At 40.5% G+C, this 238,750-nt stretch overlaps 2 protein-coding genes and 1 long non-coding RNA gene across 13 annotated transcripts; 1 reads left to right on the forward strand and 2 right to left on the reverse strand.

The window, feature by feature from the left end:
• Positions 1-220: 220 nt before the first annotated feature.
• Positions 221-2,036, reverse strand: LOC120959052 (opsin-3). Its single transcript, XM_040382195.2, has 3 exons — positions 1,576-2,036; positions 823-1,503; positions 221-741 (listed from the first exon to the last, which is right to left on the reverse strand). Exons 1-3 carry the CDS (start codon positions 1,818-1,820, stop codon positions 507-509), a joined length of 1,161 nt encoding a protein of 386 aa, XP_040238129.2. The 5' UTR covers positions 1,821-2,036; the 3' UTR covers positions 221-506.
• Positions 2,037-9,709: 7,673 nt separating this feature from the next.
• Positions 9,710-235,747, reverse strand: LOC120959085 (tyrosine-protein phosphatase Lar). 11 transcript variants are annotated; one of them, XM_049610033.1, is made up of 23 exons: positions 235,654-235,747; positions 234,742-234,894; positions 192,576-192,619; positions 179,312-179,357; positions 133,166-133,470; positions 83,664-83,702; positions 83,090-83,221; positions 82,680-82,838; positions 68,477-68,659; positions 61,606-61,992; positions 61,316-61,449; positions 60,856-61,006; positions 56,755-56,778; positions 54,605-54,705; positions 53,081-53,270; positions 50,593-50,743; positions 47,910-48,046; positions 42,627-42,923; positions 19,411-19,550; positions 16,105-19,310; positions 15,888-16,020; positions 15,304-15,720; positions 9,710-15,170 (listed from the first exon to the last, which is right to left on the reverse strand). In XM_049610033.1, exons 5-23 carry the CDS (start codon positions 133,263-133,265, stop codon positions 15,102-15,104), a joined length of 6,150 nt encoding a protein of 2,049 aa, XP_049465990.1. In that variant the 5' UTR covers positions 133,266-133,470; positions 179,312-179,357; positions 192,576-192,619; positions 234,742-234,894; positions 235,654-235,747; the 3' UTR covers positions 9,710-15,101. The 11 variants fall into 11 exon arrangements, with proteins under 11 accessions (XP_049465990.1, XP_049465989.1, XP_049465988.1 ...); XM_049610032.1 differs by having other exon boundaries at positions 234,742-235,018; XM_049610031.1 differs by having other exon boundaries at positions 234,742-235,022.
• On the forward strand, positions 147,400-187,986 carry LOC120959086 (uncharacterized). The gene is made up of 3 exons (XR_005752127.2): positions 147,400-149,732; positions 168,900-168,955; positions 182,976-187,986. It is a non-coding gene; the product is annotated as an uncharacterized LOC120959086 (long non-coding RNA).
• Positions 235,748-238,750: the final 3,003 nt, after the last annotated feature.

Genomic DNA, 238,750 nt, shown 5'->3' on the forward strand with positions numbered 1-238,750 from the left:
GGCGTAACGTCCTACGCTGTCCTACATGCCGGCCTATACAGGCTTTCGAGACTTTATTCATTACCACGCAGCCGTATAGTCAATCCTTGCTAGGGGGGGACGGTCCATTCTACGCTTGAACCCATGACGGGCATGTTGTTCAGTCGTTCGAGTTGACGACTGTACCACGGGACCGCCCACCAATAAACATACAACAGTCTTTATGGAAAACAAACAACTGTTTAGTTTAGAAGGATATCGCTTCATTTTCGATAGAATGCTGTTTATTTTTTTCGTCATCTATGAACCATAACCTCGTTTGACAAGATCCGATGCAAGCTGACATTTTTTCTCATTTGCTTTGCTTAATACGTGCTCTGGAAATGGTTTTGGGTGTGAGGGGGGCGGGGGGGGGGGGGGTACTTACATATAAATTCTATACCGTTTTGCATAAGTCCCGTTCAACATCAAGCAGGTTGATCATCATCCACAGATTTCGTAGTTGTATTTCCGCCTCGCAATGCAATCTAGTTGGCAGCGTTGTCTCCACCGTTACCCGCTGCTTGGTCAACGACGACGGTGGCTTTGCTCTCGGTCGTACTGACACTGTCGTCCGCCTCCTTGATGCCCATCCACGGCAGGCGGCGTTCAAGCTCCTGGCGGTACTTGGGATGGCTTATGGCGTAGACCCACGGATCCAGACAGGACACGATCTTACAGCAAACCGCCGGCACCATGGTAACGAACGGAGTCAGCATCGTCCTGTGGGTTGGTGGGTTGGCGTGACGCCGTGACATTACCATTGACGGTTTGTGTGAAGTGGCTGTGAAGGGTTTTGCTTACCTGTCGCCGAATGCACCAATCATCGTGACGATGGCGTACGGTGTCCAGGCACACACGAACAGGAAGAAGATCGTGAAGGCGGCCTTGGCGATTCGCATCTCGACGGCCTGTGCCTTCTCGCTGCGGTTCGCCGTGAGCGATTCGACGTTCATCTTGCGTGCCTGATTCTTCAGCATCATCTCATGCTGACGGACGTGACCGAAGAGCCGGGCGTAGAAGTAGCAGATGAAGATCATCGGAATCACGTACGCCCAGGTGAAGATGCAGCCGACAAACACGCGCGTGTCCGGATCGTCGGTAAGATAGTCGAACGAGCAAGTCGTCAGATATCCTTCCGGAATGTAGCGTCCCCAGATCTCGAACAGGGGCAGCAGTGTGAACGGCATCGTCCAGAGCCAGGTAAGGCAGATCAACAAGCCCGCCTGCACACGACTCAGTCGTCCATCGAGCGGGTTCGAGATCGTACGATACCGGTCGAACGCGATCACGGCATTCGAGATGGCACCACCGATGCCGGACATACTGCCGAGGGCCGCATACACCGAGCATCCCACCCCGTAGCCGACCAGTCGCTCCGAGAACGAGTTGACCAGGAACATGGGCATCTCGCACATCATCAGCAGATCGAAGATGGCCAAGTTGATGATGAACATGTTCGAGCCATTGCGGAGCGATTTGGAGCTAGTAGAACAAACATGGAAACACTAGTGAGGAGATCAGATTCGCTATTCTATCGACTAAGGTGTTACTTACGTGCCAAAGATCCACAGCACAATACCATTACCGATGAGGGAAGTGTTCATCAGCACGAAGTAGATCATCGCAAGCATCAGGTGCATGTAGTACGGCGGTGAAGGAAATCCCTTCCAGTGATCGTGCACTAGATACTGCTCCTCGGGTGGGAGATTCCAGCCCAGCAGCTTCGGCATGTCGCCAGCAGTGCGCGCCATCGGCATCAGCATGGCGCCCTCCGAGATGGATTCGTTCCCGAGAAACATAATGAGCGGGTAAGCGGCGTAGATCGATCTCACACTCACAAGTTACTCCAAAGTTGCTGATCGTATGTGTAGAGAGTTAGTTCCCGCACAGTTGCTGCACACTGGTGTACACTGGTGTTTCTTTCAAGCACAAACAGAATGTCACTTTCCAGGCGGGGAACAATTTGGACCGGTTCCTGGCAGAAACGCTTCACAAATGTTCGCCTTCTTCCGGGGCGCGGATTGGTTTTATACCCATCCATCTAGCACTGGGCCACATCGTGTGGACAGATTCGTACAATTGGATTACGAACGCATGTGTAATTCCTAGGGAGCCACTGAAATCAAAGGATTGCATTATATGGGAGAGCATTGAATTGCATGTGGATGGGTTTTAATTTGATTATCCACTGCGGAAAGAATAATCCAGCAGTGTAACGCCATACGCCATAAGTGCAAGGTCAATGGGTTTGTTCTGATTAGATTTCGATCATTGAGTTTGCATCAGGCTTAAAAAGTCAATAGCTTTTCTCATACCAGTGTAAATGTAATTAAAATGAAGAAAGTGGGTTATTCGTTATGTTTGCATTTCAGGAATTCCTAAACATTTTGATGTAGTATATTTTTTTTTTAAATTCTGCTAACGATTTATTTAGGCTTACGAAGCATTTTTTGGAATCCTTTCCACGAATTATGAACTGCTTCAAAGAATGATTACACAATGCCAAAAAATCATGAACGGAACCTACGGAAAAATTCAACAAATCGTGGATAAACGCTTTGCTGTAGCTGTTGAACTGTTTGCATCTGAATTTTCCGCTAGACGGTTTAAATGGTGAAATCCAAATAGATTTTGTTGAAATAGACAATTGCTAAGATGGATCAGTATAGCCGAAAGTCGAACAATTTTAAGCATTTTTCTTTTTCAAAGACGCAAAAACTTAGAATTTCTATTAATTATCTTACTATTATATGTATTCTATTATGAAACCATCTATGATTCTGAGGTCTTTATTTAAAGTCAGTTCGGCTTAGTAGTATAGTTGCTAAATTCAGTTTGACCCTAAATTCAGTCGATTTTGCTACGGGGGGACGATCAATATGAGGCTTAAATCCATGACGGGCATGTTATTAAGTGGCACGCGGTGACGACTGTACCACGGGACCACTCCAATTTATTTAAATGTTATTCAATATCTGAAAAAAACTGCATTTTTTTATATTAGCAAGTGTATGTGTATGTAAGCTGTATGTATGTATGTGTGCTTGAATATTTAGCATATTTGAGGATAGCTCACTCTTACACAACTGTTATCCAAGTATGAAATGAAACGAATTTCTTAGGATCCAATTTTCTAAAACTCAATAGAAACTAACTTGCGGCACATGTTTTTTTTGCGGCTACTATTTTATGTAGTATTTGTCCCTCGTATTCAAATGAGTTTGATATCGCTGTCCTAGACCATCCACACGCTTGGATGGTGTTGCGGCCGAGGGGCTCCGCCGGGCGAAGGTTCCGGCTCCTACGGCTACAACGGGGAATTCTCCAAGCCTTTCAGCTAGTGCTCCTCGCTACCTCGGGAGTCTATGCAACAGAAAGGGGGATCGTTCCTTGAGATTCGGATTATTTCGGATGTTCTGAAATGAAGCTCTTAACTCTTTGGCTTATCGTTCGAATCTGATTTGGCTCCAGCTTGAGCCGCCTTTATATACCAAAATTTTCACAATTTTTCTGCACGATACTAACCCAAAATTCTACGCCTTTCCTCCCACTCCCATTCCCGTTTGTCCCCAACTCCCATCGCGCTCCCGGTTTCCATTGTCACTCCCGGCGACATCTGTTTGCACTGGCGATTCCAGAAATTCCGCATCGATCAATCCATCGAGCAATCCTTTGTGTAGACGGTACCGGTGCTGCGCGTGCTGGTAGCGACGTTCATCGTGGGGGGTACGGCTGGCGTTTCGTGGAAATTCACCGATCTTGTGTCTTTTCACTTTTTATTTTTTATTCTGCATGCACTTCGCACGCAACAGATGGTCCTCGGAAATCCTAAGATTGCAAAGTCCTTCAGGATAAGATGGCTGGAACTTCATCAACAAAGTGATAAACATTGAAATCGAAATCAAATTTTTTGAGGTCAATAGCAAACGTTTTGTATTCTATTAGAAAACCCTGTATATAGACTTTGGGTTGGAGACAACCCAACTATTGAGGTGCCAACTAGTGAACTTCTTCTTCTTTGTCACAACAACCATAGACATAGACATAGACGGCCCAGGCCTGCCTGTACCACTAGTGGAGGCTCGGCTTTCAATGACTTATTTATTACCATAGCAGGATAGTCCTACGTATGGGGGCACGTTTCATTCGGGGCTGGAACCCATGACGGGTATGTTGTTAAGTTTTACGAGTTGACGATCGTACCACCAAAACGACCGACCATACTTTTGAACAGCCTAAGTAAAAAAGACTGTGGAGGTCATGCTGTAGTTGCTTCTCGTGTGTAACCACTTCCAGAGTTATTTTTGTTAAAATCACGATGAAACTGTTTTGGATCCCACTTGCCAAAGCATCACCATAAAAGAACATAATTTTTAACATCATAGGAACCAACTCACGTGACACCTCCCAACTCACTCCTCGGGTGCTCTAACCAAGGTCCATGAAAGGGAACAAGTCGATGCGTTTAGAACAAATTGACAGAAATCCGTGGGAAATTTTGACAGTCAATTTAAACATTGTTTATGGTCGTTGCTATGGAGCGAATAGGAGTCTGTTTTGCTATTTCGGACTCATTTTTGCTCCTAATTGCAAATTGTTTTTGTTCTATGGCTGATTTAATTCAAAGATCTCTTATATTATTCGTCACCGGGTTGTAGCAAACGGTATGCATATTGTATCAGTGTGTGCCGATTGGATGTTTTATATTACTCTCAGTGGTTAATTTAAAGTAAGATTTTTTCACCTAGTTAGAATAAGTACTGTGCTGTTTTATGCCTGTTAAACTTTTCTTACTTCCAGCAGGACCGTTGCAAACGGTAGTGATTTGTGGTCACGGAATGGCAAACAATGAGGTTATTTGAATACAGAGTAGACTGTAATTACTTCTTCTTTATTCTCCAGTAGTGATGAGTAGTAGTAGTAGTTCTCATGATTTTTTGGTGCGTTACCACGAATTTTTTTTATCGTATCCCATATATTTTTGGTTCATTCCCATAAATTATTGGTATCGTCCAGTTAGATATCAATACAAATAAACCAAAAAAATATAGGAAACGACCAAAAAATCATGGGAACCAACCAAAAATTGATGGGAACCAACCAATAAGTCGTGGGAAACCCTGTAATAGATCTTGGAAAATGGGTTGACAATATGGATGCATGTAAGCCGTGGAAAATGTTAACATCGAAATCAAAGGCGTTGAGATCAATGGCAAAAGTTATTTATTCTATTGGAAAACCCTGTAATCAAATAGATGCGCCTACGTTACTCAGCTCTATTCCTCTATTATTCCTCTATTAATAGCTCTCTATTATGTATGTGTTCAACCGATCGCTCCGTATTCGTCCTTCCGGATTGATACCGAAACACCGTTCTGCATGTGGTCGAAACGATCCATACTTGTGTGCACTGTCTTCGTTTAACTCCTCATGTAACCTTTTTGATTTCCACAAATCCCTCCCACCACTTTCAGTGTTTCCTAGCTCAGTAATAGGATGGACTAATTAATTTAGGATAGTAAAGGATAGCATAGTTATTAAGCAAAGTATGTGTAACCTGCAAGCAGACATATTAATAGATAATTGAATTGAATTGAATTGAAGTCCTCGTGATAACTACAGTCGCACTCGACTACAGTCGCACTAACTTTTCGATTCTAAATGATCTACTGCAATCTTCTGACTGGTCATTCCTTGATGGAAACCCGGACGTAAACCATGCACTCGATATGTTCAATCGGAAATTTGCGGAACATTTATCTGCCTGTTGCCCTATAAAACGTCCACGACAGGGTCCACCGTGGGGTAATGCTCAATTACGCCGCTTAAAACGAAACAAATCTTCCTGCTATCGGTTTTATCAAAACAGTGGAACACAACAATCGAGATTGCGGTTCATCGCTGCACACAATGTATATCGAAGCTATAATAGACAACTTCACTCTCGTTTTTTGATCCGTATACAGTTCAGCTTAAGAAGAAAACCGAAAAAATTTTGGAGGTATGTCGACACAAAACGGAAAAACAGCTCCCTGCCAGCTATAGTTTCCTTTAATGGAACAACTTCGTGTTCCAAAGAGGAAACCTGCAATTTATTTGCTGATCGTTTCATGAGTTCGTTTGCCACTGAAGCTCCTGGCTTCTCATTGGATGCTGCTCTCAACAACGTGCCCTCCGACGCTGTCGATGTTAATGTGCGTGACATAAACATCTCCAGAGATTCTGTGCTAAAGGCGCTCAAGCAGGTCAAACCATCCTACAACCCTGGACCTGATGGTATTCCAACCGCAGTTCTGGCCAAATGCAGCGAAGTTTTGGCCGGACCTCTGGCTCGTATCTTCACACTCTCGCTCAATCAGCGTATGTTTCCAGCAGCATGGAAATCGTCCTACATGTTTCCTGTGCATAAAAAGGGGGATAAGAGCTTAGTGGAAAACTACCGTGGCATTACTACTTTGCCTGCAGGTGCTAAGGTTTTTGAAGTCGTCGTCCAGAACTCGCTCTTGAACTGTTGCCGCTCGCTGATATCAACACGCCAACACGGGTTCTTCCCTCGCCGCAGTGTGACCACCAATTTGGTGGAGTTTGTATCTCACTGCCATGCTGCATTCGCTTCGGGAGCCCAGATGGATGTCATCTATACCGACCTTAAGGCTGCCTTTGATCGGGTGAATCATCGCTTGTTGTTGGCGAAGCTTGCTCGTCTTGGATTCTCTGCCTCTTTAGTGGAGTGGTTCGAATCTTACCTCACCAATCGTCGATATCGCGTCAAAGTTGATTGTATGACATCTAGGGAATTCGTGAGTTGTTCAGGCGTGCCACAGGGTAGTAACCTTGGACCCTTGCTGTTTTCTCTATTTTTCAATGACGTTACTACTGTAGTAAGGGAATCTGAATGTTTATTGTATGCGGACGATCTTAGACTTTTTTTTCCTGTGAGGTGTTTTGGTGATTGTTATGTCCTGCAAGCATCGATCGACTCTTTTTCCGACTGGTGTCTGAACAACGACCTACAAATTTCTGTTGATAAATGTTTGTCCATGTCGTTTCACCGTTCTAATTGTCCAATAGTGTTTAACTACTGCATCTCCGGTACACAATTACAACGACACAGTGCAGTAAAAGACTTAGGAGTTACTCTTGACCGTAAACTTGACTTTCATGTGCATCATAACGAAATTATTGATAGAGCGAACAGAATGCTAGGATTTATACGCAGGCAGTCGAGAGAATTCTCCGACCCACATTGTCTTGTCGCACTCTACAAATCACTAGTCAGATCCATCTTAGAATACTCCTCAGTAGTTTGGTGCCCATCGTCGTCGTTATGGTCGAATAAGATTGAGTCAGTGCAGAAAAAATTCACCCGTTTGGTCTTACGGTTCACACCCTGGCGTAACGTAGCAGCGAGACCTAGTTATCATGCCCGGTGTTTAATTTTTGGACTCGAATCTCTCGCTACTCGTCGCGAAACGGCGCAAATATTGTTCATGAAAAAAATCATCCTAGGAGAGATAGATTCACCGGACCTTTTAGCTAGAGTTAATTTCCACGTACCTGCTCGTATTTTAAGAAACTTTAGGCTACTAAGAGTTGACCAAACTAGACGTGCATATAGCGATAATGAACCTTTGACTGCGATGGCTATCAGATTTAATGCACATTATGACTCTTTTGACTGGAATTCCCTAATTTAACCTGTTTTTCTTGCTGTGATACTCTGTGTTATTTATTTTGTGCTGATGTTACATTGTACCGTGATGCTTTATGTTATTATAAGTTTAGTTTATAAGATCAGTGATAAGGCCAATTATGGCCAATCACTTAACATTTACAAATAAACAAATAATAAATAAATAACGGTGCATCGTTGATTCGCCCTAGCCCACACTTTCATAATTAACAAGCATTACCAGTGGCTCCAGCTGGTCAAGCGAGAAGCGGTGTACATCATCTGCTATGTAGGAAAAAGGTGAATTTGCTACGAGGAATACAACTTTAAGACCGTATTACAGATCGAGTGACTTTTTGTTTTTTTTGTTGTTCCTATATTTCATTAAATAATTATCAGAATAAGGCTTATAGTACACCAAAAAAAAATTCGCCGAAAGGCTGCTAGACTTCTCCTCAGCAAAAAGTGTATTTGACAGTAATTTTATGAGCAGAATGTAAGCTGTGAAAACGTGGCTAATACAAAATAAAATAATTGTGTTGTAAGGCTATTGCCAACGTCACACGAAGCGTAAATTTAAGAAGTTTACGCTTGATCTGTATGGGAGAGCGTAAACTTCTCGTCAAAATATTATAGGATTGTAGGCTCTTCTTCTTCTTCTTTGGCACAACAACCGCAGTCGGTCAAGGCCTGCCTGTACCCACTAGTGAAGTGAGCTTGGCTTTCAGTGACTTATTGTTACCATAGCAGGATAGTCAGTCCTACGTATGGGGCACGGTCTATTCGGGACTTGTCCAGAGTCGTCCAGAGTCGTCCAGAGTCGTCCAGAGTCGCCCGGAGTCGCCCGGAGTCGTTCGGAGCCTTCCGGGGTCGTTTGGAGTCGTGCGGAGTCGGAGTTGTCCGGAGTCGTTCGGAGTCGTCCGGTGTCGTTCGGAGTCGTTTGGAGTCGCTCGTAGTCGTCTGGGGTCGTCCGGAGACGTCGGAGTAGTCCGGAGTCGTCCGGAGTCATTCGAAGTCGACCGGAATCGGAGTTGGTTGGAGTCAACAGGAGCCTTTGTGCTTGTGATCAGACTTTTCCTTTCGTTGTGTTTTTTGTCTTTCACTTTGCGCGTGCACTTCTTATACAGGCCTTTGTTTCGAAGACCGACCTCGGCCGACTCCAGACGACTCCGGATGACTCTGTCTGTAGCCGATTCCAGATGAATCCAGACGACTCCGACTCCGAACGATTCCGGACGACTCCGAACGATTCCGAACGACTCTGGATGACTCTGACTTTGAACGACTACGGACGACTCCGAACGACTCCGAACGATTCCGGGCGATTCTGGACGATTGCGAACGACTCCGGATGATGCAGGGTGGACCTACCTTCCGGAGTCGATTCTGAATTAATCGGAGTCGGATCAGAGTCGACTCCGGATTTTGGCAAACTTTACCCATCACTAAGCAGGATTCATTGAAGATGGTAAATACACTTCTGATCAAGTTGCGGCTAGCACTGCAGTGCACTGCGGTGCAAAAGGTGTTCAGGCCTGGATCTATGAACATGTTGCGGCAACATTTGTTAAATGGCAGCATTTCTGTATTTTTCTATTTATTTCAAAAACTGAGCACATATTCACTCACAAAAACATTTTAAAATTAAGTTGCAATTTTTTTTTTATTTGTTTTGGTGTGCAAACATGTTTGAAAATGTTCCTGCAACAAATAAACATGAAACAAATCGATTTGTTACTCTTGCAACAAAAATGTCCCCGCAACATGAGTTTCACAGTTCGTCCATACGATTTGGCAACAAATGTTCCCGAGCCTTAGCAAACTCTTTTTCAGGATGAAATTGACCAGTACCAGTCAGATAATAACGAGTGCAGAAGAGTTTGGCGGTATGTTACCATGGAGCGTGCAACTTAGAAAACGTTTGGAAAATCTGGAAAAGCTAAACACATACCTTTGAAAGATTTCACTTTACTTGTCATCATGTAAGTCCCCAAACAGCCAACAGCTTTCATCATGTCGTGTTTTTTCATAATTTTATTACATAACCTATATAATTTCGGACATTATCTATCTTTTCAGTGTATTTCATATAGCTTTTTGTTTCTCTTCTCTTTCCCATTTTCCGCTCTAACCTTTCCTTCCTTACTGTTGCCCGTTTTGTCCACAGTGTTGCTCTAACATTTTATATTTGCGATTTGCACGGTACATTGCAGTGTTTGAGTGTTTTGTTTCTTTCTTTCTATTTCCTTTTCTCTTTCTCTTTCTCTCTTCCGTCTTATACAGGTTGTGTGTGTGTGTGTGTTTTGCTTGTTGTATAACATATTGTACGCTTTGCCTAGAACATTTTTCTCTTCCTCTTCCATTGCATTCATTTGCAAAACCATTCCCTGCGAGATAATGGCAACGGTAAATCTATACTTTCATCCTATTCATGTTTACGTTTTAGTTTTGCTTTGCTATGCTCCGTTCCCGTTTTTCGCTATGTTTGCAGTATGACTGATGACTGCGAAGGAGAAACAGTTTCAACATGTCGGGGGGGGGGGGGGGGGGGGAGGTGAGCTAAATAAACCCGCCGCCTGCCGCCAGATATAGTAGTGTGTATATATCTCTTATTTGTTTATCTTATACAACACACACACACTCGTTCCCGCACGTGTTTGCCTCACATTGAAATTCGTTTCTACACTTTCATTTCTTCGCTTTGTAATGCTTGATTGGTGGTTTGCACAAACACACACACTCGTAAATCTAACCCGAAATGGATATTACACATTTAACATTTGAGATGATTTTGCAAGAGACAACAAAAACATGCCAATGATTGATGATACTCTTTTGGTTCTATTGCAGCAAGTTCTAATCGGTCAATGATGGTGGTTTGTAGTTACGAAAATTACCATCTTTCGCATGCGGTGGTTGTTTGTGAGAACGTAACGTAGGAAGAATGTTTTATTGGTTCTGTTCGAATACACACAGGAATGGTTATGAACAACTGTACATTATTACATCTGCACTAAAACAAAAATGCGCAACTGTTCCGTGCGCATGTTAACGAGGTTGCAGCTCAATCAACATACCACAAACACAAACGCAATTATTAGCCAAGAGTTTAGCACATTCCGTCTATTTGGCTGTGTGTTGTTGTTTGTGCAAAGCGTTGTTCCAACGTCAGCCAGTTATATCCATTTGTACAAAATTCTACATTGTCTATTGAGTTATGGTTGTGTTGGGTTTGTGTGTGTTTTGCGTGTATTTTGCTATTGTTAGTTTGCAGTCTAGTTCACTTGGTTGTGGGTTTTAGGTTTGCTTTCACCACACTGGTAAGAAACAAAAACTGGTTACTGGTACCGGGTGGGTGCAAGCCACTCCCTCTCTCTCTCTGTGTTTTGCTCTGTTCAAAGTTCAAGGCATTGCATATGGATATGGATACTAGAAACTAAAACCTCTTAGTGTAATAGTTTGCGCACTTTCTTGGAAGTTTTGTTGCGCAGCGCGTTATATGCCTTACTCGATGCGGCATCATATTGGAATGCGGTTCAGCTGGAACTAAAATCATATATACTGAATGTTTGTGTGTGTGTGTGTTTGGAGGTGGAACTGTAAGATTTGCTTAAACAATACTATCCATTTCGTTCACTATTTAGTTAGTTCTGTTGTGTTTTCGCTCATACATGGTAACACACACCCACACACACGCACACATGGAATCGGTGTTGATTGGTTCCTCCGGTTGTAGCTGATGGTACGAAGTAGTTATGGTACTTTTTTACGATGAAGTTACAGAACAGAAGCTACAGACACGCAAATCAATCAAACTTGAAAGCGTTTCAGATTTATCACGCCTTACGTCCAAAGTATGAGAGTAACCATTTACTTGAGTAGGTAATTAAAAACAAACTAACAAACATATCGCAACATATCGGGCAGTGTGTAATTATGAGACTTGAGAAAGATGTTATTAATACTAAAAAAAGTGGGGGAGCTACACAAAACATGGATGCTACGTTTCGAGTGTAAAACAACTGGGTTTGGGTTTGCTTTTGTAAAGTGTTGCTTTTTGTTGCATTAGCATCGTTGTAATCGATTTGTTGGCAAGAGATAGTAGCGTAAAAGATACGGGGGTTGGCGGTAAGGTGTATCGTACTAGAGGTATATTAGAATGTTTCGAGTATTACAGACGATCAGTCAGTGGATCATCTGCTACCGCTTGGAAGGAAAACGAAATGTTGCCGTTTCACAGACCAACAGGTTCTCTAAATTAATATTACTTGGTTGGTAAATGCTTGCAGTTTTTTTTTTGCTTGCTTGCTTGATGCTTGTTTTTAGTACTACTTGTGTAAATGATGAGGACGCAAAAGATGCAAAATTCAGTCGCGTGATCATTACGTGATATGATATGGTAGATGAGTACAAACGAATCATTCGTATAATAGCCGCTAAATATATTTGTATATGTAAAAGAGAACGCCCATTACTTATAAGGTGCAAATAGTAATTCTAATGCACCATGCAGTGCATGACGCTTGCGCATCCTTTTGCTTGCCCTTGGGGGGGGGGTGATGGTGTGTGTGTTTAATGTACGATTACTAATTCTACGCCCAAAAAGGTGCGCCACTATACGCAACAACAACACTTTGCTAAAGTACGCACATATCACATCAAAATACTACTTTCAAATGAACGCAACGGTTGCGGTGCGCTTAATGGAAATGAATGTGAAAATATGCAAAAAAAGGACAGAAATTCAAGTACATTTCGAGTATATAAAGTGTAATGTGATGTGTGTACGAAAATGAAATAAATGCAATCATACCACCACTATTCGACAGTTGATGTAAGTAAGCGATGGGTGCAATTGTACAATGCGGGCTGACCGTTATACACGATCGGCAAATCCATTATGCGTAGTTAGAAAGCTGCTGCAGTATGCCATAAGTAACTACCGTGGCTAGTTTGTTTACTTTCTTTTTTTTAAGTCAAACTCTATGTTTCCTCTATGTGGTTCGAGCGTCAAATCTGTGACCGCAAGGACATTACTCAACACCAGCCGGGTATCTGTTCTGTCTCACACACGACAGAGAGATGTTTGTTTTATAGTAATGATATTGCGCAATGCATCTTCTTCATCTACACTACGCGAGTGGTCGCGATGTCTAACTGCAACTGTAAGCCACGCCGCTTTACCCATTCATTCTGTATTAATTCCGCACTCCGTACGATCATCTATAAACACACATACACGCACTACACACACACACACACACTCTCTCTCTCTCTCACTCACACACACTGATGATGATGTGCATTCCATAAAATCATCACATTCACATGCCTTATAACGTATAAAGGACGTGCAGCATATCATTACATACAAGCGCGTGCAGCGTGTTTCGTGTACCAAAGTCTGTGTTGCAGGTTTCCCACGCATGCAACCGATGTGTGTTGTTGCGCCTGTTTTGCTGCCTCTTTGTTGCTATTATTTTCTACTTTTTTTTCTTATCGCCCCTGTGAAACACCTAATTTGGTAGTTTTCCTCCCCCCAGCTACTTGTGTATACCTAATTGAGTATGCGTGTTATGTTTAAAAGTCAAATCATTAGCCAAGTCTCTTTGAATCAACGTGTTCCATCTTACATAGTAGCAACAACGCTCCGTACTGGCGATCCACCCACGTGTACCAGTACTACCGCCGGGGTGGGAGCGCTTTGATGCCGGTATATGAATACAGTCAATGTTTCCGCGCTATTCGATTATGTTTGCGATTCTCATCCTTATGTCCGCTCTCGAGTCCGCGAGCAACGGTGCAACGGTGATCCCAAGGACAAGAACCCAGTGCCGTTTCCGTTTCACCCTTTTTAGTTGTATTTGTTTTGTTTTTAGAATGTAATGCTATATAGATTAGTTGCTACTCGAATAGTAGTAGTTTGCATTCTTACCGTTTTCTTTACCAGTGTGTTCTCCCGCTGTTTGCTTCCTTCACTCTCCCCTACCCAAACGTCTGATACGTGCATGCCTTTCAAGTGATACGCTAATAATATCAGTCTGACCGTTTGATGTTTCATTTTGACTTCGCTAGCAAGTAGTAGCAAGCTTACACTAATAGCATCATTTTTTTCTTTCTGTTGTTTTAGCCGTTATGCCGAGCGTTGTTCACAACAAGAACAAGAGTATGGCCTCTACACCAATGCTGAATCAAACCGGTGCTCTCGCGTCTGTCCACTTTGCCGAACAATTTCTACTTGGAAAGTACCTTTTAGAGAATAAGCCCTAAATTATGAACAAGCATTTGTTAGTGATTACGGGGCAAACAAAATCGTGGGCAATAATCAATGATCATACATTGCAGCCTTCATTGGGTCCGACCGCAGGATCTTTTTGGTTTTTGAAAAAAAAAAAAAACGTGGAAAAAAGGAACATAATGCAACCGGTAAATTGTACGGACGTATTATTCGACCGATTGATGAAGTTTCGTTTCGCTTTCCTGGTTGGTGCCCCACCTTAAAATACACCTCCCTCTGATCCCCGCACGCAGTAACACACACTAAATGGCAGTAATGATTGTGATGTTTGGGTGAGTGTTTAGTACGTACTACGGCCGACCACGGATTTGTCGACTCGCTAGGTTAAACTTTAATTTTCATATTAGTTTTAGTTTTAGTGTGAAATTTGTTTTTTTTTGTCTTCAAATATGTTCTATTTTAATCTGTTCTGTTCACTTCTGTTGTGCGAATGCATTTCTTGTCTGTCGTGTCCGATGGTTTCGATCGTCTCCCGTTCCGACGACGCCATCATTATTGATGTGAGACAGTAGCGTCGAACAGTTGCTTAATTATAAAGTTTTGGTAGGAAATTAAGCTAGGTAGCTGTTTTGTTTTTGTTTTAATTGCTTACTAGAGAGAGGATTATTACGATCCGATCCATAGCTTGTCTGTGGTTGGCTATTGATTTTCCTAGAATAGTTGAGTATAATCGAATTTTGAAAATTCTTCTAAATCTTATCAGAGAGAGAAAGAGTTACACAGTTTCGTCGAAAGGGGGCTATAAAATTACATACATACGCCCACACTCAACAAACACATTCCATGCGTTTGGGCGTGGATCATTTCCGATAGAAAAATGGCAATTGGAGGCTTCATGGGAAGGGATGGGGGGAGGTTTGGTTTAAATAAAATCATTAAACGGCGTTGGAGGAAAAAGGGGATGATGCTTGTACTGTCGCCCTACTTGTTGGTAAAACCGTTGTTGGTTGATTGCTAGTTACGCGTCAATAAGTGATAAAATATGGCGATGCAACAATAAAACACCAACCTCGCTCGTTAACGATTTGCAGCGCGTGTGTGTGTGGATTGTGGATCTTCGATGCCATCGCTCCAATTTGCCACGCTTGCCAGAGGGGTCGTTTAGGTCTCTTAGGTGGCGTAGTGATCAAACGAACCGAGATACTCCAGCGCAGCACGATAGCAAAACTGATATTGATCCTGTTGGGAGGAGAGATAAAACGTTCAATGAAAGTAACATGTTATCATTAGTCCGTTTAATTGTCCTCGTGGAGCAGCGCGAGTGGGGAGCAAAGGATTGTTTTGAATGACGCTTTTCCCCACCCAAACTTACCTCGGTCTGTACCATTGCCGGTCGCTGGGAGCGCAGTATTCGCACCGTTTGGAATACGTCCAGCACACCCTCGTACTGCATCCGCTCGAGCACGATGCTGAGTGTGATAAAGACGCCAGTGCGACCGACGCCCGCACTGCAATGCACCGTAATCGGACCATCCTGGCCGAACTGTTCCTTTGTTTTGTGCACCTGGCCAATGAAGTCGATAAAACCTTCGCCCGACTTTGGTACGCCCTGTTCTGGCCAGTCAATGAACTGGAACTGGCGCACCGTGCGAGACGAGCCGTCGCGCGCATCCGTCACCTTGAACTCTCTCAGTTTGTACTGCGGCATGTTGTACTCGGCGATCGGATCCACCACGTAGCACTGATAGCGCACCGAACGCTCGTGAGGCCAGTATTGGAAGCATTTTTCCTGCGAACGAAGGAAAGGAACGTCAAAGTCAAACATTAATTGCTTGCTCATATTACCTACTGGCTGGGCACACAATGTATGGTTGAAAACGACATGGGCGGCGCTGAAGAGAAGTGCTACGTGAGCACCACCACATGAATGAAGGAGAAGTTTACAAAACGACTTACCCGTCCCATTTCTTTTAATTTGGTTAGCATAACCACGATGGTTGAGTTGTGTTCCCAGAGCATTCGCCAGAAGTCTTCGGCCGTTTCTTGTAGAGGTCCTTGGGCGGCAATGTAAGCGTTTCGATACCGATAGCTTGTGTAGGAAGAAATGAGAGAAGCAATTATTTTAAACCACTCACTCACACACAAAAGGTGTTTCACAAAAATCTCTACATACCCATCAACCAAACTAGCATTGATGTAGTCGCTTCCCTCGACTCCCCTGATCGGTGTCAGGCAGACACGGGACGATTCGTACGGCAAAATGTGGACCAGGCGGTTTTTGTGCTTATTGCAGGGCAGGTTGGCCGTGACGAACCGCGTCGAATCGGCCTTCACGTTCGACAGCTTCTTGAACTCCATCTCCATCCCGGTAATGTTCTCGTGCGGCTCCGTTTGCATCAGCTTCTGGATGTGATTGTGCAGGCTGCGGGCGGGCACCTCCGTACTGCCGCAGATGACCGCCTCCAGCAGCGCATCGTGGATGAAGATGTACTGATCCTCCGTCTGTACCATGTAGTTGCGCTGCGCTCGCAAACACGTCACGTGCCCGTAGATGTCGATCGTTTTCTCGTACTTCATGCGCTCGAGCATGGAATCGATCACGATGTAGCAACCGGTGCGGCCCACTCCGGCCGAACAGTGCACGATGATCGGGCCCGATTCCGACGGCGTGAGCGACTTGGTGCGGCGCAGGAACTGCAGGAACGGTGCCGGATGGTCCGGTACGCCGTGATCCGGCCAGGCCGTAAACTGTAGCTGCTTGATCTCGCGCCGTTCGTTGCTACCGTTGCGGTAGATCTGGAACGTGCGGATCGAGTACGTCGCCAGCTCCTGCGTTTCCGTGATTGTCACCGTCATGGCCCCGTACACCTCGGTGCCCCGGGCCGGCCAGTACATGTCGCACTTGATGCGCGATCGCTCCTCCAGCCTCGTCATCATGACGATCGTGGACGACTTCAGCTCCCAGCACATGCGCCAAAAGTCACCGAACGTTTCCTGCAGCGGCCCTTGCGTGGCCACGTACGCATTGTGCTTCCGATACCCGTCGCAGTAGTTCGCATTGATGTAATCCGATCCTGGCACTCCCTCGATCGGAGGTAAGATTACCCGTGAATGATCGTAGGAGGTGACGTTCGCGTAGCGGTTCTTTGGCTTGTTCACCTCCATGTTGGAGTGATCCCAGGTGAACTGTTGGCCCGGCTCGATGCTTTCGTACTCTTGCGAGAACTTCAGATTATCGTTCGCTTTCAGCCGCTCGACATGGTTGGCTAGCTCGGCGATCGAGATCGGTGGGTGGCTTATCATGCCCGGCGTTTGGAAGTTGATTCGCCGCATGTCCACCGGATCGGTCGGGGCGGGCCCAGCACCCAAATCGGCTGCCATGAGTGGTCGCGTAACGGCGGCCTGGTCCGGTGCCTTGCACGGCTGTCGGCGACGGCGCACAAAGTACACCACGAGGAAGCAGACCGACAACACCAGGGCGGCAATGATCGGTCCAACGACCCAAAGCATGCCCGGCTCTTCATTTTTGCCACGAATGATAATTTCCGTATCCTGCGGAACGTTGGGATTGGGACGATGCGGTGGTTCGCCGGTCGGAGCCTCCTTCATGTCCAGCGCTAGAAACTCGGAGAACGGGCTCGACGTGTACAGATGCTTCTGGGGCGTATCGACAACGGCACGCACAAAAATGCGGTACCGCTTTCCTCGTTCGAGCTTTTTGTTGGTAAAATTGTGATTCGTTTCACCCGAGCCAAGATGGAACGTGTACGGAATGTTGCGCTGCAGGAACATGGCCGCAATGTACGGTGCGTTCAGACGGTCCAGCTTGGGGCGCGATGGCAGCAGCTCCTCGGTAAGGAATTGGTCCGGTATTTTGTGCAGGTTCGCCTTGTCCTCGGGCACGACAATCAGGTAGTAGTGTGAGATGGGACCATACTCTTCCGATGCTTGCGGCAGTATGACCTGAATTTCCTCCCCGTTCACGACGCCGTAAAAGTCGGGCTGCACCATCGGCTGCGGGGCTGCCATCTGTGTCGTGACCGTGATCTTTGCCGGCGGCTTGTACGAGTAGTCGGTCGGGACCGCACTCACGTTCACGAAGTAGGTCGTGAACGGCGACAGCTCGCTGATGGTGTGCGACTTGACGTGACTCTTCAGTATGATTTCCTTCCTCGGCAGGATCTGCTTCTGCGAGATGCCCTGCGAATCGACAAACTCTTTCACCGCATCGAACGATATCTTGTAGTTGATGGGGTTCATCCGTATCGGAGGCGCCCAGCTGAGCGTCATCGAGTGTGTGCTAACATCGTGCGCACGCAGATTCAGCGGGACATCCTCCGGCTTCACCTTGACCGTCGCTTTCTCGCTCAGCTTGCCGAGTCCCGTTTTGTACATCGCGGCAATGGCGACCGCGTACTGGGCAAACTTTTCCAGATTGATCAGATCGGCCGACTCGGTCACGCCGACCACCTTCGTCTGCCACTCGTCTAAATCTTCGACCGCGGTCATGGTGTAGAAAATTTTGTACCCCACCAATTTGCCCCTGGACGGTACCGGTTCCCACCAAACTTCCACCGTCTGCTCGGACGTCGCGACGGCTTGCACCGAAAACGGAGCCCGCCCCATATCGCGCTCCGTCGCAATGACGACCTTCTCGCTGAACGGCCCAGCGCCCTGCTTAGTGTACGCCCGTACCCGCACGATGTACTCGGTGCTTTCGTCCAGATTCGTAAACACGGCCTTGCGCACCGTAGTGTTTCGCTCCGTGCCCAGCCCGTGGTCAATCTTCTTGTGGAACTGCACATCGTACCGGGTAATTTGGCCGTTCCGATGCTCGCGCGTCGGTGGTTCCCAGGTAATGCACACCACGTCGGGCGTTTGGAACCGGACGGCTATACCGGTCGGCGGACCGGTCGGAGAGCCTTCGGGTGTTTGCAGATGTTTGACCGCTTCCTGCCCGATGCCGATATGGTTCATGCCGGCCACTCGGAACTCGTACTCCACCCCCCGCTCGAGATCGTTGATGCGTTTCACGTTCAGTTGCGTTCCCTGCAGTATCTCCTCGTTCAGGGCCTGCTCGCGGACGCCCCACCGTACGCGATATCCTCGCAGCTCACCGTACGTCTGTCGGGGCCGTTCCCATTCGAGCTCGATCGATACGGTCGGATCGCGCTCCAGAATCTTGAGCGTGACCGTCGGCCTGATCGGCACGCCGCCGGGTGTTTTTACCGATATGGGAGCACTGCGATCACCGTCCCCTTTGCGCGTTAGAGCGGCCACCTGGACCGAATATTTCGTATCCGGCTGCAGCCCTGTCACATTGTACTCCAATCCATCTACGACATCGAACTTCATCGGTTCGTTCAACAGTCCCTTACCCTAGAGGTACGCGAGAAAATGAAATATTGCGTATTGTTTTATGTGTGAATCTGAATAGAGTCAAACAAATCCATAGTTCCGAAATTTAACACTCGCTTACCTCTTCCTTCATTTCCTGCACGTGTATGTGATAGCCCCGGATGATGCCGTTACGGTTTTTCTCCTTCGGCGGTTTCCACGTCACGTAGATGGTGGTCGAATTGACGGGGCTTGCCTTAACGTCTTGCGGATCGCCAGGCACTGCAGAGTTGTAGTCGATCGAGACCGTCCATCCATTATCCATCATCATCATCACGAATCGTGACGAGGAAGGGAGAGGGAAGGGCAGAACGAAATATGTTAGCAACACAACGAATATGGAAACTTGTTTCTCTTTCTTAAGCAAGTACAACGGAAGAATTAAATTTCAAAAAAAGAAACATCTACGATACATTATTGAGCAGAGTACATAGGGCAGAACGAAAGTATGTTAGAGGGGATGATGGGTTAAACCGGGTAAATTAAATTAGTTGTTTTGAATTAAAAACGAACAAAGATTGAACCGTCTGCCCCCTTTGCAAACGGGACTCCCAATAGAAATAGAACACAACATTTGAAGAAGGTTGTAAAGGTTGTTGTAATTTGCTGTAGAGCACGGTTGTTTGTTAGGCGCCAGGCGTTCGAAATAATAAAGCGATCATATGAACGAGAGCCATTACGCCATCCTCCTCCAGTGCGCGATGACTATAGACAACGGACTGCGGTTTTGATTTCGTTAAAATACAACTAAAGTTAAGAACATCTTGTCCCTTTACTTTTCGACTATAGCCATTGCTTCTATTGCTTCCGATGAAACGATCCCTTCAATTAAAGTCCCTTGTTGCGAAAGGTAACCATTCGAAAGCGGAGGGTGGTGGTTTGTGGGGGGTGTGTAATCTCAACCGCAAAAGCGGGTGGGTGAACGAACGTGCGAGAGTTGGTTATTACTAAGAAAAGACCCTTTTTCTTGGGACGGTAAAACATTGCTTCTAAATAATTCTGCCTTTCATTAGTCGAAAAGATTCAACGACGAAGAAATATTCGAGCAATTTCATCGTTCGATACACAGAGTGAGTGATAGGGGAGAGAAGGGGCAGTAGCAGCAAAGGGAGTTTAAACAGCTTCTGCCTAAGTTCTTGTGGAACCCGGGGCGAAAAACATTTAAAATTCCTTACACACGTGGCTGTGAGGTTTATTATGGGAAACCAGCACCTACATAACTTGCCAATAATGCTGCACATTTGGGGGCAGCATAGAGCGTAGATAATAGTTTTTGCATGCAACACAATACATGGTGGAACCATCTTCCTGGGTGTTTACACCACATGCACCAAAACACGCGGCTATAGTAGTGCTCTTGCACTATGGCAGCATGTTTTTACACAACGCATTCATGATGGTTTTGGTTCTGGGCAGTTTTCTGGGTTCGATTCGCAACTTTTTTGTCCCTCCTAGCAAAACGACGTACCTCCATCGAAAAGAAGTGCGCAAAAAGTTTGTATCTCTTTGGCAAACAAAAAAAGGTGGTGGAGGTGGTGGTGGTCCGGGTGGTAAATCTTAATTCAATCCCCGCAGAGACAACTTAGACTGGACGGAAGTCTACTCTGCAAGGATGCAGAATCGAATCAGAGAGAGAGTGAGAGAGAGAGAGAGAGAAAGGAAGAAAGGTAAAGGTGGATAGTGAAAAGGGGCATGATGAGGTTGGCATGCTTTCACCTTGGGGTAAGTGAGCGAATGATGAAAGTTTGGAATGGAAACAGCAACGACAAACTGTTGGCAATCGACCATTGGCGGAGAGGTTAGTTTTCAACTAGTTACTGTGCAAAAGCGAAAAGAATGTACTCTGTGTGTTGCGCGATCGTGCAAAGACGCCCTGGGAATGGTGAGCTTTGTAGCAGCAGCAGCAGCAACAGCAGCACCAGAAGCTTGTTGATCGAGCTGGCAACACAATGAGCACAGGAAATTGCGGTGGTCAGTGTGCCCACCCTAAACTGGCACTACTGTTGCTAGATTTCTGCCCCGGAAAGCACACCCTACTCTCATGCTCGCTCACTCCCCCCGAGCCAAACCATGCAGACACAGGCGATGTACTTGGCGTGAAGGAGGGAAAAGAGAAAATTGACTCGACTCGAAGCGTCGTAACGAGTTTAGAATGAACTGAATAATGATGTTGCTTTGAGGAGGGGGGGGGGGGGGGGGGGGGAGATTGCGCACCACCAACCCATCTGTCCCATCAAAAGACCGACCGGGTAGGACATACGCTTCACAATCGTTCGGTCGGGTCGGGGTTTGCTGCTGGGCTGTATGACAGTTTTCCTCCCTCCGTAACCGGGGAGAGCTTTGAAAGGAAAGAATGTACAAACTCGGTGTGTGTGTGTGTGTGTGTGTGTTTCGATGAAAGGCAAAAGGACAGTTTGTGCCTGACAATGTCAAAGAAAAAGCAGTGTTGTATCCTGTCGTTAGTGAATGGAAGATGACACAGCATTCAGGCGGAGGGAGGGACACAGCGTGAGACACGCAACTGCAACTGGTGGGCACAAAAATGTGCAAAAGTGTGCAAGGCAAAGTTGAGCAAGCGAGTTTTGATGTGAGTTTAAATGTGGATTTAACTGTACTAACTTTTTCCCGACACGCGTTCACGATCTTTAATGTGTTCGGGGTTAGCGCTTAGAGTATGGGGAACGGTTGAAGCTTCCCTTATTTTGCTTCCCTGCGCTTACTATTATGATTGATAAGCGGGATGAATGCACGTTAACATTGCACGCCTTGTTTCTTAATTAGCCTGGATGCCTGCAGAAGCACAATGGCAAGTGTCCAGTTAACATACATTTCATCCGACTTTATTTTCATTGTAGCCTCTAAAAGTTAATGCCACCCAACTCTCGGTTATCATTCTGAATCCAATCGCTTTCTACAGCAACCGATGGGCTGATCGTGACAAAAAAAGGACTACACCAACTCAAACACCTACTTGGTGAGGGGCTAAAACTGACACAGACATTGCTGCTACCGTCGTCACTGAATATAAATAGTCACCTTTATCGCGCACGTCGGATACAAATTAGGTATTATTGGACTATCGAAAGGGCCGGGATACGATTCATTCGCCATTCGCCACACCTTCAATAAAAACCTGTGGCCATTAAAATCTCGATCGTTTCTCTCCTACCTTCTGCTTAAGAACCTATCGTACCCTCTCTCTCTCCTTCTCGTTTTGGTCAGTCTAAAGATGTCAAGACGTGAAAAGCTGAGCAGTTAGCAGAAATAGGGGAGAAAAAAACCATCGTCCACCAGGGCTGTCCTTCCCGCGATAAGGCGATAATGGTAGCTCATGAGCTTGAAGTCATTGCTGCTCCTTCTCCTCCTGCTAGATGCGATGTTTTGTAACTGCAAATGGTTCCTACAACACTGCATTGGGCCGTGTAGTAGTATTAGCTAGCACTATCACATCCGGCGCGGCTTAAGCTACGACCGGCACAAAACTACGAAATCGAAAGAAGATTCCGATAAGATCCCATTCGCAAAGGTTATGTAAGAGGGTGGGGGGGGGGGGGAGGCGAATATAGTGCTATTCTTTCTGCTCGTTCGAGCAAACATCGATCGAACGGCACATTTAACTTGAAACTAAGCTCTGTTCCACCACACATTCCAAACGAAGTTTCCACCACGCGTGTGGGAGAGCGGCTAAAGAAGTAGAAGGAAGAAGGAAGAGGAAAGAATGGGTTTCTTCTGTCGTTGACGTTGCAGATTTTTTGTAGTCACTCCCTTTTTGCGCTTCAAGCCCGATCTTTTAGCTCTGAGACTATACTCACAACAACAGAAAAAAAACCCATTTAGCGAATAGCTATAGCACAGAATTCCCACGGCAAATATGGAATTACTGCGGTTTTCGGTTATTGCAAAACGGACGAAATCCATTCGACTAGAGCGGAGGAGGTTCGACTTGCAGCAGAGCGCTTCAGCCGAGAATAGAGAGCACACGGGAAAGGAGAAGCATATTAAAACGAATGGTTTGCTAGCCAAAACCTGGTTGGTAATAGTAGTAGCAAAAGCAAAAGAAGAAAAAGGAAAAAAAATCCCAAATGCATTCGTGCTGTCGTGACTAAATGTGACTCACGTTGCATTTAATGCGCTTCGTTTCTCACGATGGCTTAGCGGCGTGTTTCGATTTCCAAATCCGCAGCAAAAGGACTGTGAGCCCTTTCTGTGAGTTTGTTTTCATGTATTTTGTTTGTACCACTGCTGCTGCTGATCCATCGGCAATAGTAGCAGCAAAGGGAGATGAAATTGTTTTCCACATGAGCGCAGACAAACAACGGTGAAAATCAATCGAACGTAGAGCGAGCACTCAGGATGAGTCCAAAGAAGCGCTGCTGTGCGCCCGAAGAGGTTGACAACAAATGCAGATTTATCACTTGGTGTGGAATGAGGACTTTTTTGGCTGTGTATTCTGGATGTACTCTCTTTGAAAGATCCACTTTTAGAGTAGTTTTTTTGTTCAGAAGTAACACAAGAACACATCGCGCGACACATTGATCGATTGTGATTATCTCGCTCGGCGTGTTTAACAGATCATTACGAGCTTAAAACACATGTTCCATTTTCACCTTTAACACGACCATATCATTAAGCAAAAGTTGTAAAGGACCTGCTGTTGCTGCTGTGTCTGCCGTTTCTGCCGACGACGACGACGACGACGGCATGAGATTTTCGCGTTGGCACTTTAGCTTCACCCATCCCATCGCGCACCGACCAGGTCTTGGGTCGTGGCGGCCACACTTGCAGCTACAGCCAAACAGTTTCCCCCGTCTCACGCCACGACGCGCCATTGCGCTGGTCCAATCGTCACTGCCGTCGTGTGATGGGAGAAGAGACGAAAGATAGCAATCTAGTAGAATGGTTTTGCTGCTGCAACATCTTCCGGTAGCTGCAGCTACCATAGGATCATAGTGATGTAGTGTGGGCAAGCAAAAAGAGGGCAAAGGGGAAAAGGAAAGAAAAAAAAATGTGCAAGCTCTCTTCCTTCTTTCTCCCCCCAGGGGGGGAAGTGAAAGACTCTCGGTTGGCAGACACAGGCCAGTGCTGTGTGTATCACTCGTTCGCTGTTGCTTGGTGGTGAATATGTTGTTAACGTGCACGATAATATGTGAAACGATCGGATAGTTCAAAGGTTGCACCACCACCAGCCACTATAGGCTAAGCGCGGACGGACTTGATAAAATTCGCCATGAGAACGGCGACATGGTAGAGGGAAAGGAGGCGCCCAGTGCACGATCGTAACCGGGGGGGCACACAAAGTTTACGCTGCCGTAGCAAAATTTTGGGTGATTTCTGTCTCCTGGGCAGAATTTAAAGTTTAATTCTGTTTTTCGTTCGTTCGAAGAAGATTCGGTTTCTTTTTTTTGGGTGTTGTCTCCTATTTCTCTACTCAAAGGACGGCACTGCCACAGAGCTTCTACAGAGCTTTGGTAGACAATTTTCTTTACCCAGCAGTGAGAGAATCTGGAATATTGCCCGTCTCGGGGGAGAAATCGTAGAACGTGTTTCTTACATTGCACATCAACGTTAAAGGGAACGCAAGATAGTTTCAGTAGCAGTTGTAACATTGTGTAAAATCGTGTTGCAGAAAATCAGAATAAAAGTTAAGTTACACTAGCACATTATTTTCTTTGCATGGAACTAAGATAACGTCTTTTTTAACAAAAATACATTCCCATTCCCCGCACGTTTTTAGTCACTGGAACAATCATCTACGCCTTGTGGGGGGGGGGGGGGGTAGTAATCCTTTGTGGAAGCAAAAATTGACAGGAAAAAAAGCTTTAAAATTGATCTTATTACATTATCCCTGCAAAGAGAGCACAAAAAGAGAACGAGAGAAAGACAAAAATCCCACGGCAGCTTGTTTGAGACAAAAATGGGGGAAAAAACTGGAATTTTGACAAAAAAGAACACTACAATTCCAAAATGCTAGCAAAAAATCTCCATTGCGGTTCGCGTTTTGATTAAAGAGGAAGAGAGGGTTATTTAAAAAAAATGGAAAAATCACGCCAAAAATAATCGTTCAAAGCACTTTGCTTTCATCTCTAATAGACACAAACACAACACAAAATATTCTATTCTACTACAGGGGGAAAAAAGGGAAGCACAAAATGCAAAAGTGGGTAAAATCGACTACAACTATCTATGTTCACACGATGTAATACAAAACGATTCTCTGGCCTTCTCGAATCAAGAAAAAACAAAACAAAAACATGAAACGCGTCGATGAAAAGGAAAAAAGTGTGATCGTTTTATCTATTGCTTCTTAAACGGTTGTGACAATGTCAACCAAACGGTTGCGATTGATGTTGTTTGCAGCGTAAGTGTCAATTACTTGTGTGAGCGCGGAGCGTAATAAAAATATTGTGAAAACAAAAAACAAAAAAAAATGAAAATATAATCCAACATCAAACGAAGGTAAATTCGTTTCGTTTGGGAGAAGCAACTGCTTGTTAGCAGGAACGGAAAAATTGCTGTTATTCAATGAAATCGGATACTGTTGTGGTGAACAGTCCGCTTAACCGATACAGTAGGGCGTGTTCAATAGGAAGGTAAAACAAAATGAAGTGAAAGCAAGCAAGTGGACAATTGTTTTATGACAAGACACCAGTTTGTGGGTGTAATGATAACGAGGGTAAAATAAACCATATCAACAAAATGTCCACCTGATCAGTTGTTACAGTGATTGGGTTGCAGAATCCCAGACATTAAACTTTTTAACAAAGTCTGTGTGTGCTATCGCTAATGAAACACTGTTTTTTTCGACCCAACATTCCCATATACTGAGCTACTTATGGGAAAATCCTACCTTCTCTCTGAGTAAGGAGAAGCAAACAACTAAAAGCAGACATTTTTCTTTGGATGTTGTTGAACACCCACTGGGTAGTCAACGGACAGTGGGCAATAAACCTACCCAACAAACACGGGTTTTGCAGTGCTTGTGATCAAAGTTTTAATCTGTAATCGAAAGGTTAACACACGTACGGAGTCAGTCGCCGTAGACAATTCGAACGAAAAGAGTAAACACACTCGCAGCACCAGCCGATATGCCAGAGAGGGACGAAGAGCGAATGGCATTTGCAGGAGGGATACAATCAATACCATTCGATGCTAGCCTACGCCATGCGGGCTCGGTGGTTACTGCACCTAATGAAGCAACGGCCGTGCTAAAATGCAAAAGGATGTAAGATGAGGCTAAACTTTACTCAACACATCTTGCCGATCGAATTTAGCTGCCAAGTGTGTAACGGAATAATCAACACTTCCCAAAGCATCCGGTCTGTCGACTGTGTGTGTGTGTGTGTTTCGGTGAGCTGGATTACAGGTTTAGAGTACCATTGGTATTACGGAGGGAGGAGTGGAGATTTCGTTTCACCAGTGCACCCGGGTGCATGTTCTTGCAAGTCCCCAAGCCACGGCAAGGGTTGTGTGTTAAAAGATTAAAATAGCTAGAATGTGAACAATTCAAATTAAATGAAACCATGTGCCTCCGAAGCACACATCGCAGAGACTGTGTTTGGCACAACGATGGTTTGGACAGGGGATCATGGATCACGGGGCGTACGGGGGAGTGTGGCCATATTGAAACAGCGTACAAATGACGTTCGACAATTTCGTGTCCCATTTCCCCTGTGGGAGTGTGGGTGTAAGGAGTGTGCGAGAGAAACACGAGTGGACAGCTGCATATTGCCGAGCGAGCAGTCCCGGGCAGTTATCGGCTCGAAGTCGAAGTAACTGATAGTGCACTACTGTCAGGCAAACGGCCAGGCATCGTTCAGGTTGGTCGAGAGTCGAGTGTCGTTCGGAAATTATGTATTTCTTGCCGTAGAAATCGCTTTGCCGGGTTCGTTCCCTGTGCCCTGTGTGTGGTTGGAGTTCGATCTGATACGCTTCTTTTACGCAAAGCCCGCCAGACAGCCAGTGGTGGGGTGGTGCGTGGTAAGGCAGCGGACTGGTACCCTTCGTAGGCACACAGGTCCGTCGTCCGTATTATAATGTCTAACCGCAATAAAATCTAACCCAAGATCACGTTCCGGTTGGTTTTTGCGGACCATTTGGGATCCATAATCGGTAGCAAGTCTGGTGGTGGTGGTTGTTGCTGCTGCTGCTGCTGCTGCTGCGGGAATTGATCGACGCAGCAGCCAAGACGCAGCGGAAGATATTATTGCAAGCACGTCACGCACGGAATGCACGGTACACGTACTCGCAACGCATCATACGCATGACGCATGGTTAGTTGTAAGTAATTATGTGATTTTATTATCAGTTTAACACATTTCACTGGCCCCGCCCCAGCGATGTGGTATTATGAAATTATGCTGAATGTTATGGGCAGCACAAAAACAAATGCAAATGATACTACAGAGCAGCCCTCATCGCAGCTTCAGTTGCAGTTAATATGGGGAAAACCTCGGCCATTCACCGGCAAACTCTGGCCTAATGAAGCCATTTAGATGCCCAGTCCGTTTTTCATCTGGCTCTGTGTGATGGGGGAGAGAAATTCCTAGCATTGGAGCAAACTATCGTCTTGCTTCTTCGGCAAGTTATTCGGTATTTTGAAATAGTTTAGCAAAACCAACCGACTTGTCTTGACCACGACGCATGTACCGAACATTTTCCCATAGGACTTCAGTGGTACATAGCGATGCATTCTTGGTAACGTTACAACACAGTGCGCAGTTCGGTGTTGGTGAAGGGGTAATGGTGATGATAGCAGGCAGATAGTAATTAAAAAAAAGTGCAAACTTATGCTTGATTTATTGTTCGTAGTGCCATTTGCATATTTGAAGTGTTTAAGTAATTGATTAGGGATGTAGATTGCAAGCAGGCCCACCACACGCGAACACACAGTCACACATATAAACAATAATAATGCATTCAATCGATTGGATGGCCATTTCACGGCTGGCGGCTGGGGTTAATTAAATTTACAGTTTGAAGAGCGGCACGCAAAACAATCCCAAACGCGATGGGCCAGCGCAGCGGCGGCGGTGGGGAGCTTTAATGAGTTTGAACCATTAGCTTTAAGAGCAATTACATTACAGAACTTTGCATTGATTGCAGCGCGAGCGCAAAACGGATGCGTATGCATGACGCTGTTGGGAACAGTTCTTTTCCCAACCGTGCTGCTCATTTCTCTGAAAGCGCACAGAAAACTTTGCCTGCGGAACAATAGTCGATCAGATTACATGTTACACGTTTATGTAGGCAAACTATGTTGCCGACCTGCGGGGATAGGAGGGATACACTCATGGAACGGCGAAACCTTTTCATACGGTTACGGGCCACAGAGCAAGGACGGCAGCAATGGCAGCAAGTGCACGAAGTGGACGAAACAAGGCTGGGACTGGGCGAAGTTGTTTGTAAGATGAGACAGGCGCAATCTTTGTGTGTTGTATAAGGCGTGACCTGATTTTCTGAGAGAAAACAATCATCTGGGGCCCGAGATGAGGGCCCGTACAGCGAACAATGCAGCAGGTGGAAGCAGCAGCAGCAGCATTCCTCTCTGTATTCCCCTAATGGCAAAGCGGAAAACTGCACACAACGTCACCACGAACCGCCCCCCCCCCCCATCTCCAATGGAATGAGCGTGACGACGCTAGCGCTACGCAGGCAGTGAAGATGAAAAGAGGTTGATTATGCGGAGCGGGGCAACGGAAGCGGATTAAGTTTAACGCTTTTCTCCGCAATCGCGCTTCATTGCGGATAATCATTTGTGTGTGAGTGTATGTGTGTGTGTGTGACTGCGTTGGGTCGACTTTCTTCTTGTGCCAAAGGTACTGGCAGTGGTTCTAACACTTCTAAGACCGAGAGGCCTCACTATTGAAATCTTTTTGCAGCGACCAGTTTTCAGCAGGAATGCAAAGTTAGTGAATGAGATGCTCGCAAGAGGCAGAGCGAGCGCATGCATGCAGGGGTAAGCTACTTTTGTATGCGGTCTTTGCCCCAAAAACCGGTACCGGTTGCTTTTGATTTTGGCGGTGCGTGGATGAAGGGAACGACCGTGTGCCTACCAAAGGTTTGTGGTGTTGCAGTACTATTCTGTTACAACAATGCTTTCGGTGCGGCGGTTCCAGCAGAGAAGCACCATATTCCCCCTGCCGGTGGCGAAAATATAAGATAGACGCGGCGGTAGTCTTTTGTTGTTCGCGAATCCTACTGTATGGGCGTAGGCTGTAGCATTTGAATGTAAGCGAAGCAATAAAGGGCAACAGGGCTTCCCCGAACTGATTGTACAGCTGTTTCTAGGCAAATATCGTTTAATATTTAAATATTGTAAGTAGTTGTTCAATGTTCAGTGAAATCCACGCCGAACAAAAGAATATGGGTACAAAAACACAAGCGTTTCATTAGCGATACTGAAAAGGCGTTTAATGTGATAAGCCTTTAAATGCTTAAAATAATTATTGTTATTATAAAAAAAATATAAACAAATAATCAGTTTACCTGCAGCATTTTGCAGGAGTTTAACAAAAAAAGTATCGTAAATATGCTGGGCGTGTGTATGTATGTTACGTGTTGAGAAAAGGGCAACAGAAAGGTGAGCTATGTGCAGTTGCCACTTTTTCTCCCGTTTGATTGTTTATTTTTCCTTTTCAACGAACATCGCGTACGGACCAAACGCGCAGAACAGACCAAAAGTGAAAATCACATAAATTTAGGCGTCACCGACCAGATGGTACTCACTCTTAACTACTGCTTTTGATACGATTTTGGCCCGCCGTTTAAATTGATATCGTGATTTATGGCCGGTACACGTAAATATACCCGCACCATCCGCAGAGTGCATCGTAAATGGGTGCGCAGTTGCACCGCCGTCGCGTCGCGTTGCATTGCCGTCCAGTGTAGTACGCGGTGGAGTTGGTGGTGCACACGGTGCAGCAATGCGCCCAGCAGGGAGAGTAGTTCACCCAGGACCAAAAGGGTCGGAGGACGGACGTACGTCGCAGGTCAGTTTTTGGGGAATAATTTATTTTTTACAGTTGTTGCAGCAGTTGATGCAGTTTTTTTCCGTCGGAAAAACAATACAAAAAATGCATGCGCAGCCCCCATGTGCCCAGCCCAAGTGCGTTTAAGCATGGACATAATTTTGTTTTTCATTTTTTTGTATTAATTTCGTTGGTTTTGTTTTCAATATTTCATTTCGAGCGAGTTTCGGGCATCGTTCATGAATGTGGTCGCGTATTATGCGAGGTTGTAACGCACAGCAAACCGAGGAGCCGCGATCGTAATTTAATCGATGACAAAAGCCAACCACAACACCCCGTTTGGTGGTGCGAACGCGCAAGTGGGCCGTTGAAAGTGGCACGAACAACAAGGGCCGCAGTGTGTTACAGTGCAGCGGATTTAAATTGAGTTACGTGATTTTTATTCCAAAATACATCCAACCCACCGTGTCCGTGGTTGACCCCCCCCCCCCAAGGGCATATTGATGGCGGGCGCGTTTATCAGTAGATTTACCAAATTTTGCATAATCGGTACGTTGATGGCAGTGTGATTTCCATTTACACAGCAGAGCACACGCCGGCGGGATGAAGAACCCGATTGACCCCAAAGGCAAGATATTCGATTAAGATGCAAACATTAAAGTGCAAAAATGGAATGTTGCATACACATCCGTAGTATTATTTGTGCAGCGATGACAAAATTTTTGTGTTATTTTGTTTGACCACACGTGAAACGGTATAAACATGCGGGACAAATATTGCAGTGCAGTGACCAAGCAGGGGGATGCCATGATCGCGATCGATCGAAAGGATCGGTTGTTACGGGGTTTTCCATTCACACACACACACACACACACACACACACACACACACACACACACACACACACACAGCGGGCAATGCAACACGGGCGACGATGCGATGCGTTTTACCGGAAGGTTTACCCGTGGAGAGCCGGGGATGAAAAATGTAATTATCGGCCAAGTATTTGTTTTGTTATCGGTGCAGAGAGAGCAGTGAGCGGCGGGTGTTTGTTAGTTTTCAATCAGGTGTATCAACGTTGTAAGCGAATGTTCGTTTGTTCATACGTTCGTTCGTTGGTCACAGAGCAGTTCCAGTTAATCCGCGTTCGAATGAAATGGAAATGAAAAGTAAAGAAAGCACAGAGAAGGAGGAACACCTGCTGGTTAATGCTGTTTTAAGCTCGTTTGTGTAACCGGGCACGTCCTGCAGAAAATATATGCTGCATATTCTGTGTTCTATCATATAGATATGGAAGTGTGTAAGTGAGTGCATGTGTCCATTAGAAACCAAAAAGATTGTAAATACAATTCCTAAAAAAATAATATGACCGTTCGTTTTACTGGTGCGAAGGGGGTTTGTGCAACATTGCAACTGTGCTAACCGTATCGATACGGAACAGTATCAATGTTATTATGTATGTAAACATTTATTGTAATTTATTCGGAACTGTTTTTCGAGGCTACCAAACCCAACCGAATGGGGTGTGTCGTGCCACATTGCATGGAATGCTCAATACATTCAGATGAATGGAAGTTACTACGAACTATATTCGTATCGTTACATTTTGCAACCAGTCTGTATTCAGGTGTGATACGCCCACAATACGTTGGGTTTCGTAGCCTCTTGGGCGCAAGGATATGAAGTGTCGTAAAACAATAATGTAAGCGAAAAGCATAACATTGGGAAAATTGTCAAAAATATTCAAATAGTTAACCAAAATCATAGCAAATTAAAAAAATTGATTTGCACACCCGATTTGATTGTAGAACAGTACTGAATGCACTCGAATAATCATTTGCACAAGAAGTGCATATAATGCAAACAGGGAACTGATTTGTTTGCAGAAACAAACGGAGCTTAAATCAACAGGAGCGCATGGTGTTGAACTAGAATAGCATTCAAACTCACTGTGATTAATGTTTCACACACAAAATTTTATCGTCTTCAGAATAGATCACACAATTAACTAAGTGTGGCAGTGTGTATGTGCGGCGTGTAGATGCGTATAATTTAATAGAGATGAAAAATGGCTGGCTTTATTCCATACAACGAAAAATAAGAGTTTTAGGAACGTAGCTTAAATATTACACCAAAAACGCTACATATGAATTCGCTTGTCATTCGGTGAAGCAATTTGAAGCAACTTGGAAAGTTAAATTGCGATCGAATAACTAATTTCTATTCACAAACACAACGCAGATGTTGTGATGGCATAATGCAGTAAAAACTTTTATTAACACTGTGGTGTACCGATTCTCATCAGAAGACGGTGAAGATGAGATGGCAAAAACTGGGCACATTTAACGATTGGTAAATAACCGATCATTATAAATTGCGCAGAAAAGGGATTGTCATTGTTTTCGTTTCGTGGAGAATAATGAAGGCGGAACGATCGGGGAGGGTATGAAATTGTTGGAAAACCAAAGGCTGAAGTAGATGGAGCCTTGTGTTTTTTTTTGTTTTGCTGGTATAGCATGTATTCTTTTTTTCACAGCGGAAGTTTTCCATTAGCTCTTGCCAATACAATAGGCTATCCGGTAGGTGATGGAAAAACAAGGATACCCGTTAGAATAGAAGTAACGTTTTAATATTGTCATCGATTGACTAGGATTTTAATTACACTTTGTGTGTGTGTGTGCCTTCTATCAATTATTTTTTATCGCCGAACGTTTTGGTTGCATTTTTATACGAGCAATAAAGGAGATCTGAGCGAAAGAGATCTGTTTTTGCTCCTTGGTTGCTTTGAATGTTTTTTGTACGTATTAAATGATTTAATGGTTTACATGATATTGTAGCAATCGTGACTTACCTTAACAGTAGAATTTGATGAACACTATAAGTTTAAATAGACTTGAATAATACGATGATTTGATATATAAATATTTACCTCAAAACGGTTATTTTTCTTAAGCGAGTTTGAAATTAATAATAAAGGGTGTTCCGTATAAAATATTGTAGAATATGAATGCATATAAATCGGAATTTCTCGAATGTTATAGAGTATATGTTCCATTTTGAACATATGTATCCTATTGTCGCTAGTACAACGACCACCTTTTAGGTCGAAAATGACGAAAATCATATCAAGCGAGTGTTACACACGGATAACAACTTTACAATTACACCTGAGACATTACATTCAATTCCAAACAAAGATAATCTAGCTTATAGGGTAGGTGTACCAATTGTTGTGCTATCGACAAAAAAAATCAAAATTAATAATAGACTCTGGCTATTTGCGGTTTCATATCAATGTATTCGTAAATTCCGTATTCGTAAATTGTAAATCCTTATTTTCTTACAAATTTCTAAATTTTTCGAAGTCAATTTATCAAATAATCACAATAATTATGATCACTGTCCAAAAGTTAAAAATTTCAATTTACACGTATGCTATAGCACAGTCACCTATGCCAAATGATGGTAAGAAATTCGATTATGATTCATTAACACTGAAACAGCATAGTTTTTTATTGTTGTATAATGTTAAATGATTATTTTATTGAGTTGAAAAATAGCACAACAATTGGTACAAGAAAATCTATCATGAACCAATTGTTGTGTTATTCCCATGCATACAAGTACCATTTTGATAGCAAGAACCAGTACAAAATTGACCATTCTAAACCTTATCTTTAAAATATGAAATTTCATTGTTTCTCAACATCTAGTTATCAAATTTTGAAATTGTACATTCCTTAAAAACATTCCTTTTGATGTTAAAAATCAATATTATTAGATCAAACAATTCTAGCACATTTTTTGGACTAGTACAACAATTGGTACACAACTTGCACAACATTTGGAACACATAGCACAATAAATGGTACATGGAAGAGCTATTGGAAAACGGCTATATCTTTTGTAAAAAGCATTCAATTTACAAAATGTTAAAGCAATAATGTATCTAAGATGTGTATCGATCTACTTCACCTTTGTTTATGAATTTTTATTCAGTAGTATCGTCTAGTGGTGTTAAAACGGGTCTTTTTGAAATCAGCTCAGTTCCGGTTAATTCATAATGGTGATCAAGATAATTTGATCGGATCAATCATTCAATCGTTCGTTCTCTGCTAAACCTGGTAGTAAATGCCAAATCTGCAGTCAAAGAGAAAGAGAACATCTCAGGGCTCTGCCAAAGTTTTTGGTGGTTGTTTCCCAATTTTTTTTGGATGGTTCCTATACTTTTTTAGCTGGTTCCCACGATTTATTGAGCGTTACCCATATTTTTTAAAAATCGGATTGTATTGATGTCCAATAGAACGATACCAAAATTATGATGAAATTATTCAAAAATATATGTAAAAAGGTGAATAAATCGTGAAAGAGACCCAAAAAATTACAGGAATCAGGAGTAATCATGTTTCATGTAGGGGTTCCATGTAATCATGTAATCATGTTAATCATGCGAAGAGTTGTAAATAAAATGCATGGGTGGTCGAATTCAAAACGTGAGTCGGATCGGAGCGGTGTGACCAGGCTTTCTCGTTTTGATATAAAGAAGATATGTCTGATCTACTATCTGAAGAGAGAAAAATGGTGATCCGAAAATGTTATCTACTCATTTGCTTTTATTTAGCGCATTCGAGCAATCGTCTTTGTTTCTCTTAGGGAAGCGATGATCCGGATCTTTCAAAAACTGATGCATGTTTCACTCGCTCAATTTACTGATCCAGATCATTTGAACATTTTAACGAATCTGGATCTGATCTTACATCACAATTCTCTTTTTAGTCCAAACGTGGTACAAACTCGTCCATAATTGGTAGGTACACCAATTACTTAAAAAAGCAAGGAATGTTGCCAAGGAAAAACATAAGGAAATAGAAAGAGCTTTGGAAACTGAAGAAACCATTTATTTCACTGGTCCAAATTTCAAATTCACAAAAGGAACCCCTTAAGCATGAGGTTAAAAATAATAAGAATTAAGAATTCTTATTGATATCTAAAGAGCTTTAATTGAAAAAATGCCAATTCGAAGGAACGAACGAACGAACGAAGGACGATTCGAAAAACGTATTAACTATATTTCAACATATGTCATTTTCAATGCTCTAAACAGATTTACATTATTGTTTTTTTTTATATAATTTTTTTGGGAGCAATGGCTGTAAAGTGTAACCGTTTCTTGTAATTGAAAGAGAAAATGTGAATTTGTAACTATGACTTTTATTTAATTTTTAAAATCAATATATTGCTAGATCGACGTCATGTAATTGTTATCGGAAAATCACCATTTTGAAAGTAGTAATTATCGTTTGTCGTTGAACTTACAAAACACGAGTTTTCTAATGCAATTTTTATGTTTCTATTCAAAATGAGAAATTTCTAAGTTAAAGATCTGATGTGCAGCTTTTCACAAACGGGCCAACAATATATAATTAGATAAGGGGATAATTTTATAGTATAACAAACACACACCCAAATTTGCAAATGCTTGAATACTAGTACGGAACACCCTTTATCAATCGTACTATGGTTCTAGTATTTCAAGAAAACTACACTTCACTAACCGCTTTAAACATACAGAAAACATTCAAAAATAATCAACCATTTGTATGTCAACATTAAAACCCCTACAAGAAATGCAACCTCAGTGTTTTGGTTAAGTTTTGTTATTCTATAAAAATATGAAATCGCTATTTATGAAACCCAATCGGCCAACCTGCAAAAGCTAGATGTTTTGTGTAGTAAACATGCTGATTGAAGTTTGGCAATTTACAAATCGAACCATCTTTACTTCAATAATCAATCAGTGTAAAAAAGTGACATCCTTTTCCAGCAACCGAAAAGCTTTTGATATAGCTGGCTAAGAAATGTTACCATCAATGTGGCAAACTCCATTCCAATTTGATGAGGCATCGGCTGAAGTAACGATACATTCATTTCAATCCGTAAAAGGATAACAGTAATCGCACACATGGGAACTGGACTGGCCTGGCCAGGATTGTTGGTCGATAGCTTTCAAGTGTATAAAGTGCTCAACTACTGCAGCCCAATTTATTATCGTCCTTATAGGATCCCCTCACCCCCCCCCCCCCCCCCCCCCTTTTCGCCGCGCATGTAGGATCGATCGTGGCGGCGGCAAGGGTCACAAACTCTCAACTTCATTAACTAAATGGGTATGATTCCATCTTCCGTAATCCACTTAATTTATACGGACAGCGAATCCTGGATCAGGTACCGACACCTTAGCAGTGCTTCTTCCGGTAATTTTGAGCGACCGAAGCCACCAAGTGCTGCTGCTGACCGACATGTACGAAATCGTACTCCAATATCAGCATCACTGCCGCCTCGATAGCCATGCCATGGGTTTGTGCGGCTGGTTGTAGATTTTGGGGATTTTAGAATAAACGGTTACAGCCAGGTGTGTAGGACGATAAATATCTCCGTCTTTGGCCTACGCACTCGCCAGTGGCTTTCTGTTTGGGATATACCGGCAATAAAGTGTCCGGTGCTGGCGATGTGAGATTACGGGTGCAGGAGCACCCCGTAACCGTGACCGATGTGTGTATGTGTGCTGTGTAGAGATAATATCTTTCACCGAAGAGCTTCACCGGATTGGCAGCAAAATGAACGACGTGAGTGCGTTGAGTGTGTATTAATCACTTTTGATTAATTACGTTTTATGGCTTTTGGGTTTCGTGTTTTTCGTGTCTTTGACTGCCGGTAGATGTGAACGAAGATAGTTTCCAGGGCATCTGTTTTGTTGTGGACAATTGTAAGCTGGGGTTAGATACCATAGTGCCACTATGGTTACGTCTTTGTATCACACATGGGGGTTTTTACAGCTAACAGCTTAATAAGACATCTTCAACAAGCTTACGATTACGCAGCAGAGATTTTATCACATAAATTAAATAATATAATCCCAAAAGGCATACGCTTAGAATATGATTAATTATCAGAAAGCAAATCATTCCGCTATGTTTTTTTCAGTTGACGTCACTCAAGTATAGAAAGGACACTTTTGTTTCAACAATTTAGTAATTTTAAATAAACTCCAAAGGAAGAAATTTCGGATAAATGGTTTGAAAGGATTATACAGCGCCAAATGGTTTTAATAAACCAAAGGGCATTGTTAGATGAATTGAAATAAAAAAAAAACACAAAACACGTACGACACACAGCTTTCGTGTGTGATCGGTTGATGAGCTAGATTTTTAAAAAAATCCCAAAATTCTAGCATAATTTCATCGCTTATGATTCGCTTTATCTGATATGGGTAGGAAAACAAATTCTCGGCAATATTGAGATAAGTAGCGCAAAAGTTTGAATTATACGCATTGTGAGAAAAGAAAACAAATAATATGATGAAATATTTCTATTGAACAAAAAAAAAACACAATAATCATGATACTTTGTGCATGAAAAAATGCAAATGCACGGCAAAATTCAAACAGCTAGACTGGAATAATACGAAAAAACTAGAAAGAAACCAAACTAAAATGGTGTACATTCACAAGTAGACAGCACATTATGATGATAAGTCTATCAGTAAATGAAGATGTAGTACAAGAGAATACTAGAAAATTCATAGCACACGTAAAAAATGTGAAAAATATTCAAAAACAGACAACCATTATGAGTGTTGTGTTCGAATTTGACAGCTGATGTTTGGCTCAGCAAAATTTTGATCAAAACGGAATTTTAATTTTAGGCGTATTAAAGTCGATAAAAAAATGAGCAAAGAAACACCAAATGATATTTGAGCCCTTCCCACCTTGTTGTTACAAAAGTCACATATCGAAGATCACCCGTAACGAACCCAAATCAGTATGATCAGTTTTTTTCTTTTTCAAAACGGAAAGCATCTTTGTGGAGATACTTTGTTCATGGTGATGTGGTGTGATTTATGATACATCTCTTATAATGTAGTTTGACTTATCAATTAAAATTGCATTATATAATAGTTTTAGTAACTAGAATGGTAGGAAAAATAAACGAAAAAAGGTGGAAGAAGAAAGAAGAGTGTGTGTAATTGAAACGTAACATAATCTTATCATTAATAAGTTGAAACATATAAACAAGTTGTGCTTGTATGAGTTGAGGGTGGATGGTGAGCGATTATTGTGCATGTGTAAGATTTTGCTATTTATTTCGTGACACAAAAACACTGGAATTGTGCAGAAAATACAACGACAAAAATTGAGTAAAAGGTGCGTTCATACAAAAATCGGTGCGCTTTCATCGGTGCGTGTGTGTGTGCAATAGAGAATAATGGCAGATGCTTCGAGTGCAGTTTTTCGAGTGCAGTAAGTGCAATTTTACTTTATATAGGTGGCAGATAAATGAAAGTTTTTTTTCAGTACTCAGTTGAAATTAACAACAAAATTCAAAAATCTATGACATATTCACATTTTTGTTGCTAATTGCAATGAAAGTATAGCTCGAACTGAGAGAGTAAAACAGAAACAATAATAACCAAACGGGCTGTACAAAAAATTGCACGACAAAAATCAATCATTTTGAAAGTCAAACACAATAAAAAAAATTGCTGTGCGGTCAAAAATTCAGTGCAAAACGCAACCCAAAACAATCCGTCAAAAACTTGGCATGCAGTTTGGTGGTGTGGTGGTAGTTATGAAAAACGGTGGGAGGTGGGAGAGTAAGAAAGTAATTGCATTAGTTTCGGTTTGCTGAATAGAATACAATTAGTAGTTTGTTTTGTTAGCGGTGCTTTTGGTCGAACAAACAGCATCTAATTGGCGATTGACAGCGGTGAATACGGAGATGAAGAAGAATATACGTAACGATACATATAAATTGTTATTCCATCGCTATTGATCGTGGTTGACATGGCATCGAAAAACGTGAACAAAAATTTAACGAGTGCGCTGAAGAAATGTACGGTGCGTGTGGTAGTGACATTGATCTAATGCATAATAACAAGAGCGCATAATTTCTTACGTGAGCAGGTAATACTAAAGTACGGTGCGAACAAGAGTGCTTTGCCAGAGGTATGAACAACTTGACTGGTGCAGAATTGAACGGGACAAGGTGCACGAGATTATTGAAAGAGATTTAAGAAAAAAATGTTTCAAAACAATACAAACAGTTACAATAACACATATGTACACACACACATAGACATATAATTTAATACAAAGGTGCTGGCTGTTGAAAAATAACGAGAGATAAATAAAACATTGCTTCTGCAGCACGTGCTACAATGGAAATGAACCAGTAGCAAATATTACGGGTATAGAAAAATTACCGTTTCCTTGTAGCTTGAGCAAAGCAAAAAGTTCGACGTTTGACATGAGCGTTCAATAAATAGTGGGGGGATTTTCAATGATCGAAAGGTACAGAGAATAGAAAATATTGTAAATTAGTTAGTTTGTAAAGTTGTTCTTGTTCGCTTGCTGGTACTTTTGAATTTAGAAACAAAAATTGAAATTGAAAAGTATTTATATCTGTTTTTACGACAACCATATCAAACGACGTATTCAATATCGAACGCCATATTCCTCTTGTGAGTGGGTTGGATTGTTAATCATCTTAGCCTAAGTAACAGCTGAGTATAGTTTTTGAATGATAACGTTTAGAAGATTTGTAATTATTTTACTTAAGTGAGCATACTCATGATAAGATTCGTTGATGAAATCTATTTTTGTTTTTCGGTGTAGCTTTTGTTGACAGCCCATTATATGTGTGCGTTTTTTTTAATTCTTTACTGGAGTATTAGACGGTGTAAAAAATGTGCCCTATGTGACACTTTTCAAAAAAGTGACAGTGGCAAAAAATAAAAAAAACAGTGATCGATCGATACCGAATGCTATAACAAATAGCACTCAACAAAGGCAAAACCTTGAAGGCCAATGATTTAACCGAAACCGTACGCTTGGGATTGGATTTTACGACAAGTTTAGGAGGCACTTTGCTCCCACAAACAAAAAAAAAAGAGGAATGACTTTACCGCTCACATTCCGGAATGCGAAAGGTAAATGTTTATTAATGTGATTAATTTTTATTAATTTCACTGTTTGAACTTTCGCACAGCGGTGCGGGTGTAGCGTTTCGTGTGTTTTTTTCTTGCTCTTTATTTTTGGAAGATATTTTCCTCCCTCTTTACCCATCCATTGCAGGAAATGTAACGACAGCGAAGGTGGCTGCATGCAAAAGGATCGCCCCGGTAACGCGAAACCCAGCGTCACACGCCGGTGCGAAAACGGGCAAACGCCGAAAATGAAACGGTTGAACGGAGACGGGTTTTTAATGTATTCATTGAAACGGTTACAGAAACAAATTAATTTTCTCGCCAGGGACCTATTTGAAGTCAAAACGACGTTCAACAGGCATCAGCAGCTTTTTTCGGCAAAAGATTGCCCCGCACCAAGGATCTGTGGTGTTTGTTGGGTTGGCGGGAGCGGGGAGCAAACGTGCTGGGAGAGCAAAACTGTGCGAGACAGATGATACGCGCCGCGCCGTAACTTATTCGATTCGCAGGGAAGAAGTAAAAGGTGCACGAGCGCAAAAACGCACAGACACAGATTGACTTTGTCGTTGCGCTGCGTTTATTTGCACATGATTATTTCCTCTCGCTTCCGTAGTAGGCGTATGTTTACCTTGCGAGTTTTGCAACTTTTTTGAACGGCCACAATTTGCCATGTGGATGGACGTGAGAGCAGGTGCCACGAACAAGTTTCCATGAAGGACGCGGAGGCCGAGGAACAAGTGACGGAAGAAGATGGGAAAAAAAGAAACAACACAGAAGGAATATTTCACTTTACCTGGGCAGTGAATCAAAAAGTCAGTTCTCGTCAAACGAAGCGTGCAGGTTAGAGTGTCGTGGAATTACTCCGGCGTGTTTTAACGGCTCCCTCAGGAGTCATTAAACTTTAAAACAAATTTTGAAACAGAAACTCGTCTGCTAATTCAGCAGCCGTTTTAGAACATCACTTCTCTCCAGCAGCAGTAACGCCCCCCACCGCATCGTCCATCGCGTGGCGAAGGAATGTGTAAGGGAGGGGAAATTGAAAAGTTAAGCCATACGAAAATTAGGTTTCTTAAATTAACCTACCATGGCCAGGAGTTTTACTAGGAGCGTTAGGTATGTGGCAGTCGGAACAGAGTGGGAGGTCCAATATGAAAGAGAGAGAGAGAGAGATTTGGCGGCGATGGTCGCCCCGAAAGCGACCGGTAACCTTTTCTGGACAATTAAAAGGGATTTCTGTTGCATACAACCCAACATCAAACCTTACCGAGGGGTTTAGGTTGAAGCTGTAATGATTTTCATCACGACTGCCACAAAAAGATGCCTAAGCTAGGGTGGAATTTAAGGTTACTTGGCTTTACTTTTAATAAGAAGGAAGTGGTAAAACAAAACTGAAAATCTCGTAAATCCAAGCGTTGGTCTGCCCGGGGGCTATTATAACTGTGATTCACGTGCTAGATTTTGTTCCATGAGTATGCTCTCGCTTATTTCGATTTCAAAAACTATACTCTGCCGTTTTGACGGAGAATTAAAAATGTAATAATCGCGAGCATTAGCGTTCCTGGGGGCTGGCTATATTTTTAATTCTCCGTCCAATGGTTAAACCTATGGAAAGCAAATACATATGAACAGTTGATAAGGTCCGAAAGGGTTTTTTTTTAAATAATTATCAAAAGATATAAATTGAAAATTGTTTGTCATACATAAGCTTGTTCCCGACTCACACTTTTGTTCATATGTGTTAGCTTTGGTGAGATGCATGCCTTACTCTAAAAAATATATTTATGCACCATCAAAAACAGCGCCATGTTCCGAGCTGCTGCTGCAAAAATTAGTTTCTAATAGGATTCGTTTTTTTGTGTTTTTGGTAATGCTAAAAAAACGTTTGAAATTACAATTGTATTCCAGACGGGAGCAGCTAGTAAAAAAATATGCTTTTATCGTTACGCAAAATGCAAAAAGTGTTATGAAAAATCCTCGCTGCATTAAAAAACGTTTCTTTAAATTACAAAACAAGTAGTGTTAAATTTTGGATACAAAAACAATTCACATTATACCTTCAAAATACAAAATATTAGTTAGTATTTTGCTTCATGATAGTTTCAGCATGTTTAGGAGTAGTGATTCGGGTAGTTTGTGTTTTGGCTGTGATTATTATAGCTTTTGTAGTATGTGTTTCGCTGTATTTGAGTGTTGGGAGCGATTTATGCGAGTTATGTCGGGGTGTCTTGGTGGGTGTGTAAATTGCGTTTAGTAGTAGGAGGATGATGGTGTGTCTTGTTGTAGTATGAACATAAATGAGGTGTCTGAGTTTTACGAACGAAATAAACTAGCATATGGTGCAATACATACCGTCTTCATGAGTGCGTACTGTGTACGGGTACGATCGGGGTCCGTCACCAACGGAGGTACCGGCTAGAACCCAAATCTTGTACTCGGTCCAACGCTTTAGCTCGTCCAGGACGATGCTAGTAGAGTTGAGGGTGGTTACCGTGGCCTCGCTATCTGATCGTCCAACCTCGACGAAGAACACCTTATAATAAACTATGGCGCCGTTCGATCGTTCGACCGGTGGTGGCAGCCATGACACGTTGATAGTGGTTGGACTTGTGGCTTCGACAGTTACATTACGGGGCGGTGCACCGGGTACTACGAGTTGGTCAATGGTCAGGCATTATTGGTGGTGCAGTATAACGTAAAATCATAGCGATAATTGGGAAACCGATAAAATAAAACAAGAAACGAGAAAAAATATTGTAAATAAAAAGAATAAATCATATCAATCAGCAACAATACTTAATGTAAACAATAGCAGTAAACGAAACTAGAAGAAACGTGAACGTTCAGCACAGAGTAATGGAAATAGATTTAAAATTCACGAGCAAGATATATAAAAAAACAGATTTATATTATTGAACATTTCACGATTTCTTCGCGTGAAAACAAAAACTAACACACAACTCATGTCGTAAATAACAAAAGTCATACAATTTAACAATAGTTATGTAAAGGAACCAAATCAAACGATTGGAATACAAATATAAAAATGAAAACAAACACAGTCATCGAAACAGTGCATCGTTTGGAAGGATTTCATTTTCGTTCAATCATATATGGTTGTCCCTTTTGTTGCGAGGTACAGAGTGCTTTAAAGCCGCTAATGCACTAATGCGTGTCTTATCTGGACAGTTAGTGGTAGTAGTAGTAGTAGTAGTAGAAAATGTGCATTTTATAGGTAAAGAGGAAATGTTGTATCATACACATTTAATGGTGCTCTTGAAACAGAAATCGAACAGAAACAAAGTGCTCATTTGGTGCAGAACAATTATATAGAATAAACGACAGGAAAGATTTTGAAACAAAATCGATTATGCAGAACGAAACTAATCATGATGAAACACATTCAGTGAAAACTCATACAAAATGTATTGGTGTCGCATGTAATGTTTCTTCGTGGTGCAAAGCAAGTTGATGCAGCTACGTTTGGTACGAGGTAAGCATATGGGCATAGGGTAAGGATATAAGGCACATTTTGAAAACACATCTCATTCCAATTCTAAAGCATTCTTACTTTGTAAATGAGCAAAACTGTCCATGCATTGACTTCGGCTAATGGGCAAACTAAGGAAATAAAAACTGACAGAAGAAGCGAATCGATTTAAGTTCAAATTAGACCTACACTACATGATTTAAAGTACTGGCCAGTGAGCTGTTTTGGATGTAAAATGATCGAAACAGACGGGTGATTTAAAGTGATAGCTAATTTTACACATAGAGTGGAAAGATATGAGGGCGATTTTCATTGCAAAGGAGATGGTGTACAAAAATCAGATGGAATGTAAGATAATGGAATTGCAACAGAAAGAGGCAATGAAATGCAGAAAAAACTCATTAAAATCAACCATTCATTGGTAAAATATTAATTGTACGATTGTTGGTTTGCAAAATAAAAAGGACGAAATTGTCCGTTGCGAATAAAAAGTAAAACACGAACTTGGGATGCGCCAAAGCGAAAGCAATGGAAATTCAGACAAACAAAGAAGAGTAAACAAATGATAAATACAAACGGCAGTTGAATGAATAAACAAAAACAAACAAAAAACCAATAGACGCCGATCATCACCAAGACCAATGTCCCAGCAAAACTACAATGAAAACATAAACGTTGTGATGCTGAGCAGAATCATACCGACACAATTTTAAGTGCACCATGCAGCAGACCGTACTATGTAGACAAGCATACGCAAAACACCGTTTGTTATATTTCATAGCGTATTGTTCTCTGTTCCCCCGTAGGAGTAGCAGAGTGAAAAATACAACAACAACAAAAAGAAAGTTAAATCTGCATTTGTAGTAGTTTTTGCATTGATTGGTGCGCTTGCGTTAGAAATAACGATTCTGCTAGCATAATATATCAAACACACTTTTGAATTTGTTCTTTTCAACTCCACTCATGTGTGGACTTTGATGTGCGATAATAGTAAAAAAAGAAACCATACTGGAGATATACAAAAAAGGAATTATTCAATTTGTAACTAGGTTGGATAATTGTATAAAATCAAACACGAGAAAACAATAAAATGTTGATGATATTTTGTCGTTGTATATAGTTAAAATATGAAAGCAAGAAACGCATGAATACCTTATGTAGTAAGCAAAGTACAAGTGTAACTTTAAATATGTTTTTAAATGTTATCTAAAGAAGGCCACTACAAAAGTAGCAGTATCAGAAAACATGTTCAACGCTTGCACTTTAAGAAATGACAAATAAAATTAAATAAACATCAGTGTTAAGTAGATGGCAAAAATGACAGCACCGGCTCGTGCGAGGAAGGGGCGACGAGGGCATCATCGTTTTAAATAAAACATGAATCAATTTCAATGGAAAAATAACAAACAGAGTCGGTAAAAAAAAATATGGTGAAATGATTCATAAAATTTGATTGCCTGTATTTAATTAAATCCACCGCCGCAGGGATGGGATGCTGAATCAAATTAAGATTATGAGAAAAAAAAACCTCGCATTGAAAAACACGAAGGTATCAAAGCATGGGTGGACATTATTTAAACTCGTTCTTTAATGGCAAAGCGAAATGTGCAAAGAGTGCATAAGAGAATGGCGCACAAACAAAACAAAAACAAAAAAAGGTTAACAAACCTTAACTACTACTCGTAGCTTGGGGCAAAGTGATATGCAAAAAAAATGGGAAAACTGAAGCTCAGAGATACTACTGTCAATGTATATGTATATAAATATATGTATATATATAGATATAGATATGTACTTTTAAAACAACACGAACACTATCGATGTGCAGTTACGCAGAGCGCTCAACGAAGAGTTATTGTGTGGGTGATAAATATGTGATAATGAAACCCAGAATTCAAGAAGATGAAATGAATGAAATGGAAAAGTAAAAGGATGGTAAACGCAATTCAACGCAAAAACAGAAACGGTGAAGATAAAACATAAACTGCATGGAAGAAATGCGAGAAAATGGTCACGACCGCAAAGGCAACGCGGACGCAACTGAGCAAGAAAAGTGAAACAGAGCGAGCATTTCGTTGGAATAAAAAGGAACGAAAAAAGAATAAAAAATTGTTAATCCTTTTTTTTGCAGTTGCACGGCGGTTAATTAACGATTGCCTTTCGACCCTTTTGCTTCCGGTTGACCGTTTTCACTTAATGCCAACACATAACTAACGACTGGTCTTCGCCAACTGTCGTACCGCGTTAGCTGTACAGCGGACAGGGTTTGCTTTGCTTCCGCCCATACTTCCGCTTCGACACAGGACGGACGCACCTACCTGTAGGGCGATCGTTACCTGAATGATCTTTGCTTTCAGGGTGGGTATCGCTGCTGCAGGCAGTACTTAATTTCTTTCGGCATTGTTATGGACCTCAGTGCTGTGAGTGTTTGGATGTTTTTCTTATTTCCTGCTCCCCCTTGCTTCTCTCTCTCTCTCTCTCTCTCTCTCTCTCTCTCTCTCTTTCTTTCTTTATTTCGCTTGCTCTATCGACTACTGTGTAACCAAAAAAGGAAAATGCAAACCAAAGTGCCCCTGGTTTTTGTTTCTTCCATAAACGATCAGCCAGAAGAAGAAGAAAAATAAACCAAAGTATATTCAACGGGTATGATTACGGTGACGCAGAGCGGTATGGTAATGCAAAATTTGTGGACATAGCCTGGCACTGAATCGAAAGCTTATTTATGACGAACATCATCTTCCAAGCTTCTTTCGCTGTTGCTGTCCCTGCTGAACCGAGAAAGTGGGCACACCAAAAAAAGGGTTCGGTAGTTTATGAAAATATCTTTCCCTTTTTAATTAAATTTCCAAAAAGTACGATAGCTGAGCAGAGAATTACGCGAATAAATAAAGCAGAAAAGAAGAAGCAGGGGGTTAAGGTTATGTCAGCTCGTCTTTGTTTCGGAAGGTTTGTGCACACCAGCAGCAGCAGCAGCAGCAGCAACAACAACAAAAAAACTATAACACAACAAAATCAATACAAAGTTTCTAAGCACAGCAGCACCACCACCAGCTTCGTGTGCACAGACGTCGCAAAAATCAAAAGCAAGAAAAGCCCGGTACGAATTATTTGTCCGGCATCTTTGTGCGAAAAATTGAGCAAAACAGAAAGAGAGTAGAAGGAAAATAAAAACACATCCAAACACGCACAGGGCACGCAAAGTCTCTATAGCGGCGAGAGTTCACAAAAACCGATTTCTGCATTATTTGGGCAGGATATTAAAATAAAATAAAATCAAGCATCCGAAAGAAACGTTCGTACATTGCATCAACAGACAATCGTGGGCTGTTTTCGACCGGGTGGTAATATTGTGCTACAAAAAAATAAAACACACGATCCGGCAGGCAACCAGCAGTTTTTTTCCTTTTTCATTGGATACTGGTGGCCTCATGGTTAAGCCCGTAGGCGGAAGCAAGTCTTGCAAAGGCAGTGGCAAAGACAGCACACTCAGTGCGGGGAGCTGCTGGTTTTACCCGCCTTCGGCAGCCACATTGTTCATGCTCCCTTTAGGTATCCTTTTAACGGACCCTTGATCCCGTCGTCGTCTCGCTTCACAATGGATTTGTGCTGGACCCTTCCTGGTAATTGTGAGCGAGCGGAATGAGCGAATGCGTGAAAATCTACCACCCCGCTGGCAAAGAATATCGATTCTTCCCTTCAAGTTCTATTGCCAGCCACATTAAAACAGTAGATCAAGAAAGCTCATCCTAGAGCCCGCAACCCACACCCTTCTGCCGAATCACCTTCTGACATTCGCTTTAATCTTGCACACGCGCTTTCCACGTCGATCCAACCACGACTGCCGTTTATCACAACATGAAAACAGAATATTTTTTTGGGGATTGGAGTGGAGTGGAGGGTGGTTTCTTCGGATCGGATCGAGCTGAGGGTGGGGTGCATAGCGAAAAGAAGGCTGGAAGTTAAACGCAGTAAAGTCTACTTTCATTTGCAACCCCAATTAGCCGCTGAGATCAAATTAGATCCACCCCGTCGGCGTACGTACTAGATCTAGAGCGTTCGATCGAGAGGGGCACATCGATCAAGGGTGTGACAGAGAAAGATAAAGGTAGGGGAAGGTACAGGGTAAGAAAAAAGGGTTTACTTACCGTACTGTTTGGTTCGCACCGGGATCGGCGGAGTGGTGGCACCTTCGCCACGCTGGGACCGGGCCGACAGCCAGAAGTAGTACAGTGTGTCCGGGTACAAGCTGCTCAGCGTGTAGGTCTCGGTGTTCGGAATTCGTCTGTGCGCACCAGTGCCCGGTGGTTAATGGCGTACACGGATGGTCGTGAAGGGAGAAGAATTTTAATTTGTGATTAATATTAATAAATTTTGTTTCACCTGCCAGGTCTGTGTATTGAAGGTATTATTTGGCGGATAGCGAAACCGGGGAACGAACGAACCGGGGCACAAAGGGTTTCGCAGGGATGGAAGGCCCCAGTTCCGCGTGGTCTGGTGCTGATGGAAAATGAATGGCGAGCCCGTGAGTAGGATGAAAATCATTTTCATAAAACACTGCCCTTTTTTCACGACCGGAGCTGGTCGGTTGGTAGGTAGTCCCGGTGTGGGCGAATGGGTTACGCACTCAAGAATGTCGTCGGCGCTCAGTCCGTAGCACCAGTAATCCATAAAAAAGTAGAAATACAAAAGGGGAAAATGACCAGGCGGCTGGCTAACTCTATCATGCAGCTCATGCTTTTAGGTCGCTCGATTCCGTGAATTTATTTGCGGACGACGAACGGCTGACGCAGGACAGAGCATGCCAACGACGAGGGGGCGGGCCACAGGTTGGGCGATGTGGGAGAATTTATCAAAGGTTTTCGCCGGTTACACGAACCAGGTATTCTTGCACGGCATAGCTTAAGGTCGTCGGTTGAGAAGGAGAAACTTTTCGGCCGCGATTGGTTTTATGAACTCTTCAAATTTGGTGGTAACTGTTCCGTGCCACAACATTGCCTTTACACGCAGCCTCCTCGCGCTACCAACCAATCAGGCAGTTGCGACGCTTGAGAAAGCTAAATTGGTGGGTGACGCGATGGAATTTTGATGAAAACCACAAACACGGTAGTAAATTTCGCATGTTATGACATTTTCAACGGAAACTTTTTCTGCGCTGAATGTTTCGGTTGTGCCATTTGTGCAAAACGATTGTGTACGGTTGTATGGTTTTGAACAACACGGCTAGTTACATTATCATAAACATCATAATTTGGCGATAATGGATGGGCTCGGTAATTGTTTCGGCGCGCCGGAAACGGAACGTGTTCATTACAATTAATAAATAATATATCCTGGCAGGCGTGACAATATTTTCTCAGACCACCGTTTCTTAATGGGGTAGTTATTCCGCGTACACCTCGAAGGGGTTTATACTTGTTTCGATGTGAAACGCACGGTTGTTCAATAGTCAAACATATTTAAGCTATTTTTTTCGGGGCGCTGTATGGTAATTTGTAACAAACAACAAATACGGTAAAATAGCTTAAACTTCGTTATATTGTCGACCGTTTTGTTATTTGAATATTCAACATTGATTTAAAATTGTAATTTAAAGAGCGTTAACCATAGTGAAAAGCAAGAACCACACGGGCTTAAAACTGAAACAAAACATGAACGGCCAATATAAACGGCATGGAAAACAATCAACAAAAAAGCTATAAATTTTCTCTGCTGTCGGTTCGAAAAACAATACCAGCTTTAAAAACAAAAATCAATACCATGCAGACAAACGACGCTGCGCTGCGTCCGACATAAGCGGGAAGGTGAGACGATGGGGGTTTTATGAAAGTGGCCGAAAGGTTCACTAATTTTCACTGCTTCAAAGTACCCCGGGTTCGAGTGCGCGGTGTCAATATTATTCAATAATTTAAATTTCAAATTATCCCACGACTAATGTCCCTCCGGCAACGCTGAACGTACGCTGAAACGGAGCGAAAGCATCGAAAGCTGATTGTGAAATGTCCCACCAAAGCTGGGAAAGTGTGCGAACGAATGGTTTAAGTGGGCACGGCTTTCCACCCCGCAATCGCATGAAGGAGGCCAAGAGAAGAGCGTGGAAAGAAGAGGGGGGACATGTCGTGTTGACATTAGTTTGGCATCCCACGGAGAGCTGACAGATGACGGACTATTCTAGCTGGCTGGCTGTGGGGTGCGCTACATATGAGGCCGTTCACATAAAAGTCTAGCGTCGAGTTGAGACTGCCGATGGGAACGTAGGTATGGCCCCCATATTTCGATTCAGGAAATATAAGGTACTACATTGGATTGGATTTGCTGGCATGGAGTGCTTGGGGGCGGGCAATGTTATTGTTACTGTTTTTTGACCACTATTGCTTGCTGGTTGGCACCGCATGAGCGGGGAATGCTGCTGAGGATTGACCCACACTGTGTGTGAGTGTGTGTGTGTGTGAAGTGACTGGCACAAACAATAACAACAAACAAAACAAGTGCCTCCACTAAACAGTTATCAAGTGCGCTATTGTTATGAATGCCATTCGTTCCGTTTGGCGACCAGCAGCGGCGCATACAAAGCGGGCAGCACGGCTCCGACCACCAAAACTTCATGATGCGGTGAGATAATGAAGGAAATAGAGTTTGCGCTGGGACATCCCATCCCATGAACTAAAGCATGGACATCCCAGCACAGTAAATCGCGAAACAGTAGTCACAGGGATAGGATTTCGCACTTGCAACTTGGCGGGCCTCTGCAGCGGAACAGAGAGATGGGGTAGGAGGGGAAGTGTGCGAGGGGGGGGGGGGTGGGTGATGGTTGCGGAAACATATACATACTGATGATGCTGCTCGTTTGCATAAGTGTCATTCCAGTACAGCTCGTAGTGTACGATGTTCTCGCCCGAGTGAGTTGGCCGGGACCATTGCAGGGTGACAGCTGTTTCACCGACATCGGTAGCCCGAAAGTTGCTTGGTTGTGAGGGAACGCCTGAAAATAGTACAGTAAAAGAGCGAAAGAGAATGTTGTTAAACGCTGGTAGCTGAAAAAAAAACACACAGACAAACACAATTCTTTGCAATTTCATAGTGCCCCCGTGTGCGCGCGCGTGTGTCGAAAAACTCGCAATTGCAAACACACCAAACCAACAACCAAACTGAAGCAAGTACTGTGGGTGTCATCCTAGTGTCATTCAGCGTGGAGGGTCTACTACTGCCCTCCTGTCCAGTACGCTTCACCGAACGAAAAGTACCAGAAAACAAAACGATCGTCCAATGATGGTGGTGTATCGCGCGAATGGAAAACTCCCGCAAACTAGCTGGGAGGGTCGCGCACAAATGAGTGTAGGGTGTGAACGAGGAGTGAAAACATTTGGTTGTAATTTGCATATGCATAAACACGTTGTATGAATGTTTGATAGGAAACAATTTAATTACATCGAGATTATCACCGGTGTCGATGGCAATCGAAAATCCTGTTACACTTAAGCCGGTAGCTTAATTTAGATAGCTTCGTTTTAAAATGCTCATATTTAGACGAACGCTACAGCGCACATTTTTGTCCATTAAAACTCTTGAGGCTGTTGTTTGTCATGCTCTTGAAGATGCGATGTTTGTCGTGTTCTTGAATCATAGTTAGATTGAAAGTTTAGGACTTCACAATGGCTCTAATTGATATTTAATTTGTTGTTTAATGTAGCCAGCTGAACAATGATGTACGTACAACGTTTTTATGAAGATTTTTTGAAATGTTTTTGAACAATGAAGTTGATTTATTAGATAACACAAAAAAAGATTTCAAATACAGAACATGGACTTATCTCGGGATTAGACCTTGCACCTTTCTCTTGGCCACGATTGGGACATTTCGGGAAGACAATATACATTTACGGTATCGCCATCTGTCTGGAATCACAGGAAACAACATTGTGCCACCAAATTGATCGTTGATAATTATTAAAGGCTTATGTTTAATTTTTAAAGGTTTATGTTTAAGTAGTGTACTGTTATAGAAACTATCGAGCATTTAAATTAAGCCTATTCAACTCAATTATATCCAGCCTCACAAAATCCTTAAAAAAAACGCTGATTCAGTCAGGAAAGCACAGTGCTCAGATAGTGAGATTTATATTCATACTTCATCATTCTTGAAGATGTACAGTGGCCCATCTGTTGAGACCATTATTCTTGCCCTTTGTCTCATTAGTTGACAATGTGCAAAGAAACGGCGCAGCATGAAATGGACAGTTGCGATGTCACTGTCACAGTGCCGCCGCTGAATCTGCATTTCAACTGGACCTGAAGCCTTAAGTTTATTAGTCAATCTCCGACAGTGCTCTTTATGCCGCGATGATAGCGTTTCTGTTGCACTTCTTGCAGGGCAGCGACAGTGCAACAGCACACTATCTACCGGCCGGCGCACGAAGCGGAAAGGGATAGTGTTGGATTGATTTGAGGGAAAAGTTAAATTGAAATAACTTTTGTGTGCCGCTCGGAGGAGAAAACAATGGCAAACGCTCATTCCAACGGTACTGGACCGATGCATTGCGGGATTGTCATTATGCTTTCCGGGTAGGTGGTGGGAGGACACTTGCAAGGAAAACTCGCTCATCATGCCAAGCGAGAATATCTCGACGTGGCGCAAAAACTTGCCTCCTTGTGTCAAAGGGAGGTATGAAATGAGGATTCTTGAATTTTGTTGCAGCGTTATGTCTAATTTGACCGAATCTGTAAAACAAGTTGATGACTTGCTCTTGCGATATCGTAGCGACAGTTATGCTTGAAACGGCGTATTGTTTCATGAAAATAGACGATGAATGTTGAGAAGATGAATGATTTTATGTTACTAGCGACAGCTGGTGGAATTTAGCCACGGAGGGGGTGGTATAATTTCAAGAAAATAGTTAAACTTTACTGGACGGAAATCCAATTAGCTTCTAAGGACGGGTTGGGCTTGTTGAACGACGGATGACTGATTCACTGTTACCACTGTTGTAGCTGTAGCGAAAGAGTGCGCCTTTGGAGTAATCTGTTAAATTGAGCGCAAAGTTGATTCTATTTTACCGTTTTGTCACTAACTATGTCAAAGTTCTCTAGTTGCTTGTCAGTCTGTATGTCTTTGATTATGGCTGGCATTCCGGGGCGACAGCAAACTGTGAGTTTAGTACACTATTTTCTCTGCTAAATCAGGCAACTTAACCCAACGATGATTTAAACATATATTTTTTGCCTTAGCACGCTCATTCAAAGGACTATATTTTCTCGGTGTGTGATATAGGGATAGCATGTTGCTCTATGGATACGAGAATTCATTTACAAAACAACTTACCTTGTTGAGCTTTAACTTGAACCGGGTTGGACAAGGGACCAGCACCCATAGAGGTAAATGCTTGTACCCGTATAGTGTAGATAGCATGAGGAGTCAGCTCAGAAATAGTCGTCATATCGTTGGTTTCCATCTGAGAGTCCCACGATGCTTCGGGCTGGTTTGGGTTGGTGGTGTAGTACACTTTGTATCCCTAATAAAAAGAGCAGACGTAAAACCGGACAACATTAAATATGTGTGCATACTAACATAAACATTACAAACTGTATCAACAATGGATGGAAACCGCAGGGCAATATATTTTACAAATTTGGCTCTTGCAACCAGTTATCAAAGTTAGAAGATCATGAAAGAGTAAAGTAATAGGCAACAGTCGTGCTTACCACATATGCCCCACGTATGGTGGCGGTAAGCGACAGTCCCAACCTTAATGATCATATTAATCAACAAATCCATAAAACGTTCATTACAACCAAGTCAACCAGGCATTACAGGCCCGCAGCGGTGGCAGCCATTATCGGAAACACGCATCACAAAACGCATCCGAGCCAGGGCCGGACTCTGATGGTTGACCTGCGATGTTCTCCGATGGTCATGTAAAATTATACCAAATTGCATTAATAATTCACTGTTAATTACGCTGAAACATCTCATAAATTATTTGCTGCGTAAACGTGAGCTCCTGGCCTGACCCTTTCGACCGATACAATTATTGATAGTTCGTTATCTATTGTTGGGGTACACGACAGTCGTCGGGGATGGATCTCGCATGGTGTAAGAAAATGCTTACACATCATCTGTTTGAAATGCCAGTGCCAGATACTGACAATCAATGGAAAATATGCTTGCTCAAATGAGTGTAAATTGAATATAAATGGGAACGAAGGAGAAAAAACAAAATATAAACAAGGTAAAATATTAACGACGGCCGATAATTTTTTCTCGATTAAACTGTTGAAGTAGAGTGAATTAATTGGGTGGAATGTAAAAAAAAACAGGAAGAGGAAATAGATTGTAAGCTAATCCCTTTATTAGCAATTGAAAGCAAAACAAAAACCGACCCATTAATTGAATGGAGTATGGCTGATGTATCAATTAGCACACTGTTCATTATAAATGCTTACGCGTTTAGAATGATGGTTAATGGAGTGTACAAATGATAACCCTTTATTGATCGACTGGTAGCGTCAATATGTACGCAGCGTATCGATTGAAGGCTTTTGAAGTATGCTATTATTAGATAGTCGAAGTTGTCGCCACGTGAAAATGTGGCAAAATAAACGGTATAGGCGAAACAGTACTATTTTATCCCGCTAATGGGGAAAACGCTATAAATACACATCTAGAATCCATTTTATGCCCGCGCGATGAGCAGCTTCCAGCTAGTCTAGGTGCAAAAAAAAAAGTTGTTATTAAATTTGTCCTGCACGATTGGAAGTAATGGTTTTGTTTGTGTCGGTCGTGCCCCGCCGATGCTTGACAACTTTCCGTGCTGTTACTTCTACCCCGAACGCTACTGGTACTCACGGTAACTTGTCCATTAGGAGTCTCAGGTGGTTCCCACGTAATAAGCATTGTCGAAGAGCTTAACGGCTTCACTTCGATGTTCCTTGGAGCACTTTCCATTTCTGTAAGTAGTTACCGGCAGACGAAGACAGGAAGATAAGACGATGATACTCAGCGCACGGTGCATTTGTTACTTGTACTCAAATTGAAAAGCTTAATAAACTAAGGCATTTGAACTATAAAATGTATAATAAGGATATTAAGGTAAAACATAGACAAATTTGCACAAATGGATTAAAGTATGCTTTAGTAGGGTGAAATATAAGAACATTGTTAATCCCAAATGAAGCAAATGATACAGTAATTCTAAAAGGTGATTGATATATACAGTTCTAAAATAGTAATGGACCACTCAAACTAGTGATACTTCAACATACTAAACGAAGCTACAGATGGCGGTAATAGTAAACACATACGCATAAAACACTTGAAAAGTAGATTAAAACATGCATGATAAAGAGGTGTAAGAATTAGTTGAATCGTGAGTATGTATATATTGAACAAAGCAGTTTGATTTTGCATTAAACAGTGCGATTTGTATATTTATGGAACTCGTAAAAATAAATAACCAGCTCGTATCGAAATGCACCACGTATAAAGATTTGTGCCGCACGAAGCGCAAAATAAAAGATTCATAGATGACAAGAAATTGAAGACTGCGGAAACCGAGAGCTCCTGAGGCTGAAAGCAATGTCGGCAGTCCGGGAAACTTTAGCAGAACTAAAATAAAAGTTGCTATCCATTGTTAAATTGAATATTTTCTGCAGAAATTCTGCCCTGAGGCATCTATCAGACCGTTTGTGGACCGAGCTCGGACAGGTGGGCAATGCAAAGTTGAGCAGAGCAGATATACGGAGAGGGGGTGCTGCCAAACAATAAGAAGTAAAGGCAAAAGGAACTGTCCATTTTTCTGTACTTGCCCAATCCCCCCACCCTCCCTCCTTGCAGCGATATGTGATCGTTAGGGTTGTTGTGTGTCGGTGAAATAAGAACAGCTCGCAAAAGTACATTTTCCCACTGCTGCATTATGAAAATGCTGTAGAACGTAAAACGAAACGGGGACCAGAGTGCACAAACGGTGAAGGCGTTTGTGAGAAAATGGAACATATTCTACAAACAGTCGACAATACGACACATAGCAGCAGCGGCAGCAGCACACTAAAGTATTGACGATGAAATCAATAGAACAGCAGCATTGGGCACAAAGCACCAAAACCAGTAGACCAACCAAACGCGAGCAGTGGAGTGAGATGGGCGCGTTGCGAAGATAAACACAGGCAACATGAGCACGAAGGTTCGGTCGTGATGTGTGTGAGGGCGGTACGTATCACTTGGAAAAGTTTAGTGCATTGCTCGAAGCTTATCTTTTGGACAGTTGCAAAGTGAAAACTTTCCCATCTAGGAAAGATCCCGAAAGGACGAAGTGAGGACGGAAGGGAGGCCGAGAGAGAGAGAGAGAGAGAGAGAGACAGAGACGATGGTGCGGACCGTGGCAAGCAATCGCTAGTAGGTACAGTGAAGTACGTTGCGACTTTACCGAAATTACCCTGAATGACATACTTGTGTGTCTCCGTAGTTCGTGTACCAAACAACGCAGCAGCAAGCAGCAGCATCTCATGTAAATTTGTGAAGCAAAAAGGTGAAGTTAGCGCTTACGGCCAAAAGAAAATAGAAACAAAAAAGGAAAGCAAAAATGCGCTGATGGAAACTGGAGAAAATTTAAAACTGATTGAAACACGCCATACAAAAACGAGTGAAAAAGTGTAAACATCTTATTGCTCAAAAACTGATCGCCATTCTACGAGAAATAAAACTTTTCTATATGGGAATACAGCAGAAAACCAAAACAAAAAAAAAGTGGAAGAAATGGAAACAAAAACTCAATCGTGATACACACAGTTCGACAAGTAGAGGTGCGGGAATTGAAACATGATGAAGTTTATGTGAATGTGGCATGAAAGTTGGCAAAATCTACCGTGTAAAGGGCCGGTCACAAAAGACAAAGTAAAACAAAACTTCCACAGAAATGGTGAATCAAATGTGTATAAAAAGAAGGAAAAAACAAATCCATACAACTACAGGCAACTGCCGTTATAAAGTGAGTTACTTACTGGAACCTCCATAAGCGGAATCGCCTGTCAATATGTTGGTTAGAGACAAAACGAAATGATGAGAGCACCGCGCGTTATCGAGAGCAAAAAGTTGAGGAGAATAAAAATAGTCAATGAGTTAAAATGTATATATTTGCATCGAATAAAGTGCATTATTAAAAGGAGAAAAAAAAACCGCTAAAAACAGGTGCAATTGTAAACCAAAAATTGGAACAAAAAGAATGTACAAAATATTTACGAAATGGTGTGTTTTTTTCTCTTTTCTACAGTTCTATTGCTTTAATATGGGGTGCTCGTTTTGTAAACAAAAGGCAAACACTAACTGCCGTTCCAAATAAACAAGCACAATTTAAACCTGTTAGACTAATGGTACCAAAAAAAAAACACAAAGGAATGTGCTTTTGTTGCATCATATTGCCGGTTCTGGATATATCGGGTGGAAAAAATCAAAAACAAAAACAAAAGGTGTAGTAACGCAAAACACGTGCATGTTTGCTCTATGGAAGGAACGTTTTGGATATTTGGGCGTGCTTATGCTTTGGAGGTTATCACATCACATTCATCGCTCAACGCATGGAACAACAGCTGGAGGAAAGCGCACATAATCTACCGTTCGCCGCAAAATCCTCAGATGATCGCCCAAGTGTACACTGTACACTTTTGCAAATGTGTTTCGGTTTTCTGGTTTAAAACTGCAGACAGCAGCAGCAACAGCAGCAACAATACACACTAATTTTCCATTCACATAAAACAAAAACACAAACATTTAAACGTTATGATTCCCACCCTCCAGCGTTCCATGCTTAGGTACAACCTATTGAAGTTGAGCAGGTGAGCGTGGTGGTGCTCGTGATAAAGGGATCAGGAGAGGATAGAGGAGGAGCAGGACACAGGTTTTACGAGAAAGGAAGGAAGAAAGTGTTGCAAATCCGATACAAAAACCAAAATTGTACTTTGGACGAGCAAAATTGTTTCACTTACATTCCGGCACCGGTCGCGCATACATGAGTGTTTGTGTTTGTGTGTGTATATTGGTAGGAGAGCACGGTGAAGCAAGAGGTTTCGGTTGTGCGAAGATGACCGAGAATCGAGATTGATTTTATTTCGTTTCAAAATCCAAACCAAAATTATTTTCGTGCATTCGTTACGCACATAAATTCGGAGGGTGGTTGTTGAAGATTTTTGTTGTTGTTGTTGTTGTTGTTGTTATCCGAAGTTTGTTTCGGGTATGTTTATTTTGTGTTTTTGTTTGTTTGTTTTGTAGAACCAACAAGTTTTTGACGGGGTACATGATGATGTTTTGGAAGATAGCATGAAAAATAGTTGATAAAAACGGAGTCTAAGTAAACTGAACGATGATTTACCATTTGTCTTTGTGTGAATTTGTATTTTGTTTGTGTGTACGTGTGCGTGTGTGTGTGGAAAAGTGTTGTATTTGTGTTTTGTCCCATTTTGAGCACACTAAATTAGATGGCAAAATTTACAGCATTTGCAATTCACATTAATTCGTAATTTATATGCCAACCACAACCTGAGAGACATTCCAACGGGAAAAATGAATCTCGCATTGTTGCACTACCCCCTGCGGGGGAATTCTCTTACCATCTTCATTGTTTGATGGAAATCTCTGGGCAATAAAACAAATTACGTTCCATCAATTTTACTATTGCTGACCCTTAAACGTCAACCAAGGCAAAAGAGTGAATTCATTTATTTTGTCCGCACCGACATGTGCGGCTGCTAGAGCAAAGTCCACCATGCTGCTTAGCGTCCTGTAGCGTTTGACCAAGGCTTACGCTTCGCAAAATAAACATTCCCGAGAGGCAGCCGTGTATAAGTTGTTCCGTACCATCCACGCACACCGCCATGATTTATGGAGTTGGAAATGCGAAGACGTAGGCGAAGCGCAGCGGGACTTGAACCAAAACCAATCTTACGGTTAAGAACGATTCGGATCCCGCACCGTGTGACTTCAGTGATCGTTTAGTCGAATGGCAAGAACGCGAGCCTAAGAAAGAAAAAAAAACACACAAAGAGCACAGCAGCTCTTTTTCAAAGCTAAAGGAAGCGGTAGCACAAGAGAGAGTTGAACGCGAAAAGAAAGAAAAGAAAACACACATACACATAGGGCAAAGGATCGTGAAATTGTGATACGAACGAAAAACTCATCGAACCTGCAGCAGTCTTGCTCTCTGCGTGTTATTTCGATCCAAAATGAAAGATAAACTTCATGAATTATATGGTCCTCGGTGAGGCTTTTTCCACACCATGGATTTGTAGCTAACCGTTTCCTGCTTACACACGCACACGAGCGAAAACACGCAAACACGTGGTAAATATTATGATATTCTTCGAATAATAGTAATAACATTATGCTTCAACGGATCCAAGCTGAAAGGGACACAAGCCCTCAGAAGCGGGAGCAACAAAAAAACATCAAAAACCAACCGAACTCGCTGTTTATTCACGGTTAAACCTACGTCCTTTTCGGTTCTTCCTGTTCGTACACTGTCGGTGGGGCTACGAGGGCAGTGAGATCTTGCCGAATGGTCGTGGCCGAAACGCGCTTGTGGTGCGTGTACCTTAGCTCAATTTGTGACTCTACTACACAGCGTGCGATTCGTAAGGATACATTCACACAAATCAAAACATTCTCTATTTGGATCAATCAGTCATCACATGGGCTGCGGTAATAGCAGGGACAAAGGTTCAGCAAAGTCTTCCCCTTATCTCGAACATTTGTTTGTACGATTGATTGCGGGTTTCCGGAGAAAACATGCTTTTCATAATAATCGCGAAAGTTAAGACGACCTTTCGAGGTTCGGGTCCCAATAGAGTGACCCGAATGTCGTGTTCAATGAACCACCAAAGAAGTGTCACATGTTATTTTATGAGTTTGCAACAACAGTTTGATCTCGTTAGCAGTTTGGCTGATTGTTCAGGTACGTTAAAACTCTAAAACATGAAATTCCCTAAAAAATAAATAACTTTCTGCATGTCAATTCATACATTTCCTAATGAATTTGCTTCAAAGTTTCCGGTTCGCCCTTCTGCACAATCCTATGAATGTGAGCAATAAACTCCGACTCTAAAAAAAAGTATCGCGGTCAAGCCAATAGCAATCAATAAACTGTAATCGAGTAGGAAATGTGCACACATTTCGTTAACTGCAAACAGAACACCGATCCGAAAGTAACAGCCGGAACGACCACACTGACTAGCTAGTGCTGATTGAAAATGATTCACGGTCTGCCGACACGTTACTATAACATTAACTTTTAATGAAGATAAATTGCACAAATAATGAATAATTGGCTGCAAAGTGATTGATATTTAATGAAAACGGAGTCCCCGAAATAAGGCTGTTGGGCTCACGCTTCTGATTTTCGACGTGGAAGCGACGACAGCTCCTTTCGTCCGGCAGTGGCCGCAGTCGAAGAAGGTAATAAACCGCCTCCAACCATAGGTATAGTAAGTTGGGTTCACCAGACAAAGTGGTCAAAGTACAGGTGAAGCTATATAGCATTGACTGGTAGAAGCTATCAAGTTTGATGAAGCATATCCTCGCTACGTAATACACTTGCATTGGCGATAGTAGGAGCTGTAGGGAACAACAAAACGGATCCATGCTCTTGGCTATGTTTCAAAAATCTTTTGGGAGGAACTAATAGAAATACATGGCGTTTTTTACGCATGATATAAGACCGAGTGATTGAACGTTTTCGTTTTGAGCCTTAATATTTAATGAAAGGCATTTGACGGGGACGATGTGTTGTAGAGCAGTGTTATTGGATGCTGGGTGTATTTGATTTCATGTTATAATGGTTGTTGTTATTAAACAACCAGCGCAACAAAGTTAGTATTAAATAACAGTTATAAAGTAAAACCATCAAACCTGAAACGGTTGTAGTGACTATTTTCACTGTTATGGGCTTTTTTGTGGAGGATAGTAGCTTTTATATGTTATGTGATTAGTTTGGTTATATACTGTTGGTAAGTATGCATGTGTGAGATGATCATGTTTGTAAAAAAGTAATAGAATGCCGTCAACCATGATGAACATGATTGGCATATTTTGAGGAATTCCTAGCACTTGTATACCTGTCTCCCCGGTGGTCGTAGTGGCTGGCAACGACGGTGGACCACGGCCAATGTTATTCACTGCAATAACATAGAACTCATACTCGGTGTACGGACTGAGCGTTCGTACGACGTAGAACATCGTAATAATGCCACTGATCTCACTGAACGCCTGCACATTGTCGCGCGATACAACAATCATCGTAGATATGGTGACCACCCACCGCCATCAGCCGACGCGTTCCCGGCACAACAACAAGGCACCCAAGAAAACATCCGTCCAATGTCGTGAAAGAGAAGAAGCAACATTCAAAATCATTAATAAACATGTCAATTATTCTGCGGCGCACTTGTCATTTCATGATCCAGCATCCGGTGAGTGATTGGAAAAATGATACACTCTTGCTTCAATCATGGTCCACTGGGGGTTAGGGACCAGATTGTTTGTTTTTTTCGTTCCTTGTTCTTACACGATACTTGCCTGATTTGCGTTCTTTGGCTTGTACTGTATAACGTAATACTGCAGATCTTCTGGCCCTTTGTAAGACCACTCGAGCCGAACCTGCGTAGCAGTTACTTCCGAAATTGTGACGTCCGTGGGCGCAGCTGGTAATGCTGGTATAAAATAAAGAAAAAAAAGGCAAAAAGTTGAAAAAAGACGAAAGTGATTATTTACATCGCCAATCCATCAAGATCACAATTTGGTACGTATACGGCTGTGAACAGAAAGGTCTGTTTTGCTTGCCGACAAGGGCTGGACTTGTCACTTACATTGAACTTTGACCAGCGAGGTAGCTTCAATGACACCGAGGGACGATTGAGCGATGCAGGTGTAATTAGTGCTGACTCGTATGTCAGTCAGCTCCAGCACGTTCCGCCCAACGGGGACATCATTTTCCGGCGTTAAATCCTGATCAACGCCCTTGCGCCACTTGACAGACGGCATCGGCGACCCGACAGCTACGCAGGTGAGGGTCAGATTTGCTCCGAGCATAACCTCGTACACGGGCTCGGGTGGGCGCGAGAATGTCGGCGGTACGCGTCGTACCTTCACGTACAGTGGAGTCGGTTTTGTGTGCTCCGTTCCGATCGAGTTTTCCGCCACACACTCGTACTTGCCCATGTCACTTTCCTCGCTGTTGTCAATCTGTAGGCTTCCTGCAAATAGAACGACAAAGAGAAAGAGAGTGTGAAAGAGAGAAGCGAATGAAAAGTAGGGAATCGTACAAATCAGCAATCACTTGATCGACTAAACGAGTGTTTGGTTGTGGTGAATCCAAAACTACGGATCGTATTTAGGAAACACGTTAATAAATTATGCCGGCTAACGTGGGACACATGAAAGTATCGCATAATTTATGTTCCGTCTGGCGGAGAACACGCATGGAAATGGTTAGCAGGTTTGAAAGTAAGACGTACCCAAAACAGGTTGGAATCGATTTGCGAGCGAAATTTATTTTGATCATCACAGAAATGTCAATACAAGTTCAACAATGTTTCGTTTCTATCGTGAGCCCTTTGCGTAAAACAGCATTGGTATTGTCACAGAGGTACCAAAGCTTAAAGCATGGAAATAGATTTATGACTGTGATGGAATGCGAAGTTCCATTCACCATAATTGCCCTTAGCGTTGAAATGTACTGTGATTTCACTAAATATAGTAACGTTAAAATAACAAAATCGACTGCAACCACTGATAGAAATGTGTAGCGTAGTTTTAGCGATTAAACTATTCGGACTGTTTCTTATTTCACCATTCATCCTAAAAGACTGTTATTATTATATGATTCATTTCACTACAAATGATACACTTTGCGAGCATAAAAAGTAGCAACCATAAACAGTTTAGGGTTTCATGCGTTTCTAAATTGATATGTGTTATACGCTTCGGTCGTAATTCTCTAGATAAATGGCCTTATTTCGGTGTAACGAAAGGGCGGTATTTAAAAGTCAGTGTGCCAGTTTGGTTTTCCAAATCCTCCAGCTTCACCAGGGGTGGGTCAGGGATCTAGTTGGTTGATTCTATACTAAACGTTTAGTGAATATATTTGATGAAGATAAAAGAAGACCATAGAAAGCAATCAAGACCTCTAATGGAGTGGCACATTAATGGGCAATATATGTTTTTGTTTTTTATATTACTCCGCCTTCGCTCACTGCAACCCAAACAACATGCGTTTGTTGATGTAGTAAAAACATTCAAATCACACACACACACACACAAACACAAACACATGAAATGCTCTTCCGCTGTAATGGGAAGCCAATTCGTTGCCCAAGGGAAATAGGTTCCAGTCTTACCTCGATCTCCACCAGGGCAGCAGAACAATCATTAATTTAGAGTGTCATCCTACCCTACCCACTCACCCTCTCAGAGATATCCCTTGGAAAATGGAGAACACAGCACATATTGTGCTCACCCACGTCACACCATCACGGATCGGCTACGCGAATGCGTTACGTGAACCGAAAGACACATTTAGTACTTTTACTTTTTGCGACCTTTCGTTCTGCCGCATGGCGCACGGTATTCTGATCCTCCCCCACCAGCGGGCACAGCGGCCAGTTACAAATAAGCTGCACATCCGAGTAGCGTCTGCGTGGCGAGTGGGATTTTTATCATAAAAATTCATAATTTATGTGTGCTGAAAATTTATCCGTTATTTATGCATGGGATTTTCTCGATGTGCTAAATGGACGCCCGAGATGTACGCGAAACGATGCGAAGTAACAGAAAAGTTTCACTAACCACAACCGTTCGTCGCCGCTGCTATCTTTTGCATGCGCACACATTGCACTCTGAAGGTGACACATACTCGCGCACAGTAACTGTTTGTTACTTGCATTCTACGACCGACAACATGGTCGCGTGTTACGTTATGGCGTATAGGAACTTTTTTTCTTTTGCATTTTACTTCCCTTTCCATAGCAAGTAGACGGGAAAACAGTGGACTATCATGTAAAGGGAACATTGCAAATCATTTCGAAAAGCAATAAAAATATTAAAATTGGCAATATGTACGTAATTGGCCGTGTTCAAGGAACAGGAACACAACAACTCCTCATGTTAATTATCATTATAGTAGATAAGCGAAATGATTATTTCTAGCTTTCGTTAGCTGCCATAGATTTGTGTAACCAAGAAAGAACGAACAGCCTATTTGCCTTGAGTAAGGATTACTGAAACGTTATAAAATTTACTAAACCAATGCCACCGATGGTATATAGCTAATTTGTCCGTGAATATAATGCCAATAGTACTAGTCAGTCAGTAGCGGCTGTTCGGCGATTTTCCATGCCAAGAATGAAGATGTAGCATAGCCGGAGATGCATAGCCCGACCCGAAATTCCCCCTGTACACCTCTCACCATTTGTCCTTTTGCTTGATTTACGGTCTGCGAGCTTCCGCATTGGCCCGTTTTGCAAATATTTTTTTTTCGCACCATCTCCGAAAATGGAAAGCTTTGTCAAACCGTAAGGCAGAATATCCGGGCGCTTTGGTCGTACTCACACAGAGACGAACGAAAATTCGGTAGGCTGACCGTCCCGTAGTCGGTTATTTTACTAAGGGAATTGCCAACGATACCATTGACCACACACACCACTGCTATGTGATTGAATGTGGTTGACCACGAGCGGTAAGGTGTGATGGGAGGGTGGTGGTGGGTGGAACAGAGAAATGCTAGTGGTAGATAAAAACATAAAACCACCAAGTATCAGTCTCCTCGAACGACGGGCCATGCCGTGTGGATGGGGGTAAAACGATTTAAGAAAAGCGAATAGGCAGTTCGTTTAATTGGGCACTAATGTCGGAAGAGTGGGGATGGGAAGCAGTACGTAGGTACTCGGGCGTTGCTCAACGGGCGATAAACTTGATCAGCACAAGCAGGGGGAAAAAATCGTACATATTCCCATACCTCATGCACACCCTTACTTGGGGCCCGCGCTTGCCAGCGTTTGGGGCAGGGCGTGTGAGAGGTCTCTTTTTGAGCTCAGCAGCTACATCTAAAGCGGGAAAAGGTGGAAATCAAATTTATATGAAATTGCTTCCCATCCATCTATTCTGCCAACCTGGACTGTGCCCTACCGATGAGAAGGAGGAGTAGAAATACACACACACACACATACACACCACGCCGTACACCGCGCTTTCCGGCCTTTGGAAAAATAACGAACCAATCTGTGGTCCAAGATGAAGTCCACCCGGAATCCAGTCGAGTGGACCTTTTTGTGGGTGGGGGAGGGGGGGGGGGGGTCGGAGGAAATGAATTGATGGTTTGCGGAAAGGGCGTTGGAGGGAGGGGATTGGTTTGAGGAGAGGGGCACCAAGTGCTACTACCGCTGCTGTCGGGAGAATTTTAGAACGAAAGTTACCAAAGGGAAAAGCAATTTAACGATGATGATATGTGAACTTTTATGGAAATTGGTTCGTTCCGGTTGCCGGCAGGGTTTTAGAGTGCTTTTCCCGAGCCGCCGGGATTGAGAGGGGAGGAAGTTAAAATTGGAGATGTGGAAGGCGGCGCAAAAAAAAAAACAGAAGGAAAACATAAAAACCCACACCTAGCACGGGATGAAATGTACAGTGTATGGCGGCTGCCGAGATTCTCCGTCACTGCCACCATGCAGACAGCTTCTTTGCCCGCTGCGGCCGACTGTGCTGACTGCACTGCATCGGGATGTGGTGGTGCTGTTGGAGGAGATTCAAAGGCCATGCCTACTACTGTGTAGTAGTAGGGGTTGTATTTTGGGAAACATTCCAAGGGGGTTTGGGCGGCAGGGGGAGGGGGGGGGAGAGGTAGCCTTGGAGTGTGGCGCTTGTTATCTTGCCGTGAAATTGCTGTCTATGATTTGTTGCTGTCAGATACTGCTGCGATGCCCTTCCGGGGGTGTTGTATGTTTCGGAATCAGAAACACTAGCACACTGTCTATTTTTTCAAACAGGTCCAGGCAAGAGCGGCTGAAGCATGAGCAGTTTTCTCGTGAAGCTTTTAGCACTCCGCAGTTGGAGCGTTATAGTGGAAGCGAAGGTGTATTTCACGATTACAGCCGGAGCCTGGCAGGCTCATGTTAATGGAAATGTAATTTGGATTTAAATGTTTAGGGATGGGTGTTCATTGTAATGAAATGTTATTTTACATAATCAAATGATTGTTCTGCTTTGACTAGCGGGCAGTGGGTCCCGGTTGATAAGTACAGTGCTTCTTTGTGGGGGTATACAATGTATACATACATACCGAAATACTTGAAAGATATTTTATTGATGCAGTGTTTAATAATTGTGTAAGTCGAGTATTACAAATTAACAAAATCATTTTCCAAATTATTGGTTATACTATATTGCATTTTTAGAGAGAAACCTCCAATTGATTATTGAAAAGGGTACACAAAAAAATCGAATTGGTGCGATTACGTCAAATGGCAGTTTAATCGAGTCGCAACAACTTTGTACATTATAAAGCAAAAACGATCAATTTTGTTGTGCCGTCTGGCGACCGCCGATGTTGTAGACCGTTGAGTTGTCCTGTTTTTCCAAACCGTGGGGAGCGATTTATTGACATAAATTTGGCAACATTTATAAACAATACAGCAATGCCTGCAAATAAACAACGAAACTAGGCGCGCACCGAACGCAACATGCGCAACAACCTCCACCACCTACCTTACCGCATTTGTTTTATTCCAGGTTTCCTCAACCCTCCCCCCCACCCCTCTCTATCTTTCTTCACGCTTGTTCACTCGGTCCCTACAATTGCCAGCTAAATCTGGACCAAGTGCCAAGTGAATCATAAATAATTTCAATACAAAAAAGTGGCAAAAAATATGACTCCCCCCGGAATACACCATCATCGTTCGCGTCAAACGAACCATACCGATTGGTCTACCCTGGTTAAAAGGGTGAAACGATGGGAAAATTTCATACAACAACAAAAAATAAAATAAACAAAAACCGATCCAACCGAAGGGTTGGTTTGTGGTGCCTACAAAACCCGTCCAATCAGTGCACCCCGCGAGCTAGGGCCGTTTGGGGACGGTGGTGCGTGGTACGGGGGTGGCGATAGAGCGGACGACCGGTTCGTATTACTCATTAATTAGCATGGGAAAATTTCGCCCATGATTAATGCATCACGATACCGAAAAATTCGGACCGAGCGTATCGGGTAGTGGAAAATTCATAAAGGTTGCCGAAACGGGCCAAACACGGAACTGTGAATCGCATAAGACGCTGTACGTATTTACATTACATATGGCTATAGTGTACTCCTCAATACAAAACGGCTATTACATCACCAGGCTGTTGAATCAAACCTCAACGTACAACACTGATTACGGTCGAAGTACCAGTAACCAGCTTCATATATATTTCCTATAAAAAATCATTCAACTAAAAGTTTAAAGAAGAAAAAAACTAACCCATCATAAAACTAATTAAAGATGGAATGTATCCTATGTACCGGTTAAGAGATGGAGTTCGAATGATGTTGCTATATCTGAAAGGCCTACATTAATTATTCCATCAACATGTCACTCTCGAACGAAATGTTACGCTTGAACATGTTTAAATGGTAGTACCGTAAAGAAGATCGGTCTCATTTACATTACATCGAAAAATGGTAGCCTGTTTTTGGTTGAGGTAACATTGCACCAACCATATGGATAAACATACAGTCTCGTGTAGTATCCACCGTGTGTGTGTGTGTTTCATTTCGGAAAGCACCGTGTTTCATTGGTTTTTAGGGCAACCAAGAACGATGGTCAAAAAGATAGCATTTTCTGACCAACTTTCTTGGCAGTGGCAGTTGCATTAGGAGACAGAGCACCGAAACCATTTTGGTGTGTAAATTTGTGCTCCAACTGCTAACCACACACCATGGACGGTGTATTTTGCACGTGTTTGCACTGTGGTAAGTGCAAAGAAGCTCCCTGTGTGTACACGGCATTTGCACAGTTGTGCGTGCGGGCAAAGTCGAGCAAGAATAAAGATGTATACGGTTTGCGAGTTGGCAGGAACAGCTTTGTAAGTAACATTAATTATTTACTAGTTCGCCCTGCAGCCATGTTCAGGTCCGATTCGATATTAAGTGATGCATCGACTTTGGTGTCCGCACAGTTCTCGGTTTGTTTTGGTTTCCTGCAGCTACATCGAGGCGAGCGAAGCGACTGTGTAAACGCTGCAAACAAAACGATACCAAGGATTGTTGTAGTCGATGCGCGAGGACAATCTTTGGTCCAATCGCTTGGGAAACCGCTTGGGGAAACCGCGCCGAATCCATAATAAATGTAATGAACAAGCATCTCATTTACGTTTGCCATTGGACAGTGTATCTAATCGTGTACTGGATGGACGTAAACGTAATGGAAGCAGCAGCTGTAGTGGAAGTTTGTTCGTACAATTTTCTCTCGACGACGCATCCCGAACTGTTGCACGGTACAGCATGTGTGGTATAGAAACGGAGGCATTGGGCAAACGTATAATTGGTTTCTCCGAACCCAAATGAACCATTAGATTAGACGGTATTACTTACGTCAGAGTATTTGCCGTCTTTCTACAACCCTATTGATGCTTTTGGCGAAAAAGCATAAGCACTGCATAGCGGAAGAAATGAAGAAAAAGAAGAAGAAGAAGTATGGAATAGTTGCTTACCTTCACTGTTGATGCTGTAGCGTGGATTAGTCATATCAACGCGCTTCATGTCTTTCAGCCAGTAGATCTTTGGTGGAGGTGAACCAGTCGCCTTGCACTGCATCACAGCCGTATGGCCCGTTTCAATTACACGAATCGTGGGAAATTGTTTTATGACGGGGAATCCGGCCGGTGTTTTGTCTCCTGCAAAGGACGCAAAAAGGAACGAAACTTATTTACTACATCTATTTATGAGTGCACATGTGTGCGTGTGTGTTGGTGAACGTATAGAATTGCAGACGTAAACGTACAACAGAATTGGTAAACGTACAGCACTGCCTTGACATTTACAGGCAGGAAGAATACACGAGAAGCGAATCTTATCGACAATTACAATGTATTATTAATGAGTTACCAATTACTAGCTTGGATAAAACTTGTTTTTTTTTTTTGTTGCTTTTTTAACAGAAGTGATCTTCGTATACATGATATTGATTATGGTTTTATTACAAGAACGTAGTTTTATGTGTGTATATGTGTGTTTTGTTAGGTGAATGTTAATGAAAGACGGTTCAATTATTACGATTCAAATTGTTAATTGTCTGAGTGAAACTAAGCATCAAATGCCCCTTAATCACTGTAAATACCGTCACCACAGGATACAAGGTAAAATATGGCAAAACAACTGACGTGGGAGCGCGTTATGTAGTTAAAGGTTATTACTGAATTTAATGAGAAAATGCGAATTCAGTACCACTGAAAGCTTCCAGTCCATCTCCGTCGCGAGGACGAAGCGAGAACCAGCCTTAGGTATCACCATGTCACATTTCATTCGGCCAGCTCCAGCGACATGGGCGACAGAGTGTAGAAATAACTGGACAGATACCACGACAGGAAAAGGTGGCAGATAATAGGATACGCAGCGTCTGTTGCTGTGTTTGACCCGACAAACGGGCAGGCTTACGTCAAACACTCGGCGTGACATATTTCGCCGGCTCTAGGCCGGCACGGCTGATGTAGAAAGAGACACCGACACACCAGATACGTGTCCAATGTACGAATGTTGCTGTATTTCAAGAAACGTCTCATAGGGTCCGATGTTTTTAACGCTTCATTGGAGAAAACCGTCCCTTAGCTTGAAAATAAATCATGCGATGCCATGTCAAAAAGAATCTCCAGCCACGACTCTCCTGGCTGGCATACGGCGGGCCCGTTCTGCCGCTATCACCCGCAAAAAAGCAAACCGAGTAGTGGACATTTCATTTTATCTGTCCGTCCGAGAAAATGAAGAACGATGCGTAAATCATTGGCAAAGAAGGAAATGTACAGCAAGATGATGATTATTACATTTCCACGCGTTACGCCGTTTCGGTTTCAGTGTAAAGGCGGAAATAATTTATGGAGCAGATATGGAGAGAGAAAAAAAAACCCGACACGCAATCAAATGAGATAGATTGTAACTAGCAACAGAAAATAAAAGACTACGGTGCTTTCTAGTGAAAGGAAAATCTAGCTGCCAACAATATCTTGTCACCTAAGACTAAAATTGAATGAACAGCTTTGTATTTTTGAGTCACGAATTTACGTAAATGCGATAAATCCACATGCGATAAACCACCACAGGGCTATGATATAGTAGCATCAGTGCTTAGTATGGGAAGTTACACTGTAATTTAGGTTAGAACCCATGATGGAAATCATGTTAGATCCTATGACAACAAGTTTCATAATTATGTGTGAGTTTTATAAGTAAGATTTACATAATTTGCACATATATGACCAAATATTTTTCTTTTGGCTCAACAACCGTTGTCGGTCAAGGCCTGCCTGTACCACTTGTGGACTTGGCTTTCAGTGACTAATTGATCTCCCCCCATAGCAGGATAGTCATTCCTACATATGGCGGCACGGTCCATTTGGGGCTTGAACCCATGACGGGCATGACAGCAGCAAATAATAAATTCACTTCTTTCAACGGTTGTATCTGTAGTATATGTATACGGTTATATCTGTATATCTGTAGTTCTACCGTTTTTGGAATAGTGTACCGATTCACAGACTTCACAGATATTGCTGTTTGCAAAAGAACGAAAGAACCGAAATCACTTTCACGCTCACAGCAATGAACGAATCGGTTCACTCACGTTCACTTAATGGAACCGAAATGCCCACCTCTACTAGACAGACACGATTGCGTGGGTCGTTGAACCAAAAAAGAAAAACAAAAATCGTGTAATTGTACGAATTTAAATAATCTAATGTTAAATAGATGTTAAGGGTAATAAGAATGTATGTCGCAATGAATATATCTGTTTATTTCAAGAACATTTATGTTATTCTTTTTTTTTTGCACAACAACCGGTGTTGGTCAAGACCTGCCTGTGCCACTATTTGGCTTGGCTTTCAGTGATTTGCTGATAACATATAGTAAGATAGTCAGTCCACAGGCACGGTTTATTCGGGGCTTGAACCCATGAGATGTTTCTAAGTCGTACAAGTTGACGACTGTACCACCAGACCGGCAAGAACATTTATAGGTGCACAAATATTGATGTATTTTTTATGTATTTACACAAATATCTGCTTGATGTTATACGATAACAGCACACTACATTAGCTTTTGATTTTCTTATAAAGTTACGATGAAACACAATTTAAAAAAAAATGCTAGTTATTGTGCTTCGGTGCATTCAGTATAATTTTGTGAGCATACGGCCTGAAAATCCCTGTTTTGGACAATAGATTTCACGCGTTACATTCATCTTAAAAGATACCACATAAAACCATAGAGTAAATTAAATACACTGGAATGGTCAAACACTCCACTATTGTGTGCTTGACAGTAATGCACTTTCTTTACTTGACTATTTTGACTGCTGTTTTTAGTACGGGCCCATTGTTCATGGATGCAGTATAATGTTTACTTTGCAATGAGCATGAAAGCGACATGAAGAAAAGAGCGAATTAAATTACGGTGTTTTGCAGGAAAATGCTACGATCCGTAAAGATTGCACTGCAACATGCAGCCTGCTCCCGGGTTCGTTCTGGTCGGAATATATCTGGCGCTCACCTAACGTCCTGCACCAAACAAAGTAGCAAAACCGTTTCTGATGGCACTTAACGTTGCCCAGACGTCAGACTCAACGGCATCGTTTGTGAACTAGGCAAAAAGTGAAAAATGTGAGCACATTGCTTCTGCGTCACCACACCACTGCCCATTGGGGTAGTAATATTTTCGTACTACACTACACAGCACAGTTTTGCCAAGTTTTTCCCTACCTTGAGCCATAAGCAACCACCATGGTGGTGGTTGACCCACAGTGTGTGAGAGATTTGCCAGAAATTTGTGCAATCTCCTCTGCGGTTGACAGCTGTTGACGATATTTTTGGACATTTTAAACTTTTACCAGAATTTTTTCGTGTGGACTGTGTGAAATGTTTTAAAGCATTACGCTTCAAAGAATGTAAATAGAAGGATGTAGTTAGGATATGATAATGAAGCTACAATTTGGTGGCACTTCTATTATGAACCAGGCAGCATAAACGATAGCAGAAAAAATCAAAAATATTTGCTATAGATACTTGGAATTCTAAAAAGCTTGAAGTAAAATTAAAGTATGTAAAAAAGGAGTTGCACATACATACACATTTTAACTTCCAGTTAAAAAAATTGAAAAATGTAATTATCTGAATTTACGTTCAGTGGCAGGTAATGTTGAACACGTATCTGCTTCCTCAACAAATAGTGAAATTAAACAAACTGAAGCACACAAATCATACATTGTATAATTTGTTTGTGATAATTTCTTTGAAAGTTTCAACAACTTAAACACAAACGAAAACTGTACCACCATCGGCGTCGTACGTAAATTTTCGGAGTGTCTGATGAAACTTTTTCCACAGCGAAAGTGCTGCGTTACGGCATGATAATCTTTGGACCCAAAAGCGCCCAGCTCTGGCCGTAATGTCCTAGGGCAACAAATAACCGAAATCCTAACAAAAATCATAACAAAGAACCGCTGGAGAGAGCCTCCAGCTTACGCTACGCTCTGCTGCTCCTGCTGCTGCTGCTGCTGTTGATGCTGTGTGGAGATGTGAACGAGTATGGTTTAAGTTGGGAAAAACACGGCAACAGCAAAAACAAAAAAAAAAATCCAAACCAGGGGTTAGGGAAACAATACATTTTTGTTTGAGTTTCCGCTTAGCAGTCCCTCAGCGGGCTGTTTATGAAGTTAATTTCTGAATAATGTTTTTATAATAGACCTGCCTATTCTCGCAATGTTGAAACATTTTGCTTGAGCAAAAGATGACGCTGTCGTGTGAATCCACTTTTTTCGGGTAAACAGTTAGTCTGCTAGTAAATCGCGGTAGCATTTCTAGAACCAACCAGTTTACAGCAATTATATTGCAGAAGTGTGGGATGGACCGTTTTTTGTTGTCATTTAAGCACATTCCATGAACGGAGATCTCAGATAAAAGGACAATGTTGCCTATTTTTCGCTTTTCGTCAACGGCATCCTCGGATCACCAAGACGTTTATCATAATCACACCCTCAGAAGAACGTTTCAAATAAAAGACCACTGAGACTGGCTTTTGACGCGTAAATGAACTTGGGAAAACTTTTCACCATTTCCATTTTCAACTACCTTGTGTTCCGAGAGGTACGGTATAATCGTTAGAAAATAGATCCGAGGCAAATTTTAACGCATTTAAACGATATGAAATAAGATTGAGTTTCACCATCGTATTCACCAATAGACAAGCAACTGGTAATATATATAAAGCATGGAAAATTTAACACGTTTGTCGAAATAAACTAAATATAAAACTATATATTATCTTTAACTAACCTGAGATAGTCTAGATCAATAAAAACACTTCATAAAGGAGTTCTTCAAGAATGACACATTACAATACATACATTAAATTATTACATTTTACAATATTGCCCATTAAACAGAAGAATGAATCAAGGAAACCAAAGTAGTAAAATGTTGTATCACTAGTTAATCATCTTGAGATTCATCAATCCAGGATCTGGTTTAATTAATAGCGATGCTGTAAAAGATAAACCATGACGAATCTCATTCATACCTACCACGGTTTGTTTATCATGTGATTTATGGCAGAAATAATCTAGTGCAAAATAGCTGAGCAAACTGGAATGGATAAGATTAGAGCAAGCGGTTGAAGCCGTTGATTTATCTACCAGCTTTTCTAGATTTTATTGATTACTTCGCACTATGCCTTGAGATTTATCTAATTATTCACGTTAGTCTACATTGATGTAACGGCCTAAAATGTTCAATGTTGTTGCTTCAAATCAGTCACATTCGCTTCACAACGTAAAACGAATGATATGAATTGAAGCGTAACAAACACTACATACTAACGTTGTTAAGCAGTGCTAACCTAGCCTAACAATTATAGTGATGATGTATTTTAAAATTCCATCAAAAGCAGTTTTTATTACGGATCCTCTGTGAAAGTGAATATTTTGTTTCCAGTATAAAACTGATGGAACAACATGGGTTATGGATGGTTCCTCCTTGGATGGCTCGACGAGGACAAGGTTTTTCGTTTCATCTTTGGGTACACAGGGTGGCAAATGATGCTGTAAACATATTTGGGCATGCAAAGTGTACAATCTTGTTTTGCTGCCCTTTTTAATGAGGCCGTTTGAGTGAAACTTCCATTAATCCAATTGTCAGATCTCGTATGTTTCGAGATAATGCGCTTGACAGTTGTGAGAGAGGTATATAGCTCTCTCTTGCTGACAATTTGCTCATACGCTGGGTTGCAAAAGACAAAACCAAATCAGCAGGAATTACCTGCCTATGTCAACCACACTGTTATAATTGGATGTTATAAAGGATGAAGAGAAAATAATAAGTTTCTTTACTTTTATTAACACAATAACTTAAATGTATAAGTGAATGGGTGTAGAACTGATAAATAGGGTAAATGTACCTATAGTGGTGGTAGTACCAATAGTGGTGGTATTGCACTAAAAAGCGGTTCATACGGCAAATTACAAGTAATTACGTTATTTACGTTAGTGTGAAATGTTCTTTAGCCTTTTACAAAGGTTTTAGTGACCGAAAAATCCATTATTTTGTGAAATGTGTCAACATTTTTCCAAAATCCTTAGGATTTCATAACGAAACTCATTTTTCTGTTAACGTTCTAAATGACCACATAACCACGCAATTACTAGTTTTTCAACCTAACTGTTATGAAATGTTATTGTTTTACTAAAATTATTTGCCTTTTGACCATATTTATGCATTTTTAAGTGTTTTTCACCATAGTGCCATTATAGGTACAAAAAACAGGCATGTTCCTATAGTGGTTATAGTTATAAAATCAATAAAAACAGGTCGTTTTAGATTTTGTCGAGGAAATTTTTGACATGTCGTACTGTTTTCACTGAAATAAGCAACAAAAATGAGTTTTATGTAGATAATTTACCAAAAACAGGCCAAAATTCGCTTGCATGGCTGAATGAAAAATTGACTTCAAATCAAGCACACTCTTCCGGGTGTAGGTTGACGACAGGTGTGATGCAGTACTTTAGTCAATAGTTTCATTGATCAAATTTATACATTTTTTTACGATCAAATTACGCAAGAAACCTATATTATGGCAGTAATCCTTGCTATTCATACGAAAACAGCTTCGAAACTAAGTTTCATTGATATTATACACCGTTTTTGATGCATCTTTGTTTACCACCACTATAGGAACACAATACGACGACTATAGGAACCATACCACCATTATAGGTACAACGAAGCAGTCACAAAAATATGTATTTTTTCGTAAATTTGATGTGTTTCATGGTAAAAATGGTTGTGATTGCGTAGATAAAACATATTCCAATTGCTATGTGTTAAAATATTCAGAAATTGACCTTCCTGACACTTTAAATCCATTAAAACACATCGGTATCACTACAAATTGCACCACTATTGGTACATTTACCCTAGTGGTAATGTTTTTTTTGCTGCTGGTTTTAATTAGCATACTTCAACACATAGCAAGTTTTTGAGGCAAACGTAAAATAATTTTTCAAGTATTCCTAAAAAAAACTAGAGCTAAAAATGTGAAAAGGTAACGTAAAATTTATTGAAGTTTCAAGAACAGTAATTTATTGCGTGAGATTTGGTTTTCTTCCAGGATAGAGGAAAGTGTGTTTAACCCGGTAAACTTTTCCAAGAAGTCTACATATAATTGAAACAAAATAATACATGAACAACGTTAATGTCGAGCATAATTGAAATTAATTGTAATGGCAGCATTCGTTTGCAGGAATATTTTCTCTTTTCCCACCATGGCTTCACCCTTCATGCGAACCCACATCTTGTAGCGCAATAAACAAAGCTACCGATATTTCGCACCCATTCTCTAGCTAGCCAGCAAAAGGTCTTGTTTGGATTTTCCACGTTCGCACGTCTGTCGGTCGGTCGTGTAGTATGCTGTATTTACTTTACAAGTTTTTCTTCGTCTTTATCGTTGGCTAGCTAAGTTTACGTGGGCTGCAACTTCGCATTGCAGCCACAAGATAGCACCACCCACAGTTGTACCAAAGATTCAACAGTCTTACAATTGAACGTATGAGAAAACGAATTAAAAGAAATAACAAAACCTCGCGGTTTCATGAGTCAATAACATATCTCTTCATCTACGATGACCATTCTCATACTATCGTTCTTCGGTGATTGTAGCTTCTTTCCAGCCCTTCCTAGGACGGGCGGTAATGTAAACCGATCGTTTGCAACAGTTTCGTTGCCAAATGAGAAAGGACGCGGCACTGGGTGGAGGACCAACGAGCTAGTTTTCGCCCCGGGGTTCCCGACACTATCACAACAAACGATCTCATTTTCGAACATACCTTCCTCTTTTAGCGTAACGACAAGCATAATAGTCCAACTTATCACGATGGTGGTGTGTTTTGTAGGGCAATAATTTTGCTTTACGGAAGTTCCAGTGTAGGAACATTCCCGTAAGTTCCCAAAACTATAGTTAAATATTGAAAATGGCATTCGGGAACTGTTCAAAAGTAAAATTGTGAAGCGCATCGTGCATCGTGTGCCAACGATCATACATCATACATTAAATTGGCCTCCAGTTAACATGCCTTCTAGTGGTTGAAGCAATGTGACCTAGGTTAACCTATTAAAAAATATTGTTTAATGTTGCAAAAAACAAAAACCAGTAAAAATGAATTTATTGCACAAATGGTATAACAAGAATTGTATTTCTTTGTTTTTGTTTATAGAAAACACTGCATACAAATTAAATAAATAATTCCATTAAACATTAGGCCGATCTCGTGTTCGTAAAATTGTTAGACTTAACAGCATGCTCGTCATGGGTTCAAGCCCCGCATGAACCGTGCTCCCATACTTAGGACTGACTATCCTGCTAACCATTAACCATCAAGCCCACTTGTGGTATAGCCAGACATAAACCAACAATGATTGTTGTGCCAAAGAAGAAAAAGAAGAAAATCATTAAATATGTAGTTAGAAAACATAACTAAATCACCTTAATGTAAGTAGAACAACATTCTATTGGACAATTACTGATAAGTTTGTAAAATATCTTATAGTACCTGAACTCTTATTTCTTATTTCTTACATCTTATTTGAAAAAATAATTAAAATGTATCTAGGCATGTCTTAGTTACTACTGGGGTTAAGTATTTTTGTCTGATTGGTGTACACATAGCAGGATAGTCAGTCCTGCATATAGGAGGCTCGGTCTATACGGGAATTGAACCCATGTGGAGCATGTTGTCAAGGACAAAAGCAAAATTGTTTTAAATCTAAATGGTTCATGCACACAATGCTTACTGAAATGTATTTTTAAAGTACTGAAACAAAAGTGTTCTTGTGTATGTCGTTCCGTAAACCTTTTTTTGTCAACCACAACGATTATTCTCTATAGTTGGTTTCTTGAACAATAGAGCAAAGAAAGCACTTGACACTTTTGTGTTTACCGGACTATTTTAATGACACCTCAGTGGCATATACAGTTAAAGAAAAACTTTGATGTATGAATTTCTGAGAACGACCCGCAAAGGCTTTGTAGTTGATTTTATCATTTACTTACAAAAACTACAAAAAATACCAATCCTTTCATGGTAGAAAAATGCCTCCACACAGACACAACATGCTGTACTCTGTTGTTGAATATGGAGTCCCCACTACAAAATTACACTGTTGGTGGGACTCAAGCACTGCTACACCTAAATCCCGGGTGAGAGCGAAATAAATGTGCGCTGTCTTTTGGTCTTCTATATGCTGTCCAAAATAATCGCCGGGAAGAAAAATTGCTCGTATAAAATGTTATTCTTTTGTACAGCTCACTCCTCTCGCTAGCACACATCCCCAACAGCACACTTTCTTTAAGAAGTGGCGTCCAGCGTCAAGTGGGTGGAACTGTGCAACTTCCGCTCTACGACAACCAAACTTTTCTTTCATGCAAGAACAATGCAAATTTCTTCATTTAAGCAACAGTGAATATTGTAACTGAAGGTCCATTTATAGCAAGCCTTCCCACGTTTCACAACGCCTCTGACTAAACGCGTGAATCAACGGCGGGTGCCGTCTGTACCAAATACCAGGCGTCCGCTTTCACGGCACTTACTTCAGTGGTGTCGTATGGTCAGACGTTGAATTCCGAGCGTTGTTCATTTGGTGCCCGACCGAATGCCTTGGGGTGGAAAGCAGGGACTCATTTCCAAGGCACCAAGCAAAGAGTGAAAAAGGAACAGTTGTTCGGCCACCGTTTGATGCATATTCAAATGTTCTCTCTCCCGGTTGGCTCTGTCGTTCTAAGGCGTCAACTGCAGGATTGTAATTTTCAGTTGAGAAAACTTTTACAGTGAGCGATTTTGCCTCTTGAACATTACTATGTTTGTGCTGTTTTTCATCGACTTTTTCAACTTATGAACCAAAACCTAAATGGGACAATGGTTCTCACCAAAAGCAGTTCTGTGAGTAGTGCTTAAGGAGTCATCTTCAAGCGATATTCTTTGCACCGACGTTGCTCCAAAATCTTGCGTCTTTTGCCAGCAGGGCCTCGCGGAGTAGAAGTATTTTCCTGGACCAATGTTCCAAAACGTTACGAACCAGAATTATAGTGAAACACTTGCGCGGTACTGCACATAAATATAAATGCAAATTTATACAACATTAGCATAAAAAGAAGTTTCACTGGGAAGTGAATATTTCGAATCCGGAATCAGAAAGACTTGAATCCGACTTGGATTAGTGTCTCGCTTTGGTGTGCTGCATCTTTCATTCACACGGCTGACCAGTTTCGCTATTCTGTGCGAATTGTTTCGTTTCGTGCATTGACAATAACATTGCGTTCGGATGGTGGATGGACTGAATGCGGGAAAAAAGGAAATCATGCCAACAGTTGATTTATTCGCCGATCGAACGGCTTGCAAACGTTCAAACGTTCGCTTGCAGAAACACATCTGTGATTATACTAGCAGTCAACTTGGAGAATCAAGTCTGCATTAAAAGCACGTTAGATAAAACATAGCTGCTATATGCATTGCTTTCATATGCGACGCAAGCGATTGTGAACAATAATGGAACTGCATCTTATACACGAATGAGTTCCCTCACTTTGAATTTACAATGTTTTGTACGTCCAGCAACCTAAATAATTGCGCTAATATAACCAATAAAACAACAACAGAACTCTACAAAATTAGACTAAACCACAACGAGCATGATTTCAAGTCCCATTTTCGAGAAATAAATCATTGAATATACTTTCCAATAGCAATACAAATTAGAACACTCTTTCGTGGAGGGCTATTTTTATCCCCAAACTTTGCGTACCGTGCTTGATTGCCACAATATCTAGCAGAATTGGGTTGAAATGAAAAGAAACCAATTCAACCATCCGAATGTTTCTGCTTTGCACCCGAAAGCACACAATAATCGAGGAGAGCGCACAATGCGATGGGAAATTAAAAATTAAAATAGAAATGGATGCAGTGCAAAACAATTTACAAATAGCGAACTCAGTTGGACGAATGCCGTCCTGAGTGGTATCGTTGTCTTTTTTGAGAATTCGTTTTGTGGACCGGTTGGCATTAAACTGTGCTGGTCGTAAAGCTCGGAGCTAGTGACATTTTTGTGTTTTTTTGTTGAGTTTTTTGTGTGTGCGAATAACCCGACTGAGCAACTAAAAGCACATTTATTTACAAAATCGTCTTTGAATGATTGAAAGCCCAATGCATTAGCGAGTTGCTTTTAGATACTGTTTCGAGTCACTGATGCAAGAGGATCTATTAGTGCGTTATGAATAAATCATTGAGAGAGAAACCAAGGCTGGACGATTCACTAATCGGTAGGAAAACGATTGTGGCATGGCTGTCGGACGATGGGATTTTGAGAGAAAGCCTCGATGCTGTGATAGTTAACAAACGAGATGATAATTGGCTTAGTTGCATACTTAAAAAGAGGTAAAATCAATAATTTTTGTTTAAATATACAGAATAATTAACTAGAGTATATTTAATAGTTTAATATTTGATATATTCTTGTAAAATTTAAATTACTTGCTCCTGCATGATCATTACTGACACAACACGCTTTGAAATGTAGTGTCGGGGAGGTGTAATCTCAGTCAACCACGATGTCTTATAATCTGTGCTACCACGTAACTAACATAACAGTCGATCACTCCGTTTACCATTAAGCCCGTTACTGATTTCGTCATGTTATTACATGAATATGTAATATTTTATGAATATGGACCGGATTAGCTCGTCAATTAAGTTTTTTTGTATGAAGCTAGAAATCTGAAATTGTATGACTTTTTGTAGTCAAGTTCAATTTTTATCATCATGCTTCTCAAAAGTTTATTTTTATTTATTGTTTTTAAAGGAGCTGTAGCACTTTTTTGGCTTTCAGTGACTTATTGATACCATAGCAGGATAGTAAGTCTTACGTATGGGGGAACGGTCTATTCGGGGCTTAAACCCATGACGGACATGTTGTTAAGTCGTACGAGTTGACGACTGTACCACCAGACCAGCCTTAGTACTTTTTTACATTGTGACAATTGATGTTGAGCAGTTTTCTGAAGACGAAACAGGATGCACCCAACGGTTCTGTCAGGAGTGTAATCAAAGTTGTTGTTTTTATTTTATATTTGAAGAGTATACCAAAAATCTTAAATTTGTTTATGTTAGGACGCATTTGTGCATAATGAATGAGATCATCATTATTAAGCAGATGATGATAATACATCGGAATAAGATAATTTTCTCCAAAATCTATTAAAAAAGTTGAAACAAACGCAAACTCTTAGAGGCAACGCATAAAAAACAGTATCAAGTCCCATTCATATACATGAGTGGTTTGTTCAATTTTGCATTTTATTAAACACAATAATGCTGGCAAAAAAGGGGATCGAGTAAAAAGTGTAGAGTTATTGCTTCTCTTCTCTTTACTTTATCCTCCTTCCAATGTTTCATAACTTTTTAAAAGAAAACGAGAAATGCTCACAGAGAGCATATTTTAGATAGTCCTCGACAGAGTGCAGCAGGGCCAGTAATTCTGCGGGAAACAACCACCCCACGCAAACAAACACAAAAAATATCCCGGAGAGAGGGAGAGAAAAAAACCAAACGATTGAAAGGAAATGTGAACTGGCGGGAAAAAAGTTTGTTGGATTTTTTGTGATATTCCCCCACAGATGGTTTATTGTTTTTGTTCACAGAACTCGCTCTACCCTCCTCTCGTTCACCGATTTTCTCTACACATTGTTGCTATTTCACACACCCAACGGAAAGCACAGCATGAGCTTGTCATCTTGGATAAATGGATAATGTCGGTTGAACGTTACCGGTGGTGTATATCGCTAAAATTACTGCCACGTGAAGAAACTTGCGCCCCGTGAACAAACATTGGACGCGCACTTTCATGGAGGCAAGAAGTTTGCCAACCTCAGGGCATAATTTATGCGTCATATTGCTGAAATTCCAGCAAGGTCGAAGAACTAGTTTCAAATATTCTCTATCGTTTGTTGAAAGCTTCAGCTAAGAGACGCATTTAGTTCATAGCACTGAACGCAGCGTTCTAATAAGTAGAAAAAGGTTTTATGTGGCAACCCATTTTTTATAATGTTGCAAAAATATGGCTTTAAAATATGCCTATGAGCCACCCTTGACATGTTAAACACGGTATCTCTGCCATCTTGGGGCTATAGTTATTGTGCGAGGTAAAACAAGGTAAAGGAATTAATTGCTTGTATGGAATACAATTTACATATGTATTCAAGATAATATAAATGGGTAGCGCTTTTCCACAACTCGTATCATTCCAGTTGATCTTTGTTGTGTGTGCCCTTCCCCGAAGCTAATTGGCTACGCATACCTTGATGAGCTATTGTGCTAAACTTAAAACGAACATTAGGAAGAGAACTGTAAATGACGTTTGGGATACTTGTGTTTCTGAGCACATTACTGACGCATGAAAGACATTACGAGATGGCTACAACAGTTATTCAGACTGTGGGGTTTATACCGTGTTAATAATTGCGTTTGTATGGTTCACTGTAAAGTTTAACTTTAAATGAAACAATCTTTCATAACACTATAAAATAATACGTTTGATCTATTCTTAAACATCGAATAATCGAATAAATATTCTATGAAGAAATTAAACCTACTTTAAATTATATTCTAAGGTTGAATTTGCATTGATTTATCATAGTGCATCGTACAAATGCATCTATTATCGGTGGCCATCCGTCCAAGTTATAAAACGCTTTGCCAAAAGACGAAAATACATCATTCGGGTTGATTAGCATAATATGAGGAAATACTTTTAATTAATCATGCAAATCACTTCTCACGTCGACGGCATCGTCATCGTTGGCAAATTTTCTGCATAATTTAAACAGCGCGAATTCGCGCTGAAATCGTTTATCTTGAAAATGGTATCCACAGTGAAACTGAAGCCCTGTAGAAGGACGAACGTGAAAAGTTTAGCCACAAGTTGCCACGATTCGATGCAGGCTCATCGGTGCAGCGAACGTTTCGATGTGGCGTTTTTCTCTCTGTCTCTGTTTTTCTCACGACTATGAGAGTCGGCAAATTTGTAAGATTCAGAAGCTGTTGGTGTGCGCCTTCTCGCTGCTTGGGAGAACATAATTTCTGCACTTTATACGTAACTTGTCACTTACCTTCATAAACGGTCAGCGTCGCCTCGGCCGAAACTGCATCGCCAACGCCATTCTCTGCCACACATTCGTACGGTGCATCGTCACGTCCAGCACGCACCGGTTCGATACGTAACATTGAAACTCCATTAGCGTCGTACACCGTGTATCGTGACTGGGTCACTGTAAGTATAGGTTGCAGGCGAGAGAAAGGTGGATAAAATATGGCTCCTCATGCAATTCGCATGACAGATTTTACGGAAACAATCTCAGCAAATGTGACGTTCTGCATTATGCTTGACGTATAATGATTAATGACTCATGTAAGAGAAATGCATGTGTGACTGGTGCGTTAACAATGTTTAAAGTTGTATCAGCTACAGCCACATGAAGCTTGTTGAATACATATGACAAGAAAAGATGCATATACTTACTCATTATCTTTTTGCTGTTTTTGCGCCATATCACCGTTGGTTGAGGGTCGCCTCGAGCCGCACAGAAAAAGGTTGCCACACCGCCCACACGCACGCCCTGGTTGACTGGCTTCTTAATAATCTCGGGGGGATCTGTGAAGTAGGCAATAACGGTAAAGCACCCAATGAAATTTGATGATATATTACAAATAAAAAGGCTCTGTAGATGAATTGTAAATCATAATCTGTTCAAGGGTACAAATAATGAATTATAAAACAATTGAAAAATTAAATAGATTCAGTCGAGTGTCACAAATATAACATATACATTTGATAAAGTATAATTGGTTCGAAACATAAGGTCATAACTAATATGTTGAACTTTAAAGAAGTAAAAATCAAATGAATAAATAAAATATAAACAAACCCAACGTTTTATTACAATTTTTTAAGAAAGAATAAAACGAATTCAATTATGTAAAACATATTCCTGTAAAATGGGTATAAAGTACCATCAGATAAACATTTACAATATTTTCAAGATCACTGAGTGTGACCGATGCACCACTCTTGGACGCATACGGCAATAACTTACGTGTCAGATAAATGAATGGAAAATCCGAAAAATTTCCATCTGCAATAGTCGGACGAACGGTAAGAAGAGAATGCACATTACGGTTGAACGGTGAAGCGATATATCACACACATACAAAAGAGTCGACGATAAATTCACAATCGTGGTTACGCAATGTTCCTTCCACACAACGGTAATACCGTTAGCTTCATTGTCCGCCTTATTGAACGAATTGAATCTTTGCCTATCATTAGCGCATTAGGAGCAAGTTTGTTCGCAAAATAAAAGCTAACATCCGGGGGCAGATGTAATGGATTGTCTTACCGCGTACAAAGATTTACGACGCGATATTTATTATATACATTTCTTTTAATGTATGTGTGTTTTTTGTGTATGTAAGCATACAAGCTATGAGTGGTAGGATGGGAATAGAATGTTGCTGGGTTATGGTGGGTTAAAGCATTGAAATCGGAATGGAAATTGATGACACATGTCGTGTCAGTAACCTGTCTTTAGCCATGCTGGAAAAAATGCCCAGCTTAATGGGCATTGGGATGTGTTGGAAATCGTTAATCTAACACATTCATATTTATTTATCCTTTCGAACGAATCGATTGAAACCTTACATGCTTGGAAATGTGGGGTTCTAAATTGCTGCACGACACCCTTCACCCCTTCTCAGTGCACAAAGCACAATACTTTTTACTCCACTCGGATGGTTTACAGTGGAATTCTAATGCTACCGGCAACTTTATACTGATACTTGTGCGAACTGTTCCCCCTGCGAACCGACGCAAGATTGATGACTTTTATACGAGATTTGTGTACTAATCGATTCCAGCTTTCTTTCACGTAAACAACAGAAAATCTGGCGTTCGACGCCTCAGGCCGGCACATTCTTCATGCCGCTCAAGCGAAGCGAAAGTGATTTTAATCGTTTTCGGTTTATGTTTGTTTCTCAACACTTCTCCGTGAAAGCTGCACACTTGAGTGGAACGTGTTTTGTTCGCTATGGTCGAGACAATAAATTTCCCGAGCACATAAATTTGCATACGTAGGCAGGATTAAACGCAGATTAACACCAATTTCATCTTTTGAGACAATGGATTTATTTTTAATATCAAACTTTGTCTGTGCCTGAGGTGAACCGCTGCTAGACTTTGCGCACGATACAAACGTATCGCGTGAATATTGAATCGGTTTAACGGTTTTCCGGTGTTGGGCTTTTTTGAGGGAAAGCCATAAAAAGTAAAACAAAAACATAAGCACACTTTCAAACATCATTGGAGCATATCGTTATTTTACTGCATAGTGAAAAATGTCGAGCGTATAAATTAAATCGGCTTGAATAATAACTCATTATGTTCAGAATCTACCATGAAATATGAACAACCTTAAAGTAAAAGTGTTACTTCATGTTCAATTGTTTATGGTGTAAAATTATACATGCGTTATTATTTTATGAAAAAATATCTCGAACCACCTATTATTATTTTCATTAGTATGCTTTTTGATTGCTCTCATATTCGTCGTTATAATAAAAATATTAATTATATGAATATTAAAATATTAATGAGATTTCATAAAGAAAATAATAAACATTATCTATCTGGTATTATTTATTAAAACTTAATTATTTGTATAAATGTTGAACTAACGTATTTTTATTGTAACTATCTCCAACCCTTTATATGACTAGCTATGTTCCTAAATATGGTCAGATTGTATTTTTTTTTAATGAGCTCTAACCTTCTGTACGGCCTGACATAATAATTGCAGCTAACGAAGAACGAGGAATCAACAAAATCTATCAACGCATACAAGAGAATGCAAATAATGAGTCGAACCCACATCCTAATCACAAAGCTGTAAAGGATCGTTTTTGAAAACTCGAACCCACCAGACATCTACCGGTATATCGACATTGTGGCGGGAAAGTAGACGTGGATGGAGATTGGCCATACAATTGAAGCAAATGCGACAGAGAAAACCAGATTTTGTAAGAAAAAAGTGAAAAAAAACCCAAGAAGTGAGGTCGCATGTACAACCGGGACAGGGTGACCGAGGAACGGATGGTATTCACGGCTGTTTGGTAAAATGAAAAGATAATGTCGACCTAATTACGTTTTCATCTTGTTGTTTCATTTGGTACAAAGAAAAACTCCAAAGAAAACGCACCCGGATGAATATAATTCGAATTTCGGGGCGTGTCTGATCTGAAGGTGGGATATAGGAGCAAAAATGAAACAAAAGCAAGAAGAAAAAACAAGGGATCTTCCCCATCTCCCTTGAAGATGAGGGCAAGAGCAATGATTGAGACAAAGAAAGTAAACCGGATTTATATGTTCCACTGGTATAGAGATTTGTGCCCATTGCTCTTTCAACAGCTTTTCGGGACCGCTGATAAGAAGATCATCTCGCTTTGCTTTGCAATCAAATGAATGTTCAGTATAATTGCCACCACCATCTTTCCATTTGCATTCCACCACGATGATGCCGGGTTTTCGTTGAATTCTCTTTTGCTTTTTTTTTCTCGTCTCCACTTCCTAAACCGAGGAGGAAGCTACCAGGCAGCTTTTGCTGTATAAAAATATGCGGGTTTGGCAGGACCGTAGGCGATGACAATGACGCCGTTGTAGAGCGTTCCGTTCCATGAGCCATTTTTATTCAAATTAGATTTTCAAAGACTCTTCCTCGTTCAGCTATGTTGCGAGAAGAAAGAACATAAGAGACTGGTTGTGGAAGTGTGCTGGTCACACACAGCACCGAAGCCCAACCATCAGTACACCAAGAGATGTACTGATAGCAATAACTAGCCCGAAGGTTAAAGGTAAACAGCGCGCACCCAGCGGAACGAGTTTCTCGCTTGCTGCTAATGTCGAGACAAGGTAGGATCAAACAGAATTGCTGATCAACCGCAATTAGTTCGGGCAAGTTTTGATTAGGACCCTCTGTTTTCATCTTCCACCTTCTCAACCGGCGATGCACTACGTGTAAGCAATCCACGTGCTGCCCCGAAGGGACTGTTGATGTTGTTGTGGGTGCTACCTATGAACAATCGAAAATTCAGAAAGACTGACACTGGCTACAACTAGCGAAATTGTCGACCATTAAATGAGGATTATTTCCAAACAAACCGCAATTACCCGTGCAAAAACACACTGGCAACAGCGCACAAATCCATGTCGTCAAAGGCGCCTAGCGAATCGGCTTCCAGGGGGAGGTTTGTGTTGATGAGCGTTTTATACGGATACACAGGAATAACACACATGTATACACACATACACACTCCCAGTGGCGTGATAAACTGCGTGTAGGACACAGCCAATGGGAGCCGGAATTAATTTGAAACAAATTGCTGTGAAAAGGATACGTGACAGGTAGTGTAAGCAATCATGGCGAGGGATCAGAACCTATAACGGTTTTTGATAAGTTCCTGTAGATGTGTTAAGAAAAGGTTAAAAGGGTGACCGTAGAGAATGGTGCCTGAGTCGAATGAAACGTAGGGGTTATCCATTATTCCAGGAATGAGTGCGATTAATTGGAGTACACCGACTGCTCGTTTTTCAATCATGCTAAGCAAACATGATCGGATTGGGCTGTGAGCACTCCAATGTAACACAGTCCCGAATTGCGATCGAGAACAAATACAAAACAAGTCATTAATGCACACATCCCTTCGAAACATAATGTATACAACACTGAATTTTGGCGCATGTTTACAGTAAATAAAATTATTACCTAGTATTATGTACCCCTTTACCAACGAACTGCTTCGTTTCACGATGCGAAAGTTATTTTATACTTAAAATCTAAGTATAAATCATGATATGCTCATTTCGTCAACATTCACATCCACATTATCATAACCGTCTCGGTACTTTGAATTTAAATACGTCGTTATTTTTGCTGATCTTCTTATCAGCAACGAAAGGGAGTGTAGCACAAAACCCCACTGCAAGGGATATTTCAAACGACGGCCAGTTAAGTTAGTAAATCATACAACGCTTCAACACCTCTGCACAGGGCAAACGATCTATTTGGGAAGGGTTTCGAACGGGCAGCAATCCTTTCCCATGCTATAAAAGTGTTTAGGTACCCCCCTGAATATTGGCAGCTCAAGAACAGCTTTAATGGGCGTTGACTGAAAGGGCTTTTTAGCACAAAATTTTGACGAAATGAACAGGGAGGGAAACCACAATTTATAGCCACATCTAATTTCTAGCTTTATCAAGTAGTAGCGCTGAGGTCGTTTATAATTAGAATTGTTTAGCTTTAGAAAAACTAGCAAGCACGGCCGAACGAAAAGGTATACCAAAACAAAATCTGATACAGTCAGAGCTCCCCTGTCAATTCGTCACCTTTGGCCAGCCACCAAGTCACCCTGGGTGTTCCCTCTTGGCAAGTCCGAAACATCTGATTGTTTGAAACAAAAAGAATAAAAAAACATAGATTTTCAAGCGTCTAAAATCTGCTGTCGCAGTTGGTAAAGTTAAAGCGCAAAGCACGGTTGGCAATATGACGTAATCAAACCGTCACGCGATCAAAGCATAAAATTAAGTAGCCACGCAATGAGACCCGTACAACATTGGGAATGGAATTCCCGTCCAACATCGGTAATTGCGGAGAGCCTCGTGTAAGCTAGTTTCTTAGAGTTGACGGTCAGGCTTTGGTGGTGAGTGCTCGTTAAGAAACTTGTACGCGATGTTTAGGAAAGAAGGTTGAAAAAATATGCCGCTATCTCATTCCTCTGGACCTGGGGTCTTGAAATGTCTATCGTATCGTAGACTATGATACTGGCTTTACTGAAGTAATAAGGTGCAAATTATGGACTATCTCATGTGGTACCAATTTGTTTGCATTTTTTTACATTTAAGATAAGCATAGTTAATTTAAAATAGGTATAGGAATCTGAAATTGCAATAAGCCGGAATAAAATTTTGTTAAAGTTATGCCAATCACTAAAACTGAAACTTGAATTCATTCTACCTATCGTTTGTACCTATTGGTATGCTATGGTGTAACGTAACTTAAGTATGGTTATGGAAAAAAATCAATGTTCAAAACTCAAAGAGATATTTCTTTACAAATATGCATCATAAAGATTACAAACTTATCTCCAATGCATCAATATCATGCAGCCAGCGGAAAAACGAAAGCCCATGCTATCGCTTAAGGTGTTGCCATATTTGTCAATAACAGGCACAATCTGTCGTCTTTATTGAAATATGGTTAATACTGATATGCGAAATATAACAACGTCCAAAACAAGCTATTGCGCTTTCTCACACATCACCCACACCAAAATCCACACAACACGTTCGACGCTGTATGTGGGCATACGGCAAAAGTGACAGGTGGAACACCGCTCGCCGAAGAAATAAGGAAAGCATTTTTTTTCTTCCATCTCAATAATGATGTGTAGCAGCGTTCACCAACGGTGGATGATTTGCCCCAACTGACGAAGTTCCAACTGGAGTGCAAAAGGCCATACGACATTCTATACAGTAGCCTTGGCTAGGCGACTAGCTCCGTACCAGACACAGGCGCATCATAACAATCAACACACTAAGCATTATCACAGCGCCAAGATGAGAAATGACACGACGTTCCCTGGAGGTGTGATCCAAGATGTTAACGCCAACAAAGGCGGAATAGTGTCGTTCGGTGTGACAAATGGTAGCAGCAAGTGGCGGTTGGAAGGCTTTTCGTGACATAGCGGCATAAAAAATGTACACGCGAAGAACGGCTTGCTTGCTTGCTTGTGGTGCTCGCTTTTTGAGCATCTTTGAAATTGCTTGCTTCGGTGGACAGAGGAAATGAATTTCTTTCTCAATTCCGATTCCGTCTCTGACAAGTGGCGGTGTCACTAGTCACTTAGCTACCGTTGGCAACAAAAAAGCATTTGATTGTTTTAGAGCCGATCTTTATTTTTACCATATTTTATTTTTAATTCAATTAGCCATGTGGTCCAGAACGTGATTCATTGCATCAGAATACTAATCTATATTTATATCAAATTATCAAAATATCGTGATGATCTAGTTTAATATACCGGTAGTTATTTGATATTCCGGATATTTCATTCTTAAACATTATTTATAGTGTATCATCAAAACACTTAAGATATAGACATTTTACACATGATCGAATTTAAAATTTGGTATAGTTTATTTAAAGCGCCTTATTTTTGAAAAAGTGAACAAAACTAAGCACCAATTTTACCTCAACATAAAATGAAATATCAGCACGAGGTATGCGATCAAAATATTGATAAATCCGTTCATCCACGGATACACTACCAATTTCAAGGCATCTGGCAAGAATATGCTAAACGGTGAAACAATTTTCAACAATACTTCAAATTTGCTACGTATGCAAATATTTTATGAAACCAGTGCACAGCGGTATCGTGCTAGCACGTGTCTGGCACGAGATCTTTCACTAGATGTTGATACACACTGAGAGTGCTTTTCGATAAACGGGGACGACATGGAAACCCTGCCGGATGAACAAATCTTACCTGCAAGAACATCTCGCTTGGCAGAATCTGAAAGAATTTGCCTTCCTACTCGCTGTGCGGGACTAACAGTCTAACAGGGATTTAGTACTCCATTGCCACCGTGTCGTTTCCGTCGTGGCGCGTTCATCACGAGGATGTATGGTTGCACGTTTGGGAAAAGTAAATATCGAATAGCAGCAACAAACAACACGACACCACTTGATGCAGCAGCTAGCGCATGAATTTATCCGCAGCTTTCAGACCGGCAACGAACGAACGCCGCGCGCTTCCCACTGACGCAGTTGGCACTTGAAGCTCGCGTTGTAGTCTTAAGAGGAAGGCAACCCGTTCCTCTTCTGTGCGGTCGATAAAAAGGGTGACTTCTCAACACCATATCCAGCAGCAGCTGGCGTATTTGATGCGATGAAGAAGGAATAAATTTAAAAGCTAAACAATTTTCATAATGAAACCCATTTCATGACCCGCTCGCTGCGCACTGATGCATTGACGCAAAATGGAACACAATCACTGACGATGATGACGATGATGAGGATGTTGATGAGGACGACGACGACCGTGTAGCATGAAAAAAGAGGAGATTGATACTACATGACACCGCGCGCATCGTTCATTCGGTAATTGTTTGCTGAAGCGTGTCATCAAACATAGGTGTAATATCGTTGCATCATTCTACTGTGATCGAGCGTTCTATGCGATTTGGTTTCTCAAACAAATGGATCTAGCACAAAATCCTTAAGATGAACACTCAGAAACACATCCACGTTAGCAACACGCCAATTCGAATGCAGATAGAACGGTTGATATTTTTGCAAGAAAAAAAGAAAGGTAAACGAAATATGAAAAGTTATTTGATATGTTGCATGTACTCCAGAGATGTACAAGCACGGCTAGTAATACTACTTCATTTTGATGACAAGTGAAAAGCAAACCAGAAAGAACAAAGCTTTCAAACCAGAAAGGACAATGCTTTCAAACCAGAAAGAGTTCCAACTAGAAGAGTTTAAACCTGCTATGTGATATGCTACAATAGAATATAATAATTTCATCATAACTAATAACAAAAAATAAGCTACTTAAGCAAGGTACCATGTACCATATCTAGAATATGTTCTTCATTTCAACTTGCGATCGATTTTACCATTGGAAATAAAACAGCTACAGAGCTTTTGATCCTATCTAGATTTACCACTAAGCAGTCTTTTGTATCACTCGTCCGAGAGCTTGAGCTATTGAAGACGAGATGATACTTCGTTGGCACATGAGCTGCGTGTACTTGATGTATTTGCAAGTTTACCAAGCAATTTTTTGTTGTTGTTGCTGAGAACAGTGGTGTGTTTGTGTGTTTGCAGATCAGCCGTAGCAAAATGACACAACACACCACTGCAATGCGACGAACGAGCATCCCTTAGCTACGGGAGGAAGCGAACTCATTGCAGCGTTTCCCGTAGCAACAGCAGGCAAAGCATCTCTTCCTTCGACTTAGAGAAATTCGTAAGAAGATGCAAAAAAAAAAGGAAAAATGCTTTTGACAGACGCGAACGAAGCTGCTATGCTTCATTACACAACACAAAGTTCCGGTCGAGGAATGGGAAAGAATTATTACAAGGCCCCGTGCAGATTCATTCGACCCTATGTACCCGTCTGAATTGTAGCTATACAAAGGATATGGAAATTATGTTGAAGAGCCATAGTCGTCCGCTGGCCAGCGCAAGACTTGAGCGAAGGAAAAACGTGTTGATCTAACCCTGCTTGGCTCCGTCAGTTAATTCAGCATTCGCTTCCGTACTCGGCGACTAATTAGTGAATCATAAGCAATGACTTGCGAGGAAATAGTCCGAATCCTTTCGTTGTTTTAAACCATGTGTACTGTAAGGTGTTTCAACGATAGCTTGACTCAGACGTGAGCATTGCTATGCAATATTTTCTTATCACAAACGGATATTTTCTACATTCACTTCACGAGATCAATCCACGAGAGATATTCATTTGTTTTTTCTTTCATACTTCTTTATTCTTTGTGAGATCAAACGGAGTGAATTATCTTGACAAAGAGTGACAACGGTTCAGCGGCCTGTGCTAGTTGTTTCATGACAACCATCAACAACATCGCACGTGTCCTCCCTCCTAGTGCTTCGAAAAGTCACCTCACACTTTTCACATTTACATTCCTGTAGTTCACGCTGACTTATTCTCGGTGTGCTCTTGCATTTAGGGGCCATACATTTGGGTCACGATATGTGGGCCTGTATCAGATTTTAGTGGCTGTGCATTGTCTGAGAAGTGTTTCATAATGAGGAATGTATGATGATGCGTAAAAAGGTAGAATATAGCTGTTTGTTGTTTATTTTGCTAAAAGAGACTTTTAACGTTTCAGCTACATTCGTATCTTGAAAAGGTAGAATAATGTGCAAATATGTGCTTGCTGACGATAACGAAACAAAATTTTGGAGAATGTATAATCTATTTGCAATAGAGATCAGAATTCGCATGAGGTTAAAGCAGCAACGACTAAAGGAATTGGACGCCCTGGCTACAAAGATTATTAGATAAAGGTCTGGGTAAGAGGAATTGAATTTCTCAGATATACTCCTCTTCGTATTTTACGTCGGAAGACAGCCGGTAAATATAAAGCTTGAGCAAAGTTCTACTAAACATAGAAAAAATACATTATCCGAAATCCTAAGATTGTACAAATTGTTTACTAATAACAATTTATTTTTTAGCAATACGGCCTTTTAGGACCGTTCCTCATGATTAAAAAAAAAAACAATATATTTCAAATAGATGACCATTAGGGCCAATATGAAAACGCTTAATTATTTTTTCTTGTAACATGAAAAAGGTGTTAACCGAAATGAGTAAAATTTTAATGAAACAATTTCAATCATTGCTCGATGAAAAGTTTATTATTATCGTTCGGTCAATGACGGCGATAATTAAACGAAGGGAGTAAAGAAGAAGCTAACATAATCCTAATGGTAATAAAACGTACTCTTCGTCCTGTACGAATGACAGCAGCGGATCTGGCAAAAAACGTTATAGTCGTGCCTGGAGCCGTGAGGTTGACATGTTCAACCGCGCTTGCCAACTAAATAGCCAAATGGCAGATGACAGAAACTAAACGATGAGTACCAAGGTCTTGGCCTTTCGCAAAATGTCCGGAAATTAGAACCATTCCGAAAAGGTTGGTCGTGGCATTTTCGACACGATCGCTCAGCTTTGAAAACGGTCTCGACAGGCACAGGGCCAAGGAGAGAACACAATCATAATAATGTTTCATACTGTGTTCTCCGCACATCGAATGTTCTTTCTGGCAATTTTCAAACCCATCGGCGGCCACTAGCCAAATGCCATTGGTCTTTGCCTTTCGAAAGCAGGCGGCACGAGAAGGAGCTGTTGATAAAATGTTTATGTGCTTCTGATAGGTCATTAAAAGTGATTGCATTCCACTGGCAATTTCCCAATAAAACAATGGACCTCCTGCAGGTTTCAGTTGTGGATATTGCGAGAAGAAGACAAAGCTAGGACAATCAGAAAAGAATACTCTTGATAAGGTAATACATGAATTTGCAATACACTTGTTATATTATTGGTTAATAGAACATTTCCATCCGTTGGTAAATAGGTTTTCACAATCAATATAATGAATAATATATACTTCAAAATATCGTTTTTTTTATTAGCAGTAATATTAAGTACTAAGTAAGGTGGCATTTTATTTTGATCATTCTCTCTTGAGTCTGTATATAGGTGTAATAACTAATTAATTTGGCCAGAAATACAGCTTTGGCAAGTTTAAGCTACAATTATAAAAGAGATCAGTAAAAATTAATAAACTAAACTAAAGTTACAAAAATATATCTGGTAAATGAATTGAAAAGCAAACTGTTCAACATCATTAAAATCTAAAGACACCATTATTTGAAATAAAGTTCACTGTTTATTCGACGAACAAACGGATAAAAAACACGGATTTGCCAGACATACTAATGATAACTTTTTGAGTACCAGTTGTATGACTTGCAATACACTATGCGTGTTCCATCATAACCAGCTTGTTAGTATCTTATCGACTAATCTAGCTTGCACTGTATGTATAGCAAAGCTACCAATACTGACGATGGACTAAGATCAATAAATAAATGGCCTTACGGGCATCTGAGTGTAGCGAGACTGCACCAGTGTCTAACGAGACTTCCCTTTCCTTCCAGTGCTAGTTCCAGAGTGTTTCTCGGCAGATGCTTCATACCGTTTCCCTCGTTCCCATGGTTGACTCATGAATTTGTGATCTGGGGAAGCAGTCGAGCGATCCCAGAATCCTGATTCCAGCTTCGTCCAGGGACTCTATATAATGCATCCGCTCGTCGTAAATTGCATGTGACGGTCAAGCGTGCAAGAGGATAAACGTTCTCGAACTTTGCACTCCAAGTGCAGAAATGCGATATACAGCACAAGACCTTGATGCGTTCGACGGGGTTTTGTACTACGGGGTTGGTTTGGCCCGTACAAACATTTTTTAACAGCTTCTCGGCCACTCGAGCGCACATCTAAAAGCAGATAGCAACCAGGTGTACTGAATGTTGGGTGAGATTACGAACGGCAGTACTCTAACGGTGACGGTTCCCGCTAGCCACAAACTGGCGCTTCCTTGACTAGTCTTCGGGATCACTCCCGGTGCGCCAGTTTGTGTCTATTGGCCGGAAATAGCAAACTTATCCGCCAACATACGTTCTTTCTGCCGGGCTCTTGGTCCCACCAGTGAAGCCCCAAGCTGCTGATCCTCTCGGTACAGTCCGGGAGTTACGACCGAACATGCCGAAGCTACCCGTTGGGATTCGTTCCGCCCAAGGACCGGATGCTTTTAATGTGTTCACTTTTTCCGTGTCATCCGATAGCTGGACGGTAGATGGATTCAGCTGTAGTATTAGATTTCGTGCACAAGACACAAAGCTAGTTACGCTACGAGAAACTTTTGCTGCAAGGAAACTCTCAGAAAATGCTCATCCTTCTCCTGCAACAGCTGATGCTGGTGCAGAATAAAACACACCGGACATAGGAAGAGAGCGTCAGATAGTCAAGCGCTCTGATTTCTCAAGTGCAGCAGCAAATGGCGCCAGCTTCTGGCGAGGCTGGTCAGTGATGGATTTTGCCAGAGTTTCTACTGATGATGCTTTCTGCAACGATGTGAATAGTGTGGGAAACCTCCTGGCAGACGCATGCCGTTTTGTGGCCCGTAGTAGGGGGTCCGTCCACCAGCGATGCTTCGGAGATTTTCTTCACATGCTAAAATGCACCCTTCTACCACATAGCTTTGGTTGTATGGATTGTGTCTCAACTCTCGATGAACAGACCTTCATGCGCGCTTTTCGTTCCTTTTCAATTTTCAATGTTCTATTCCATTCTCGCACGTCGTAATGTGTGGAGTGTTAAAGATGCTGGAAATTGACAGCGATGGGAAGAAGTGGCAGGGTTGTGAAAAGCAAGTCTCCAGCCGTTGCATTCTATTCTCTGGGTGATAGCTATGGGCCACCAAGCTGTGGAGTATTACTTCAATTCTTTTTTTCCCCTCATCACATACCGGCAAACATTTTTTGCCATACAGGAAGCGAAAGCGCTCGTCGAATAGTTGCTGATGAACCGAAACATCCATTAACAAAATTTATGTTTTATTCTATTTTATGGTCTACGATCTTTTATGTAAGTGCATTCCGAAAGATAAATCTCATCCTTTGCATCTGTCTTGTTACATTGGCGTTTCTCGGGAGGTCAGTTGAGTTACTTTAGGCTTCACTGACTACAGAAGGATACTAGAGGAAGGAAAATGAACTGAAGTTTCTCTGCTCACACCGAAGTAGTTTCCTACAAACGGTAGAAATCTTGAAAAGTTATTTTCGCATTGGTATCTAGGAAACATAATTATATATATGCATACATATTACCATGCAAAAAAATTGGCTTGTAGCCAATTAGAACTATAATGAAAATCGGATTTATCCTGTGTTAATAACAAAAAAGAAATTATTTACTTAAAACAATTGAACATCGCTCCGAAATAACCTGCAATCCGAGTACTTTCAAAGTGTTGGGCAAATTTGAAACAGGGAGAATTTTTGATGAGGCTTGAACTGAATTTACTTCCTATGTTACGTTACAACTCGGGGCGTAGCAAATACCGCGCCAGCACATCTTTCATAGGTACTGTATACTTTCTCTAATCACCGTGTTGCGTGTTTTGTTAAGTGGACCTGACCTACTACCGCGCCTGAGGGTAGTGTGTAGCCTTTGCAGCTAGTAACGGATAATGTTTGACTTTTTAATTGCCCTGCACGCAAAGTGGTTGTGACCAACAGCTCCAACCTATTCTAGGAACGTCGGCGAGAAGGTCGACGAGCAATCGATCGGAAGGCCAACATCGTGATGTTTGGTCTCTAATGGCCTGACGAGTTGTATAAGTGACACAGCGAACTCGGTTGAGGTGTGAGAAGTTCCGTAGAATTGGGTTTCCGATTGTAATGAAACTGCTCATTCCTAACGAGCTGAGAAATCGCAGTGCAATGAAGCTACTGTGACTTAGATGAACGCAAGGATATACAATTGAAAAATTCCACATTATATTAGTGCGAGACGACATACTACAGCACAATAAATGGTCTGTGTAATCATAAAATAACAAAATGAGCGCACTGTTATCGAAATGTGTAATGAGCTTTAAACACCTTTTGATGCGATTAATATAGTGCTGACACAAATTATAGCAAAATGCAATAAAAGAAATAATGAAACTATGTGCTAATAGAGTGCTAAATATGAAGTCGCGAGAAAGTGTGCTAGCTTTATAAAACCAGCAACAAACATTAGTTCCACCAGTGAAACAGTTGCGAATCGACAAAAGGTAGTGAGTTATTTACACATCATCCAATTAGCAGTAATGTTCAAAGCGTTGGTTTATCGATTTAATTTCACTCGAAATGAATTAATGCAAACAAATTATCCAATTGAAATGTAGATTTACTTTCCGCTTGATCGGTTTCGCACCGAGCGTACTGAGTAGTAGCACGAAAGTGTTTTTTTCCTTTCTAACGTTTATTTTCCCAGCACTAGAGATGCGTCAAAAGTAGAACACCCGTTGGGCAAATAACAAATGGAAACGATCGAACAGAAAAAAAGGTTCTAACGATTCCTACAGCGTTAATTGTTTTACTTTCGTGTTTTACGACCCAAATCGTCACTTCGATCTAACAACGAACTCGTTCCCTTTAGCAAAGGAGTTACTTTTGTGGTAAAACCGGCATGAACCGCTCGACAGACTAACCTTGTGCGTTAGAAGCACACAGCGATACGGGTAGAACAAGATACTGAAAGTCGTGTTTGGTGTGCACAATACACGCACATAGGACGAGGTATGTATTCTTGCAATAGAATCTTGTTGTTGTCTAGGTCCTTTGCTCACCATAATCAACATCGAAACACGAAATCTTTGCTCACTGAGGGCCTTGACTGTCGATGTTGCTCGTACAATGTCGATGATTTTGAGAAGGGATCTATTTTTTATCTATTTAAAAACGCTCCTACGAGCAGCAAGAAGCAACATTTGTAATCAAACAAAAATGAAAGAAAACTTGATTGCGGCCAAAGGATATCGACAGGATAATGATATTCAAACAGATGAACCGATTTCAATCTTACCACAAATTTGCCAGCTTACTTACTTGTTCCGCAGGGAATACGGTGGAGTTGTAAATGGTAGAGAGAGAGAGAAAAAACGATTGAAAAACCTTCGTCAAGTGGATTCTGGTCGGTTTGCTGTCAATTCGCACGCTGATAGAAATCGAATTCATTTTGCGGTGGTTGGATTTCCAGCGGAACGGTAAAACCATAATCCTCTCTCTTCATGTAAATTTTACGAAGAAAAAAAACTGCTATAGCATGTATTTCTTTGAGCGAATGTCAATTCGTGCCATTGGTGTGATTTTACTCCGTAGTTTCCTTTCCACAAAACGAGAAAAGTTAAAGTATTTGAATTTAATCAGTGTCTCGTCAAACGGAGCTTTTGTAGCGATATTAATTGGTATTCAAGATACAATTTGTTGTAACATACGCTGTCAAAGTAAAGTAATTTGAATGGATTCGGCATGCTGGTAACCTTCAAAAAAAATTTTTGAAATTATTAATGTTTTATAATCATTTGATACGATTTTTTTATTTGTTTCGCTGTCTGTGGCTGTATGTGTTTTTGTAATTCCTGATTATCTTAAATGACAGCATCTATTAAATGAATCGTAAACATCGTTGAACTGTCTGCATGCCACAAATTAGATCTAATTCGACAGATAGTAGAATGGTAAACTTATAACAAACATCAGCCCACAAGAAATATTCCTGTATGCATTCTAGCAACTAGCGATTCGTTAGTCCATGGTTGGCCCCCGTTTCCCGTTTACGACCGAAGAAAACCGTTTCTCGTGAAAATAATTTGAACGTTATGCTTCTATTTCCGCTAAGTGCGCTTGTCGTGCCTATCTGTACGCTCCCTTTTGATGGCTAGTGAAAAATCCCTGTAGAGTCGTGTTTACGCAAAAGACAACCTCATCACCATCACCATGAATGAGCCCGATTATTGCAACCATTTCGGTTCCGGGGGTCTTGTTTGGCAGTGGTTGATTTGAATATGAATGGATTCGCATCTCTGCTGCCACAGGAGTAATCATCTTTTTTGCTACATTGAGCCATTTTCAATTCGCCAGGGACGTGCGATGACGTTGAATATCGTCGTGGGAATCCTCCATAATCATTATCCATTGTTTACCGATGTATATTCGAGTATCGAAGGTGTCATTCTCAGACCCAATCGGTCGATTGGGTTTGCAAAACAAACTGCTGCGCTCCGCTGCCTCATCCATTGTACTCTAAGGGGTTGTTAAAAGTAGAGAACTTTGAAGGTTTCGGGATCTTTGTGAAAATATCGGTGACAGGCACCCTTCGCCCAAATGGTGACCCAAAAACGAAAGCCATGAAGCTGTTCCCAACCGTTAAACAGCAACAAGAACGAAGAAAACGGAATCCATAGAATACGGTCTCCATAGAGTTGACCGTAATTGCAAACCAAAGTTAACGAGCAGAAGAGTTATATTTTCATTCAGGATAAACGATGCACAGTAAACGATTGAACTGAAATAAGCATAATTGTACAGACATCAACAAATAATTACCTAATGCCAAAAATTTCCCTTGAGATAAAATATGTCAGGATTCAGTGATACTTATAGCTCTTCCACACGTTCTTGGTAGCTCAACAACATTGTCCAAACATTGGATATTTTTAGAACACCTTCTTTCTTTCTTACATCGTTTTTCGATATCGTGGACCAAGGATAATTCCGTACAGTGTCGCTAGACCGGCATTGCTTCATACTAGATGAAGTCTAGTACGATGGTCTGTTATTGAAAAAAGTGTTGGTAATAAATAATAAAAAATAGCATAATGAAGATTGGCAACCAACCGTGAAGAGCTTCGTTAATATATTATGTCTTTGACCTCGAGGCCTATCGCGGCCAATACAAATTCATTTGGGAAAGGATGGAATTGTCAATTGATTCGTTAAAGATCACTGCGCTTTAGTGTGAAGTTTAGAACTCTGCAATATAAGCGCTTGGAGCCGCTGGGAATGTTACGCTTTCCGAAAATAAATGATAACAATATCTATACATGTTCAGCTGAATTTTGATGGATAATATTATTTCAATTGATATATATATATATATATATATATATATATATATATATATATATATATATATATATATATATATATATATATATATTACCTATACCTATATGTATATATATAGCCCGGTCTGGTGGTACAGTCGTCAACTCGAACGACTTAACAACATGCCCGTCATGGGTTCAAGCCCCGAATAGACCGTGCCCCCATACGTAGGACTGACTATCCTGCTATGATAACAATAAGTCACTGAAAGCCAAGCTCACTTCACTAGTGGGTACAGGCAGGCCTTGACCGACAGCGGTTGTTGTGCCAAAGAAGAAGAATATGTATAAATATTACATTTTACCGAAAGTTTTGCAGGATGCACGCCAACTTAGTTGTTTGGTCGCTTTTGTGAGAATTTATTTAGCGGCCAAGTATTATTTTCATTTACGTATTCTAGTAATCTTTCCAGATCATGCTTTCATCTATAGTAGCCTGGTGGCAGTTAAGAATAGCGTCCATAATTTACAAAGGAGATAAATGCAGAAACACATATTTTTTTCATCCATAAACCAGGGGAAGCACATTTGTTAGTAATACAGGGTTTTCCTAGTCAGTTTCGTATGAAAACGTTGATTTTCACTGCATGTAAGATGCTTATCCACATGAATCTGAAATTTCATTTCTACTATCATAGTTATACTTTTTTTTCAGGATGATTTTCAACATTGAGTTGAAAACAACATGGATTGAGTTTGATAGTTCTTTGTGGCGTGTTGAAACTTAAATTTCATTATGAAGCAAATATACCATTTGACAGCTGTTAAAAAATATCTTGGAGACGGTGAATAATTATGTGCACATTCGAAATTAATTTGGAAAACCCTGTAACTACTAAATTCATCGAGTGCCATCTACATTACATGTTAGCTCAACATTTGTTTACAAAAGTTTGTAGATTGTTTGTGTTTGGGCACAAAGCAAGTTTTTGCACAATAGTTATTATCTTTCATCCAATCTGTTAACTAGTTTGCAAATCAGCCCATGTTGCTCAAAGTTAACTTGGAATGGTCATCACCAACACAACACTGTTTTAGAAAGCCATCTCATTTTGTGCATGTCACCAAATAATCAGATGGCAATATATCTCTAGACAACTAGGAAAGGTGAATCTAATGCTTTCTCGATGGCGTAGGTTTTTCTTCGCTAAACGTCGGCTGCCATTTTTACCCTTCGGTTTCATGTTCATTGCTGCTTCCAACCCCTGCTATTACACTTTATAGTGTACAATCGGACCATTGCTTCTTCATTCGCTGCTCAATGATGATATGGTCGTTCCGGTGAAATGTGTAATGGATTCCTTTCCGTTCGACCTCGTTTTATCAATCTTTTAAAATTCTTACTCTTCGTTTAGGTTGAGCCCTGCTTGGTTTAGCTGCTTTCGTTCATTTACGCTAGCGATGTCTTGTCGCATCCTCTTTTTAAAAGAAGGCCGCTTGGACGACTTTCCCTCGACTGTGCTCTACTGGTGCCAGCAGCTAGCTCTCTTATCTTTATTCACTCAAGGAATGCTATCACAATCCCCCAAACGTCTCGTGCCCGACAGCCGACAGGGTCTTGCCTCTTCCCTTTCTTCCTCATTGATAGCAGGTAGTATCCTAAAATTGTGCCAGGCTTCGTGATTCCTTCCGGAAGAATCGTTTGTGTGCACAGGATTTCGCTCATTGAATCCATTCATTGTGTCTCACTCTCTTGCTCTCATCACTGTTGCTCTTTGCCTTCTTTTCCGCTTGTTGGTGGTTTATGCTCGGGAGTGTTTCCTTTCTTTTTTTACCGTCGGTCACACCGTCAACCGTTTGACCAGAAATGCAAACTAAAAGCATTTCGCAGCACACAGGAAAGAAAGCAACGTCCTGCACCACCAGAGACAGGCGAACTGGGAACATTATGTATTATGCCACCACCTGCACCAGTACCAACGGCATGAAGGTAATGGGTTGGGTGCTCTTCGCTCTTTGCACCCGATCCACGGCTCGTGCCCGCTGCTCATTCTGCTCATGCTGAAAAATGGCTTCTTCCGCCCAGAAAGATAAATCTTCTGCAAGGAAAAAAAGAAAAGCGGAAAGGAACGACGACTAAAAAAAAGAAGGAAAAAATCAGCTCGACTTGACTTTTTCCGAGCGGTTCTACTTTGTGCACTGTACTCCATCGAGTTTCGCTAGACGTAGTTAAAGCGTCCATCCATTTGTACTGGATGCAACTGAGAACAGGACGCCTCAACCGAGGACAACTTCATACTTTCGCGCACGGATCGTATAGATCTTGTTTCAAAGGTTTGCTTTGGAAGGTTTTTGTTATGCTCGTGTTAGTTTTTCCCTTAGCTTTTCCTTTTTTTCTACCATGAAATCTTACCGCCTACACACTTGGGCGTTAGACTCAATGCCAGTCAACCAAAAATGTTGCTTCTCGCAGAAGCCAAAGTGAAAACTAGCTTCTAAAGACTTCTTTTTATTAAAAGCTTACTAAACTGGAATGTTGAAAGCTAAAAAAATAAAACCCAAGGTAAAGCTGAGATAGGCAATCAAAATTAACAAAACAGGCTTCAGCCACAACGCTAGCAGCCATCGTTCTGCTGAGCAGCATCTACTAGCCTGCCTGCGATGATGTGGCCTTTTGACGTCTATTATTTAGGGCTACCGTTCCTACCAACCGGTTAAACCTACGCGAATGCGGTACATATCTTTAAAAAGTAAAGAAAACGTGTATTGTAAAGCCTACCGTAGAGCATTTGCCCTGTGGGAGTAGTTGAAAAGCATGTTAATCACCTCTTGCTCTACTCTTTTTATTCTACTGGTGACGTTTAGGCTAGGGGCTTAGTCTAGGAACTCTTTTTGTTGGTTTGTCTTAGTGGTGGATGTTCATAATGAACCAAGAGACGTGATAACGCTCTTTGGAGTTCATATTCTTCCAAAGAGCAATGTTCTCGCAAAGGAACGATGTTACCGTAAAATTTGTGTTTTTTTATGAAAAGGCTGCAGTGAACCCTTCATTGAAACTCTTAACAAAACAATAATTTGGTTGTGTTCACTATCTAGATGCAGATAATGTTCTTCTGTTTGCGTTGTATGTGAAGGGTAACGATGAGGTGTTACAATCATAAATGATCCGACACCTATTGAACGACATAATGAAAAGATACAAAATGAAACAGAAGAAGCACAGACGCGATGTAATCGAATTGAGGTTATATTCGGCGAGCATGTTTTAGCGCCACTAAGTGCTACAGTAAAATTGTTAAGGCGTTAACAATATGACAAAAGCATCAAATAAAACATAAATGTTTCACACCTGGCCAAGTGTGGTTAACGGCGAAAAAAATAACACAAAAAAAAATACTTTCATCTTCTATATTCGGTAGCAACTCATTGTTTGTCCTGGGTCGTAGCCATATTTTTTGCATTAAATCGTCCTTTATGTTTGTTTCCTTCGTTTCCTTTTATTTCTTGCTTCGTGTAGCCACGACTCACGTCTATTCAATCCCAATTTTACGACTATTTTTGCACCGATCCTGGATGGTTCTATTTCGGTTGGGCGAGAGACTATAAAAACCAAAGACATGGCTATGAAAGCACTTCGATCTGCCATCGAAAAAAGCACAAAAAAGCTTGAGCTTATTGGAGCGACAAAGAAAAGAAACAACACAAAATATCGTTCCACCATGAAACCGACCGCACACAGATGGTCAACAAATATGGAAGCCTATAAACGTAAAACGCACATGAGCTGAAAAGTAGAAGAAAAGAAAGTACATCACCGAAATTTGGACAACCTTCAGCCGGACCCGTATTTCGGACCCGTGTGCGTGGGCAAACGGCTAAACGGAACAGTCGTAAAAATGACCATTTTCCTCAACAGACTGGCCTGAGCGACAGTACGGCATAGCGTACAGAACCAGCCACAGTATCCACTAGCCCGGAACCGCTATCAGTTCAACATCATCGACATCGCATAGTTGTCGTCACCATCTCGTACCGTAATTTCCAGTGACATTAACTCTCCTCAGCAGACCATATGAGGGGTGCAAAGTGTGTTCCGGAGTTTTGGGATGAAGTCACGGATACAGATCATATTTATAAATCACAGCCAATCAAGGTTTCCTTTCGTAATAACTTTTTTATCGTTTGGAAGTGGAGCGTTGTGTAAAGAAAAAAAAATGCCGCTTGGCTTCTGTTTATCCCTGTGTTGCTTGGGAAGAAACAATTTCGGTTGAACCTTTAGCAAAATGGTCATAAATCTCAAATGTAGTTTTTCTTTTTAAATTGTGATATAAGAGTGCATGGCAACTTAAGTTACCAATACTGTAAATTCATCACTGTCAAACAATTGCGAATAAATATAAACGACACACTCTTTAAATAACTTGTCATAATAAATATCACGCAAATCTGTCATATGGCACGATATGCTCAAATGACGTCCTAAGAAGAAATAAAAAGAACTTTCACCTTTTCTGCACATTATTCCGTACAGATACAAGCAGTGGCTCGCAAAAGGGATTGGGTGATGAATTCTTTTGTGGATTAACACTTTGCTAACTCTTTAAGCCCATGGGTTTTAGTGCCCAAAGTCCTTGCACTCAATAGTCTGATAATGGTTAGGGCATAAGGCAAGTTGTGCGAATGGGTAAAATACATAGGACAGGCTCGAAATCAAGCAAAGCATAAGAAATGAAGGGCAGTGCGAAATGCCAAAGGACAGGAAAACTTTTCCATAATGTAGTTAAGGATTCGATGGACGGATAAACTTTTCCACCAGCGCCACCTCGCTACTGAGAGTGGTACAAGGTTTGTGCGTTTAGTAAAGGGCAAACTGCCGATGGCAAATGCGGTGAGTTGCCAGGAATGGTTATCTTTTGTTTTGCCATCGCTTATTGATTGAATCCGATAGATTTGGCAGATTTTGATAATAACCATAATGTTGAAGGTTTTTTTCTGAAAGATTCCACATAACTACAAGTGCAACTACAAGGGACAAGCAACAACCTCTGTAACTTATGTAGGTTATTAAACTGTAACTGTAAGTAGGTTATTAAAAATGATTGTATGAATATGGTCTTCTAAGTAATTCGACAAACTCCCTGTTGAAAAATATAAATCTAAATAACAAAAGGATCTAAAGACGCACACGTTCTAAAACAATTTAATAATGTCGCTACAAATAATGATTGAAATTCCAAAACCTATACATTTTCTGAACGCAACGTTACAAACACACGTGCTTAACAGTAAATTCAATATGAGACTGTGCTGTGTCCATAAGGCTTATATTTGTTATTCTTCCAATTGATATTCTATAGTAAATGGTAGGAGGACATTTATTGAATAAACCCATCGAAAACATTCTACATTGCTTTCGGTGACTATACGGCGCATTTCTTGTCCGAAGCCCTAGTACTACATACTCCTATGGTGAAAGGAGGAAGAAACAGGTGAAAGAAAGCCTGCCATGAAACTCATGAATGAATATTTTAAATATTAAAAGCATCCCGACCATTGCCAGCCGTAGCGGGCCGTACACACACTTACTTTACCAAAGTTACACACCATCGGCATCGGCAGCGTTCGATAGGAGAGCAAGTAGAACGTAGAAGAGAAATGAGCCGAACCAGAGTCGTGTGCCATGCTCGAGATAAGTTGAAGTGAAATCAAAAATGAAATTTAATTTTCGGTCGCCTTTGCCTTTGCCAACGAACGCACGATGGTAGAGTCACACAGTCGTAACGACAGATTTTTGAACCGGCAGGCAGGCGGCTGCCCAAATGTCATCTCATACCGATACCGTTCACAGCTTCTTCGTCTTTCGTTGCACAACGGGTCCCGTGTCTCCTACATGCGCGCATTTACAAAAACCATGATACTGTGGTGAAAATACTTTGGCCCTTCTTCTTAATTTTCCCGGTGATTATAAATTCTGCTTGTGGTTTTTGGAAAAACGAGCACTCTGCTAAAGACGCTGCGAGTCATGTGGAAACACGGTACGAGCACTAAAACTATGACGAAAACGTAAAATGCATACCAGTGAACCAGCAGACAAAGTGTACTTTGGACCTTGGCAAAAGGTTTCCGGTATGTTGGTTTACGGTTTTTTTTTCTTCACTGTTCGTATTATTTCTGCCCTTGGTTAACCAATTTTCCAACCGATCTTCTAGCAAGCGACTTCGAGTGTTAAAGGTGCGGTTGCTCTTTGGTCGCGGCCAAACGAAGTTGGCACCGGAAAGTGCTACTAAAATCCTGAAAATCACAAATCCCCACCACCAAACACGATGGAACGTGGCTGACGGTGGTTCCGTGGTTGCGTTTTATGAAATTTAGAGATGCTTAAGATATTGTCTCATCTCTCCTTCCATCGCAGGCGAGCAGAATTTTGGTTGTTTTTTTGTCTTATATGTTTTGCTCCTTTCTTTTCTGCTGTTCAATCCTACCGTGGTAATTATACCTCCCCATCCTGTTCGCCGTTCCTTGGGTCTAATGTTAAAGTAATTAAAATTTAAATTTGCACCGTACAACGAGCAGAAGTTGTTGAGTAGTAGCAGCAGAAGCAGCAGCAGAAGCAGCAACAGAAAATTCTTGCTGCTTTCATATAGTGAGCCAACCGCACAGTAGAATCACTTTACTAACTGCCAGGGCTTCTCATTGCACTGAGAATATTCGCTGGGTTCGCGCATAGCTCATTGCGTGCAGGAGTGAAAGCAGTAAAATATATCAAACGGCACGGATATGCTGAGGAATAGTCCAGCGTGCTTTTACTTGCCTTTTGCACCACAGTCACCCAGCGAGCCAAGCGGATGATGCTTTCAAACGAGAATGTTAATTCCCTTCCGCTTTTTGTTGAGGTTGTTTTTCTTTTTCTTTCCTCTGTACACCGTTACACACCGCTCCTAAACTGGCCATAAAAGCAAGATCTCTAGTGGCAACTGATAGCAACGAGGCGAAATGGTGCGAAAGTTCTTTTTTATACTTTCCCATTTGTCGTTGCACTCGGAGTTTCCTTTACTTACTGATAGCCACGGCGTTGCTATCGTCTTTCCGTCGCCGAGAAGAGAAGATGTTTCGGACACTAATGGAAATATTTTAAACATTACAAGTTTTAATTGTGTACCGATCCGGCGACACTGCGAGGCAAAGTGAAACTATTTTATTATTACGGATCATTTACTGTTTCAACTTCTGCCGTGCTTCAACTTGGGAGCGTGCTCGAGTTTGATTTCATTATCTTCCGACTCATTAATTTTACAAGATTTTTCTGAAGCGTTTGAATATGTCATCAAGCGAGGAAAGCTCAATACATACTTACTAATATAAATTGATGTTTTAATGTTTTAACATCTTTTCGATTATTAAAATCTGGAATCTGGCTAAGATTAATCGTTTAGTAGATTATGTATTACAATTAAACGAGTCGATCTATCGAATCGAGTTAAAGGTTACAAAGGTGCAATATTTGTCTGAGCAGATGAAAATCAAGCAATTAAGTAATGTAAATTAAAGTAAGAAGTAAGACGAGCATGGACGCCTTACACATTTAGATACGCTCAAAACAAAATTGAGAGAAGATTGAAAAGTAATTAGAAAACTTAGAGGACGCACGTGTCCATTCATTAGCAGCTTTTCTACTGGTACGTTCTTTTTATTTGTCCTACTCTGTACATGCACATCCAGCTGGGTATCTATCGGCTGGTAGTATGATTGTATTCCAGACGCCTCAGACGAAAACAACGACGAGTCAACACGAGTTGAGGAGTTTTATTGGTATGAAACGAAATCAATTACAAAAGTTTCTGCTGTTACCGCTCTACACAAGAAGCCATAGAACCGATGCCATCGTTTTTCTCGTTTGTCATCAAGAAATGCATTGATGGTATGGTTGTGTTCGCTAATGCATCTATGTATAGTGTTGTTTTTGTTTAACGTTACCCACATTCAAGCTTTGTTGTGTTTTTACTTGTTTAGCAAATTCAAGATAAACAAATAATAAAAAAAGATAAAGCGGAACACTCAAGAGATAGTTTACTCTCTGAAACTAAAAGAGATATTTATCATTGTTATGATACTAGTTGATTTCCAATGTATGGTTTTCATTTGTGGTAATTAGTTTTCGATTTGACTCGGTGATGATGATTCATGCTGGAATGGTTCACAATGTTGAACACTAAGCATAACATGTGCGGATTTGCAAAACATTCCCGAACTAATAGAGGCTTGGGAGACAAGAACAAGATAATTATTAATAGATGAATGACCTATAATTTCCCACTGTTTGTTGAAGGAATGATTCAGTTAGAAGTAGCAGCTATATATTATTTTCAAATAATGAATTAGTATGGATTTATGCTCTACATCTGTTGCTTTCGGAATCACTCAGATATGGCAAATGTAACACTACAGAAGGTGTATAGAGTAGAAATGGTGAAATATATTTTCTTGATGAGAAAAAAATTACATCGAAGTACTATCGAGTACCACGAGCTACATGAAAATTATGTTTTTTTAGCAGTGTTCAAGCTGTGAGAGAGTAGAATCTCGTGATCTGCTGATTTCATTGGTTTGCTATTTTTATTCTAGTTTGGGCCGTATGTTGCTTATATACGTTACATCATATTTGTTTGGTTCTGTTTCACCAACTTTTAAAAATATGTTATGTTCTTGGCTAAGGACATGGAATATATAAAAATACAATATAGAAAACTATGTTATTTACTCAATTCATTTCCGGAACAACATCGGTTCAATATGCAAAGAGAATGACCGTAGATAGAGACAGCGTCATTCAAATGTAAAAAACAAGTATGGTAAATTGATTGCTTTAATATCTTTCATAGACGAACATGTCCCTTATATTATATTCTTAGATTTCAAAAATATGCGTTTTCTTTGATAAGGCTTCATTGAATTTCATTGAATATGATGTTAGTCGACTTCTTCTAGGACATTCAGCATGTTAGTGCCCTGTTATTTAATCAAACATATTTTTTCTGTATTCTGTTTACTGTACTAGTATACATCTGTTTACTGTTGAATTGAATGATTGATATGATCAAACAAACAGAGTTTGTTTTATTTGAACAGCCATCCAAACCAATTCTAGCTCTGGAGAATGAAGGAATACAAAATTCTTTAATGTACTTTAGGCTACATTATGTACATTACGGAAGCTACTAAATGACTTCATAATAATTTTGCTATCACTCGTGAATCTGGTGTTTCAAATATAGATGTAATGTAAAAGTGGAACCTTATTATGTATTTCAAAAAGCCGGTGGGTATAATAATGCAAATGTATCATTTTTTTGCACTTTTGAGGTGTTATTAAGCTAAAGAAGTATGCGTGCAAGGATGGTCCTTTCTGCTATGTGTTGTACATCAAACGCAACTCACACTTTCGAATATTCTGTTCGACTCTGAACCAGTTTCGTTTACGATATGTCCAACTAGCAGTCATTCGTCTAGAAGGCGACGGCTACTACGGTGGAGAATTCATGGATAGTGCATGAATTCAAAATTATGCATCGTACTGGAGTGCATCATGGCACATCGTACGAGCTGCGTCCGAGCTTGCCCGTGGAGGCACGATAGAATGTGTGTGAAATTGTTTCGTCTACGTTGGCCAAACGCACACGCTAACGTGGCGAAGCGTTTCACCACGAACGCAGGATCATTAGATGGTAGTCGAAGGTTCGTTGGATGTGTTCAAGAGTGCGGCAGATGGATGAGAGCGCTACCGGCGGTGTAGTTTTTGCAGTTGCAATCTGCCCAAATCGCATCTGCATTCCAACTGAGTACCGCGGCGGCCCATCCCGTCACAGTTGGCTTTTATTCGTTATTCCATTTGGTGAAGAACTCTCGGGGGTAACATACCCAAACCGTAGGCAGAGCACCTGACAGAGCGAGTTATTGCTTTTGAAAACTCTGGAACAACAAGATTACCGTCCACCGGAGCATGGTGAGTTTAGCAACTAGAATGGTGTTCGAAACACTGAAGCATTATTGTACTAAAATTGATATTGAAACAAGTTGCACAATTTTTAAAAAAATCCATAATAAATAAAAGCCATTTTTAGACCAACCTATATTTTTTAAAATTATTTATAAATTAATTCCGCAGATTGAAACTATGTTAATTTGAAATAGAATAGCTATTGAAATACTGTTTTCCAAATGTAAAAAAGAAACGTTAAAAATACACATATCTCAAACTGATTTTTAACGTATTATATACAACAACCAACACTAAAACGATGAGATGCTGTCGTTGATGTTAATAAATATAGTTATGTCCTTCTATATTTGCGTACGATTGTCAGTTATGCGAGGGCACTCAGGTACATATTAGTAAATTATAGACGAAATAGCATTATCTGAAAGTTCTACCAAGACGCAAGATAGATTATTCGCCCATAGAAAATAATGTTAGCGAACAGCTTTGCGAACATCTCAAACTTGTGAACGGGAGATTGGAAATAGAATTCGGAACAACAGGCATTTAGAAGATCTTGTGAATGTTTAGAAACTATAGATGCTAAATATAAAAACAATGAAAAAGTCGTCATAACTAAACAAAATTTGTACATTGTCTACTTTCTCTTATTTGGGAGCCGATGAGACTGTCAAATAAGAGGGGGTTTCAAATTATAGAGGCTGAAAGTGAAGGAGAAGTTCATACGAGTTAGGAGGAGAAGCTAGTACAATTAGTATGCAACATTGACTGTTGCTATAAGAAACTGCACAAGTAAGAGAGATACAGATTTCTAAATTAGAGCGAAAAAATGTATTAGGAATGAAGGTACTGTCAAAACATTAAATTAAGAGGAATTTTTCATATTGTAGAGGTCTTAGATAGGAGAAAGTCCAGTGTAATTATATTCTTCTATTTGGGTTTCGAGCTTTATTCAGTATCAAACACCCGGTTAGTCAGTCCTTGGTAAGGGGGAACGGTTCATTCTATATTTGAACTAAGAACGGGCATGTTGTTAAGTCGTGCGAGCCGTGGACGACAGGGACCACGGGACCGCCATAATTATATAAGAGCATTAATATAAAGCATCTAATATATTAATATATTTATTTAATCCATTAATATATGCAATCTTCTATATAGATTTATAACTCGAAATATCGATCGTTGCATTTGCTTTAGCTTTGTGGATCTAAATAAGGAATTGCGAAAGAGTCATCTATCCAGCAGGGTTGGACGGTAAAATTGTGCCGAATCGTAAAGCTCTCTACTCGATTAATAAACACTATCATACGGGAATGCACATTTACATCGATAGTAGGACGACGTTGGTTTGTGAGCATATATCAATGGAACATGAGAGTCACCCCGTTCATGAGGCTTCCAAGAAGAGTCCTAACCAGTAATCGATTCTCTTCGGTAGGTAATTTGAATTATACTGCCACTAAACTTCCATTCTGCGCCGCAGGCAGCCTACCGTGAACAGAGGCCAGCTTGTTGCCTGCCAGCAGAGCAGGAAACTGCTGTTTTGATGCGTCGCAAGCTCATCATCTCATTGTTATAGTCGATTGTTTTCGTCGTAGCACTGTGCATATCACCGCGCTGCTCACGTTCGCCACACGCACACACGTACGGTACAGCATACTGACGGTACACACAGACCCCGTCCGGCACAAAACCACTATTGCATTTGAATGCGTTCATCGAAGCGATAAAGCGAAATATGCGCCAACACCGCTCTGCTGCCGCCCTGACGTTCTGCTCTCAGTTGCCCAGCAAATTGAATTATAAATTATTCTAATTAATTGAAGCGCAATCAATTAGATTCATAATTTAATTACCTCCCGAATGTGCTGTACTGGGGCGAAACACACCGAACGGCAAAAGAGCATATGATGCGCAAGCGCAGGGACCCAGCCAACTACACTAGAACGTTTTACGTTCTGCCGGGTCAAACGTTGTTTCCAGCTTCAGGCTCAGCTGTAGGATGATGAACTGGAGACGGTTAGTTGAGTGTCTAAGCGTTACGACCAGCCGCCGGCACGACGTAACCGTTACCCGTGGTAACGTGCCTTGCAGAATTTACGTTGCCCTCTGGCTTCATTAGCATCGACACGTGTCTTGCATATACAAAACCCAACCATAAAACGACGGCGGTACCCTCAAACCTACTCTCCACTGACCCTAAGGCTCCGAGGATATAAGGATACGCTTCTCAAATGGGCTCGTTACCAAAGATTGGCCATTAAAAGAAAGATTTGTTTTGTGCCAAACGAAAGGCGACAGTAGCTCCACACTATACGCCTCTTCGCACGCTAAACCGTCTGTTTTTGATGCAGAAATTACATTTATGTACAACCATACACCAAACCATTAGCGGTGTAACGAGTAACGATAAAATTTGGAGCTTGTGATGTTTGGCGCGTATATGCGTGATTCCATGCGAGGTACAATCATGTTTTCTCATCACTGTTTGGGGTAAAGCTATTTTTGGTATTTCGGCGAAGTATTCTGTACAGGCTGCGTTGTTGGTATAAAAATCAAACGCAATCAATGTTAATAAGTACGAATGGTTATGTGCTAGTACACAATGGTGTTGCTGAACGGATGTTTCATTGCATGAATACTAAAACAGAACGATATTTTTTAATGAGACATCATGGAATGATACATTAGTTCTCTATAATAGATAACGAATATCATTTTGGGATAGCATAAAATGTTATAGTTCGCATTAATATTTATTTTTACAAGTTCTTATTTTACATTTTCATAAACTGTCGGTTTCATTTTGACGTTAACAAAGAAATAAAAAAAAAAACATATTTTTTTGAAAATCTGCCAAAAACAAATATTTCATGTAAGCTAGCCTTACAGAAAATCAAATGTATAAACAAATTTCGTCGCATAGTGGCGTGCGGTGTCGGCGCTTCCATTATGATCATCGTGTCACAGATAAATGCAAACCCCTTACTGTCAAATTAAGCATAGTTTGATGGTGCTTAACCACGCATTGAAGCTACGTTTTTCACGATCCAGTTAGCAGCTGACGCAAAATATTGCATGTAAGCGACGATGTTCACGGAACTTTTTCCCGCCACAACCAGCTCCGCACCGGTCGGAACTCTATTTTCAACGATGTCCTATCACACGTACTCAACAGCAGTGACCGGCAATGGTTTTGCGCCCCCTTTGCAATACACCACAGCAAACTTCCGGCTGTACAAGATCAGATCGCCATGGTGAACAATGATAATGAATCCTGTGGTCAGCTTTCGCTTAGCTGGTGGTCTTTCGTCGATACGCTGCGAGCAGCTTGTGCAGCATGACAATCGGGTTTTCAACACAGCCTCATTCCATTTCATCATCGGTCTCTCTTTATTTCTCCCTCTCTCGCTCTCTCTCTCTCTCTCTCTCTCTCTCTTTCTCTCTATCTCTTTCTCTCCCTTGATATCGCTCGTTTGCTATCACACTGTTGGTCGCTCTTCTTCTCGCATTCCATCTCTATCTCTCTTTTAAATATTCTGTAATGATCCTGGTTTTTGACCAGACAGTTGTCCAGATACACCGTAAAAAGCTATGGAAAGGGGATAACGGTAATCGGAGTGGCAAAAAAGGGTCTCTTCCTCGAGCGGAGTATCTTCACAGAGGCGGTAGTTGGAATCATAATGGGAGCCGTGGCTGTAGTACCTCTTTCAAAATGCATTAAATTTACGTTATGCACATGTTCCAGCGAGGGGGACATTATTAAAATTTATGCATATATCGTGGTTTGCATGCAAGGTGCATGAAGTAGCTGGCGACGGGTGTGAGGATATGCAATGCGCGTTTTCCCAATGCACTGCACTGTACTATTAGTGGAAGATGGGAATTGTATATGCGTTCCCTACTGTTCAGCCAAAACCATTACGTATAAACGCGTACTTTGCCCCTGTATAGTGCTTCTTATGCGAGCATCGAAACCATCAAGAGTTCTCTTACTCCTCCTCCTCCTCCTCCTTTTTCCATACGAACTAAAGGTCGCAAATTGTGCCAAATTTAAAGTTTCCCCATGCAGTCTCCACCACTAGAAAATACGTGTTTTCCTTTTTTCTATTTTATAAAACGGTAGATGATGAGAGACACGACACAGCAGCAAATGGTTGACCTCATAAAATACGTCATAAATACCGGTGTCCTCTGGTGTGGCCCTAATAAATCGAACGAGGTGTTATTGAAGTTGGCACAGATACTCCAATGGTCGCCGAGCTACGTGTTTGCATCACGGCCTCATAAATTATAATTATAAAATACTATCATCGAGTTGATTTGATTCTAACAATTTTGCAAAACACAAAATTTCGACAATTCGTAAGTCAGTGCAGGGCCAGAGTCAAACCGAAACCTTGATTTGATAGCACGATAAACACCAATAAATAATAACAAAAGTGTTCGCCAATTTTGATCGATCGAGTTCATGTGCTTTTTCTTGTTGGAATCAGGGGGATCGGAGGTACGATACGAATCACGCAAAATTAAAGCTTATTATGCTGCTAAGTGGACCCCACAATCGAGGACAACCAGGGTACCAGGCGATTCATCGTGATGGTAATGAGAGTACGAAAATGAAGACGTCACGAACACAAAACACGAGAACAGTATCAAATTCAATTAAAACAACACCACTTCTAATAAAAAAATAAAATTTCTCGGCCTCAACGAAAACGTGCCACACAGCTATAAGCCAATAAATCGTATTCGGGGTCGGGGCGGTGTTGCAAGGAAATTGCAAGAATTTTCGATCATTCCTCTGCTCACTCATGTATTTATATTAACGTTTTAATATCAATTATCGATGAAGTGATTTCACTCATTATTGGCACTCCAAGCTAGTCGAATTTTGAATCACCCGGGTGCAGCGTGAATATTCGTTGACCGAGAAGCATAGCACGCATGAAGAGAAGAGTGCATCAAAATTGCACACCACACATGCTACATCGCATTAAAATCATGCGTGTGCTCCATCTTGCATTGGTCGTGTGTGCGCAGACCATGCCTGCTAGCTGTAGGCAGAATTCAGCAAGGAAAAGGTCGTACAGGACCTTTCCCGCCCAATTATTGTGGCTAGTCGAATATCCGTCGCGTTCGGGGACAGCTGGATGGGATGCAACTTGCAGCGAGGTGTGGTTTGCAATAAATTATTTATGATATGTCGCATTCACGCATCGCTCGAAGGTACACCCCGATGTTGCCGTGGACCGAATAGACTGACAGCACCATGGGAAATGGATTTTGCAACAGAACGATATAGAGAGAGAAAAAAAATCGACACGTGGTCTACCTTCACTTTAGACCGGCGCCAATGCCGATATGGAGGAGAGCGACGGAACCACAAGGCCTGTGTAATTTAATGCGGACAACCCATCAGACGCGGTGGTGACTCTAATGGTCTCGTCTAGATATCATGCGTCGAACACATATTAGTGATCTATTTTGAGACAATTTTGGTTGGAGGCTATCTGGTAGCCCAGAAAAAAGGGTTAGTTAGGATAAATATATCAATTTCCAACCAGTGTTGACATAGTATAGGTCAGTAAGTCAAATCAGATGGTAGAGAATACAACATAAGAAAATATAGCAAATATTGCGACACATACTACTATTGGAATCCCATATTTCTTTATGAAAAAAAAAATATATAAAAAGTGCACAAACAATCATATATGGTTGATAGCAGGTATTGTAATAATTGGTTTCCAATGTAGTCGAAAAAGTAATTCGTTTCGCTAGATACCCGTTGTGATACTCACGGTTAGTATGATATAAACCCAGTTTTGTAATATTTCATTTAGATTTTTTGTATTGGTTCGCTAAATGACCGCAGTTTTCTTATAATAAAAACAATCGCCTTGACTGAAAGTACTGCACACGTTGATGTCGTTGGCAACGTTCCAACTTATATTCATTTTTTTTCTAATCCGTATCAAAATCCTCTCACGATCGTACTAGATACACCACATCCACTTGAATCCACTATGTTTGAATTTAGTTTTCGTTCGTCATTTCATACACGGAAACGCTCATACTCGTATTCACGTGCAGGTTGGAAAAATAAATAAATTTCGGCAGATTTAACGAATTTTCCAACGCACTGAATGTGCTCGACGCAATGTGGCTTATTTTGAGCTCCTCTGCAAAACTACTGTTCGCCTGGTGCAGAAAGAGATGTCGTCAGGTTTTTGTACGAAACAGGCTAACGTAGACATGAAATAGACAGATCCGCTGGAAACTAACAGCCCAAAAGCTAACCTATTTCTGAGCAGCTTAGAGAGCCGGAGCTGTTTTGGTGAGTTCCACGGACATCTTCTAATTGCTATCGATTCAGTTTGTCGCAAATAAAACAAAATCGACAACGCTGGAGGCGTGGTACCTAGCCTAGAGCGAATGGAGGGGAAAAAAGATAACCATAATAGGATATTGCTCACACTGCTGAAGCAACATAAAAGAATTGCGTTTGCCTCGCTCGTTAAGCTCCGCACAAGAGATAAATCTCGACCACTTTCGAAAACAGAGCTATACTAAACGAACGTTCAGCCTACCGGACGGGTTGCAAACAAAAGGCAAAAAATGCACGAAAATTTGTGGTAGCGTCCAAACGGTTTCCGCGCACGACGCCCTGTGTGAAACTAGCGCGGAAAAGGACGAAAAATTTCACGCCGCATCACGCAAAAACCGCGAAAGAATCATTCCGGCCAGCGAAACTGTCCAAATACGAGAACACCGACTACAATCACAATCAACTCGAGCACCGGCATCCTGGCTTCTATCGTCAGCTATTGTCATGTGAATTTCGCTGCACTGTCGTCTCGAGTCGCGGAAACTATGAATGTTTTTTTGTGGCGTGATTTACGTCCGCTTGCTCTTGGGATGAAAAATATTTTGAAGCATTATGACGTGCAAAGATGCAAACCAAACTAGAGTTGCAAGCAGAGACGAAAAAAAGAGCGACATATAATGCTAAGAGATATTTTAGATGGCGTCATTCGGGTGATAGAGAGAGAACCAGATTCTATATGCATACTACTACCACGAACTCTCAGGAATTATTAAGATATCGTTTTAACTGTGAATGAAATTTTCCTGTCAAAATATTTCGAAAGTAATTAGCAACAAGGGAAATTTTTTAGTCATGAAGCTTAAAAGCAATTTTCAGAAATAAAAAAATATTCTATGTTTAGCGGTTTTTATTTCACAAATGTATGGTAACCACTTTTCAAAAATGTCAAAAATCCTAAAACAAAAAAATACTTAATTAGGCGCGAGACCAACGGTAGTGACAAAATGCTGACAAATTATTCGAAACGTGAGCTTTTGTCAAAACCTTCGTAACCTGGAGCAGCCAGGAAATAAAGTTGACAAAAGTTAACCAAAAGTGACAAAATTTGACGTTCGCGAAACAGCGTAAACAAACAACTATTTGGCGCAGTTGTGACCCATTGCTATGGTAATACTGCTAAAATTCATATTTTTAATTGATTTATGTATCTATTTAGTACTTCATAAACAAAATATCGATGATATTCAGAGGTTTGAACTTTTTGTCGTTCATGTAGATTTTAGATGCGACCAGGAGAAAAGCTTTTTTTGCAGTTGACAAGCAGTTTTAACAAAGTTGACAAAATGTTCGACATTTTGTCCCCTCCGTCGAGACGCGCGACAAGCGACGATCTGGAGGTTAAAAGACGCCAAGATTCCTAAAAGATAGGGTGGAATCGATTCCTATCCAAATTGTCCACCAGTAGCAAGGACTCAAATTACTTAATTAGTTTAAGGATACTGAATTACGTCGTAAGTCGTCATACGAAAGGAAAATAAAAAGTAAAATACAAAAAATCTAATTTAAACATTTTACAAAAATATTACAAACCAATTCGGAATTTAAATTAAAGCAGTCCATATATTGCAATATAGTTTTAACAATTATATAATTATGAACAGTAAATCAATAATTTTACAACAAGCGGCAAAAACTGTAAGCCACAAACAATCTTACAAAACTTTTGATGGTTTTTCATTTATCCTGGAGGGACAGACTAACACAACACGGTTTTTAACAAACGAAAATTCAATGAATAAACCACGAAACCCGATTGTCAGGGTGCACAGAGATTTTCGTCCTTCAAGTCCTATTATTTTGTAACATTGTTAGCCTAAAGTTACAACACAGATACACGTTCATAGCACGTTTGCGCGTGTGTCAACAGGGGACACCCAGCGTGCCTTAACAAAGCCATAACACGGTGGTTTTAAATCGTGTGGTAAAATGCCCAAATTGAATCAAACTTTCATTGATTGAAAACGAGCTGCGATGCATGAGGTCGGTCGCGCGACTAAGCGCTTTATTCAACAAACAGTCCACAGTCCACAAGTGGCGCTAGAACGCTTTGTAGAGAGGAAAATTCCAATAAAACCGCTGAAAAAGGGCGAGTGACGAGAAGAAACCAACCCATCGTATTTGGGCTAAATCCTTCCAATCTGCCCGAACGCACCATGCTTTCAACCTTCACACAGCAACCAGCTAACTGAGCCCAATGCAGCGAGGCTTGATATTTTATAAAACCGATGAGATGACGATACGCGGCAGTTTTGATCCAATCATTCTATGGCTTCCAGTATTCACCAACGATCCTAACAAAAAAAAAGAAGGAAAACCCATCTCGCATAACACGAAATACAGCATGGGATACGATATCCAATTTGCTGTGTTCTAATTTTAAGAGCATTTTCCTCGAGCGCTGGAAAACTTTCATCGCCGAGTTTTGGGTGTAAGCGAAACGAAAAGGTAGGCACCACTCTTTTGTTTGTCAATTTCAGCACCTTTTGCAGCAATTTGAGAGATAAAGAAAAAAAAACATACACACACAAACATAGAATGAAGTGAAGCCTCGCAAAATGCTAAGACAATTGGCTGCTCCACAACATCCACACGATGTGAAGCAGACAACGCGTAAAATATTTTTGCTCCAATGTTGGAGCGCATGTAGTGATATGCTCTCCATTCGATCCTATCTTGCTTTACTCTATCTTCATATTTTAGCGCCACAACTAGCGACGACATCGTTTGGGATAAGTCTCTACCAGCATCAATACCACTTCGCACAAAACCAAGAAAACGGCCCATCATCCACTCGGTGGGAGAAAATATTGATTGTGACAGTAATTCTATTCGATTTTTCATCCGATACCGCGCGTCATATGGTCCTGCCAGCAGGCTGCCTCTTCTTCCGACGATTCAGGGTTGGAATCGGTACGGTAAAAAATGTGTTCCGGACCCGTCACACCACCCAACTTCACCTTACAATCGCCTTTGTATTCGATAAATTTTTCACCAAACGTCAAACAAAGGCATCGATTCTCCCATCTTCCCCCAGCAGAATCGAGAAAATGGGTACAAAAAATCAGGAAGATATATTCAGTTCCGCATACTGGAGTTTGTAGGTTGTAGGCTGGGTTTCGAAGTCTCGACGATTGCAGAAACGGGAAGCATCGATGAAAGGTATACAATATTTGAAATTAACACCTTCCGGTGTCATGAAAAATTGTTTCAATAAATCAACCGAGCTGCTCCATACACAAGGAACGAAAAAGCCAACAAATGGTTTTCCCATATGTATCGTTCTTCCTTTCGATTCAGCAAATTAAATCACGGTTTTGCATCATAGCGATGACTCTGATTACAGTGATTGGAAAACAGTAAAGCGCTTATGCAAGCCTATTATTTATATACGTATGTTAAGCTGATACTTGGCCGGAATTGTGATACAGTTGTCATGTCGCAATTGTTAGGTCCGGTTATGTCCGTAAGCGTCGTTTGGCCAGTGCTCTCATATATCCAAACATGAAGAAAAAAGTAGTCATTTAACATTGGTTTTAAAAGCACTTATCAAAGCTAGAAATAGTTCTGTAAATCAAATGTTGGCAACTGTCGAAACTAATGCTTTTTCCTTATGACATAAGCACATCGTTACCTTTGTACATGTGCAATCTGTGCCTTCTTCACTGTACTCATCGTCCATGAAAATGTGATTCAAACAAAAGAAATTGCACACAGTTACTGCTATCGCTGGATTTGTGAAGTAGTCCGAATAATTTAGACAATTTAGCCAAAGGTTAACGAACGGTTCAGATTCATCAAGCGGAAATTTGTAACCTACCTGTTACCAGCCTTCAGTCAAGCCACTAATACACAGCTTATCGTCTATCAATGACAGCAGCATACTAATAACGTTCGCTTTTGTTCGACATGATGGATCCACAAAAATGGCAATATCCTTCTCACATCCACTCACCGGAAATGGAGAGTGGATACGGGTAAGGCAGAAAATTGGAGGGTTATCCCATTCGGGTGAAAGGAATTCTAAGAGCTGTATACTGTCAGAACATATTTCAGCGCATCACGTTCCAAAGGGAGATTATGATCGTCATGTGTAAAGCGTCTTGCTGCTCCACCTCAGCCATTTCGGTCTATTGCTAATACCATGGTATTGCATTTTCCTGGTGGCGCACGCTTTGGCCGGAAACATTCTCCATCGTGTGTGCTGATGAAATTTGAAGCATTTCTTAGTGAAGTGGCTCGCATCATATCTTCCCCAGCAGCACTTGCTACCTTCGCTATCCAATGTCGATCACATTCACAGCATTCTCGAACCCAAGGAAACCAGAACTACTACGACGAATCACTACTTCTACATCATCCACTCGATGATTGACATATATCGAACACGGCACAGGCACGAGACCCGAACGTGCGTGCGGGAGTTACTGTCGTAGCGCATCGCTGAAGGTGTCAACAGAACGAAGGAAATTCTTCATGGGATATGGATCCGGCTGCTGTGTCAAAATACTTACATCATTAGTTTGCAGCCAGAAGACGTTTACGATGTTGAATATCCATGCGATTATTATTACGAACACGAAGTGCGACACCACGTTTGAGGCTTAATAGCAGTGGGAATTGATTTTTTGTTCATGTTTAAATGAACACTGATGCGAATTTACTGTCTTTTTTACTTCATATTTAGACAACGCTTGAAAATATGCGAACGTATAGAAAAAAAATCTACCAAAGATGATCGATCTTCAGATATTTAGAAATAAAACACTGTTTAATCCAACAAAATAAAAAATATATTCTTTAATGTACATACATAGTTGGTATATAAAAATGTCCAAATCTGCAACGACAATATTGCATATGCTTCATTTCGTTTTTTTACCAACTAACATAATTGCCCTATAAGTAGTCATTTACCTCAAGCACCAAAAGATATAGCCACGTGATCCGAAAAACGGTTGAATTAGTAGACATCGCGTCTTGGTCTTCTGACTGTGACTGTGAAAACCAGCAAAGAGGGGTCTTTCAAATTCAACCCCCTTTTAACATAAATGACTAAAAAGAGTCGGCTTGGGAATTTAAGATAAGAAATTAGAGCGATCATTGGTAAAGCTGAAGCAGCCTTTCGTGTTAGGCAACATAGCAGGCAACTGTTAAAACGTCCGCTTGCCTAAGACTCCTTCACCACTCAATTTGTCAAGCATGACACACAAACACGAATCGAGCTCCGCGCTAACCCGTTCCAGCAAACCAACAGGCAAACGATTTCCGGTATCTTCTCCAAGAAGAAATCCCTTCCAAATGTTCAGCACAGAAAGTCATTTCTTATCCTTTTCGGTTTAATGTATCATGACTAATGGTCCAAATTCGCACGGAAACACGAATCCTCCGTTCGCTGATGACGACCAGCTTACCGTAGATGCCAATGAATGCTTGAAAATGGCGGTGGAACACTAGCACACGATCCGTTAGGTTTTTGGTTGACTACTAGAGGCTACGTTTCGAACGAATTAATAATTCAGCACCGTAGGGATTCGTGAAAACTATTTTACCGATTTTCTAGTTTTGCATGCCTATAAATCCCGGTAGAAGCATCTCCGCATGATGCAAACGTCATGCAAAAACTAAAAATGGCATGAAAAATTCTTAGAACGTCTAAAACCACTCTAGTTCGATTGAACTGATGATGGTTTTAGAAAATGCAAAGAATTCGAAGTTTTTTTTTAAGTAGAAATGTGTTGATAAACTTCCCAGATCTATCTACAATGATGAATGAATAAGCATAGGCAATCACTTCAGGCTCCGCATGCAAGATGCGATGACATTTTAGACATTTCGGTGCTCGAAAGATCAAAGAAAACCTCAGCTTTACGCAACCTTTCGAAAAGTTCGCTAGATGTTGCACACACCCATACAATTTTTGTTAAAGGAATATACCAGCTACTACGAATTGTTTAGCAAACGATGAAGCAAGTATTTCCCTGTGAAGCAAACGCGCTACAATAAAGGGCATCTCCTGCAAAGGGACAGTCAGGTTGGTGGAGTTGAAAAAGTTTCTCAAACGATTACACTTTCCGCAAACGCTGGCAGCTAGAGAGTCATTTTGTGACGAAACATCTGTCAAACACGAAATGTTGCGTAGTCCTTCGATTCAGTTCATTAAATAGAAGACGCCTTTGTCGTGTTGCGCAGCAAACACAGCAAAAGTTTCTGACAAACTTCTACCAACCATTATTGTGCTCGTGAAGGCAGCTAGGACCAATGAAAAGTAGACGAAGAGTTCAGAGCAGGGGTCTGAAACGTAATTACATCCGGTGTAATGTTACTGCTTGGACTTCGAAATACACCGTCTTACAGCAATAAAAGCGTATTTTTCATGCTCTTACTATTGTCCTGCTTCTCTCCCAAATGTGTCGCCAAACCAATTAATAATCTGTGGGTAGGAAGGGAACATCCGTATCAAATGTCACGCTTGGTAGCTACTTGATCATTTTGCCCACAGTCGGACAGGCGTTGAGAAACAATTCATATCCAGCTAATGATTATAATTTTACATCATTTAGAAGCCAATAGGTGGTAGTATTGAGTAGTCTCCCCACAGAGTGGAATAATAAGTGGAGCTCGAATGAAAAAAGTAACAATATTCAGGGCAACATAAAAAAGCGTATGCGTAAGCGTACCCCGTAAGCGTAAACGTAAAAGTACTGTAAACTTGTACAAGGAATATCTACACCGATATTAAGAAAAAATAACAATAAAAATAAAACCAACTACCGTTTGCATGGGGAAAAAACTTAACAATGTTCACAACAACACACACTGATATGATATGTATGATAATAACCTACCGGTTACATGACTGCGCATATTACAGCCAAGTTGCAAGTGTAAGAAGAAACGAGTTCAACAAGCATGCCTTGCAATACAGCGTGTAAAATGCGTGACTTCACAATCAAAACGATTGGACCAAGCTTAATCACAGATTGTGGTGTATATGCTAATGCTAGTTTCGGCGAATATAATGAAAGTAGTCCCTAGTCATCATGTTTGCGATGGTAGAGTCCGGATGTTACCATACTTCCAAACGAGGATTATAAATGGTGAACCATCAATCAGTGCTCTGAGCATAGCTTCTCGCTCACCCATGCATTCTACAACGAGACATAACAACATTGAATACGACAAAAGCCTTTGCCTAAACTTTGACTACGGAACTCAAACCCATTGGGTGCGACAAGACATTTCTTTAATCAACAACCACTACGACTAACCGTATTCATTGGTTGAAGATTGAATGGTGACGATGGTCACGGCACGCCAGCTAATTGTGATTGGAGTAACTAATGGTATGCCATAACAGTAGTTATTAGCCCATTTTTCATATGGGAGGCAGACCTTTCGTCCTAGTTTTTGGGGTTATGCGACGTTTTGATGTCAAACCATCTTCTCACTATCAGTTGTTTCGCTTATTTGTGGCAGCAGGTCGTGGAACACAATACATCATTGCCTTCATCAGTAACATACTATTTGTGGAGCTCCGTCCTTTCAATTAAGCAGAATTCAGCTAACGAAAATGAATTATTAGCTATGAGGTATGTTAAAACATTCCATTGAAGTAGTCAGCCACTTTACTTTTATGAACATGCTTATCGAATTGATTGATCAATGGTAGATGTATGTTGACAGTAATCATGAAGATTGCAGAATTTCTCAAAACAACTTGAAATAATAAAATAATGTAGTTCTAGAAGATTAATGCAATACATAACGTTCTGTATGAGATATTCAAAACTCATAAAACTTATATGAACAGTTGATAATCAATATGACCAGGTTACACCAAATCAATCGGACTAATATCTCTATCGTATGTGGGACAGTAAAACTAACTAATAGATGCTAAGTTAATAAGGCTATTGATTGATGGATGATGATTCAATTACGGATAGCAACGTGTATTGGTTGCGTACAAGCAAAATCACAGCATAATTACTTTTGGCGTTTTTCTTACGCAAATTAAAAAAAAAATGATTGAAACGAGCAACACATTGATATGATTCTTATCAAAAAACGAAATAAAATAAAATTGTTTGGCAAATAAAAAAAATACAAATGCATACAAATTGTGGAAATTCGATGAATGAAATATTCTCCATCAAAAGTTCTGAATTTGTACCTGGTTAAAAGGACAGAATTTTGTCAAGCGGTCGAACAGGGATTTTGTATTTATTTATATTATTATCATGTCTCACCAAGCTGTTCATAAGGTATGCTTTACGAGGCAAATATGACAGTCCCCTTCTTTGTGGACGGATTTGCTCAAGCCAGGCTCGTTTATCATGCTGAAAGGATAAATGTTTGAAGTGGGAAAACCCACCACCGGGTAGGTGGTTAAGAACTAGCATATAAAAGCTACCGCACATTGACCAGATTTATTAGCAACGATCAGTTGCCGACAAAAAAAATATGACAAAATGATGCTTGTCTAAGTGTGTAGCATAGGCAAACGTTCAGTATGCATTATAAAACCAACGACGATGATGCTAAAGAAGAAGGACTCCGCTTTGAAGATGGTATATTCAAGCATACCATCTTCTGAGAGATCGCGTCCCACGCAAAGCTAGACTTCGGTAAGCCTTCCTTTACCCTGTCCGACATCTGTAGCACTTTGTGAGAATACACTTTTTTTTAAATCTTGAGCAAGTTTTCCTTCGCACACGCTGTACAGTGCAACATTTCTGACAATGTATCCTGTTGGATCAACGTCCTGCACGTCTTGCTACCACAACAGCAATGCTTCACAAGCATCGAAGCTGGCGCCATAGCGCTATGATTGTCGGGAGTGCGGTTACGAATTCTGGTCACGAGTTTGCGTTGGATAAAAGGGGATTCTTGTTTCCCGCTTCACAATTTTGCACCAAACCCTTGCAGGCTTTTCTATCAAACACAATCAGCAGGCGAGTAGGACGATAAATTCAAATTATTAAAACCATTCAAGTTGGAGCGAATCCTCGGTAAGGTACGAATGGTGCTTAGACGAAAAATGATCTTTCATTCAGCAAAATTGGTAACAAATTTACAGGCCTATTCAAACTTTTCAATGCTCTTGCAACGTATTTCTAGTGTCGGATATATCAGCAAAAGCAATGTTGAGGAGCAAAAATATCAATGCCTCAAAATTGCCTCTCATAACTGTTTTGATACGCTTCAATTATATTCAATGTACTGTGAAATGACATACATCATGATTTTTGTAAAGCGCGACAATGCTATGCTGCTGAGAAAAGCATTCCAAAATATGATATTTGTTTTATTATTACTATGGTTTAGTAAGTGTTGTTTAAGTGTTCAAGTTTATAAATGGAATACGTGACATAGTTAAACTTATATGTACTATTTTCTATTTTTAACTAATTTTAAATATGGAACATAGCATCAAAAATTCATCTTGTTAATCACAGCACCAATCCGCTGTGATATTTAGTTTACACGTCCGCGTGTATGTGTGAAATAATGTGTGAAATTGTTTAGAAACACTTACTGAATTAATCGAGTTATGGCAATAACGTGAGCTTGCTTGTGGAAAAGTTACCGATTCGTTCATTGTTTCCACTTACTTCCACTTACTGCCCAAACGAACACCAAATTTATCGGCGTTCCATCGCAGCACCTGTACGTGGTGGTTTGCAATTACGCTTTCCATGAGTACACCTCGTACACCAACGATGGCTGAATACGTTTTCAAAAACAACACAGCATTACTAGCATCCTTTCTCAGCACAGGATGCTTCGTTTTGCGGTAAGTGATGCACCCACCTATGCGATAGCGGCAAGGTGACGTACTCGTCTAGCCTCGCGCTTCGCACTGAGTGCAATCCGGTCTGAACCCAAACAAAAGATTTGCAACCAATGTTGGCAAAAGCATTGCACTCTGGGATCATTTACCAATTTTCTCACGTACCTTCCATTTATCCACCAATGGAACTATAGCTTTTCATGCCAATATTTGGCATTTCCGTTGGCAAAACCGGGAAACCTACAACCAACAGCGAATTACTATTCTCATACGAAGAAACCGAGTCAAGGGATAGTTGAATGTGTGAAACCTTCGCACAAAAACATCGGAGAAGTCAATAGTGTGCCTACTACTGATCAAGAATTGCAAGGGAAACTGAAAAGCTATATCCATTCGTTGTGGTCGTAACGTAAAGCAGGAAGTGAATCCAATACTACTACTCTATGCAAAAAGTTGTTCCACATGGTATAGGTAAACCGAATGATTCGAGCCAACCATGACAACGACATATTGTCAATACAAAAGAATTCTTGGGCTAATATTTCACTTCTAATCCTAACTCTTTGTCTGCGATGCAGGTGTAACATTATTATATTTTACGTAATTTGAATGATTTTTTAATGTAAAAATATTTAAATCATTATGTTAATGAGAGTATAAGTTAGTTACTTACGTTTAGGTTAAATTTTATTAATTAACACGCGATGTATACGCGTTATGAATATACTAAAACTTGATAAATTTATTATTGTTTATTATTATTATTATTATTATTTATTTTCTTATTTAGCGCACCAGCCATTTTCGGTACATGGGAGACTCCTTGCAGCGTTTTTGAATTCAGTAATTTACGTAATTACCACGATATTTTTTCAATCCCTACTCTTTGATGTAAAAAATAAACATAGCAAATAATCTTGAAATTTTTTCCTTTCTTTTTTCAACGGTGTTTTTTTTCGTCTTTGACATTAAAACTTAGTGAACGTATTAGCATGTACAGGTTTCTTGATTAACCAATACCATCATTGGTGTGAGACAAGCTTTCCAAAGCTTTCGTCTATGCATTGCCACATAACACAAGTAACATAGAATAACGAACTAAAGCATAAAATCCAATAGCATTAAATAAGTAATTCTGTGGTAAGCTATTCATTCAACGAGCCGGTTAGAAAAGCATTGGTTTTATGCATATGCAAACATACTTACTTTTCAACAAACAAATACTGCACCACCCTCCAAGTCAACAGAAAAAAGTACTGCTCAATGTGTGTACAGTTTATCAACGGATAGAGTATGAATATATCGTAGATGTTAGTGATAGTTGCATGATGTTGAAATGCAACTGCATAGCAACATGCCATACGCATAAGAGCCCTACCATTCGAGCATTGCCATCTTATTTCACTTTTTCGCATACGCACAGTTTTCCACAATGTGAAGAAAGTCATATGTAGCGCACATGATAAGCTGCACGCGCTCTGAAGGAAGATACTAATTTATTCACAAAGATCACTCATTTATCTCTGAGTAACTATCGCTGCCACATGTCCGGAATATATGCTCGAGGGCAATCTGTTCCTCCATTCCTCGCAAATACTTACACTAGCACCAGAGGATGAATGGGATAAACCAGCGGTTGTTGAAAAAAAAAAGAAAGAAATACGAACATGATATTTGAACCGTGCAAGGTGTGCATTTTTGCTTTTCGTAGCAGGTTTCCACAGATTGACAAGCAGAACTGTGTGCTGGAAAGGCGTCATCATTTCTACCTCTGAAGTGACACTATTACAACCGTAATCGTCGCTCACTCGAGGAAGAAGATACAACGACTCGGTGGTTTGCATAGCGCATCGCGACCCACTCCGTAGTATAAACAATCAAGCCGCAGAACAAAACAGGACTTGGGTCGAGCGAACAAATTCACTCCAGTACAAAGGCTGTTATCCTTTAGCGACTTCGCGTTACTATCCTAAATAATTTAGCAGGTTGTGACATTCTATGGCTCCGTTTAACGACTAAGCCTTGTTGGATGAGGTTCTCTCGGTGCCACGGTGATGAATTCAATGATGTTGAAGGCAAAAGTCACCGGCGAAACGACAACTAGCCAGAACCAACCGTAACCGAGGGAAGCAAATCCCACCAAATCAACGTTGGTTTGCTCGTTGAAGTGGGAGAACTGCACGGGTTTTGGAAGAGCAAAAGTAACAACACGTGGATAAACTTGGCCCACAGCACGATGCGAAACGAACAGAAGGCAGGTCAAAAGAAAGCCGTTCAACTTCATCAGTAGATGCATGCTATTTTGGGAAGAAGCAGAAATCGCACAAAATTTTGCCACCATAAATAAACGAGTGGCATTCGTGGAAACTCTGCAACACCAACAACCAACTAGAAAAAAAACGTTTGCTTACTCCGACACATAGATATACACATCTAGCATTTCATAACATGTAACATCCTTCTTTTCCATGAGATTCGTAAAAGGCGATGTGGCAGGAAAAGCGGAGGAGCAAACATCTCCACAAAAATACTTTCAGTTGGTTTTTGGTTTTCCCTTTTCAGTTTTCCTTTTTCCATTTAACAAAAATCTAAAAGTGCACAGTCAGGCTAGTCAGCTTGAACTGAGCTTTACAAGAACGAGAGATAGACGATGAAAAAATATCAATTCTGAAAAGTACATCTTGACACACCGTGAAGCAAAAATCAAACAACTACAATCAACCGGTGCTCGTAGCAAGGCAGACTCACTAATGAAGTCGCCCGTCATGCCAGTCCTCGGTGAACGTAAGACATCAATTGTAAAGGTAGATATGTGATCTAGAGTAAAGAAAGAAGAAAAGGCTAGTGGCATAACCGAATGTGACACATCTCAGTTGGACTCGATTCCACTAACAAATAAAGCTGCCAAATGTTGTTTTTAGTTTTTTAGGAAAATTACTCATACCTACTTCTTTTCAAAAGTTTGTGTTTCCAGCCGTTTGGCACCAATATGACTAATGAATGAATCTTACATACATATAATCTCACTTGTTAGAATTGAATTATTTGACGTAGTTGAAGAATGTTTCATAAATTTAATGAAAATGTGTGTCTTATTTTTACATGTTACTCTTATTGCTGCTAAATGAAGTTAACAGTTGCTGTTAATCTGTTAACAGTGAACAAACGGTATACATTCAGTAAAGTTCATTTCAATATGCCATTTTTGTCCAACATATCGACCCATGTGCTGCCGATAAACTATTATTTCCAGACAAATTTGAACGCTTTCTAAAGGAAAGATACACAACACAAGTGCTCTCATCATAACTACTTAACGACTTCGGGAACTGGTTTTAAAGACGTTTGTTTCACTGCCCCGCCGATTCATATTTCACTTGCTGGCATTTTATTGCTTAGTTTACCTTCAAAACTGAGCCAAGCAATAAACTAAGAAACTGGCGAGCCCATTCTTCATTTTGCTTGCTCCCCGTAGGCGGGTTCCCGCCGTAAGCAGTGGGTCACTGCAGCGTTGAATAAATTCCACCTACATTACGTAGCAAAACGCGGGCTCCATGTCTTTGCGCGGCTCCTGCTATTCATCATCGTTCCCGACGACCTCGACATCGTCGCCGTCTTTAGGTAATTGCCAGGCACAATCTCGATCGAATTCCCGGGGGTCAACGGGAAACGGTCCGTTATGCTAACATATGCATGATGATTATGATGGGTTGGTGTAGTTGGATGTTTGGAAATTTTCCACTTCCTTCCTTGTTGTTGCAAAAAGGAACGAACAGGGTAACAACACATGCGAGAATGAAACTGGTTTGCAATTCATCTTTCGGGTACGGGTGGACAAAAATGTGCGCACCCAACCCATTCCTTGTCCCTTTTTTGTATTATGGTCAACAGTCAAGGTACTTCATCATCATGCAAAGTAAGCTCTATATTGCTATTGTTGGCTGCCAACCCGTTCAACTGCCGCGCTGCGGTCCCTTAATTCACCACAACTATTCTTCACCCAAAGCCAGTGGTCATACAAAAAAACGCCAGATTCCTTCAGGACCGTTGCGTTGCAAATGCTGTGAAAGTACATGCCTTGCGCTGTTCTAGGTAAACCATTCAAATACGGGGTTCCCAAAGTAAAAATGCATGTGCTCATACAATTACACGCGCTCGCTCTGGCAACTGGTATGCTATACAATACTTTCTGCCTGCGCCTCTCAATTCCGAGAGCTCCAATCTACGATATCTTCTAGCACGGTACTACTCTAGCGTACTTTCGGAATAAGACGCTTTAATAGTATAGCGTGAACAAGAACACTACCATTTGACCACAACAACACAGCTTGTACCAAAACAATCACCACCGTTGCACCGAATCATCGGTTGATTTAGTAAGTACTAGCCACAACCTTTTATACTAACATGCTAGTTAAACATCACTGTAGCACCAACGAATTTGCAGCCCAAAATAATCCTGCAGGTCGTGTTGTTGCAAAAGTTAATGAACAAACTTTATTTATTTTTATTACATACAAAATAAATGTATTAATATGAACGTTTATTAAATACCTTTCTTATAATAGGTTCATTTTTACTGTGTTTTCGTTAAAGGAAGTTTTTGATTCATTTTGGTAAAAAAAAATTATTATTAAATATATTAAGCATATACACTTATAAGACAATCAAACACAATTTGCTAAAAAATATTTCACCACGTACGCGAATGTTGTTGTTTTTAAACTAAACTAAACAGCGAGTCTACCCCACCCAATAACCAAGCTTGTATGTTAATTTGAAATCGTAAACAGTACTTTTTATTAATTTCTTCCGAGAGCTTGGTAATTGTTTTGAATTATAGCCTGGCAGGTCTTTATTTATAAGCAGTATCCTCGCTGTGCTCCATAAGGACGTTTTTCAACTTAGCATATTGTTCACCGGCTGCTTGAAAGTGCATTTTCTGGTAGATGGTAATACCACCATTGCCAACATAACTCCATGACTTGGGCTAGACCATCGACACAGGTTCGGCTTCGGCACCTTTAAGTTGCTTACAATAACGGCAATGATAGAACGGTTCATCGTTCTCCGTTGAAAAGTGTTCGGCTGCTAGATGTATATCTGTGTATCCGCCCATTGCGATGTTCGCCACCATGGGCTCATTTTACATCCCTTTGAAACTGGCAATGCGGAAAGTTGAATAGGATATTGATTACTTCGTGCCCATCTTGATTAGGGCTGACGGATAAGGCTTTCGTCCGAGTAACAGAACCAAAACTAGCCAGCAGGATCGTTCGCATAGGAGAAACTTCTGACTCAATGAACTAATCAATATTTTACTCCTTTCGAGGATGCCCGCCGAGTGACATTTGCCCGCTAGCAATTGAATGCAGCATGGAACGGTACGTAACACAGCGGAACAAATACAACCGGTCGCAATCAACCCAACCCGGAAGGACGGTCGGATTGTGAGCAGGACGGGAAGGAGCATGAAAATGAGACCAATAATTCCTATTCTACAAAGCCAATCGTTTGTACCCGCCCGTCGAGCTCAAGGACGTGATGTGATAAGGAGCGAGAAACTGTCAGGACTGCTAGGGGAGGTATGTCCTGGCGATAGCGTTTGCGGCCCATTCATTCCATCCGCTGCTAATTGTAATTGCTAATGCTATGTAAATCAATTTTCAACATTCACACATGCCCCGATATTCGACTGCGCTTTTTGCAAGCTCTCTACTACGGCAGAGAATATTGCGCACATACACGTACATCCATGCACGGACGAATGGTCATAGAAGCCGTTCTGCACTCCATTCTCCACAGTCGTCAGACGGAAGCTATCAATGATTTAACCGTTTGCATAAATATTTGAACAGCTACTGTCAATAGGAATTCATAAATAATATCCATCACGAGCATCCATATCCTCGCGCCTTACCTTTCGCTGTTCCGTTCGCACGGCGCGATAGAAAATGGAAGCAAAGTGACAACCAATCAACAACAGGCTCGAGAGCGAAATCGTGTAGGATTCGAAATAGTGCACTCTCCCTCCCTGCGTTACTGCAGCCTTTCTGGATGCATTGTTTGTAAGCGTTAACAGTATTTTCAAATAGATGAAATTTTCATCGATGCTGTGATGGGACGAAATAGAATTGAACTGACACGAAGCATCGTTGCAACTGGCAGTTGTCGAACGAGCAGCGACCAATCCTACCAAGTTGTTATTTCGTGTGTGAAGAATGTATGTGTGAGTTTGTTGTCCTTGCCCGTCTTGTATTTATCCTCCATTTCGATGTTCGGTACCGGTGGCACCGGATATAAGTGACGTTACGGCGATATACCCATATAAATATGAATTGTTCGGAACACATGCATCAAATGCACACAAATTCGGTCGATAGCCGCGTGCAGCTGTTACCAGCTTTTTTGTGTGTTAATTTATCTTTTTTGCGCTTCAAAACAAGCAGAAAACTGCTGCCGCAGTATAATAAAATACACACGAGAAAAATAAAAAGGGAAACGCTCGACAACTATCATGCATTTCGGTTTGATTCCGCCATTTATCCGGATAAATAATTTAATATATGTTTTCTTTCCATCCGCCACCATAACAAGCACTCTTTCGGGGATTGTTTTTTACTCGTGCATTTCCCGACCATGCAGCACACCACGGCACAGCATAAACGCGACGATTGCGATGTGCGCAACGTTGAAGCGACATTTGGTAAAATATGAGTTCCAATGATATATATCCAATTAAAATGGCTGTTGCACTCGTGGCAAAAGATGGACCCGGGCGAAGTAGCACATTATAGACAAATGCCTTTGCTGAACGCGAATGTTTGTGAATAAATAAATGAAACGTGTCGATATACGAGAGCTAATAGGTAAGTTGATTTTTAGCCCACTTTTACTTCGTCAATTTGATTTTGATTTCCAGAAACAAAATAAAATATCCTGCATCATTCTAAAAGTCATCAATATTTGCGTCGTTTCGCTGCAAATGCCGTTTTTTTATCTACAACGAATATCAAGGCCGGTTTATCTTCTCTTTTTGTATCATCTCTCGAGAATTATACTCTACTGCAGAGTAATTAGCTATTTTATAAATGAAATGCAAGTACTTACGTGATGCTACCACAATCTGCGGCACCTCAGCCAGAAGGAAAAGTGTGGCAATGATTGCCAGCAGTAAGGCCGCGGTCGAATTGACCACCAACAGCCCCATTTCCGATCGAGCAATTTCTGTACACTTTTTTCTCTCTCTCTTTTCGGTTTAGATGAAGGGACGGTTTGTCAAGAATTTTGAATATTGCAATGTAGACTAATATTGCGAAGCTTTTACGGGCGTGATTGCCGTTTTTTGCCTACTCTCTTCGAAAGAAAGTTGGATAATAATTGCAGATGATTGTAGTTTATGCTTCAATATCAGCCTTTACAAGGGTAAGCAATATTCATGAGGAATGAATGGAGAGAAAGAGAGAAAGAAAAAAATATAATGATTTAAGAAGAAGATGCAAGCAAAACACATGTTGCCAGGGATTCATGAAAATATACAAGAGAATAAATCATACTTTTAGCATCATGCTCATACATATGTTACCTGTGAAAGGTGTCTGAACGACCTTCGCAAGTGTATTGGACCGTATCGAGCGTGTAACCTGCTATTCCTGTTTTTCGGATTTCAGTCTCAGGAAAGAGTGGGATCTTTTCTAAATAGATCCTTTATGATATCGTTTCATGCAGCCATTGACTCGAGTAACGATTATATTGTTGTTGTTTAATGTATTGTTGCCTTATTCTACTTCTAGGTAATTAACGCTAGGTTCAAGGAAATGGTGGGATAAGGACAATTTGGGATACTAAGGAGCTATAACGAACGATTCTGACTTATGCGCTAGATTCAGAAGTTGAGCCAAATCTTGCTAACAATAACTATTGCGTAACGGTCGACAACGATTCAACAAAAACACTACTTTTATCATTGTGTTGCCCAATCGCGCTCTGCCATCGACAAACGGAATAAACAAAACCTAATAACAGCTTCACACAATACCGATGCGGAACACTCGATTCAATCGGCGGTTACTTCAACCAACTTTTTTTCACTTCTCACTCATGCACTGATCACAAACATATTAACTTTTAACTCTTTTTGATCACCTTAGCAGCTCGTCTACAGGCTGCACTTTCATTTGGTGATTGCAGCTTCGATACCAAAAGACCCCCGATACATAAATTTCGTGTCAGTGTAGACATCCAGTGCGTCGTTACACGACTGCGACAAATAATGATGAAAAGTGCACTCTGTTGCTACCAACATCACCATCTTTACATCACATACTAAGCATAGCTAATATATTCCTGGCAGGATGGCCTTTCAGATATGGCACACATTCGGTTACAGAAACAATGCGAAACAAGATATACACACTGATTTACGATGCTCTATGGGTTCGAAGTACATCTGCTTGCTTTACGTTCACTAAAACCATGACACAGACACAAGCACTACATTGCAATAGATGGTGCTTTTTTGATTCACTCACTTTTCACCTTTCACTACAATTTAGCACGTTTTCATATGCGACTGCAAACAATAACCGTTCTTTAGCCACATTTCCAGCTAGCACATTTTGCTCTTTTACGCCATTACAGCCACCTTTGCATCGTGCAACCATTTTCAATATTTTGTGCTTCATTTTCCGTCGAATAACAGCAGCAGCCGCCGTGAGCAATGAATTGTTCGCTGCACTGCCACCATTACGCGGCCATTCATGCTCCGCGTGGTGTTGTCTCATTTATTATTCATCTTTTCATTTATTTGCATCCTTTGCAGCACGGCCGATGTCTTCTGTTTCGTTTGGCTCGGTCGTATTAATGCGTCACTTAGGATGAAAGGATGCCCGTGGCGACCCCGACCATGCGAATGCTCTGCCGCATGATACGCGCTATCTTCTATTTTATTTTCTACCCCGGTTGCACTATGCAGACATGCGAGGTAAGTGCAATTCCCAGATACATACTCCCACAAGCATTACGATACCAGCACCAGTAACACGGTTTCACATGCCGCTGTTCGTTCGGAAAATGTCCAAAGAATACTGTACACCGTACGAGAGAACACCACTAGTCATGATGGAATCACTTTCACAGCATCGCACATTCTCGCTCGCGAGTGCAGGGTACGTGGCAGCTTAGTGAAGTTTGCTACCACTACGGGATTCCAGTCATAAATGACATTCTTTTTTTATGTTTTAGATCACGTTGTGGGACAGAAGCAGCCTTTTCCGTGTAAAATCACTAATTACACTCGAATTTCACGCACCGACACTGTATCTCCCATGAGTCGTTCGTTGCACCGTTGCTCGAATAGAAGCAGTAGAAGTGCAACAAACACATCTTGCAATATGGTGCCACTTAGTGTATGATATTCCTCGCATCGTTTACAATTCTTGCCGCTTCATCAAAACGAACCGTTGTGATTTGACACGCCGTCGAAAGAAATAGAGCTTTCCTTGCTTCAACACACGCTCAATTTTTTTCATGTCAATACCAATTGCCACACCGATTGACGATTACGTTCGTTAACCAAACACTCTTTGTATGGAGCAGATTTTTGATACACTTTTTTTAAAGATCACTCGCACTTAACATTTCTATTGCTTTTCTGGCTATAATGCAACGGCTAAAAATAAATTTGTACATTTAAGAAAATAAAGTTAGCACTGTCAATCCATCTTTTTGGTAACTGAAACACACATTCCATTATTGCTGATGCTGTTCTTTACTAGTTCTTTGCTAAACGTCAATATTTCGTGCCCGGTTTTCAATTATAGTTTAATTACCGAATGTCAACAAATATTGCTGAATAAGACTGTTTATGGGTTGACGAATACAGTGACATACACCACCTTTCACAGATTATAACCCAAATCTAATCGTGTATGATTTAACGCTGCAAAATCATAAGCTGGCCAATAAATATCTGCAAATGCACAGGAAACAGTTTTCAATTCAGTTTACGCGCCACACAAATTCACCAAGTATCCCTCGTTTACGGTTAAGACATACGACCAAAACACAACAAGCCGACCAAATAGCTATCGTTGAAATTCTTACATTACCAGTCTTTATGACCATCGCCATTTGGTGGCGCCATCAACCCATTTTTGTTTGGTTTTTTGAGGTTGTGTTAGGTTCATAAATCCTTCGCTAAAAGACGCCTATACCAAGCGAAACAGAACCAACGTCGACTAGACGTGGCGCATGCATTCATCTGCACCGAATGGCTACGTGCCATTTACAATTTAACTAGCCCACTATCCATGTACCACAGTTGTCCATTTCATATACGACTGAATGGTTCCCATCTCAGACCGTTCAAAGCGGATCCATTGACTTCTAAGGCTGTGTTCTTTGAGATCAGAACTCTCCTCCATGCGGACAGGGTATGCCACAGGGACAGGGGAAATGCCGAGTTACATAAAGTACGGTTCACTAGTGTCGTGCCACCATAACGGCACAAGATTTGCGGGTGAGTAAAATTGCTAGTTTTGGTTGAATTTTTCCTGAGGAATACCTATGGTGACTTTGCGGGCTATATAAGACAGGAAAAAAACCTCTTCCTACCAACCAGGAGCTTACAATTCAATGCTAGAGACAGTAACTATCGAAGCGCATTTTCAGCGTTCCAAGACAGCAGAAGGTGGAACAGCACGACAGCATTGTTTCCCGTTCACCAAGCAAACCTACACCGTGCATAGCGTTAAGTGCAAATTTCCTTGGGAATGTCTCTTGAAGATGTTGGCTCTCATTGTTACACCCGCCCATACAAACCACCGATATCGACCCTCCGAGGTATTCAGGAAATGAACTGTAACTATGCAACCGTGAACCAAATTTATCTTTCATGAATGAGAAGAGATATTTGCTTTATGAGCGTGATTACTCACGGATGAGTGGACAAATAATGAATAGTCTTACCACTGGTCAATGGTCACCGGAGGAAGTCCCCCAACGTGCGCTTCATACACATGCAGGACAAGTAATCTATTTTATTGTTCTTAAATTGATTTATGTACCATGCAGCGGATTTTGCAAACTTCATTCAGGTTTTGATTGCACGTTAGTAACACCATTACACTGAACGTTCTCATATTGTGTCTTGTCTTGCGCCATGAAATATGCACCCGAAACAAATCGATCTTTACCACCAGCTCCAGATATCAAGTTCTGAAATGCAGTTGATTTAAGCTTTAATATGTTGTACGTCGCTAGCTCCGCTGGTAATAGAAACATACATCAATATCTGCATCTTAGCTGACGCAAGAGATGAATTGAATCTGCGAGCAACAACTCTTGATCGATTGCTCGAGCCGCCTTATGGAATATTAAAACACTAGCAAATCCTTCAATCTGCAAAACTCTTGAGCAGACGGATGAAACAGTGGAGCCAGGCGGCCGGTTTGAGAAAACAAACGGTACAAAGCAAAGGTTTTACAAGCTTCCGAACCATCTTCCCCGATGCTTCAAGGCAATATTGCCCTTTTCATTCGATATCGATCCTAACCGCAGCTACTGATCAGCGGTAAGAAATCTCACAAACCATGGTAAGCGCGTCAAGCACAAACTGAGCGAGGAAATTATGTCATGCACAAATAACGATAAATTTCAATAAAGATAATCCGGATTATCGGTAAAGCAAAATGTTTTCGTAAACAGCTTCTTCCGCAATCGCTCACGGATACATCCATGTAACAACAACAGCAACAGCCACACAACCAGCCTTCATGTTCTTCAGAGCATGCTTCTTTATCATGCTCGTTGCTACAATTGCGGCTTCTTGCGGTAAGGCGGAAAGGCTCAGCCCAACAATGTTTTCTCGTGAAATACTAATATCATATACGCTGCTTATACGTCAAGACAGGGATTTCCTTCAAGCATCAGTCGAGCTTCAGCGTCAGCCCCAAACCGAACCGTGCTAAAGTACGATTAGCTTTGTATGGCATACCTTGTAGCTCACACTCGTCACTGAGCCAATCAGATCCACATGTCAATACGCATCCATTCCCCATTCACGAAGACACCTCTACTTATCGGGTAGGATAGTAACCGATTTGCAGGTATTGATGAATTTACCCAACACTGCAGCATCGTCTTGCCAAGTGTACAAGGACGGCGGTTTTTGTTTTTTGTTTTCCTGAATTTCGTTCCACCGAGAAGTGTGTACCTTGGAACGGTCCTTCTCGGATCGATTTTCTGATAACCCTCGTTTTGCTAATCGCCAATTCCCCAGCAAATGTACGATTCGATAGAATGTATCGCTGGTTTCTGGTTTTGCAATCGGATTATGGTTGCGGATTATGCTTTTTCGTATCAGATTCACACCTGAATGGTTTATGCTCACCATGGAAAGCACTTAACTTGATGCAAATTGCATCACCCGTTCATAGGAGACCCGGAATTATGTTATCATTTTAATGGAATGCTTTCATGTGTGGTGTTTTTCAATGCTTCTCTCTTTTCAATTGTAGATGCGGTTTTATAGCTCTTAATATGTCATTGTTGTTTACCTTAATCTTAATTCCGAAACAACTTTATCTGGTATCATGTGCTATAGTTTAATAACAGTTTGTTTTAGCTATCTTGGGAGTGACTATCGTTTGAAAAAGCTTATTTTTGTGTTTTACCAAAGGCAGTGAATATAAGAAACATTGGATAGGTATCGAACCTAGTCTACGAACCAAACACACTTCGTAGTGAAAGGAGTCGGTGTCCATAAAAATCTCAACAAAAGATTAACTTTAATAGCATCACCTTTGATTCGTTTGCGATACAACATTTTCATCCATTCACTCTTATATTGTTGCGATGATGAAAGCATTGCTAACAATCATAACCAAAGTTTTTTTCATGCTAGTTATTTAAAGAAAAACATGTGTCGAACTGATTAGATGTCAAATTATCGAACCATCTTTGACAAATTAAACGCCTGGCACGTTGCATTCACCAACGACACCAGATCCTACAATCGATGGTAAATCATTTTAACATAATTGCCACGTTATTTCGCACATTGCGGTGTTTAATTTTTCCCACAACAGAACACATTTTCCTCCACAATAGGCCGCAATACAACGAATGACATACCGCATAATTCCCAAAACATCGTCCCTCACCGACCCTGCTACCTGTACCACATGTGCTTTTCCCTCGCTGGCGTGTGATCTTTGGAATACGCTGTACAGAGTTTCATTCTCTTCTTCAGCACGTCTTGGAGGAAAATCTGAAGGTTCTTCATTCTCTTACTGCTTGTAAGCCACACACAGATACGCACAAACACATACTCATACACATTGACATGTTTCACGACATAAATGTGAATGCTTGGTTTGGATTTCCATCTCTGCTTGGTTGGCGTTCACGCCGTTGCCCGTAGGGACCAGTAGCTTTGGAGTTTCAATTTAACCTCCAAAGCCTCTATCGTTCATCGGGGTCGGAAACGATGGAAGTTTTGTGCTTTAAGAACATCCTTTCCACCTTTCTGCTCAGAGTACGACGCTGCGCTTCTTTATGGCTTAGTTGTGTGCTACACGGTGGTTGTGCACATTCTCGCTTTGAATCGGTAGCCGTTTTTTATACACAACACTCTCTGCAGTGTTCTTCTTAAACGCGCGCGCATTTCTGAGGAAAAAGCGATAAATAATACAGTTACTGACGTTTATCTTTCTACTTCCCCGTCAGGGAATTGCTCCCGACGTGAGGGGAGCCGGTTTATGTTTGAGCATTTTTACTTCATTCCAATGACACCAGCCGAGCGGACCTTCATGTTGGTCGGATGCGTTCAAGATGCTGGTTTACTCGAAAAAAAAGGGACAACAGACCCTGTGCCTCCCGACTCTCTCAACGAATACAGAATAAAAATACGCATCCTTAATCCCTTGAATGCTGACGTTTGCTACTCACGCTGATGCTTGCCTTGTTCGTTCTTGTAGTCTAAATTCCATCAATAAGCACTGTACCACACTTGAAGGTACCGTTTTTGTCCGTTCTAACACAACAAGAGCAAACAGGAAGGACAATAACAAACGGAGCCTCTAGACAGGAGCAGTAATCACGCAAACGGAAGATGGAAGAGGCTCTTGAGGACAAATCAAAAGCCAACGCCTGTTCTTAGAAGGCAAGACGAGCGCTGCCAGTGAAAGGAGTGGCGGTGTACCTGGTAGCTTTTCACCGCCCAGGCATGACGGACCAAAGTGTATTTGGGAGCGAGGCTCACATTAGCTGGATGAAAACCCGTGTGATTCTAAAGGACAACAAGCACCCGGCAGATCCATGTATACAAAAGGCATGTCTTCCCCCAAAAACAAGGCCGACCGAAAGGTAGGGTGGTGGTTGCTTTCGGTGAAAATTTTACGCAAAAAGGTCATTCTTCTGCCACTGCCGCTGGTTCTGTTTTGTTTGACACATTCCACGGTACTCGAAGCCCGTACTGGAGCAGGCGCACTGACACGCGGGAGCAACTTCACACAGGAGCAGGCGGTGGCTGTGCGGGTGACGCAGAATGATGACGTTTGGGTTCGGGGTCTCCGCATCGAGCCACCGGAGACCAAGAACCAGAGAGCTAACCAGACAGGATTGGCCGATGGGTATGATTGCTTTCCCTGGGTAAAAAACGGATGCCGCAAAAGGTAATTGGTGAGATACGTTCTCGGCATATTTGCTTTATTTTCTTATTTCCCCAAGCTTGAATACGGAACGAGCGAATGATTCCATGCGCCAGTCTTGTATTCACTTCGAAATACTAGGAGGGTGGACGCTTGCGAATCAAGACGATTTTCGCCACCTCGAGCTTTTCCCTAGCCTGAGGACTGTTGCCGTTGCCTTTTGTGCAGATTTTATGCAAATGATTTTTAAGTTAGTGTTTATTTCTAGCTTTCGTTCAAATAACAATGAGTATCCCCGTGCTGTGATGAAAAGGGTGCTAAATGCTTTTGAATAAAAATACTACTGCTTTTTCAACCTTGAAGTCAAATGCAAACGCTCAAACGCAGAAAGATTTAAAATGCCGTACATAAGAATTGAAAGGAATGAAAAAAATCCATTAAGACATGCAGCGAACATCATTGATAGCACACGGAGAGCCGTAAAGGTTTCGTTAACAAAGCCATCTGTCCTTCGCACTCAACGTTGCGAATAACGCAATTTTCCATAAGGTACATAAAATGCACGCGATAATATCATTCCACAGAACTCCCACGGGACACAGAATTGCCATCAAATCTTTCGCACCTGATGAAATACGCAGAATACGGTAAAAAAAAATGTCATGATTCTGAAGATAGCAGAAAGTTGAAGTATATTTTCCCCCTGCCAAAAAAACCGGCTGTATGTCTCTTTTTTGCTGTCTCGCAAATGAAACTGATGACATCTGAAGTGCCCGGCACTGTTTAGGTGCGATAGTCATGTGTTGCCATGTCTCGGCACCTTCCTAACCAATCCATGCCAAGACAGCGTGCATCTCCCGATTGAGAAAAGCATCTCACGTAGGCTCAAGAAGCACTCCACTTGTAACCGTCAAGACGGAACGCGGCGGACGGAAAGCGTAACGAAGATTCTGTTGCTTTTTAATTTTCTTCAAACATTGCATAATCAAAGGTGACAGGAAATCGTTTTTTTCTGTCTCTCGTCTGGTGCTCTCGCTTTCTCTATCTTTCTCTTGCTGTATACGTTGTATCGCCATTTCCCCATCGCCCAAGATTACACCTTCAGTGTTCTGCAATATAGATAGATCACCAGTGGTGTACCCTGCTAGAGAAGCTATTATTTTTTCCACGCTCTATATGTCTCCGCCTTGGACCTGACAGTAGACAAGCGTAGGTACAGTGTCATTGCCAACTGTTTGTAGAATCGACATAAAAAAGCACCCCACGACGGCGTCAGAAGAGGAGGTGTTTTGCCTTCACCACACACCACCAACAGGCAACAAGCAGCAGTGCCATCGGCATCTCGGCACAGTTCCCAAAGACCAGAAACATAGAATCCGGGGACAGGTGAATGTAGAAGAAAAACATACGCCACTTCTGGGAAAACACCGAGAATGGGAGTTAAATTTATGCCACTCGACTCTGCTTCCCATCGTGCGCCTGGCAAACATTTAAAGCACTCGCACACTCGCGCGCGCCCACTTGAACGAAGTTCATGCGGAAAGCGTAATGCTTGCGTTTAATGCTCGAAGAAATATTTTCCCAGAACATTTCACCTCATCTGCAACGCTTGCCTAATTCTGTTTTCTGGATATTGAACGACGTATCCAGATGAAGTATGAAGGCAGGAGGTGCGTTTGTTAGCTTTAAATAAAGAAAATCAATTTACGATTTGTTCACCAACACCAATATTGACGCGTTCTTCGTATTTTTTTTAAACTCTCAGCCTGACATAGATACGGCGGGAGCTGCCTATAAACGGAGGAAACAAACTTTGTCGATGGTAGGACGAAACAAGAAATTATACCGAATACACCCAACTAGAACTTCTGTTTGGTTTCAGCAATGTGATTCATCTTACGTCTGCACAATGTACAGCATTAGAAAGTGGATAAAAAGTAATTCCGTGTTTGTTTGTCTATCAACTTATTTCATGTTCTGCATAAGCTGTAATTAATATGCAATCAATATTTTAATGTTCCATCCAGTGCGCAAAATAATTGAACTAGGTATATTATAACCTTCGTTCCAATAGGTGCAAAGTAATTGAAGAAAACTGTGTTACTGATTTTGCCTGGAAAGCGTATTACTCGTTTCGGTTACAACTATTAGGCGCTTATTCCTTTTCTCGATTCCTTCTTCAACCTTCCCCATTGATATACGTCATTGGCCACTCAGTCTCCTCTCAACCATTTCCTCGAAGGAAATGGATGGTTCAATATTAAATACAGCTCTATAAACCGGTACACCGATATGCGATACATCGTACGAAGCAAGGCACTTCAATAGCTTCCTGCCTTCCGCCGAAGAGTTGAGCGATGCTGCTTCCTGGAATGACAATTTTTGATTGGGTTGGGCATGATGTGCCATTTGTGGATGATGGACAGGTATAAATTACGAGCCAACTCAGGTATTCTTAATGTTATTCTCTAGCAACTTCTTCCTTGACCCCAATCGAAACGAGAGGAAAACGTCCGGATGAGCGAATTTCGCAAATAAAATTTCAAACACATCACAATCAAAATCTGCCGGTACCGAGCGAATAACGGCTTCTTCGTCGAAATCATCAATTCAGAAAGATGCGGTTGGTTTTTATATCCAAACGTAAACATAGAACAGGGCTATGTGTTTAATGCAGTGATGTAAAACGTTAGTACTATTCAATAAACCTGAGGCACCTTTTGTATGAGCACTGTATGAGCAGTAAAAACACGGCAGTCACTCCACCAAAAGGGCTAGATCATATTAACTGTCACATTGCATTTACCATCATTGCGAAAAGATGCCGGCACCAACATATACAGAATGCTCCCATTTCCAGAGCTACCTACTTCCTTCTACGTACACATTTCACGATGTTCCATTGTAAGCGTTACTGCCACCATTGCCAATCTTATCAAAAATAACCGCCCACATCGGTATCATCATCATCATCAGAATCGTCATCTTTGAACAACATAAACATCCATCTCGATTAGTGTTTGAACAATTCCAGGTAACCGACTGTAGAGAAGTGAACGAGAATTCAGGTGCTACGTGCTTGTTGAATTGCCGAGATTGTGAGCTTTTCAACTTCGAAGAAATGACATCATGGCTGGTGGAGCATACGCACTGGGAGATGTACATGCATGTTGGAAGTTTTGGACATGCTCAAACGATTCCACAAGTGCTGCTACTCCTTGAAAGCCAACCCGACCAAAAGAGGACTGGTCTGATGAACTTGCCGTTGCCATAGTAGCGTAGTTGACGAATTTCGTCACCAACAGTCAGCTATGATAAGCTGGCTTGAATTTCTAAGAATAAATTCAGCTCACCCTGGCAGAAATGACTGTAAAAGTGTTCGTTTTTCACAGTCAACATGATTTGTGAACCAAAAAAAAGCCACACGGTGTTGGTCTCGGTAGCTTGAAGTGAAGTGTGTTTTTTGTGCTTTTGTGAAAATGCACCGAAACCAAGCCATTTGAAAATTGTAAATCCTTTTCGCAAGCTAAGCCCAGCTTGGACGGGTCAGTTGCTGTGGAGACTGGAATGCTCTCTTCAATCATTGCGCGTACCAAACCCCATTGTTCTTTAGGTAATTGAGCACCGCAGGGTTAGGTCCATCAGCGAAATACGTTTTTCTATTCGCGTAGCATGGAAGTATATGAGAAAACTCGTACCATTGCTATTTTACCTTGTTTATTTTTGGTTTTGTTTTTATGGATACTATTATGACCTATCGCGATGGTATACAGCGTAACAGAGCTTTTTTGTAGTTCATAACCAATGCGAAACACCATGTCACTATCTTTACGTACGGGCTTTTGTTACAACGGTAATGCACACATCCTCATCGACAAGATTGGAAAACTGTTATTACCTTACCGTTCTACAAAGTCACCTCCTTCCCTTCCCCACATCCACCGTACTCCTAGCTGTTCTCTTTTGAAACAGGCTGTGAGCAATTGTTTCGTTTAGATTTTTTGTATCCGTTTCCAGTCCTATGCCTTTAAGCGTTATCCGACGCTGAACAATTCTCGACAAAGCAGCAACACGTTGACTTGACTAGGGATCATTGCAACTTTGGTGTACACCCGCGTGGATGACAATCGCATGCAACATTCCTAATACTGCTACCCGCTGGGACAACAATGTGTCACTATGTGTGCTTTTCCCGGAATTTCTTTCAGCGATATCTCTGGTGCATAAACCCTAACCTCAACTACGCAACTGTATCTCCTTCGCAGCTTGTGAAATATACTGAAACATTGCAAAAACTTAGTCCAACTTAGCGGGATAGCATTTTTTCTACAGATCCAATTATTCCAACGGGTCAGCATTGGTTGGCATTCGGGCATTTTCATTTATCCTACCGGTACGTTCACAAAAACACATTGTACAACTACACACTGACACGCACATCAACTTCACAAATTCACGAGTGCTGCTTACAAATGGGTTAATACCAACGGAATTTCCTTTCCTATTGGCAACTGTGTAGATCCGAAACCAAATAGTGGAAAATCAAGCGAAGGTTTCAGGTTTCCTAACCACAACTATGATGACTGCACTAGCAGAAGTATGCACAATCAACCTACTTTTCAAACACATTGCAACATCCGCAGCGCTCATAGAGCGTAATTCTTCTTCTCTTACTCAAACGTGTGTAAGGCTCATCACCGGCGATATCACAGGCGATGCTGCATGCTGTAGGAACAAATCTTCACTTTGAAACTTTCATACCGACAGCATAAAAAATGCGTCAAAATCATCATCACACAGGGAACGGTCGGGCAGCACATAAATGAGTGAAACAAAAAAACTCACACACAGGCGGTTTCAATTGGATCGGAAACAAAATTCACAGTCCAAAACCACCAATCTAAGTTTCAGCCAACCGACATCACTTCAGTTTCGCGCGTACGGTGTGGATGATTTCACGTAGGGTTTTGTTATTCCTTTTGCTGAATGAAACAATTCCAGCCACGAAAGGGACAGCACAAGTGCAACGCAAAACAGCGGGTCTTTAACTGGGAGAAAAAAAAACACTCACACACACACACATACACACACACACACACTCACACATATGTGTCACACCTACACCAACAAAAAATGAAGCCAATACACTATCTGCACGCAACGTGTTTCATGTATGGTCGGGCCGAATATTGCGTGTGCCGAGGTCGATTCTTTTCGCGAACCGACGTTTGGAGCGTGTTACACACAGGCTAGGATGGTGCTTACGGTATGCCTAGCGCGCGATCACTGAGAGTCATCGGCCTTCTCCTGCATGCAGGATGCGTCCGAAGTCGTGACGGTGGTTACCATACAGGTGATTTTGGTTGGTCGGGTCCACTTCGTTACCCGCATGGGTGCCAGCCAGCACCAGGAACTCAGCACAAATGAATTCCCACTCATCAGAGAGTGTAAACTAGCCCGTTTCGTTTGGTATTGTTTTTGGAATAACAGTTTTCTAGCGCTGCTTCATATGCCCAGGCCTTCAAATGTTTTGGATGCACATCTCGAATCGATCGAACTATTATGATTCATCATGGAGGCGCCTGGTGCTTCAATTACCTTTGCAAGGCAACATTATGGAAAGGATTTTTTTTCTTTCCTTGCTTTATTGTGCGTAAAAGTGGATCAAAAGCAAAATGGTTGTGCTATACATTTTTAATCATTCAGAGAATTATCTACTTTTGATGTGCAGATCGCTCCCCGCCTCCCTCTCCATATATATCCTCTATCTATCCTCGCTCTGCCCTTTAGCATGGAGACTGTACTTCGGATGAATTTTTAAAGCGTTTCTAAATTGAAACCTAACAAAATCAATCGCATTTTTCCGTCGCAAAACTTTTCCTCGTGCGTTTTGTTCTTATGCCGAGCACAAAATGATGAGAGAAATTTCACTGCTTTCGGTAAGCAAACTTTTGAACAAGTTTACATCGGTCTCCCGTACTAACTACTGCTGGCCGTAATGCTAATTGCTAATGCTTCCATCCCATCATCTCCACAGTCAAACAAATCATATCATCTGGATGAAATATTTCTTCTTAATCAACGCGATACAGCATCATCATTACGTTCCTCGTGCTTCCAATACTGTCTGCAAGCTTCATCTTGCAGCGCGGCCTATATAAGCACCGAACGACCAAAATACCATATAATGGCGAGTATTCGAAGCATGGTGGTGGTGTTTTGGTATGCCTTCTGATCCCTACACTTCGCTCCTCGGACTCTCCATCGACCCGGTGCTAATTGAAAACTTTCACATTGAATTATTTAAAATATATTCTCGGGCCGGACAGAATGTAGACGTCACGAAGCTTGGTAACGGCAGCCATGGGGCATGCACGTTACCGCATCCATGCTGCCTCATCCATGGATGGTGAAATATTTCTCTTCTCTCATTCTCTCTCTCTCTCTTTGTCTCTCTCTCTCTCTGTCTCTCTCTCTCCCTCTATTTCTCTCGCTTTCCGGCCGTTGCATGACAAAATGTTGACGAGATCTCAGGCACTCATCAAATAAGTCCATTCCAGCCTCAGTGTCCTGTTGAGTGACGTAAAATTCATCCATCTGTGTGGAGAAGCATGCGCATACGAACATCCTGGGAACGAATATCACCATCAAAACGAGCCGGTCGCTTTGCACGACCAACGAGCTCGGCTCAGGACTCGACCTCATTCGGTCATGAGCACCCTTCAGGTTTTTTCACGCGATGCTTCCTTCCATAAGCAGACGGATCGGCTGAACGCTCCCGCGTTCAAGCATTTCTGTGACAACCGTGAGAATATGCCTCAGCTACTAGCGTCGATTGCTACGAGCTGTCAGTCTTATCGCCACAATCACGATGACAGGAGCCATGTGCGTAACCAAGGCTGCCTCGCGTTCGTACAAAATACGCGCAACTGTTTCTTTCGAAAGCTTGCGTCCCAGTGTTAGCAGACAGGACAGGTTCGTCAGGTCGTTCGCGCGGGACCGTTTCAGTTTCTGGTGTGTGGTTATGGTAAATAGATTGAAATAGCTTCAAAAACTTTCTAGTTTTTTCACGTTCAATATGTAAAATCAAGCAAAAAAGTGAAGTTGTGTGATACATTTTTATGCTATTCTAAACACATGTGGATTATTCTTTAAAAACAACTATTGTAATAATTGGTCTGTATAAACAATAAAGCGAGCGAGTTTCTTTCAACGAAACTAAACAAATTGTTTCTACATCAACGCTAGTTTACACTGCCAAACCTATGAAGAGCGAGCATTCTTTTGGGAGGAGAAACAGCGGCAAAATACTACCGTATACTAAATTTACTCTTACCTCGCTCAATTTTTCTCGGATACTTTTTGTATCAGTTTCCGTGGATGAGTGTTTCTTTGCGAATTGTTTCAGTGTTGGATAAAACATAGTTACAAAACTTTACACGCGGCAACTAGTGTTCAAAAATAATGTTAATAACAGTGGGAAAATAACTACATTGTGAAAGTGAACTGAAAAAAAATCATATAAGGTTCAACAGCAAGTGTATCAACAGCAAAACAGAGCGCACATTGTTCATTTGTTCATTGATTTAATAACTCGTACGCCGTAAAGGCGTACCGAGAGGAAACTAATTGTAAAACGATAGCTGATAATTGCTAAAATTTGACCCCCTGTACACTGTAACAAGAAGCGGCTATCTAGCTATATTACTTAATAATAAGTCTCGTAAGCCTGTATAACCTAGCATGAGTGCTTATTAATCGTTAAATAGAAGAAGAAGGCTGTGTACTGTACATTTTATACATGGACTATTACTGTGATTCATTATAGAATATAAGAAGATCCACACAAACTGCATAGCATTAATATACTTCAGCAATTTAGCCCAAATTGACTCACGATAATATTACAGCTTTATTCGTTTGTTGACAGCATGAATAGGGTCAGTGTTGCTGTTGTTGGTGTTGATGTATTTCTAATTACCTGGCCAGTTCAAGATACAAGACACTTGACCTAAACGTTTCACTCTTTCTGTGACATCCAAATCAACAATATGGAATTTTCTGCGAGGCATCTGCCCGAATCACACCATTCTCTCGGTACATTTCGTACAATACCTCGTTGACGCCGAAAGTATCGAATGTCAGCCTAGCAGCAGCGTAAGCATTTGCATGCCAGTAGGGCACCCGAGAAAAGACAATTGATACGTGATTGAAAGGCTAAGTGATAAGAGTTTGATTTTTAATTGAAATTCCAACACTCGTCAATCCAACGACAACTGCCATTTGATGAGCAAAGTGAAAAGCAACACGATCCAATGAAAGAACTGACGTATGGGGGGTGGGGGGCTTGATGCAACAACAGCGACGACATAAGTGTACTGGTGGTCAGAAGGGTAACGCTTCACGACGTGAAAGAGACCCGTGCATTTGGCTTTTTGTGCATACTAGTCCAACAAGCTCCAAATAGATGTTCTATGACATGGCCTACGAACATAATTGTGTGCCAGTCCCGTTTGCTGACGAATGATAGAGAAGCACACCTACCATGGACAGGAGGCTGAGAACGAAAGAGAGCAATAACAACGAGAAAGAACCAACCTAGAATAAAAAAACGAGTAAGCAAAAACACCGAAGCACTCATACAACAGCATATACGTTCTTGCGACCAGACAGCGTATGGTGCTATCAAGGCAGGTGGCTGACATTTGAGGTGTTGCTGCTGTTGTTTGTCTGGACGGGAGTTTGACGCGTTCGAAAATCAGTTGAACACCAGCTGAATCAATGCTGGGATTCTCCTGCTGCAGGAGAATTTCCCATGTATCAACAGCAAGACAGAGTGCACATTGTAAAACGATGCATTGCAACGATGAAGGTTGCCATGTGAATGTTTTGTTTGCGTAGCAATCTTCCCGTTCACCAGACCATAAAGTGTTAGCCCTTAGAACAGTGCAATTGCTTAACAGAATCGTTTTAATACTGTTTTAATATTTTTGAGATGTTATATGTAACATCAAACACAAAATTCGGTAAGTAATGTATTTCAGTAATATATTTAAAAGGCACGGCACAATTGTATTTTTTTTCTTTTTTTATTCAAACACACCTGAGATATTTTTAAAAACTAAACATTATTTTTAACTAAAATGAAAAAACAAAAAAAGAACTGTTTAAGCGTCTGTATTTCATCATTTGTCATATAACATTAGAATGAACTTGTTTTTTTCTTTCTCTCAGTACTATTCGTCTATCCCTGTATCTTCCTTATATAAAAACACACTACCACATAATGTGATGAATATTTATAAAAGCTCCGTTCCATACAGACATCAGACAAAAGTTCCACTTAGAATATACAGATGTCCACACAATTTAATTCAATTGTAGTGTATTATTCTAAAAATATTTTTCTTTATCTGTATTCATGCCATCAAACCTGTGACTTGGTTGGCCAGAAGTAAAAAAAAACTACCCCCCATTAAAGGAAATTTGCTTGTTAATTGAAACTACTTCGCCTTTCGTTCAACTCCCGCTCCATCTATTCTCTCACCACGCAACTCGACTAATGTCTTGAGCTAAAATTAGAGTCAAAGGACTCGATACTACCCCCCACATACTACTTTTTGATGCCCAACAGGACCATACACTCGCTTTGTTGTTGTTACCCTGCACGGGTCGAAGCTCATAAAACGCACCTAAGCTCGTACGGTCACCACAGGCACTCGAGCAGCCACAGTTCTGTTTTCCGGTACCCGCATCTACAGATCGCCTAGCATGCACATTCATCATTTTTCTCCGTTATTATGCCCTGCTTCGCTTAGTATACGTCCTCGTTTGCCTCATTTATCTCACAACATACTGCTTTCCCGGCCCGGTGACTTCTGCTTTTACCACACTTTGAAGCCGCCAACCATACAAGTCGTGCGGTACTAGGCGTCTCCATTGCATTCAGGTAGTCGTCTGTGGTGCACCTTTAACGTACGGAATGATGGCAATACATTTTTTTTGCTGTACCATTGCAACTTCACAGGTTCGCAGCACTATAAAAGAGGGAGGTTTTTCACTTCTTTCTGGCGATTCCTATCTCTTCTTACCTTAGGCAAGGGACACATGGTTGCCCTACCATGCCATCGCTCCTGTCGATGGCTTTTCGTGTGTATTCTCAAAGAACCCACGTTTTTGCCTCACTAACTTGGTGCATATGCGAATGCTTGTTCTCATTTGTTGTGCCGGTGTTTGTTCACTTTTATTGCTCGGTCCACCTATTGTCTAGGTTCAGTTTACTGTTTGGCTATCCTCCTGTCACCGTTGCCTTCCATTCGTTCGTCATATTTATTCCACGAATTTCCCTTGCGTATTATCCAAACAGCTCTATGGTCCACCTTTGAATTATATCGAGCTTTTATATCCCCATCAAGACGCCTCAGGCAGTTCAAAAAGCACCATACTACGTCTGCTAGGATACCAGTTTCGGTAATATTCCATTGTTTTGCATGAATCGAAATGTTCGCTCCGACACCGAGCAGCTCAGCAGCCTTGCCATCATAGCGTCGAGCTATGGATACCAAACAGACCACTGGTCCTATTGTCTGCATCTTTCCCAACCGGTGTAGTATACGAGTAGAGAATGATTGGACATATTTTCCTGCGGCAACTAAAAAATCTAATTAATTTGGCCGTTGCATCTCAATAAAGCTACCATACCATCGGAATCGTCGGAAACGCTGCGTTACACAATAGAGTGAAATGCATTTTGTATAGATTTTTTAAACCGTACACTCCTGTATAATTCAGTGATAGTACAATACTATATAATATACGTAATATAGAAGTATGATATGTTTCTGTAAAGCCAATCGATTTATAATAGAACAAATAATTTGTTTAATTCTACTAATTCTTATATCATGTTTACCACAATATCTGAGTTTTAACTTGTATTTACGTTGAATTACTATGCATTTACGTGTTTTAGGACTCTATAGTTTTTGTTCTTCAAATAGCAATTTGCTCTTCAAATAGCAAAATTTATCAATTGAAAGGTAGTAAAATAACAAACCATTGCTTCATTTATTAATTAACTTTTTTGAATATTTGTTCAGTAACATGATATAAAAACAAACAGCATATTGAACATTGAAATAATATACAACATTATGTACAGCATCATTGGAGTTTTTTTTCTATTTAACGCCTATACAGGCTTTTCTCGTACGACGAAACTGTAAGACGCTACCGCCTCCAAAATTTGGAAATTAATCATTTGATTTGATTTGATTTAGCACTAACGAACCAATGTGACACTTCAAATTCTTCACCGATGTGACATATGCTTCATAAGCTGTCTCGATATTTCAAATAAATATACGTTTAACACTAGTGCCATCTCTATAATAAATCGCTTACTACTTTGACACAAACAAGAAACTGCTACACTTCCTTTATGTTTTCCTCCTCAAATTCTAACGTGCAATATTTTGAATGTAAATAAAGCATATAAAATGACTAGCTGACCCGTAAACCTTAATGATGTCCAAAACACTAAAATAGTCCATATTTGATCTTTGCTTTGTTACTAGAGATATTTGTATTTAACTTTAACTTACAGCAATTGAGATACGATACGTTTCAGTTATACAGCCAGTTAGGCCGTTCTTACGACAATAAAGAAAAAAAGGTTCTAAGATAATAAAGATAAATAAGTGATAGCTTCTCTAGAATAACATCTTTTCTATTAAAAACATCAATTTTTCCGTTGTATCATTCTACCAATATATTATGGTTCGGATCTTATATCTGTAATATTTAGTGCTTATAGTGATTGTAGAAACCTGAATAACTGTAAAAACAGGGTGGCAACATAGAAGTCATAATAGTACTCAAGTCCCCCTTTATCGTATTTATGAGTAAATTTTGACCAATTGTCTTGTTTACTATTTTTTCGAAATAAATATTGCTAAATTTTAGTTCAGCTCTCAACAATATTGACATTGATACATATAACAGGCGTTATCAGATCTCAGCTGTCAGATTATGAAAACGCACGATGGTCACAATATATTTTTTCGGACGAAAGCTGCATGCTGTAATTTGACAAGTAATTTGACAGAAGAAATACACTTAATTTTAAAATTGTAACACTAGTTTTCCAGGAACCAATTAGTCACTGAAAGCTAAGCCCACAAGTGGGTACAGGCAGGCCTTGACCGACATCGGTTGTTGAGCCAAAGAAGAAGAAGAACTAACCAGCTTTTTAAAGATAGCATAGTTTACTACAACCAATATTGATTCTTTCGCCACTTTTAGTACGTTTATCAAAGTGTATTTGTCTGTTTTAGTACAAGAAAAACATTTAAACTCCTTCTACAAAGGAAAACATAATTTCGCCACACTAATTTGTGTTTGTTTTTGAGCGTCAATAATTCAAAAGGACAAATTCTTTAGGGATTGCACTAGTTACCAATGGTATTATATTATTTGGCAGATGATGAATCATCAAAACTCATTCTATACTACAATTTCTCAGCAAAACCAATCTGAGAGCATGCAATATTACTACCAAAAAGGTTTGCAAGTGATTACCCTGGCAAGAGCAACTATCAGCTTAACAAAAACAGCGAGTATACAACATAAATAAAGGACGAACCACATTAGCAAATGTATCTCCATTACCCACACCATAGCTTAAGAGATTTTCATAGCTCTCTTTCCTATGCACTAACTGCCCTACCCATCCTTGGTTCCTTGTACAATGTTTTACCAGCGAAAGGCAAAGCTTTTGTATTGAAACATCAGCACCGAGCACTACCAACTTTGCTTGAGGCTGTAAAGTTTTGCTCCCCAACGTGTCGCAGGCAACCTGACAATGCTGCTAAAGCTCAAACTACTGGGATTTCACTCACATGTACCTCAATTTTGCCAATGGTGATGATAAATGTTTCAGTTTTAGAACATAAACAAGTTTTAAGACATTAAACACACTTTCCAAATGTTTTTGAGAAAAGTCAACACAAGGAAGATTACACATGTCCCATGAAGTGTATGATATGTAATATATGTAAAAAATATCAAATTATGTATGACCATTATTATTTCAAACTAATTGAATTTGGTACATTGTTTGTAGCGTTTATTCACATACGGTTGCGACTGGCGCCATTCAATTGTGATCCATACACACTTCTTCACACACAACATGTTTTGCTATAAACCAAACTGCGTAGCAGCACCAAAATTTGCAAACTTTAAAACCAATTTTAGAAACGTCCGTTCAACACCATCTGTTACGGCTAAGAATCATTAACTCGTATGGCATCCAATTTTCTAAATGAGTATACTCTTCAGTTCATTTCATACGCCTCGCAGCCGCGTAGCCCCATGACGTATTATTGAGCGAGTCGAAGGCGAGCACATGATCCAAATTGCTAAGTACCCGCATCCTACTGTTGACTTCCGATGTTCTGAAACATTGAAATCTAACTTCCTATCATTTCACTTCAACCGCACATCCAAATTCATTTTCTGGCACACCTGCGTACGAACCGAATTATTCCATTCCCATCATCCACACCATCCGTCGACACTGGGAAACCGTGGGGTAGCATTTGCAATCATACAGCTGAATAGGACGCTAAAAGTGAAACAGTTTTCACTGCACTCTACTGACGGCAGCGCGATATCAGCACCCATTAGGTGTCGACTAAATCGACTTCCGTGACTGGAATGTGATTATTTTTGGGAATCATAAACCATACCAACGGGCCCGATCATTGCACACCTGTCACCGAGAACGAGCATAGCACATAGACTGTGATTTGTCCGGTAAAATCTACGTGTAGCTATTGCGTCGGCCCAATGATTTCTATCACTTCTACAAGAAAGGTTTGGAAACTAACGTTGGTTCGCCTAATTTAAAACAATTTTATGACTAGCAGCTTTCCTTCTAAAAGGGTTCACATCGTTTGTGAAGTAAATGAAGTGAATAATTCTGAACTGCAATACGGAGCACTTCCAGTTTGCAAAAGATGGACGAAGCGTTTGGATTCTCATGCACGTGCAGCTTGCTCACACGATTGGTACCAAAAGAGCACGACTCACTAAAGCTCAGCCAGCACTGAAACGTATATGAGAAGTAGACGTGCGTTTTTCAGGGAAAACGGTATTAATGCTTATTGCACCTGTATGAAAGTGTGTTGCCGCTTGTTCTTCTGAGTCTCGTACGTGTGCGATACACTATTGTCGGTAGTCGGATAATAATCTTTTCTTCAAATAATCGTCGCATTGCCTTGCCAGCAATATACTGATTTAGGAAACGATGGGGTAATATGGCCAACGCATGCTTGCAATTTTTCATACAATCTTATAGTAATAAGCATTTATTGCAGCATTTAATTAAACTGTTTTGGGTTTTATTTGTTTTCAATTAATACATGTTTTAAACTGTGTTGTGTGATACTTGTGTGTTATAACGTTTTGTTTCCTCAGAATAATTCACTAATACATGAGCTGCGATTGAAATTACCCTACGATTGCTGAAATAATCTAGGGTCGATCTCGTGATACAATCGTCAGTTCGTACGACTTAATAACATGCCCGTCATGGGTTCAAGCCCCAAATGGACCATTTTCCCATACATAGGACTGATTATGCTGCTATGATTTATAAAAAAGCCACTGAAAGCCAAGCCTACTAGTGTGGGTTATGCAGGCCTTGGCCGACTAAACACATACTGGGGCCCTTTCTGTTTGAAGTTCGTAGGCTGAAATTTCAGCCTGTCAGCTGTTTGCATTGTATAGCAGTTTTCGAGCAGCTATCTAAGTGAGTATAATATACAGGGAAGGTGTATGAATTTATAAGACTGATTTTTATCGCTTCTGCTTCTGAATGAAAATTTTAAGAATATTTTGGATATTCGTCAAGCTACCAGAAAGCCTGTTTGAGCGTCAAGTTTTCACCCGTCCTGTCAAAAAAGTGATGTTCAAAATTGGTTATAAAAAACATGCTATGAGACCATCTGGACTACATACAGTTTGATTCCAGATTCCACCACCTGATTTCTTTAATGCACCTTGGGATAAATGTAAACAACACCATGTTTTCGAGCAGGTACTCGAATCTAATTCTAGCTTTAAGGCTAGAATAATCTAGACTGAAAATTGCAGGCTAGTTTTTTGCATGGTTTTGTATGGAGTGTTTACATGATTTCAGCCTCCAACTGTCAAACTCCATACAAAAAACTAACTAGAATCGTGAAGGCCCCCACTGTTGGAAACTGTTGTAAGGTTTCCAACGGACTGTCAGCTGAGGCGATGTTTTGTGCATGCGCAAGCAGATAAAAAGGGAGAAAAACTGCGGAAACTGGTTCATTGCGATCAAAAATATATACGAACGAAGATACGAAGAAAATAAAGGAAAAAAACTATTTTTTTGGCGCACCTTAAGTGCTAGCTTAAAGAATTTACTTTGTTTTCTATTTTAGTTAGAGCGGCAGTTTCAAACACATACTACTGTTTAAATTGTTTGACATAAAAAGCGTACATGGTACATGTTTTTTAGCTGAACATGCAGCTTGAGCATGTTAACTTGTATAATACTTATGCTTAAAAAACGCGTTTTCTTTCACCTTAAATAATAAATACAAGATTAAAGAAAAATATCAATAATTCTTTATTTTATTTCATTGCATTTAACACTCACTTATTTCAATTGAAATGAAATTTTAAACAATGCATATAGAGAATAATGTGTAGTTAAACACAAACAAATGTGTTTAGGATGAAGATTCCACTTGGTCCGTTCAGTATTAGCAGTAAACCGCACTTAGTCACCAAAGAAAGCGAGTCTTGACAGTTAGCCTTAACTAGAGAGTTGTGGCAGTGATACAAGAAATTTTAAATGTTCTACACACTTGTACACTCCCTGTTTTGACATGTTTGTGTAACTTCATGTTTTGTTATCATAATCGGTACTTGTTTTGGTCTGTTTAGCAAATACTGTTTCACTTAACCGCAAAACGTGAGGTGCAACCAAACAATCAGGATTGGATATGGTAATTCACGCCTATTACTGATAGGATTTGTGACGGGATCTTGGAATGGAAGTTGAGAAGATTTATTTATTCGATAAATTGGATTTTTGGAGGAAGCGGAAATATATAAAGGAAAAAATAACAACAACTACATACAAGAATGCTGGTTACAACAACAATCGTTACTCTTTGCCATGGCTATACTCCGAAAATACGTTAATCGGATACGTCCCATATATAAGATTTTTACTTACTTTTGATGGCTAACTCGATAAGACAAACACTTGCGAAAAATTCATGCTCAGGTAATGGCTGTCTAATTTAAATTACCTGCAAGTAAAATAGAAAATAAGAGATATTAAGTACGCTTGGTTTTGTAAGCGCTAAGGTGTTTTTTCTAGTTCAAATTATTGTGATTACATTATAATATAGCAACATAATTATTACGCCCTTCGATTACCGCCAAGCCCTTCGGCCCATTTTAATATAGAAACCTAATCCAAGCTATTGAGTTCGTTAATGTTACCTTTTGCAGTAAAACAATTTGTTGTAAATTGAATTCCAACAGCTTATTGCCATTACCTACATATTTAGAACTAGTTTGAAGTGCTATAAAACCATCATTTAATTTCGTGTCTCGAGTGCATCACACGTAAATGCATGGAAGGAGTCGTGGACATAGCTTTTACCATCACTATGACCAACCACTATCGTACTGCTAATTTCAGGCACCATAACTACGCCGGTGTTATAACATATTTGAATTGCCAGGCGTCTCCTTTGCACAAATTAAACACGTTGGAAGTGCTCCTGAGGCGATACCTTCCCATCCAAACATTCGCAAAACGACCAAGCCGCACAGTCCTCCACTTCATGAAAACTTCAAAGGATCCCACGGCTTGAGTGCCACTAGTATGTATTAAGTTTTTACCGCCCCGTAGGTGGGCGGACCGACCATCGTCAAATTTGCTACGCCGTCGTTAAAAATATGATATGGAGTTAGAACTGTAGCACATCGTGCAAAGCGCAAGATATCCATTTTCTGCACACGGCACCAACACACATACCATTTTTATTACCACCCAATCTTTTTCGCGCAGCAACATGATGAAAGTACATTTTTTACATAATTCTGTAAACCAGCATACAACCAGTGTTCTGTTCAACGTCTAACTCGCCCACAACCACACATGCTGCCATCATTGCGATGGCGATCATTCTGGCCATCTGAGACAGTCACATTCACGCATTAAGTTTCAAAAGTAAACAAAAGAAGAAAAACCTTTTGCGCATACTGCAACATTTCCTTTGAGCAGCATTTTATCTCCCTATTTGTCTCCAGTTTCAGCACATTTGCTTGCTAGACTGTAAAATTGCGATGAAGATTTACCACTTCGTTCGTATTACCCGGCACGTTTCGTGCTTTCTTTTTAATTAAATTATAACTTTGCCGCTGTGAGTTAGCGGTTCTAGCAGAACCATTCTCACGCATAGTGACACAAGTTTGGATAACAACCTTAAAATTCATACGAAAATAAAAAAGCATGTTGATTGATAGAAAAACAACGTGTGTTTTACTAAAACCAATTCATAAAAAGGAAAAATATGAGCAAAATTTCATATTTTTACAAACTGAAAAACATGGCAATAATAAATTGGTATTAGCTTAAATGAATTTAACCCGTACGACTTCATAACATACCCGTCATGGGTTTAGGCACAGGATAGACCGTGCCCCCATACGTAGGACTGAATAACCTGCTAAGGGTGACTAACCGGCTATGGGACTAACCTGCTAAGGGTAGAAGAACTAGAAGCTCAAATGAATCTGTTCAATATTGTATCTAATATCTTGATCTTGAACAGTTTCCTACGGTTATTGCTTTTGCACGAAAGGATATGTGTCTATTGTGAGAAGACAAAACCAATTTTATATTCCAAAGATAGCGTATCAGTAATCAGTCACGGTTTTACCAAAAAAAAAAAAAAGATGAATCTGTTATATACAAAGTCCATATTTATAACCCGGTGCCATTCAGTGTGCAAAAACGCTTTTCTGCCAATCGGTGTCGGTTCAACAAATTCAGGCTTGAACATTTTCACACCGTTATATACACAGCACGTCTGCTTCACGAATTAACCGTTTCAACAAACGCACAGCTGCTACCGGCAACATTGTTTTCAGGCTTCATTCTGATCTCATATTTGGCGGCAGCTCTCAACAATCGGACATCACATATCAGCTGCTCTGCATAAAGCGTTCTTATACACACACCCTCCGCCAAGTACGCATAAAAGAGCCTTTGGTACAATATTTTCAAACAAACCACTTCCTATAAATCGTTCAATCCAGCACGTCGCCGTTTCACAAACCTATGCAAACATATCCCAAGCGCGCCAACCACCATCGACACTAATCTTCCGGTGCTCATCGTTCCCACGTATTGCCACGTTCACTAGCACACGGTGTGCCATCGGCGTCGTCCAGGCATATATATATTGGCAGAAAAGTTTTCATTATTGCAAACGATAAATTTTGCCCCACGCTGCTGCTATTGCTACTGGTGTGGCTGCTGGTGCTGCTGCTACTATTACTACTACACAACCGGGTTTGCTTGTGCTTTTTCTCCGCGCTTTCTATTTTAAAACCAGCCTGCTGGAAAGAAAACGGCCAAACGGCTGGTAGATGTGACGTTGTGGAGTAAGAATAAAAACTAAATCTCAGTGTCGATAGAAAAAAAAAACAGCAACCTTTAGACACATCGAAACGTTACTCTGCTCGGTAGCAGCAGGTATAGGTGGCCATATAAAACTTGCGCAGTATTACACTGTCTGTTGGTTATAAGTGCAACTGGATCGTTTATTCAACATAACATTCAACGGTGCTCTCTTGGAAGTTTAGCATCGCTTTCAACCCCTCGCTCAAGACGCTTGTTCCGAAGTTGATTCATCCCTCATTATAAGCTGAAACTTTTGCACCTTATCCAAACTGTCTGTTTATTTTTCGAATTCCTCACTGCGCCACACAGGCTATGATGCATTGATTTAAATCCACATTGCATTTTTGCTAAGCGCATTCATCGTTCACGACACGGCGTGGTCTGATGGCTCCTTCAAACCTGCTCCCTGCCGCGGCATACCGCCGCATATCACCACAACCACGACAAAACATCGAGTTTGTTAGCGCAAAGAAACCCCGTAACCAACAACAAATGGTCCCAGTCTGTAGCTCCCGGGGGCCAGAGCCAGACCTTCTTAATGGCTAGATTCAATAAGTTACCCCATCGACCGGCGTCGTGCCTAAGTGTACGAAACAAAAACACCAGCGATCAACCAACACAGCAACAACATAGTGACGCGGGAAATGTCCCGGAAAATGGGTAGCGTGAAGTTTGTAAAAACCGGAAGAGCAAACACAACAGCACAACGCCCAACTGCACGTAAAAACATACACACACATACGGAAGCCACACATGGTTAGAAGGGATGGTGATAGTTGCGAGGTGCAGTGGTTCCAACGCTTTACTCGTGGAAAACTTTCTCTTTGCCTTCTCTAAATTACGCCTGTTAAAGCTGGGTGTGGAGGGGGACTAACAAATGCCTCCGAGGAGACCTCGCTGTGCTACGAAACACATTCGGTGCCATGAGTAAGCGTATTTACATATGCGTTACATATGTTTAAGCTTTTTCTACTTGCATTCCCCGCCCGGTCAACTTCCAACCATCCGCCACGGCAACACACTTCCAATAATCGTCCTTGGGCACGTACCGGCAAATGAGCTGCACACATATACATGCACGCAACATACCAAGCACACGTCGAAGAATTTCCGAATTGAGCCGTTCGTTCCTTTGCCCGATAGCGTCGCCTGCTCACCATTCCTGGGCGTATGACCAATGGTAATAAAATAGTTTTGCTGGTTATGGTTAAACTTTCTCCTGCGTACACTAAACAGTTGCAAGCAGGAGCATTCCTGATGCCGGCACTGAGTTTGAGGTAAAGCTTCGCATTAAATGAACAAGCCCAATTCATCTAATTACGTCTGTAAACAAAACGTACAACTTTAGTGAGATGCCCGAAACCCATCATTCATTCAGATTCGAGATATTTACCATGTTCCAAGTAATATTCAATTGTGTCACGAATATTTTCGCTTCAATTCAAGAATAAAAATTCATTTATAATGCGATATTCGACATGCTAAGACCACTGCAGTCAACAGGATGATAATTTATTGGATTAAGATTTTAGCAGTAAATGTTCGCTCAACTATACGCAAGATAATGTATTACAAGATTTTTATGAAAATACTTCTTGCCTGTATTCTAGCTAGCCTGTTTATAAAGGGTAAACAGTCTTATTTTAGATATAGAACAAAAAACATAGCTCTGTGAGATTGGTAATTAGGAAGGAATTCCAATTGCGGGCATATTTTCACTTTGACCCACATTAAAGTTATTCAAATTTAATAACCTCGCCAAAAATAAAACCAAAAAAGTTACAAAGTTATCTTTCAAACATTTACTAATAAAAACGAATAATTTATAAGCAATAAGGCCGAAGTCATCCCTCATAAATTAAAAGAATCATTCATTCAACATTTCCTACTGAAATTTTCTTCTGTATGTGATAATAGCAGATAATTCTGCGATTATCATCGAAGTATTGAAAGAGGCACAACATTCTTTATTTAACACAAATCTTCAAAGCTTTTTTTCGATCAACCTAAACAACATATATATACACTTCAATGTACGCGCATTAAAGGATGACAACAACATAAGGCTCTCTAAAATGTTAATCTTTCCAGCCAATTTCCATGCCAGCTTGTTGGATGCTATTTTTCAACCATTCATAAACTCATCAAACGGACTGCTCGCTGCGTACGATTTATCACCTGCTGTTTTACGCCCATCAACGGGAACATCATGTAAAATGCTTTATGATGCCGTGTCCCCATAAAAATCATCAATCAAACGAAAGCCTCCGACGTCATCGTCATAATCATCATCATCATAATCATCAACATATTCTACTGGTTTTCAAAGGCATCCAGCATCACCACCTGGAGCTGTGTCCATTCACAATGAACCTAACCGAAGTAGAAGGTCATTAACAGCGCAATTTACAATGTCTTGTTTACTACACTGTGTGTTTTTGACTTTTAGCACATTTTACACTTCTTCCATAAACTTCTCTAGCAATATAAAGTATTTTTTAATCTACGAACGTGAACCCTTGTTTGGAGACTTGAAAAAAATCGTTTTGAAAATATTCCCTTATACGATTGAAACACATATCGCTTGCCATACAAATTGTCATTATTTAAATTACGTTACCATTTACAACATACTTTTTTGTACTACTTTGTAATTTCAGAAAAAAAAAACTCCAATACTAGAGTGACTCTTGTTAGAAAAGCTTCGAGAAAACACTGAGCACACAGAGTTTAAAAGAGCTGTATTCGCTTACGGCTGTAAGATCTAAAGAGTTCGTGGGTCGTAAAAAACACAACGTGCAATGCTTTTCCAGCGTTATTGTTAATAAAGCTGTTAAAATATGTAAGCTCATTTATGAAGCTTTGGTGCCTTACTCAAGGTGTCCCTGCAAACATCAGTTTCTCCCATTTGTTAAGCATAGTGTGTTGTTTTAAACATACCGGTTTATTTAGATTTTCTAAGCCAATTGTTAATTTTGTAGATTGGCTAGATTGTGTAGAAGTATTTTGAGTATTCGCTATTTACAACAAAAAAAATCTATGAAACATACTTCATTAATTACCGTCAATCAAATGATCATCGTTAGGCTTAATCGGGAGTTCATATACGACAACACCACTACACATCAATATGTGCGGTTTGAATTTTATTTGCCATCCTTCAAGATATTTTCCCAAACACGACAACATTAGTAGAGCCAAACATAGGTTCAGCCAGTTTCCTCCTGTCAAAAGGTTGCGTGAGAATGTCCAGTTTTTGTTTTCTCCCATACTAACACGTACTGCTTAGTATTGTTCTTTCTTTGTGCATTATTTTCATATGTTCTACATTGGTAGTATTGTTATTCGTTCGTGCCACGACGAATGACACCGTTGACATAAAAATAATGCCGTGCACATAATCGTCTTTTATGGTACGGAACACGCGTGAAAGCTCATTTCTGAGCAACTTCAGAGCTCGCCCACAAGATGAAGGTTTTCCCCTTTTTCTTTTGGTGTAATCATAACAATGGTTACATATATTTTTTATAAATTTCTGTGTGACCTTTTGTCTTCATTCGATATTAAAGGCAACAATTTTGTTGGTTCATTTTGGAAGGTTTCAAAGTTTTTGTTATTGAAATCAACAATGGTTTTTTTTCGCTGTGAGGGTTTCATCTTTAATTTAGTATTCATTGCGGTATTCTGTTGTGGCAAAAAATAGCTACAAAAGTTGTTTTTTATTTGTATGATTATAATTATTTGTAACATGATTTAACAATCATATTTATATAATAAGTTATTTCTTTACACGCATAGGATTAATTACATAGCCATTATGCAATTTGCGTATAATTTTTTAAAATTTCGCATGATTAGTACGATAAGGAATGATCACCATATTAAAATATTATCTTTAATTTTAACTTTATTACGCCACAGTTCCTACTCATTACTATACAGCTTTACAACAATAACCATCACAACAATTAATTCACTCCAGTAGAGTAAACAATAACAAAACACTAACGAAAACATAGCATTACTGATACTGAGCAATACGCAATACTAAAATTAAGCAACCGCCAACATCCATCCAGTACGGAACAACACAGAGTGTTTTTGTTCTCTTTTATGTAGGTGTTTGCAGATGTTTTATGGGATATTTTTTGCCCACAAATCGCATCGTTAAAAATGCTCAATGCCCTACTTCGTCCTTCGTTTCGGGAGCAAATGTTTTGTTTTATGCTTTCCGTTCATCAGCCAGGAGGAAGAAAACATCCGCGTCTGACATGACTGTGTTTAAAAATTAACTTCGCTATTTCGCGGTAGGGTAACTTCCATAAAACTTTACTGTAACCCATGATTAATGGATGTTTTCGGGTATGTCGTACAGCTGGTTCGTACACTTTTTTCAGCAACGTTGCCAGTGCCAGTGTCTTTTCTCGGTACAACTCGTACGTTCTCTTTTTTTACTGCTTATACCTTTCTCATTTACTGATGTTAGTGGGAGTAACAACTTCACTAGCAACACAGCATCAGCTACAGCCAAAGGTATTGTTGTTATTTCCTACATACCGATCAGTATCCTATATATCTGCTTATTTTATGACTCGAAAATTAAAAATGATTAACACGTTCCAATCGTTAAGAATCATCTTCGACCTCGCTTCATTTTCCACTCTTTGTCAGCCATTCGAAAAAAATCTATACTAACACCTTTAGGATAGAATGTTTTAGTGTTTGTCCATGTCAACAATACGCGATCGTTCCGCAGCTTGATTCTTTTTTGTGAGGAGTTCCATTTTACCTTCTGCAAGGAACATTTTACCGGATTGCAAAGACACACTAAACGGACCAGCCACTACGAATACGCGACACACTGAAGAGGCAGTAAAATATCTTCATTGCTTAAGAGCTCAGTTAAATTTTGCTCGAAAGCGGACGCTTTTCTGTAGTACACGATTGGACGTTGCGTTTTTTTCCTGTCGCTCTTTTTTCTTGGGTTCTGGCAAACATCCTTTTACAAAAAAAAAAAACACTCTACACGATCCACTGCTTCGGATGGAATCATGTGACGGAAGCACAGCTGCTACATTCCAAACATTCCGTTAATTAAGACGAAACATTAAAAACGTTTTAATTTCTACCTAATTGCACAATCAAGAAGTAGATATAATGATAATTATTACACAGCTTGCCTACCTTCGCTGAGTGAAGAGCACCGGGGATCCACATCCGTAGGTAAGAAGGAAAATACAACTGGAATTTTATAGCCCACAGGAAACGGGCTTCTGGCCCTTCATTTTACTTGCGTCGCTGGATCGTTACACGGCGGTACAAAAGGACACTAAGCGACATGGTTCTTACATTGCTATACAGCGCTAAGAAAAGGAGTTCAAGAATTTAAGTGCAAAATGAAGTGGAAGTAATATCCCACAGAAACTCACACGCGTATGAGTAGGCCTTACGTCTAGTAAGATGGATACATTCGACGTTAAAAAGCCGTCTAACGAATCCTCCCGTAATACACATTATTCGTGCAAACAGGCAATCTTTCGACGACCGGTTCGTTCTGCTACTACACATGCACGTCTACATGATGGGTGGTTAGTACAGTGCTTTACCTTTCTCTTGATAAGGAACGCTTTTTGATGAGAAATTTTGCCCTTATTGTCATCATTTTTTCTGCGTTCCTCTGCAGTCCTGTACAAGTGATGCCTTCTTCAAACTATTTTACATTCTCTTTGTTCGGTGCTATACGACGGCAAAGAGACCTAGGGAGCGATGCTCTGAAACGTGATCCCTTGGCGTAAGTGTAATGTAAAACTTGGCTAGATAAATTACGTCTGAATGACGGTGTTAACTCTACTGAGAATAGGCTTAGAATTTATATCGAGCCTCTTAGATTAAGATAAATGGGTTTCTACTGAATTCTTCTGCCAAACAGTGGACGACACCGGTGGAATGCACAACACTCCGGAGAAAAATCTTAGAGCCATCATTAGGTGAAAGAATCTTAAAAACTCTTGACATCATCTTCATCAGCGAGGCATCGTTACTAAGTGATACTGCTGAAGAATTTAACTCGACCATTAGTAGGTTTTGCAACTCTATCATGATATTAAAAGATTACTCAGCAGGAAAATTATCACAGGCACCCGCAAATACGTATGCTGCAAATTGAGTAGATTATATAATTAGCAAAAAATCATTTACTTTATTTTCTCTTTTTTTTAATGAATACGCTGTGAAGACTATTTATAAATATATGATTTTATTGCATTTGATAACCCAAATAACACAAACTTAACTTTGAACATAAACACAGCAAATGTTATCCAGTGTATTCATTGAGCACATATTTTCAACTCAAATATGGATAATCGAAGATTACTCCGATGCAACTGTTCTTGATCGATTTTCAAACATAACTTGAGATCAAAAGAAAACTAACGCATCATATCGATGTTCGCTGGAGCGTTTTCCAATCATCTTTATGGATATTAAACGTCCTGCAATGTCGGCTTACACACACACATTTCACGATTAATGCACATCAATTTTTTTTTCAAAACTCATACGGACAATATTAGCACGTTGTGACTATAATCTAGAATCTAGAGTCTAGATAATTTCCTTGAGAAATGTGAGATCTTCTAGGTTACGCTACGTTTGCCGTCGAACAATGCACATGAAAAGGTTGCTTAGAATTAACAGGTAAACATGTTTTTTTATACCACAAGAAACGATATTAAGCTTCTAACCAATCATTTGCTTTGTATTAAAATCACTCTCTCTCGCAAATCAATACAGCCTCAAAAGTGCAAAACGAGTAAATATATAGTTCAAGCAAACACTCGTAAGGTAAAGCCTTTTTCAATTACTTATCCAAACTTGACACAGCTGATGCGTTCGTTTGTTTGCAATGTTGAGGCGAGGCAGGCATAATGCTCAATAACATTTAGTCTACTACTAACGCTCATGGATTTAAGGGTGGGTGTGATGTTATACTACCTAGAATAATGTTCATTTGCCTTAACCACACACGAGGACACGCAGAGCCACGTGACAGAGAAACTAAACATACACACACGCACAATCGCGTCCGTATACAAGCATACGCTTTTCCTTTTGGATACTTGCTTCCTCTTCCATGCTGACTTCATCAAATGGTTTGTCGAATTGAGCAAACCGAACCCACACAAGTTTCTGCGTTTCTAGAGAATTTAATCAAACTACCGGTACCCAAAACCGCCCCAATACCGCACGTGTGTTTCATCTCTGCAGGTTTCACAGGTGCTCCCTGTCGTTTCGAATGCTAAGTGCATGAAGAGTATGCAAGACAGTATTGCCGTCGCCGATTGCCAGGCACCATTTTCAAGTATGCTCTCTTTTGCTGAACAACTTTGAGGACAAATCTATCACAACAGGACCATGCAGTGCTGACTGACGAGTGTCTACGCGCTTCCAATAATGTCAGAGACGAATGTAATAATAATACCGTGAACCTGTCATGCTCAACTGCTACTCGTACGGAAAGTGTTTACCGACAAAAAGATATCGGAACCATGCACAGCACGAGAGGAAACAATCAACGTGAATCGTGAGGAGCGATACCTCTTGATATCCTGTAATTTTAATCAGTCTAATGGAAAATGTACACCGATGTGTACAAACATCCGTGAGATGATGAGCACTTCGTTGGCACACGCCTTATTTCGAGAAGCATGACAAGTACATTACAACTAGATCATATTCTCTACTCTCTAGTTGGAATAAACGATTCTAGCAGGCGGCAAAATTGTGTTTATACATCTAAGAGCATATTGAATGTTGTATTTATAATAAAACCGGAAGAAAATCAAGAAATTTCTTTTTAACTGTTTCATAGCTTCGGTGCAATTAATCTGGGGCGATCCATGGATTATAAAAACATCACAAGTGGGTAAATATCTTTTCTGAATCAATGGCAAGACAGAATCTATAAATCTGCCTCGTGGTATTTATGAAAGGAGCAGCATTGATCGTAAGAAACAGAGCATCAATGATTAGCTGTTACACACTTCGATACTACACGGCGGCGTAGATTCTGTAGTACAAGATATACATGATGTTCGATAACTGTTGGACGGCTAAGTTGTTTAAGAGTGCGGTGGTTTAATCCAAATTTTGCCAGTTGTACTCAAAGGAATGGAGTAGCCAATCATTAACATGCGTGAAATGATTCATACTTGGGACAATGTATGCATCTGATGAAAATGAACATACCAGTGAAAGCTGTAACTTTATTAATTCAGCCTTTTATGGATCGAACTCTCAATACGCAGGACTGTTCTTCGGCTATACATTCATTATAATTTCCGATTCAATCATAGTAGCGCGATTTTTCAAAGCGATTTTGAGAGATGATACGAAATAGTTCTTCCAAATTATGGCTTTCATTGATACGAAGAGAGACTACCAGTCTCTTCAGCTCAGCATTCATGTTTTTTCAGTTTGTTTCAGATTTATGCCGAAACAATTTAAGAGTAAAATTGGGAAAGTCAGATAAATAATTGGATTGGACAGGCTTCACTAAATCAATGGAACTATCTTTTGTGAAGATAACACGCACCAACACTAATACCATCAGGGACAATTTCAAAACAAATTGAATTCATGTTTAATTTAAAGGAGGACATAAATTCACACCGCGCAAAAACACAAGCAGCAGACATATTGGAAAGACAAAAAACACAATTGTTGCAAATAATATTACGTTTTAAAACTATGATTTTAAAATTATGCCAGATCTTTTAAAATAGTAATGTTCACTAATGTCTTGCACGAACCCGTGGTACAGTCGTTAACTCGAACGACACAGTAACGAGCACGCCATGGGTTCAAGTCCCAAACGGACCGTTCCCCCATAGCAAAGATTGACTATCCGGCTGCGTGGTAATGAATTAAGTCTCGTAAGCCTGTACAAGTCGGCATGTCCACGTAGGACGTTACGCCAAATAGAAGAAGAATGTCTTGTACATTAACTGCATTTAAAATACTTCGTGACACAAGCTTTTGTAATTCACCATGTTCGATTGGGAAACAATAATAACACTTGATAGATAAAATAATATTGATGTAACATAGCATATCCACCTGCCTGTTTTCGTTCCTGAGCATATCAATGTGATTCTAAACCAATATTATGATTTCATTGGCATAGAAACCAGCTGTGCGTTCTAAGCACAAACTAAAGCAAATAACCTCCAGAAAATCTTCAAGGTCCTTTAATAGGAAAATCCGACAAAATCTAAACTTCTGCTTCTTTTGAAGAAATCCATATGAACGGTTCACCTTATGTGTTAGTCCCGTTTTTTTTAATTATGAATGTAACTACATCGTAGCGCTCGATTGTGTTAATGATACTTCAAGCTTTACAATGAAACAATTACAAAACTAACCAAATCTTCTTTTCCTGTTTCAGATAAAATATATGGCTACCTTTATCACTTTGAGAGGGTCCAATCAATATTTGATAAAGTAAGTAAGCTTGATAAACTGAACCTTTTCAAATCTGTGCCAAACTGTCATAATTTCTTGTGATACATCAAGCTCAGCATAACACATAATTATAGATAACCCTCGAAGATAGGGAACGTAGTTTCTCAACTGGCTTTTTTCCTCTGCCGCTCATTGCAAATAAAGAACTAAAAAAAATACATTCCAACGTGTAGTGCAAATGGTTATAAAATGAAATGTTATGTGTATATTCATAAATTACACATTTCTCTAAGTTGTGCAGGGTGTTTTCAGGCGATTTAATTTTTTCTCCCCTCAGTTGTTGTTTTTTTTTTCTCTATTCTTTTTTAACCTGCTCGTTTCTTATCCATACAAAATATGTCCCCATGAAACTTATTATAATCGCTCGTTCGTTAGTGAACGCGTCGCATTGCAAACTCCCATGCAAAGCGCACAATTTATTCCACTCTACCAAAGCGTGTCCTCACAGTTTTTGTACCATTCCTTTAGACCGCTCTTCTTACATCCGCTACATTGCTTTCCCCATGGTTGCGCGTAATAGAACGTATGCACACCCGGCATACCAGTTTTGTAGTTGCCCGCCCCAAGGAACTTGCGAAGCAAAAATCATCGTTGCATGAATAACTGCCGGTTCGCTTCGTGCCATGCTATTTCACATTGCATTTCTGCACTTGCTCTATGCCCGGTCAAACACGACTCGCTTCCAAGACGATTCAAATGATGCTAACGAAGCATAGAAAGTGATTGCTATTATACAAGGGGGTGGTGGGGGGAGGGAGAAGAAAGATGACTGTACATGCTACAGTAATTAAGCGACCAGTCCGATAGTCATGAACGAAAAACCATACCTTTGCTTACCTAACGATGGAGAAAATGTGTTCCTATTATTCCTATGGTGAAATACACCTTCTTGGGTCATAGTGCACGTTCAACCTTAACGCATAAACTTTTATCCTTTTTTCATCTCACGTTTTACTTATATTCATTACATATTGCATTTACAATGGAAATAATCTACAGTAAATAAATTAAACATGAAATTTCAAAAACAATTTACATTGCATGTTTCCAGAAGAAGAAAAATGTACACATGTAAAATACACACAAATATACACAATATTTATAAATAGTATCTATCATTATAAATCACACGGGATACTACTAATAGTTATATGAATAAAATTGGTTTTATATCAGCGTTCAATGTACCTTCCCCCAAAAAGATTACTCGCTCAATTAAAAAGCATAACAAGCAAAACCTTTGGTAACCTTGTCAAAAGTCACTCTTTCGTACGGGTGGTGGTGATTCAAAGCCTTTCCAGTATCAAAATCAAAAACACTTCCAAAGGCATTCCCTTTTGCTCAGAATGTATGCGACAAATGGGTACCCATCGAGTAAAACCATTCGTCTTGGTAAATTCTGCAAAGCCTCGAAAATCCTCCTACACCACGAAGCACATTTCCGAGCTCAAGCACCAGTGGGAGGAGAGATGAATTTACATATTTTATTTGTTGTTTGCGTATCTGTTTTAATCCAATTTCGTGAAATGTTTGCATGATAGATCCACACACAATGGTTACATTATGCTCTGAGGTACGTCAACAAAACGGCGACCGTACCGCAGCGAACAACGCCTACATGAGGTGGAAAAAATCTTTATGACACGACACACCAGCTCCGCCACTGCCAATTCTACCCAGTCCAAAAATATTGCAGCCGGGGGAACAAGTGCGGCTGAGGGGCACACAGCAGCGTAAAAAGATTTCCCACATTCAAATCACATATGCTCATCCATCCTGCAGATTTGATCGTTTGTTTAGCTTTTTCTTGACACTGGTACTGGTTTTCTACACATGTGATCGTTTTGACAAATGGAAACACCAACAATATCGTATTTGCAGCAGAGTTAACATACTGGTAACGCTATTTAAAACTGCATCAGGATTTTTTATTAGTCTTGTACATATGTACGATAACCAGATTGTGAATTCTTACGTCGAGATACTACACAAAATGCAACCACGCACTAGAACCCTATCCACTATCCTTAATTCAACCATCCTGCCAAAACACGCTCTAATGCGAAGTAAAGAACATTTTTGTGTGGTGCTGTAGAAAATGCGGCGAAAGCATCATAATTCAAACAGACATACGACACTCAAAAATTCGTTCCTTCGTGCATCCTCATTTTCATGAGTTTTATGCAAAACATGTTTATCTATTCCATCGTTGCTCCATTAGAGCATGCTCGCGACCCGCACCGCATGTACCGACGATGCTTCATGTATCGTGTTTTCGTTTGGCTTATTCGATTGCTTTCTTTGCTTGGCAGTGAAAGAAAACACATCGCAAACAACTGGGATCAACTGGAGCTTTTGGTCGCCAGCGAAGGCACACAAATGTTTCCTTCGTCGTAAAGGATATGGATACATTTTTTAAGCATACTTTTATATTCTTTTGAATGTGTTAGTCCGTATCTCTGTACAGTTTTACGACTTTCGCCCTCCAAACGTTCTTGTTTTATTCATTTTTCTACATCTGTACAACTCGTTCCCGTTTCTTGTTCCACACCAAACTCGGACAAATAAATCACACAGATGCATACTTACATAGCCAAACATCATCATTCACCATTTCCGCATAAGAATCCGGCACGGAACCATAACCCGAAACCAGAAAAATAACAATAATACAATATGTCGTGATCACACAGATCCTTCGATTGATCGACGATCGGTGGTTTCCGGTTACGGAGCAAAGGAAAACATATTATGCTTCTCCCAGCCGAACGTTTACGGCGTTGACAAAAAGCGGAAATTATACAAATATTTGTTGCGTGTTTCATGCACGACCAAAGCGTCCCTTTCTTATTCGCCAACAAACACATATACTACAGAATCAGAAACTGTGTCGACTGACGAGCCCTTTGTCGTTATTGTGCACAAAGCAAGAACCTTCAAATATCAATAATAATATCGCAAAAAGGGACATTCTCTGGAGGGCCATTCTTTCCATTCCATCTCATGTCCACATCCTCCTCCGCGTGAGCCATTTTCTGGCCGGAAGCATTTTGCGTCAGAATCTGTTTTTCCTATTGATTTCGATTGGAAATTCATTGGCCCTGCCAGGCACCGTGCGCAGCTTCCGATACGGCCGGAGAATTATTTGATTGAATGTGTTTGTCGTTGAATTCGCATACCAAACACGAATCAGCAGTCCCCCTATGGACGAGTTATGACATAGAATTGAAACATAAATTTTCACATCAACGCAGCTGCTGCTGTCAAATGTTGGATCATACAAAACATTTGTGCGTTGCTGTCTTTTTAAAATACTTTTTATTCTCAAGCAACATAATGCACGCACATGTTATTCCAGCTACTTGGAACACAATGCAAATCCATAAACACGTTATAAATATAATCATTACATCGTATTTATACAACAAAACATCATGAAATGAGAACAACCCTATGGCAAATTCGCACGCATGGCCACCATCATCTCTATACGTTTCACACCCGCATAAGCCTACAATATTGCTAAACATTGTTCGTTGCATATGTGTGAATGCTGTTATGTAGGTAAGCAACTAGAAAAAATTGTCTATGTGGCTTCACTGTGAGTATTCACAACCGATTTCAGCACACATTAAGTCAAACTATGTGATAAATTAATGTGCACGATAAAAAAAAAAAAAACAAATGTCAAAAAGCACGTTACTTTTGGCTTGCACCAACGGATATTTGGTTTGTTGCTTAGTTAATATAACCTTCAAAATTAGGTTGTTAACACACCGCAGAAAACGTTCATCTAATATAACAAATATAGTTTTAAATACGGTTTAACAGCAAGACGGCATCTTACCACCCAACAAAGCAATTCATGATTTAATGTAATGAGGCCGAACACATTTAAATTGTAATATGTTTGATTTTAGCTACGGTCGCCATGTATTAACTTTGATTTTGGATACGGTCGCCATGTAATGAGTCGCCATGTAATGTGATGATCGTACAACTGTACATCGTGTACCGTCGCAGTAAGTCAGTGTTTCGCTGACATGTATCGAGGTAGAATAACACTTTGTTCGAAGCGGACTTTTCGACACTAGATCGTCCAGGCGATCTTGGAAATCCGTAGCGAAACCCCTTTACTGGAACCGTTGGAGTTTAGAAGCCTTACCATGGGTAGGGGGACATAACTAAACTCTTGAAATAAGTTGGAAGGCGAAGTTTTTAGGCAGCGTAACGCCCTATCTTGACAGTCCAAACGAATCTGACCTGTCACGGTCGGAGTTGGTTTTATTTATACGCAAAATATGTTATGGAATGTGTTTGTGTCCCAATTAAAGGTTATTGATATGAGGTGAAATTATATATTGTATCGGAGTGAGGTGTTTGTCTTATATGCCTATGCTGCGCTTTTAGTGCTTTTAGCAATACGTTGCTATGCGTTCTATGTTTGTCTACTTTGCTGCAGTAACGCTTGAATTGCTTATGCTACGCGTTTCGGTTGTTTTCGATAAATGTATCTCAATGGTTTCTTTCTGTGGACGGTATGGTCTGGGTATGTTGCTATGGTGTGGATTGATTTGCTAATGTATAATGTATGCTAATTATAAAGAATGTGTTGCAATAGTGTGATTTGGCTTTCCGAAGTGTGTTAAAATGTCTATAGCTGATAGTGTGTATTATAATAAGTTCTGTATTGTAGATATGCTACATAATGAAAAAAATACCTTTTTCAAATTTGATACTAAAATATATGTTCATGTACTTCGAAAATGATATTACGTTTAAATTAATAAGTAAGTAGTTTCATATGTATCAATGGAATCTTTGTTTACATTTTACACGTATTACACTTAAGTGTATATGTTTATGTGAAAAGCTAGGAGTGAAGATATGCGATTTGTAATGAAATCAAAAGATAAATATTATCTGCCGTATGACATTAGTCATAGCGGTAGCAATCTGAAGTACCAATAATAGAATAATAAATAAATATTGCTTTTCTGTCAATAACTTGAAAACATTCAGATCGAATAGTGTTTTCTTTAAAAATTGTTAGCAATAATCAACCACTTTTATTCCATTTAAAAAGAACACCAGAATTGAAACGTAGAGCTTTGTTTTGAATACATTCTTTTACGACATTTATAACGTTACTACAAACATCATATATGTTCTCAAGCTAATAAAGCTGATATGCGTTATTACGTTGTGCAATTAACTGCATTTACTCTCACATCACTAGTATTGCCTATGTTACAACAAACATATTCATTAAAAATAGCCCATGGACCTATTCAATTCCATCCCAACTCGTTCACTAAAGTTTCAGCCAACCGTGCTCATTTATGCAATTCTACAATGCAATTCAATGTATCCATGCATTTTCGATATCCTTCAAAAGCACGTTAGGTTTGTAACGTCCTTTTTCTACCGGTTGTGATGACACTACTGCAGTCTCATAACTCTAAAACGACCCAAAGTCCTGCAGATTAGAATTCGTCTGGTTTCGAAAAACCTAAACGACACCACACACACAATAGATTTAAAGTGCTACAATCTTCTTACCCAACCGCCACTGCATCACAACAATATAGGATGCTCTGTATCATTCCCGTTGCTTTAATCCCTTTTTATAGATACTTTTTGGAACAGTTTTACGACCGCAGTTAATCATCTTGTGTACCACCGTACTCGGTCACCCCCGCAACATTGGATTCTATTATTTCTGCATAGCCTTCAGTGTGTGCACTCGCCACGGGGAAAACACAACCACAACCATCCTTGCTGCTAGCAGCAAACAGCAGGATTGTGGCCTTCGTTCCGAGGATCGTTGTTTCTATGCCACCTAGCGATAGCTGGCTTCATAATATCAGGTAAGACTGCAATTGGCGAAGGTGAAAAACACCCAGCGGACGAGCGTGCCATCGTTCCCGGTTGGTGGTGGTGGCCATTGAAGCCGCAAAATTTTATAGTCCAAAAATTTTACGATGCCATATCATAATTAATGCAGCAATTTCCACTGGAAAACCCCGGATCACGTTGCTTATGTTTCTGTCGCGTCTCGTGCGAATTCGACCAGCACAAATGTATCCAAGCCTGGTGTGATGATCCATTCTAATAGAGGCGGGGTTTGCGGAAAACGGAGAAGGTAAAAATCCAGACTAAAATCTGCCCTGATGGGACGGGCGAGCATATTCGCCGCGGCAAATGGTAAAGTTTTACCAAGGATCACACAGCAAGCCGTTCAGGCTACTGTTTCGTGCCACCGTTCTCCAAACACTGGCAAGCAGAGGCTCCCGTGTGCAATGGTCCGTTGTCCAACTTTTGCCATTTACCCAGTTCGATGTTTGGCTGCTGGCTTTTCACCAGTCCATCACCTTCGCGGCCATTATTTTTACTTATTTTGGTTGTCTTTTTTCCAACCGCTTCCGAAAATGTTTTCGATTCCCTCCGGCCCGATCCGTTTGCCGTTCGCCAACAATTTCGATACCAACAATCGGCCAGGGATCTATTCTGTTTGAATTTGATGCATCAGGAACACGCCGAGGGGATCGTTGAGTAAGGGCATTCATAAAATATAAATAATCGTAAAAACCCGCCGCACTTTCGGGGACAGTGTCACAATCACCTACTGACATGTTAAGCGTGGAGTAGCGTAATACCGCCACTGTGGTCCACCAACCACGGGAGCGAACGTAGCGTCCTGGATTTTTTTGTCGCTTCTCCCTCCACAGCACCAACACAAGTTGCAACAACATTGCGGTGCCGTTAGCAATTCAATTCAATTATCAATTTGAAACGCATGGTGGGAAATTGATTTTCACAACTTGACTTCATGAGCTATTCATCCTTCAATCTTTTGCATTTCAAGCCGAATTCGCCACATGCAGCTATACACACCGGGATTTCTTTTTTGTTTTTATATCAATCGATTTGAAGTTCTGACATTAGTTCTTGTTTTTTTTTAAATAAATTGTCTCTCAGCGCCGAATGTGATTACAACCGTTACTAAGAGCAATAACCGTTATATAATAACGAGTAATGCTCTTTTCATCTTCTTCGACACAATGTATAACACGCGCCATTTAATGATCTTCTCTCCATTGAGCTGTAATTGATATTAACAGATGATACGACCATTAGAATAACACCACACCGACTCTATAATTCATCTCTACTACCTTTACCGCTCGCAACGTCTGTGCTACCCAAACGATTTTATGGAGAAAAAATATCCCGCAGGGAGCAATTTGAGCATCTCGCATCACAGCCATACGCGTCGTTTTGGCGTGTGGTGATTGCTTCCGAAAAAAAAACAAACAATCTCCCCCTGCATGATAAATGGGCTCAAATTAATCTAATCCTCATTGCACATTAAACAAATAATAAATGTACCACCACAACCCCAAGGGTACGCCGAACAATGTTTTTGCGTGTGCTTAACACGCCCTACTACACTACACACCGGTTCACCTACAGATGAGGAAAAAGATAACATCAAGATCCTATCATATCGAACCGACTGTAAACGTGGCTGGGTTTCGGTGGAGTTGAGATTTCCAGCCAGTGTGAAACTTATTAGGGAATTGGGTAGAAAGAAGATAACCCTAATAGAACATGAGCGTTTCATGACCGCTACGGATACACAAACTCAGGTGCAAATGTTGCTCTCTACAACTCACAATCCTTTGTTATATGTGTTGCAGAGGAAATGCCTTTCACTACTACTACTACGACTACTACTACTATTTCACATTACCTCGTACAAAGGCGATTAGAATACAAATGATACCCATTATAACAAAGCCGATACCTATGAACCACGGCTAGCCTGCCTATTGCAACAACTTTCCATGCATGCATTTTAGCCATGCCCTCACGTACACGTAACAACAAAATGGTAGCGGAACGGATTCTAGGTATATCGACAAATATAGCTGCATACATGCAGGCTGCAAACCCCAATGAACAAATTTCGACAACATTGCCCACGCTACCCGTAGGCAAACAGCTAGTAGCGGCGGTACTATTCGGCATAACCGCAATAAGGCATAACCAGCAAATTAATAAATTTTGGATATATTGCAGCACGAATTGGGTTAAGCCCTTTACATACATACACACAAACTCACGTGGCAGTCTAGTATTCAGCAGAGTTGATCCGCCTGTACCACCTTCGTGAGCTAATAGATGTGTCAAGTCGGACCATCAAATTTTGTAGAACGGTGTGTTCTGGCGCTGAAAATGATGCATGCAGGCGGAGTAATGCACGCGTGGTGCGTGTGCCTCGAATTGTGTGCTAGGCCGTTGTAGCTTTCCATTTCCTCATGGTGATGTTTTAATAAATTAGGGATTATTGTTCTAGTTATGCGGATGGTTTGGTCGAATGTTTGTTTTCCAATCGGTGTACAATATCTCGGCATTTTTAATGCTCTGTAAATTACCATGCAAAACATGACCACACATTTTATTGCGCTAAATGGAGATGAAAATGTTCCACAATAACAAACGTGACATAAATTGATGCAATAATCGGTTTATCTAACATATGATAACTAGTTTTTGTTGCAAGAAAAGTTTCAACGCAAGTTTCATTATTACAACATGCTACTACTTAAACTACTTAAAATTCTGCTTCATTAGTTATTCATTTTAGCAATGATGTGAGATGGAGATAGTAAAACGATGATATTTTTTATTTAAACAAAATATGATATTCGAGTTGGCGTATTTATAGAGGGTAGCTATATAAAATTTCACGCGTTTGCTTTATAACATCCAAGCAGCGAGACCCACTACTTTCTCAACCGCTTTCAACTGCGACAACAAACATCTTCAGCACGATAACAATAAAAAAGCCACAGATGGTCCCGAGCACTTGACTAATCTATGATTAATCCTTGCACTAATCCAAGTGCTTCATGGATCGAAGACATAAATTTGCCAGCGTTGCAGGAATGTGGGTAAGAGAGCGAGGAATGGCTGAATCCAGCCAGATTTGACAGAACCATGTTCTAGAAAGGATCGAAAGAAAGATAAATTTGTTTCGCCAACAAACACTTCCTTTATTAGAAAGACGCTCGGTCGGATGCTGATTCACAGCAAAGAAACAGTAAAAAACAGTACTGTCACGGCAGTCTGTTATGTTCCTATCAAAACTGCACCAAACAGCTAACGTGTTTCACCACAAGGAAAGAAAAACAACCCAAAGCATAAAGCAGTATGCACAAACCAAGCGCTCCATAGCAGCAATGGCAGCTAACCGTAAACCGAACAAAAACGACAGAGTGCAAAAAACCAAAATACACTCAAAAATTGTAGCACATACTAAGGTACAGCATAACTCCATACATTCAACCGGTAGACTAACGGTAAAGTTGCACTCATCGAATTTCTTCCTACTCCGGATCTAACAATTTTCGGACAGCTTGGTTCCGTAGATGGTAGTTTGGGACCATTTCTGGAGAGCCTCAATAATCCGCAATCGGAAGAAAATTGCCACAAAGTAGCGGTACGCTAGCTCACCAACACCTTGGTCGCGAACGTTGCACACAACCACAACCAGGTTTACCGGATAAAGAGCGGGCGGTCGTTTCCAAAAGAGAAACGAACGATGGGTCGCAATAAATTTTCGAAGATTTTCCTCGCTCCATAAAACCAAAACCAGAACAGGATGACAGCCAACTGGCCATTCTTGTCCCGGTATCACTTCATAGCGCACCGTACCTACGTACAGGTGGAAATAGGGAAATTATAACATTCGTTGTGGGTTTTTTATCCCGACATACCCCCTACCTTAGTATGTGCTGTATAGCGCTTCATGCTGCGCGTTGAAACTCACAAAAAACAATCGCTTCAAATTGGAGATGAGTTACGGTGAGCCGAAAGCAAGGAGGTTTAAAATAAGATTAATCCTTATCTTTCGGCTTCACACATTGACCACCACCTTGATGGTAAACGTATGGAACTGCTGTTCTTTTTTCTTTTTTTTTCTTTTCCCCTCTAGAGAATACAAGCAATATCATTCACTCATCCACAATACCCTTGAAATCCTCATTATCCATCTTGCCTTTACCTGGACAAATTCGACGACCAAGGTATCTCTGTTGCACTGATTTGAAAAAGATAAAAAATGACTCTCCGAAAACATTTATCTTTCTCTCGTGGCCAAAATGCCTACAAGAAACATGAACACGAGATGGTTACGGTCAAAACAAAGTGTTTTACCCCTTTGCGTTGATGCTGTCATATGTACTGTATCGCGAATTATCAAGTTGTATCGTTATTCAATGTATAGTTTTTATAATATAAAAGTTATATTTGTTGATTATTGCTCACCTGACATTGTCTCAACTAATGACATATCTTCAATTGCAAGCGTCATCTGAAAACAAAATCAAAACAAAACAGATCACTTTAATTATGGAAAACATTTAGATGGACATTAAGGAACTTAAGATACATTCAGTGAATGAGTAACAGTAAATGTGAAACATTTACTTTTTTTGTTATAATATATCACATATTGACGTAATGTGTCAGGCCGCACATACACGAAGCGCATTCACCGTGACTGCATTTAACGTGTATAACTCAGATGTCAAACCAGTTGGCGCAAAGCCACGGGAGTTACAAAATATTGAACATTTTGTCACAACTTCTTGTCGACTGCAAAAAAGAGCTTTTCTCATGGCCGCATCATAACACACATTGACATAACATTAACGACAAAAAAAGGAAGCCACTGAATAACGATCGATATTTTGTTAATAGACTACTAAATAGATACATAAATAAATTAGAACCATGCATTTTAGCAATATTACAATAACAATGGATCACAACTGCGCCACATAAATGTTTTTAATGATTTTTCGCAAACGTCAAATTTTGTCCCGTTTTGTCAACTTTTGTCAACTATATTTTCTGGCTACTCTAGGTTACAGTAGTAGTAGTAATAGTAGTATTTGAATTCGAACCGTAGTAGTCAATTGAATTATGTTTTTACAAATTTACCTCGCAATAATGGGTTTGACACTAACTCCTTCCTCATTTAAATTTTCTGTATACCAATTGCTGCATTTTTAAGATTTTTAAGATATTTTATGCTGCAGGTAACGTTTTGAAAAAACTGACAGCATTTTGTCACGCCCGTGGCCTCGCACCTAGTCTTAGCAATGAAATGTCATTCGCTACCGCGGTAACACAGAAATGCTGATTTTGGTTATCCCTGCTGAACTGTTCTACTGTTATATGCGTTTTCCGAGACCACCGCCAACGCGCTTTCTGGATTTGCGGCCTCATGTTTAAATTCGAACATTTACATTCACCTACAACCGTCCACTTAGTAGACCTTAAGCTTCGGTTGTTAGCACGGACAAGAACCCTCGTGTGTTTCGTGCAATCATAATACAACCCTTGTTATGTGTTTTTTTTTTTCATTTTACATTGTTGCTTTTCCTATATACCTAACGCCCATGATATTTATTTTACAAGCCTTCTTTTGCTTCATGCGACATGCAATCAACGTGATCATGCTTTCTAATTACATTACAAATTGCAAACTTATTTATGCCATATAGTCGAATCACCAGCCTTGGCATGAGGGAACGGTCCGACAGCGAATAACAAACAGCTTACAATGACTTTGTAAGATTTAAAATAAAAATTTTATTACATTGAAAAGATGAAAATCTCGATTTAATAATAGAAAGGTGTACAAATTTAATGTATTTAACAAGAATTTTCTTTTTTAAAACACAATTTTACATTTACCGTCAAAATGGCTTTCAACATTCTTATTTTTTACATAATGCTGCCCTCGAACTGAAAAGATTAAACACCCCTGGAATAAATCTTACCTATATATGTGTTACCTTACACATATATCAATTCAGACAGGAGATCAATCACACCTATGACACCACACCATTATGATGATAGAAGTAAATAAAAACCAAACATATTGACATTTCACGTGAGCCCCTCCATCGCTTTTGATCCGGCTCTTTTGAAGGAAAGAAACCCTGGCTTTTGATTCTGCTCACCAACTCATCAACTGCTCGAATATCCCTCGTTGTGGACTCATGCTTTTGGTCCCTATATATTTGTATATCTGTATCTTTTGCAAGTTCAATACCCTCCTTCATACTTGCTCATCTGTTCCATCTAATTTTTTTTTCATTCCATTTTTACGCATACTAGTTTAGTTGGCTTTTCAAAAAGAAAATCTAAAATTTGAAACCTATAGCAAACTATAAATAAAAACCCGTTATAATTGCTCACATAGTGACATACTTGTAAATACCGTCATGAAAACAAAAATTTGGTATATGAAGCAGCTTTCATGCCAGGACTTTGCCTTTACGAGTCCTCACGACTGTTTCATAACTCGTAACTCACGCGAGCTGACGAAATGCTGGCATTTATTTTAAGGTAACTGCGGTTTCTGTTCGACAGTTACTTAATAAAGGATGACGAAGGCAAATTTTATGGTATTGCAATTTAGCATGCTACAAAGAAAGCTGCAATATAGTTAAAAAGCACTACTGAGCTTTGCCTTCAAAGCTCTATTTTAGTACTTATGATAAAGCTTTACCCGGTGCTTTTTTTCACCAGAGGATGTATGGAAACAGTGTTCTATACTCACACTAGGTGGCGCTCGCGGCGTTTAAAGGAAATCATATATGTTCGTCTAATAGCGAAAACATACACTGGGAGAAAATAGTCGATAGAACCGGTCAGAATAATACCAGCTAGCATATCGAAAGAAAATTCTTATCGCGTGTGATTGCGCACCTCTCAGCTAGCTGTAGTGGTTGAGTGGATGATTTGCATTGACAAATGAGACATTAGATGTAAATTTGCAATGATTTTATTAGGACTAACCTTTTTTAATATGAGAAGGCAACAGGCACAGGTTTTAGAATCATATAATGGAACAGTTCAATCTGTTGGAATGTTTCAAACCAATAGATGAATATTGTACCAATAGATGAATTCTAATGATACAATGGAATCCTTTCAATATAATAAGGCTAGTTAGCGATGGCATTATGTAATCGATTGTAAGAAAGATAAAAGCACCGCAAAACATATTTGTTATTTTTATTTATCGTGTTGTTTCAGTTCCAGCTCAATTTCAGCAAATATTAAGTTTATGATAGTTATCATCATATCATAGTTTATCAACAAGATATTTTTAATAATAAAACATTACCATCAGATAAGGAAAAAAAAGTTCAATTTGTTTTCTTCTGCGTAAAACGATGTCATGCGCGAGAATTCAAGCATGTACAACAATTACCACACAGTCCACCTCGATAACGTACATCTGATCCAAGTTCCAACAGTCAATACAATTTGTCACATTCCGCATGACATTACACATTCCGCATGACATTCCAAGTTTTCTGCATATTCATATGCTTACGATGCTTGCTATAGTTATGGTGCAACATTTTACAATTCAACTGCTGCATATAAGAAGAAAAATTTTGCGATTAGTTACATTTATCTGATAAGAAAAGAAACCCCTACGAAGTCCAAAACATGTGTAATTTTACAACACCAAGTAGCAATAATATAGACCACTCAGATCTGTTCAATAATTTAATAAGACATCAAAGTTTTGCCAATACTACTTTATTTAGCCCGAAGTAATATCATATCGCGCAAATAAATCATGCCTCTTGGACTGAATGTCATCGTCTGACCTGATACAAGTAGAACAGTTTAGATTACGGGTAAATAAATACCATCAATGAAACACGGCGCTTGCAGCGCGTACCAAAAACTCATTACCATCTACCGAAATTACAGCTTCAGATTATCCGTAAATTACATATTCCTGAGCACACGCATCATACACGCAACACAAACATATATACAACTACACACCTGGATGCTCTACTGGTCTGATGAGGCTCTCAGGGCGCTTGAACTTCTGTACACACCCCATTAATTATAACTATTGATTAATTCGTCCCTTATCTCTTTGCAGGGATGATATAGCCTCCAACGGCACTGTTCGAGAACTTGCCTAAATTCAACCAACTTCCATTCGATCACTACACCAGAACAGCCTGATCATGGTACAGACGAGGAAAGTGTGGAAGAAAGAGCCATAATCACCATCATCATCACCATCACCATCATGATTACCACCCTGCAACGACAACACCACCAGCTCCGCCCAGTTTACTTCAGCCCCAGGCCCTGCTTACGAACTCCATTGGAAAGAAATACAAACCTTTTCCCCGGCTCTCGAACAGGGATCAAATCATGCAGAAAGGATTCATATTTCTGCTCCTACACCCTGCTTGATTTGCCTGACCGGTTGGCTGTTCGTTCAACGCAAGCTGTCCCCATGGCGGCATTTCGCACAAAATCGGCAAACAACACAGGCGCACTCGTGGTAAAATTGCAGAGCACTCATCCCTGGGCTCCCACACCAGCTGTCGATGAATGATGATAAATTTGTAATTAATTGATGAAAAATGGCATCACCATTCGCATGCGAGTGTACTACGGAGAAGCACTCCAGTACGGTGGAAAGCTCTGCAAGAACATCAACGCATGGGCAAAGCAATAACGAAAAAATAACACAGACACATACTATGAAATCCAATTCTGTGCTCCTGCCACACGGCAGATCCACTACCATTTGGCCGAGTTTTGTTTGTGTTATAACTTCCCCGTCGTCAAAACGTCGTTCAACAGCCGAAGAAAGATGATACTAATTTACCCGTCATAAGCAGACATCGTGGAACCGGGACGTGCGCCACTCATCTACCAAACCAGAAAAAATGGCTAGTTGGAGAAAAAGGACAACGAAGCGAAAACACCAGCAACAGCACGAGCAACAATGGTTTTCCAAAGAAGGCTGAGCCAACCATGAAAAACGAGTACTTTATGGGAGGAAAAACTTGACAGGACCAACTCTCGCGCTTCAACAACCATCCACCAGTCGAGTCGCACCATGGACCTTCGAAGCTGATGCGAGAGGATCCGTGTGAAGGATTTCACATCAGAAATTCCATTCTGAGGCATGTCGTTGGAATGCCTTCATCATTCTTCTACGTTCCATTCATCGTTTACACATGGCTCGTTTGCTGCTTTTCGGACACATGTTTTGCACGCAAAAGAAACATACACACAGAGAAAACACACACGACAAGCACAGGGGCTTCATCCCACTTGCGTGTATTACAAAAAAGTCACCACCTTTTCATTCAAATGGTCCCTTCAGAAAAAAGTGCTTCTCTTCTTTTACATTCTTACGCAAATATACAAATTTGGATACAGCGTGTGACGTATACCGTAAGTTTAAACGATCTATTGTTTTGTGTTGATTCCACTGCACAACACATGCAGTGCACAACATTATTCGCTTTTGCTCATTCATTCTTATTGCTACTTTCTTACTCAAATTTTGCGTTGCGAATGATCATTGGTGCTAGCGCTTCTGACACTGAGCAGAATTTACACAATAGAGAAAAGCATACGCATGACACAAGCGCACCTCAAGTATCTTCCATTCTAGAGACTCTCAGGGTCAAAAATTACAGCGTTTCTAAAAGCAAACATAGTGTGTGCAGGCAAACATCAACAAACGAAGAAAAAGAGAATCCACTTCTGAAACATCATCTGCCTGCTGGAATCATTTTCATACTTTAAGTCGAATAAGCATGGCGCTATTGCGGTATCCTTCACGAGCATCATAATTCCCCCAACAAGAATCAACAAAAACATAACGAACGTCCGGAGTTGTATCAAAAATTATCGCAATTGTTGAGCGAAGAATATATAATGATAAAGGATGTATATACCTTGCTGGTATACATTTGTTTCCCCCATTTAGCTGAACACTGTGTGCCCGTTGTGTTCCTTCAAACATTCTATTATACATTCGACCAGTGGAATTAATGATGAATAGATGATTTGTTGTTTGAATGGACAGCATTTACCATTTAGACTGTTATCCTTGTTGTTGATTATTGTATTATAGTTATTCGCTAGAGAAATATTAAAAAAATACACAAAGATGAAAGCCTTAAATTAGTGCCTAGGATATGACTATTTTAAGAAGTCATAACTAATATAATAACATTTGGATAACAGGATAACAGCTTTCGTTAGTGATAGGTTATGGAAAAATGTGTTGTACATCTCTGCGTGGATGACAGCGATTATCCGTTACCCATGCAATGCAAATTCAATAAAGAATCAACGCAAATTGTCAGTTTTACAGTATGTTTACGCGTATGAAAAATCAAAACATATCGTCTCGGTTCATATTTCTTTCAAATTATCTACACCTCTAAGTTCTTTCTACTAGATTACAATGAACAAATAATTCAGAACGACATACACGAAACATAAGCACGACAAGAGTTTCAGATAGAATGCAGACAGCCTAAAACCATTCCATACTACTATGACAATTAATTGCCTTGTTCTGCTTAAGATACAATACAATGGAAGCAAACAAGCTTATCTTTCCCATCCGATAACAGAACCATATCAGCAAGACGACAGCAACCAGAGTGAAAGTAATTGGAAAATTTAAAATATGGCTCACATCAATTTAGTCGGCTTTCGGGAATTTGGCAATTCTGGGCGCTTAGAAGATGGATCTAGTCGCACAATTTTCGTACATCCTCTACTGCACCGTTGTTTTAGCGGTGTTGCCTGTACCTCTGCTGCAGAGAAAAAATATGCCCAGAATCAGGTTAAATTAATCGTTCCGGTTTTAAGCAATTTCGTTCGCTCGTCAGCTATGTTGCTTTCCGTTTTGGTCATCGCCGTTGCTGTTGTTGAATGTCTTAGCTCGTTTACCAGCTGCAACCAAATTTCGATCCACTAGTGCACATCACCCAATGCACAGCACACAGCAGTTGAGATACTAACATTCCATCCGATTTGCTGCACATTTGCTGTTTCTCTTGCTTTTTCGAACAGGTGTAGCAACATTTTACTATTGCTTGCATAAGGATACATAGAGATACATTGAGAAAGAAAGGGACAGCGATGGACACAAAGAGAAATAAAGGAGAGTGAGGAAGTGGGAGACAGAGAGAAGAGCGGAAATGTTGAAGAAATAAATTTTCTAATTTGCTGAATGTACATTTAGAACATTTTTCCCAACTCACAACGGTGCACCCAAATTAAACCGAACAATGTTTCTTGCTCGAAATTCCTCATGGGAAAGGGAAGGAAAAGGACACCCTCAAAAACCTGCTACAGAAACACCCAAGCTAGACGAACAATCAGTAGCAAAATCCTGTCCTAAAGCATATAAATAGTGCACGTACGGAACACACTATATGCAACACGAAACGAACGATCTTAGGAGCTACCAACAAGTCATTGTTTCTTGCTACAACTGCTGTTCGCAAACAAAAATGTGCCATCTATCTCTGACCAAGCGAGTTGCTAGCATAGAAATTCTTACTCGTAAAAATCAACAATCACGATGAAGGATTGCAATGGGTTGCGAATTGTTGTGTGTGGAGCCGGATACCATACCCCACCACCATCATCTGCCAGTTCATAAGGAAGACACAATCAGAGGTAGCTTATATGCGGAACTATTGCTAAAACTATTGCTATGCCGGATAAGTAAGTAAGTATTGCTAAAACGCAATGAAACTGCTTCAGCACTCGTATGTCGGTACAATATCTACCGATGCATAATATACACAATGAACAGGATCACTCATAATCCTCGTTTAGAATGGTCGATGCGCAAACGATAGAACTGTAAGCATCCGGTCTAGTAGGTTTTCACATTTTTGAAGATGGACCATTTTTTGGTTTTTTGCATATCCCCCCTCGAACGGTCCCCTGCATACGGTGCTTCTACCATCCCAACCATCACTTCAATAAGCAATGCTGCAACAGTACAGATGGGAACGAGAACGAATTTATTTGTTTTCCATTTCCAAACTGCTTCCAAGCACTTCTCCAGCCCATTGTCCTGTCATCGTGGGTATATTTCCATCAGTTTTATTCCCCAAGCATCGTCTATCACGACCATCCTATTTATCGTCCACCATCATTTTGTGGTACCATCTTGAGTGAAATCTCCAAAGATAGATAATTTGATATTCTCCTGAAAAACATTTGCTGGCAAACGTAAAATCCCTCAGCATCCCAAAATCTGTGCTGCTACACTCATATATACTCACACACACACACACACACACACGTACTTCTACGCTTTGCACAACTTTCCGAAATTTGGTCTGTCGGTTTATGCTGACAACCAACGTCGTCGTATGGTGCAACGCCGAGGGAGTTAGCCAGTGAGGTTATAACGTTTCGGTCGGAAGCTTGTCAACAAGAACTAGTCTTCAAATGCTTGCGTATCTTACTCACAATTGTATCCATCTGCCAACACACAATACTTTTTCTTCACAACAAACTATCTATTCGTCCTGCTCCTGGCACCACCCTGCCCAACCATGCCAATCAATGGCGCATCGGTCGGTCAGACAAGCTCGTCAGGAGATGAACCTCGAAAATCGATCACGTTTGCATAGTTTGTGAAGTGCATTAAAAACTGCACACTTGCATCTACAATCATCCCAGTTTGACCTAATCCATTTTTTCCTATCTAACGAGACCCGAGCGAGCTTCAAGAATGAAGCAAGGATTATACCGACTAAATACATTCACAACTTTTTCGTCCTGCATCAGCACAATTGCAATCAACCTGCCTCCGAGTTTGGTACGCAGAAGCGCAGAGTGGTGTGTTGCTTTTCGATTCATCACAACCAATGAGTGCATTGGATAGTGCTGTTCACTATATTTTTTACCACCGTTTATGCTCGTCAGTTACTAATAATGATAAGCATCTTGGTATTTGGAGATCGTTAGTTATCTATTAAAGTTTTCAATCAAACCAAACCTGTCCATCAAACCATACGATTACAAGAGCAATTAATTATTGTTCCAATGTTTAAGGCCCGCTCATTTGATTTACGTTTTAGGATTTGATTTACGTTCAATTGGACATCAATCCATGATCTAATCATTACAGAAGCTACAAAAACACCAACCAGAGGCCGCCGTATTGATAATTTCTTTTTATATTTTGACCCTTCAACGAAAGCACGGTACGACGTTGTTCATTCAAATGCTAAAATAACTCATTATTTTTAAGACGCGTTATGAATTAACAACTTTTGCAAAACTCATAACATCATGTTCTACCTTTTTTGTTGTTGCAAAACACGATCTTGTTCCCAACTTGAATACTCATTTCTCTCACGATTCATTCCCGCCGTTAAAAGTTTAAGTTAAAAGATGAAAACTTATTTAACTTGCGAGGATTTTTATTCCAAATCGTGGCTTTATGACATCCCAACATGCAACTCGACATATTTTCGAACGCTTCTCTGACCGTAACCACTCCGGCAGTTCCTGTCTTTTCCTTTTTGGCGACCCTTATTCTACTATAAACGTGTAACACATTCCAAACACGAACACTTGTGCCCTATCATCAAACGCTTTCAGAAGTGTCTTCCACGTACCGCATAAAGCTATCATACGTCCAACGTACGTTGGCGGCCATTCCATAGGGCAGCAAAGGTCGCGATGCACCGTCGACGGCTCAAATATGTGACCTGCTTTCTGGTGAAATTACACTTTAAACTATTTAGTCCCGTATCGCATCACTTTGTCCTTTAGAGCCACTCCAGCGTCACCGACGTCATCTTGGCCGTGATATGTAAGGGTCGTTCATTTCGTGTTCATTTATTGCGGTTCTGCGGTACGTGCAGTATAGGTAGAAAACCAAAAACTAAACTATCACCTCTCCATGCGACTTCCAGTTTCCGTAACACTACATTCTCTAATCTAACAAGAACATCCATTCGCACGGGAAGAAAAAAAAACAAGCATCGTAAAGGGGACTACTACCACGAAGGGAAGATGCTAGGGAAGCGACAAGTTTACCCCTGTCACCTAACAAACCCACTGCATCGAAGGACACAAAACAGTACGAAGCATTTTAATGCGAAATCAAGACTTTAATTACTAACCCCACCCTTCGTAGTCTCCCCATGAAATCCTGCCTGTGCATATTATGCCGGTCATGAGCTATTCCCACTTAAGGGGAAAGCGTAGAGCATCCTTCCCTATCTACAATCTACGTTCTCGTCCCCACAGTTGAGGTCAATTTCTTGCGCCCCTGTCAAGCTTAACTCTTGCGGCCTGTGACCATTTTAACTTACCAAAAGCTCTCTCCGAGCCCTTAGTTCCGGGTTTTCCTACATCGGCGCTCCAGTTCTGACATAAAACTCGAATACCGTGCACCAAGTGCCATGACATTATCACGATGATTCGATCTACACCTCTGTCGACGTCGACTTCAGCAGCAAGTTCACAACTTCTACGACACACAGCACAGCGCAGAACAGTGTCGCCCTAACTAAGTCCGATGGTGTGCGGGATAAATTTGTGCAACTTTACATTGTTTTAATAAACTTTTGTACACACAGCTGCACACAACCGCGACCACCGAGCAGTTTCATTGCGAAGTGTTACTCTTACGTAGAGCGAATTTAGGACGGGCAGCGCACCGACTAGTATCCACCGGGTACACTCTATGTCAGCAAGATTCACCTTGCACAGCTGGATGTCGTTAGTGCGCGCGTCCTGGAGGAAGTTCGTCTCTCGATTTCGCACCCCATGAGCATGTTTGCCGTGAACCGAGACGCCAAAACTTGCGCAACTTCACCTGCTAAAGCACTGCCGCAGGGTGTCATCGAGCCCGCCCGGCATATCGAGAAGGGTACGTACGGTACGAAACAGGGGCTAATGTATGCACAGTTAACTTTTACTCCCACTGTTTAACGTGCGACGCGGCACGTACTCTACCTCCCGCAGCACATTTCCATCGGCATAATTGCTCCTAGAGAGCCACCTACCTCTGAGCAAACGGAATACTGGGAACAAAAAATCCTCTCGAAACAAATCCAAAGCACCAACAAGCGCGCCTCTACTCTACACGTTGCAGGAAGTACTTAAATGTAGGAAACTACCTCCCGCCAAGCCACTTGTCCTCGGCTAGTCGACCGACCTACAACTGGGCAACCCGTTGGCCAATATGGTTGCAATCTGTAACGAGTATTTGATTCGATTTATGTGCACAAGTTGGTACTCCGTTGTTGGTTTCCCCGTTTCTGTCGTTCTAGGAGGCCGGATTTGGATTTCGAATGAAGGAATACAAGTATAATTGCCGCTTTTGTTACAACCATGGGGATGCAATACCTCTTGCATTGGGGTACAAATGTTAATTCCAGTGACAAATAGTTGCTTTCCTTCTTTTTCCTCTTTACAACAAACGGGAAATTTATATGTGCTCAATAAACATAAAAAAAAAGTTTCTAACAAGTTCGTTAATTCGATCTAACTCTTTTTGGCTCTCTCCCCAAAGAACTTTCGCAAAAAAAATTTTAAAGGCTTTTGAATCCATCAAATTCAAATATTCATATAATTCTTTCATTATGTATTAAACAGTAAGAATGTTTCTACCAAGCCGGTTGCACCTGTTCAACTTAACCCAAGACTTATTCTTGCGAAATTGCATAGCCCAGGAAGAAATAATAATCTTTTCATTACAAACAAAAACTCGTATTTGTATAGTAGCTTTTCAAAGATAACCTCTACATGTTGATATTCAATTTATCTTGTATTGTTCCCTTTTCACATTCACACAAGTACGATGATCCCACAGACTAGACTTATAACAAAACAAAAATATCATATTCTTATCACAACTTGTCTTGAAATATTTTTCTTTGGTACTTTTAAAACACTTATATGATTGCTACTTCACCACGATTGACAGTTTGTATTAAAGAGGATATTCTACGTCATTAAATTTTAACGGTACATGCTTCTCAATCAAACATGCATGCGTACACTGAGCCAAAGTAAATGAGGTGAGCTTGTGTTTCTTCGACCATGAACAGCTGAGTTTCAGAAAGAATGTCGCTTCTAAAAAAAGTCCACCCACTGACGATCTTACACTCAGCGTGAGCGCAACTGCCATTGACAAGTGACGAATACCAGAGCTTAGAAGAAAGGCTTCATCGTTCTCGATCGAGCGCTTTGCGTGTGTCACGTACTCTGTGTCATCTAGCAGCATGGTGGTAAAGCGATCTGTACACGTTCTCCGACTGACGAATGCACAATTGGCAGATTTATGCAAAGCTAAGTCATCGGCGGTGCCATCAGGACAATACATCCAATCATCTGGAGCATTTACACACTGTGTATGTGTCTGTGCGTGTATGCACACGCTTCATATACGCCTACCACAAAATCCACCAATATGCATACGCAAAAGCCCGTCAGGTTGTGTGATTGTTAGTGGCAAATTCCAGCAGCAGCGACCCGAAACAGTCGTACACACTGATGGCATACTGCTATAAATCATTATTCCGATTTAATTAACAATCAATATTCAAACATTAGCCCACGGCCAAGCCGTTCATGCACAATTCTGTGCGAGATGAGCGACGGGTCACCGATGGCCGGGGTTCTTTTGCAAGCGGATTAGTTTCCTTCACACCTCAATCGCGTGTCCACCCGAGAGCTTCCACCCATTCTATATGGCAGTGTTAGCGAACACGCAGTTAGCGTGCACCGCCTATCCTGTATTTGAACAGAGTGACATCACGGCCACGGTGGTGGTCAACACGCATCCTGCTAACGCCTGTCCTTTGCCTGTATTATACTGACCACCCGTTCAATACCCGTCTCCCGCGACACTGTGTCGCCATCGTTGTGTTCACTGCCCGGTGTACACTGATAGGTTCCGGCAGGATGTGTACATAGCAACGACACCTATGTCTCCGGTCGAATGAAGTTGTTTAATGCTTGAGAATAATATATTTATAACGCCACAGCCTCATTATGGTCGGTCCATGCAACAAGAACGTCCGAACAAGTGGGGTCTGCGCTGGATGGCTGATACCAAATTGGTGGATTATTGAAGGGGATTTAGGATTATCATTAACTCCATACCAGACTTGCTCCACGGTGGTGGAGAGAACAGGCGCAGATATGTCCGCAACGCGCGTTTGTGTACTAATAAGTGTTCATTGTACAAATGGTTGGTTGACTGGTTTGTCGTTCATTAGAATAATTGAACTGCCGTTAAATTTTGAGGAAGAAATTAATTAATCATCAGCAATATTTCCACTGGCCGCTGGTCAACCAACCACACCACCACAAGAACACAAATCGCCATTAAGCTAGCCAGAACAGAACAGACAATCAAGCAATTATGTGTCCTTTTTAACAGTTAAGCGTGAACTACTGTCTGCAACCAAAACAGTGATTACGAGTAGCAAGGTATTATTATTTCTTTCCTATATTTTTTGCAAAACAAACTGAAATATCAAGTATGATGCATCTTTAAACAATGAATTGTTTAATTTAAGACAAAAATATCAACATCTTTTTAAAAATCTACAACTGAAACCCCTCAAGTAACATCCAATTTTTTAATTCGAACAAAATAGTTTCGCTATCTATGTTCTGTCAACTTATATAATTCCAATGACCAACAATCAACAATACATACCTCTATAGAACGTTTCGATTATCGTGCTAAATCCAAATCAATTTCTGAAAAATAGGAGAAAAAATCACACTTAAAACTTGTTTATTGACTTAAAAGATTTTAGCAGAACAGAAAGGTGCTAAATATTACCTACATAAAAAAAAATGCAATTTTTTATTATAATAATAATAATTTGATCGGCCGGTTACTTATGAATCAGAACACCCTTTCGGAGACCACAATATGGTGTACCATGTTCACATTTAAAATATACCCCAATTCAAAATTGAGATGAGCAATTGAACTGTTCAAACTTACTCGACTACAAATAGCATCCATCATAAGCTAAATCAAGTCTATCATCACCAACATGTAAAACTTGAATACGTTGACGATACTCGAATCAGCGTATTTTGAACGCAAGATTGCAGCATATTTTCTCGAGCGCGTAATTGCACTCCTGGGACATATGGTTTGACAGCTTATATTTTTTAACTTAAAATGACATCACCGCATTCATCGATTGGATGTGGGAAGCCGTTTGTTTGGATTAGGGAAACGATTTAAAATCATTTTTTATTTGTTATTCGGTGAATTTGCAAGAAAACAAACGATTTTGTAATGTATCTTTGTTTGTACAATATTGTTCCACTGACATGATGAAATGTTTACTTTCTGACTTTAATTAGAATAGTTATTTTTTAATTGAATTATCTCATTATACGAAAAACTAGTTCAAAGGATACACCATATAAATCAGGCAATTTTCTTACTTTGCTTCAGTAAAAAAAATTACTGAGAGCTATTCAGTCATAGATAGTTCTGCTGAATTTATGCATTGATGTAATTTTTTGTCCTGATTTTCAGTAAAACAAGTAATGCAAATTTAAGTAATCCTCAAAAGCCTTAAAACAAGCCTATCGCGATAACCCTCTTGCTCGTGATGTGCAAACGGGTGAGTAGGTAAGCGCTTACAGGCACCCCGATAAAATTTCAGGTAAGAATTCTGATAACATATTATCTGAGCTTGCTGAATTTATTTTAAAGAATTGGCAGCCATGTTGTTATGTAAAATCTTTGCTACAATCTACTGCGCTGGATGAAATTTCGTTGTGACCGTGAGTGCTTACACAATCGTCAAACCATTGTTTAGGTATAATACAATTTAAAACTGTATCAAACACTATGAAACATGAATGAACATGAGCTGAACGAACTGCCTTACTGCGCAGCAATATAAACCTCAATTTGAACGACTTTTTCGTCAACTTTTCGTCAACAATCACTATCAATTACTGAACAATCAGTGATATTAGGATGGCTTTATTGTGATTACAGTAGCATCAGCTGTCATTTCGGTTAGCATCAAAGATTACTGAATCGTTCAGTAAAAATAATTAACTGAAACGATTACTGAACTTTCCGGCGATAACATTTACTGAACTGCGGTTAAAAAATAGTGGGTAAACAGATCCACTGTATTTTTTTAATTTATTTATTTTTATTCTAATAGTTCATGCAGTACTTTTAAAACTTTGTTATCAAAGTTTCGTCCTTTTCGTATCATGTAATATTACCCACGCCGGGCATGTAGTTAAGTCGTGAGAGTTTACGAATGAACCACGGTTATCATCCATATAATATATTTGTATTCTTGTAACTTTCACGTTCTTGTTGAGAATGGTATAAAATGACCTTAGTTTTAGGAGAAACCTTAGCTTTGCTGAAATTTATTTTCCCTGTTCAATGTCACGTTGCAAGCACTGCAAACGTCCGCAAAAGCAGAGAGACTACTAACCTCATTGGGTTTACCTCAATTACAGAACAGTCAATGAACCGTGCTTCGACCTTTCCTATCCTCTTAACTCTACACTCTTACTACATTACCTTCCAATGAATAGTGCAAAGGATTCATGTGCCGACAGCAATTCCCATGACAAGCACTCTATTGCACTACTCGAAATCACCACAATACTGTGTGTTCGAGCAGATGACCTAGTTCAATTCCAACCTACCGAGTGGCTCTGGTTCGTATTGCTATAGCTCTCATTCTCTTTTCCACAGAGATGGAAAAAACAACATCAACATATATTTACGCCAAATGTGTGCACCCGTTTGCTACAGAGACTAGTTCTATACAACATTTCATCATAAGTTGAATTAAGTACATATTAATGCGGTTACTCTCGTTCTAATTAACTTTTATATTACACACAACCATTTTTAATCATGTATTATCAATTTCCCTAAATATTGCAGGCTATTTGATCGATATGTGCAAAGACCAATCTGATTATATCTAGATACAACTTCAACACACTCTAAAGTTACAATTTAGATAAATCACATCCAATGTGACCACAAATTTAACAAAGACAAAGCCTTTACGTTAAAGTACTTATTTTTATTTGGCATGAAATGTTCTACTTTCTCTACGCAAAAAAATCTGAAAAATAACTTATCAAATTAACATGAACATGTATGAAAAAGCTGTACCAAACCCACTCACAAATTATTCACACCGCGAGTAAATGTGCACTGCATGTTACCAATATTTTAAACAAAGCGACAACTAAACACGCATTCCCTCAGCTCTCAATGTTCCATTTTCCCTGAAATGCGGTGCAGGGGAGTGCATTGTCATGCAAACGTGTCCGTGCAGAATGTCATCGAAATGAGACGAAACTTTTGAGCAACGAATAATAATTTATCACATGTTAACACACGACTATTCAAGAGCGCACTTGTGCTTCGTTCACTCTCGCAGCCACACAAACATACACACACACACACTTTATCGCTTAGAGGAAAAGCGCCACGTCTCGGGAATTCGTACAATGAAATTGGGACACGGCAAGCGAAACGACCCGTGATACGAAAATATAAAACACTCCTTCGCGACACTCGTACCAACTAAAGCAATAGAAATGAATGCGCACCATGAGGCAGTACCATTTTGTCGAGCGAAACGGCGGTCCTACTACAGCAATACGGCACTATCTAACGACGCTATCAGATGGCCCTTTGCAGCGCATGAAGGTAACGCTTGCACATCCATATCCTGCCGGACGGCTAGTTTGGCGTCCCAGCGGTCAACAACGCAACCTTGGAGCATTCGCGCCAACAGCTCGAACGGGAATAGGACGAGATTGCTACAAAACGCGACAAACGCGCTGCTCGACTACCACGCGCGTTCTCTCTGTCTCTCGATGGGATCGAAAACAGCCCGCACTGGAACCCATTTAATCCGATAATTACATTAAAATTTTAATTAAAACTTAATTCAATCTCGGTACCGCACACTCAGTTGCTTCGGAGCATTTCGCTCACTTTAGATCCCCCATGAACCTTCCTGGCGCTTAGCAGCAGACGTCAATGTCTAACACTTTGCGTAGCAAGCGTGTAGTTAGATTAGTGGAAGCAACCTAGTTGTCATCTCTGTCATACCGAAGCAAACATGTACACATATGAACTCCTATTCAAGACTAGCATAGTATAGTAAGAACCTGTATCAAAGAAAGGATGGACTTTATTGTCACGTTACTGTTAATTGTTAAATCTTCCATTTTAAACCGTTATTTAGGTTTAGACGTAATACACTTAAACGATACTATATGCTAATAACCACTCAAAGTGCCTTAACATGTAAATTCATTAATTAAAAAGAACAAATACGACGCAAACGTAACTCCATAACATCTCACTTTTCTTCTCACCGCAAAACTATTCATTCAGGGAAATAGTACAATAATGGATTCGTTTAACAGATAGAAGCGATTTCGGAAACTTCTCTATCAATATAATTAATCCGCAGTTCCCATTTGTTACACTCGCACACGCACATAACACATTACACTACAAACTGCAATTCCCCGCATGTTGATTGTTGCCTATAAATTGTGTTCTTGTGGGGCTGAATAAATTAGCATTCCCTCAAATCAAGCGTACTTTTCAGGTAGAAATAAATTCATCATTTTGCACAGATACATGCATATGCACAAACACACCGATATGATGATTTTTCCAGTACGATTTATCACTGGCACAATCAGAACGGGTTTTGTTGTTTTCATGTGACAAATTAACCAACCAACCCGTTCCCAAACTGTAAGCCGAATACATTTCGAACGAAATCGCTTCATTTATCAGACCAAATAACTTCAGATAATCATTGAGGTCAAATGCGATTGAAACCCGTATTGTATATGTACTTTTTGTCACGTCTACCGGATGCTCTCTACACGCCGGCACCAGGCAATTCAGGATGAACATGAAAACAAATTTATGGTAATTTTCGTTTCAATAATCAAAATTTGACCTACATTCACACACGATAAACTCGGTTCATCCTATCGTCCTCATAGCACTTTCTTCGCGTTGTTCTATTGAAACGACTTTAAATGACGATTACCTACAGATACAGATACATATACACTAAGGGCACGCAATTAGCTGTGGTGAACCACGGTTATGCGCACTGCACTACTTAAACGGTGCCATGAGTAAATACTACCACAACCGCTTTTACCATGGCTGATTACACATTGGATCGAACAGTCGATCGATTTGTGGTCAGCCAGACAACATAATGTTGTTTCTGTGGCTAATGGTACGACAATGAATTCGCACGTTTCAGTTGCATATAAAGCTATAGATATTGGTATCTTCCAATACTACGGCTGTTCAGTATACTATATATTGTAGCTACTATATTTATTTTGAACAACTAACACATTATATGAATTTATTACAATTGCTACGAAAATAGTCTAAAAATTGGTTTGCAGGACACTAAACTTGTGATTATTTAAGGTTACATAATAAATTAATTAATTAATAACACATAATAAATAATAATTATGTACTTTCTTTGTGTAATTATTTTTTAATGAAATAATTGTGCAACGACCTTTTATGTACCTATACAGCTACCAGTTCAACATGATCTGATGTTTTATGCAACAAAACCACAATTATCACATAAGAAAATGCACACTAACAAACCGCACTCTCCACAATGAGAGGAACGGAAAGGCGTCAAACCGAAATTGGCATTCCATTCTGTCATCATGGTTTAGCAATTACCACTCATAAATTACGAAGTATTTCCAGCACGGCCCCACTGATGCTGTACCTCCTCAACTAACCAAACACCATCCTTCCACCAGTTGATAACATGTAGCTAGACGATTTATCTGTTCCTCCCACGGTTGGACTGCGTACAAATGTCAGTGTCACGGGAATAGTGAAACGGAAAATAGTGAAAACCCGCTGATGCAATGAAGGGACGGCAACTAAATGGTGAAAACACCGATACACAGCGATGATTAATGGGGAAAATATGTTATGCTTTTTTATGTTTTTTTTTTCTTTTCCTTTCAATGCCACCAAATCCTACACCACGAACTGAGCGAATCCCCACCACTACATAGTCTATCCAACCAGCCAGCAAACCAAATGGTGTATCTTCCCCCGATTCATACCACAAAACAATCGAGCAGGATAATGAATGAGATGTTTAGCATAATAATTTCCGCTAATTTCTTGTGATACTGGAATGAAGAAAAATAATTCTTAAATAATGAGATGCATTTTATCCACCCTATGGAAGCAACACGTTTGCCGGTGCTTGCTTTGTAGCGTTTTTGTCTGCTTCAATATCTATCTTTATTATTTTGTTCAATTTCGCAAACGAATTAAAACATGATGAGCTTTCCTATTATATTTCTCTGCTTCATGACTTGTTTTCTATAACGATTTAACAAACATATATTTGTTCTATTTGTCAACTTTTGCCATAATCTTTGCCCAGCCTCATTACTATTTTGAATATATTGTTTTATAACATGCAGCATGTTGAGTAGGATATTCTTCTTCTTCCATTTGGTGTATCGACGTACGCGGCCATGGCGGCCTATACAGGGTTTCGAGACTTATTCAGAACCACACAACCGGATAGTCTGTCCTTGTTACGAGGAGACGGGGCATGAGAAACTTGAACCCACGATGGGCATGTTATTAAGTTGTATGAGTTTAGACTGTAGAGATCGCCCCTTAATAAGATATTATGGTATATTATATTAGAAGATACAAATGAAAGATGCGAGAACATTAAATCATCAATTGAAACACGTTTAATACACTCGCGGCCTCCGTATAACAAAACCTCTGTCCTGGGTTCAAATAAGTGTTGCGAAAAATTAAAAACAGGAACGGAATGAAAGGGACTGGTCAGATTGGTAGGTTCTTCAGTAGAAGGTCTGTACTGTATCTGCAGAATATGTCGAGCAAGAAGGATGTGTGGGATCTTTTCCAATGAACTGCCAAACGAGAAGAGTAGTGAAACTCGATGAACAATCTCGGTCGGTAGTACCCGAACACGGTCCAAAATAATGTCCGCGATTTTGTATCTTACATTTTAAGGCTATTTTTTAAGTCGAGACCAACCAACACTTCATGCGCGGCAAACTGAAGAAATTGTAATGCCACGCTTCATACATGAATGCTACTAGTCACAACACAGTTTCCAATAGTACTGACCGGTCCCCGACCGAGCCTATCATTCCTACCGAACCAACGGTCCAAGTATAATAAGTTTTATTCAAAACGAAATTATCGGTAGGAATGAATCGTTTGCCCGCAATTCGCTTGATAGTTCAACATTGTTTCGCAAACGCACGAAATAAATGTTTAACCTAATCAGAACCCTTAAAGCAGTTAGGTGTTTCGTCGATCTTGCATTCGAAGGCTATTCGATTTTTGTGCGTGTGTAAGTTTCCTTACCCGACGCACTTGAAGAGATAACAATCACATACTCGTTAACGCCCAGACTCAGGTTTGGCACATGCGTTCCAATCAAACTCTGAACGATTCTCTCGGTACCGTGTTCTTTTGCTCCAGCTTGCAGGCCAAACACGAAAACACGTAACGAATTAAATATGATTTTTCCGGTTAACACGTGGTATATTTTCGCCACATGCCTATTACCTACAACGAATATTGACGTTCTGCATACAATCGTTTCTCCAGCATGATGTTTCGCTTCAGTATAGCACTGGCAGTAAGGCAACGTAAGAGCCCAGTACATTTAGGATTTAACGCAATTCGCTCGCTTCTTGTTGTTCTTTCGAGTATGTCTTTACTCGTCCATTAGGTTCAGGGTATCTATATTGACCTTTCTCTCCTAAACCAATTCATCTGCATTCAATGAACGTGACCGAATTCAACCGTGTTCAGACACAAAACATCGAACCATTTACAGATCTCCCATCTGCTAACTACATTCCACCTCGCGATTATCTATAGACACTTTGTTCTACTGTTCTCGTAACAAACGTAACCTAAGGGAAATCCCAAAAAAAATGAAATGACTTCACATTTGTTTCGTCGAACCATATAAGGAAACGATTTTGCATATCGATTTTACTTAACGAAAATTGTCAGCCTTGCACAAGAACAAATCTCTGCTTTGGACAGTTTTTATTCTGTCATCAGTCGCCACTGCCCTGAACATCACGTCATTAATTCTGAAAATCCGGTAATGTCCCTTAGCTACCCAAAAACATGCACTAGAATGTGTCCGTTATGACTCATACCGTTCGTAGGAAATACCAGGATGGGTGAACACACCCGTCTAACACTATCACCCACTAACTCACACACCAAAAAGTTTTGCTTATTGGAAGGCGAAAGCACCCTCAAAGCATTGCGATCAGTTTCCGTCCTAGATACACGATGGTTGTAAGACGATGTGTAATCGAGTAAAATTGGCTTGCGTTCGCCATCTACTGCAAGAGCTTATCAACGTGGGATAGTTTTAGCCATTTTGCACACATCCGTTGCAGACTCTGTCCCCCATGTAGAATCGACACGGAAAACAACGACAAAACTAGCTTCGTTAACTCGTTTTTCCAATCCTGCATGGTACGGCGTAACACAAACTCTAGCCTCCGCTGGGCAATCTCTACCATCGCCGTTGGTTATGGCATTAGATATGCAGAGAAAATATTTATTAGACTCCACCGTGCGAATTATAATTTATGGCTTGAATGTGATTACGCTTCCTTCGCTTCATATATGCCACCGTAGCTTTTCTGAAGCCCGCACATTCAAGCGTTGCAATTGTGAGTAGATGGAACGATTTTTTCACGACTACTACCGACGAGACATCCAGCAATCCACTCACCGTTGCAAAATGGATTGCATGTGCAATCTTCTCTATGCGTTTCATGTTTTATCTGGCATCGAGATTATGATAAAGTTGTTCACGGCCCTGTTTCTAGTTTACGATGATCTTGATAAAAGGATCATCGTTTTTTATTCCAAAGAATTACCATTTCGTGCAGACAGTCTAGCAAATGCAGTATTATTGTTATATTTTAACATCGTTGATTAATAAACAGGAACTGCTCTTTCTTGCGATTAAATTATACATATAATGTTCAACGAAACTCGTCAATCTATTACTTTTAACAACACATGGTTTGCCTGAATATCATAGCTTAATGAAACTACATCCAAATGCAAGCCATCTGATTATTTCAACCATGTGTCAATTATTTTGTACAAGATCTTTGTTCATAAATATATCAAGCCTTTCAAATAGTCGAGACCATTTCATTGGAGTTTTTCGAGTGTTTTCGAGGGTAGTTTCCAACCCATCCATTCTCAAACGTCTCTTGTGTTGTGATTTGGAGTTCGGAGGGTTCTGTAAAACAACAGCAGAAATAGTTTCCAATACAAAAACAACCGACATCAAAGTTTCCCAGCAAACAAACCAGAGTTCAGCAAGTTTTGCCAGTATTTCCTAGGTATGGGCTTTGCTACATACAACGCACACCTGTGCAATCAAATAACCAAGAACCTTGGGCTTCGTACCAGTTAGAAGTTGGTCAGTATAGGTTTTATCCTAAGGTTACCAAAATTAAATCCCTCATGTTAAACAACAAAACAGGTCGGTCGTACCACATGTTCGTGGCGGGTTCTTTCTAATACATTCTAAAAATGATAATAACATTCACGCAACAACACACCCATACATATCCTTAATACATGAGAGAAAGGGTATTCTTTTACCGAAGCAATGTCTAAAACCATCGTCAACACAAGCACATGCTGCCAAAGAAAATAGAGAAAAGACGACACAAGTCCTTTTCCAGTGAGCTGTCGTTAAGACACGCCTTTACATATCTGGTCACTCTTTTTACAGATGAACGAACTAACTCACTCAAACGTTTTTTTTTTTGTACATATCAGTAAACCTAGCGCCGTGTAGTAAATTCTAAAAGCAAATAGTTTCACCAAGCGAATCGAAAAATCTTAGGCTACACTGCCTGACTGGGAGTGTGCATACCTCAAAACAAAATGACATAGAAACGCATGGCCTGCGAACGGAAAGTGTTGTGGTCGCTCATGAGTATACACAGAAACATCATTGAATGTCTTTCTTTTAAATTACAAATTTGAGATTTGATTTGATTTGACATACAATTCTCTTCAAGCTACTAGCATCCAAAAGTTATGTAATACAGTCGCAATATCACCGTTCAAAGCCTTGTTGGAGGTTGAAAAGAATGAGGAATGAATATTCTATAAAACAAACGTAATAAAAAATATGAACAAAAAATGAGCAGAAATTCGTCACAAACAATAGAAAGACAGAAAAAAAGAAAATTGATCCAACAGTAATAATGTAAACCATCTAACAAGACACGAAATATTTACCCTCTAGGGCAAGAAGAATATAGTCTCACATTTTTCTACGCCAGCCATCACTAGGTAATCCACCTTTCATTCCTTCATTCCCCGCTAGCAACGCATCTTAAAGCTTTCTTCGCCCTGAAACAAACCAAAACGAACAAATGACTAGCTTCACCGAACCCTACAACCGACCAAAAATCAACGTCCTGAGAAACGAAGCCAACGGCGTCCACTAGTAACATCCCCGTTCAGTCTGAAGTCCACTCACTTCACGTTGCCCTCGAGCGAGTTCATGTTTCCTTGGAATACGACCAGCAAAAATACAACCGACCATCCGGCACAGAAGAAATGGCACGGAAGGAAACGAATCTCAATGGTCCAGCCATTTCTGTCACACCACATGACAGTTACGCTGTCAGTCAGTCCGCGTCCAGGAGATGGTATTCTAGTAGTATGTATATAAAAAATCATGAACCAAATATACAGATTTTGAAACGTCTATCAGGACTTTATCCTCCATGGTACCCGAACGACTTAGACACGTCTACCAAGACTTTATCCTTCGAGTACCATGAACAACTAACAAAAGCGAGAAGAGGAAAATGAAATCCGAGTATTCTACTCCCAAAGCAACGGTAAAGCTGTGCTGCGATTCTCAAGGAACCCAAGAGATGGTGACTTTGGTGACGCTACAGTGCGTCAGAAAAATGTATATTTCAAAATTCCTAAATATATCCCTTCCCTTTTCAACCGTTATGGAACTACCTTTCATGATTTCATGTGAAACGTTTCAACAAAACGACTTGAAGCTCGTCTGAACCGGCAATGCAAAATGTGTGTTATCTGCATTTGAAAAGAGCCAGCCAGCCTGTCAGCACGTGCCTTAAACATTCGACACTACCATTTACATAGCATGAACGGATCAGTAACATACGAGAGAAAAGCCCAATGCGTTGAGCTGCCTTCGAGTTTTGATAAACTACTTATTCAGAACATCCCGTTCGTAAATAATGCCGTTCTTCAACTTCTTGGCGCTACGCTCATCAATGAGGCTGATGACAATATAATTCAACAGCGTAAATCTAATATATTTACTTTATATATATATATACCTCACGTGCTAACGCACTATGATGGAGTTTCGCAAACTTATGCTTTTCTGTTCAAAGTTCCTCATAAACACTAACAATCCTTTCGATAATAGCTTGCAAGGCCCTTTCCATTAAGAACACATTATGCCTGAAGGGAACACGGAATACGGAATATGGTAGAGCCTCTAACCCCGCTCATAATGCACTCTTACCTCACTATCATGCATGGTTGAGACACGGACTACTTTAGGTTCGAAGTCTTTACATGTCAGCCAAACATCGCAATTGCCAAAACCAAAAGCTTTTCATGGTTCATTGTTGTGAAATTTATCCACCATGTTGTTGAGTATCGTTGTATTGCCATTATTTCCATCTACTACCAACGCAGTGCTGGGCAGACGCGTAGGTTGGAGTGCAATTTTCTGGGGATTAGCTTTTGATAAATTTCTACCGTCAAAAGCGCAACGAAGTATGCGAAAAGACCATTAGTGGAGTAAAATGGACCAGGATCTGATACCGGCGTGACTACACTATCATTTGACAGAAATGCCAAGATTCTCCAATATATTAGCGTTTGCAACAACGTTACTGCTGTCTCGTCAACAACACCATTGCTGGATATCTCGCAGCATAAGATCAACGCTAGTTATCAACATTGTTATTGCGTGCCTTCAAATATCAATCAATTACCATGTTAGCTTATTTCAAATGTTATACACAGTAAATGAGCTTTATTGATTCTTTTATAAATTTCGGGCCAATTTGCTACATTCGCAAACCTTTACGTAATTGAGCATGTCTATTTATTTGGGGCGGTCCCTTGGTACAGTCTTCAACTGCTACGAGTCAATAACATGTCCGTCTTGGGTTCAATCCTAGAATTAACCGTTCCCCCGAAGCAAGAACTATCCGACTGCGTGGTACTGAATAAGTCTCGAAAGCCAATATAGACCGGCATGTCCACGTAGGACGTTACGACAAATAGAAAAAACGTGTCACAAGACCATACAGAGTAAATATAAAAGTACAGGTATTGCCCGATATACCCATACTCGATATGCGCGTTTTCGGCATAATTTACCATTTGGTTGATTATCATAGCACATTTTAAACAAAAATTGTAATCTTCAGTTGGAATCACATCAAATAACTAATTGAGTGGCTAAAACCTACGTGATCAAGCAAAATTACACTAAAATTTGTTACAATTTCACTGAAACCCTCGAAATTCGATATACGCGAATATTCGAGATACACGATTGCCTCCTGTTCACATTAATAGCGTATATCGGGAAATACCTGAATACGTAATTCGGCTCTTCCAATAAAGTGTTGCTGACAAGTACACTACGTGGTTTTTTTTTTAAGAAAATCGATTATTTCGTACTACTGAAGTGAAACTCAGTAGATTGAAACATTGTTTTATTCATTACGATAAATTTTGGAATAACGTTATTACCTTCAAACATGAACGTTAGTGTATACTCGAAATAACGAACAAGGCATCAACCAACCAACGTCTATCAAACCCCCTACAGCGTGAAGAACAAATGACGTTCGTTTAAACAAAAGCGTACAAATAAATATAACGTCAGAAAGACCACGCTTCTTGTGCAAACAATACCAGTACGCACCAAAATAGGGTTCCTCCCGGTAGGGGCAACTGTCTTTACAATTGCTCACGTGCTCCAATGTGAGAGGATGTTTGATATGTGTTCTCATTTGTTTTCTTTTTTTTATTCCCATTCCATACCGTAAGCAACCCAGCAAACGAGTTAGAATTATTACATTACATCTGTAGCCAGACCCGTTCGCGTAGCCGCTGGGCGCCAGGCCATGAATTCAACCGCGAAGATGGGATCTACCCACAAGCTTCCATTTATTCTGCAGATGATGATGTCGCGACAAGATCAACGGCTTGCGTTAGATTTTCTCCATCTTCCACGCCAGAGTATAGACACTAGCAGCATACAGCGCGAATGGTCTGTCGTGCACGAAAAATTCAATATGCCCCGAAAGCTAGGGATTGTGATTATTTACTTAAACACACACATACATGCACACGCACAAACGCAAGTACGTACGTGCCGCGCTGCTCACAAAATTTCCCGCAGCTTCACCACAGCCGATCGAATTCTAGCAAGTGGATTTTTCGACTCCCGACTTTATTTCATAACCGAAGGAATACACAATTCAGTCCAATGTGATTCGGAATAAGAACGACTTTGGCGGCATCAACCTTTTCGCCTCCTTTACAACAGCCGCACACATTTTCCCGTCTACCCTGGTTTTCAATGGAATCAAAGGGGCAAGATCCGAAATCCCCTTAAGGCTCGGGGAAAAAGGCATCATCCAGAGAGAACCTGACTGAAAATGCCATCCATCTTATAGGAACGAAACCCACGGCAAACGGTTACAGTTTTCCAACCGTAGATATTCTCGCCCACACATACACACGCTTGGCCACACACACAACCCAATGGACTTCAATGGATACATTGGAAAGAGAGAAAGATGCAGCTATAAAATCGTATTTCACACCATCAACGGCTGAGTGATAAAAATGTTTGATTGAAAAGAAGAAAACATCTCTAAAGCTAAATCATGCTAGCAGTGCAGCACATAACGAACGTGCCACATAATGCACCACATAGCTAGATATTCTTAGTCGTTGAGTGAACAATGCTTTCTTTATGTTCTGAGTGCGTATTGGTAAAAAAAAGATATAAACAGATAAACAGCTCTTCCCGCGGTTCTGATCAACCGTTATGAAGATTTTAACGCATTACCAATGTAATGCTATCCAACAAACTCTAGCAAGCGAAACCACCCTCCTTCTATGCATCAAACCAACATCAATTTGATGTATCAATTGAAATCACATTTCCAATTCAACACACAAAGTTTTAAATGGCGTTTAGTATAGTTCAGCGAATGTAAGAATAAACATCCAACATAAACAAAACAAGCACCGCTGACGCATATACCTTTAAACATACCTATACAAAACAGTTACCTCTATTCCTAGAAGGTACGATTAGCCTAAAATCATCCCCAAAAAGGATGTCAGAGCATTTGTTTACTTTTTTTTTCAAAAGTTTCCACACTCTCGTTCTGCTCTAGCATCCTTTTTTCGATTCGCTTTATATATACCAACATAGTTTAGAATTTTTATGAAAACATTCTAAGCGACACGTGTTCTTCGAAACGTAGACTAAACATTCACCTCGAACATTAGCATTTGCTCCGAGAACGCTATTATTGAAGGCTTTGCTAGCACTTTATATACTTCAATGGACCACACTCAACCATTTTCCCTGAAACATTATAAACCAGCTTTTCTACATATTCAACAACATCAAGTTCCGTGAAAATATTTGCAGGAAATGAACTGCTCACTTCGAATCTTAAAAGTCGTTTCTGAACACAGGAAGGACGCCAGTCTTGCAAATCTGCACCATCGTTCAAGTGGAAACACGAGCTCAGCTCGTAATTCAACATTCCGTCCACGCTCCACTTCGAAGCAAAATGGCCCAAAAAGAACGATGATCTAATTGTAAGTACTAATTTGTTGAATTAGAATTCACATCCATTTAATTGAAATTTTCATTCCTTCTTTCGCGCTGTACACTTGCGCGACCAGGGTTTTGGCCGACGGTCGTCATTGTCATGGAGCAAACATTATTAAATAAAATTAGTATTGCACCGGTAAGCCAACCATTGTGTGTGTGTGTGTGTGTCTGCTGTTCGTGCTGCTGTTCGTAATGGTGCTGGACAGCCGCACTCTTCTCTCTTGGCATGGAGAAGATTTCAACAAAACGAAACTAAAGCACATTCAATCGGAACGTGAAGTAAGCCCATAACCGCGAGAAAACGACATGCGGCTTCTTCAACATCTTTTTTTTAGTTCCTACCTCAAGTGCCGAGTAAAACAGTGCCCCAAACTCCCAGACACGTGACAAAGTTCATACAACCATTTCCTTCTGGTGCTGAGTTTCCCACAATGAGTGGATGCTCTACGGTTTGCTTCCTACCAAGCAGCAGTGCTACTTTTGCCCCACGCTCTTATCTTGCCGGCCTTTCTAGCGATAAGCTGGGTTTATATTCAGATCGAGGATCTTGATACTGATGATTCGTTCCGCCCTCTCCTTTGCTCGCCGGAAAAGGGATAAAGCCGCGAAGGTTTCGTTTGATTTCAAATCCCTATCCACGCAACGCATCGAAGAAGATTCGTCCCTCTGCTTTTTAGCGGCTAACAAAAACAGAATTTCTCAACTCCGTTTCACCACACCAAAGGTGGAGGAGGGTACAAAAATCAACCATAAAAATGCGGTTTTTATATTCAGATCAGTTTTGCTGCCATTTCCACACATTTCCTCTACCCTCTTGCGCGGGAGCTACCCTTGCCTTGCCAACTGTCCAGCGCCAAAACTCTCAATTATTCGGAACCCTCCCGGAAAACGCACCCGGAACTCTTCAGTCTTCAGCAGTAAGATCCCTGCGGGAAAAGGAGAGCAAGGAAAGGAGAAACCGAAAGCAAGTATTCGACGAAGAGATGTTTTGCGACCCGAAACACCCATCTTGGTACGCGAGCTGTTGGAGCGGCCCCGCGCCGAAAGACTGTCGTAATAACGAGCGCACGAAAAACTCAACGCTTCAACGAACGATCTGCCGATTTTGCACGGCGTCGGAAGGGATAAGAAGATGGTAAAAATATGTACTCCTCGGAAAGGCAAGCCGCAACACCGAAAGGAAGGAAAATAATGAGCAAACCACCACGAGCCAAGAGGGAAATGCTGCCGCTCGATCGACACCCGCTTTTGATGTGCGAACGAACGAAACGGATGGGGAAAAGCTTTGCATAAACGTAAAGTTAGCTTTTTACAGCCAAAAATGTGCCATCAAGACGTGGCTGCCAGTATGGACGGCCGACGTTCGGTTAATGTAGGATATTGGATTCACTTTCTACTTCCGCTTATGCACTCGCGGGGTATTTATTCTTCTTATTTTTCTTATTTCAGTTATATGTTTCAATGCTCAAGGATTGTGATTTGGTGGGAGGAAAAATATCAGGAATATTATGCTATAGCAGTAGTTTGCGTTCCACTAACTATTCGTCAGCTGTTTGTTAAGAACGAGATGAATAGGATTTAGTAGCTCACTATTGCTATGTTGTTGCTTTTAAAAGTATCGCATAATTTTGAAATACATTACACAAATCATTAAAATAAATTTTTAATCTACATTTGATCAAATACAACCATGCAAAAACGCCCAAACATTTACAACATTCAATATTTGGCCAAATATTCAACAAACATATTAAAAGCAAACCATAACTATAATAATAAAATATGTGCTGCTTATACAAAAAAAACAATGCAATAAAATCAGCATTGCAATAACCATCTTAGAACCGGTACTCGTAAATGGACACATAAACAAACCCTGCACCAAGGCCGTTCATTGAACGTCAAGACATGTTGGAGCGATCATGTATGATTTTTTTTCTTCCCTTTCACACTTTCAACCCTGCTTCATATTTCCTACAACAAGAAATGCTGCTTGTTTGATGGGTTCTTATAATTACTTTCGTTGCTGCTTACCGTGTGCGGAATATTTCAATAAAATCGGGCAATTTCAGTTAAGCCGATTAAAGAATGCACGAAACTGTATCTCGCTAACCACTCGCTCAGATCGAACGGCATAGGGTCAGCACTGTAATTTGCATGTTTTTATGCTTCAGTTGAACGTTGAGCTCGTCATCGTCATACGCACACAAACACGCACACACACACACTCATACACGGATTTCGCTACAGCCAAGCTACAGAACGTAACAGCAGGAGGAAAACTTGTGCATCAAACACAGCAAACCACTACACACACCCGTTTGCGGAACGCAATCGCCCCAAACGCCTTCACGCATAAATTCGCCCACGCACAACTGGAAACATTCACAACATTCTTTTCGACAGCGTTATTATGATACACTATGCTTTATAGCAACATTATCACTTCCACCGTTGCCCCAAAATGTTACCATCGATTTACTCATTTCGCGAACCGGATACACTGAACGGCATCATCCGGCATCGCACAGATTATTACGAGAGGATGGGAAAAATCAATACTCTTACTCCGTACACAAATTTGTATACACTTTTCATCGCCAACGCGAATGACGGCTAGACAACATAATACACTTTTCCGCACAACATGACGCTTTCGAGCCTGATATTTATTTCCTCCCTAAGAACACACACTTTTTCACTCATTCAAACGCATCGATAAGATGTAATTATTGAGTTGCACGGCGAATTTTATGCCAATTGTTGCCAAAATCACTGTTTTACGGCCAATCTGCAGCACCAATTTACAATAAACATTTTTTTCACTATAACAACACGATAGTGATGGTCACGCCGGATTGGAGCTGTCATTCTGAAATCGGTCCGGAATTGTTTCGATCCTATCCAAAATCTAGAACTAACAGCTCCAATATCTACGAACGGTTGTAAACAAATTAAAATTTATGATTTTCGGTAACGATATTATTATAAATGATCATTGGTCACAGAAACATTTTAAATGTGGTCATTGAAATCACATTACGCATTAGTAAAATAATAAAGCAGCAGTGAGATGTATTATACTATTTTATTATTTTTCAGAAGTATTACACTTTTTTTAAAAAAAGCATCACTCAACCTAAACATGGATTCATATTGAGTCGTTGCTAAATATTCTGCAATATTATTTTCTTTTTCAGCAGGAACGGTTAAAAAGATCGAATTGATTAAAATTTCAAATAAACTAATTTTTAATAAATGGTTGTTTACGAGATGAATACGACATACATTTACAATTTCATTATCAATACATTTACAATTTCATTATCAATAACTTACCAAGAACATTATTTTCTAACGCAAATGTACACCACCACGGCAATAACACACCAGTTTGCTTGAAAAATACTACGCGTGATTTTATTTTCTTGCTCAAGCATGCGCGCTGCTTTGAAACGACGGTTCCTTCAAAGCATAGGAATTTAAACACGATAGAAAAAAACAGCAAATGCCAAAGCTTTCAAAACACCAATACCATCTCGTGTAATGCATTCAAATCAGATTGTTTGCTTGGATTAATTTTAAAATGATATAAAATATATGGCTATGGGATGGGAATTTTTTTTTGTACAATTTTGTTTTAATACTGATTTGCATTCGCACGAAAACACGTGTGTCTGCAAATGATTCAAAATGAGCAACGCTAATAATATTTAATTCACCACAGCTTGTAATTGAACTAACAGTAATAACTTTAACAACTCTCTTTTCTAAATAGCATCACATCTGCCGAAGGAAACACTCTATGTAAACGAACCAATATTAAATCATCATCGCTTCGGGTCTTATCGTTGACACCATGAGCCAGAGCCGTCCTTATCAACATTCACCTAACTGCACCAGCAACTGTGTTCCCACCATACAAATCAATGTCAATCTAGGCTACGCAAAAACTAATCACACCGTGTAGCAGCATGGAAACAACTGAAACGTGTCATGCTTTCGACACCCCTTCCAGTCTGGCGCCTCGGTCGCGTTGAACATAAAAAAGTCATGACGTTCGCGGCGGTCGAGTGCCATCGTCCAGTGCTTACCGCCGCAGAGCTATTCGTAGTGGAGAATCTCATGAGGAATCTAGCACCGTCACGGGACTATATTTGATGATCAAGCGTTCCTCATTCGTTTTATTTCTCTTCGAGGGCCATTTTTTGCCCTCATTTTGCAGTCTGCATTGCAATCCTTTAGCCTCCTTACGGTTCCAATTTCTGAACCCTTTCCCCTATCCTATTCAGCAGCGAACGTACCGAACGGCTCTATCGACCGCAATTCAACCGACATTGCTTGGGGTTTTGCTCTGAAGCGATCTCTACTAGGTTGATGGTGATGGAGGATGCTGGCAATCGGGCAGATTCCAACACATTGTCGGTGCCCTCGCCGCGAGACAAATGATAATGAGAAAGTTGAGAACTTAATCAGCGGTGAAGGAAGCTCCAGTGGCAAAGGCGATGGCGACTGTCGATGAAGGTATCGGATAGGCAGCAGCGTATCGCGCCACTACACACACAAAAAAAGTGCCCTACACACCGAATGCAGGATGGTGACTAAGATGAAGCACCATTTGCTAACAAGTGGCTGACACAGCTTGGGTCCATTTTCAATGGGGGTGTAACGCATTCAAAGGTAGGTGAAAGGGTTCTTTCAGGCGTGAAAAAACGAAATGACATTGACAAGATAGTGATCTTTAAGGAAAGGATTCAGATTTCTAGGAAGAATCCAAATATGTACAGTCAGTCCAAAAAGTATTCATCTAGCTGAATACATTGTTGAAAAAGGCGAATTATGGCCGCAATAGGCATGGGTTACTAAAAGTAAAGCACACGCATTGCTAAAAAATAAGCATTACAATAGTGCAATAAAAACAATTTAAAAAAACTAAAAAAAGTCGTTTGGTTGGCGCGCAAAAAGTATTCGTCTATCAGACTTTTGGCGTAATATGCGTAAGAAATCAAAGGTTATGGAATCAAAATATGTCTTGATCTTGTTTTTTATTGCATTTATGACTATTAGTGACCAATGCCATAGCTCAATTGAACCTAAAACAGGGCGCATTTTTGACCCACTCATCCTATAAGACTTGTTGCAATTAATCTCTGGGAGAAATATTGCATTTCCAGATCACGTGGCCTAGTTCCATTGAAACATTTGCAATTGATATCATATTGAGAGTCTACCAAATCGTTTTCATCAGTATAGTTTCAGCTGGTTTCGTGTTTTGGGCAAATGACAATGCCTTGTATGTTCTCTCGCTCGACTGAGCTTAACACATGTGGTACTTTTTAAGTACAATTTCTCAGAACTGGCACCCAAAGTACTGCAACTGCATGAACTGCATGAATGTGTTTCCCAATCTCGTCTCCTATAAATTTAAATCATTTTTCTAGCTCACCTTTCCTCACTGAGTCCTAGTATCATGACATCATGGTGCTACCGTTACACGAGATTTTGCTGCTGCATCTTAGTAGACTGTTTTCGTTATTAGAGTTTAACTTGTGTTAATATGTTAGTAGAGCCTAATTTGAAATGATTTTTTTGAATTACTTGATGCTGCTTACCATATTTGGCCACTCTCTGCGTGTGAGACTATTCAAACAAAACATTTTTGTAACAACTCATCCATTCAAGCCATAACATGACCAGCTACAATGAAATGAAACATGGCCCATCAACCAAATGTGATCCTTATATTTTCCTGATCTTATTGGCCATCATAAAATGCACTGATTCTTGGGTTATATTTGATTTTTTGGACATTCAAACGCTTCTTTCGTTACATAAACGGTAAATGATGACTGCTTACATGATAGTTTGACACACAATTAGTGTCCAGAAATTGCCAAATGCTGATCAAATGAAGCAATGAGGCCTCTCATATGTTTTGTAACCTTTAAAAATGGGTAGGATAGGTTATGCACGGGAATGAGATACGATTTTCGCCATCATGTTCCATTCCTTTAACTCCCCCACCTCTAAGTGCCTATCTGACCGCTTGAAGTGCTATTGAAATGCATTAATTTAGAATGAAGGCACTAGGCAGATTGATAATAATAAAATTAATTCATATGTGCATAATGTTTGGCCAGCGTAAATGAGTAAAAAGCTATATAGACGAATATTTTTTGTGCGCCAATCAGACGACTTTTTATAGTTTTTAAATATTTTAGTTGTTATTGCACTATTTAATGATAATTTTTTAGCAGTACGTGCGCATTGATGGTCCTTTTATCAAACCTGATCATACTTTTGGCAACTCATGCCTATTGCAGCCATAATTCGCCTTTTTCTACAAAGTATTCAGCTAGACGAATACTTGTTGGGCTGACTGTATCTTCATTGGCTTTGTCGTTTTTTACACTAAATTATTCAAATAATTATTAGTATCCTTCACTATGAGCATAATTTAGCAAATAAAACATTAACTACCTGCTACTAATTCACAACATCATATGCTGGTTCAAGTGGCTTCAAGCTGACATGCCGTTAGTTTATCTATTATATTCTAGCTAACAATTCGCTTCGTAATGCAGAAACTATATTTTTCACAAACATCACCATCGTACAACTTCCCACCAACTGCCGAAGCAATCTTTCGTTTACTTTCCGTAAGCTGCTTTCGGAGCTTTGCTAATTGAACGGAAACACAAATGCAATGTAATCGAGTGTCATCGAACAAATACCTCCCCATCACTGCTGGATGGCACGGTAACGAGCTACACAACAGCCAATACTCATTTATCAAAATCCCCAAAACCGGTGCATCATTTATCTTTACCCATTTTCCAATAGTGTCTGCCAAACGTCTGCCCTTTGAAAGGAGCGCGTTCCTTTGAGATGTTCCAGACGATTGTTCTACTTTTAGTCCTTTTTTGGTAAGCGATACCCAACATGACACCGTACCAATCCTTATTGAAAGTTGTAACTGAGCGAACGGCGCAAAAGGGGCACAAACCGGGCAGGAAAACCTGTGTAATCAATGGGTGTTGGAGCAAAGGGGTGGAGAAAATACAGCATAAGAGAAACAAATGCATGTACAACCGTCAAAGCGACACCATCTTCGGGGCTTTATGCGTACCATTTCCATTTGGTCGGTCGCAAACGGGTCGGTTCCATTCGTCTATAAGTGCTTCGAGTGAGCCATTGTGCCACCATGCCCCGTTCAACATTGCATTGGCATGGATGGAGCTAGCTAGGAATGGTAAGTGAATGGAGGTTCGAAAGGGGAGGCATGATTAGGGAAAATAGAATATTGTTCACGGTGTCGATTTCTATCTTGCGCTGGTAAGAAGACGGTTTAAAAAAAATGGTCCCTGCACATCTCGTGCTTATCAGTCGTGCTCGGACGAACGATTTTGACTGCGCAAAATTGAGCACAATCCAGGCAGCGCAATTGCAGACGGGCAGGGAAACTGTTTGTTTAAAGCATATCATTTTTTGTTATACCTATTAACAAAACATCCCCCCCCCCCAACCCAACTCCCTTACCACCAATCATGATTGGAACGATTGTGCTGGTGGAATGCCTCATCATTGAATGCGTTGCTGTGTATAAGAATAATCGCTGTATGTTAGCGATGGAATGAAACCGTAAGTGCACATAAAGAATGGTGCACAAAGTTTTTACTTTTTTGTTCGTCGAATCTTCAGAACGGAAATAATAGTTTTTCTTTTGCGCCAATGCATGAACGACCCAATAAAAAATGTACAGCGCTGCACCACAGCACAAAAGCATTCGTCAAACGAGGGAAATCTATAAGAGAGAGAGAGGAGAATGAGAAAGAAAAGAAAAAGCTTCTGCTGCTACTACTAAGCGCCCATTTCTAGTCGCGGAAAGGATCCGGGCTGCGCGCAGCACTACAGCGAATGGGTATTATTCACTGAAAATACCATTTATACTTCTGCCGTTCCATTTGCCCGGCCGCCGCAACGTGTCCTTTTTTCGTTTTCATCATCACCGATCCACTGCGTCCCGTTGCACCGCACGTTGAGGTGTGCTCTATCTTCAGTGGGGTTCAGTGCTGCCTGATAGTGACGTTTTTCTTTGTGTGTTTGTGCAGCTCTTTGTGTTCGTATATTGTTATCTCTTTCATAGTTTTTCATTTCACCCAGGATCGCTACCCGGAGAACTCCTCCTCCTCCTTCTCCTCTTCTGCCCCTTTTTTATGCTATTTACACACTAAGCCATCAACCGTCTTGGGAAACGGAATGAGCCGGTTGAGAAAACGGAAGGAGAACTTAAAACAAAATTGATATCACTTTCAAAAGAAGTTGCCGAGTTCGGGGTACGATTCAGCAAAACACTGAACTGAAGCGAAGCAAAATCGATCGTATGCACAAGGGTTTTTTTTCAATATATATTTTTAAATGGAAATTCAAAATCAATAATAAGAGGATGACGCATCAAGAAGACAACCTGACACAAGATATGTGGAAACAACAAAAAAGCCACCACTAACAAACGGCATCACTCGTATGTGGAAAGTGTTTGATAAGAGGAGGAAAAGTAAAAGCTGCGGCAAAGATGACCCCCTCCCCCAACACATACATACACATACACTCGGCCAAAAGCATTGAAATCTGGCAGAGAAAATTTCGGGACGCTTTGAATTTGTTGCTCCATCCGAAAGCGCGGACAAAGCGCGGGCAGAAGAAAGCTCTTTAGTGCTCGTTCTTCGTGCCATTCTGTGTGTGTGTGTTTGTGTATGTTTGTCTGTGCTTCGCCAGCAGCCAAAGAAAAGCGCACGCTTTTCACCACCACTTCTCGCCCCGTAATGGAAAGTTTCAATGGATTTCCGAAAGCTACCGCGATTGTTCTGAATATGATGTCCCATTATGGGTCGCATTATTTATGTTTCGGCGTCTTTTTTCCAGTCCCGATTCCGCCCCAATGTGTGTCCTACACCACTACAGGACGAGAGAGAGAGAGAGAGAGAGAGAGAGAGAGAGAGCGAGAGAGAGTCCCAGACGCACGACCTGGACCCATGTTTCCTAACGATTATGCATCGATGGGCTACCGTCGCTTTCCAGGAACCTCTCGACGAAGCGGGAAAAGTTTGCATATTTTTTGTCATTGTTGTTGTTGTTGTTGTTGCTGTGTGCTGTTGCTTCCACTCTAATCGTCCATCTCAGCCGGGCTCTCGTGTCGGGCAGCATCAGTACGCAAATAATGAATTTTCCAGCTTCAGCTGTTCACGGTGCTATTGTGTGTGACTTCTGCACGAGTCTCTAGTGGGGATACTTTTCCAGCGTTTTTAAGAAGAGTTGTTTACGGCACAATGGAGAAGTCAAAAAGATTTATTACCTAACCGAGCCGGTTTTGGCCAGGCTCGGGGCCAACGTAAAGCGATTATGTAAAACTTTCGTCAAACAACACACATACACACACATACACACAAACCGGGTGGCAGTGGCGGCCAATATTGGCAGCAGGATTTTATAGAAAAACCGCACAAAAGGTTTGCCCATTGGAGGGCACTTTTCTTTCCTTCATGCGCCATGTTATTAACAGTTGAGTTCATCTTATAAACGGAGAACTAAACATAGACTACAGTGAACTATTGTGAAGGTACACGGGACTACTACAGATCGTTGTTTGATTCATTAGATCTATTCATATAGCGGGCGGAGAAAATCCGGTTAACTGCGAATGGTATTTATACTAGGACTGGTTATTTCAGCCCGGTTACATGGCTAAGCAAACGACTTCCTTATACTACCAAGGCATATGCAAACACTAAGCCATGCTATATTTTTCTTTCGTATAGAACAGTGGTCTCCAATCTTTCCAGTTCGCAGGTCGCATTGCTTCACAATTAATGTTGTTGTGGGCCATTTTGACGCTACCTTTAGAATGAGTGAAATTTCAATTCTCGTATTAACTATCAAATGCTAACTGAATATATCAGATTTCTACAAATTTCGTCTAATTAATTTTGATTTTCGTCTTTCAAAAGTCGTAAAAGTTTGAATTGATTAGTCAGAAAAATATGCCATTTACTTTAACCTTTTCAAGGATATTGCGGGTCGCATTACAGGATTTCTCAAGCCAGTTAAATATCGTAACAATATTTTTCGAACACGTTAAACGATTGTCAACATCGTACATACAATTCGAATCCATAAACTTTTTCCAATTTTGTAACACTAGGTTTCGGACCCGTTAAATCCCACCTCGAATATGGAGAATATATGATTCCTTACTCTCTCTCTATCTGTCTCTCTCTCTCTTTCTCTCTCTCTCTTTCTCTCTCTCTTTCTCTCTCTCTCTTACTCTCTCTCTCTCTTTCTCATGGCCTAGTCTATTTTTTTTTCTCCTTGATGCTCAGTCCCTAGTTGCAGCCTCCCATCCATGTAAACACTCGGTCTTGCTTCACCTGAATCAGCCATCGAGCTGTGCTCCACTGCGCGCCTTGCCGAACTTGGGGTCGCTGTTGAACAGCTTCTTGGTGGAACATGAGTCCGGCATCCTAATAACATGCCCTAGCCATCGTATCCTACCAGCCTTCATCACTTCGTACTTCGCCTTCGTCGCATTGATTCTCAATCCAATTCTTGCTGCTTCGCAGTCAAGTATACTCCTCACACACCTTCGCATTCGTCTTTCAAATGATGTTGACATCGAAAGAAAATGGGTTGAGAATAGGATACATGCATTAGTAAGGAATTGGAGGAATTGACATCGAAATTAAAGATGTTGAGCTCAATGGCAAACGTTATTTATTCTATTGGAAAACCCTCTAATAATCGAAATAATGAATTGGAAATCGTCGATCAGCCCATGCTTATTTTGTTCGGTTCGGTTCCTTTCCAGACCGTCTCATTTAGCAAAGACTGACAGTCTGGATATTCGTGGTACAAATAAGCGTAGTAAGCCTTTATACGGCCAGCCTAGCCAGCAAACAGAGATTATTTTCATTCCATAAATGTAATAATACATAATGATGTCTAAGAATTTTAATGTATATTCAAATTTTATTGACTTGTCCTTTAGTGTCCCGAAATGTACAATGTCATATTCATACTGCATTACGTCTTATTTGAGAAGCGCATAGTTTATAAGACATTAGTTGTAATTTTGTATGTAGTAGTGATGGGAGCTCGGAATCGGACCTTCCCGATTCTGTGCTCGGAATCAATTCCGGAACCGATTCCGGAGCCGATTCCGTAGCCGATGCCGGAGCCCATTCCGGAGCCGATTCCGAAGCTGACTCCGGAGCCAATTCCAGAGTTGACTCCGGAGTTGACTCTGTAGCCGAGTCCCAAGTCGGCTCCGGAATCGATTCCGCGATCAGAATAGGCTCTGGAATCGGAATTGACCTGAGAATCGCAATTTGCCCCGTTAACGGAATCATAACTCCAGAATTAGTATTAGCTCCGGAATGTGAACTAGTTCTTGAATTGGAAAAAGAAGTTTTAGAAGCGAAATCAGTCCTTGAATCTCCATGAGAATGGATCTTTTGCAAGTATTTTTTATTTTTTCGGTTATCAATACGTAGTATGTTTGGAACCAAACGCCTATTTTTATGGCGATGCCAAAACTGACTGCGTTTGGAAGCCGATTCTAATTTAGGAGTTAATTCCGATTCGAGAGCCGATTTTGATTCCGGAAACGATTTCGATTCCGTAGTCGAAGCTGGAACCGATTCCTATTCCGGAGCCAATTCAGGAATCAAATATGGAGCCGATTCCGGAATCAATTATGGAGCCGATTCCGGAACCAATTCCGAAGTCGATTCCGAAATCGATCCCGGGAACTATTCGGGACCTACTATTCGGAATCGATTCCAGAAAACTGCGGAGCTAACCGGAACCGATTCCGACAAAAACTTCATTTTTCTCATCTCTGGTTTGTAGGCCATGGAGGCTCGATACCTTAATAATAAATAAATAATTGGAATCGAGATAAAAACAATATTCGTGGCACATAATTTTGCTTAAGAAATAACGCTTTTTGTTTTTTTCAAACAATTTTTAATGTAGATAAAACAAACATTACTTACTAAACAATAAAACAAACGCAATACTAAACAAAAATAAATGAAAACATTTTATGACATACCTGAAGGTGTTCAGCAAGGCACTTGTTTTGTTACACGGCTAGCTTTATCGAAATATGTTGAAATAGTATTTTATTCGTTTGATTGTTCATTAATTGTTCACAGAACTAAAACTTTTTTGCTCCTAAAATATCACTTTCCCATCATCCCTGGACGGAAGATCGATGGTAGATAAAAAGACGAACAAACTTTGTACGGCGTATAAATGTGACAAGCATAGTATCGTGCTTTGATGTTATTTCGAAACCACAACCCTAGTGCGGTTGCAGGGACAAATTTCCCGTTCCTTCCCAACATGAAGGCGGCGAGATGTCAACGAACCGGATAGCGAGGTTCTGCTTGAGCTGGAAACTAAAAATAAAGTTCTACTCATTCTGTGCCATCGATTATGACATACATATTCCGAGGCCGGCACAGAACAATCGGTGTTATTTTAAATGAACATAATCGTTTGCACCGCATCAGAGAAGGGACGAAGATACTCCTACTAGGGCAGAGGCGAACGCCCGAGATGCTTGATGTATTATGATCGGAAGTGCTGTTGAGCACGTTGGACGGCCGTCTTCGCAAACGGTCCCAAGTGCACCCTGACTGAAACCACCCATAATGCGCAACCTTTTGTCCTGCCAGAGAAGCTTTCTGCGTTGGATTGTGCTGTTTTATTTGTCTCTTTTTCACCCGATGATAACGGAAGGACGCCGCAACAGAACAAATTTGTTTCCGGCTGACTGCCTTACCACATGCAAACACACACACACACTCACTCACACGGAGCATCGATACACGTGGATTAGTGCTGTACGGTAGTCACGTGTTCGTTCGTGTGTTTTTTTGCCCTCGCACCGAGATCCCCGTGTGAGTGTTCTTCAGCGGCTGAAGCACTCGGCTTTATCCGCAGTGAACATGTGCGATGAGTATCAGAAATCAATGATCATCAAATATTTACTTACAGCACGGAACACCGGTTTCCGATTTCGCTCCAGTTAGAAACATGCGGCACACGGTGCTGCGGTTTTAAAGAGCGTTTTTTCGCCCACAAATGTGGCTTTCACTGTGCTGTACGGCCATCGCATTTTTTTTTCCACCCCGAATCGCCTGCTCACGATGCGAAGAAGCTCAGGATTTGGTGGAAGACACCGTCCGGGAAATAACGACAGTTTTGGGCTCACGACCGGAAAATGGTCAGTGATGAAGAGAGGAAAAACGAAACGAAACTGAAGCGTTGCAAAAACTTCATCAACCTGTTCGGTGTTGCTGCGAAGGAGGATGGAGCAAGAGGGGTAGCGCAGGAGATGAGGACAACGAACGGTTGTTGTGGTTTTTGCTAACGTCTCCCAGTTTGAACATCCTGTGCTGTTGATCGAGATGGCACCATAGCTACTGTGTGAACGGCCTCGGCTTCGGATGAAGTGGTTCCTTTCTTTTTCCATTTCATTTTGTGTTTCTACCCCATTTCGCCTACCCGTAAAAGGACACGAATGAATGATTTGTGTCAAACTCACGGAACGATTTCTGAAGCATTTGTCCCGCACGTTTCCGCTTTGACAAGCCTTCTCAGCAGCGGTCACTAGTTTAGCAGCAATTCAGCACGAAAAACGGGACATTTTGACACCGGCAAACCGGAAGGAAGCAAGAGGCACGAGTTGATGGTGGCACGAGGGGGGGGGGGGGGGTGGGGGGAGGGAGGTTGAAATCCACTCGAAACTGGTTTGTGTGACGAAGCGAGTTCATTTATTATTTTCCATCTAACTTACTTTGGTGTTTGTTCTTCTGATTACGGTCTGTTGCGGAATTCAATTTTTCACTAGCTTTTGCGGTGGGCGATCCAGGCGTAATAGCATCATAAACTTCACCCTCTCTCCCCAAATGTCAGACTCTTATGTGACTTCGCTGGCAGTGTTTGATAAAGTATTGAGAAAATGTTTTTGATCGGTATTGGTAGAAGAAAAACTGCAAAACCACCCCCAGAATTCCTCTGCTCGAACAATCTAGCGACGGATGGATGGATGGATGGATGGGTGTAGTTTATCGATACCGAATGAAGAGACAGTTGACCTACATAATTTAACAGGTAGAGATGGTTGACAAAGGGAAACGCACACACCTTTCCGTACGAAGGTAAAACTCTTCCAACTATTTTAGTCAACTATTTTCAACCAGAGCGCTAGTATCGGGATGGGTTTTTATGAGAAGGGTCGTCTCTCCTAGTGCTAACCAGCAACTGACATCGGTGCAGCATTTTCCAAGGACTGGCAACAAGCGACAGAAAAGGTGGCGCAGCGCGATGTAGCTTGTGCCATTGCGATGAAGATATTGCGCGCTGGAAGGTTTGAGTGAAAACAACCAGTCAAACCGGTGAAAATCATAAACGCAACTTAGGGCAACCCGTACCAAGATTCTTCACTGACGCTCACACGGCTCGCTCTGCGTTGGGCGCACGACAACTTTAGTTGAAAATTAATTATAAAACTTTCGAATTATAATAAAGTTTCCAGTTAACTTCAAGGTGAGGCATCTCGGCGAAAGCGCAAAAGAGGAAAATGGTCGGCGGGCCCTAGGCATGCGAGGTGAATAGAAAAAGTGCACCGAAAAAGGTCACGTTAGTTTTTTTTTTAATTTCTATCGAAAATACTTTGAGGAAATATTTTGAAAGTTTCTCACTATGCTAGGAAAGCGAATACGTTGCGAAGAAAGGATCAGAAGCTGACACCGTTTATCGGAGCTATTGACAAATGAAACTTGCAGGAAAAGTTTCAGGATGTCAGTTGTTGAGTCGAACGATACTGAAGACTACAACTATACCGAACTAATTCTTAGTGTATGACATTAAACAATCTTCGCAAAAGATAACGTGTTTTTTTACAAAAAAGAACAAATATGAACAAATGTCAAATAACTAGTAATAAAACATTATTTTAAGCTGCAAGGATAATGGGGTTACAATTTCTCAAAGTAATATATATAAAACAAACAAACGGAAATTTATTCTTTCTTTGGGATGAAACAGCTTGTGTGGGAATAGCTTTATAAAATAAGAAAAATAGTATGATTCGATATTTTCTTCCAACACATGGTACTTTAAAAGGTCTCACTTATGACCACTTGTCGAATCAATATAAATTCGTGTGCAAATCCCATTTCGCGAGTATCCTGAATTTAGTCTCGAGTGTCGATCAATATATTTATCGTGAGTAGTTTTTAATGAACTTGATGATTAAATTTATTATATCGTTGGGTTCTATCAGACGATAAGTACTTTTCTTGGGATCAACTTTTTTTATGTGTAAAAAAGGGAAATCGGAATTGTATTAAACATTTTATTTGCGAAATTAGAACCTTTTGGAACATCCCAACCAGGCGAATCGGGCTAAATACCTCTATCTTACCATTAAATTACCGGTAATTTAAGACTAATTCAATGGCAAATTAGCCGTCGTTAATTTACCCATTCGAGCAGTTTTGATGAATCCTCTATTTTATTACAATTCATTCAGCCAAATTGTTGATATATAATTCGAAATGCATTAAATTGTAGTTGGTTATATATGGTTATATTTAATCATTTTCTTTAAGTTTTACAAACGTTTACTATGTTTTTTTTCAATAAACACGACTGGAACAGCCGCTATACTCGGAGAAGGTGTTGTACAATTAGCACTAATAAACGCAATTTCTCGGGTGATTTTTACATTACCCAGGTTTGAACATCTCGCCAACGTCTTCTTCCGCTAAAAGATCATTAAAACAATACAATGAAAACAATTGTTGTTCTTATTTGCATCTTTTCACCGACAACAAACGACAACACTTGGTTGCGCTAAATTGCTCTTAAATTACTGTTGTGACAGACAAAAAACTGCTCGAATTGATTTCACACTTATTAATTTCACAAAACAACAAAATTTTCACACTTATTAATTTTCTCGTAAAGATCATTTGAATTATCGTAAAGATCATGCTAAGTTAATTCAACAGTGCGCACGGGTGGGGTATAGAACAGCACAGTAGTACAAGCAAAATTTCAAATTTGAAAATTTGAAGGATTTAATCTATTATATGATTATTCAGTTTCAATAAGACTGAACAATAAGACAACACCTATAAATTATACCACATGACGTTCAGAACCTGGTTGATTCTACAGTATATTTCACCATCTTTGTAAATGAAGGCCATATTCCTATTCAAGGCTTCGCTAGCACTATAACAACTATAGTAATTGCATATTTTCAACGATCAAGCTATCTGCCAAGTTTGTCCATGATCTCTTGTAATGATCATTATCTGTATCCATTGTTACGTTAGACAAAAAACAAGTAAAGGAACTATCCCTCTTCAATAGTTTCAAGTACCAGGTTTCGTTTCATCCCCAACGGCAGTAGAGAACGAGCGCCCGGAATTAATTTCCATTGACTAACTTTCGTTTATCTACCCGGCCAACAACAAAAAATTGAAGCCTATGAATAATTCCTACCAAAAATCACCGCAACAAACAAGGGCCCCGAGGATATCCGGTAGCCGAAACGAACATCCTTTAACCAACATAGACAGCAAAAAAAGAAAGAAAGATATAGTGTGTGTGTGTGTGTGTGTGTGTGAGAGAGAGAGAGAGAGAGAGAGAGAGAGAGAGAGAGAGAGAGAGAGAGAGAGAGGCACTCCGGAAAAAAAACAACGTGGCGTGCAAATGGATGAATGCTGCTTTTTGTGTCCATTTTTCATCCGGTCAAGCGTGCCACCGGTGCCAATGAAAGTGTAGCGAAATACAGAGGGATAAACGAGAGAAAAGTCAACATTTTTCACATAATTAACTCCATCGTTATGGGAACCGGAGATCCAGCCTCCATTCAGCACGGATATGCATGGTGTATAGGGAACCCAACGGAGCCCCGAATAAAACCAAAGATAAAACGCTCCGGCATTTTCGTACAGGCTATTTGGGTGGTTTCGCAAGCTTCGCGCAATGGAGTACGAGAGCAGCAAAAAAAAAAAAACACCCGTGAAACTCGATTACTGGTGAAACATGCAACAAAAAAGCACTCAAGTGAGTATTTCGAAAGTAGTAGAAGTATCCTCAAAACAGTTGAAGCCTCATTACTGTACATTTATCATTGCAACCCGGCCGGCCTCGTAGGCGCAGGGGTTCGCTGCTTCCTTTACCCCATTGCCCCATCTTCCTCAGCTCCTTCCCCTTCTTCAGCTTCTACTTCACCACAACACCGAATGGTCCAAACCATAATATGGGTGTACAACATTTAAGAAATAATCAGCTTAAAGAGGAATCCTCTTGAATCTTTCTCCTCGCCTGGCCACGCCAAAGGACGAAACATCGGTAAGCAGAGTGGGCTGAATGTGTTCGCAAGTGGATAGCACATGCGAGAAAGACCGCTCAAGAGGTAAAAACGCCAGGAAATAAAGCAGCCAACGAGTTGCCGGCAGACCCATTAAGATAAATCTGTGAGTACCTAAGCCATAAAAACAAACGCTGGACGAATAGTGACAGCGCTTGCTTGGCCAGCGTTTCGTTGCGTTTCATTTTGGATCCTCAATTCTTCCTTACAGATTGTGTTTGTGTGTGTGTTTTTTTAGGAAATAGGAAAAAGTACATCCCAACCTCGTCAGCATTTTCATCTGTGGCCAAGAGCGCTGCTTTGTAACTGTCGTTTCGTGGAATCACCGTTCACCCAGTAATGAAGTATAAAAGTCGGACACAAAAATGGGACAATCGACTGTGCGGTGTGGAAAGGAATTATCAAGCACCCAAAACTCATCAAACGGCAGAAGTAAAGTGAAAGAAATTTTCTATTACACCCTAAAGGCATCAGACTTCAGGATCATGCTTCTTGTTTTACATTTTTGCTTTCTATCACCAACATTTACAAGGTTATAAGCATTTAGGTATTTATGTAAAATTTTGAAAATTGAAACACTCAACACACATCACCCAGACGAGAAATGGTCTCTGTGGAAGATAGCAAGAATGTTAAGCCAATATTATGCTCTTGTACAACGGAAATGTACATTTTAACATTAAGTTAAGATTGTATTTTTTTTACAAAATATGTAACAGCACCGCAGGTAACACTTCCGCCCTGAGAAAAGCTCAAATTTCCAACTATACAGATCGAATTATCGAACATTGCCTAATAGTAATCCTTGTAAATAATTAAAAACTAGAAAGTTTTTATAAGAGCTATAATGCGAAGAGGCCATAAAAGGCAAATTATTAACATACCATAAAGTAATGTCAATACAAATGTTATTGATAAAAAGAAAAAAAAAATGCAGAATATTCATAAATTAGTATGTTAAAATGTTTTGGATGAAAAACGACTTATTCAACTAACAATATATAGCAACAATATGTAGCAACCACTGACGGTACTAAATAAGTAGGTAAGACCGGCATAAACACGTACCTTATTACGCCAAATAAAAGAAGTTGAAGAAGAGTGTCTAAGTTCAGAACACTAGTTCTGAAATTGAACGAAATAAATATACAAATTTGAATAGTAAACAGTGAAATTTATGTAATACTCATACCTTTAAGAATACTTCGTGATACATCGAATCGTATTATGATAAGCAATACTTAGCATGAATAATATTTGTCTTATGAAAGAAGAGAAAAGAAACACACTCTCATATTACAAAAACAAGTCTCTGTAATTTATTTACAGGCAAAGATGATTCTGCCGATGGGCGGAGTGGGATTTCGCCGAGAGCTCCGTCAGCAAGGGACCTCATGAACGACAAGTGGGACATTAATATTGGTATAAGCGACTAGGAAAATTGCAGAGGAAGTACGTAGGGTTGATTGAAACACCCATGTCAATCCAGTTCCCACCATTCACTTGACTGTTTGTTGCGGAAAACTCTCACCGTCTATAGGGGCTCCGTGTTATTTGTGGGTTCTTGCACATATATGTGTCTTGTTCCTCTTAGTTTTACAATTTGCATATGTATATTTGAGGACATATTCATAGATATCTTATGTTTTGGAGTAGCAACCTATGCGGACATGTAGACTGGTACAGGCTTTCCTACACTTATTAGCACCACGCAATCGAATAGTCAGCCCTTGGTAGGAAGTGCCGGTCCAGATGAGAATCGATACCGTCCAGACTTACTGAAGCAGATGTGTCTATCGATTAGACTACTTGTTTGCACCGTTCTATATAAATATAAATATATTTATAATAATGTGTAATATATAAATATGTGTTTACATATATTTATCACATATACTAAGAGATTACTGAATGAATTGTTTGTTCTATCTTTTTATGTTAAATTTTATCTTGATAATAATCGAGACTTAGTCCTTTTTAATTGACAAATTGAATTTAATAATTAATTAATTAATTAAAGAAATCCTAATTTTTATTTCAATTGGCTCAATGTTCAAAAGTAAGAATACGCTGGATTATTTTAATAAGCTAATAATTAGCTATATAAGATATATTTTTCATTTCACTTTTCGTACAAGTTATTTAACATTTTCGCATAAAAATATTAATTATCTCTGTGAAATTAAAAAAAAAACTACCCCTTTTTAACAAAATAAATCCCATTTTTATAATTACATCCCGCTAGCAAAGTTTTATACAATTTTAAACAAACAGTTTTATAAAGTCCCTCGTAACGTACGCTTACAGCATCCCTTCATCTGTTTGCTACTTCATTACCTAGATCACTCGCATCACATCTGTCTATCTTTAACGAATCGATTAAATCGAGCAATAATGGCTTTGCCTACAATGCCATATTCCTCATAGTACCTTGAGAGCCCTTCATTTATCCTAGTGACATTTCAGCACATATTGACCTGGCGACGCGGGAGATAGAAGGTAGTGTTGAATTGAGTTGACCAAGCTTTTGATGGATGTTTCAACTAAAAAGGAGTGTTGAAACTGGAAGAATTGATTATCAATAAACTGGTGCTCCTACATACGATGTGCGCTCCAAGCGCAACAGACTTGATACATAAGTCCTGTACCTTTGTAAGCATAGAATCCAGGCTCACTTCCGGCACCGAAAGCCGATAACGTGCTGGGGCACGTCGAAAATTCGTCCGATGGTCAAGCTGATTGCATTCGCGATGGACCACCATACCTCTAGTCTAGCACACAACCATTTGGATGGCAACATAGATATCGCAGTAGTTTACAGTATGTGCACCATACGGAAGCCAGCTGCACCGAGGTGTTCTATCTGCTCTGCGAGTTAGTCGAGTCTGTTGGCATTCGTTCAATTTTACTGAATCATACATGGACATTAGTTATCGGGAAATGGCAATAAATTTCCCAAAAATTCAATCTATTATCCGAACCCAACAGTACAGACTGGCGATTATACTTCTCCCTCACCCTGTTTCTTTCTCTTTGTCTATATCTATCTCTCCTAGTCTCACTCTCTTTTTCCGTCTTTCGATTTTCAATCATACCTCTTGCTTCGGTTCATATCATACCAACCCACAACATGGAGAATGAAGCGTCAGAAAGGATCAACCGATGACCAACTATTGCCCCAGTAGTCTCACAGGATGTTGGATGCTTGAACAGCGAAACAAATAACCAGTCGTACACTCTCATACTCCTTTATTGCTTTTCAACACAAAATTGGACGAGTGCATTGCATTGCCATCGCACACAGGCCCAGGTGAATGGTTCCGTGCAGTATTGAAGTGGCGGTGCAAACAGGACCATGGCCAAAGACTAAACCCGTTCTAAATGGTTCTCCACAAATGATGGTAGAACAAACGGTCAGCATGTTGCCGCGGTACAGAATGGACACAAATTTTCTACATTCGTGCCTTTGCAAAAGGCAGTATAATGTCCCGAGTCGACAAGATAAAAGCTATCATCAAAAATCACTAGTTATGGTGAATGCAAGTAAATTTAAGTAAATTAAATTAAATGTGATACGCGAAATAATGTAATTATTCGATAAACAAATACTACTACTACTACTACTACTAATACTACTACTGCTTCTACTTGTACTACTAAAGTGCACTAATGAATACATCTTAATGAATTTTATTTATAAAAGAAATATTTTAAACCTTAAGTTTAATTCATACCATAACTTAACTGTATCCTATTAAACTACAAAATATATTCCGATTTTGCATATATATTTTTTTTATTTGAGAGTTAGACCACATTTAACAAAATAAATAAAAAATTTGGCCAACCTTGCATGGGAAGTCCCTGAGTGTATTCCCCAAAGTCCATGCGTTTTCTGACTCACAAACGTTTGATTTGAAAGTAACGGGGTATTCAATGCGGCTTCCGTTCCAGCAACATCGAACGATTGCAATACACTTCGAAAGGTTGAATGGTTATTCTTTTTTTTGCACTCTCTTTACTTTTACTTCAGCAAACTGTGCCGAAAGGAACAAGCACCAATAACCAAATGGCGAAGATTACTTCAACAATTCTGACTAAACCCAAAGGTCCGGGCTGTGACTGTATAGCTACGAGGGATAGACAAGCTCCAGTAAGCTATGCAGCACTAGTCCCAAATGTGTTGCATCCGTGCCTGTTGGATGTTTTTATTAATGCAGAGTTTTATCGAACGGGGTTTCTGGAATTCCATGTTTTACTACCAATTTCGTGAAACAATCTTCAACGCATCATGCTGTAACGTTTTCGGTACAACATGAGCTTACATCGTTATTATGCAAAGTAGGAATTATTTACATTAAGTAATACTCTTTTAATCCCGCCCATTCAGCAGCAGAAGGATGTTGATAGATTACTGAAAGTAAAGCATTCCCAGTGATGATGCAGAAAAGTTGACCCCACATTTTCATTCTACTCATCCAGTGATGACGAAAACCATTATCTCAGAACAAGTAACTTCCGGGGTACAATTTTACGTAATTTTTTTTTCATAATGCGCACTAAAGGGTTTGTGCGTCAGGTGGTTGATGCTTTTGAACAATTCAAACTATTTTTCAAGCACTATTTAAAGCTCTTGCTCGAAAGTTTTACAAGCGATCTGGTTTTATGTATTTGAATTTAGAAAACAATGTGTAGTTAGTTGCATATTTTACAATTCCTCTTGAAAATTTATTTAATGTGTTCACTTTCTTTTCGATACGATGAAATCAAAAAGTAATTTTTAACCTATTACCAAAAATACAGTCGTTGTCGATCATTTTATTCTCAACTTCACAAAAATGTGCATGTGTTTAACGATTTTATTAAGTATCTTTATCAATTATTCATTTATTTGAGCCTATTTGTCATAACTTGTATGTTATAGTATACTTACTTACTTACTTATCAGGTGCTACAACCGCTTTGCGGTCTGTCTCAGGAGTGCTCGAAACCGCTCACGGTTACAGTACACAATCAACTGTTTACAAGTATTAATTCATGTGTGTACTTAGTGCCGGTCTCATTGTACAGTCGTCAACTCGTACGACTTAACAACATGTCCGGCATGAGTTCAAGCCCCAAATAGACCGTACCGCCATACGTGGGATTGATTATCTTGCTACGAGGGGTAATCAAAAAAGTCACTGAAAGCCAACCCCTCAAGTGGTACAGGCAGGCCTTGACCGACAACGTATGTAGAGCCAAAAAAGAAGAAGAAGTGTTCTTAGTAGATTGCACTGAAGGTATGGTAATTTATTTAATATTTATTAATAATTATTCAATTAATAAAATTTAATAATTAAAATGAAACTGAAGATTTTGGAACTCATAGTATCAGAAGCTACTCATTGTAATAGATTGTCAAAACATTATGTCTAATGTGCAAAAGTAGATGCCTTATAGATAAAACTGAATAATTGAATACAGCAATTTGACGACATTTACTGTAATATTCATAACTGGTAGTGTGACAGAAGGTAATAATATTAATAATTCAAAGTTTTTATCTTTACCGCCTATTTAAACTTTATATTAATTAAGAGCTTCTAGAATGTGCCCATCAATGCACATATGCAATCCAATGTTACAGACAAAATTTTTTTTTGTGAATGTTCGTTTATTAGAGGACAATAATCGCTTGCGAAGCGCCTGCTATATTGTCTACATAATGCCTTTATCGACTGGTGGTTTACGCGAGGAACAATAGAAGCCACTTTAATAAATTTAAACAACCTCGCAGCTATCCCGGTATCGCGAAGCACAGCAATCACGAGCACATTGCCGGGTATGGATTGAATTGAATCAAATGGTTTCACCCGAAATGGGCCCAGTTATCGTCAACTGTCAACAGGAACCGGAGCAATGCCGCATGATTCGAAATTTTTGTCGAGCACTAGAATTTTCCCCCGCGGCAACAGGGGAGCGCTTAATTCGTGTGGGTCAATTTTTGGCTAGACTTGGTAGCGTTTGTGACTGGACCTAGCCAAACGAGCAACGGTGTTCGTTGGGGGGTTTTAACCGGATTTTCAGTTCGTTATCAATCCTACCGTGTTATTGCACAGAATAACCACCATTGTCACACACACACATACACACACATGCACACACGCACATGTTCAAGTGCATCCTTTGACGTTCGTTTCGGTTGGCGTTGCCAAATAGTTGAACACAACAATCCCAATCCCTTCCGGTTCCGGTTACAGACGAATGACGGTGGTTTTGGGAGCGCAGCGGATACCGGTGCCTCGAGCGCGAGCCTTTGCCTGGCATCACACAAACACAACATAATCTCAACACACCCGGAAGAGCAATCCTGTTTGTGGCTTACTCCGACGATACCACGTTCTTGCTCTCGGCCATCGCCCATTAGCAGACAACGTGATAGGTCATGGCGAGGGTCTCGGATTACCCCCACGGTATGATGACGTGAAGTATAGTGGCTGGTAGAGTCCATGCACGGGATTGTCGGTACAAAATGGACTATGCACAAAATGTTTCCCAACTTTTTGTTAGAAAAAAGGCTTAAATTCCCAAAAACTTAACCGAATACCAAAGTGAAGAGTTGAACGCTTTTCAGCTGCACGAGAACATTCTCGGTCTGCTCTGCGAACGCTGGGTGGGAATTCGTCGGCCCACTAGTACATTCGCATTGTGTACCAACATTTCCAAACCATCCTTTATTTTTTGCTTTCCTTCTGTTCTCTCCCTTACCATTTGGCAATGCACGCGAAAGCTTGAGCAACAAATATCGCCACCCATCACTGTGAATAAATAAAACAATAACCGGTTGTTTATCCCGGTGCAAATTGCAGTCCAGTTATCCGCCAAATAAATCGACAAAATGGGAATGAAGCTCACTAGCACCCTTTCTTTGTTCTTTCTCGCAAAATCACCCTCGCCGTAAACCACTTTTGGAGGGTTATTTTTTCATTTTCAGCTATTTTCGATATGGCCATTTGAACTACGATCACATTTAAAGTCTGTGTTATAAAATATGTAAGCAGTAAGCAATACCTTCCGTTAAAGAATTATGATGTAACGTGGTAACCATGTAACCACGGTTTTTTACCTTGTAGTAAGCTATAAAAGTGAATAATAAGCTATAGTTATTTTAATTGTTAATCGACTAGCAGGGATAAATTTATTTTTTCCTCAATTACAGTTACGTTGAGTGTCAATAGAACAAATAAAAACAACGAATAGCTTGGAAAGGTGACACAATCGAGAATTTGACTGAAGTGTTGTTAATCTAAGTGAAATTCTTACTAAAACACTTCAAGTGCAAGTCGATTCCAAATTCAAATAAATTCTAGCGTTTTCGACAGAATCTCATTATGTGAAACTATTTTTAACAAGTTTTACAATACACTCATTTATACTACGAAACCATTTGGTCATTTTTTGCAATGGAATCCGCCCCAGATGTGCAACCGAACCACGTTTGGCTTTTCCAGGACGAAGTTCATACGCAAGTGGTCAGGTGGTCTGACTGTTCTAACATCACAAAATATTAACTGATGGATAAAATGGCAAATTTTGTCAACTGCCGCAAGTGATCATTCGCCACAACTAATTCGCTTAATGATAATAATATTTGAAAATTAAAGTAAAGGTGCTTTCATGGCCAGTAGGACGAGAAAATTTAATAGACATTTGGGATTTTTTGACAACAATTTAACCAAGGAAACATGAAAGATGAAATAAAATACTAGGTATTAAATTTATGATAAGATAATTTTTATAAAGCAGTAACATATATATAGTTATTTTAACAGTTAAAAATATAATAATAGGCTATGTACGAGCATCGGCGTATCAATATTGAACCTTCTAAAAAAGATCTACTATTTCACATTGTAAAACATGTTAGATTATTTAAACCATTTAAACCATCACTATAACAAACGGACTGAAATACGCAATCATATTCTTTAGTCAAGGAAAAGGGATTTTACTGTAAATCTTTAATTGTTTATTAGTACTGGTATGCATTATCAAAAATCTAAACATCTGTTTTTTTAAATATGTCTATTGAATCTAATAGAAATTTACTGTAGCGGTTGTAGCGCCGGATAAATAAGTAGGAATAAAGCTATAGGATAACAATTTAAATTTATAAAAAAAAAACAAAAACAACACAACGATAATGAAACAGCACATAGATAATGATGGTGGCATTATCACATAACTTACAGTATACAGGATAGAATTTCGTTTAGATTTATGTGGTGGTAGCGTTTTTAAACGTTTTAACAGTCACTAGTTTTATAATCTGGCCATTATAACTGTAGAAAAAATTCGATTATTACACATAACCATTACCGATGTTATGCATATACGTCCAAGCATCTGTTCTTCAGCTCGAAATCGTATTTTGTTAACATTAACTTTAATAAAAACCCCTTCTGTCATCCCAAATAAACGTCTTCCAACCTAAACTCAAATCCGCTACTTTGGACCCTTTTTGCTGCCATTGTACACTCTAGCGGAAAAGCGTTTGAGTGTAGCGCTCGCTAGTGGCAGGAAGAAGGGGAAAAGACGTGCCTACAAGCGTTATATACCTACAATACGTACGAGCATGCGAGTTAACGTATATGAATCATAAATAATGCAATACATTGCTGAAATAAACTAAACATTATTCATGTTTAAAAGCACCTCGTGAAAAGAAGGCTGAGCGTACTACGCTTGGCCTAGTACCTTTTGCCACTTCACAAACCGTGTCCCCCAAGGGCTCGGTGAGTTGCAGGAAACTCTTTCCAGTGCTTTCCCGTGCACGATGACTAGCGGGCTGCCTGGTGGTGTGGTTGAGCTTTTCGATTTTGAAAGCACACGAACACAATGCCATCGCCCCCGTGTGCGGTGTATGTACAGGCCGGGTGGAGACGCAAAAATTCACACACCATGAATAACATTCACACTGTTCCGATTGCTAAGTAGAATTATGATTATGTCGTGGGACTTGGTATGAAATAAATATTGTGAGAAGGTTTGGAAGGAAATCTGTTTTGTTGAATTCCTTTTTCAACACATTTGTCTACATTCTGAAAAAAACCCCAAACAAACCACTGGAGCATTTTATTTGGCGGTGAAAGTGCACAAGTGAATCAATATTTCTAATTTACAACCATTCATTTCCAGTGTTGATTTGAAAAGAAGATTTTCGTCTATTTGGATGCATACAAAAACTGTCAAATAATATATAAATTATGTATGATAAAATTCACTTCATTCCATTGCCTGCTACTTAACCGAACGATACTAATTTAGTTGTGTGGGGCTATGTAGCACCGTTACAAATAACCATAAGCTTTTGCAGACTAAAATAGTTACAGTAAAATGTGCGAGAAAACAGCTTGTCTCTTATCACTAAACCTTGTAGAACCTTCTACTAAAAAACAAAGCGTTTTTCCCACCCATAACAGATTTTAAAATATAACAAATTCGTTGTAATCCCTTTCGAATTGCCTATATTGTATATTATTTTAAATAAAATTAATACACAATAAGTAGTGTGTTTCCATACGTGATTTGTTCAGTATTTTCAATCGATAAAGTTATAATTCAAACCAATATATTTATGCAACACGGTTAGTAGCTCAAGGTAGTATGACCGTACAAATGAAATAAATAAATCGCTGCGCTAAGCTACATTAACCGATGCATAAGACGCTAGTTGAAGTAGAAACCAAATTAAGGCAAAAAACACTTCTTTGATGTCGTTGGTAGCACTTCAAAGGACCCCGTGGAATGCTACAGTGTCGAAGTGCACGGGAATAGTCAAAGGAACTGCACCCAGAACGCAATGTTGCGATAGCTTCAATGGAGTTGTAGATGCAATAGCAATAGAGGGTGTATTATATCGATTGCACTCTGTAACACACCATCGCAATCTGCGCTGCGAAAGTGGTTATTTTTTAATAGTCCTCATTTCAATCGAACATTCTACGTTGGTTTTCTTGTTGCACTAGTGCTAGAAAAAACCAAATCACTTTATATAAACGTTATAAAAATTAAAAATTAATTTCTATTCATAAAAATCAAATAAGTGGCTTACTTCGTTGTTATTACCCCGTCGTATCAACTGACTACTACTGAATATATGGATCAATTGCTTTCTATGTTCCAATACAAACATCAAATTTATCGCTATTACTATACCTTATAATAATTCCCTTAAGGGATTATGACGATCGTACTTGATGTTTTTTTTTGTTGCTGTTGTTGTGAAAATCGTAATCCATTCGCGTACAATTGAAGCGTGCTGAAATTTACATACAATATCACCCCCTAGGGCCAGATTCGTTTCAATGATAAATGACATTTACCTTTCACTTGTTGCTGATGTTCTTTTTCTTCCTATCCTGCGTATCCCAACCGGTTCGATCCGCGCTAACGTTTGTTGTGGCGATTATTGAGGAAGGATTCACTGTTTCGCGGCACACTTCACACACTCGATTATCGCAAGCGACATCCTGAGACTACGGAAACAAATTTATCAACATCAACATAAAGCACTCGCACACCACACACGTACGGCAGAAACAACATTTGCACTTCGGTAACTGACTGTGGAACAACACCAATCAAAAATACACTTCACCACTAACTCGATGCAAATGAAAACATAACCAATTAATATTGATAACTGTGCGGCAAATGCCGCTTCGAAACCTAATGCTTTACACCCATTGAGTGATGAGTAATCACTGTAACAAAGTAAAATAAGAACATAAAACGAGGACAAAACTATTTGAAAAAAAATGAAATATTGCAAATTAAACCATTCTCTCGCAAACACTAAATACACTACACTCAGAAAGGTGCAACGCCCGATGCGTTCTGTAGCAGCAAATAGTAATTTTTAACAACTAGCACCATTTGCGCCGACACATAACCCCTGTTGGGTAACCACGCTCCGACGGGATTTACTGCTCGTGCTCAGGACGATATCACTGTCAGTCGTTAGAACGGGACTACAAGATGATGGCATCGATCGATCGATAGCAGACGCATTGGCCGTAGATTACCGACTCAACGACCGACAGACATGCTAGACTCGACCCAGATCGACTTTTACTGTGCACTGCCGTTTATCAGCTGTTGTTCTCGGCACTGGATTTATATAATATAAAACAGTTGCTCCGGAGAGCCCCTGGTTGGCTAGTTCACATCAATCAACATAATGCTGTGGCCTGCACATCTATATTCTGCTTCGTCAAGCTCTTATTTTACACTACCTAAAATAGATCACACAAAAAATAACAACACTTTATTGTAGCAGCTTCTGTTGGAATACACTACGCTCAGAGCAATTGTGCAATCATTCCGACAGCCATTCAATGACTGAGGAAAGCTGCCATCGTGCAAGATAGATCGTGCAAAAAGGACATCCTTCGTCGGAGAATTCAGGAGAATTTGACGAGAGAACTAGTTTTTGCGAGAATCGTGAGAGCTGGGAAATTCCGTACACTGAAGGAAAAATATGAAAGAGAAAATACGCTCGGGAAAGTAAATAGCATACAGTGGGGATGCGTACCCCAGTGTTGTTGATAGAAAGCCACGTGGCTTTTAAGAATGTATTGGTAGAAGGAAACCTATACATTAACACGAGCAATTTTATTTCACAAAGAACTGTACTGTGTGTATTAGATGACTATCCAAATGTGAATGATGCTGGGATGTTACAACCTTGTTTTAGGATTTTCACTGCAAAATTACATTTATAAATTGCTAAAATTACTATGAAAGGTTATGTTACAGTAAAGTAACGTGAGGCTATTAATATAATCCAACCATATAATCACTTTGAACGAATGTTGAATATTCTCTTGAGTCAAACGATTATAAAGTATTATATTGAAAAAGATAGAAATTCTTTTTGACCAACAGTCTCATTTTTTCCGTCAGCGCAAAGAACAGTTCCGTCAGCGCGAAGTCGTGGTGTTATTTTGACAATTAAATTGCCGAAACCCAATGTATCTTTGAGGTTTCTTGATTGATGTCGAGGTTTCCTGATTCTCCGTTACAAAATTGTAGTAATAATTTATTCGTTTTAATTACGTTGAATACGTTACATTATTTGTATTAACAAGATACTTATTTTTCTAATCTAGTTATAACCTACTACTTCCACATTGCTCATGTAATAATGCATCGTTGGATGCCATCGTTCAAGATATTTGTTAACGTATTGTCCAGATGCTCAATTCACCTCTAAAACTTCTAAACTACCTCTTAAACTAAAGACCTTATTCTTAAACTTCTTTCGCCACTTTTACATCAAGCCTTTCAGGCCGGACATTACGGGGTAGCGACTAGAGCTAAGCTTCCAGTACATTGTTGCCTTTCTCCAATATATTTTAAAATCTAAATACCACATCAGTTAAACAACTTCTCCCTGTGCTCGATAAAGCAGGAAAATTTAAGAATAATCAAATCCTTCAACACAGGTGCTCAAATTGCATTCATCACCAGTTTGCAGATCCGTAAGTTCACTGGTATTGCAAAGCTGTACCCAGTATAACTGGTGTTTACGACATTATTTCAATGATTATGCCGGCAAATGATACAGATATTAAAACAATTAGAAAACACAGTGTCTACCACATTGTGATAAACCAAATTTAAATTATTAATCATATAACCATAGAAACCGCAGGGCTCATGTTTACTTCATAGCAGGTGTACTGTAAGGAATGATCGACGACCCGTTTTTAGTCAACAATATATGTGTTATCGTTTTTCGCACAACATTCATGAATCGTCAAATTTTTAAAGAAGTTTTCACGAACAATATGTACTGCAGTAACACACCATTCAATGCTATGAATCGTAGATTTAGTCAGTATTTGGCTACCAGCTTGACTTCATCGTATAACACAATTTGAATAATCCCACATTACAGATTCGTATATTCAAATGAGACGTGTTTCTATCAAGACTTAAACATAACATATTTTATTAAACCGATTTTCAATGGATGGAATAACAATAAACTATAAACAATAGATCTTTACATGTAGACAACCAACCAACTTGCTGAAAGGAAATATTCTCTTGCATAAAACGGATGAAACATCAACATATCGTGACGCAATGTGATATTAAACAATATATATGAATAGCTTTTAAACAATTTCGGATATACACTGTGGACTTGTTTAACAATTGGTGTTTAACAAATATCTGCCATAGACGAGCAATCATATTTTCTTTTTTTGTTTAAATTATTAAAGACAAACACTCAAATTTTAAATCATTTCCTTTGTAGAACCGCTTTACGCAGTCATGCCCCCTGCTAGGGGTTACGCTATGGATAATGTTTCGGATGGATATCACCCCGGCATGTTAGAAACCGAATGTGTCTTTCGAATAAACCACTACATTTACACACATACACATGTATGTGCACATGTAAGGAATGAAATGAGTTCTATTTCATTCGCTTCGCGGGTAACTGCAGCGACCGTTGGCTACGAAAGGTTACTTCAATAAAGAATTAAAGGAATTAAGCATAGGATACTTACTTCTTTTTTCATGCCATTGTATTAATCATAGCCTGTCATAACACATACCACTTGGCATTCATATTTTGTAAAATATTACCTGTTCCATTTCTTTATTATATGCCGTTGCATTCCCTCCCACCCGTTTGATTTGCTCTCTGCGCTCCTGTTTCGATCCGTGAATACAATCCAGCCCATCCCATGAGTATGATAAATATTTTACTGTATCAATTAAAATCTGATTCACAGAACTTGCACCTAAAACTTTGCTTGTTATGTAGAGAAAATTACACTGAACTGCATACAACTATCCGTAAAAGCGTACAAAATCTCGCAACGCAAACGTATAAGGAATGTGAAACGTATTAGCGCTTCTCAGTTTGTTACCATCTGCCTTTCGGCATATCCCTACCTTCTCATCTGGGGTAAGTTAAGAAGCGATATACCTATAGAACTGTTGTGTCTGTTTTATGCAATCAAACTCGTTAGAATGTCTGTTGAAATTATGCAGTGTTATTATAACTTTTGGCCGTGTGGTTCTAGTAAAGAATGCTAACCTGTGAACTTGGTAGATAAACAACATAAAACAATAGTTGTATGATGTATGCATTCCTTATTCTGATATGCGGTGTTCTAAACCCTTTTTTAGCTGCGTTTCTTCTGTTGATTATCGCCATTATACAGTTGCTTCTAGTAGCTCTTATAACTTGCTTCCCGCTTTGCCCGGCAGCGTCGTTATTATTTCTAGAGTCTGTTGCACTAATAGCGTGTGTGCAGAATTATCTCCAATCGAAGATATTCTCGATCGGCGAATGGTGACGAATGGAAG

This window comes from Anopheles coluzzii, chromosome 3, assembly GCF_943734685.1.
Source record: "Anopheles coluzzii chromosome 3, AcolN3, whole genome shotgun sequence".
In the NCBI taxonomy this organism is placed as follows: domain Eukaryota; kingdom Metazoa; phylum Arthropoda; class Insecta; order Diptera; family Culicidae; genus Anopheles; species Anopheles coluzzii.

What these genes read in the sequence shown, in the direction of transcription:
- LOC120959052 (XM_040382195.2), bottom strand. Translation starts at nt 1,820, where the DNA reads ATGTTTCTCGGGAACGAATCCATCTCGGAGGGCGCCATGCTGATGCCG. An exon ending in GTGCTGTGGATCTTTGGCAC is followed by an intron (nt 1,504 to 1,575) that starts GTAAGTAACACC and finishes TTGTTCTACTAG; the next exon opens with CTCCAAATCGCTCCGCAATG. An exon ending in ATTGGTGCATTCGGCGACAG is followed by an intron (nt 742 to 822) that starts GTAAGCAAAACC and finishes ACCAACCCACAG; the next exon opens with GACGATGCTGACTCCGTTCG.
- LOC120959085 (XM_049610033.1), bottom strand. Translation starts at nt 133,265, where the DNA reads ATGGGGCTGTTGGTGGTCAATTCGACCGCGGCCTTACTGCTGGCAATC. An exon ending in CTCGCTGGTCAAAGTTCAAT is followed by an intron (nt 61,450 to 61,605) that starts GTAAGTGACAAG and finishes ATTTTATACCAG; the next exon opens with CATTACCAGCTGCGCCCACG. An exon ending in AATTAAAAGAAATGGGACGG is followed by an intron (nt 15,721 to 15,887) that starts GTAAGTCGTTTT and finishes CTTCGTTCGCAG; the next exon opens with GAAAAATGCTTCCAATACTG.